Here is a 288,358-nt window from a genome sequence, read left to right as displayed (position 1 = left end):
GTGATATTCTATGCTAGAAAAAAAAATGTGACACGTTATCAGAAGAGGAACTTATAATTGGGCCAAGGATACTAAAATGGCTTAAAAAGGAAGACTTTGAAGGATAAGTAGGACCTCAAAATAAAAGACAATCTAAGACATGGGTAACATAATTCAAGTATCAGGATGTGTGTGGACCATTGGATGAGATGCATTAATGGCCAGAGATGAAAACAGTAAAGTGAGCAGATGTTGGTTGGCTCATGAAAAAATATTTTAATCCAAAAAAGAGATTAGTTTTTATCCTACCAACACTAAGAATTAAATTATTTTAACCATAGAATATTGAGGATGGGTTAAGTAGAGGGAGGTCAGAGGCAAAGATGCAAGTTATTAAGCTATTGTATTATTTTAGGGCCTGCAACTTGTTTATAGGGAAGATGACTGAGAGTGGATGGAATCTTGAAAACCTAAGACGTTAAAGTCATCAGTTTTGTTTCTTCAGCTTTTTGTTTTTATCTCTTTCACCTTTTATAGGGAGTAAAAGAAGAATAATGGTACATTTTTCATAAGTAAAAGATAATGGATACTTTATTGTATTAAATGCTTATTTCAGTTAATATCACTGATACTTTTATCCCTAGCAACATCTATAAAATTATTATTTTTAAGATACTTGAATTTCAAATCTCAGATATAGGATTCTGTAATTTTTTTTCAACAACTATATCCAAACATTGTAAAATTATCTCTATTTTTAATAAATCATGTTAATAAAAACTTTTTCTATGTCAACCTTAACTTCAAAATATCTCTGTTTCACAGATCTTTTAATGATTCATATAGTTGGGGCAATAGTACCAACAGGACATGTGTTTGTTTATTGTATAAGTTTTTGAATAAATAACACACAGTGTTATCTTTAATACACAGTGTGTGTGTTATGCACTGTGTGTTATTTGTGTCAATCAATATGTCAACCTCTTTCTTCCCTTAATTGAGATTCCCATCCTTCAGAATCATACACAGAAGACAGAAATTTTCCATGAGTAAGGTCAGTAGACTCATATCTCATCTTGACTGAGGCAATTATTATGTTATTTTTGATACAACCTTTTTGAAATCCAAAAAAGATTCCAATTTCATACTCACTTGGTACTCCCAAATTTATATATACTTAACCTAAAATTACAAAATAAGATTTTGATTCTTCATTTACTGTATTAATTTTCTACTTCAAAATTCTCTAAAATTAGAAAAGACACTGAATATGAAACCCCCAGGTCTCATTTAAAAACAATTGAACTGCCATAATTATCATAAATCACTCTAAGGGGGAAATTTTCTATCAATTATGACACCATCACATTTGAGTTCATTAGGGCTTTTCTAAATAAAACATAAGTTTTCATTCTAAGATATTGCCATGTGCCTCTTCTGCATTTTCACTCAACTGGATGTCAACTTATAATTTTAAACTGAATGAGTAAAACACTTCATATTTTTTTTCTAATGAAGTTCATAGTTAGCTATCAAAATAACCTTCTTTAGCATATTATTAAAAAATGCATTCACTACATGATGAGTAATCAGATGTTGTAGTCATGTTATGGTAAGAACTTAGGGCACCTCTGAGCTAGAGTATGTTGCTGGATTAGTTAACTCAGATGGTTACCGAAACAAATGCAAATTTAAATTTCTGAAACCAGATAATTTTGCTCCCTTTTACAATCTCAATTTAACCACCAAATCCATCTTTAAAAGTATCTGCCACTATGTTAAGCACTGTCACACGAGGTTTTATAGATTTCTCATCATCTTTTTTTAAACGAACTCTTAAACTCCAAAAGGAAGACCCCCGAACTGGAGGTCCATAATCTAATTAAAATGATACTACATAGAAGAAAACACTCTCTGAGTAGAAAACCACTTTTCCATGCCATACTGTAAATCGAAAATTAATTCATTTTAGGTGTTAGTAGGGCGCCAGGTAACTTTACTGGATTCAGAGATCTAGTTACTTAATTAGATTCAGAGATGTCTCAATCTCCATATACACATCTTTCTCAGACAGTAAGCTTTTATATATGAAACACTTCTGGAAACTTCACTTTCACCTTATTCATACCCCAAATTATTTGCTATCCATAAATATGAATTAAAGGCAATGCTAAGTAAATAAAAATGGGACAGAGCAAAATAAAGCTTAGGGTATAAAATGTTCACTGACATTGGAAAAATTAGATAAAAGCAAAATAAAGTAGCAGAATTAGATCAGAAAGAGATATACTGGAAAAAAATTATAATGCAGTTTCCTATTTCTCTCATTAGCAAGGACAAGCTAGAAGTCTCGTTGTCACTGCAAATTGCATGTTTCAAACAAACCCTATTAGTATTATGGCCCATTTCATCTCCCTGTTGAATGATTTTTTTTTTTTTTTTTTTTTTTTCGGTACACGGACCTCTCACTGTTGTGGTCTCTCCCGTTGTGGAGCACAGGCTCCGGATGCGCAGGCTCAGTGGTCATGGCTCACGGGCCGAGCCACTCTGCGGCATGTTGGATCTTCCCGGACTGGGGCACGAACCCGTGTCCCCTGCATCGGCAGGCGGACTCTCAACCACTGCGCCACCAGGGAAGCCCTGAATGATTTTTTGACTTGTCACATTGTCCTTATCACAGGCGACCTTTGTTGACTTGAGGTTTCTTAGAGGCATCTAAACCTTAAATGAAAGGAATTGAGAATGAATTTGGAGACAATGATAAAATAATTCTCTTTACACTCCAGTATTCTGAGCTTGGACCTGAATGAGACCCCTTAAGGGCTTTCATTCTCAAGCCAGCGCCTAAATACTCATGAATGGCTTATCCTTACATGGAGATGATAGAAATATTCTAATGTCATTTGAGGGCATCCAAAATAACCCTGAATCCCAATGTAATCATGAGCATAATGCTTAAGAGTGTGGGATGATGATTTAATTAAGGTCATATTCTAGTCTAACCACTCAGTAATTTTGCTACATGTGTTACATGATATTCTTTTGGAGCCTCAGTTTTCCATCTACAATGTCTATGCTAATTACAAAGTAAATTTTGTGTACAGCAAATGATAGAAAGTGTATGAAATTACTGACTGTAAAACAACCATACAAATATTATCACTCGTATTAATATCATTAGTAATAAAATAAATTCAAGATTTTTGCTCTGGAAGAAGGCAATTCAAGGATAAGCTTTGCTTAACCTAATGTTGTCATTTTAATATTTCTTCCTCTAATTTAACCTAGGATTTCCTTCATTTTAATTAGTTCAGATAACCTCTGAACACAATCAGTTTAACTCTGTCTCCTTTACCCAGTGGCTTGATCTTGGCACTGAAACATTCTTATTCTAGTTTTACTTCTGGGAGGTTTGCCTCTTCTCCAAGCAACTGATAGGACTAGCCTGCAGTTTGCTGAGTTACTAAATAATTCTCCTATCTCTCAATCTAGAAATTTAAAAACCGTTTTTAGTATTTTCTTTGTTCTCATTCACTGTATGCAGTCAGTTAATATTGTTCATTTCTAACTCAGTAAGCCCATGTCTTCTGTATATTCTACGAGTGCTTGATTTCTTTCTCTTCCCTGGTTTATTGGACCAGTTTTTTTTTTTTTTTTTTTTTTTTACATTGTGGTGCTATTATCACTGTCTCACCTCTCTACTTCATACTTTTCAATTCCAAAATATTTTTTTTCTAAAATGCAAATTTAATTATACCCTCTGAAAAAAATATTTCCTAAGTATACACTTGCTTCAGAATATATTTTTAACTGTCTTTTAGTTCTGCTAAATCATGTAACACACTAAAGAAAAAAAAGTCCTTCTCACAGTTTGCATTAGGTGTCAAATCCCCTAGAGGTAATCATTTTTAAGAGTTTTCTATGAATCTCTCTAAAGATATTCTAAACACTCTGTCTCTCTTTCTCTCTCACGCAAACACTCACACACAATACATACACAATTGCATAGGTATGTATATATGGATATGCATATGAGTATGCATATGAGATTACAAGAAGAATTAGATTGTCATGTAAAACTCCCTAGAATCTGACATTTTATCCAATATAAAGTTTTGCAAATAATTCCAAGAATCCTAGTAATCCTAAGGCACAGATGAAGTGTGAATTAGCTGGAACTGCCAAAGTTGCTCCCATGTTGGGTTTTTATATCATATTTTTTGTGTTCAGGCCCAAATATAATATATGTAGGCACATCATTACCCAAAAGGAATCTGTTTTTTCCTTGGCTATGAAGCATTCCCATTTTATGTTGTGACAGTTATATAAAATAAGCTTCATTTTTCAATTTTACATTTCATGGAATATACAACACATGTTATTTTCCAACTTGCATTTTTGTTAAAATTATTATGAACAGTTTTATTTATAGCTGTTATTATTTTTAATGGCTTCCCAATATTTTAAAAATATACTCTAATTTGTGTTTCTTTTCCCATACTCGTGGGTACTTTATTGGTATTCTGATACTACCATGATACTTAAATTTGTAGCATTTTGACATCTTTTTTTCTCATTTGTACAAATATATCTGGAGAAATATTCTTAAGAGGGCTATACATTTCTATAAGAGGGTTATAAATTTCAAATCCAAAGCAGATAATTTCAACTTACACTCTCATTATTTGTGTGAGTACATATTTTACTTTAACAGTTGACATCATTATCATTATTTTTAATTTTTATCAAGTTTATGAGTAAAAATTGTTATCTCAACTTCTGTATGGATTTATTCACCAACAAACATTTTTTTGGAGTGTTTATAAGTTGATAGCCACCAGTTTTGCAGATGTGATGCAGTGGTAAACAAAATATTGAAGTCCTCATTGAGCTTCAAAGAGGAGAAAGACTAAACAAATAACAATGAAATGGAATGGATAATAATAGTAAGTTCTGAATAAAGCTCCAAAGAAAAAAATAAAAACAGTTTAAAAGGTTAGGAGGTTGTGGCTTGCTACTTTCAAATGGATTGAGAAGACTCTCAATGAACAAGTTAAAATTTAAGAGAATACCTTAGAAATTTTGATTTTTAGATATATTTGAATGACCACTCAGAATTTACATTTCTTTAATTATGTTTAAAATTTAGTACCTTACAACATGTTTATTTGTTTTTGATTTTCTCTGAAATGCTTATTTATAGCACTGATTATTCTTCTCACTTGCATTTTTTTCTTTTTCTTTTTTTAATTGAAGTATAGTTGACATACAACATTATGTTAATTTCAGGTGTGAGTTGTATATTTTTATTATACATTTAAAAATTTTCTCTTTTAAATAGTCTAAAAGGCATATCTTTGAATCCCAAGGTTTTGTCTAATCCCTGTCAAATTCTATCACATGTATTATATACAAGTTACACAGAACTTCTAACTCTATACCTCTATCATTTTTTTCTCCATATAGAATACACATATACATCCTTAAAGACACAGCCTATTTGTCTCCTCAGCTGTGAAACCATCCTTGACATGCCAAGAAAAAGTTGGTTCTTTTCCCCTCTGATTTCTCAATAGCTTATCTTTATCTCTGCTGTATTGTAAACCTGTGCTCATTTCTGAGGTAAACACTGGATTGTGAACTCTTATTAATTTGCTTCCCAAGATTGATCATAGTGTCTAATGCTTAGTAGGTTTTCAAAGAATATGGTCTAACAGAATAGATAAGTAACTGAATGAATGCAACATTCATCTCTAGAGGACAGATAGACAATAGCTAAAATCTCATTTGCAGGTTGTAAGTTCATCACTTTTTGTCTTCCCCATATAAGAAAACTACTCTAGCTAGCTGTGGGGAGTCACATTCTGTCTTCTTACATGTGCAATGACCTTTTGCTTACTAAGTAAGACCATTCACATTTATCTGATTGTGTTGATTTAAACTATCTTTTGCTGTGTCAATTTTGTTCCTTACTCCACATTTTCATTCCTTCCTCTGGCCTGTTACATTTCTCTGGAGGTCCGATTGGTATTAGCTAGAAGCTTAATTAGCACCATCTCCACTACATTTGCACATTGTTTCTGAATTCAGTAAGAGGAAAGGAAGTTGGATAAACTCTCTGAGGTCTTTGTCTAGATAATACCTCATGATTAGCTCTACAAGTTCCCTAATTATTCCATTGTATTTGTCCTTGAGTTATGTCTAAGGATGATATCTTTGTTATGCTTTCAACCCAAGATGATAAACTTGCAGCATAAAAAGAAAGAGAGTACACAATGAAGCTGCTGCTTGTAAGAACACTTCTAGGCCACTATCTTCCATTGATTTGTGCCCTAGGGTTAGAATCTGATTTGAATCTCAAACAAACTCTTTAAGTTTTGGTAATTAAAACATCAGTGGCCTCCATATACATAAGGGCAAGAAATGTGGGTCTGTAAGTGCCCAGGAAGTGGTCAATATTCCAGTCACAGAAGGAAAGCTTGTCAAGCAGATGCTAGCTCCTAGAAATCTGGCTAGGAAATCACCTTATGTGTTATGTATCATTTGTAAGGATAGGCAACAGCCTATCACAAACACACTTTTGGTCCATAGAGATTTTCCACAGATATTTGTTGATTAAACAATTAACTGGGCACCATGAGCATGGAGGATACAACACATTGGGGAATCCAACAGGGATTGAGGCAGTAAGAGTCCCTGAAATAGGCCAGCTCCTGTTCATAGGGAGCAGTCAGTGAAATGGAGATTGTAAAGCCAGACCAAGTGCCTGGGATATTCAAAGGTCCAGACCAAAGAGAGATTAAAATCTAACCAACTTCTGTGGTACTTATAATCAACCAACCCTGGTTACAACTCAGATGTCTGAACTTTGGGTGAGGAAACAAGCATGTAACCATTAAAAAAAAAGAAAAAAAATCGAAAGGAGAGATTGTATTGGAGAAAGGAGAAAACAATGCTTAGCTGGCAGAATATCCTGGTAGAAATGGTCAGATATCTGTGTAGAGCAGTCAAACGGAGTGCCAGTATTAGAATGATAGCTAAGAGAGGAGTAATGTCTCCAAGGAATATTCTTCCTCACATGCTCTTCTGGAAGGGAAAGTGCTTTGAGATATTCCTTAATTTCAGAAATGTTAAAACAGGGCTAAAATATGTCATAAAATATTTAAACTTTAAACCATTAAAAAGAGTACTTGGTGATTCATGTAAATCAGCAGATATCTCAGATAGAGTGTGAGATATTTGTTTTCAGTTTTTCAGAGACATTTTTGTGACAGGGGACCATTCATATTTCAGGTCACCTACAACTCTTCCTCTGTTTTTAGAATAAATAATATATACAGGAAATTTTATGTAAATTTATTGAAGTTTTCCATGTGCAGAGAAAAATTCATGATGATAATGTTAAGATGCAGATGGTAGCTCTGGATGTAAGTCAGTTGTTTATGTAGAAAATTATTGCTAATAAAGTTAAAGGTAACTGTTATGTAATTTATTATTTAACCGTGCTTTGGCATAGAACTTAAGGCTAGAAACAAGGAAATAAAAATTTCTTATAAATTTTTAATAAGAAGGTTTTTTACTTTTCTGTCTTAAGGGTTAGATCGATTTCTAAATATACTGAATGTCAAATTATTCTGCTTTAAACAATCTTGTTTCCTGAAAATCCATACTAATAAAAGAAAAAAGTGATCAAATCTGTAGGTAAGAATTCATTCCAAAATGACTTATTTATTTTAAAGAGGATTCTCAATCTTGTTTCTACACTCAGTATAAATTCTGGGTAGTGGGAGAAGTTGATCAGTTTCAAGATCTTTCAGTGCAAGAAGGTATGGAGTGAGGACTAAGAAGGAAAGGATCTGAGACATTACATACTGGAAAGCTTAACAAGGTGGAAAATTTAAAAATGTCATACCATACATAAGGCTAGGCATTTTGGGTATCATTAGTCTGGGATACAAAGAATTAGTATAGCCTAAACTTTACATCCTCTGAGTTTTTAAATATTGTTTCTAAATCTAGATTTGTCTTAATTATAGCATTAACATTTTTAGGGGTAAGCTTCTAAGGGTTGAAAGGTCTGGTTGGTTTTTAATCTCTCTTTTTCTCTTTGTCTCTCATTTGATTTGTTACACTTTTACATTTAAAAAAAATAGCAAATCATTGAAGTGTTTCAGAGATCAGAATGAGGTCCAGAGTTGAGGATATAAAACATATGTTCACTATGGCTAAATCCAAATTCTCAGTTTGGAAGAGAGGTAGAAAAGAGAGCACATATTTTTTATTTCACTAGATTTCTTCCTTGAGTTTAGCAAAGAACAAAGAAAAAGATTCATGGAAGAATCTCATAGAATAAAGACATTACTTTTGGCTCTAACTTCCTTTATACACAAATCATCTCAAGAGCCTGACTGTGGTGGGTAAAGAAGAGGTGGGTAGAACAGGAATAGCTGGAAAATCCAAAATTCTAAGTATTTATTTAAAAACCTTGGATCCCAAGTCACTTTTTACTATGATTTATTGTTTTAAATTTTATTTTAAACACAAGCTTTCCTTATATCAGTGATTGATTACAACGAGTGTCCCTGGCATATCATTGATCCTTAATATGGAAGAAATCACAAGTTTATTCCACCAAATTGAAATTAATTTGTCAATACAAAATGATATTTGGAAAAGGTATTGGGTGAAAAATGAAAGTGTACTTACAGATATACAATCATATTTGCTTCTGCATGACTCTAAATATATCAGTTATAATCTTTTCACATATAGAGAAACATAGATTTTGAGAAACTTTGAAAGTATTTTAGAAAATAAGTTAAGAGTTTGTGTGTGTTTTAATGACTTTCCTCGCATGAAATCAAAGGAATGAATTGTTCTTGGCCTTAAAACCCAGACTACAATTATGAAACAAAATCTAAACCTGTCACTCCAAATTCTCTCTGAGACTTTTCCTGTGATAAAACATCTGATGCTTCTGGTAAATAATGTTTCACAAACCATACTTTTACTGGGACTGTACATGAAGAATCACAAAGTCTAAAATAGAGCTATAAAAAATATGTAGGTTTAACAACAACAGCTGCTACTTGCCACAGAAATTTAAAACAGGAATGCATAGCAAATGAGTCAGGCAAGACTTGACAATTGGAGCCATTATAAAAGTAGTTTTAGAGAGCAACAGTATTTTTTTGTTTTTTCTTTTCCCCTGATAGCCAGAGGCAGAGTATTTGAGACACTGCAATGGAGAAATCAGTCCTGTTTGCTTTACTGAGTACTTTATTTGACATTTCTTCAATTTTATTTTAAATAACATTGAAAGCATTGAGAAAGCATGGTCAATAAAGCATTTGTTGCTTTATCTTAATTTTGTCTCTCACTTTCTTTCTGTGGCAGCATTTACTCTGATAGAAATCAATGGACTTATGATATAGAAGAATAAATATTACTGACAATCAAATTATCAAGAAATCATGAGAAGTCATATTATAAAATTGATTTTGAACTCTTTTTAAAAAAAGAAACATAATCAGCATCTGATGACGAAATTTTTCTGTCAGAACTTAGAATAATAACAAATATTGTTTTGTTAGTAGATTAATAACCATACATTCATTTTTATATAGTTAATGAATGTTTAATGGTAATTTAAATTAAATATTTGGATATTGGGATTAGAGAGATTTTTCTTGCATCCAGATAAACAGATTTTTACGAACAATATTAGATTCATGGGTTTTTTTTGAAGAGAATTTCCTCATATAGAGTAAGCCCAGAACTTCCACCTTTGGTACTATATCTAAGTAGATGTTATTATTGATGCTTTGGCAGTATTAAACCTTTATTCTATTGAAATAATTTTCGAAGAGTTAAAACGTGGCTTTCACTAAATATAAAGTTCACTTGTGTCAATAATGCAGTCAACACTAATTAACGAGGAAAACAGTGAGATAATAAAGCTGATAGAAGAATTTGAGGAGTAGCAATTCATGTACGTAGTCAAAGAAGTGATAAAGTGACATTGCTAATAGATAGCAAAAAATGTTACTGTTCTACAGAACTGCAACTTTGTGGTTATCTTTTCTATCAGATAGAAACTTACAGATTAATATATAACTTCTTATTTTAGGGTTCTAAAGAACTATGAAGAATCAAGATCAAATTAAAATGGGTTATCCTGAATAATTAAGTTCTCCTAAGTGATAATGTTAAAAAAATGAAATTAAAAGAACATTCAGGGGCTTCCCTTGTGGCACAGTAGTTGGGAGTCCGCCTGCCAATGCAGGGGACCGGGTTCGTGCCTCGGTCCGGGAGGATCCCACGTGCTGCGGAGCAGCTGGGCCGGCGAGCCATGCCCACTGAGCCTGCGCGTCCGGAGCCTGTGCTCCTCAACGGGAGGGGCCACGGTGGTGAGAGGCCCGCATAGCGCAACAGCAACAAAAGAACATTCAGCTATCCTCATGCTTTTCTTCCATGTTTTGGATTGCATAAATATCTAGTGTAGTCAAGCAGTCATATGGGGAAATGAACTCACTTCTGTACTCTTTTAAAATCATCATTTGAGCCACACTAAGGTGACCGACAGTGTAGACTAGAGAAGAAGTGGTAGTTTAGAGATAGACACAGGTGTCTGTAGATAACTGATTGCCATTGGATGCCTGCAAGCTGGGGAGGAAAGTGAAATTTCTCAGGTCCATACAGATTTTTGGTAGACTCATGGGATTTAAAGGGATTAACAGAAAACTTAGCATATATTTCCCCAATAGTTCAGGAATTAATGATTAAAACAGAAGCCAAAGACAGGGGTTCTCAAAAGTTTTGTGCTTATGACACACTCAAACTTATACAAACTGCTTGGTTAAACATGTTTTTAACTGTACATGTACAAGTTGCCCAATAAAATGTATAATTAAAATGTTAGTGGTAAACCTGGAAAGTTTCATTAAGATGTATCTTTTGAGAACTTCTTTTTTAAATACAGAATCAGAACACTTGGCCGTTAATTCCATAGAGAGGTGAAGCAGAAATTAGAGATAATTCTGAGGTTGGCTGTACGCAATAGCTTTAACTATAAAGAAGGATTTGTGTATATTTTAGTAATGATAGATTTTCATTTATAAAGCATCCCTGATGTGAGTGCTTCATCAAAACTTTTCACTGATTATTAAGCAAACTAAAACATTCTTTTAAAACAAATCACATATAATTTTATGTTCACCTGTCAATTTATTCCAAAATTTTTCAAAGAAGCGTGTCTGTTTTAATAAAATATGCCAAACTCAGCTGAATACAGTTAACTTCATGTGTGAATCAGTATCTGAAAGTATAATAGTGATAACATTGACAATGATTATACATTCTGAAAGATGTAACAAAGTACAATGAATGATAATTGAAATATAATAATTTCAGAAATCTTTGGTGAAAATTGGTAAAATCTAGAGATAACAAAAACACCAATGAATGTACAAAATTATGTTTGTGAAGTAAATAATTTAAAAATCAGAACAAAATGACTTTCAAGAAAAGGTCTACTCTTGCATATTACTCTTGGTCTTGGTCTAACAAAAATAATTTAATGTACACCAGACTTTGATATTTTAATCCTTCAGTAATTGGAGGGTGGCTTAGTTGAAATGTTTACTCCACCAACCATGGAAAAGGCAATAATAAATGTAAAAGGTGTTTTCACAGATTCTTACCACATTCATTTCTTAGTTTCTCATTAAAGTCATTCTGAATAACTTCGAGAAAAATAACATGATTCTGATATTTTCTTTTAGAAAACTATTTTTATTTTAGGTAAAACTTTGAGAGATTTGAGGAAAGCTAGTAATCATACAATTCAACTCAGTGCCTGGATTGTTCATAGTCTACACAGCAGGAGTATTTTTGTATTCATAGCATCTAAAGGGAGCACAGTCCTATTATTAGGAGTCCTGCTGCATAATGACTTTTCAAAAATACAGTTTGATCTGGACATTTAGACTGATTTCTACACACAGCCTGCTTGCCTCTAGACAAATGCCTCTTGTTTAACTTTGTTCTAATTTTTGTAAAACTGCAACCACTATTGGTATTTTGCTGCAAATCAGCTTCACAGTACAGAACTGAGCTTTAATAACTATTCTGATAAAGAAAAGAATTATATGTAGCTCGTATTTTGTTGGATTTTCCCCAAAATATGAAATGTTTGCAACTGTTTATTTAACACAGGCCAAAAGATAACAGTAGGAAGACAACATATTAACAGGAGCTTATGGGAAATAGACAGGGATTAGAATAATAGTTATTTGTAAGTTAAAGTTTGATAATTCCTGAACTAAAGTCAAATTCTTTCTGGAGACACATTCTATAGCTCAAAATTATAATCATTAAAGTTTCAAATATCATATTTTATGATGAAATACTTTAAAACAACATACTGAGAAAAAAGTAACTAGTATGTCACTCTTTCTATGCAATTATTTGTATGAAAAGAGTATCAATAAAATTCGCTGTGCTTCTGTTTAGTTGAACAGCATTCAATAAACCATATTAGTAAACAAGTGTATAAAATATATAGGTCTTATCTTTGTAGATTGACATCACATGTTAAAATATTTTGTAGTTTATCCATATTTATATCTAATTAACCAAAAGTATTTTAGTTGGCATTAATTTAAAAAAAATAAATGACAGGTTTCTTGTCCACATCACAGGGTAATGACTATAAATTCTCTCTTTGGAAGACTTTTTTTTAAAATTTAATGTGAAAACTAAATTATAATATATTCCTTCAAACTTTTCAAAAGTAAAAAATATATTTGAAATATCTTACTATAGGTTTGAGAAGCACTGGAAAGCATTTTCTACTGATACAGAGTAGCAGCTGAAGGAAATACATTCTGACCCTCATTGGTTATTGGGCCCAGCACGGCTCCAACTCATTTACTTTTTGTGTTTTCTTGCCTGAACTGTATGCTGATAAATTCCTTTCTCCCATATCCTCTCCTTGAACAATTGGAAATGTATTGCTTCATTATTTATTTTTAGTTTCCCAGATTTATTGAGGTATAATTGACAATTCTTTTTTTATACCTAGAGTATATATCTTGATGTTTTGATATATGTACACACTGTGACATAATCACCACAATCAAGCTAATTAACATATCCATCACCTCACATAGTTATCGTTTTGTGTTTTTTTTTTTTTTTCATTTTTGTTTTCAGTCATGAAATCACAAAATCTACACTTAGGAAATTTTAAATATACAATACAGTGTTGTTAACTATGGTTGCATTGTTGTACATTAGATCTTCAGGACTTATTCAACTTGTGTAACTGAAACTTTGTACTCCTTTACCAACCTATCCACATCACCTCTACTCCCCAGCCCCTGGGAACCAGGATTCTAGTCTCTGCTTTTATTAATTTGACAATAAGATTCCACATACAAGTGAGAGCATACAGTGTCTGTCTTTCTTTGTATGGCTTATTTCACTTACCTTAATATCTTCCAGTTTTGCTCATGTTGTACAAATGACAGGATTTTCTTTTTATTATGGCTGAATATGTATATATATATATATATATATATATATATATATATATATATATATATATATATATACACACACACGCACAGAGTAAGTCCCCTACATATGAACGAATTCTGTTCCAATGTGTTTATAAGTCCAATTTGTTCATAAGTCCAACAAAGTTAACCTAGGTACCCAACTAACACGATCGGCTATATAGTACTGTACAGTAATAGGTTTATGAAACTTTCCACACAAAAAACAAACACAAAAAATAAAGAAAACATTTTTAATCTTACAGTATAATACCTTGAAAAGTACAATAGTACAGTACAGCAACTGGCATACAGGGGCTGGTGTCAAGTGAACAGGCAAGAAGAGTTACTGACTGGACAACAGAGAGGAGGGGAGAGATGGTAGAGCTGAATGATAGTCAGCAATGGAGATGGAGGGCAAGCTGCAATTTCACTCATGCCTTACGTTGATGGCACAGGTTCTGGTTCCTTGCTGGATGGAATTCTATTTACCTTCTTCATAAAATGATCCAGTGATGTCTGGGTAGTAGCTCTTTTTTCTCATCATAGATGGCCTGGGAGCACTGGATTGCATTCTGAACGGCTGCTGCAAGCTTCATATACCATTCTACATTCAGATCCTGTGAATCCAAAACTAACAGTGCCTCCACAGATAAAGAAAATCCTCTTGCCATTTCCTGCACCATGAATCTCTTCGGTTCTTCAGTTACTTCTTCCTCTTGTCTCCCTTCGTCCTTTCTCTGAGCCTCCAATTCCATCAGGTCTTCATTAGTAAGCTCCACATTTGCATCTTTGAAAGATTCACGACTTGAAGGTTCATATGTATGGGACTTACCACATTTTATTTATCCATTTTTACCCATTTATCTGTCGATGGGCATTTAGGTTGCTTCCATGTCGTGACCACAGTACTATAAATAGTGCTGCAATGAACATGGGAAACATGGGATTGCATCTATCTTTTTAAATTTATGCTTTTGTTTTCTTTGGAAAACACCCAGACATGGAGTTCCCAGATTGTATGGTAGTTCTATTTTTAGAGTTTTGAGGAAACCTCACACTCTTTTCCATACTGGCTGCACCAATTTACATTTTTACCAACAGTGTACTAATGTTTCACTTTCTGTACATGCTCCCCAATATTTGCTTTCTTTCTTCTTTTTAATAATATTCATTCTAACTGATGTGAGATGATATCTCATCATGATTTTGATTCACATTTCCCTGATGATTAGTAATGCTGAGTACTGTTTTATATACCTGTTGACTATTTGTATGTTGCATCTCAGGATAAATCCCACTTGGTCATGGTATGTGATCCTCTGAATGTGGAAAGCACTGTTTAAATTATCAGTCACTTATTCTTTGACTTTTCTCTCCTCAGATATTTATGTGTCTTTGAAAATGGAGTTTGGTCAATGTGAGTTTCAGTGAGAAAGAAAAAAAAGATCATTGAATGACAGCTTGGTAGATCTTAGCTCAGATTCTTAGCCCTACTTTTCTATAAGTAAAATATCTTTTATTACAATGATATGGTGCTTGTTCTTCCTGGAATGCAGGCACCTATTGTGGAGATCTCTGGGAGCCCAGGTTCAAAATGTGGCAGATGATACATGTTTCTAATATCTCTGAGTTCCCAATCTCTGAAATATTTCTGTATACTGAAATCAGATAATAGAAATATGTAGAAATTGGTAACACAAAGTTTTTTTTTCCTTTTTCTAAAACCTCTGGACTTTTAGTTTCTTCACAAAAGCCAGAGGCCTGAAAATATATTATATTCTATGATACTATATTCTGTTTTCTAGAGCTCTACCTTATGACAGTAGACAGAGAAAAGTCTGTTGAATATGGACCAAAGTTTTGTAGAGTGATGTTTTTAGCTAAAAAAGAGAAAGAGAAATGGAAGTTTTAAAAAAATGGAGATGGAGGAAAATGATAAAAGCAAAGCATCAGATGAATCCTCATTTTAAAATCTAACAAGTATATATCAATTATACTCTTTCTTATAGTCATTACTAATCATGATAATCAAAGCTAATATTTAAATAGAGATTATTATATTCAAAAAGCTTTCTGTCTTAGATATATTAACTCTTTAAATCATTCTCAAGTACTTTATATGATGTATTTACATTACTGCTGTTGGATGTAGACCCAAGGCACAGAATGCTTAACTAACTTGCCTTAGGTTGTGTAGCTAGTAACCTAGTAAACCTAGTAACTGAGAGTGCAAACATTTGAACAGAGGTAGTGTGGTTCCAGCATAAATATGCTTTTAACTTGCATTTACTACCATGCCTGTGTTACAATGTCTTGCAAAGCATTACTCCTTACATGTATATAATAAAAGAAGGAACTAACAGTGCTGCATGCCAGGTATGTTACTTACAACTTTTTCACTTATCATTCCTTTTAGTATACCCTAAACTGATAAATTTTATTTGAGGTAAATTAAACTCCATACATTTTACAGATAAGCAATTCAAGGATCATAGTGTTCAAGTGATTTTCCAAGGACAGTTATGTACTAAATCTTTTAGTCATATATTGACTCTGATACACATGCTACTCATAAAATGTTATATGCACAAGTGTCAAGCACTGTTGAAGGCTGTAACTGACATTGAGGGTTTCATGCTGTTATCACTCAACAAATTATCTTCTAATTTTTAATAGACTTTATATCTTAGAATGGTTTTAGATTTACCAAAAAATGAGAAAATAGTATATAGAATTCTCATATGTTCCATATCCATTATCCCCTACCATAAACATCTTATATCACTATGGTGTACTTGTTATAATTAATGAATTAAAAAGTCATTAGATTCCCATTTCTTCTGTGTTTTTGTTGTTGTAAAGATGAGATTATCAACTTCTGAGCTCTTGTCAAAGATAAAACCAAAGTCTGCACAAATGTCTGTGGTTGTTGTTGTTTGTCCCTCTGTTAAAACAACTAATATAAGTTGTTTCAAATATTCTCAAAACCTAACATAGGTAGCTAAATTTTTTTAAATTGTGTATGCCTTTAATAATAAAAGTAAACCAAATAAATGATTTCTTCAAGAGGCTCCTTCTACATCAAAAATAAATAAATATAAATGCCTGCATTAAAAAGACACAACACCTGGCCCTCAAATGGAATTCTGTCAGTTCTTTTTAATAGCAGATAAATGCCAACAATGGCAGGTTTTTATTTTGCAAACCAAATGGTTCTTTGGAAAATTACATTCAAATTATATAAATGATAGTTTCTGATACAGAGCTCCTGAATGTTATTAGGATAGGGAATGAAATATAGAAAAATAAAGTTTTCCAGTGTTTCCTGGTTTACTCTGTGTGGTGCCAAATCAATAAAGAGAGTGGCATTTTACTTGCTCCTGCATCTGATTGGTCATAACAGTAAAACTGACTCAAAATACAGAACTGTTTATATTTGCCTATAAAATGGCAAAACAAACACACTGTAACCAATGGAAATCTTAATTGTTAGACTTCAGGGATTTTATGTTGTTGATTAAAGATTGTAACCAATTGTAAATTGGTTGTAAAGATTGTAAAAATTGGTTGTAAAGATTGTAACCAATTGTAAATTGGTTGTACAAGAAGAATATCTATTGAAGAAAGGGACAACATATTTGAAGATCTGAATGTTAGAAACTATTCTGCTTATCAAGACAATCTGAATTGCTACATTATTGCTTTATCTCCAGTATTTTCTTGCCTTTATTTCCTTCTCATTTACTCTTGCATGTACACAGGAAAAACTACTACATACCATACTTGTTTTATACATGTACATTCTGCCCAATCATAGAATTTCAGTCCTGACTTGACTGTTTCCTGCCAATCACATGTTCTCTCCTACCTATTCACAGCCTTCCAATTCAGCTCTCATTAGGTCTCAGCACAATTGTTTCTAAGCCAAACAAAATAGTTGGTAACCACTACAAAACATGATTAGTTTTTTTTTCTTTTTTCTTTTTTTTTGCCCATGTTACCAAAGCCATGTTCCCTGTAAGCCCATCAGGCATCTTGGGATTTCTATTACCAGTCTCTTTAAGATTAAGAAAAGTAGGCATTCCTTAAGTCTTTTTACAGTTTTCAAATTGCAAAGATATTATGGGCTAATGTGTGCATCTCTCAAGACCCACTAGCTCCTTATCATAAAAGGGGGGTTAAATTTATTTTATTTTGTTTTTGATTAATCTCTGAAAGCAAGCCCTTAGGAAAATGAGCCAGGATCCATTCCTTCCAATGAGACAAGTGATAATAAATGTCTAGAACATAGTATGCTGTTACAAAGGCTTGACTGGGTGGTACCTAAAATTCCTGGGATGAAACATAAAAGTTGGGATTATGTGTGTCCTAACACTGCTTGAGTGTAAAAACTCTGCTTTGATTATCTTTATATTCTCAATGCTTGTCACAAAATAAGCATTCAATAAATGTTTGTAAGTTAACAATTTTATCTTTAGAAACTCAACTTTATCATGTGTGAGCATACTCTGTTCTTATGGGCCAAATATTAATACTCTTTTCATGTTATTGTTATAAGAGGGAATGGAAAAAATGATGGAGATATAATAGAATAAATAGGTAATACATTGAAATGAATCAACTCTAACTGGACAACAAGTATTTGGAAAACGTATCTCCAAAGTTGTGTTAAATAGAATCACAGACTATATAATTAAAGGAATCTCAAAGTCTTGTTTTATATTAGAAAAATATCACATCAAAACAATATTCCAGACAAATGGTGAAGGTTCTGTATAAATATTTCTGTTAATGGAAATTTACAAGTGCATAAGACTAGTGAACTAAGTATGAGTACCTTGGAAACAAATGCCTTTTTCTCCAAATAATTCATACTTTTAAATGATCATTTTTTAAGTGTAAAAATAGAACACTCTTTATTTTAAAATGTAGATTTTATTTTTGCTCAACTATGATGAGGTCAACCCATCAAGACAGGATTGCTAAAAAAAAGAAGATAGCTTATTACTCACAGTTCCCAAGAAGAGAGGGATAGGGTTGGAAAGGCAGAGTCACATAAGAGAACACTTTGACAGATAGAAAGCACAAGGCAAAGGGAGCTGTAGGAACTTAGAGAGAGCCATTATTGTGGTGTTCATACGGAGGCTGAGCAGGTTTAGGGCAGATTAGTTTGAACAATTTCAGTGACCTTCAAGGTATAGGGTGGGCCCTAGTTGTCTGATGCCTGGCCCAAGGTGGTTTGGACATGGTAATACTGTTCTGGAATGGGAGCATCCAATAAAACAGGCAGGCAGGTGTGGGAAATGAGCTCTTGGATAGGTTAGCTTGCCTATGAAAATCTCATTCTCATGATCTCTGGAGAGGCCATCCCTCCCTGGTCAGCAGGACCCTGTATTTAAAAAAAAAAAAATCAGATACAGAAACTAGAAAATGTGGTTAATATACTTTTACAAACATGAATTGAACATATATCAAAATTTTACTTAATGTAGTATTAAAGAGGGAACCAGTAAGATGGTAAAGCTGATTCCAAGAACATTTATGTAACCCTTCAAAGAAGGCATAAAAATAAAACTATGAGAATGAGAGTGCTAAGTAAGATATAAAATTGGCCAATGTTCTAAAAGCAATAAAACAATTTTTTAGGATTATTTATTCTAGAAGGAAGAAATCTACAAGTTTTATGCACACACAAATGTAAATATAAAACTTTATATTGATAAATCAAAGACTAATAGTAAAGCCAAATTTAGTTATTTTCTTTTAGATAATTAATATATTCTTGGATGATTCTTAAAAAAAAATCAAAGCTTGACTTTGGAAGAACACAATTTTTTTGCATTTTTCCAATTTTGAATAAATTTTCTTAACACTCCATTTCTCTTATTAGCATGCTTAAGTAATTTTTAGTGTACAATGAAAGTTTAAAGTCTTTATTGATTAATTTGCTTTCCTTCAAGCTTTAAATCTACCACTAAATTCTCTTTCTCTTGTTCATTATTTTAAACATGGTTCTCATCCTTTTTCTCTGCCATCAGTGCCATTATTTCAGATCAGGCTGTTTCCATTTCAGGGTTTTATATTCAGTAGGAAGCTACTTTGCTTTTCTCTCATTTTTTCTCTCATTTCTAAGCTATCATGTGCATTATTTTCTCTCATTTCTAAGCTATCATGTGCATTATTTTCAAGCCAAGCTTTTTCCTTGAGATAGAGCATTGATGGAGTATCAGCTAGAAAAAGAATAATTTAAGATAGCATTTTATTGTCGACCACTTCAAATTCCACATTTTCTCCTACCTCTTTAAATTCCCTGTCACTTAACTGTCCTTACTTAACACAACCATTTTTTTTCCCTTATGATTCTCCTTTGCTTTTAATAATTGTGCTTCTTGGTAACTAGAAAGTTGTAATCTGTGGAATTAAACAAAAGAAAGAAACAAAAATACAAAATCTTCCTTCTCAGTGTAACAATTTGCATATTTAGAAGCATTTTTAGGGTCATGTTGAAACTGTGCAACTCAGATTGGGACTTGAACCCACAGTCTTTTAATTCAGATCATACACCTGGTCTCAGCACTTAATGAAGCTCAGGTTCTTGATGTCTCATCACAGAAAGAGTGAGAGACAAAGTGATAGATAAGAAGTAGATTTAATTAGAGAGAAACACACTCCACAGAGAGAGTGTGGGCCATCTCAGAAGGTGAGAGACCCTTAAATTTGGGGTGGTTAGTTTATATGGACTGGTTAATTTCATAGACTAATGAGTGGGAGGATTATTCCAACTATTTTGGGGAAGAGGCAGGGATTTCCAGGAATTGGGCCACCACCCACTTTTTTACCTTTTATGGTTGATCTCAGAACTGTCATGGAACTGGTGGGTGTGTCATTTAGATGCTAGTGTATTAAAATGAGTGTATAATGAGGCTTGAGTTCTACTGGAAGTTGAATCTTCCACAATCTTGGACCTAGTTGGTTCTAACCAGCTTTTGTCATGTCTTATGACTATGTCATTCTTTTAAAGGTTGCAACCTTCCTCCTTTCCTCCTGTTTCAATGTGATGTAGATTTATTACACTTTTTGACATTCCTTCCATTGAGAGTTGGAGTTTAGGTCCCTTTCTCCTTAAGATGGGGAGAGTTTGTGCCTGCCTCAACAAATAGAATGTGTCAGAGGAGAGACTATACAACTTCTGAGACTGAATAAGAAGTCTTTTCTGTTTTATCTTCTCTGGAATTCTCACTCCCTGGATGGTCTGTCTTGGGACATCTCTCTTAAAACTAAGCCTCATGCTGATAAGCACAAACTATGTAGAGAATCCATGTGCATTTGCTCAAATGGAGAATGTCATGAGCCCAAACTATGTGCCATCCCAACTCAGGTACCAGGCATAATAATTGGAGAAGCCTCTAAATGATTCAAACCATTAGCCATTTTAGTGACATTTTAGCGAGCTGAGGCCTCAAACATTGCGGTGCCTAGTCCTTTCTGAAATGCATGAATATAAAAAATGGTACTGTTTTTCACCACAAATTTTAGGGTCATTTGTTTTGTCACGATAGATCAATAGAGGTAGGTCATACTTATTGTGTGGCTGAGTCAGAACTACATACTCTCAAAAAAGAAAAGAATAAAAGAAAAATTGGGACTTTGAAGGCATTAGAAAGCTAGAAAGAAAATAAAAGAGCCAATGATACAGGTTAATGAAGAAAAAAAGAGCAAAGTACATGGATCCTCCACTGGTGAAGGGCACAGCTAGAGAATTTTTGAAGAGAAGCCATATTGAGGATGGTTTATGTAGCTTTGTGCTTTAGATCAAACAATGTAAAACCAACTTTTAGATTCCTTGCAAAATATCCTGATACTTTTTCATTATTGTTTTGGCAGGATGAGTTTTGTGAGTAGGAGAGTGTTGCCTGATTTAAGATAAATAGGCTTAAAAGTTGACCTGGAATACTGGTATTTCCTACTTCCTATAAAGAGTTAAGTTTCTTAAGTAACCTTTACATAACAAAAGAGTTGCAATCTTTGTTAGTGTCTGATAAACTTGTGATAGAACTAAAACATTAAGCCATCTTTTTCTGAGAACTGGGAACCACTAACTCATCTTTGACTTGTCTTGCACTTCCTATTTCTGTTTTTCTTCCCCTCTCATGGATACCTTAAGTACCTGTAACATATAAAGCCTCTTCTAACTACCAAAAAGTAGGGCCAGACTCATTTTCAGACTGCATTTTCTGCCAGCAGTAAATAAAGTTGTTCTTCCTCCCCTCAGTATTCTCTTGAGGTCCTACTCTAGAACTCTGTCAATCATGATACCCATATCTTTCAGATGCTACAAAATTCTAAATTCCCTGAAATTCATTTAGTTCATATGAAAAATATGGGAATTCTTTTGCCTGAATTTCTTACCTACCATCACAGTGGATAGAGCAAGAATATAACTCATGTTATCAAGGTATCTTACTGGCCAGAAGTTGATGATCATGTTGATCACAAATAAAACCCTCAGAAATCTATGAAAGAAGTGGTACTTCAGTCTTGGTGTTTGTTATCTCTTGTTCTTATGGATATTACGCCTTCTGTCCCTTATTCCTACTTTAGTCTACTTTTGTGGGCTTTGCTATTTTAAGAAAAGAGATTCCCCTTTCTATGACTTTCTGAATTGCATTTGTTCACAGTCATCTCATGTTCATTTGCCACTCTGGCAACTGCCTGCATGAAAAAATACTTTAAATTTAGATGGGGAGGGGTGGATTTGGTAAGTGTTATATCTTTCATTAAAGTCTTAGGAAATCCCATTGGATAACTTTATCAAGGAAATAAATAGAGAAAAACAAAAGGCAAAATAGACACTTAATGAGCCCATTTGAGCTTTATTTCCCAAGTAATGATATTGTTGCTAAAGACAGTCAAGAAACTCTGTAAAGAAGTTTAGTAAATACATGTGAGAAAACTTCTGTTTCCCCATAAGGAACTGAGACATTTTCCTGTAAAATTAAAATTATAATATTTTGTAATGAATTATTACAAGTGCAACTCCTCATGACAACAAACTTATAATTATAGACAAACAGCTGTGTACATTCTGACTTGGTTAATTATTTTCATTTAAGAAAAGTTTTAAGGAATAAAGAGGAAAACAACACTGATTTATTTTTCCTTTAGCATCTTGCTGTGGCTTTTTTTTTAACCTCTTTGGTTGTATTTTATTTGTTTTCATGATCTACTTCTACCTATATTCTTTCAATTCTAAAAGACTCAAAATATATATTCCAAAGAATATTTTTGCAAAAATATTAATTGAGCTAGTAAAACTACAAGCTGGACTATATCAATTAGTAAGGGAAAAAGAAACACGACTCATCCATCACCTTGTTTAAAGCCCAAATTTTTATACTTGTCAAATTCAGGAGGAAATAGGAAACTTTATTATATCAAATAATTTTTGAGGCAAAATAAACGATTTAATTTGATTCTCCAACATGGTTTTATGATTAAATGAAAACTCTGTTTCTCTACAAATGACTTTATTGGTGATATTGATGGAATTTTGCCCCCCTCTCCACCTAAAAAAAAAAACAAAAAACATATGAATTTGAAGCCCTCATTCTCCATGTGACTATATTCAAGATAGAAACTTTTAAGAAGTAATTACAGTTAAATGAGGTCATTTAGACCGGTGTCCTGATGCTAGAGGATTGGCAGCCTTATAAGAAAAGAAAAGGAAAGAGGTCTCTTTTTTTCTCCCCCATGTGCATGCGACTAGGGAAAGACCATATGAGGATGCAGGGAGAAGACAGCTGTCTGCGAACCAGGAAAAAAACTCTCACCAGAGCCCAATCATGCTGGCACCCTGATTGTGGACTTCTAGCCTCTAGGAGTGTTAGAAAATTAATTTATATTTTTAAAACCCTCCAGTCTCAGGTTTTTTGGTATGGCACCTCGAGCTGACTAATAATCAGATTAATCAAAGTTTATGGGATTGTTGGGATACTTGACCTATTTAAAATTCCTGTATAGTTTGATGGATGGACGGATACTGCCTCATTTCTTACCATCTCTGGTAAGAGTATGTCTCAGGACACTCTTTTTCCAAGACAAAACTGCATTTTTTTTCCCACAATAACCCTTTCCCTGCATTACAAAATGATGTCAGACCATTCTTCCCTGAAAAAATTCACCATGATGCTTTGCCCCAGAATATAAAAACACACAGGACTACCAAAAAAAAAAGGGAAGCCTTTTAACGTTTAATAAGTTTACGACAATCGGGAATTATATCCTAGGTTTCCCTACCTTAAACATACTCTGTCGGAGGTAAAGCAATTTGTGGATTTTTCAATGTAATCAGTTGTAGAATGGGGCGTCCAGCTAAGGATGCCCTTCTCATTAGGTAGGCTTCTTGATTTAGACCATTTTCTCAAATTTGAATGTGAATAGAAGCCACCTAGGGATCTTGTTAAAATTGAAATTCTGATTTATTAGATCTCACCTGAAATTCCATATTTTTATCAAGCTCCCAGAGGTAGCATATATAGCTAGTCTATGGAGCACACTTCGAACAGAAAGGAATTAGGGTGCTTTGTTTATCACAAGTAGCTAAACATAAGGCATATTTCCCACTGGGAACCAGAAAAAGAACTGTTTTTGTTAAAAGTTATCTGCTCCAAGTCACTCAAAGTGGAAGTGTAGACCAACCAGCTTCTTCAGATAATTGTACACTTTTGTTCTGTGATTTGAGTAATATAGATTTGTGAAGTGCTTAAAACTGCTTAGAAATCCTGAGTCATTAAGGTAAAACCTGGAGAAGGGAACTGGTTTCTCTGGATCCCTGCATAGCTAGACAGATTAATCCCCATCCTTGGTTTAGAAAGTCGTGGAAACAAGCCCAGTTTCAACCCTCCCCTAGAAGGTCTCTGCTACCATTCAGGTAGACTGGCTGCCTGCTATTCTAAGGGAAAGCCAGAGTGTTTAAGTCTCTGGGTCAGGTCAACAATCCCAGGGAGCAGCTTGGGCAATCTTCCATGGGGATGTGGGTGGGCAATGAATGTGACTACTTTTATAACATTAACTTTTGGGACAAATGATATATGAGCCACCATTTGAATTTTGTTCTAACCCTCCCAGATTTTAGCATCAGGCTTCTTGTGAGTTTTCAGCTACATACTTCCTAAAAATACCAGAAAATCAAATCTAAGTTTATTTGACTTACAGCAGTATGTGAGAGCAAAATTCAGGAGAGGATGTTTATAGGAAATTAGGAGGTGGTTGCAATGATTTTAAGGTAGATCCTGAGATCCAGGAAACTGGTTGGATTTGGTAGAGTTTATGATAGTATAATAATAGCTTTGGTTGGTAGACATAGCAAGGTGAGAATTAAAAAAAAAAATACAAGTCTTGATAAGAAAGCTGTTTTAAAAAGTAAGTTATGTTAGTTGGCCTATATGATGGTTCTCAACCAGGGATTATTTGGTCATTGGCACCAACTTCAGAAAGCCCATTGACTTCCCTGGCTATAAGGCCCCCAAGGCACCTCTGCTTAGGGGCTTCTTTAGGCTACGTGCACACCTGGAAAGGCTGGCAAATGACTTTGACTCTGAGTTCCAGAGGAGACGTGATGGGGTCATGACAGGGTACAGCCATGGGATGCAATTACCAAATGATTTCAGCAATAAGGGTGTGGGTTTGGGAAGGGTTTCTAAGCAACCTAGCTGAGGGCACAGTGGCTCTCTGTCTGGTGGTGGTTACTATGGACATCTAGTCTGTATCTTGCTAAAGTCATGACAAGGTCCTGCAACTTGAGGCTGCAGATGGTGGGGATGCTCAGAAAACAAAAGCAACCTGTCTCCTTAGAAGAGTGGCCACATACACTGATCAACTACTGTGTAGGAAGCTATAGTTTAATAAGCCCCTACATTTATATTATCTAATTCAATCTTAATAACTAACATTATCACACTTTTGTTTTATCATATGAGCAAAAACTGAGGCCTTGGGGGCAGGGGGGTAAAGTTTTCCCAGGTTTCACAGAGAGAGAGAGAGAGAGAGAGAGAGAAGAGTGACTCAAGAAAGGTCTGTGCTAATATAGAACTAATTTACATTTCCACCAACAGTGCACCAGTGTTCCGTTTGCTCTTCTTGCCAGCATTTGTCTTGTCTTTTCGTTGCCACCACAGTCTTCTGCTTTTGATAATAACAGTTCTAACAGGTGTGAGATTATATTGTGGTTTGATTTGTATTTCCCTGATTAGTTATATTGAGCATCTCTGCATGTACTTGTTGGTCATTTGTATGTCTTCTTTAGAAAAATATCTATTCGAACCCTTTCCTCATTTTCAATCAGATTCTTTGCTTGTTTTTCTGCTGTTGAGTTGTTTGAATTCCTTATGCATTTTTTATATTAGCTAAATATATCCAGAATAGATATCCATTATCATATATATGGTTTGAAAATATTTTCTCCTGTTCCATAGGTTGCTTTTTCATTTTGTTGATAGTTTCCTTTGCTGGTAGGAAACACTAGTGAAGCCATCATGTCCAGGGCTTTTCTTTGTTGGGAGGGTTTTCATTACTGATTTACTCTTACTTGTTATTTGTCTACTCAGATTTTCTATTTCTCTATGATTCAGACTTGCCAGGTTGTATGTTTCTAATAATTTATCCATTTCTTTTAGGTTGTACAAACTTTTCTGTATAATTATTTACAGCAGTGTGTTATGATCCTTTGTATTTCTGTGGTATCAGTTCTAATGCTTCCTACTTCATTTGTAATTTTATTTATTCAAATCATTTATATTTTTCTTTTCTTGGTAAGTCTAGCTAAATGTTTGTCAATTTTGTTTCTTCTACCATTATACATTTGTATGTATTCTTGACATAATTTCACAGGTATCTGAGCCTCTGTTCATTTTTCTTCCTTTTTTCCCCTCAATTCTTACAATTAATTAATTTCTATTGATCTCTCTTGAGTCACTGATTCTTCCTCAGATATGCTATGCAACCCATTTAGTGAATATTAGATTCAGTTATAGTATCTGCTAACTCAAAAATCTCCATTTCTGGGCCTCCCTGGTGGCGCAGTGGTTGAGAGTCCGCCTGCCGATGCAGGGGATGCGGGTTCGTGCCCCGGTCTGGGGGGATCCCATATGCCGCGGAGCGGCTGGGCCCGTGAGCCATGGCCGCTGAGCCTGCGCATCCGGAGCCTGTGCTCCGCAACGGGAGGGGCCACAACAGTGAGAGGCCCGCGTACAGCAAAAAAAAAAAAAAAAAAAATCTCCATTTCTATAGTTTCTATTTATCTAACAGAGTCCTTTATTTGTTAAGTCATTGCTATTATATATTTGGCACATCAAACTTGTGAAGCTTCTACCCTCTTTTAAAAGACCTGTGTGTTTGTTCTTGGGAGCACTTTAAAATCTTAGTCAGTCTCCAAGTCTTCCTTGGATTTCACTTCCCATGGGAATGCCTTGTCTCCTCACTTGGCTAAGCATATATTTCTCTTTTTTTTGTCTCCACAGACTTTCCTCTTCACAGTATTGATTGTATCTTTATCAAGAGATTCTTTCTGTGGTCTTTTAATGAATTGAAGTATCTAATTGTTTTAGATTACTGTAAATTCACTAGTTTGGAAGATCTTATTCTGATTTGTTCTAAGTCTCATTTAAAATGCTCAACAAGGAGTTGAGTGTCTGTTGCAATGGACTGAATTGTGTTCTGATTCAATATCCAAAAAGATATATTCAATTCCTAAATTTATGTACCTGTGAGTGTAGTTGTATTTGGGAATAGCATCTTTACAGGTATAATTAAGTTAAGATGAAGTCATACTGTATAAAGATAAGAAAAAGAAAGAACATAGAAAGCCATGCACTCCAAGGGAAGAAGGACACTTAAAGATGGGGGAAGATATTGGAGTGATGCATTTATAATCTAAGGAATGCCAAGGATTGATGGGAGCCACCAAAATCTAGGAAGAAACAAAAAACAATCCTCCCCCAGAACCTTCAGAGAGAACACAGCTGTGCCAACACCTTGATTTAGGACTTCTTGATTCCAGAACTGTGAGAGAATAAATTTCCATTTTAAGTCAACCAGTTTGTTGTACTTTGTTTTGACAGTCATAGGAAACTAATGCCATCTGTCATGCAGTTTATTTTCCATTCCAATTTTTGTTTGTGCATTAAGTCAAGCTTTTGGTTTAAGACTAACCTCCCCCCCCTCCAAAAAAAAAAAAAAGAAAAAAAAAGGTGAGAACTATGATCAGATCAGATTTGCAATCTCCTTTAGAATATTGTCTAACGGTCTTAACTGGACTATCTCTTAAGTCTCAAATGGACTTAGATTTTATTTGATGTAAAACTGAATTAAAATGTCCACCATTTTCACAGAAAACACTTTGAAAATAGCAATTCTTCAAAATATCTTGTGCAATATTTGGGGTCCTTGTCTCCAAATAATGCTCCAATGCATTATGTATTCTGCATATTAGACATCACATTCTTGACTTGCACAGTCTGGCAAACATCCAAACCTCTCTTATGGTTCATAATGAAGGTTTTCATAATTAATCTCCAAGGATTTCAGCAAATCAACCTCACAACTTCTTGGATAGTTGTCATCTAAAGGCCCCTTAATTTCTTCCCAATACCAATTAAGTTTTTATTCTCTTGTCTCATACCATTCAATTGAAAAATTGAGCTAGTTACAACTCTGGCTCTTGATCCTGCTTTGCAACCTAGACTCAGGCACATGGAGATAATAAATACTCCAAATTTATTATGAGTTATCCAAACTGTCAATTTCACTGCCCTCTAATGCAGATCCTGCCTATCTTCCCTAACCTGGTAATTGAGCGTCTCTCTGCTCTAGTTTCAGTCCTGTCTCTTCCCCTCAGTTACCTCCCTTTCTTTAACTACATTTTGGCACTAATTACTAATGTAGTGTGACTGAGCTATTGTAGATCCACTCGTTGGTTTCCCGTCTCTGTTTTATAAGAATCCCTGAACCTCTAACATGGCTAAAATCTTTTGTTAATGTTCTTCACACGTCCTCTTGTCTTATAAACTGACTGAAAGTTAATTTCACACTCATGTTCCCATGCCTGAGCTAGAGTTTTCAACTCCTAATATAGATTCTGTGTCTTAATATACAAACTTAAGTTGAAACTTTACAACACCTAGATTTTTAGTCCTGCCATCCTTGGACTGATCCAACCCTTATTGTTTGCCCAAATTCGCTTCACATAAATGCATGTTTTTTATACAGTGTTAATAAATCTCTCTAAGTTGTTTTCAAGGAGCTCAGTCAGTATATTTAGAACAATTAGCAAAGTTGCAATCATAAAAGTAATCTCAGTGTCCCACTGTTAGAAAATTGTGACAGTGCAACTTCATTAAATCAGAAATCTCCATATGTATTATAAATTCAAATCACTGGATTTAATGTCCTTAATTACTTACATCTTTATCAAACCTTTTTGAATTCTCATATCACTTAATAATTCTACCACTCTTTTGTAAGTAGTATATACAATTTTTTATGGTTACTCAATGTTACATATGTCATGTTAGAAGTTCCTAACTAGTTTCATAATTATGACTCCCATAACTTATTTATGACCCCATGAATATTGTTAGATTCATAGAATGTATTCAGCAAATATGTATTTAATGCACATCAGTTATTTTACCTACCAAATAGTGTAAATAAACTGTAAATAATCAGATAGCTTCTTATTATATCAGATTGATATATCAGATTGATTTCAAGAGGTATTTTAAATTATGAAAAATGGCCTTAAAATATTTAAATTATTTCAATCTATGAGGAAAGAAATTCAAACATTAAGACTAATCCTCCAAACGAACTCAATCACTAACAATAACTCTATAACTTCATAAGTGCTTTAAATAACAATATGCAGAGCATATGACATTTAATTATAGTCCAATCTTTACCTAAATGGTAACACTTAAGGTCTGGTATTTTCTATGTAAGTTCCTCTCTTGGGTTTCTATATAATCATTTCACACTTTGGGGGACTATGCATGTTATTAAAATATTAAAGAGATAAAATCATTCTTTTGAAATATGGTATATTTGTTCATTGAGGGTACAAATATGTTTTTACAGTCATTTATTTAATGTCATTACAAGAAAAGTCCAAATAAAACATTTTAATTTTTAGTGAATTTTATGTTCATCTTTACAGTGTGCAATGTCAGATTTAAATGCAAATATAAGGGCATTTAATTCACATGAGAATTCACTAAAATTATACAATTTAAATTTCATAGCTTACGCTTGCATTTGGATTTCATTCTTTCTGGAACACTGAAAACTCTGCACAAAATGACCTCAGTTGTTTTTATTCAACAACTGATGCACACACTTTCTACCAACTCTCTCAAGCTTTCAGCTTGTTGATAAGTAAGGAGGAACTGAATGTAAAAGGAAATATGGGTTGCCCTAATTTTCCCTTTTCTTTTATGTCATCATTTCCTCTGTAAATGTTTGGCTAATACAGGAAAGTAACACAAATTCAAGTGAATATATGATAGATTGCTGGATAATTTATGTATTTTAGAATGTCTTCTTTTCGTGTTTGAATACAGTTTAGATTTGAATGGAAAGCATGGACCTTTGTAGCTGTCAACACCCCTGCATACTAAGTGGTAGATGTAACATGTTTATCTTGTGTTTGCTCTGAGTCTCACTGATATTCCATGCCTCTTGGATTCAACAGAATTCTGTGTTTATGGAGCATCACAAATGTGATTATACCTTGCTTTTTTTCCTCAATATTTTACTTTTGAGATTTATGCTTGTATATATGTATGAGATTAGATTATTAATTTTGAGTGCTATAGTTATGAAATTCTATTATATTCACATACTACATATACATTATTATATTGATATTAAATTAGTTCCATTTCTTTACTTTGCTACCACTATTAGTGCTTCAATAAATGGCTTTGAGTATGTTTCCCTTTAGATCTTTGTCATAGTTTTTCTAGGTTAAGTACCTCTAGAAATGGAATTGCAGGATCAGAGTGCAAATATTCATTCAATCTAATGTATATTGATAAATCACTCTTCAAATTTTAGCACTTTATACTTGCGTTAGTAGGATATGAGAGTTTCCTTTTCCACATTCTTACTAGAATGTCTATTCATCAGATTTTAAATTTTTTGGCCAGTCTATTGGTGATCAATAGTAACATAGTTTAATATGCACTTCTCTACTTATTAGCGAAGATGGATATTTCTTCATATATTTATTGGACATCTATTTCTTTGAAAGCCCTTCATGTCAGTTATCCAGTGTCTTTTTCAGTTCTTTGCTTTTTATTGATGACATAGGAACTCTGTGTATGTTCTGACTACTAATCTTTTGTCAGTTATGTGTATTGCACATATCTCATTTAAGCGTTTGACTTACCTTTTATCTTTGTTTAAAGTGGCTAAAATATAGAGATAACTATATCAAATAACTCTCCTTAAGCTCTGTGATCACCATTGTCCTACAAAGAGTTTGACTGTTGTTAATGTAGTCACATTTTCACTCTTTTAAAATATGTTTTATAAAATTGAGGCTTTTAATATAAATCCATCTCTACTCTGACATCATCGTGGTATTCTTCTAGATTTTCTCCTAAAGATCAAAACTCGTGATAGCTAAACTTTATATAAAGGGCCAGAGAGTTAATATTTTTAGCATTGTTTATTGTTTTAGACATGTCTATTAATAGTTGTTATATTTAATGTGTTTTAGTTATGCATATTACATAGTTGCATTTATTTTTCTTATCCAATGTAAAAAACATTAGCTTTTATCAGGTAAATATAGTCAACTTATTTTTGATTCCTGATAAATTTGAACATATTTCTACAGTTTTAGTTTGTGTATTGTATTTAAAACACTTTTATTTGTGTCTTTATTTCACCTTTCCTGACTTTTCCTACTTTTATCTAAATTTGTTAATTCATTTTTCTATTCTTCCTCCTTCCTCATTTATATTTGTACAAAGATTCCTCATATTTTAATAGGCAGGTCTTACTAAAGATCTGAATCTATCAGGAACTTTATCCTGCTAAGGAAGAATACATGTGACTTAGATTTTTTTTTAACATCAACTCCATTAATATCTTCCACATTGCTGTTTTCTAGTTATTTTATTTTATGATATTTGTATCATCCCCCAGTTAGTCATTAACTTTTTTACAGTTAAGCCATTCTGAGATTTACTGAAATGTTAACTAACTTCTTATTTCAGAATTGCTTCCTAGATCACATTTTTTTATACTCAATAAACTCCCTGCTGAGTTCCAGACACTAATAATTTTTTTTTCAACTTGAAACTCGATACTAGAATTCTGAATATTTATTTCTAATTAAAATTTCTCTAATTAATTCTCAAGTTGAAGATATTCTTTATTGGCATCTATTTTGTTGATAATACAACCTGTCATCCATGTAATTTTAAGCATATCTAGGTAATCTTCCTTCTCTTTCTTGATAATTAGATTTCTCTTTGTCTCCGATGAAATATCATTTTTCTATGATCTCCCTGAATATGATTATTTTATCTTGCAGTGGAATCTTGTGATTCTCCAACACAAAGACACATTTTCTTTTACTATTTCTGGTATTGAGAATTTAGTCTTTGAATATTAACTCTTTCTCCTTCTCTCTTGTATTTATTTTCTTCTTTTCTAGAACTCCAATTATATATGTTATATGTCTACTCAATCTAAACTCCATGTATTTTAACTTCTCTTTCACATTTTACGTATTTATACAAGTCTGAGTAGAATTCTGTATAATGGCCTGAAATCCATAATCTCTCTTCAGGTATATTTATTCTACTCTTCCCTCTTATGCTCAACTATTAAGGTTAATGACTGTTTTCATCATCATACAAATTCAATTTAGCCATTTGGGTAATCTGCTAATTATTTTTTTGCATGATAATTTATAGTTAGAATAAAGTCTTGCCAGAGGGGTGGGGAACACTACAACAGTGACAAGTTTGAAGTCAATTAAATGTATTTGATTTCCCTGCCCTACCCTAACTGCAACATTTCAAATAACTCTCCTTAAGCTCTGTGATCTCTTTTCACTTGTGGAGCTACCATGGACAATGATGCGGGATTCCACCCAGACCCATCCTTTATGAGAAGTACCCCAGGATTCTGAGAGAGGTGAAGAGGGATGCAGAGCTGGTGATTCATAAAAATCACTGTAGTAATAAGGATCTCTGGAATTTAGTGCTTGTTTTGCAACTATGTTGATATCTACTTTGGATTTGGAGATTTGGTAGACCTCTTCTATCTTCAAAACTCTGTTACTGATAAGTATTATTCCATAGCTCCAGTTCTGTCAAAATTTAACTTTCCCATGCTCTCATTCTTTCAAGGTGATTAGCTGGTCCAGTTTCATGGGTGTGCACAAATACAGTTGCACAAGGCCCTCTGATCAGAAGAGCCCCACACTAGGTTTAATGTTATGCTGTCACTGTCTTGAAATTGTCAATAATCTTATTCTAGAACTTGTGTTTTTTGAGTAAAGTCCAATGGCACAATGGAGCATGTGCATAGAGCAAAGACATGTGCAAGATACATACCTATCATTTTTTGTCATGAAGTCACATTGAAGGACAGTTTTATTTGTTTAAAATACATTTTTAAAGATGGCTGAACAAAATAGTTTTTAAATTATAGTAATTAAATTAATTAGTATTCAAAACAGTAATTAAACTAATTCAAACATTAACTGGCAACAGAGAACCTGGAAATGGGAGAGGTCTTATGCACTTTGAAAAGTGGTAGCCAAAGAAAGAAAAAGATTCTGATGTGGAAAAGGATTGTCTGCTCATAGAGAACAAACGTGTAGATATCAAGGGGAAAAAGGGCCGGTGGGATGAATTGGGAGATTGGGATTGACATATATACACTACTATGTATAAAATAGGTAACTAATTAGAACCTGCTGTATAGCACAGAGAACTCTACTAAATGTTCTATGGTGACCTAAATGGGAAGGAAATCCAAAAAAGAGGGGATATATAGATAGATAGATAGATAGATAGATAGATGATTCACTTTGCTGTACAGCAGAAACTAACACAGCATCGTAAAGGAACTATACTCCAATAAAAAGTAATTTTAAAAAAAGAAAAGGATTGTCTGCTTTTATTCTCATGTTCTGTGAGCAACACTCCCACACTAGTATGACCAGGTGCACTAAGGAAAGATGTTGACTGACAAATATGCTGAAAATTTTCACTTTTTAAAAAATGTTTATATATTGAAGTAGAACTTGCCAATACCATGGGATAACTTATGAAATGAAGCCTCTCCATGCTATATAATGATTAAGACTGTCTGGACTTGTTATCTGCTCAGACATATTGATGAGCGGGGATATAAGCCAAACTTCATGGGATGGAGACATGCCCTGTTTTTGTGGAATGCTTTTAGTGATAGAGACTTGAGTATCAGAAAAAAAAAAAAACCTGAAAATTTTCCTTTTAAATGTTCATATAAATATATTATAGGGATTTTCAGTGTTAGAAGATCACATATATGTTGTCTACAAAATTCTGGGGCAATGAAAATATGAAGAAAACATTTTAATTCTCCTTAAGTATCATTCAAGTATAAAAGCAACAATTATACATCATCCTTTATTTAATAAAAATAAAGTAAAATAAAACTCAGGAAAAATAAAACTCAGTGATAAAATCCAGGAAACCAATAGATTAATTAAAATAAATTTAAAAAATCCAGGAATGGAGAAATTATTATAAAATCTTTGTTAATATGCATAGATGTCACATATTTATAGCAACAATATTCAATAATTTAAAGAATTATTGTTGGAGAAGAAAATATAAAAATTTGGGAAGGACTATAAAAATTCTAAAAACTTTGTTCATTTAAGAAAAGCAGTCCATTTTGTTTAATAATTTGGACATTTTAAAAATGATGACTTCAAAAGGTTAATCATTTTCAGAATGTCTTTTCTTAATTTTACATATTAATTTTAGGCAACATTCCTCTCATGGTTAACAAGTAGTAATCTGAATTTTACTAATTCCTCCATGTCTGTCTTTTTCAAAAATTAAGTATTAAAAAATTTGGTGCCCTTTCTTACAAAATTATTTTCCAATTCTTTTTATTTGTCAACATAGATATCTACTCATTCTTTTCATTTTCATGAAAGCATTGTGTGATTTCTGAAAGGGTATTCAACAAAGTGCTCATATACAGAGTCATGAGCTGGAGTTGGATTATACCAGCTCAGATGAACTAATTGCTAAACTTTCAGAAATTTTGTGAGCTGGTTGTTATACTATTGTGAACTAGAAATTGGCCACACTGGGAGTATTCCGATCACAGAAATTGAAAAATACTACAAAATAAAGCCTTTTTCCCCCTCCAGACAACCAGTTTGGTGAGACACAATTGAACAGGATGTTAGGAAATAAAGTTATTTCTTTCTTTCTTTGAATAGTTTCTTCTATTACCTATTTAGTCAATGAACATATATGATGATGATAAAAACAGGAAAGGTATATTTTAGAAGAGCAAACAAAAACTGAATCTCTAATATTTGTGAAATCCTTTTCTTCTTAAGTCCCACCCATTGCAATTGATTATCATTAGGATTATACAAAACAAGATTCTTCCCTCACATATATGATAACATTTTCATCATCTGGAAGAAGAATTTCCTCTACTTACTTAAACAATTTTATGTACTATGATTTCCAGACTTTACAGAATAAAAGGGCAATTTCAAAAATTCAGAAAATACAAGTAAAATAAGACTTTCAATAAACTCCTCATTTCTAGGCTACATTTGAAGAAAAAGAAAAAGACCTTAAAAATACTAGAGGAAATGTGTGTGTTGTTGTGGGGAGGAGTTTACTTTAACTCTTGGGATCCCTGATTTTATTTTAAAAAGTAGTAACACTAATGTATGTGTTATACGTTCTTCTGCTTTATCTAAACCAATTTTCCATGGTTGTTTTTTTTTGTTTTTGTTTTTTTTTGCACGGTATGTGGGCCTCTCACTGTCGTGGCCTCTCCCGTTGCGGAGCACAAGCTCGGGACGCACAGGCTCAGTGGCCATGGCTCACGGGCCCAGCCGCTCCACGGCATGTGGGATCTTCCCCGACTGGGCCAGGAACCCGTTTCCCCTGCATCGGCAGGCGGACTCTCAACCACTGTGCCACCAGGGAAGCCCCTAATTTTCCATGTTTTAACTTGTCTTCATTAACCACAGCAAAGTTCTCTAGCATTGTTGTTCTTTATCTGTTTCTGTATTTTTCAATTCTAATTCCTCCTTGACATTCTTAAATAAACCTATTGGTTCTAATATTCATGGAGTGTGAACTTATAAGTTTTGTGCATTGAGCTGTCTAAAGCCATTTGTTCTTCTTTCGTTATCAGTCTCTATAAATTGTTTTATTCACCAAATAGAACTAGTTGTTTTGTTCTAATCAATACACATTTTCTCTGAATGACTTTCAAGTTAAATTTAATACCACATTAATTTAATAATATATCCAATATTTGTTGCAAAAGAAACAAAATTTAGGATTGGTTGACTGATTGATTTATTCCCTAACTAAACTCACAAAGTATCTTGGATGGCTTACAAGAAGAACTTCACTAGTTACTACCTTCTGGATTTTATCTGAAGAACTGAAACTTGCAAGTAACATTTATAAGAATTTGCAGGGAAAATATTAAGAAGATATCACACTAGTCCTGCACAAAGAACATGTCAAAGCATCAAACAAAATTCATTTTGTGATCACAGTCTGTGTCCTAGCCTCTCCCATAACACCCAATCTCTCTCCCGAAGAAAATGCCATACACATAAGATTGAGTTGTTCTCTCTAGTCAATAGGAAGACATTCTGGGAAGGATAGAGTCTCTTCTGAGTGATGACTTATTACACCTCTAGGTATTCCTAAGTTTGAAAAATATACTTAAGTTAGTAGATTTCACCTTCCAGATTTGTTGGTGGCCTATGTGTTCTTCTCTGTGAAGGTATTCTTTTTATTTAAGTCTACTTTCTTTAATACTTTAAGTGTAGCTTTCTATTTTTTTCCTTTTTTTTTTTTTTTTTTTTTTTTTGCTGTATGCGGGCCTCTCACCATTGTGGCCTCTCCCATTGTGGAGCACAGGCTCCAGACATGCAGGCTCAGCGGCCATGGCTCACGGGCCCAGCCGCTCCACGTCATGTGGGATCCTCCTGGACCGGGGCACGAACCCGCGTCCCCTGCATCAGCAGGCGGACTCTCAACCACTGTGGCACCAGGGAAGCCCATTAAGTGTAGCTTTCTTAATTGATGGAATTGAAGCACCAGACGTCACTCTACAGTGTCCCACCTTCATGTGTTTTATCATCTGCCCTGACATCCTAAATCTCCACCACACCAGGTGAAGATATTTGAAATCCTGTTTTTCCTTTTCCCCCTTTTTAGACAGTTTATATATAGGATTGATTTAATTTATTCTGAAAGCCTGGAGATCTTTTACACATTTAGCATAATAAAAACTTACAAAATGGGAAAAAGTGAAAACTGGAGATCAATCTTATTAATGAAAGTTGTACAATTTCTGTATTTTCATGCAAAATACGTAATTCCAGGTCCTTATCAGATCTTGTCAGATCTGTTAATGCTGTCATGTTATGAAAACACAAGTGTTGAGACTCAAACCAGTTGCTGTTCAGATATGGAAAATCTTTAAGATGAAATGGTGGGCACCTATCAATATATAACAAATACCTCATGATCAAGGACACTTTATTTTATATTATTCTAATAGTGACTTTTATAGACTTGCCATTTGTCTTAGATTGCTAGAAATGGCCTAAAGTTGGAAGGAGATTTTAGTAGTTTAATTTCACAAGCTCTTTCCTATCACAACATGATAACAGAATCTCCACCCTGATTACAAAGTATTTTCAGGAATCTACAGAGGCTATCCCATAAATACCCTTGAATTGGTCCACCAGAAATAGCCATCATGGGTAAATACTTTGTCCACCCTTAATCTTCTGGCTTCCTTCTTCTTGGTCTTTGGAATTTATTCGATGTACTTCATTATTACCATTACTGTGAAGACCCAGTTAAAATGATAGGGCTGCCATTTGGGCACAAGTGTTCAGAGACAGCCTTGAAAATATGTACAGATGTGTGTCTATATCACAGTGTGTCATACTTTCTTACTTGGGAAGCTAAGCAGTGCCACTTGTACTTTGTTCTAACAGGGTAATTCACAAATAAAGACCCTTCAGGTTCTGCCTGCAGTTCTTCTCACTATGGAACTCAAATACCACCCATAATAACAGACAGGTTAGGCAGATATTATTCTGCACATCTTCTTTCCCATCCCTGCATATTCTTCTCTCTCTTCAATAATCATCTCAAATCACCTGTTCCTCATGCAAACAAAACTACAGGATATGGATGCCTGATGCTGCCTGTATGGCCACTCAGTAGAAACATCCTAGCAAACATGTACCAACTATAGTCTTAATTAAGACCACTTCCTACATCTATATGGCACTTCAGTAGGTCAGAATGACTAAGGTATGTATTCATCATTCTATTGCAATCTTTTATTTTTCTTCTCTGGATTAGCCAAAAATTGCCACCTCTCTTCCTATCAGATTATCTTTGTTGAGTGGGGGAGTGTCAACTGGATATTCTCCTAACCATCAGTTTGTCTTAGGTTTCACTAGCAGCCCATATTTTCCTACCCAAGCCTATAGCTCCACTTACCACCCATCCACCTACACCACTTACCCTTAACTGACATCAAGCCACTTGCATTGCTGGACAGTTCCAATGACTTTCTTTTATACGTATCTGTAAGTATTTAGAGCTATGACATTCTTAGAGTGGGGCGTAAGATCACAGGCAAAACTGCCTAGAAAACAGGAGATAAATCTTAAAAAGAAGTAAGGCCACAGTATTTGGAATTGAAATTCTCAAGGGGATTTTTCAAGTGCTTGGAGGCTGGTCTTAGAAGAAAAACAGCTTGAGATTGTGTCCCAGGCCCACAGATTTCTCTCTCGGCCTCAGCAGGAACCAGTTGTAGTATATTCTGCAGTTTTTAGAGAACAAACATTTTAACAACTTGGAAACACCAAATCCTGTTCTATTATTGACAGAAAGCAAGAATGCAAATCAAAGCTATGGTGAGGACTATTTTTCTGCACTCACAGGAAAAACAACTCTGAATAGGAAATACTTTCTGAATCTGATTCACTGTTTACTTGGAAAGTAAAATACTAATCTCTGGCAAAGAATATTCCACATTTGGATTCAAAAAGCTTATAAATGGGAATCAACCATACACGAGAAAGTGATTTTTTTCATGCATTTGCTGGGTGAGAGGCATTTATGAAAGTAAATGAAGTTCTGTCTTGAAATAATGAGACTACAGTTGCCAAGAGAAGCTGTGAATTGTTCGCTATAGATCTCTTTTTTTCCACTTGATACTATATTATGTAATTATTTTTGGAAAACTTTCAAAGTGGTGGTGTTTTCAACGTCATAAAATGAATAAAGGGAAGGGCAACAGTTCCCAATAAAGATTGGAAAAATAATAAGAGTGCAAAAATATGAAGACCCTTGCCAGCTCCGTATTATACTTTGAGAAGCAAATACTAAAACATTTTTCTTTCAAATGCCAGCAATTATCTACAGCTCCCATATGTAGTTGCTTTTTTAAAATCTTAAATTAGAAATTAATTTAATACATGTGCAATGGACAAAGATAAAATAGCCTACACTTCACATGGCTGCCCACATCCCTTTTCCCAAAAGTATCTCCCAGGATATTCTCATGGCCTGAGTGTCTTCCCTCTGAACAGATATGACCAATAATAGAGCTTATGAGAGTGACTTTTGAAGCTTTTGAAGACTGACACATGGATGCTTTTGGTCCCACTGCCATTGACTCTGGATTTTTGTTTTTTTGTTGTGTGTGTGTGTGTGTGTGTGTGTGTTTTAGACTTAATTTTTTTAGAGCAGTTTTAGGTTCATAGCAAAATTGAGGGGAAGGTACAAAGATTTGCCATATACTCCCGTTTAGTTGCTTTTCAGTTTTTAATAATTGTTTTTCCTTTTCATTTTTGATCTGCTTGGTCTAGAACTTTCTATAGTCAATATAAAGTACTCCTTTTTTGTACTTCTTTATCCTTCTATCTTCCTTATTACTACACTGTGCATTTTCACATTTCCCTTTCTGACCACATCTGTGTGTTTTTTACTAACTCTTATTCTATCTCTCCTTTCTTAGATATGGCATATTCAAAGGTTTAGTCCTTGATTGTCTGCTATCTTTTATTCATGGTCATTATCTTCTCTTAACACATCATAAATTCTCTGTGTGTTTGAGTCCTGAAACTTCGTCAATAACTTAATTTCTCTTGGATTTCATTACTTCTTTAGGATTTATTGTTGGTTGAAATGTTTCTTTCTAAAAGAGCTTTCCTGACTTCTCCTGTTGCAAAAGAATAATTTTTAAGCAGCTTTTTCTAGCATATTCATAGTATGTTACAACAGTTTGCAAGAACTTGAATGTGAAGAAGGTGCATAAGTGGACAGTGGTGTGTCATCTCAGATCTGCGAACTGACCACTCATGTGTACACAAAGGGGAAAACTCACCTTTAGGTGCTCATCAAATTCCAAATTCAAACACCTAGTATATGTTTAAGTAATCTAATTTGGGTACAATGTGAGTTGGTTGCTCTCTGTAATGTGATTCAGGCTTACAAAATTGATAAAAGATAGAAATGCAAAAACCCCAAAATTAATTTACAACAGCTAAATATAACTTCAAGAAATGAAATATTTATCCTCACTGACTGATCAGGGCATTCTTTTTGACGCAGATAAATGCAATTGGGAGGTCAAATTATAATCAGAATTCTGATTGATTAGTATAGAATTTCTACATTAAAACACATATGAATGCCCCTGTGCATTAAGATCTGTGCCAGTGTTTGGGTCTCTAATTTAACCTGTTTTTATATTCCCACCTGAATAGCATAGTTTTGCCTTATTTATTGCCTTAAATATAAAAATAAGGTTAATACCAAATATTATCCTGGGACGTATCCTGCATTTTAAAGAGCTATGAATATGGATGATGTGCTCTTTCTAATGGCTATTTCATAGATTAAAACTTGGAGGAACATCTTATTGTCTTATTTTGAAATGCAGCTGGAAGAGGTAGCAGGAAGGGAGGGAATGGATTCCATGTACCTTCCCAATGGCTATTTTGTCTTATACACCAAGTGTTCTTGATCATTTGGTATAATACCTCAGGAAGAAAATAAAGTAGAAAATCAACAAATAATATTGGAAAAAAATAATAAATAAAATGAAGAATTGAATGAATTGCTTTTTTTCCCTCTTAAACATGAAAGCTTGGGGAATTGCAGTTACGAAAATTATTAGAAAATTATCTAAAGACCTAGATTATGGCTCCATTTCTGCCACTTTATAGATATAATCATGTTCATGTTACGTATTTGAAAATTGGGAATTGTTTTCTTATTATTTTTTATGCTCACATGAGAAGAAGTGAAACAGAAGAACTGTAACCTAGAGATAAGTTTTCTTGAAAAGGTGTTTTTTTGTAGGGGCTGGGCCAGAGGGAGTGAGCAATAAAGTATAGAGAGAAATATTTCAAATGTTTTATTTCCAATCCAGAATTTAAATAAATAGAACTTACTCCATCAGGGGGAAAGGCCTATAATTTTATTTACTTTGTGTATTGTATTCTTAAACTTAATTTAAGGGGGAACTATAAGTAAAGTGTGGAGTAGGAGACTTGATTTTATATTGTTCTGTCCTGAGCCCATTAATGCTGACAGGATTTCAGAGCTTGAAAGAATCCTAGCAGAGCTCAGAAACCACACCAAGATCTTCTTAACGTGTTACCTATGAGACCAGTTTTGCTTAGTTCTTATTTCAACAGCACAGGTAATTCAGGCATTTGTACAATTGAATGTCCTATTCTGAACATCTCTTTGGCCCAGTAACTATTTAGCACTAGTTTCCGAACTTAAGGATCTCTGAGATATAATTAAACCTATGTTCAAGCCACCAGATGCATATATTGCCATAACTGTCATTCATTCAGAAGTCAGGCATAGAAGGTACTTACACATCATCTTCGTTGGTCATGTTCTAACTTCTTCCCATTGGCCTTAACAAAGTCTCAGCACACAGTCTAACTGCTACATGTCCACAAGAGGTTTAATATTTTGATTATTTTGTGCAATTCATTCCTGAATCCCCATGACCTCCCACCCCAGTTAAAAACAAAAACAAAAACAGTTCTCTTGAAACCAATCTTTTAATGTTCTATATCAGTTGTTATTAACACCTGGTCCCTGGATCAACAACATCAGTATTACCTCCTACTTTATTAAAAGACAAATTCTCTGTTCCCATTCCAGATCTATTGAGTAGAAACAGTTGGATAGAGCCCAGCTATCTATGTTTAAGCCAGAGTTTCAAGTGATTACAATGCATGCAAAATTTTGATAACTGCTGCTCTAATACTGTTACATGAGTTTGGACAACCCATTAGCAATTCCTAAATAGCAGTAGATGATATACTACTATTATACATATGTTATCACATACTGGTAATTTCCAAATGTTAGTAAATCCACAGACCTAGATCTGTAGAGTTGAGAAAGCCCAGCATTTGAGTAAATTCAAGTATCTGCCAAAAAAAAAAAAGCTGAAATAAGTTCGTACTTCACATTTCATATTGCAGCCAGAATGACATTTGATACTAGGAAAATCATCTAATAGAAATTGGATCTATTTTTTTTAATGTTGCGAATCTATCTAAAATAAGCTTCAAAAACAAAATAAAATCAGACACAGCATGCATTTAAAAGGCAATGGTAAGGCTTCCCTGGTGGTGCAGTGGTTGACAGTCCGCCTGCCGATGCAGGGGACACGAGTTCGTGCCCCGGTCTGGGAAGATACCACATGCCGTGGAGTGGCTGGGCCCGTGAGCCATGGCCACTGAGCCTGCACGTCTGGACCCTGTGCTCTGCAACAGGAGAGGCCACAACAGTGAGAGGCCCGTGTACTGCAAAAAAAAAAAAAAAAAAAAAATAGACAGTGGTTTGGGATTTGAAGTTAAGAGTTCCTACATTCAAAACCTACTTCAACTACTTAAGACTTGTGACAAGCTAAGGGATTTACAAGATTGTGTAGAAGGGGCATGTGATAACCTCTGAAAGTTTCTTTCAGAGGTTATCAGAGATAACCTCTGAATAACAGAGATTATAGAAATAACAGAGATCCTAGAATGGAATAAATATTCATTATTTACTTCCAAAACCTATGTATTCCAAATTAGTACCCAGTATATATTCTGAAACCTAGATTTTTAGTGTTTTCTTTCCTTTGCTTGCTTGAAACTATATTAATTTTTGAGACCTCATTGCCCCAACTCTCTAACTCAATCTGTATGAAATCCACAGACATTTTATCAAAAGAGCAAAGCAACCCTCTCTTGAATATTTACATTTATATTCTCAAGAGATATATGCAAATGCACAGGATGCCCTTGAGGATTTTGCATTTGGATCTATGATTGAGGTAAAATAAACCAAGCACATATTTTTGGCAGTACCCTTGTGGCAAAACATCTGAAGAAACTCAAGAATTGTCATTGCTGTTATTTTCCTGGACACTGGCACTGCATTTCTTTTCCTAAAGAGCCTTAAAAATTGTCTGCTGCAGATAAAAGTATGTAAATAAATTCTTATTTACTTGTACAACCATATTATTGAGCTTTCTAGAAAAAGGAGGTGATGGAAGTTCTGAAGCTATGAAAGGATGTGGTCTTAGCTTTCCACTATCTATGTATAAAATACACTCAATTATTTTGAGATTGACTGGGTAAATGGACATTGCTATCTCTTCATAAAGATCAACATGATTTTAAGCAAATATTTTTCTGTTTATTTTACAAGTAATAGTCTGAATGATATTTTTTCTTATCTGTGTGTGTGTGTGTGTGTGTGTGTGTGTGTGTGTGTGTGTGAAGTGACATTGAGACCTTGTCACGGGAAATCTATCTAGCTAAGAAAAAGAGACAGAGGGATTCTCATGGAGATATGAAACACCGTCTGGCACAACAGTGATATATGCCAGAGAAGGTGAACCTCGGAATGTTTTGTCCAGTAAGAGTTTTAAAGAACACCAATAAAAGGCTAATGAAAAGCCATCAGTAACACTGTATTTCATGTAAAAGGTTTGGCACATGTAGCATGCTTTTTATGAGACTCCTTAAAAACTAATCAAAGGTAGTATATTTCCTTTCAGGTTCAAAGTGTGGGGAGAAGGAGATCATCATAACTGAAGGTCAGTTGGCAGCCAGACTGTGTGTCACCTTAGGAAACAGCCTTGTTCTGGTGCATTCCTAATCATGCATTGTCTGAGATCTCTCCACCTCATTCCTCCTCAGGGCTGTAGCCATTCTACTCAATCAGCACTGACTATGCTCATATTAATGGACAGGCACTGAGCCATTCATTGCAGAGAAAAGGAAGAGTCAAAAGGCAAAGATCAAGCAGCCATGAAGCTTGCCTTCAAAGATCTTATAGTTTGAGAGGCGAGAAAAGACAAGTAAGTCAGTCTTTGGGATAGAAAAATTAAAGGAAGAGATGACATCTATGTGAGAGAAGAGTGGAAAAATGCACAGTTTTATCTGGGCAGCATTTAAAAAAAATAAATATAATTTGAATTTCAATGTAGTGTCCTTGGGCTTCCATGGTGGCGCAGTGGTTGAGAGTCCGCCTGCCGATGCAGGGGACGCAGGTTCGTGCTCCGGTCCAGGAAGATCCCACATGCTGTGGAGGGGCTGGGCCCGTGAGCCATGGCCCCTGAGCCTGCGAGTCCAGAGCCTGTGCTCTGCAACGGGAGAGACCACAACAGTGAGAGGCCCGCGTACTGCAAAAAAAAAAAAAAAAAAAAAAAAAAAGATAGTGTCCTTGGTAGGCCAACAGGTTTAATAAATCCCTCCCCACATTTAACCTCATGGAAAGCCTAAAAATAACAGCTTTAGCTGAGCTCTGAAGGATTTGTCCAAGCATTTCTTCCTATATAATCCTTTATCATTGCTTACTTTCTTGTCATTTTCCTCTTCTAAAAAAAAAAAAAAAACAAAACTGCCTGTTAATTGGGCTTCCAGTTTATGCTGAGCTCATTTTTATATATAACTAGTTGAATAGTCTGTTTTGTCTTAATTTATTCTTTAATTAAATTAATATTAATGAATGATGGGAATGGGAATATATGTAATGGAAATTATCATTGTAAAAGGGACTAAGACAAGAGACAAAAGACACATAGTGCCTTTTCTCATGGAGTTTGTATACTCTGACATCCAATGGTGTTGAAGAATGTCTTTCATTTTCATGTCTACTCATATTACTATCTCTAAAATTCTTAACTTATCTCCATACTCAACAACCTATGTGAACTTTTGTCAGTTTCCAAATGCAGCCCAGATAGGTAATGTGTTGAACTACAGCTTGTGTGGGAAAAATATTTATAAATACTAAAATGCAGCCATGATAGAACAGAACACTCAGCAGGCAGGAAAGCACAGAGTGGATGTGGCACACACAGAGGTGAAGGAACATGTAATTTGGAGTACGTGAACTTGAGTAGTGAAAATAAATTCAGGACACAGATCATTGATTACTGCAATACAATGACAGGTCAAGTGGTTAAGGAAAAGTCTTAAATTCTTCAGGCTGTTAGAGAAGAATGAACCCGGGAGATTTCAAGTAAAATAGGAAATATTTCAGTGGGGTGTTTGCAAGAATATTTGGACCGTCGAGGGCAAAGGATACATTTTTTTCAAGCAAATCATGCTAAGGGGACTTTATAAAATGAATGGATTCTCAGCTTTAGTGATGATTTTGGGCCAAGATGCTCTTGAAAGCCAAGTTACACTGCAGTCAAACCCTCTAACAGTCCTGGAATAATAAGCCATTAACATTTATATCCTATCAAATTAGCTGAAATCTCATCAAACGACTGAGCTGTGGAGTCACCTTTGTATGTGAAGGCAGATGTCATGTGTGACTATTTGAAGAGAGAGATTTGTTAAAGAGGATAAGGGAGTAGAGGTCTGCAGGTGTTGGGCAACAAACAATGTGTGGTTTTTTTTGTGTGTGTGGTATCTGGGCCTCTCACTGTTGTGGCCTCTCCCGTTGCAGAGCACAGGCTCCGGACGCACAGGCTCAGCGGCCATGGCTCACGGGCAAGGCGCTCTGCGGCATGTGGGATCTTTGTGGACCGAGGCACGAACCCATGTCCCCTGCATCGGCAGGCGGACTCTCAACCACTGCACCACCAGGGAAGGCCTAAACAATGTGTTCTTATAAAATGACTTGAATTTGGAGAGATAGGCTTTCAGTGGCATGGAAGTTTCAGAACTTGTTCTTTCTTCATACATGTCTAAATTCCTAAATTTCCAGCTAAAATATTGCTTTTATCCACCAACACTTTAATCTAGCTTAAACTAGATTAAGCTGAAGTATTTTGTTTATATTGCAACATTATACACTTTATTTTTCTACATAAATATCTACATCTTTCTCCTGAATATGGCATTGAGTATATACATGGGGACAACTTATTCTATAATCTGCTCAGCATTTAGAACAAAGCAAAGCTCCAAATAGAAAATAGCTTGAGATTTAATGATTTGTAAGTTTATGACCAGCTACATAGCTAACTCTTAGAAATCCTCTTTTGTGTCAGGACCCTCAAAGGATTGGAACCCACAGCAAGAGCAGAATTGGAGCCAGTAGCCCACAGAGCTTAGAGCCCAGCAATAGAGGGTTATGGCAGCTGCCACAGGACTGACAAACTGCGATGCTGGCCTGGAGTCAATTAGAAAAAGATGTTAGTCAAGGAGAAATGTGTTTTCTCTGTCCCTTCCTGAACACCTGCATGCACCTAATTTAATATGATTTATTCAACAAAGTGGGTCACTTAAAAGGCCACAGCTATGGCCAGTATCCAATATCCATGGCCCCATTAAACCCTAATCAAGTGGGAGGAAATGGGAAGAAAGGGGGATGGTATCATCTTTTTTTTTTTTTTTTTTCTCTCTAGGCTCCTAGGGACCAAAAAAATTACATATTCAGAAACAACACAAATAGAGGTCAAATTATGTGTACAAATTAAATACATAGCCCTGTGACAACCTATCAAATTCTATGTTAAATTTTTGGCAACCTCAAAGCTCTGGAAGAGGGCCAAGTACCTGAAAGGGTAAGAGAGACAAACCTGACATTTGTATGGTTTATTGTAGCTGATGGAAAACTGTCATATACATTGTCTTCCTTGAGAGTCACAACAGTTATATGAAGCTTTTAGACTGTCAGTGCACACTTTTTCCTCAAAAGAAAGCTAAAGCAAATATAATCATAAGAATAATAATAACAGCTACAGTTTAACAAATTCTACAGCTGCTCTATCAAACCTCATAAATAATGGGGCTGTAATTCAAACCAGCATCTTTCACTCCAGTCCTATGTTATCTTCCAAGAATTTAATCTCTTATAATGCCCAAGAATATTGGGCATTATATTGGGCATTGGAATATTCTAAACTATATTCCAAATGTATGCTTCTGAGAAAACTAATTCCATGTTCATGTAGAAGATGATAGCATGGAAATCGTTTAGTGGTTTATTTACTATAGGGTTTATAAACATTTTATATCTTCTGCTCAAACCTTAAAATATTAAAATAATTAAAAGACTAGATAAAGGGGTTAGTACAAGCAAGACACTAGTAGCAATAAAAAGCCATAGTTAAGAATGAAGGAGGACTTCCGGGTAAGATGGCGGAAGAGTAAGACGCGGAGATCACCTTCCTCCCCACAGATACACCAGAAATACAGCTACACGTGCAACAACTCCTACAGAACAACGACTGAACGCTGGCAGAAGACCCCAGACCTCCCAAAAGGCAAGAAACTCCCCACATACCTGGGTAGGGCAAAGCAGAGAGATTCCCGCAGAGAGGAGCGGTGCCGAGCGGCACTCACCAGCACGAGAGCCTTGTCTGCTCCCCCGCCAGGGCGGGCGGCGCTGGAGCTGAGGCTCGGGCTTCGGTCAGAGCGCAGGGAGAGGACTGGGACTGGCGGCGAGAACTCAGCCTGAAGGGGGCTAATGTGCCACAGCTAGCCGGGAGGGAGTCCGGGAAAACTCTGGAGCTGCCGAAGAGGCAGGAGACATTTTCTTCCCTCTTGGTTTCCTGGTGCGCGAGGAGAGGGGATTAAGAGCGCCGCGTAAAGGAGCTCCAGAGACGGGCGCGAGTCGCGGCTGAAAGCGCGGAGCCCAGAGACGGGTGTGGGACGCTGGGGCTGCTGCTGCCGCCGCCAAGAAGCCTGTGTGCGAGCGCAGGACACTGTCCACACCGCCCTTCCGGGAGCCTGTGCAGCCTGCCACTGCCGGGGTCCCGGGATCCAGGGGCGGCTTCCCTGGGAGAACGCACGGCGCGCCCCGGGCTGGTGCAACATCACGCCGACCTCTGCTGCTGCAGGCACGCCCCGCACTCCGTGCCCCTCCCTCCCGCCCGGCCTGAGTGAGCCAGAGTCCCCGAAGAGGCTGCTCCTTTAACCCTGTCCTGTCTGAGCGAAGAACAGACGCCCTCCGGCGACCTACACGCAGAGGCGGGGCCAAATCCAAAGCTGAGACCCAGGAGCTGTGAGAACAAAGAAGAGAAAGGGAAACCTCTCCCAGCAGCCTCAGAAGCAGCAGATTAAAGCTCCACAATCAACTTGATGTACCCTGCATCTGTGGAATACATGAATAGACAACAAATCATCCCAAATTGAGGAGCCAGGAGTCAGTGCTGTGCCTCTGAGGTGGGAGAGCGAACTTCAGGACACTAGTCCACAAGAGACCTCCCAGCTCCACATAATATCAAACGGCGAAAATATTCCAGAGATCTCCATCTCAACACCAGCACCCAGCTTCACTCAACGACCAGCAAGCTACAGTGCTGGACACCCTATGCCAAACAACTAGCAAGACAGGAACACAACACCACCCATTAGCAGAGAGGCGGCCTCAAATCATAAAAAGTCCGCAAACACCCCAAAACACACCACCAGACGTGGACCTGCCCACCAGAAAGACAAGATCCAGCCTCATCCACCAGAACACAGGCAGTAGTCCCCTCCACCAAGAAGCCTACACAACCCACTAAACCAACCTTAGCCACTGGGGACAGACACCAAAAACAACGGGAACTACGAACCTGCAGCCTGCAAAGAGGAGACCCCAAACACAGTAACATAAGCAAAATGAGAAGACAGAAAAACACACAGCAGGAGAAGGAGCAAGATAAAAACCCACCAGACCTAACAAATGAAGAGGTAATAGGCAGTCTATCTGAAAAAGAATTCAGAATAACGATGGTAAAGATGATCCAAAATCTTGGAAATAGAATAGACAAAATGCAAGAAACAGTTAACAAGGACCTAGAAGAACTAAAGACGAATCAAGCATCGATTAAAAACACAATAAATGAAATAAAAAATACTCTAGATGGGATCAATAGCAGAATAACTGAGGCAGAAGAAAGGATAAGTGAGGTGGAAGATAAAATAGTGGAAATAACTGCTGCACAGCAAAATAAAGAAAAAAGAATGAAAAGAACAGAGGACAGTCTCAGAGACCTCTGGGACAACATTAAACGCACCAACATTCGAATTATAGGGGTTCCAGAAGAAGAAGAGAAAAAGAAAGGGACTGAGAAAATATTTGAAGAGATTATAGTTGAAAACTTCCCTAATATGGGAAAGGAAATAGTTCATCAAGTCCAGGAGGCACAGAGAGTCCCATACAGAATAAATCCAAGGAGAAATACACCAAGACACATATTAATCAAACTGTCAAAAATTAAACACAAAGAAATCATATTAAAAGCAGCAAGGCAAAACCAACAAATAACACACAAGGGAATCCCCATCAGGATAACAGCTGATCTCTCAGCAGAAACTCTACAAGCCAGAAGGGAGTGGCAGGACATACTTAAAGTGATGAAGGAGAAAAACCTGCAACCAAGATTACTCTACCCAGCAAGGATCTCATTCAGATTTGATGGAGAAATTAAAACCTTTACAGACAAGCAAAAGCTGAGAGAGTTCAGCACCACCAAACCAGCTTTACAACAAATGCTAAAGGAACTTCTCTAGGCAAGAAACACAACAGAAGGAAAAGAACTACAATAACGAACCCAAAACAATTAAGAAAATGGGAATAGGAACATACATATCAATAATTACCTTAAATGTAAATGGACTAAATGCTCCCACCAAAAGACACAGACTGGCTGAATGGATACAAAAACAAGACCCATATATATGCTGTCTACAAGAGACCCACTTCAGACCTAGAGACACATACAGACTGAAAGTAAGGGGATGGAAAAAGATATTCCATGCAAATGGAAACCAAAAGAAAGCTGGAGTAGCAATTCTCATATCAGACAAAATAGACTTTAAAATAAAGACTACTAGAAGAGACAAAGAAGGACACTACATAATGATCAAGGGATCAATCCAAGAAGAAGATATAACAATTGTAAATATTTATGCACCAAACATAGGAGCACCTCAATACATAAGGGAAATATTAACAGCCATAAAAGGAGAAATCGACAGTAACACAATCATAGTAGGGGACTTTAACACCCCACTTTCACCAATGGACAGGTCATCCAAAATGAAAATAAATAAGGAAACACAAGCTTTAAATGATACATTAAACAAGATGGACTTAATTGATATTTATAGGACATTCCATCCAAAAACAACAGAATACACATTTTTCTCAAGTGCTCATGGAACATTCTCCAGGATAGATCATATCTTGGGTCACAAATCAAGCCTTGGTAAATTTAAGAAAATTGAAATTGTATCAAGTATCTTTTCCGACCACAATGCTATGAGACTAGATATCAATTACAGGAAAAAAGCTGTAAAACATACAAACACATGGAGGCTAAACAATACACTACTTAATAACGAAGTGATCACTGAAGAAATCAAAGAGGAAATTAAAAAATACCTAGAAACAAATGACAATGGAGACACGACGACCCAAAACCTATGGGATGCAGCAAAAGCAGTTCTAAGAGGGAAGTTTATGGCAATACAATCACACCTTAAGAAACAGGAAATATCTCGAATAAACAACCTAACCTTGCACCTAAAGCAATTAGAGAAAGAAGAACAAAAACATCCCAAAGTTAGCAGAAGGAAAGAAATCATAAAAATCAGATCAGAAATAAATGAAAAAGAAATGAAGGAAACGATAGCAAAGATCAATAAAACTAAAAGCTGGTTCTTTGAGAAGATAAACAAAATTGATAAACCATTAGCCAGACTCATCAAGAAAAAAAGGGAGAAGACTCAAATCAATAGAATTAGAAATGAAAAAGGAGAAGTAACAACTGACACTGCAGAAATACAAAAGATCATGAGAGATTACTATAAGCAACTCTATGCCAATAAAATGGACAACCTGGAAGAAATGGACAAATTCTTAGAAATGCACAACCTGCCAAGACTGACTCAGGAAGAAATAGAAAATATGAATAGACCAATCACAAGCACTGAAATTGAAACTGTGATTAAAAATCTTCCAACAAACAAAAGCCCAGGACCAGATGGCTTCACAGGCGAATTCTATCAAGCATTTAGAGAAGAGCTAACACCTATCCTTCTCAAACTCTTCCAAAATATAGCTGAGGGAGGAACACTCCCAAACTCATTCTACGAGGCCACCATCACCTTGATACCAAAACCAGACAAGGATGTCACAAAGAAAGAAAACTACAGGCCAATATCACTGATGAACATAGATGCAAAAATCCTCAACAAAATACTAGCAAACAGAATCCAACAGCACATTAAAAGGATCATACACCATGATCAAGTGGGGTTTATTCCAGGAATGCAAGGATTCTTCAATATACGCAAATCAATCAATGTGATACACCATATTAACAAGTTGAAGGAGAAAAACCATATGATCATCTCAATAGATGCAGAGAAAGCTTTTGACAAAATTCAACACCCATTTATGATAAAAACCCTGCAGAAAGTAGGCATAGAGGGAACTTTCCTCAACATAATAAAGGCCATATATGACAAACCCACAGCCAGCATCGTCCTCAATGGTGAAAAACTGAAACCATTTCCACTAAGATCAGGAACAAGACAAGGTTGCCCACTCTCACCACTCTTATTCAACCTAGTTTTGGAAGTTTTAGCCACAGCAATCAGAGAAGAAAAGGAAATAAAAGGAATCCAAATTGGAAAAGAAGAAGTAAAGCTGTCACTGTTTGCAGATGACATGATACTATACATAGAGAATCCTAAAGATGCTACCAGAAAACTACTAGAGCTAATCAATGAATTTGGTAAAGTAGCAGGATACAAAATTAATGCACAGAAATCTCTGTCATTCCTATATACTAATGATGAAAAATCTGAAAGTGAAATCAAGGAAACACTCCCATTTACCATTGCAACAAAAAGAATAAAATATCTAGGAATAAACCTCCCTAAGGAGACAAAAGACCTGTATGCAGAAAATTATAAGACACTGAGGAAAGAAATTAAAGATGATACAAATAGATGGAGAGATGTACCATGTTCTTGGATTGGAAGAATCAACATTGTGAAAATGACTCTACTAGCCAAAGCAATCTACAGATTCAATGCAATACCTATCAAACTACCAATGGCATTTTTCACAGAACTAGAACAAAAAATTACACAATTTGTATGGAAACACAAAAGACCCCGAATAGCCAAAGCAATCTTGAGAACGAAAAATGGAGCTGGAGGAATCAGGCTCCCTGACTTCAGACTATACTACAAAGCTACAGTAATCAAGACAGTATGGTACTGGCACAAAAACAGAAAGATAGATCAATGGAACAGGATAGAAAGCCCAGAGATAAACCCACGGACATATGGTCACCTTATCTTTGATAAAGGAGGCAGGAATGTACAGTGGAGAAAGGACAGTCTCTTCAATAAGTGGTGCTGGGAAAACTGGACAGGGACATGTAAAAGTATGAGATTAGATCACTCCCTAACACCATACACAAAAATTAGCTCAAAATGGATTAAAGACCTAAATGTAAGGCCAGACACTATCAAACTCCTAGAGGAAAACATAGGCAGAACACTCTATGACATAAATCACAGCAAGATCCTTTTTGACCCACCTCCTAGAGAAATGGAAATAAAGACAAAAATAAACACATGGGACCTAATGAAACTTCAAAGCTTTTGCACAGCAAAGGAAACCATAAACAAGACCAAAAGACAACCCTCAGAATGGGAGAAAATATTTGCAAATGAAGCAACTGACAAAGGATTAATCTCCAAAATTTATAAGCAGCTCATGCAGCTCAATAGCAAAAAAACAAACAACGCAATCCAAAAATGGGCAGAAGACCTAAATAGACATTTCTCCACAGAAGATATACAGACAGCCAACAAACACATGAAAGGATGCTCAACATCTTTACTCATTAGAGAAATGCAAATCAAAACTACAATGAGATATCATCTCACACCAGTCAGAATGGCCATCATCAAAAAATCTAGAAACAATAAATGCTGGAGAGGGTGTGGGAAAAAGGGAACACTCTTGCACTGCTGGTGGGAATGTGAATTGGTACAGCCACTATGGAGAACAGTATGGAGGTTCCTTAAAAAACTACAAATAGAACTACCATATGACCCAGCAATCCCACTACTGGGCATATACCCTGAGAAAACCATAATTCAAAAAGAGACATGTACCAAAATGTTCATAGCAGCCCTATTTACAATAGCCCGGAGATGGAAACAACCTAAGTGTCCATCATCGGATGAATGGATAAAGAAGATGTGGCACATATATACAATGGAATATTACTCAGCCATAAAAAGAAATGAAATTGAGCTATTTGTAATGAGGTGGATGGACCTAGAGTCTGTCATACAGAGTGAAGTAAGTCAGAAAGAGAAAGACAAATACTATATGCTGACACATATATATGGAATTTAAGAAAAAAATGTCATGAAGAACATAGGGGTAAGACAGGAATAAAGACACAGACCTACTAGAGCATGGACTTGAGGATATGGGGAGGGGGAAGGGTAAGCTGTGACAAAGTGAAAGAGCGGCATGGACATATATACACTACCAAATGTAAGGTAGATAGCTAGTGGGAAGCAGCCGCATAGCACAGGGAGATCAGCTCGGTTCTTTGTGACCGCCTGGAGTGGTGGGATAGGGAGGGTGGGAGGGAGACGCAAAAGGGAGGGGATATGGGAACATATGTATATGTATAACTGATTAAATTTGTAAAATAAAAATAAAATAAAATAAATAAAAAAAAAAATTAAGTGACTATGTAATAAGAATAATAATTCTGCTTAAGTGTTTTTTAATATTCAGATAATATACAGAAGATTTTCTTATTTTGTTTCAATGTACGTGAATATACAGTAGTTTTCTTTCTTAAATGAATACTTCAAATTATGTAATTTTAATAACTTAAACATTTTTTTTACTCTCAGTTTGGCTACCTTCATTTGGATAATAAATCATACATTTACCTTGGTTACAGGGTATTAGCCCAGCAGCAAATGAAAAAAAAAAAAAAAAAAAAAAAAAAAAGAATGAAGGAGGTGAAATTAAGAAACCACACACTTTTGTACACATACACACATAAACATAAATACTACAAAGAGGAAATCCTGTGTCATTTTGGGTTGTAAACAAGCTGTTTTACATATTGTAATAATATATACCCATTTTCTTACCTCACACTGAAATAACTTGTTCAAATGATGACCCCAAGGAACTGATAAAAATTGAAATTGAGTTTGGCGTATTCCAGCAAAATAATCATGTAAATGCATTACATAGTTGAAATTTTCATCTAAAAGAGTTAGAACAGCAATAGCAGCAACAACAAAATAATTATACTTTTGATGGGCTGAGCTCTAGTTCTTTGGTAAAAGCACTAACATGACGGGTAAATGACATCCAAATTCATTTCAAACTAATATTTTAAGAGCCGGCAAAATGAATTACAAAAAAGTATATTGGGGGCTTCCCTGGTGGTGCAGTGGTTGAGAGTCCGCCTGACGATGCAGGGGACACGGGCTCGTGCCCCGGTCTGGGAAGATCCCACATGCCGCAGAGTGCATGCCTGTGTACCATAAAAACAAACAAAAACAAAAACCAAAAAACACAACCAAAAAACACACACTTCAAATATTGAAAGCTGAGAGTTTTTTCTCTTCTGGTCAAATTTATCTTCAGGATGCACTCTCACTAATTGTTTCCTCAACAGCCCAGCTGTGTTCAGTCAAGATTTCTGGATGGTGATCTTTTCTAGATCTTTTCTAGATCTAATGGTACCTTATGCAAAATATATATATATATATATATATATATATATATATATATTGCATTTAACAAGATCTTATTCCCAGCAATAGCATAATCCTTGAGAGGAAAGCGTTCAAGAGAGTTATCAAATGAATTCCCCTCTTTTTTCTCTTTTTAAATATGATTGTACATAAATTGAATAAATTGTGTCAATCAGATCTTTACAGTGTTAAAATGGTCACTGAAATTATTTGTGTTGAAAAGATAATGAAATTAGACTCTTTAGTAAACAAACATGTAACTCAATATTGCATATAGTATATATATGATCAACAAAACCATCTACAAATATAGGACTATAATAATTTCTCACTGAAATTTTAAACTAATTATTATTATTTCATGTTTAGATACGATTAGGATTCTTTTTTAAAGTAAGGAAAAGAAAGACAGGCTGTTCTCCAAATACTGAAGTCTAAAGAGATTAGTGCGATAAACAATTGGAAGCTTTAAAATTGTGTTTTATTTTTTGTCTCATCTATGAACAGCTTGCTATTTAATGAATTTCTTTTTTTCATTACAAGATATGAGATGTTAAGAAAATAATAATAATAATTAGAATAATCTAATGTTATAGGTAAAATTAGCTAATCTAGAAGGTCTAGAACCAATTCTATAATTCAGCAGGGATTTCCAGCTCACATAGTCATGAGCAGAAGGAACTTCAAACATGATTACTGAATACTAAGATGACTCATCATCATCAGTCTCTCTCATGTGTCAACTCTGATCTTATTCTCCTGTTTTATATTTAGAGATGAGCTCTGGTCTTTGCAGCGAGTCCTCTCTGGATATTGAAACTAAAGCAAAAATGATCACTTGTAAACTTTACGATATCCTAAACAAATCACATCCTCAGGAGGAATAAGACATAGAAAAATTCCTAACACTCAGAACAAAGAGAAAATTTCCACAAGGATTCCAATAAGAATATAGATGAATTAATTGAGTGATAGTCATCATCAGTAAACAAGGCAAAAAAAAAATCATAGAGCTGCTTTTCTATGACATCAGGCCAAAGAAAAAATCATTTTAAGCAATTATACATGGAACCAGAATTATGTAGTCCTGGTGCAATTTTCTCATGGTTTAACTCAATCCATACTTTAGAATTAAGAGTATTTCAAATAGCATTCCCCCTTCTTTTTTCTTACTTTATTGTTTTGTTTTGTTTTGTTTTGTTTTTTGGTGGGGGGATATGTGGCGGGGGTGGAGATAGGAGACATCGGTAGTAGGGCATTTAGGACATTTCAGAATTTAACAAAAACTTTAGACCCTCTCTCTCTCTCTCTCTACACATATAGATATATAGATACATAAATACATAGATACATAGAAATAAAGATGGATATATGTATGACGTATATCATCACACACACACACACATGTGTAATATATATATATGCTATTGGGCTGCAGCCCACAGGCCTTTAAGGCCTGTGCTTGCCCAACTTCAAGACCAGTGAAAGAGCCCAGAGACAGCAACAGTGACAATAATGGTGTAATGGATGGGGGAGCTTACACATCTGAAGCAAGGTCCTGGAGCGACACCCCTCCTTGTACAGTGGATGGCAGGTGGCAGTCTTTGCTGGTGTGGTGGGGGGAGGGAGATTACCAGTTACAGGGAAATTGACATTAGTTGGGCTCATTAGTTACCAGGGAAACCAGTAGAGGGCACGCCCCTCACAGCCCCTTAGATAAGAGCTGTCAGTAGCTGGTGCCTGGGGCAAGAACACAGGAAGTTCAGGCATGTGAGTAGGGTGTAGGTGAAGCAGGCACTGGTCAGGCAGGGGATGTACAGAGAGCAAGAGAACAGCCATCTTACTGGCCTGACCATATATATATATATATATATGTATATAAAATCAGGTGTTTTTAAGTACAATTTCTGTGAGTTCAGAAAGTTCTGAAATTTGTCTATGGAACCTCAAGGAGGCCACAAACCCAAATGGATGAATGTATAGTATATTCTTCAAGTATTTGTATATGCAAACCATTGTCTTTTAGTTGGAATTGTGGAATTAATGGTTTTCAGTGAGTTTTAGACTATTGTCTATCATAAAAATGGAATCTGTCATGAATGCTTAATGTGGTCTATTTCAGCCCAGGTCCCAAGTGTGACAGGGATTGCACAGCCTCATGTATCAGCAGCTAGTTAAGGCTGTGAGAAGCTCTAATTTAAAAAAAGCAGGGCCTGGAAAGAAGCAGAAGGTACACTGCCATATCACAGATGTGAAATGTATAATGACTTACTTCTCTTCAATTAAAAAGAGAAACTCCTCCATAGGCTTAGTGGTAGTATTTCCATCCCTTAGACTGTTTCTGGAATGTCAAAATTGTCAGTCTGTGCACATGCTGGGATGTGTCCATTATTTGTCTTCAGTCTCCTTAGGCTGTGGTCTATGGATACATTTTTCTACTTGGTAGTTTGGAAACTAGTCAAGGAGGTCCTAAAAAAGCCTTCAGATTAGACTTACCTGAAAAGCTTCTAAAAATGAGTCCTGCTCCTAGATGATCTAATATGATGAGTCTGGATGGGGTATAGGCATAGGGATTAGTAGAATTTCTGCATGACTTTAATGTGTAACCATTATGAGCAACCATCACTGTTGTCTCAAATACATGTTTATCCAAAGGGACATGGAAAATCCCAAGGCCCATCCCATCAATGTTAACAGTCTCTTTCAGCTTTGTTAAACAATTAAAGCATATATATATATATATATATATATATATATATATATATATATATATATATATATATATATATATATATATTTTTTTTTTTTTTTTTTTTTGCAGTACGCGGGCCTTTCACTGTTGTGGCCTCTCCTGTTGAGAAGCACAGTCTCTGGACGCGCAGGTTTAGTGGCCATGGCTCACGGGCCCAGCGGCTCCGTGGCATGTGGGATCTTCCTGGACCGGTACACGAGCCCGTGTCCCCTGCATCAGCAGGTGGACTCTCAACAACTGCGCCACAATGGAGGCCCTAAAACATATTTTTAGTCTAAAATGTGTTTTCGTTGTTTTGTTGTTATTGGCACATGATTTATAATATATTTCCAAGCCAAGCTCCTAAAAGTAAAGAAAAAATTGTGGTATGCAAACACATTTGAGAGAACAAAAGATGTCTATACCCTTAGGTTTATTATCAAAACAATAGCCTTGCTTAATTTTTAGAACCAACATAGGAAAGAGTACTAGAAAGTTTCAATTTACTAATTTGCATATATTAGCAGATATTTTTGGTTGTAATGAGCATAATGATCCAAAGTTATCCACAAGAATTATTTTCGTTTAAAATCCTCAGGATAGGGCTTCCCTGGTGGCCCAGTGGTTGAGAGTCCACCTGCCGATGCAGGGTACACAGGTTCGTGCCCTGGTCCGGGAAGATCCCACATGCCGCAGAGTGGCTGGGACCGTGAGCCATGGCCACTGAGCCTGCGGGTCCGGAGCCCATGCTCCACAACAGGCGAGGCCACAACAGTGAGAGGCCCGTGTACCGCAAAAAAAAAAAAAAAAAAAAAAAAAAAAAAATCCTCAGGATAATTTAAATTACTGTATTAACAATTAGTGAGTAAACACTTCTACTCAACATGTAGTTGATGTTCAGCATCTGAGGCACCTAGTACTTTTTGCTTCTACACCAGTGGTCAGCAAGCTGCAACGGCTGGGGCACATCAGGCCCAACTTCTGTTTTGGTAATATCCACATGCTATGATGTTTACATTTTTCAAATAGTGTACATAGTTCAAATAGTTTCAAACAAACCAAACGAAGAATAATATTTCATGACATGAAAATTATGTAAAGTTGAAATCCCAGTTCTCATAAATAAAGTTTTATCAGGACTGAGTCATACTCATATAATATTTATGCTACTTTCACACTACATGTACTTATAATGAAGAACATATAGCCAACAAAGCCTAAAATATTTATTATCTAGGCTTGAACAGAAAAAAGTTTGCAGACCCTTATTCTAAATCCATCTTTGGTAATCAATTTACCTTTGCCTGGAATTTTTTTCATTTGCCACGATCCTCAAATCTATTCTATTCAAGAATTCTTTCTATATTTCCCCTTATCTTCTTCCTTTTTTCTCATTCCTTTTTTTTCTTCACTCTGCTGTTTTTTTTTTTTTTTTTTTTTTGCAGGGGTGAGGTGGGTACCTCAGATGCTGAAGGATATGATGGTCATGCAAATTATTCAATAGATAATCATTAATCATGCTACAAGTGTTTGGTGTGTATCCTTTGTATGTGTTCTTGCAAAATCTCTATTGTTTTGATTGTATTTTTATATTTATGTAAGTGATAATTTATGATAATAAGTTTTCACATGTTAGTTTTTACTGTTTACATCTAGAAGACCATTGCTCTTAATTTTATCACATTTTTCCCATATTAGCCTTTTTATATATTTCATTTTTTTCTGTGCACTCTCACACTGATGAGCACTAACCTGGAGTGCTTCCAGCTCCCAGACTCAAATAACACTGCAAGAACATCCTTGTATGTGTTCTTATGGATTAACGTAAAAATTTATTTGTTTGTACCCTCAAAACAGAAATTCTATTATCATAGAACATACCGATACTAAATTTGTTCAGGTACCACCAAATTAGTTTCAGCAATAACTACACTGGTGTGCACTCTCATCAGCAGAGTATGAAGATCTCAAGAGCCCAAGGATTTACTTTCTAGAGTAAACATGAAGCACCAGTTATACAGTTTTGTGCTGAGGTACAGCCATAATGCATTGCGAATATCTCAATTTCTAGTCTTCCCAAATTGCAATTTGTATTTTAGTTCTACATCAATAGTGTGTGGTACATAATGTATATATTATGTGAATAAATGATCAAAATCTGACCTTCCTAATATGTAAAATGAAATTGTATTTCATTACCTACCTAAGAGTTTAAAGTTTAATAAACAATGGGTGGGCAGAATAATGCCCCAAAGATGTCTGCATACTAATCCTAGGAACCTATAAATATGTTATGTTATATAACAAAGCAGAATTAAGGGTGCTGATGGAATTAAGGTTGTTAGTTATCTGATCTTAAATTATAGATAGTATCTAGTTTATCTGGGTTGGTCCAATGTAATCATGGTGGTCTTTAAATGTGGAAGATGAAGATAGAAAAGTCAGTTAGACTCAAAGAAGGAACTGTAATGATGGGGTTAGTATCAGAGTGATGCAAAGTAGGAACGATTTAACTAGCCATTGCTGGCTTTGAAAATTAAGAAAGAGAGCTATGAGTCAAGCAATAAAATAAGCCTCTAGAAGCCTGAAAGGGCAAGAAAACTATATTCCCTGTTGTAGGATGAATACTGGTTTCATCAAATATTCATGTTTTAATCTATGAAACCTGTGAATATGCTACCTCCATGATAAAAGGGACTGTGCAGATGTGACTGTAGTAAGGATTTTGAAATGAGTTAATCCTGGATTATCTGGATGAGTCCAATGTAATTATGAGTCCCTGTAAGAGAGGCAGAAGGATCAGGGCAGACTAGGAGCTGTGATGATGAAAGCAAGCTATTGGAGTAATATGATGAAGGAGATGAACTAAAGAATATAAGTAGACTCTAGAAGGTAAGAAAGGCAAGGAAATAGTTCTCCCTCAGAGTCTCCCATAGAATCAGCCTTGCTGACACTTTGACTTTAGTCAAGCATCTAATTTTGGACTTCTGACCTCCACAAGTGTAAGGTATTAAATTTGTGGTGTTATAAGTAAATAAGTTTGTGGTTATTTGTTATAGCAGCAACAGGAAATTAACAGAGATTGTGAAACTTGAAAATAGAATGGTGCTGTAACATATGGCTTTGGAATTTGGTAATAGGTAGTAACTAGTAGAAAAGTGAGGAGCGTATTGGAGAAAAATTACATTATCTTTGAGAGTATCTACATCATCATAAACAGACTGTGGTTGGAATTTAATGTGCTGCTTGTGAGGACTCAGAAAGAAAGGCATAACATGCTACCAGTGACTTGAGGAAAGGTGATTCCTATAACATAGTGGCAGAATATTTGGCTGAATTGTATTCTTTCTTACATGGAAAACAAAACTTGTAAGCAATGAAATTGGATATTTAGTTTAGGAGATTTCTATTTAAGTGTTAAAAGTGTGGTCCAATTTTCTTCTTGTGGTTTATAGTAAAATACAAAGGCAAAAAAGATAAATTGAAGAATAAACTGTTAAGCAAAAAGGAAACAGGACTTGATAATTTGTGGAATTCTCAGCCTATCTACATAGCAAAAGACAGTGAAATTAGGAGGTTTATCATCTGGAAAGTGGGCTCTGGAGAGAAAGCCACAGCTGTAGCCAGATAACCTTTTGCTAATGCCTCAGAAGGAACAAAAATTCATGGTACTCAGTCATACAGAGGACTCTTGTAAGAGATTAAGCTCACAACGCATGGGTTCTCTTGACCAATTTAGCGTAAGCAAAAAATAGAAATTGAGCTATTTAAGAAAGACCATTGAAGACACTTTTGACTAATGGAGTCAACCATAACACACGGAAGGCCTACAAAGTTCTGATAATGTTATATCAGCAGAAACACTGAAGCTTGGGCAGAAAGGGTCAGAGATAGAAGGACATGAGAGAAGGCTGTTTAATCCCAAAATTCAACAGGTGGGAAACAGGCTGATAAAACTACTCAACTGAAAACACATATTCTCTATGTCTTCATAAAAATGGAAGGATTGCCCAGAAGGCAGAGCCAAAGAGAGGAAAACTTTGGGCCCAGAAAGTGGTGCCTTGAGTCAAAGAATTTTTTCCCAAGCCTTGAAACAAAATGGAGTTTTCCCTGTTGAATTTTTTTAAATTGCTTAGAACTGATGACTCCCTTTTCCTTCTATTTTCTCCCTTTTGAATAGGAATGTCTAAAACTCATATTTAATGTGAGTTAAAACATTTTAATTTTTAGTATTGATCATTTATTTTCTAGTTTCATAGGTTCAAAGATAGAGAGGAATTTTGCTCCAGGATGAGTCTCCTTTATACCTGATTTAGATCATTTAGATGATGAGATTTGGGTCTTTTGAGCTGATGACATTAAAATGAGATTTTTGATTTGGAATTGCTGCTACAATGTGATAAGACTTTAGGGATGTGATAGACATGAATCTATGAGGGACAGATGGACGGCTGCAGTAGGCTGAATAATGGTCACTCAAAATTTCCTTGTCCTCATCCAGAAACTGTGAATGTATTACCTTACATAGTAAAATGAACTTTAAAGATATGATTAAGAATCTCGAGATGGGGAATTATCCTGGATTAACTGGGTGAGCCTAATATAATTAAAAGACTCTCTATCAGAGGAGAATCAGAGTAGTAATAGATGTGATTATGGAAGCAAGAGGATGGAGTAATATGAGGATGGAACGATGATCTATGGAATGCAAGTGAGCTTTAGAAACTGAAAAAAGGCAAATAACTGGATTCTTCTCTAAGGTCCTCCAGAAAGGATTACAACCCTAGTGACACATTGATTTAAGTGCAGTGAGACCAATTTTGGACTTATAATTTAAATAATTATAAGATGAAAAATTTGTGTGAATTCACTAAATTGATGGTAATTTGTTACAGCAGCAATAGCAATCTAATATACATAATAACAGTTTTTGTGGTTGTAGTTTCTTTGGTGTTGGAAAGACCCTTGGATTTTACAGAATCTTGGAGTGAACAGCTTAAAATGGGTGATTATTTTGAGATATCTTTATTTTTCATTTGAGGTACAGAGCAGGATCACATCCAAGTTCAGCTATTATGAAGCTTGTCTGAGTTGATATATGTTTCTAACACTGTTCTGTGAAAGTAAGTGAAAGCTGGCAGAGATACCTTAGCATCTGGAAAATGCTATAAATTGTGATAATCTGATAAAAGGGATAGATGGTAAATTTCTGAAGAAATGTGAACATAATTGTGTAATAGTAAGAGTCGAGCATCTGAAACAGTTCCTGGCATCTGGTGGTCAAAAACCATTTATCAAATAGATGTCATTAAATCACTTGCTCTTCCCGGAAACATCATATTGCTTCTTATCTTCAACTGCTTTCTCATCCTGTGTGCTCTGTCAGAGATGACCTCTATTCCCTACTCAACTCCTGAGTCTCCACCTTTCAAACATCCTTTTTATCATCTCAGATGTCTCTTCCTTGCAATCTTTTTCTATTGCTCTTTGTATAACCATAATATTTGCTGTGTATTTTTATAATAATATGAACAATAGTTTTTATTAATATTATCCATTCCTATGTTTGTCTCCTACAACACAAGGTGATTTTCTCTTGGTGAGCAATCTTCCATATTTATTTCCATATTCCTACCATCTCTTCACAATGGGAAGAACTCAGAGCTTATGAATGCATATACAAAATGAACAAATTATTATGTAAATGAAAGTGTGAATGGATAAACATAAATACTTGTATATATGAGGGAAGATAGTTTCTAGGTCCTTCCTCTATTTGTTTCCCAGTTATTGTCATAGCTACTTAAATGATTCCAACAACCTATGTCCTTTCTTTTTTCTAAAATTGCGATATGATTGGCATATAATATTGGGTTAGTTTAAGGTACATAATGTTTTATTTATTTATTTATTTATTTATTTATTTATTTATTTTTTACAAATTTAATCAGTTATACATATACATATGTTCCCATATCCCCTCCCTTTTGCGTCTCCCTCCCACCCTCCCTATCCCACCCCTCCAGGCGGTCACAAAGAACCGAGCTGATCTCCCTGTGCTATGCGGCTGCTTCCCACTAGCTATCTACCTTATGTTTTGATTTGATACATTTGTATACTGCAGTATGATTACCACAGTAGCATTGGCTAATATCTCCATCATGTCACATAATTATCACATAACTATCATTTCTTTTTTGTGGTGAGAATATTTAAGATCTATTTTCTTAGTGACTCAGAGGTTTATAATACAGTTTCTCAGAATTAAATACATTTGTCCCCCTTATAGTTGTTATCATTTTAAAACAGTTAGAAAATTTTAAAAAATATGTGTGCACTTGTCTAAAAACCATGGGATTCTTTGGGTGAGTAGTTGGTGATGAGTTGCCCCTTGGATTAAAAAGAGTTGACTCCAGAGGCAAATCTTGTACTCAAAAGTCATCTTTGGAAAGTATGCATTGATTAGTGCTTCAAAGGTGATATTCCACAAGCTATCCATAAAATAGCCCTATCTTAGTCTTTTTGGTTTGTTGTAACAGAACTGCAAAAACTGGGTGGCTCAAAAACATAGAAATTTATTTTTAATATTCTGGAGACCAGGAAGGCCAAAATCAAGTCACCAGCAGATTCAGTGTCTGATGAGGACCCACTTCCTCGTTCATAGTTGTCCATCTTCTCACTGTAAGTTCTCATGTCAGAAGAAGATGGAAACTTTCTAGGGTTTATTTTATAAGGACACTATTCTTATTCATTTGGACTCCTCCCCCATAACATAATCACCTCCCAAAAACCTCAGCTCCAAATTTCATCACATTTAAGATTAGATTCTAACATAGATATCTGAGGGGAGGATACACAAAAATTCAGTCTATGTCAAGCCCTGTGTTTTGTTTTGTTTTGTTTTTGTTCTCTGAACTCTAAAGTTGATAGAATCATATGATTTAGAACTCTAAAGTCGATAGAATTGTATGATAAACTGGGAAAGATAGAATGATCAATGATGGTTGGAGAGAAAAGAATTCCTGAAATTAAAAAGGACAAAAAAACTCAGAAACATGGATCTTGGAGCCACTAACACAAGCAAATAATCATTTCAATAGGTCTCCCAAAATACTGTAGCAATTTAGAAAATTATAATAACTATTATGAATAACATATGATTAAACAGTATAAAATTTTAAGGAAATTTTATAAAAATTTTAAGGAAAAACCTTACCAATGAAAGTGAAAAGATAGGCAGGAGGTCCTTTTAATGTCTATTGCTTAATAGCCCCACTAAAACTATTTCACTAAAACTATTTAACTGAGTAAATATCAAATAATTAATATTATATATTACCTTGTAGATTTTTTTTGTTAGAGGTGCAAATTATCTCTGCCCTGTAAAAAACAATGACCCTAAATATCATGATTATGTTTCCTGTAAGACACTGACAAGTTTTGAATATACCTTAACAACCTTTCTAACATTATTTACATAATTGCCAACATTTCAAATGCCCTTTGAACCAGCCTTTCCATATTATTGGTCCCTTCAAATAATGAGTATAACAAAATATTTAATATGTATTTATTTTATATATTTGTATGAATGTCAAATTTTAATTAAAAAAATCATACTTTAGCAAGTTTGGTGTAGTGTGTCCTACATTAGGATATATCTGCATCAAAACAATTTAATAGTTAAAGTGAATTTATCACGGCTCCAAAACCTTGAAAAGACGTTTTACTTCTGTGGTTCTAGTCTTTCCTTTTATAGAAGGAAGACCCTGACTTAGATAAGTGGGGGTTATCCTGTGATTTTAGCATGCCATGACTCAGTTTGGCTTTAATTCAGAATATGTCCCATCTTATGAAAGAAAACCCAAGATGAAGAAAAATATCTTAGTTCAGATCAATGAGGATCTGAGGAAAGAGCACCCAATCTCCTGCCTCACACTTGACCACTCAAGGTGAATTAACTATAGATATAGATGGTCAATCTCATCAATGCTTTCTAATTACAGGTGTTATTCTTCCTATATTAAACCCTGACTCTTTCACTTTGTCATCTTTTCTAAACCTCTTCCTCTGACTAAAAATACCACAGAGATTTTTCCTCTCTCTTGTCCTTTAAATGTAGTATTTGTGCCCTTACTGGAAAAAATAAAATAACATAATCCTTTTTGCTCTGTGATACCACCTCTGCAAATTTAATAGGGAGAAACTTACTTTGCAAATGCAATGTTAATATTAGATGTCCATTAGATGGACTATTTTTTGTGGTTCCAGAGGATACCTCTATTCCTAATCAAGCTGTATAGTCTTTGGATGTATTTTGCCTTCTCTACTATATTTGATGCATACCCGGATAAAGCTCTTGACACCAGAGCTGATGTGTTATAGTCTAGAAATTATCCTGACATAGGAATAATAGTTGGAGCAGACCAAAGAATGTCAAATATGCTCTCAAAATCCAGTCACGTAAAAGGACAAGAGCCTCCAATCAGCACATAAATTCTTTTTACTCTAAAGTTTTCTCACTCCCCTGTCTGAGTCTCTGACAAATGCAAGTGGTGTTGACTAACTCCTTTGCTATAGCAAACTCTAAATAACTACTTCCTGTGTGTTCTCATTTGCATGGTCTTTATTTATTTCAACATAACCAAAGGTGACATAGGTGGAAAGGCATCTTCAATGAGAAGCTATACGTAGAAAATTTAGTTCAAAGATTTGGAAAGGAGAGCTGGGAGAAAGAGACACTCTATCTGGGGGACTGAGTGCTTGGATAGGAGAAGTGTTGTGTAAAAAACCAATATCATGGGAATTTCTATGAAATTTCTATGAAAGAACTTGTAGCTGGTGTAAAGAATGTTCAGGAGAAAAGTGAAAGGAAGGCTACTCTCAAATCCATAGCAATCGATTTAATAAACTCATTATCTAAAATGAGGCTGTTACATTTAAATAGCTTATGCAACTTTAAGGATGCCAGAGTTATACAGGGGAATACTGGGTGACCCCCTATACTTAAGGTAGATATCAAAACAATAATACATACAATACAGGGAATAAGTTCTAGAACTTACAGAATGAGTTTCAATTCCCTCATAATTTCTATGGCTTTAGACAGCCACATCTCTTCTCTGGATGCAGACTTCTTATTTGTAAAATGAGGAGGTTTAACTCAATTGCTGTGAGTACTTTCTCCATATGTAAATCTGCTAGTAAGATCCTGTAGTGTCTCCACTGCATGATATGTGATGAGGTATAAGAGTTTCTGTAGATACTGTTCTTTCAAAAATAGGTTTATGACCTTTAGTGAAGTCAGTTTGAGACAACCATATTTTGCTTTAAATGAATGCACATATTAGACAGAAAAAAAAAGTGAAATTTTTATATTGTTCCTTTTCTAACTCAGAAAGAAAAGTAATTGGCAGTCCGATTATTTTAATATTGAAAGTTTGGGTTGGCAGAAAAACTCTCACTAGGATTTCTAAATTTGTTGGTGCTCAACTTCATTCTCCAATCCCCCATTCCCTAGCTTAGCGATAGGTTTTCATTTTTTTTCCTCTCTGAATTCTCTATTCAAATGTTAAGTACAGCAATCAAGTCAGATAAAGCACTGAGAATACCATCTTACAGAATTCAGTATGCCCTAAATATGAAGTTATGTACTGATAATGCTGACTGAAGTATAATATAGGAAGCATAAATTTGCTAGATACATTTACCATTTTCAAACATAACTCATATTCAGGGCTCTTTAGTGTAGGAAATTGTGTATTTGAATCTTTCCTTTACAGGAATAAAGTAAATAAAGTAAAGTTACCATTCTGAATAAAGTGCCAATTTCTTCAGTTCCAAATGGAAATATTACAGAATAGATTTAGAATGGTTTGGTTTATTTTTTATTAGCAACATATTGTAAACCTGATGATCTTTAATTTGGAATGAAGAATTCCTTTCTATCCAAATTCAGGACAATAGGACAAGAACAGTTTTTCTAACTGCAAAGAAAACATTTAATCTCTGTGAAAGTTAATATGCAGCCCTGGACTTCCTAATTTGATTTAATTTCTTAGCTCTTCCCTTTTAGTTCCCTCAGGCTCAGTCTTAAAATTGTTTACCAACTGCTGCTTACAATTACAATCACTGTATATTTTAATAACATAATGAGGAAAAAACATAGACATTACCTAAAGTTTAGATTTATGTCAGAATGTGCCAGAAGGGTCACATTTCACGGGGATTCGGTGAAAGAATTCAGTAGAAGGATTCAGTTCCTTAATGGATTCTCTGTTTTCTCTCTTCTCCTCTAAACATGCTTTGAATCAGACTAATGAATGCCAAATTAAGAAATGTGCCTAGACCCTTGGGTGGAGTGTCAGGGCATGAGGAGATTATGCCTTGTTATGCTACAGGAAACCAAAGGAATAAAGTGACTTGGTCAAAATCAAATCCAGCACAATTTTATTTCATTAAATAAATAATCATTGTCAAGTACACATGTCCAAGTAGTAAGCAATACTAACAAGATCTCTGTCTTTGGGAAGTTTAGAGTCTAGCAGGGGAAACAGACACTATATATATGTCTTCTCTTGATTCTAGTCAATCACCATTCAATGGAATCTGTTCCAGTTTACAGCAAAATTGTGTGGAGTCATTGATACCCTTTACTTTCATCCCCTTTTCTCCCTACTCTAATCATATTCTTAACACTGCTAACGTTCTTATCTTTATTTACCAATGACTCCCATATCACCAAATGCAATGAATTTTTTTTCTCATTTTTACCTTTCTCAAACTATTAGCATAATTTGGTCAACTTATTCATCCTTCTTATTTTAAATATGGTCTTTACTAGAATACAAGGATCGATCAATCTCTCTATCTCTCTCTCTATTTACCATATATATATATATATACACATCATTTGTACCTATTTATCTATCCATCTATCATCTATTGATCTCTTCCTCCCTTTTCTCTCTGCCCACATGCCTCCCTGGATACTCCTTCTCAGTCCCCTTTGCTGCTTTCTTCTCACTTGCCTCATCTCTAAACATCAGGGGGCTCCAGGCACTAAGGCCTTGGGCAACTTTCAGTCTATGCTCACTTCTCATGAGATCATATCCCGATCCATATTTAAAATACTGTGTGCGAAGAAAATACAAAATTTTGGATTCATATCTTCCCTCTTCCAAATCAGACCTAAGACGTACCTCAAACGAAACATACCTACAACCAAAGCTCTGAGTTCCATTTCTCATACACAAAATTTCCGAAAATAATAATAAATGAAAGCTGTTACTTTCTGTCTTCCCCAGCTCAGCAAGTGAAACATCACTCAACTAGTCTTTCATGGTCTACATCGAATTCACTAAGAGAAAGCCTGTCAGTGCTGCATCAGTATAAATCCAGCACTGACCCCTTCCCTACCATCCTGCTCAGTCCACAATTGTCTCCCATGTAGCTTATTATGTTTGCTCTCCTAAGTAGGCTCCCATCATCTATTTTTTCTATACAGGAACAGGAATCATTTCCTAAAATGTAAATGAAATACTGTCACTCCACTGATCAGAAGCTTCTGATGGCTTCCAAACTCACTTTGAGAAAAAAAAAAAAAAAAAAACCCACAAAGCCTTATTAATATGGTCTTTATCATCCTTTGTGTTCTGGCTCCAGGCTAGCTCCCTTAGCTTATTTCCTATCCCTTCCCACCAGGTGCCCTTCTCTCCAGCCAAATTGACCTCTTTTTTTTAATGAATGCATTTATTTATTTGTTTGTTTGTTTGTTTTGCAGTACACGGGCCTCTCACTGTTGTGGCCTCTCCTGTTGTGGAGCACGGGCTCCGGACATGCAGGCTCAGCGGTCATGGCTCACGGGCCCAGCCGCTCCACATCATGTGTGATCTTCCTGGACCGGGGCATGAACCCGTGTCCCCTGCATCGGCAGGTGGACTCTCAACCACTGCACCACCAGGGAAGCCCTGGCCTCTTTTTAGCTCTTGAAAACACTGAATATACCCTCACATGAGGAAATTTGTATCTGATATCTTTCCTGCCTGAAAAAAATAGTATTCCTGAATATTCATATGGCCCCTTCCTGATTCCTTTCAGGTCTTGGCTCATAAATGACCTTGTCAGGGAAACTCTTACTCACAGCATAAGTGGCCTGCTGTGACAAAAGAGTACCATCCCCAACCAATACTCTTTATTCTACCTTTCCTGTGGGAATTTCTAAATAATGCGATGCAGGGTAAATTTAACAGAATACTTATTTATTATACTTGATTGTCCTGTGTTCTAAAACTTTGTTTAAGGTGCATTCTGTTGATGTGAACTTGGGAGAAAAGAAATTTCAAGGACCTCCTTTTAGTTCTTTTCTTTGAAGTCTGGAGACAGTACTGTTCAGAATCACATTTCTTCTCCCCATCTCACACTTTATCTCTCTAGCACCAAAACACACAGCAAAACAAAACCCAAAAAACCCTCACAAATAAGCTGTTTCTCCAACTTTCTGCCTGCAGACATCCAAGAGAGAATATAAGAGAATAAAGAGAGAAAGGAGAATTTTCTAATTTCTTCACTGCTCTCAAAATTTGATTCTATGCTGACTCTTATATGTTATTAATGATTAGAAGAATCTACCCCTGAATATGTTGGCATGAGAGGCAAAGGGAGTTGCATATGCATCAGAGAAATTGTTTGATTATATATCAAGGTTTTGTGATAAAGAGGTAAAAGATGTTGGAAATACAATTGCTCATAGACAGACGATTTGCTTAGATTCCCTAAACTAAGCCTATACAGCTAGGGGATATCTTGTGTTGAAAAATAAGTGCACCATATTTGAAAGCAATGTATATCCATTCCCAATACCTTCCGATTTTATAGGATAGCCTTCTGAGCATCTCTAACTATTACTATAACTATAAATATAGTTGTAACTACAATGATAACTATAACACATGAGTAAACAGATTAAATCTATTTTTTAATTGAAAATAACTGTTTAAAAAACAAGTAGATTGTTCATTTGCACTTACTCTTAATAAAATGATTCTGTAGGTGGCTCTGTTCTATGGTTCTCATTCTAGACTATGAGAAGATCCCTCAGAATCTAACAAATCATTAAGCTTTAAAATTGGAAAAACCTTAGCAACCACCCAATCCAACTCTTGAAATGTTGCTATTGAAGATTGTATACTATTTTCCTTAAGTATATTGTTTTCATAATTTGAGTATTCCATGGATTATATGCCTGAATGTGATATTAATGAAGAAAGACACACATACTCACTTGCTGTCTAATGATTACTTTCTAGATTAGTGCTTATATAATTTTTACCTTCTTATTTTGTATCCAAATACTTGAAGACATGGAAAATATTACTTATGCCAAACTTAATTTCAGAGCTTGAAATCTGACAGTTTTTGACAGTTCTCCTTAAATATTTTTAAACAGTTATAGATAAGGATACAAAATAACTGAAATTAATAGGACTGAATGAATCTACACTTCCCATTAAATTCACATAGAGTCATTGCAAAATACAGGAACTGCCAACCACAGTAGGAGATTGTTGACTTGTTGATTTGCTGACTTTACTGCAAAAAATTGTCTTTTGTTTTAACTTTAACACAAAGAATGAATTCCCCAGTTGTTCATTTGTGCATAGCTATTTTGCTTACTTTTCAAGCTCTTATTTTAAATATTAAAATTATTGTTCTAGTAAGCAGTAGCATCTAATTAAGGCCTCCAAATGTTTTACAGATTTGTGATTCAAGAACTCAACTGGGCCGTGAGTAATAGGTTATAGGCAATCTGGGATTTTAGTCTAATGGAAACATATGTAAGACAGTGACAAGGGAAATGCAGATCACTCAGTTAGACTCGACAGCAGTTAGCATGAACATATGTCTAAAGCTGAGCAGCCTGCTAACTTCATTGTCACTTAAATATTCAAATATTTGAACACTTACTACCTACCAAAAAATTATTTGAGTCAAATTTGGTTTCAGAGTTCTAAATATAATAACTTTTGACAGTTTCCTTAAATTTTTCAAGCAGTAAAAGATGAGGCTATAGAAGACTTCAATCAATAGGGCCAATTGAATCTGCTGTATACAATGAGTTCTCAGAGTTCTTGTCAAGAGTAGAATTGTTTGATTAAGTGTGCACTATTATGGAAGATTCAGGTAAACCTTATTCAAAGGTTGATTGCTAAAGAACTGTATATCTTTTTTCATTGAAGTATCCTTAAAGAAGTGTATCCTCTTCTTTAATGTTGATATTCTGGATCCACCATTAGTGTACATGCTTATGCATTAGGAATAGTGAACTGGTCAGTTATAACACTAATTTTGGGTAATAATGTAAGAAATAATTTTTCACAAACATCAAATATATTTTAGAATTCACTGTGCACTCTAGAAAATATTAGAAGGATGGAAACAAGGTTGAAAAGGCAACGTATTCTATAATGAGGATATTTTTTGGAATCTAACAGCTCTAAATTCATGGGTCTGCTTGAACTCTTTGAGTCTATATGACCATAGAAACATTATTTATATACCATGAGACTTAATTTGTCTCAGATATAAAACAAAAATTATAATAACGACTTTAAATATTTATGGTAAGTAATACATATGATCATATGTGTGAAGTTCCTAGCAAGTGTTTTTCAGAGAGCAAACACTCCACGTTTGTTTTGTTGTTATTGTTCTTATTATTGTTAATGTTCTTTACTGTTCTTTTCATTCATCCACCTTAGGAAAGGCCTCAATTTTTATGTAGGACAAGCTGCAGCTGGTCATCTCTGCAACTTCCCCATCGAGTGGTCTTCAGCATCTTATACAATATTTCCAGTATGAGAAAATTCATCCAGAGCATGGAAGTTGTATTGAAATAGGATATAGTAAAAATTAATTTCTACATGAACCAAAATATGTATTATCTAGACCAGAGCATGGAGAATAACCTGATTTATGTCAGCATTTCCTAACTTTTAGTAAATAATCCACTTTACATTTTCAAAATTGAGTAGAAGACAAGTCAGCCTTGGGAAGGAGTCCTCTGAATCTAAATGAATTTAAAAAATTCAGAGAATAGGAATATTCTTTTGATAATGGAATTAATAAAAATGACAAAATGGGCCATATGTAAATATAACAATTTACTTTGTTTTACATTATGGTTGACTATTGCCTCCCAAATAGAAAATAAGTGTCTCTTGTGCAAGCTTCAATTTTCTCCCTTTACATTTGGAGTATATAATATTTCTCTTCTTTACTGACAATTCCTCAAATGTTCAGTGTAGAGATATTGACTTTTGTTGGATAGAGTGCTAATCATTACCCGTTTTTGGAGTGAATCCAAGGCTATAAATTAGAGCAGGCTATTGGCTATGGTTGACTTGTAATGCTGAGCTGGGAGATTAAAAACCCACATGCAAAAATAACCCTGAATCTATTAGATAGGAAATAAACCTGGAAATCAAATGAAGTGGCCTCAAATCGTAAAGCCTGATTTAAAAAGTGATAAAGAGATGGCTAATGAAAGGAAAGCAAAGAACTTGTTAAAAATAATTCTGTAAAACAATTGCATTAAATTGTTATTTTTGCATTTATTTCTCAAATATTTATTATATGTCCTGGACAATATATACGTATGTACGTAAACATTAAAATATTGCCTTTTTCTCAAAAAATGAAACCTGTGAGAGAAAGACATACCCAAGCAAATAGTACAATGAAATACATTAATTGCTATAAATTTGATAAGAGCAAGCAGATACAGAAAGTAACATGACATGATTAAATCAGCCTTGGTTTTACAGAGGATGAGGAATTAGAAATGGATATTAAAAGAGTACATCATATACAGAGAAGAAAGAAAATCACTTCAGAGTGAGATAAGAACATATGAAAAGGTTTAGGGTATGCTCAGTGAGCAATCCCATGACCAGGATACAAGGTGCCTGCAGAACGAGGAAGTTTTGGCAGGTCAAGTGGTTTGGAACATGATTGGGAACAATGTTATGTGTAACGATATGTACATTACAAGGAAAGAAAAGATTAAAGAAAACTGAAATAAATCAGGATATTTTGGGACACTTCTAAAGAGCAGAATAGTAAACTGCCTTGATTTTGGAAGTCCTGTCTAGTCTTTTCAAGATGTAAATATGCTACTTTTAAATAGGTAAATGGACAGATAAATAAATTATAAAGCCCCAGCCAAGAATGAAAACAAGGAATAGATAGCTCCAAGTGTCAAAAATAAAAAAGGGATGCCAAACATAAAAGTGAGTATGTTAATGTCCTTATAAGATGGCAATGAAAGCTATAGATTCTGGCTTGGAATTTGACACCCTGCCTGGAAAGCTGGAACCTGGGAAATAATTGTAGAATCTGAAAAACTTGTACAACATCACATAGGATGCGCCTGGGTCAGTGGGGTTTAGGGTGGGTGATAGCAGGAAATCAAGCCAAGAAATCAGTGTCTTAAGCCTACAGTACATAAAATCACATGCCTTGAATTGTTACAGGGCTTGAAAAATGAGGAATTCTTAAAGACTGTTATTAAAGTAAAAAGTAAAGTACAAACTGCTCCCAGAACAATGAATACCATAGAGACCAGAACAGAATCAGAGTACTTACCTTCCCATCATCCTTTGCATAACCTCTACAACCCAGGGATCACATGGGACTATTGAATGAGGCTATTCAGGTAAAAAAATAAAAAAGATAAACACACAAATACGTGTTAGCGAAAAACCACAACAAACTCTGTGTCTAACACAATAAAAATATGTCAGAAACCAACTTTATAAATTATACCCCAAGAACTTAAATACTGATAAATTAATATAAAATTTTTGAAAACCTAGATGAACTGGACAATTATGATTTAAAAAAACTTGATTTAAGAAGAAATGGAAAACCTGAATTGACCAAAATGACTAAAGTGTATAAAACTTATAGCCAAAAAAAATCTTCCTTCAGAATAGATATCAGGCCCAGAAAATTTTAGAGGCAAGTTACATAAAACTTAAAGCATGGATAAATGTTAATATATACAATACAGAGAAGTCAAAAGAAATAATAATACCCAAATTATTCTATGAGACTTCTAAAACCATGATATCAAAACAGAAATAAGATAGTAAAAGAAAAGATAAATAAAGGCTAATCTCACTAATACAAAGACACACATACACCAATCCTGTGAAAATTTATTAATTTTACCTAGAAATACATTACAAACCATGGCAAAGTAGGTTCAACTCAGAAATATAAAGACATTTGGAAATATAAGGAACTAATAGATATCATAATTACCATATTGTAAAAATGTAAAGAAACATAGAATCTTATAGAAAAGACAGCTGGCAAAATGCAACATGACATTGAACCCAGAAACATTCAGATGCATATTTGGTATCTACTATGTAGAGAACTTTTCCAAAATCCATAAAAGTATGTGTGCATTTACTCCACCACATTTCAATTATATATCTGGCTAAATATTAATTTGTGTAATCCTTTTTCACATATGCAAGTTTCTTCTTTGCATCATTGCTTATAATAACAACATAGAATAATAGAAAGTTCTGTTCATATGGGAAAATAAAAGTACATTGTTATATTTCACATTGTGGAAGACCTTAGAACAGTTCAAAGCAATAAACTTGAAATAATTTGTAAATCTCAAAAAATACATTGACAAGTAAAAAACTAAGTTGTAAAGTCATGCATATAGTATTTTAATTCCTAACACTTTTAAATTCCCAAGACCATAATATTTTTATAGTGGTTTCACATATGTACTAAATATATCAACATACAGATTAAGATGTAATCTAATGCAAAATATTCATACATGTCCTTTGTGTAAGGCAAATGGAGAAAGCATTGGAGAGGTTTATATAAAGGAATTCAATATAATCACCATTATTTATTTACAAAAATGCAAATACAATAAAACAATGTAATTCTGGGTGGTGATTGCAAAATTTTTCACCATATTTTTTTCTGTATATTTTGTGGCTTAATTTTTTTTAATTACAAAATAAGAAACAAAAACTTCAATATGAAGTGAAGGTAATAATTGATAGAAGGAACTCTCTATGTTGGAGATTGTAACAATGGTTTAGGTGAAGACTCGAAGTAACCAAGTAGTGTGGGATTTGTAAGTATGGGGATGATTTGAAAACACTTTGTCAGTACAAATAAAAGAGTGTAGTGATTGATGAAATGTAGAAGTTCGGGGAAGTAAGCCAATTGAATAGATGGTGAGAAGACTGAAGAAGTTTAAGTGAAAGTCCTACTATTAACATGCAGGTCAAATGTTGTCTTTGGACCCAAATTACAATATGCCAAAGTCTTAGAGCAGAAAGAAACCTTAGGAAAGAACTACCTCAAGACTGTGGAATAATAATAGCCAAATAAGTTAACACAGAGATGCAGAAAGAGGAACAGCAGGTGTATGGAGGAAAGCCATGCATCTAATGTATGAAAAATCTGATTTGTGTGTGTGTGCATGTATACAAGTGTATATGTATGTATTTAATATTCTTTTATTCCAGTGAAATTCACATAACATAGAACTAAGCTTTTTTTTTTTTTTTTTTTTTTTTTGCGGTACGCGGGCCTCTCACTGTTGTGGCCTCTCCCATTGCAGAGCACAGGCTCCGGACGCACAGGCTCAGCAGCCATGGCTCATGGGCCCAGCAGCTCCATGGCATGTGGGATCTTCCTGGACCAGGGCACGAACCCGTGTCCCCTGCATTGGCAGGCGGACTCTCAACCACTGCGCCACCAGGGAAGTCCCGAACTAAGCATTTTAAAGTGTAAAATTCAGTACTATTTACTACACTCACAATGTTGTACAGACATCACCTCCATCAATTTCCAAAAAATATTTTCATTACCCTTAAAGAAACCAGCATGCCCATTAAACAGTCACTCTCTCTTCTGCATTCTCCATCCCTAGCAATTCCTAATCTTCTTTCTTTCTCTATGGATATATCTAATCTAGATATTTCATATAAATGGAATTATATGATATTTGACCTCATATGTCTGGCTTCTTTCACTTAGCATATTTTCAAGTTTCACCAAAGTTGATGCATGCCTCAGTACTTCATCCTTTTGTATGGCTGAATGGCATTCTATTGCATGGATATGCTAAATTTTGTTTATCCATTCTTCAGCTGATAGACATTTGGATTGTTTCCATCTTTTGGCTAGTGTAAATAGTGCTGCTACGGAACATTTGTATACAAGGTTTGAACACCTGTCTTTAATTCTTCCAGGTATATATCTAGAAAGGAAGGCAGGTGACCTGTTCTCCTCTCCTAACTTCCTGGGAAATCAATTAATGATATCTGTTAAGAGAAATACCGTTTATCTATTGGATTTATTTAGCACCATGTCTCTGGCTAAAGTAGTACTTATCGTAAATTAACCCAGAATCTATAAATGCTTTTTGAAACAAGAGCTAGAGTCTGAAATTCTTTCTTCATGCGGGCCTTTGAAATACTATATGCAAACTGCAGAGAGATTTTTCAAGACTGCACTTAATAAAATCCAGGCCTTTGTTTAGTTTAGTTCCTCACTATGGTCTCTTTCACACACACGAGTGTGCACACACACACACACACACAACACCTTTTAACCCAAAGTAATAGGGTTTGTTCCTCTTTTAGTGTAAATAAGACTCCATTCCCAAGATTAAGAACATGTTGAAACTTTCTCTGCCTTACCTAAAATCATAGGCAAGTTATCTTATTAAAGTATTTAATTTCTGTCTAAAGGATATTTTATTATATTTTAAAAAACAATAAATAACCCCTTAGTGTAAGTACCTCTGATGGTAATGTGAATATTTTTTGATCATCATAAGTTGCCAAAAATATTATTTGAATATCAAAAGTGCCAAGTAATGATTCATTAAGTGAATAGTAACTTTCTAAACATTAATACAATGTAATCACCTCCAGGAATTATTTTCAGTATTAAAAAACCTCAGAGTAAAACCCCAACTTTTGCCACCAACTCTTACTTGTTGCCAGAATCATATTAAAATAGAAATAGTTTTAAAAAAAAGTCCAAATTAAGACTTTTTGAAGAAGTCAGGAGGTAACCCATGTTAACAAAGACTATTTAGAATATAATTTTAAGGTCCCTTACTTTTCCTCCCATAATTGTATAGCTTTCATTATGGGCCTAGAACCCTATCCTTTCCCACTCCACACTTGAACTTAAATGATCCTCCACATTTACTGATCAAGTTGTTAAAGACCTCAATTTCCCAATTTTTCAGTCAAGAAGGTTGATACTTTTCAAAATAACTGTTCACACACATAATAAAGGAAGGAAGGAAGGAAGGAAGGAAGGAAGGAAGGAAGGAAGGAAGGAAGTTAGTTTAGAGAGGGAGGGAGGGAGGAAGGGAGGAAAATAACCATCTCAGAAATAAATGCTTTTAAAGACAGTAGGTAATACAGGTTGGGCAGGTTGAAAATTAAGCACACAGTACCAAAGCTATTTATTTTATCCATGTAACATTCACTGTAGTGGAAATTTTAAACGTGTTTTTCTCTGATTTTATAATTGGAAATACCTTGAGATCACTTCTTGACCCAGAGGGATACTCATTTACTCTAATTCTTGCTTTCAGGTTTGCTGTATTCTTTTCTGTGTTTAGGAATCACTACTTAAAGGGGATTTCTCTCCATTTAGTCTCCTGATGGTCTGCTGCAACATTCTCATATGTTGAGAATACATTATCTCTATGGATTCCGCCTTCACTCAGTCTCCTTTGATGGGGTGACCTTTCTCCTTTGGTCAATTCCTTCCCTGGGCTTCCATCAGATCTAATTTTTGTTTTCCACATTTTTTTTTTTTGGTTTCATCTTCTTGCAGACAGGAAATTTTTCATTTTTATCCTATCCCTATAACCTATAGCATATTTTTGACAATTACCTTGTTTTTAACCCTCTAAAGAAATGTCAAACTCTACCTTTAGATGCACAAAGAAATTCTCCTTCTGCAGTTCACCTTCTTCCTGTGTAGAGTTAGTGGATCTCATCCTTATTCCTTTTAAATTGGCTTAGATTCAGCTGTGTTGGCTGCTGTAGAATTTGTCTGTCCTTCCTTCCTACACCTTTTCCTATATTGAAAAATGGTGAAAGTATTTCTGTTTTGTAGGCATGCCAATTGCCAGGAGTCCTTGCTTCTACAGAGTGAGGCTGTAATAGTGCCCATGCAAACTGAAACCATGCCAAGAGATAATAATCAATTGGAAAACTTACAATTGTTCCATGACCTTTATTTTTTTGTCAAAATGTTAAGAAACTCTCTTACTGATAATTATAAATATATAGGAGAATAAAAAGAGTAAAAGTAATATTTATTCAGTATACTCTAATTTAAAGCTTTAGAAACATTGACAATGAAAATGTTTTACAGTCAGCCCTCCGTATCCTTGGGTTTCACATCTGCCATTCAACCAACCACAAACTGAAAATATTCAGAAAAAAAATTAGGGAGTTCTAAATGCGAAAACTTGAAGTTGCTGCACACCAGCAATGATTTACATAGTATGACATTGTATTAGGTATTACAATTAATCTAGAGATGATTTAAAGTATACAGGAAGATGTGCATAGGTTATATGCAAATACTATTCTATTTTATATAAAGGACTTGAACATCTCCAGATTTTGGCATCTACAGTGGTGGTGGTGTGGGGGGCTGGCAGGGGGTGGTCCTGGAACAAATCACCTGCAGATACTGAGGGATGACTGTATTTCTTTTTAAAAATTGTGTCAAGAGAAATTTGAACACTCTGTGTTCTCTTCTTCTCATAGTATAACTTAAAAGATGAAGAGAGTACTTTTTTATGTTTTGGTGAATTGTCGTATTCCCTTCTGAAATTAGATCAACTTCAAACATCCTTTGCACTTTTAATTTTGAGAGTTCCTTTAATGGGAAGATTTATGCTGGTGTCATATTTTTCTGGGACATCTTTATCTTTTTCATCACAAACACTTTCAATTTACATTGATAAGTTCAGCTTCACTGAATTACTTTGTTGCCTAGCTAGAGTCTCTCCAATGGCACTATCATTTTCTTGTAACTTCATCCATATTCTATTTAAATTTCACCTCCAGTTACCACTTACTGTTTCTTTGCTGACTTTCAGTTTTGATGACCAATTCCCTCTTTTAATTATCTAATTTTTGTAAAATGTCAAGAGAGTTTGTCACTGAGACAAGGAGATAAAACAAATATAAATTTACTGCCTGTGCATGAATTAAATAACAGATGTGCAGTGAATAGTCACCAGCAGATTTTGAAAAAAGTGATGTGATTGGTCACTGATCATGACATGCCTCTTTCATTTACATAGAGATTTGTGTGAAGAAGAAGCAGCGAAGTTTGTACTTTCTTCAATTATTCATATTTATTATATTCTGGAAGCTGGAATTTGAACTATGATGTTGAAGTACTGTTGTTATTTACTAAATCTTGGTAACTGAAATTTGTGCATATCTGAACCAAACCCATAAAGAACTGCTTGTATCTATTTCTTTGTTATAGCAACTGATAATGCGGGTGAGAATACAATGGCTGACTTAGTCTAATCAGGAAGCACCTTCAGAACTAGTTTCCAGGTCCCAAATCACATCACTGCTACACATCTTCAGAAAGGCTGCAGAGGATGACCGTCTCAACTCCCCATCATCCTTTCTTAATTCTTGATTGTGGAGTCCTTGGAAAGCCAAATATATTGTCCTATATTGGACAATATAGGATGTCAAAAGCCAGCAACAACTTAAACTTTAAAAATGCTTGAGACATGTGATGTATATCAAATACATCACTAATGTATCAGAAACAAAAAAAATCAAGTATTATTAAGAGTATAAAAATTATCTAAGTCCTTAATCCTATAACACCTTTGCTTTAAATTCTGCTTTGCTTTAGATGATATCTTTCTCCACATTCTCTAGGATTTTTGTGGTATTGATTACTTGTGGTGGTCTACAGTTTTCTGAAACTCCATATTTTGAAAATGACCACCATCGTCAATTTACTTTCCCATGTGGAAGGAAACACACACACACACACACACACTTTCCCTTGCAGCTAGGATGCTGATGTGATATGACAACCATTTGCTTGGTGTAAGTGAAGGCAGAGGCAGCATGGTGGCTTGGGGGCTGGGGATGGGTGATCTGAGTTTCACAGCAGCAGTTTTTTGATCATGATAGATTTGCTTTGGCTTGGATATCAGCAGAAGCAGCAGCTTCCTTAACTGGCTATTTTGTCAGGGTGTTTCTGATAATTGTTCAAATAAGCTCAGGCATGACTAGGTTCTCCATTACTCCAAATGAATGTTTGGGTGAACTGTTATTCTTTAATAACTTTCTTTTTTACTAAACTAACTAGTGTCAACTTGGTCTTCTGCAATTAAATATGCAAAATTATTTTATAGAGCTTTGCTCTTCTTGGGTATTCAATCCCTACTCCTTCACTAACTATTCAACCTATATTAAATGTATTGTTATTATTAAGTCATCCTGAAGACTAATATCTCCATTTATAAACTGTCCTCCTCATTAAAATATTACTGAATTTCACCCTTTACTTCCATTATACAATTTTCCCCTTACTATCTCCACTTCTGAAACTGCTCTGAAAAAAATACCAATGATACAATAGTGATCATCTTAAAGAAACACTTTATAGTTCTTGCTCTAATTGACTTTATTGTAAGAATTATGGACTATCTTTTCCTTCTCCAAAATATCTTAGTGTACTAGTCCAGCTTATCTTCCCTCCCTCTTCTCTGAATTTTTATGTCTCTCACATGCTCTAGTTTTCTTTCTGTCTATTAAGTGTTCTTTTCAAAACCTCTTTCTGCTCCTCAATGGTTGATCTTGTGTTAAGTGTGTCCTCTTTTTAAAACTGTTATATTAATACTGTCATGTAGAAATACTTACATTGAAGGGCTATGATACAGATTGGGATGTTGATGATCATTCACCAGGCACATCCCTGACACTTGGTCCATGCTCACTAAGTAACAAATCTATCACTTTTCGTCTTCCTCCCCTCTGCTTCCTTTCTCATTCCCCCTGTTATTCTAATATCAAATAGTATACTTAGCTTTGTTGTTTTATATCAAATAGATTACTATTGATTCAAAGTAACAAAAAGTCAGCTTAAACCTACTTAACACTAAAAAAAGCTTTATTTTTTTTAACCCACATAACTGGAAACACAATGTTACATTAGGTTTGAAGTCACTGGCTCCTTATCTGCTGCCTTTCTTTGTGCATTGGCACTATGCATGGTTTCTCTCATTGTTCTAAGATGACTGCCGGGAGACATAATGTCAATGCTTCCTTGGTCGTGTCTAGGATGCATTTCATTGGGGAAGAGAAAAACAAGTCTCTTCTTTTACCTAAGAACAGAACATTTTTATTCCTAGATGCTTCCAGTTAAAGTCTTCTCATGTATCAGTGGCTCAATTTAGTTCTACTGATAATGGAGAAGAGAATACAATGAGTAGCTGTCTAATTAGGACTCACCTCTGGAGCTAGTTTCAGATAAGTGGATTTGCTGATTCCATTAGTCTCTGAAACACAACATATCTGCCATCATGTGATGGCTGCTCCTGCAAATGTCAGAATCATCCACAGCCATCCTGGCAGCCCTGCAATCAGATTGTCTCTGCTTCCACCATCCCCTTAACTACAATGCAGCACACGTGAGGCAGGGGTGGACTGACTCTTGGAGAGCCATCCATGGTGTCTATTCCATCCTGCTTCTGAAATGTAAATCCATATTCTAATATATTCCAATATATTGTCACAGGGGTGAAAAAGGAAGTTCTCAAATTGCTCAGAATGAAGTCCACCCACATACCCACATACCTAGTAATCTCCTCTCTCCTCAGTACAATAAAGATAATAATAAAACATTAATGATACTGGAGGAATGAAGTGTTTCACCTTTACCTGTCCCCACATCTTCATCTGACATTCACCCTTCCTAGTGTACACTCACACACTCACACACACACACACACACACACACACACTCCTAAGTTTTAAGCTTAGTAGCATAATACAATATCATACTATCATTGATTTAAAGAAATTGTACTTTCTGCACCTTTCAGAGCAATGAAGTCACTAAAGAATATGAAACAAATACCTTTTCTATTTTGATATGGGTTAAATGTTATAAAATATGATAACCATCCAGTAGGGGAAAGACACATTTTTAAGAGTTTATTGAAACTACCATTCATTTCCTGCTCGTCTTTCTCTTGCTGGATCATAAGTTTTGGCCTTTGTTATTTGTGATAATAAAATCAATTTGGTTCAACAATAAGTCAAAGAAACCTTAAATATTTTTAAAACTGTTAGTCTAAAATAACATTGAGAAAACAGTTCTTTGCCTACTGTTATTTCCTGCTTGGCTGCACAACAATTTTCTGCCAACAACTGAATGGAAGGGAAGCTAAAATATTTCTGGAGTGGGTCTTATAGCTAAATTCATCTTTTTTTTAAAGTTATTTTTACATTATCCATAGAATTGTTATTTTATTTTCTTGGTAGATGTTCTTTCTGGACATTTTGTTTTCTCTGGGTAGTAAATTAAACACACCACACACACACACACACACACACACACACACAAAGCAAAAAGAGGCCTACATATTTTTTCCTTTTAAAGATATTTAATCTCCACTGGAGACAATGAAATTAATAATATCCTCAGTTCATAATATACTATCATAACGTGGACATGTAAGATTTCTTTTTTGGTCTATTATATGTTATTTTTATTTTCATTCTCCACCTTAGTACACCTACCTCTCTCCCATAGGCATCCATTCTAATATTTTTGATCATTGCTTCTTTACTTCTTTCACACTGTATTATGTGTTTTATGATCTGAAAGTATGCCTAGTTCCTGGCTTCTATCTGTTGTAGAGTAATCCACTGAACACATATCAGTGTCCCCCTTAGAATAGAAGCATAGGCTGCCTTCATCTCCCACTTCCACCACCAATGTCTCATGGACATCTTAATGATCTATGTGGAAATATATGTGTGGTCACTTTGCATATGACTTAACATATTTAATTTCACTAAGTATAGGCAACTTGCTTACTTCCCAGAATTCCTATACCAGTGTGTTCTAACAGTGCTAGTCTACTTTATGCCAACAGTTACTGTTATATTCTTCCCTACTTTTGCGTTTTTGGTGAGTGTAAAGTGCAGAAATATGCACTGATTAAGTGTTGTGTGAAACATACATAATAACTGCATCATCTTATGAATTCCATATTTACTTTTAATGGTATGTGTCAATGCTTTCTACCATCTGAAACTGAATTGCTTTCTAAAAGAGAAAAAGTGCCTTTCTTTGTGCATTGGCACTATACATGGTTTCTCTTATTGTTCTAAGATGACTGCCGAGAGACATAATGTCAATGCTTCCTTGGTCGTGTCTAGGATGCATTTCATTGGGGAAGAGAAAAACAAGTCTCTTCTTTTACCTAAGAACAGAACATTTTTATCCCTAGACTCAGTGTAAGCTGAGACTTACACTGAGATTTCAAAATGGCAGGGAAGAAGTGTTCAGTGGAAAGGAAAAATAGGCTGTAGATATAGTTAGCCATTACCTTTGTCTCTCCCAATTATTGTATACTGAAATTGTAATTTTTATGTTATGAATTCAAATGCTTAGTGAGGCATCGATGTCCACCACCAAGGATACTGAGGAGGCTGGTGGTGGTACTGTCATCCATATCATCTCTGCCAATGCCCCTGGCAAAAACATGACTTCTGATTTAACAACCAGTGCTGTGACCTGCACAGCCAGCATTAGCGTCATATGTGACTGTCATAGCACTCTAACAGGAGTGCTCACCAGTGCTCCTGCTGTCAACAGCATTGTCACCAACATCAACAGCACTGCCAGTGCCAGTTAGTGCATGAGTCATGCCTGCCTCTACAACCCTGGAAACCAGTGCTCTAACCAGCCATGACTTAATCACCATACAACCTAATGTTCCCCAAAATTCATAGAAAATATTTTAGATTAATTTTTTTTTAATTTTTGTTTTAATTTTATTTCCTAAGCTAAGAGATTGAGTATAGATTTTGTAGTGTATTTAGAATAAAATTGGTCTTGAAATAAACTTACTTTCTAAGTTTCTTGATCCAATAGGATAAGATAACTCCCATCAGGTTCTGTATCTTGTCATATAATTGTTCTGAAGATGACAAAGGCCAAAGTAGGCCTGGTTAACAGAGCAAGCAAAACTGTTTCTCAGGCTGAGGCCCTTGCTGCAGAAGGTGGTAAGGATTAATAAGTACTATAGGAGAGATACAGATAAAATTATTTTTCACCTGAAGTCAGAGTGCTTGTTTTCTTTTTAACATCTTTATTGGAGTATAATTGCTTTACAGTGGTGTGTTAGTTTCTGCTTTATAACAAAGTGAATGAGCTATACATATACATATATCCCCATATCCCCTCCCTCTTGCATCTCCCTCCCACTCTCCCTAACCCACCCCTCTAGGTGGTCACAAAACACCGAGCTGATCTCCCTGTGCTATGCGGCTTCTTCCCACTAGCTATCTATTTTACATTTGGTAGTGTTTATATGTCCATGCCACTCTCTCACTTCCTCCCAGCTTACCCTTCCCCCTTCCTGTGTCCTCAAGTCCTTTCCCTATGTCTACATCTTTATTCCTGTACTGTCCCTAGGTTCTTCAGAACATTTTTTTTTTAGATTCCATATATATGTGTTAGCATACAGTATTTGTTTTTCTCTTTCTGACTTACTTCACTCTGTATGACACACTCTTAAGTCCATCCATCTCACTACAAATAGCTCAGGTTCGCTTCTTTTTATGGATGAGTAATATTCCATTGTATATATGTGTGAAGGCAGAGTGGTTTTTTAGATATATTTTTTTTATTTTTAGAAAGCGAAAATTTTAATATCTCATAATTATAGTGAAAAAACAACAGTGACTTTTATATGAAATATTAATAATAATACACCAAATAGCTCATAAAAAGTTCAAAGCTATGTGATCAAGTTTACATTTTTATTTGGAATATTAGCTGAGGGATAAAATAGAAATTAAAAAGGTGGCAATTACATAGTTAAATAGAACATACTAGACAGAAACTTCCAGCTATACTTTGCCCAACAGTCTCTGGCATGAGACACATAAGGTCTTTCAGAGTTTGGACCTTTGATGTTGTTGAAACGTTTGACTTTGGAAAGAAAGATGTTGGTCTAGAATCCTGTTTCTCCAATTTTATTTAATGTATAAATCCCTATTAAAAGGGAAAATATTCATAGTCTTCCAATGTTGCGTTAAATTCTTTTGATTATAATGTTACTTAAATATGTATAAACATAAAGCAAAATGTAAACCCCTAATGCCACAGCTTTTATGCAACCATAAAACTAAAACAAATGTATACATTAGATAAAAGTACAAAGCCAATAAAATTCAAGTTAACAACATTTATTTAAAATGTCTGTTGAGGGTTTTTCTGAACTAAATGAGCTATACATATACATATGTATATGTATATACATGCATATATGAGGGAAGTAGCTGCATAATGCAGAGAGATCAGCTCGGTGCTTTGTGACCACCTAGAGGGGTGGGATAAGGAGGGTGGGAGGGAGACACAAGAGGGAAGGGATATGGGGATCTAAATATACGTATAAATCACTAAAATAATATGCTATTGACTACCATGGTACAGATTCTTTCCAGTCAGCATTTTTCTACTTCCTGGGCCCTTTGAGGACTCAATTTCCACCACATTTCTCTATTCCAGGGACTGTGGAAAATTTCTTTGTAAAGCATGCTGTGAATCAATTGACTTTCACTTGGCACAAAATCATCTTTTACTTATTAAGTGTACTTATTTTCTTTTCTAATTATACTAAGACAATTAAAGTTATACTTTTGGTGCCAGCATAATTTTAAACACAAATAAAAGTGCTGATTCTGAAAAAGTATGGACTCACTTGGTTATGCTGACCATCTAAATTATCTGAATATGCTTAGATTTGTTTACATCATTGAAATAAACTCACATACATGCACACATACTCTTAGTTCAATCTCGGGATTATTTCATTTTGATTTGGATTAAAGACAGAAGGATATACAAAATTATAATACGCAAAAAAGCTAGAGTACTAGAAGAAAATGAAAATGAGGAGAGGAAATATTTTAATATAGGAAGCTGAGAAAGTTTTATTAAAGGTATCCTATTGTTTTCATTACTAAAAAAATATTTATTGAGCATTAAGCTTTGATCTCATGGTCCTAGAGGAACTGGTACACAAAGATAAATAATTCATTTTGTGTACACTCAAGAAAACTAAACATAAGTTGCATTAAATACTAAGTATCATATAAGGTGATTATCATTCTAATAGTGGTATGTATAACCTATATTCAGAAATTAGAATAAGGGTCTTGGTGAACAATATCAATACTTGATGTGTAGATTGCTGTAACATATCCCTGGCTCACTGAAGTGACTCTTTGGGAAAAGATGTTAAGCTTCATCCTAATTTTACATTTGAAACAGCAAGGGGAAATTTCAAAGCATCTCAGTGTCTGATATTTCATTAGTTTATTGCCCTCAGAAGTATTTTCAACATCGTATTAATTAGAGTACTTTGGATACAAGCAACAGAAACCAGCTCTAGTTGATGTTAGCAAAAGAAATTGATAGAAGGTATATTGTGTGGAATTATACAGAGTCATGTGTATGAAACTTTTGAAAATTGTAAAGCACTATAGAATTTAAAGAATCTTTCATGTAATTAAAAAAAGCTGAAAAAAAGAAAGGGTGTTGTGTAGCTTACAAAATCAAAAATACAGGAGAAAATTTCAGTCATCACACAGGACAACAATCAAAGGATCTTTAAGTATATAGAAAGAACTAAAGAGTCCCTAACTCCAGTCAGTTCCACTTATTTTATGTCATTGCCTTACCTTACTCCATATTCACATTTCTGGGAAAGTGAGTCTAAATTTCCTAACTTGAATCTTAAGTCCTCTTCTCCACCTGGAAATCTCTTAGGGATTAACTCTTTATCTGTTTTATATCTGAATTCCCAATAAAAATGTAAGTGCAAGCAGGGAGGAATCTTTTCTGTTTGGTTTACTACTAGATCTCCTGTGTATGTATCAGTATCTGGGATATAGTTTCAACTTAATAAGAATTCATTAAGTAAACTAATGAACAAACACTTCATTCTCTCAACCAGGGGAAGAATGCCTTCACTGACAGACTTACAAACACTGAGCACAAGAGAGGGATGACTCTCCATGATATAAGCTGGGATCTGACACCAGAGGTAGGGGAAATTGATGCTGGAAAGTCAATAAAAGAAAGAGGTGGGGGGAACAAATTTTTATTAAAAACAACACAGATTGATGTAGGTGTAAAAGATATTTTTGAAAATATTTACTGCTATCTTCTGTGGAGTTATTAAGTGTATTTTTCCTTTTCTTCAGCATTAAATCTAATATTAAAAAAGATGAAAATAAATGGTGTATTATTCGGTCTCAAGAAATTAGAAAAAGAAGAGAATTTTTAAAAATCATGTAAAGTAAAGGAAATAATAACAGCACAAATAAATAAAAATAGAAAAAATAAAGACAATCAATGCAGACAAAATCTGGTTCTTTAAAAAGACCAGTGAAATGGTTATGTTTCTGTCTGTTGCTTAGCTCAATGGAAGCAAGTAGAGTGCACCACAATAGACCCATGTAAATATAATTAACTGATATTTGACAAAGGAGAAAAGACAATTCAATAAAGAAATTATAATCTTTCAACAAATGGTACTATAACAATTGGACATATATATGTCAAAAAATAAATTTGGACACATATATTATACTTTAAAAAATAAGTTAAAATGGACCTAAATGTAAAATGTCAAATTATAAAAATTCTGGAAGATAGTATAGGAGAAAATGTAGGAGACCTTTGGTTTGGTAATGAGTTTTTCAAAATAACATCAAAAACATAATCCATGAAAGAAAAAAAAATGATAAGTTGAACTTCAATAAAAAAAAAAAACTTTGCTCTGTGAAAGACACTATTAAGAGAAAGAAGACAAGACCCATATTGGGAGAAAATATTTGCATAATATATAGAACTCCAGGGCTTCCCTGGTGATGCAGTGGTTGAGAGTCCGCCTGCCGATGCAGGGGACACGGGTTCGTGCCCCGGTCCGGGAAGATCCCACATGCCGTGGAGCGGCTAGACCCATGAGCCATGGCCACTGAGCCTGCACATCCGGAGCCTGTGCTCTGCAATGGGAGAGGCCACAACAGTGAGAGGCCTGCGTACCGCAAAAAAAAAAAAAAATATATATATATATATATATATGTATATATATATGTATATATATATGTATATATATATATTTAACTCTTAAAACTCAATAAAAAGAAAACAAATAACTCAATTTAAAATGGGCAAAAAGATCTTCATCAAAGAAGATATTCAAATGGCAAATAAATATAAAAAGATGCCCAACATTATACAACACAAAAATACTTGCAAATTAAAATAGTGAGATACCACTGCACACCTATTAGAATGGTTAAAATCTGAAACTCAGTAACACAAAGTCCTGATGAGAATATGGAGCAACTGTTACACTTATGTATTGCTGGTGGAAATTTTAAAAATATACAGCCATTTTGGAAGACAGTTTGATAGTCTACTATAAAGCTAATCACAGTCTCAGCCTATGGTCCAGCAACTGTGTCCCAGGCATTCAACAAATTAGTTGAAAATTTTGTCCACACAAAAGCCTGCACACAAATGTTTGTATCAGCTTTTTATATTACTCCCAAAACTTTAAAAAAACAAAGATGTCCTTCAATGGATGAATGGAAAAAAACTGTGGAACTGCAGCCCATTTCTACAATGAAATATTCAGCAATAAAAAGAAATGAGACATCAAATCACAAAAAGACATGAAGAAACCTTAAAAGCATATTGCTTAAATGCATATGCAAATGCAGTCTGAAAAGGCTACATACTGTGTGATTCCAACTATATTACACTGGAAAAGGCAAAACTACAGAGACAGTGAGACTTTATGTGGTAGCCTAAGGCTTTGGCGGTGGCATGGGGACAAGGAGGTAGAACACAGAGCACTTTTAGGATTGTGAATCTACACTGCATGATACTGTAATGGTGGATAAATGACATTATGTATTTGTCAAAACCCATGAAACTGTACAGCACAGAGTAAACCCTACTGTAAACTATAGACTCTAGCTAATAATAACGTTATCAATACTGTTCCATCAATTGTAGCAAATCTACCACACTAATTAATGCAAGATGTTAATAGCAGAGAGACCTGCTAACAACATAGAAGGAAAGCAGGTATATGGCAACTCTATGCTACCTGATCAATTTTTCTGTAAACCTAAAACTATTTTTAAAAATAAAGTATATTAACTAAAAGATAATCTATGATTGGTACTAATCTTCTGATATATATATATTTATCTTCAGATTCTCTTCCCTTATAGGTTTTTATGAAATATTGAGTGTAGTTCCTTGTGCTATACAGTAGGTACTTTTTGGTTATCTATTTTATATATAGTAATGTGTATATGTTAATCCCAAACTCCTACTTTATCCCTCCTCCCACCCCCTTTCCCCTTTGGTAATCACAAGTTTGTTTTCTATCCCTGTGAATCACCTTCTGTTTTGGAAATAAGTTCATTTGTATCCTTTTTATTTTTTTATTTTTGTTGGATTCCACATATAAGTGATATTTATCTTTCTCTGTATGGCTTGATTCATTTGGTATGATAATCTCTAGGCACTTGCTTAGATATATTAACTATAATGCTTCATTATGAATTTAGAATTTAATACATATCATAATGCTAGAGATTTCAGAATTTTGTATAAAAACTCATCCATTGCATTTATTATAAAATATTTTATGACAATTTTGTTCTCTTTAGCCATTATATTCTACATAAGGAATGCTAGAAGATTTTAGAATATTTGTCTTTTTCCAATTCATTCTTCTGTCATTGCCACCTTCATTTAGTAGATACACAAGACTGCATGCAGTAATCCCCTTCAACATGATGTACAGTATCACCTACCTTTAAAAATTTATTAATATAGTTGAGCTTCTTTTATTGGTGAATCTTATCAAGACTTGAAATTTCATGATAGTTAATTTACGAAAATTATTCTAAGTGAAAAAACATTATCAAGCTTAATGAGATCAACTCCTGTCATTACAGAAGTCTCCCTTGTGGCTTAACTACATCGGTACTTTAATTACCTCAAGGAAAGACAATCCCATGTTCTATTCCTTACAGTCCCATTAATGATATGCTACAACAGAGTCAGGCCTCTATTAAGAGTCCCAGTAAGTAAAGAAGTGATTCCCTGCATTTTTTCAGCAATAAATATGATGCCAGACACTCATCTGCCAAAGGTAATTTCTCACCTAAATTTCCTACTTAGCTTCAGTGCACCTATAAAAAAGAAGGTTGGTCATTCTTGAAAAATCATGACCCCCGATTCACTGACTTTTCCCCAACACTCACTTTAATATGAGCACCTAAATTCTCAGAAGGTTTTAAGTATCACAGGCCATCAGAGTGTAGGTGACCGATATCACATCAGGGGTTCCATCCTTTGGTCTCAGATTGAAGTTTCTTTAAACTCTGCTGTGGATCAAAGCGATTTTGAAACAGGATAATGTCTCTGTTTCTCTGTTTTCCCTTTGTTCTCTCTCTTTCTTTTTTAGAGGCCTGTTTTCACACTTTTTTCAGCCAACTTCTTAACTTTTACCCGCATACTAATTTCCTGAATTTGATTAGCCGTTGAAAGTCTGTCAGGTGATCATATTTCTTGGGCGCCCAAATATGTTTTAGGATGGTTTGTCAAGGAAACAAAACTAAATTCCTCTGCAACCAACTTGCATTTTATGAAACAAACTTCAGTGCAAAGTTTCACCATAAACTTAATCCAAATGCTAGGCATTTTATCTCTTTCAATCTTTGCATATCTTCATCAATATCATCATCAATAGTAAGAAGTCCAGTTTTATTAAGAAACTGAGATTCAAAATGCGTAATGAATTTTCTCTGTGTCTTTATTGTTTTGAAAAGAAGACAGCATGGGTCCAAAGGAAACAAACAAAAAAAAAAGAAGTCATTTCAGGAGTAATATGATAGTGTTTCTACCCTGTAATCATCCTCAGAATATTTTCTTTTCCAACAATGTCACAAAAATCAGTGAATTCTCTCTCAGAGTTTGGAAACTATTAGTTATTGTTATTCTTGTTTGTGGACACTAAGCTTCTAATCAGCAGGCATTGGATGTGTTCCAAGCTATTTGAACAGAGGAAATCTTCCTTATGTTCTATATTCCATGTAATAAATAACAAGAGAAAGAGAAATTAGGAAAATAGCAAACAAGAAAGTAGACACATAGTTGGACTTCATAGTTGATTAGAAAATTCCTCAGCTTCAAGACCATATGGATTACACACACACACACAGGTCCACATACACACATATATTCATATGCACACACATATACTTTCATACATGTGTGTGTCCTGTGAGTGAAAGACACAGTACTGGTTCCCAGAAAATACAGAGCAAAAGACAACATAAGCTCTATTTTCAAGGAGGTAAGCATTTATTAAGGAACATACACAAACCAAAATTACAACAAAATGCCTAATAGAAAGCATCATGACTAGTTTTAAAAGTAGCACAAAGTGATGATCCCTGCCTAAGGTCAATGGAAGGATTCATCATTTTAAAGGAGACATATACATTGGGTTGAATATGAATGAGTTCTTAAATGGGGTATACAGTGGGCCAGAGGTGTTGTAATAAGAGTTTATCAAACATGAGGAGAGTCATGGAAACCCCAGACTCATGGCCATTTGATTAGAAGTGTGGGTAGCCTAGGGATCGAACATGTAGCTAGCATATAAAATAAGGTGTTTTTTGGGGGGACCATGCCCTTTAACCTGTGGATTCTTACACTAGCTCCAGGTGGTTACCTCAAAATTGAATTACATTTCTATACAACAGTTGGTGACAGAATAAAGCCCGTCTTTTATCTGTTGTTGTATTGTGAGGATATGAGAATAAATCAGACTGGACTCTAAGGTGTCAGAAACACTGTTGCTTACACTTTTTGTTGGAATTAAAATATTTTAATTGAGGACTTCCCTGGTGGCTCAGTGGTTAAGAATCTTCCTTCCAATGCAGGGGACATGGGTTCGAGCCCTGGTCTGAGAAGATCCCACATGCTACAGAGCAACTAAGACCTTGAGCCACAACTACTGAACCTGCGTTCTAGAGCCTGTGAGCCACAGCTACTGAGCCCGTGTGCCACAACTACTGAAGCCAGTGTGCCTAGAGACGGTGCTCTGCAACAAGAGAAGACACTGCCATGAGAAGCCCACAGAATGCAACAAAGAGGAAACCCCACTTGCCACAACTAGAGAAAGCTGCACACAGCAACAAAGACCCAAAGCAGCCAAAAATAAATAAATAAATTAAAAAAATAATAATAATAAACAAATATTTTAATTGTCTTTGTATTGGACATTTATTGCCTTTGCTTACAATTAGCATTTTTTTCAAAGAATGGAATTACTAATTGATATGATCTTGAAAGTCAACGAAAAGTAGAAACATGAAACATAATAAGTAGCTGAATCTAGATTGTAAAGGTAAACTACAGTGAAGTAGGAATATTTGTCAAATAAAAACAATCATTAGAATATAGGCTTAAATAGAGTATAATGCAAATTATTAACAAAAATACAAAAAGAAAAGGCAAATCAAAACCACAATGAAATATCATTTGAAATATGAGGTATCTGAAATATCATTGAAATATCATTGTTAGAATGGCTATTATCAAAAAGGCAAGAAATAACAATTGTTGGAGAAGATGTAGAGAAAAGGAAACCCTAGTGCACTGTTGGTGGGAATGTAAATTGATGCAGCCACTATGGAATACAGCATGGAGGTTCCTCAAAAAATTAAAAACAGAACTGCTATATGATCCAGCAGTTCTATTTCTGGATATTTATCTGGAGAAAATGAAAACACTAACTTAAAAAGATATATGCCTCCCTATGTTCATTGTAGCATTATTTACAATAGCCAAGATACGGAAAGAACCCAAGTGTCTATCAATGTTTGAATGGATAAAGATACCATGGCATATATATATATATATATATATATATATATATATATATATATATATCGCTCAAGAATATTACTCAGCCACGGGAAAAATAAAATCTTTCCACTTGCAACAAACATGGGTAGATTTCGAAGGTGTTATGCTAAGTGTAATAAGACAGACAAAGAAAGACAAATACTGTATCATTTTCTTTTTTTTAAAATACATCTTTATTGGAGAATAATTGCTTCACAGTGTTGTGTTTGTTTCTGTTGTACAACAAAGTGAATCAGCCATATGTATACATATATCCCCATAACCTCTCCCTCTTGAGCCTCCCTCCCACCCTTCCTATCCCACCCCCTATGTCATCACAAAGCACCGAGCCGATCACCCTGTGCTATACTGTTGCTTTCCACTAGCTATCTATTTTACATTTAGTAGTGTATATATGTCAATGCTACTCTTACTTCACACCAGCTTCCCCTTCCCCACTCCTGCCGTGTCCTCAATTCCATTCTCTATGTCTGCATCTTTGTTCCTGCCCTGCCACTAGGTTCATCAGTACCATTTTTTAGATTCCATGCATAAGCGTTAGCATATGGTATTTGTTTTTCTCTTTCTGACTTACTTCACTCTGTATGACAGACTCTAGGTCCATCCACCTCACTACAAATAACTCAATTCTGTTTCTTTTTATGGCTGAGTAATATTCCATTGTATACATGTGCCACATCTTCTTTATCCATTCATCTGTTGATGGACACTTAGGTTGCTTCTGTGTCCTGGCTATTGTAAATAGTGCTGCAATGAACATTGTAGTGCATGTCTCTTTTTGAATTATGGTTTTCTCAGAGTATGTGCCCAGTAGTGAGATTGCTGGGTCATATGGTAGCTCTAGTTTTAGTTTTTTTAAGGAACCCCCATACTGTTCTCCATAGTGGTTGTATCAATTTACATTCCCACCAACAGTGCAGGAAAGTTCCCTTTTCACCACACCCTCTCCAGCATTTACTCTTTCTAGATTTTTTGATAATGGCCATTTTCTTATATGTGTAATCTAAACAAACAAACAACAACAACAAAAGCAAGCTCATAGATACAGAAAACAGATTGGTGGTTGCCAGGGGTGGGAAATGGAGGAGTAAGAGAAATGAATGAACTTTTTGTTGCTTGTTTAAATAAATTAATGTTTTTTTTAAAAAAAATTTAAAGTATAAACTGAATGTACACTAAAACCCAACACCGTTTTCTTCAACACATTTGAAAAACTGTAACTTCCAGCCCTTTTTGGTCTATAAGATTTGCTCACTTTGATCTTATGATGGAGAATTTCATGGCTGCTATTTGAAATGTCATGGCTTTTGAAGTGTAAATTCGGTGTTTTTAATTTGTTAGTACATTCTGAATTTAACACATTTCAAAATCAAATATTTCACTTAATTTGGATATTACTTAAAGTTGAAATTATAAGCTGACCCAATTAGATAAATTTAACTGAAAACCACCACTATTCATCTCAACTTGACGTTTGCCATTAAATCCTCTTCAGTTTATTTATTTATTTTTCTCATATCAATTGCTATTTCTTGTCTCTGCAGATCATACCTCTTGTTTTCATTTGGCTTTGAACTCTTTGAGCCCATCTCTGGGAACTACTTTGTTAGAAGTGATTATTTTCAGTTTAGCCTATTTCCACACATGGTAACTTAATTCTTTAATCTGGTGCTACCATACTCTACTGACTTTTCTCCTGGAGAAAATAAGTTATAACACCCATATAATCGAACAGGGAGTTCCTGGTTCACACTATCCCCTCCCATACTACAAAAAATATATGTATATTATAGAGACTGTTTAGCTATTCTTCCCTCCTCTGAATCTCTGGAGAACTCTAGTCTATGCCACATACTCGATGCTTAACATTGATACTTATTTTGGCATTATTATTTTTTTGTAAATGCACTCTCTTTTTAGTTGACTGAGACCATTAAAAAATAAACCTTTTTACCATCATTGCCTGGTGGATTCGTATATAGATTTTACGTTTAAGAAACACCTAGAGGTAATGGCAATTGAAAAACCTCTCTGCCTACTTAGGCCATACAGAAAGCTCAAGAAGTGTACAACAGCAGCTTTGCAACTTCCAGTTTCATAAGGGAAACTAAATTAGTATCATCACTGATAGTCATAAAAGTTCAGTTCAACTACAAAAATTGTGGCTGAATAGATAACACGTAACAGGTATTTTTTTCTTAATCCTGTATTTACTTGTCAAAAAATTTGTATTTTAGTGAGATTAAATAGTCACTGTTTTCCAAATGTGGTAAAGAGAATAGTGTTTGGTTTTATCTTCTATTCAGTCTATATTTTTATTTAAATAATATATTCTAATGATTAATTTTTAGCTGGCAAACATCCTTACTTCCCTGTGGCTTATTTCACAATCTAGATTTAGTGACTCATTTTTAGCCTTATGCTAGGACCAGAGAAATTTGTCACCCTTCTTGAATACCTGATGATTTTTCTATTCATTTTGGAAAATGTATTTTTAACCCTAGGTGCTTACATTGTTAGGCTCATATGCTGAGGGGAAGGCATCCAGGGGCTCTAGTTTTTCCCCCTTACTCTGGAGGAAATAAGAAGGAAAGTATTTTTATTTTCAATGTTTAATATAAACACAAACACTGCATTACAAACACACACACACACACACACACACACACAAAAGAACCACACAAGGGAAAACTTCCAAAGGCTCAAATGTCTCTTGAAATATTATTTTCCAAAGTGCTCATTTAGAGAGGATGGATGGAGGTCATTACTCACAAATAATATTTCTAAGATATTAGAGATTTTTGTTTAGAGGAAGGATTTAAGTAATTTCAGAATAATGTTGATCATTCAAAATTTATTTTTAAAAAGTTAAAGTATACTAAGCAGTGAAAATGAGTTACAGGAATGATCAATTAAAATTAAAAAATAATAATTATTCCACAAGAAAGTTTGTCCTATACTTCCACTGTGCTCCTACACACACACATGCACACACAACTTCACGCACACAACCTGTCTTTAATCTTTGTTAATAATCATAGAATGGAATGTAATCAAATGTTGCCCAGTTGTTACTATGTGGGTAATTATCATGAATCTTATAGGTTATGAGATGGATCTATTTCTTCAGTAATCAGACACAGAGAAGTCATTTAATAATTAGCCCCATGGTTTCTTCTCTGTAAAATAAGGGATGAACATAAGCTAATTTGGGCTTTTTTTTTACAATGTTATAGTCAGTAAGGATGATTAAATTGATATAGCAACACATACATTGACACCTAGCTTCCTGCTGTGCCTAATAATATGATTTCTTTAGTAAAGTGTGTGAACATACATTTCTGAAAGGTGTGACACAAGGAAACTTCCAAGAACACTCTTTAATTACAATAAAACCCCTTCCCCTTGCTATCTGCTGTGCTGCGTTGGACGTGAATAAAACTATGATGTTCTCCTATCTTTCATCATGTAAACAGAGCCAGTAGTAAAATCCAGCTCCCTGACTCCTCTATTCTAGGACCCAATACATGTGTTTTTCAATCAGCACACTATTGGCACTTTGAGTTAGATAAAATTCCTCATTGTGCAGTTGCTTACTTAACCTAGTAGCCTCAGCCAGGAGATGTCAGGAGCAGTACCACCAAAAATACCCTCACACTGTTCTAAATGACCCTTGGGAATGAACAACCCCATTCCGAGTTTAAAATAATCGTATCCAAAAGTCACAGGAGTACTACAGGCCTGAGATTTACAAGATACCCACATACCCCAAACCTTTGGAAGACCAGACCAGGCCCATGTCTTAAGGCACCTTCACCTTATAGTCATCTGAATTTCTTTATTTATTATTATTATTTTTTTTGTGGTACGCAGGCCTCTCTCTGTTGTGGCCTCTCCCATTGCAGAGCACAAGCTCCGGACGCGCAGGCTCAGCGGCCATGGTTCACGGGCCCAGCCGCTCTGCGGCATGTGGGATCCTCCCAGACCAGGGCACGAACCCGTGTCCCCCGCATCGGCAGGTGGACTCCCAACCACTGCGCCACCAGGGAAGCCCGTGAATTTCTTTATTTTTAACTTTGAAATTTTATAACATTTGTGGCCCAGCAGAGAAGGGTTGCAAGGAAAATGACGTTTGCCATCTCTTTCTCTGTGTGTAAGGTTATCCCAGAAATCCTCAGCCTTTTCTCATCTGCAGTTGATGCTGTATAGTTATTTCCATTGTGGATGTTTTTGCTTTTAATACTTCCATGGATTGTTCTTGGTGCCTAACAGGAATCATTTTTGTGGGCACTGTGGTCAGAAGCTTAATGAGAGAGAGAAGTGGGTATTCATATTTTACTTAAAAAGTGATGATAAACATTCCTTGATTTTAATAAAATAAATAAGAAAGAAAAATCAAGAAAGAATAAATTAGAAAATATCTATCTAAAATAAGATTTTTATTGCATTTTTATTAATAAAGTTATTGTTATTATATTATGATAAAATTGGGCAATGGGAATTAAAATTCTATGCTCTTTCTCTTCTCCTGAAGAACATAAGTAAATAAATACATACTTACATATATAAATCTCCTTATTGAAGTCTTACAATAGACCATTTTTCTATCAAAAGTGTACATTCACATACCTCTGATCAGAAATACATATCACTTCCAGCACTGGATTTTAAGTTAAGCTGTGAAGTTATAGGTTAGAGAGTCTCCCCTACCTTCTCCAATATTTGGGCTTATTTCTTTATTCTTTTTTTTTTTTTTTTTTTTGCGGTACACGGGCCTCTCACTGCTATGGCCTCTCCCGTTGTGGAGCACAGGCTCTGGACTCACAGGCTCAGCAGCCATGGCTCACGGGCCCAGCCGCTCTGCGGCATGTGAGATCTTCCTGGACCAGGGCACGAACCCTTGTCCCCTGCATCAGCAGGTGGACTCTCAACCACCTTGCCACCAGGGAAGCCCTGGGCTTATTTCTCATACATGTGTTGGTTTGCACCCCACAGACCTATAAGGCCTGTACTTGCCCAGCTTCAAGACCACGGAAAGAGCCCCAAGGCAGGGAGAGAGCCATCAGTCAATGGTTTAATGGATAAGTGGAACTTATATGTCTGAACCAAGGTCCTGGAGCAGCACCCCACTCTTGTGTGGCAGAAGGAGAACCAGGACATGGCAGCAGTCTTCACTCCCTGGGGAGGGGGAGGTTACCAGTTATAGGGAAATTGAGGTCAGATTGGCTCATTGGTTACCAGGAAAACTAGCAGAGGGACATGTCTCTCACTGCCCCTTTGATAAGTTATCATAATGGAGAGGTTCTGATCCAAATTTAGAACAATCACCAGCTGGGGCCTGGGGCAAGTATGTAGGAAAGTCAGTCATGTGAGTAGGGTGTAGGTGAAGCAGGCACTGGTTGAGCAGGGGATGTACAGACTGCAATAGAACAGCCATCTTGCATGGCCTGATCATACAGCATGCTTGTCTGTGATCACCATTGTCCATGCTGAAAACCAGAGGTTTCTAGAGTAGCTGCCTTTATATACCTGGAGCTTTTATTCCAGCTGCCTTTATGTATTAAGAACTTGTTTTTTCATTTAAAATCTAATATTTTTACTGAATGTCTAGGGTACTGAGCTATATCCAAGGATGCAAAACTTCAATATTCCTTGTGTTTAAGAATCTTATTTTTTAATACAGATAGAATTGAATCTCATACTTCTGTTATGAGATGAAATATATATATTAATATATATATATATATTTAATAAAATATAAGGAGGATTCAACTAAGGAGGATTCAGTTAGCAACAGGTGAATATAGATCAACAAGGTCTGGGAACAAAGACTAGATTCAGAGTATAGTAGGACCAGAAAGTGGAACATTAAAGAAGTCTTGGCAGCAAGTAATAAGCATAGATCTTTCTAAGCAGCCAGAACCCTATCCAGGTAATAACAAAGAGCTGAGTATATATGTGAGAACTCAGAGTCGGGATAGGAACTGTATATTTTCTTCTTTTGCTCCTCTTCCTTCCATTTAACTCTGCCTTTGTCCTTTTATTTTAAGTCTATCTGTGAGAAAACATTAACCAAACTGGATATTTTAATAAGTTCTTGATATGGAAGATTTATTAAATAACAGAAGATTTATTAAATAATATACAAAAGTTATAGTTGACATAAGAAAAACATAGTGAATTTAATTACATTATAATGAAAATTTAATTTTACCAAAAATACCGTGATGTATTCGTAAGATTTTAGAAAGGAAAGGAGAAAATTTTTTCACATAGAGATGACAAAGTGTTTGTATCCAGAATGTATAAGAAATCTTTATGACCTATTAGAAAAGTAGAAACATGGCAAAAATATATGAGTGATATTTCACGCAAAAGAAAAGATGAATAATCAATGAAATATAATAATGAACAATCTACATCACTTTAGAAAGACCCATCAAACAGCTTTAAGATTTTTTTGCAAACTATCTCTTAAAGGTCTCTGCCATTTGTTCAAAGATACATAGCTCATAGGGAACCATAATTCCTTCTAATAAGAGAACAATAAAGTCATCATATCTCTGAAAACTAGAAAAAAAACCAGAAGTTCCAAAAAGAACTTTGTTCTTTTTTAATTAGAAGATTTAAATTTCCTACAATATTAATTTAAAAAATAGCAGTTTTAAAAAGTAAAGAACATTAGTTTTTCGCTTTTCGTCTTCTGGTAAAGTCTCAGGGGACATCGATTTATTAAAACATGATTCTATGTAACCTGAAGTTATCCATTCATATTCTATGACAATCCTTGCTCTACACTATTGTTCCTTTAACTCAATTTTTCTAATGTGACTATCATGAAATGTAATTTTCTCTATTGGTTTTCTAGTTTCCTAAGGATAAAATCCTAGGTTGGAATCAACTCTAAATCTAAAGCTCACAGCATTCTGGCAAAACCCAAACTCTCCAATCTACTGTCCCATAATGGCCAAGGCTAACTCTCTTGATTCACTCAACTTCACACCATTCCTGAAGCCTGCCAGACTCGCTGACTCCCTGACTCTACTTGGCACACCTTATTCTTTTATCATCCTAAAGATGTGCACATTTGTCTTTGTCTGACAAGTTCTTATTTCATGTGAATTTCAGTTTATTTGTCACCTTTTCTATTACAAACACACTGAACCTGCTATCATACAGAGCAAAATTAACTTATTGACAAAATAAATATTCAAATGTTAATACAAATTAAAATATCTGAAATGAGAATACAAAATGCTTGAAGTTCTAGACTGCAAGTGCATGGGCACATTTTGTGATATGCTTTATTTTTCTGGTCACATGATTTTTCAAAATTTAAAACAGGTAAAATACCCATAGCAAAAGTTCTTAGCAAAACTTATTGTCCCAAATAACCATTGATTACAATTTTTCCCCAGTAAGTGTCCTTCAAGTTTTTATTTTACTTGGGAGAAAATTGATCCAGATGGCTTCTAATGTTTTTTTTCTAATGCTGCCATTGACCAAAATTAAGGAATAATTTGTTTGGAAAAAAGTGTTTGTATATATTTTTTGCCATGAAAATCCATGAACTTAAGAGTGTTTAAGATTAAAAAATGATTTAACTCTTATACTACGCTCAGCTTAAACAATGCAAGTACCTAAAATCATCTTCTTTTTAGGGATTTTTATTTCTCTGAAATTATAGATCTAAAGCTCCTTAATCACATTTTGATCATTATCCCCTTCTTTTGACTTTCAAATTAATAGGCTCCTGTGTGCTTGTCTCTAGATTTGCTTCCTGATCATATAATTAAAATAATTAAACTAGCTGTGGTGTTAGATGGGATCCTTAGGAATTTCACAGTGATTTTTATAGTACATCTAATTTTGTATCATTAATCTCATTTTCAAATTGAGAATAGAATTATTTAAGGTACATAGTCACCAGAGGTTAATTGTAAAAGTATTTGGAATGAACATATTTTTGTCTCCTCATCAACAGCCATGTTTTTCTCATCAATGAAAGCATCTATATCAGTCAGGGTGTGATCAGAGAAGAAGAAAAACTACAAGAGATAAAGATATAAGAAATTCATTAAAGAGATTAGTCCTCATGCAACTAGTAGACCTGGTGGAGAAGACTATACAAGACTATTGTCTTCTGTCTGATGATCAGACTAGGGTCACTTCAGGTCAGCTAGATGAGAAGTCAGGAAGGAAAGCTTTATGTGGACAAGAGCAAGGATAAAGAGAATAAGCAAGGACCAATGGAAGCCATGATGACAAACTGTAACTCACAAATGACTCTCACCACCTCCAATCTCATTGCTATGAGAGACTTTCAGGAGACATTGGTACCCTTTGAAGCTAGACATCCAGTATTCAATGAAGCTGAAGGAGGAAATCTATCCAAAACCATATCAGTAAATGGTACAATCTTCTGCCTAATTTCTTAGGAAAAAGAAAAATTGTTACCTGTGATTCCTGTCTTATCTCAACCACATCTAACTGCTCATCAAGTTCTGTTACCATTATCCTAAAATTGATTTTGAATCTGTTCCTCCCAATCAGCACAGATAGTACCTGATTCTAAACGTTGATCCTATTTCAAATATGGACATGTCTTTCTGCCTAAATTTTGAGTCATCCCACCTCAACAGTATGGACTCCACACAGTGGGCTTGCACCAACCTCAAATCTCTCAGTGGTTTCCCAGGACACAGAATGAAATCCAAAGTCCTTCCCTGAGCTCCAAATTGCTGCCCCCACCCCTTTGATCTGAGTACATTCAATGTTACTTTCTTCTACATTTTTTTTTCTCTTTACTTCACCTCTGCCACATTGGTCTTCTTTCTGTTTTTGAAATATTCTAAAGCAGTTTATTGTATTTTGGTTGTTTCACCCTAAGCCAGGGTCATTCTTCCTCTAGTTCTTTATATGCATGACTCATCTTTCAAGTTCCATTTCAAATATCAACTCCTTGAAAATGAATTTTCTAATTACCATACCTGTAGTAAGCACTCCTCTTCTCTCAACCCTCTGCACACATACACACACACACACACACACACACTCACAGGCACACAGTGCTACTCTCTAATATATTTTTTTAACTACTTCCTGGCCCTCATAAAGATGGAACATATATATATATATTTTTTTGAATAGATTGGTTGCACCCAAAAGTGATGTTTATTAATTTACCTTAACAAATAATGATGTTATGTCAGCATAAGTTATGTTTCTTCATATGTTTCAGGTTTTTGTATTGAAACTTAAAATGAACAGAATACTTACTCGTTTGCCCTTTTGTAAATGTAAAATTACTTTAGATCAACATTTTACTGGATTTTTAAAAGAAATTGTTCCTGTTTTTGAATGACATTTTTTTCACACACACGCACAGTGCATTTTATTTTTACAAGAGATAAACTGACAACAAGCATTGTAAATAGATGACCACAACAAAAGCAACAATGATTGCAATTACCAAACACAAAACACACTCATACCATGTCATAATATTGACATTCAGTCCAGTAATCCTCCACTGCAACAGTTACTTTACTTTGCAGTGAAAATTGATTTGTATATTTTTTGCCTCTGAGCCCTTGTGGGATTTTTTTTATTATTATTCAAACAGAAAGTCACAAAAATTATAATCATCCTCATCAGTTCACTCAGTCCCATGTAATTAATTTTTTTTGTATTGGTCTTTTGTTAGCACTTTTATGAATTCATCAGTTTTCCATTAGAGTTCTGAAAATGTTTATTCATTCAGTTCAGCAGTATAGTCAGTTACCAGAAACCTGTACTTGCCAGAGTCTTTTCCATGAATTCCTTGAAGATGAAAGCATTCTATAGGAACATTTTTGCAAAAACATCAGAGTACACCCAGAACTGTCTGTAAATGACAAAAGACTTAAAAATGACCACGGGTAAAGATTTGTTGAAACTTCATAATAATGCAATTGACAAGGAAATTTAGTTATTTCTGAGATATACATTTTAAAGTAATGACTAGAATTATGACTTATAACATTATACCAGAACATATAAGATTTTTAAAAATGTCATGTAATGTCTGAAACATTTATATTAACATATTTCCATACAAATAACCCAAAGAAAGTTTAGTATTAGTTGTTTTTTTTGCTTCTTTGTTTGTTTTTTTATACTGCAAGTTCTTATTAGTTGTCAATTTTATACACATCAGTGTATATATGTCAACCCCAGTCACCCACTTCAGCACACCACAATTCCACCCCACCACGGTTTCCCACTCTTGGTGTCCATACGTTTGTTCTCTACATCTGTGTCTCAACTTCAACCCTTCAAACAGGTTCATCTGTACAATTTTTCTAGGTTCCACATACATGCGTTAATATATGATATTTGTTTTCTCTTTCTGACTTACTTCACTCTGCATGACACTCTTTAGATCCATCCACTACTCAACAAAGACTCAATTTCGTTCCTTTTTATGGCTGAGTAATATTCCATTGTATATATGTACCACATCTTCTTTATCCATTCATCTGTCGATGGACATTTAGGTTGCTTCCATGACCAGGCTACTGTAAAGAGTGCTGCAATGAACATTGGGGTGCATGTGTCTTTTTGAATTATGGTTTTCTCTGGGTAAATGCTCAGTAGTGGGATTATTGGATCATATGGTAATTCTATTTTTAGATTTTTAAGGAACCTCCATACTGTTCTCCATAGTGGCTGTATCAATTTACATTCCCACCAGCAGTGCAAGAGGGTTCCCTTTTCTCCACACCCTCTCCAGCATTTGTTGTTTGTTTGTTTTCTGATGAGGCCCATTCTAACTGGTTTGAGGCGATACCTCATTATAGTTTTGATTTGCATTTCTCTAATAATTAGTGATGTTGAGCCGCTTTTCATGTGCTTCTTGGCCATCTGTATGTCTTCTTTGAAGAAATGGCTATTTAGGTCTTCTGCCCATTTTTGGATTGGGTTGCTTGTTTCTTTAATAATGAGCTGCATGAGCTGTTTATATATTTTGTAGATTAACCCTTTGTCCATTGACTCCTTTGTAAATATAGTCTCCCATTCTGAGGGTTGTCTTTTCATCTTGTTTATGGTTTCCTTTGCTCTGCAAAAGGTTTTAAGTTTCATTAGGTCCCATTTGTTTAGTTTTGTTTTTATTTCCATTATTCTAGGGGGTAGATCAAAAAAGATCTTGCTATGACTTATGGAAAAGCATGTTCTTCCTATGTTTTCCTCTAACAGTTTGATAGTGTCTGGTTTTACATTTAGGTCTCAAATTCATTTTGAGTTTATTTTTGTGTATGGTGTTACGGAGTGTTCTAATTTCATTCTTTTACATGTAGCTGTCCACTTTTCCCAGCACCACTTATTGAAGAGACTGTCTTTTCTTCATTGTATATCTTTGTCTCCTTTGTCATAGATTAGTTGACCATAGGTGTGTGGGTTTATCTCTGGGCATTGTAACTTGTTCCACTGATCTATGTTTCTGTTTTTGTGCTAGTACCATATTGTATTGATTACTGTATCTTTGTAGTATAGTTTGAAGTCAGGGAGGCTGATTCCTCCAGCTCTGTATTTTTCCTTCAAGACTGTTTTGGCTATTCGGGTTCTTTTGTGTCTCCATACAAATTTTAAGATGATTTGTTCTACTTCCGTATAAAAAGCCATTGGTAATTTGATAGGGATTTCATTAAATCTGTAGTTTGTTTTGGGTAGTAGAGTCATTTTCACAATATTGATGTTTCCAATCCAGGAACATAGCATATCTCTCCATCTGTTGGTATCATCTTTAATTTCTTTCACCAGGGTCTTATAGTATTCTGCATAAAGGTCTTTTATCTCCTTAGGTAGGTTTATCCCTAGGTATTTTGTACTTTTTGCTGCAATGGTAAATGGGAGTGTTTCCATAATTTCTGTTTCAGATTTTTCATCATTATTATATAGGAGTGCAAGAGATTTCTGTGCATTAATTTTGTGTCCTGCAACTTTACCAAATTCATTGTTTAGCTCTAGTAGTTTTCTGGTGGCATTTTTAGGATTCTCTATGTATAGGATCATGTCATCTGCAAAAAGTGACAGTTTTACTCTTCTTTTCCAATTTGTATTCCTTTTATTTCTTTTTCTTCTCTGATTTCCATGGCTAGGACTTCTAAAACTATGTTGAATAACTGTAGTGAGAGTGGACATCCTTGTCTCATTCCTGATCTTAGAGGAAATTCTTTCAATTTTTCACCTTTGAGAATGATGTATGCTGTGGATTTCTCATATATGGCCTTTATTATGTTGAGGTAGGTTCCCTCTATGCCCACTTTCTGGAGAGTTTTTATCATAAATCGGTGTTGAATTTTGTCAAAATCTTTTTCTGCATCTATTGAGATGATCATATTGTTTTTATTCTTCAATTTATTAATATGGTGTATCACATTGATTTTTTTGCATATATTGAAGAATCCTTGCATCCCTGGGATAAATCCCACTTGATCATGTTGTATGATCCTTTTAATGTGTTGTTGGATTCTGTTTGCAGGTATTTTGCTGAGGATTTTTGCATCTATATTCATCAGAGATACTGGTCTGTAATTTTCTTTTTTTGTAGGATCTTTGTCTGGTTTTGGTGTCACGGTGATGGTAGCCTCATAGAATGAGTTTGGGAGTGTTCCTTTCTCTGCAATTTTTTGGAAGAGTTTGAGAAGGATGGGTGTTATCTCCTCTCTAAATGTTTGAACAAATTCCCCTGTGAAGTCATCTGGTCCTGGACTTTTGTTTATCGGAAGATTTTTAATCACAGTTTCAATTTCATTACTTGTGATTGATCTGTTCATATTTTCTGTTTCTTCCTGGTTCAGTCTTGGAAGTTTATAACTTTCTAAGAATTTGTCCATTTCTTCTAGGTTGTCTATTTTATTGTCATAGAGTTGCTTGTAGTAGTCTCTAAGGATGCTTTGTATTTCTTTGGTGTCTGTTGTAACTTCTCCTTTTTCATTTCTAATTTTATTGACTTGAGTCCTCTCCCTCTTTTCTTGATGAGTCTGGCTAATGGTTTATCAATTTTGTTTATCTTCTCAAAGAACCAACTTTAAGTTTTATTGATCTTTGCTATTATTTTCTTTGTTTCTATTTCATTTATTTCTGCTCTGGTCTTTATGATTTCTTTCCTTCTTCTAACTTTGGGTTTTGTTTGTTCCTCTTTCTCTAGTTCCTTTAAGTGTAAGGTTCGATTGTTTACTTGAGAATTTTCTTGTGTCTTGAGGTAGGCTTGTATAGCTATAAATTTCCCTCTTATAACTGCTTTTGCTGCATCCCATAGGTTTTGGATCTTTGTGTTTTCATTGTTATTTGTCTTTATGTATTTTTTGATCTCCTCTTTGATTTCTTCAGTGATTTCTTGGTTATTTAGTAACGTATTGTTTAGCTTCCATGGGTTTGTGTTTTTTTATGTTTTTTCCCCTGTTATTCATTTTTTTTTTTTTTTTTTTTTTTTTTTTTGTGGTACGTGGGCCTCTCACTGTTGTGGCCTCTCCCATGGAGGAGCACAGGCTCCAGAGGTGCAGGCTCAGCGGCTATGGCTCATGGGCCCAGCTTCTCCACGGCATGTGGGATCTTCCCGGACCGGGGCACGAACCCGTGTCCCCTGCATCGGCAGGCGGACTCTCAACCACTGTGCCACCAGGGAAGACCCCCCCCCCCGTAATTCATTTCTAATCTCAAAGCATTGTGGTAGAAAAGATGCTTGATATGATTTCAATTTTCTTAAATTTACTGAGACTTGATTTGTGACTCAAGATGTGATCTATCCTGGAGAATGTTCTGTGTGCACTTGAGAAGAAAGTGTAGTCTTAGGTTTATGGATGGAATGTCCTATAAATATCAATTAAATTTATCTGATCTACTGTGCCATTTAAAGCTTCTGCTTTGTTATTTATTTTCATTTTGGATGATCTGTCCATTGGTGGAAGTGAGGTGTTAAAATACCCCACTATTATTGTGTTACTGTTGATTTCCTCTTTTATAGCTGTTAGAAGTTGCCTTGTGTATTGAGGTGCTTCTATGTTGGGTGCATATATATTTATAATTGTTATATCTTCTTCCTGTATTGATCCCTTGATCATTATGTAGTGTCCTTCCTTGTCTCTTGTAATATTTTTTATTTTAAAGTCAATTTTATCTGATATGAGTATTGCTACTCCAGCTTTCTTTTGATTTCCATTTGCATGGAATATCTTTTGCCATTCCCTCACTTTCATCCTGTATGTGTCCCTAGGTCTGAAGTGGGTCTCCTGTAGATAGCATATATATGGGTCTTGCTTTCGTTTCCATTCAGTGAGTCTGTGTCTTTTGGTTGGAGCATTTAATCCATTCACGTTTAAGGTAATTATTGATATGTATGTTCCTATGACCATCTTCTTAATTGTTTTGGGTTTGTTTTTGTAGGTCCTTTTATTCTCTTGTGTTTCCCACTTAGAGAAGTTCCTTTAGCATTTGTTGTAGAGCTGGTTTAGTGGTGCTGAATTCTCTTAGCTTTTGCTTGTTTGTTAAGCTTTTGATTTCTCCATCAAATCTGAATGAGATTGTTGCTGGGTAGAGTAATCATGGTTGTAGGTTCTTTCCTTTCATCACTTTAAGTATATCAAGTCACTCCCTTCTGGCTTGTAGAGTTTCTGCTGAGAAACACTTGTTAACCTTATGGGAGTTCCCTTGTATTTTATTTGTCATTTTTCCCTTGCTGCTCTCAATAATTTTTCTTTGCCTTTAATTTTTGCCAATTTGATTACTATGTGTCTCAGCCTGTTTCTCCTTGGGTTTATCCTGTATGGGACTCACTGCATTTCCTGGACTTGGGTGACTATTTCCTTTCCCATGTTAGGGAAGTTTTCGACTCTAATCTCTTCAAATATTTTTTCTGGTCCTTTTTCTCTCTCTTCTCCTTCTGGGACCCCTATAATGTGAATGTTGTTGCATTTAATGTTGTCCCAGAGGTCTCTTAGTCTGTCTTCGTTTCTTTTCATTCTGTTTTTCTTTATTCTGTTCCAATGCAGTGAATTCCACCATTCTGTCTTCCAGTTCACTTATCCATTCTTCTGCCTTAGTTATTCTGCTATTGATTCCTTCTAGTGTATTTTTCATTTCAGTTATTGTGTTGTTCATCTCTGTTTCTTTTTTCTTTATGTCTTCTAGGTGTTTGTTAAATATTTCTTGCATCTTCTCAATCTTTGCCTCCATTCCTTTTCCGAGATCCTGGATCATCTTCACTATCATTATTCTGAATTTTCTTTTTCTGGAAGTTTGCCTATCTCCACTTCATTTAGTTGTTTTTCTGAGGTTTTATGTTGTTCCTTCATCTGGTATATAGCCCTCTGCCTTTTCATCTTGTCTGTCTTTCTGTGAATGTGGTTTTTGTTCCACAGACTGCAGGACTGTAGTTCTTCTTTCTTCTGCTGTCTGCCCTCTGGTGAATGAGGCTATCTATGTGGCCTGATGGGAGGCACTGTTGGTGGCTAGAGCTGAATGTTGCTCTGGTGGGCAGAGCTCAGTAAAAGTTTAATCCACTTGACTGTTGATGGGTGGGGCTGGGTTCCCTCCCTGTAGGTTGTTTGGCCTGAGGCAACCCAACACTGGAGCCTACCTGGGCTCTTTGGTGGTGCTAATGACAGACTCTGTGAGGGCTCACTCCAAGGAGTAGTTCCCAGAACTTCTGCTGCCAGTGTCCTTCTCCCCAAGGTGAAAGAGCACCACCCCCCGCCTCTGCAGGGGACCCTCCAACACTAACAGGTAGGTTTGTTTCAGTCTCCCCCAGGGTCACTGCTCCTCCCCCTGGGTCTCAATGCATACACTACTTTGTGTGTGTTCTCCAAGAGTGGAGTCTCTGTTTCCATCATTTCCGTCAAAGTCCTGCAATCAATTCCCACTAGGCTTCAAAGTCTGATTCTCTACGAATTCCTCTTCCCGTTGCTGGACCCCCATGTTGGGAAGCCTGACGTGGAGCTCAGAACCTTCACTCCAGTGGGTGGACTTCTGTGGTATAAGTTTTCTCCAGTCTGTGAGTCACCCACCCACCAGTTATGGGATTTGATTTTACTGTGATTGTACCCCTCCTACCATATCATTGTGGCTTCTCCTTTGTCTTTGGATGTGAGGTATCTTTTTTTTTGTGAGTTCCAGTGCCTTCTTGTCAAGGATTGTCCAGTGGCTAGTTGTGATCTGGTGTTCTCGCAAGAGGGAGTGAGAGCACGTCTTCTACTCCGCCATCTTTGTTCTTCCTCTCTGAAACATATATTTACATAAACAAGTCTTCAATCACAAAAGAAGAATCTGGCACAGTACAGTTAAAAGATATTTGTAGAAAGACAAAATTATCATTTTTGTTTGTATTCATTTTATTAATTGAAATACTGAAAGTCATTTTAAATGCTCATTTACAATTGGCAAATTTTCTGTATGTGGATGATCAAATTATATAATTTGTTTCATTCTCTTGCCCTTTGTCTTATTCATAGTATCTTATTCATTGGTAAAGGCTAATTACATATTAGGAATATGTAGATTTTATCTCTCATCTGTGTAGCATTTTTCACTGGATAATTTTTAAATTTAAGTTTGTTGTAAAGATATTTTATATCTTCTGTATCTAAGCTATCTTTTGCTTTGATTTTTCTGACATAATTATGTCAATGAAATTATTTTTCACCACAGTGAAAAAAAAAAGGCTAAACGTTTAAAATGCAAGTTGTATTAAAAATGTTTATCTGTAATACAGTCTATACTTTCAAGTTTATATTATTGAACCATCTGTGATATATTTTGTTTAATATGTTATAGGGTCTCTTGCATTTATTTATTTATCTACCTGTTTATATATCAATATATTTGTTGTGAACGACATTGTTAATTTTCTATTTTACTGATCTTCTGTTAGGACCTTAAGGTTTTAATAAATATATTTTCAAAATAAATTCCCACATGTTAACACTTCTTTTTTCAGAACTTTCCAGAGTAGTGTCATATAATTTCTGCCAGATGAAATTAAAATAATTTGAAATTATTTTATAAAGTTATAATCACACTTATAAGTGTTAGTGAACTACTTAGGTACTTGATTTTGTGTTTTGTTTGTTTTGCTAGAGATTTGGAAAAAATGTACTTTTGTTTGCTTGTGAGGCATTTGAGTTTTATTATCTTAAACTGTGTAAATAACTCTTCCTATATTTTCCTTTGACAATATAGGAAATGTTTGTGAACAAAGCTATTTTTTATATGCTTCAAATCAGATTCTTATTTTTATTTACTAGATAAGATGCTCATAATAAACTCAGAGCAGAATTGAAATAAATTTAAAATAAAAACCACCATATAGTCTAGAATTAATATTTTTAAATGATTTCAAAATAATGTAGGGTGTATACTTTCTAGTCATAAATACCAAGTAAAGTCACCTCTTATGTTTTTATTATACCTGTTTTATCTTTTATAGCATTATTTGACATGTCAAATAACTTATTCTACATTTAATGTCTGGATCTTCTACTATACTTATCATTACTGGAGAGTAGGAACCTAGTAGGTCTCCTCTGTATCATTTAGTGCTGCATCCAAAGTACTGATCCTGACAGACAGTAAGTCCTCAATAAATATCTGCTGAACATGTGAATTCACACTTGGGTTACATTTTTCTGAATGAAAATTAGAAAATTATTTCATGTGAATATAAAATACAGGTGTCTGAAACTATTTCTGAAATACATTCTTAAGTACAAATTGGTAGGAAAAGAGAAAGCATTAGTGATCAGTTATTTTTTTTGCTTATTTCCTCAGTCACTGACATTTTACATTTTGAAAGAAACTGCAAACAAACTAATTCAATAAACATTTAAAATATTTTGACTTATCAAATTTGATCTTACAACACTTGCAACTTATAAAACTCTGTGGACATAATTATTATTGAACTGGACTAGGAGGGGAATATATGAAAGCATCAAATAATGAGTTAATTTGATAATTATCCTGGAGACTGTTCAGGTGTATAGCTGGAGAGCCATTATACAAAATAGTTTAATTATGTTTCTAAGTTCCTCTTCCTCCTACAAAGACACACTTAATTTTGTAGAAAATTTCAATATTCAATTATCAAACATTATTTTCCAATCACTTATCAACCATTTATCTAGAATATTTTGTTAATTTGGTCATTATGATACTTGCAGTAACAGGATGAAATAATAGCCTGTGTCAGATTAGCTCTTGAAATGGTCAAATGAAACAAAATCAATAAATAAGGATTTTTGACAACCACTTTGTCGTCTTTTCAACAACAGCATAAACCATTATAATTCAATTTCCTTTAATTATCCTTGATCTTGATTCCCTCTTCTATTTAATAAATATTGAGATGATTCATCTTTGTGGCCCAAATTTATCTTTTGGATATCAATACAAGGTTTAATGAAGGTTAAAATGTAGAAATGTCCTATTTTTAGAGCTTTCACTATATTCAGAATTATTCTATTTTAATTGCAAATCGTTTTTATTTTAAGTAGTCAACATTTATAAGTTCATTGGTGGCAGGGCAAGTGGGATTTTTTTCTTGACCTATCTATCTGAAAATAGTGTGTACGAGGCTTAGAACAAGTAATCTCTGTTCCACAGTGAATTTGGGCTTCCCATTCCTATTGATTCCTTTCTCCCCTGAGCCAGCTAATCAAATTCCTTCATCCTGGCCCTTCAAACCCTCTGGCTGGTGCTCGTCATCCTTCATCTCTCCTACTGCTTTATCTCTTTGAAAGTCTTCTTTCTATTTCTTCCTTTATGTTCCAGTGTCACTTCAAAGTTTTCATCATGTCTCTTTCTACAGGAAAACATCATCCCAGCTCAACTATTTGGTAAAAAAGATTAACAGACAAGGAGTCCAAGTACTAGATATCTAGGGTTGAATATGTCATTTAAACAACCATGTCTCTGTCAAGAAAATATTCTCATGCTCTGTTTTCTTTCTTCCTAGAGATAATACATGCAATTATTCTCCCAGCTGCTCAGGATTCTTGGTAGGAAAGGTACTGGAAAAACTGTGGACTTTTGAACCAGAAAATCCAAGTTTCAAATCTCCACTCTATGATGAAAAATTCATATTTGTTTTAAGAAAATGATAATCTTCTAAAAATGTAAAATTGTGAATGTCATGCAGATATAAAAATGAACACATTTTGTAGATTTTATTCTTCTCATGAATGAGGAAACTTGGAAGATGTTATATACATGCTGTGTGTGTTTGTGTCAGTTATGTTGACATGATTATGTAAATAGAAGCAAAGCTGGTTTTCCACATGGTAGAAAGGAAGGAAAATGCTATTCTATAGGACCAGAAGGTTTGGCACATCTATCAGTTAACTACAACGTAACAATATATTGTACAGTAGCTTAAAGACAGTGAAAGGCTAGCATCAGATAACCTGAAAGAATGTCCTCTAGACAATGCATAATTTTCCATTGAAATCCAATTTTTTCTAGAGGTGACTGAAAATGATTACCTATTTTTGCCTCAACTTCCTCATCTGCAAGTTGTGGATTTTTTGTGAGAACTATTTTTGAGGTAATGCTCATTTACCTCAAAATGCTCATTTTGAGGTAATGCTACATAGCTCACTGAACAGGAATTTCCTTCTCTTCCCTAATATGTATGATTACATAATTTAAATTGCATGTTATTATTCAAATCAAATATTTTATTATCCCTTAAGCTATTCCCAGGAAACAATACTGCAGAATTATTGCATGGAGTGAAAAGTTAAAGATTATTTAATTTTTCCCTCTCACTTTCAGAAGACATATTTGAGACCTGTGAGAATTAAAGTGATGTGACTAGATATTTTGTCTACCTGACAGCTGAAGTTCAAACTGCAGTCCACGTAACTGATATGCATTACATTTAGCATGACAAGGTCTTAACCATTATTTATAACCAGGGATAATTTGTATCACTCATTACATTTTACGATTTATTTTGTACTTTCAATTTTTGACAATTATTAAAAATAAATTTTCTTAATGTCATGGATGACACTAGAAGGTGTGTTTCTGCAGGTCCAATTGTGATTTCCTGTTGTTGAAATTCATTTTGTTATTTTTTAGAATATATTTGGACACTAAAGTAAATGAATTTCATTTTTAATAACTGAATTTGAATATAGATGATAAACTTTGAAGTAAAATACTACTATATCCACTTTCACTTCTTCTACACAGTGTTTCATCATTTTTTTTTTTTTTTTTTTGCTGCTCTTACAACAATTTACCATTTTCTTTGGTCTATATTCTCAGAGGATGCTTTGAAAATTCTCAATTCCACCTACCCACAGCTGTCCTGGAAAATGATGTGCCTAGTTGCATATTTTAGCATATATTTTAGAATCTAGGAAATCACCAAGGTGATGTTTAGTAAGACAAATACCTGAACAAATTTAGGTACTCTGGTTAAATAACTCGTCACTGGCAGTACTAAATATTATATGTGTTTGTTATACAAGCTCCTGGGTCAACAAATTACACGTAGTCAGTATTAACAGCAAATGTTGATCTTATAGCAATTTGACAGTATTCCTCTGAAGACTACCTTTACTTGTTTCAAAGATACTATTATGACATGTAGATAAAAAATTGGATGAATAGAATCCAAAAGGTACAACAAACTAGTGAATTTAACAAAACAGAAGCAGACTCACAGATATAGAGAACAAAATAGTGGTTACCAGTGGGGAGAGGGAAGGGAGGGAGAGGCAATATAGGGGCAGAAGATTAAGAGGTACCACTCATTATGTATAAAATATGCTACACAAATATATTGTACAACACAAGGAATATAGCAAACATTTTATAATAACCATAAATGGAATATAACCTTTTTTTTTTTTTTTTTTTTTTTTTGCAGTACGCGGGCCCCTCATTGTTGTGGCCTCTCCCGTGGCGGAGCACAGGCTCCGGATGCACAGGCTCAGCTTTCATGTCTCACAGGCTTAGCCACTCTGTGGCATATGGGATCTTTCTGGACCGGGGCACGAACCTGTGTCCCCTGCATCAGCAGGCAGACTCTAAACCACTGAGCCACCAGGGAAGCCCTGGAATATAACCTTTAAAATTGTGAATCACTATAATGTACACATGTAACATATAATATTGTATATCAACTATACTTCAATTAAATTTTTTAAAATAAAATAAAATGCTAGGTTAACATTAAAAAATATATATCTGACAATGTTAAACTTTGCCAGAGCCATGTGGTCATAGAAAAGAGTCAAGATTAAGAAATCTGCCCCCCCTTTCCCAAAAATGTCTTACTTCTAGAAACATCTTTCCCTATAGGACCTGGATAAGACTGATGGATGCCACTGTAGTTTATCTTACAAGGCCAGAAACAAACCCTTCAAATTCCCACTCTTTGCCTCATAAATGATTAGCTGAACTGCTTTTCCCCACTGATCTCAATAGGGACAAAATTCTTGTTACCCAAACTTTGGTTATGATTCCCTCTTTTACCAGGCCCCCAAATTTGGCCCACCCTCAGCCTGAGCCATCATACAGCTCCTCTAGAAAATAGGCTCACCTCAGGGTAAAACTTTCTCTGATTGTCTGATCATGCTACATTTTCATCCCATTTCCACACACCTGTTACTTTGTATCCTTGTTTATCCCTCCATATAAGAGAAACTCCCTTTCTGTGTAATATTTTGAGATGCTTGCAGATCATTTTTTCCTATTACAGAGCTTTTTCTCTATTACAATAGTCCCTTTTACTTTTCTTACAATCATTTTTTTGGATTAGTATCTCCTTAGTAAGTCCAGATTTGTTTTTTGTTTGACATATAATAGACTATTACACACCTGGGGAATAAATCTGGGTTGGTTTCCCATTGCATCAGCCACCCCTGGTTCTCCTCACTCCCATAACCTTCTGGACTCCCATCTCAGGTAACATGATTTCTTGACATTATTCAGTTCCTGAGATCTGTGCTCAATTCTTTGTCTGCTACACTATGTTTTCAGCTTCTGAATACAGGTAAGAACCAAAAAGCCTCCATTTTTAAACCTTTATCTGTTTAGTTATTACTACACTTAATCTAAGTAGGTAGGTACATTTTCTGTGCAATTCAAGTTGTCCAAGAATGTGATCATGCTTAAAAACATTCTCCACTGCCTATTTTAGTTTTTGAAGTAAAATGAGCAATGGGGGAGTATCTGGAAACCTGAGTTTCAATCCTCTCACTTTAATTTGTGTCTCCTTGGGGCATGTCTCAATTTCTTTGATCCCTAACTATCTTATCTGTACATGATAACATTAATACTTATTCTGTCTTCCTTAGATGGTCTGATATATATTTAACAAGGATGGTATATAAAAGTGTTTTATAATTTATAAATCACTATACAGATGCAATGGGTTATTACTATAGTCTTACCAAGATTGCTAATTCTGGTTAGAGCATTTTCTCTAGGTTTTTATTGCAAGTGTATTATAATGTTTTTCTTTATTTCTTCAAGTTTATTTACATATTATTATGGACTTCAGCTAGCTAGTAAATTATAGGCTTTTTTATAGGAGAGTCTGGTGAAAGCAATTTGGAAGTAGCACATCAAAGATTTCTATGGTGAGGACAAAATCCTCTTGGACTTTGGTAAAATAAACCTACCATTCAAAGAAAAAGAAACATTAAACCAATAAAATTTGAGAGAGGCTGGGGATGAGGAAGAACCAGTTGACTGAGAGTGGGAGTGTCCCAGAGGCTATTAGCTTTCTCTAAACATTTCATGGGTAGTGATGTTGGGGCAAACTACTAATTCTGGACAATGAATTTGTGTGAAAGCTGTGTTTATGTTGCCTCAAACTAAAGCATTTAGATCTGTTGTGATTCCTCTATCCTTATCTTCCCTTTCCATGGTAAACATGGAGGTCATATATGCCAGATAAAACATCCTTCTATTGACAGAAGTCTTCTTTGAGAGATATATAATCATAAGTTGTTAGGCTACTGAGACTTGGGGGATACTTTGATGTCACAGTATAGCCTAGCTTAGCCTGATTTGTAAAAAAAAAAAAAAATGATATTATGTGGATATTTTAAATTGGGACAGCTTATTATAGTAATGGCTCTATTATTATTAAAGCCTAACATGCAAATGTCCTTTAAGAAGAGCTGGAATCAAGTAGACACCTATCAAATGGTAGTTATGATAATGAAGATATAGCTATTGATGTTGATGATGATGAAGAATCATGGAGTATTCACTTAGATATCTAAATTCAGCATAAAAACAGAGACAATTGGGACAAAATTGAGAGCCCAAGATAAATCCATGTGTATATAGTCAACTAATATTTGATAAGGAGCCAAGGATACTCAATGGAGAAAGGATAGTCTCTTTGTTAACTGTGTTGGGAAAACTGGATATCCACATGCAAAAGAATGAAACTGCACTTCTATCTTATATCACTCATAAAAATAAACTCAAAATGGATTAAACACGTATTAAATGTAACACCTGAAACCATAAAACTCCTAGAAGACTACATGGGGGAAAAGCTCCTTGACATTGGTTTTGCAACAGATTTTTGGGTTTAATACCAAAAAAAAAAAAAGCAAAAAAAGCAAAAATAAACAAGTGTGACTACATCAGACTAAAAATCTTATGCACAGAAAAAAAATCAACAAAACTAAAAAGCAACCTATGTAATGGGAAAAAAAATTGCAATTTATATATCTGATAGGGGTAATGTCCAAATATGTAAAGACCTCATACAACTCAATATAAGGAAAAACAATCAAATTTAAAAAAGAAACTGAATAACCATTTTTCCAAAATAGATATACAAATGGCCAACAGGTAAATGAAAATGTGCAACATCACTCATCATCAAGGAAATGCAAATGAAAACCACAGTGAGATATCATCTGACATCTGCTAGAATGGCTAGTATCAAAAAAAATAAAATAAGAGAAAACAAATGTTGACGAGGATGTGGAGAAAAGGGAACCCTTGCACACCTTGGAGGGAATGTAAATTGGTGCAGTCACTATGGAAAACAGTATGAAAGCTTCCTGAAAAAATTAAAAATAGAACTATCATATAATGCATCAATCCCACTTCTAGGTATTTATTGGAAGAAAATGAAATCACCATATGGAGGAGATATCTTCACATCCATGTTCATTATCTCATTATTTCATGTAAACCAAGACACTTAGGAAAAAACCTAAGTGTCTGTCAAGGGACGAATATGTAAAGAAATATAGTACTGCATATAATTATATAGAATATTATTCAGCCATAAAAAAAAAGAAATCTTGCCATTTGTGACTCATGGATGAACCTGGAGGGCATTATGGTAAGTGAAGTAAATCAGACATAGAGAGACAAATGTCATATGATATCACTTATATGTAGAATCAAAACAAACAAACAAAAAAACACAATACTCATAGAAACAGAGAATAGATTGGAGGTTGTCAGGAGTAAGGGAACAGGAGGGTGGGGGAAATAAATGACGGTGATTCAAGGGTACAAACTTCCAGTTATAAGATGAATGAGTTCTGGGGATCTAAGGTACAACTTGGTGATTATAGTTAATAATACTCTGCTGTATACTTGATAGTTATTAAGAGAGGTAATCTTAAAATGTTCTCACCAAAAAAAAAAAATATATATAGGTAACTATGTAAGAAGATGGACTCACATAGTATTGCCTAGCTTATTGTGGCAGTTATTTCACAATATAACATATGCCAGATCATTATGTTGTACACCTTAAACGTATACAATGTTCTATGTCAATTATATCTCAAGAAAGCTGGGATAAAAAGAAAAAAAGATATAAATCTCTGACTTACAAGATATACGAACACAATAAAATTATTTCTCTGAGGCACTGAGTTTGGAGGTGGTTATTCAACAATAGTAACCAGAAGAGCTTGATATAGGGCAAAATTTTGTAGAGGGTGGTAGACAACATTTCTCCTCCTTCATCATAGTCACTGTCTTTTAGTGAAAGTTAGGATGGGCTCATACAAGACTTGTCTCCTTTATTTTTTTCTATCAGTTCTCTGGAGGATATTTTGAGACATAAATTGGGGTATTTGAATATTCAGAGACATAAGCTAAAAAAAAATACTAAAAGACATTTTCCTATAAACAGGAAAAATAGACCCATAATCCAAGCCTAAGACAGCTCATTTATCTTGGAATCACAACTTCCCACCTGCTTTCTTTTGCCTTTTGAAAATCCTTGCACTGCAGTCTTTTGGTCATGTTTTGAGTGGCATGTATGCCACACACTTTTGAAGTAGATATTAATAAAACATTCAGTGTGCTCACCCTCTACCCTGATCATTGCCGGTACTCTAGTTTTGTGTGACCAAAATGCTGGATTGATTTCATCTGTAAATACAAGGCCAGATTTAGAATTTTTCCTTAGCACAGAGATATCTAGAACAGGTCTGTTCCTTGGTTAGGTGGGAACTTCTATGAGGTTTGAAAAGTGACACTTTTCACTGATAGGTTCTTTACATCCTCTTATAAACAAATACCATCTTTGACCCATTCTTCATTTCAACACACACGTACTCACTGTGCTAATCGTCTTTTTTGAATAGGATTTTATTTGGGAATTGGGAGATAAGAATTCTACGAGTCGCTCCAGTACAATGTCTGTGACTTTGAAAAAAAAATGTTTGTCTTGGCCTTCAAGTCTTTTTTTGCTAAAGGAAAATTTGATTTAGATTACTGGTTGACAAAACTGGTTACCAGTAGAAATCCTTATATATATATATATATATATATATATATATATATATATATATATATATATATATATATGTGAACCTGTTCTACTTGACACTTCCTGATTCTTTTCCCTTCACGTGTGAAGTAGCAGGGTAAGAACACCGGATTCAATGATATTTCAAGTCCTATATTTTTATACAGCAACCTTAATGACAACTGATTTGTGATGATCTTTTATATATATGTATATTTATATATTTATGATACAAAAACACACACACACTCTTTATAGAGTTTTCAAAATTCAATGCAGTATTATTTATTATATTTTATTGAGGTGAAGTTCACATACAATAAAGTTAACCATATTTAAGTGAAAAATTTTGTGGCATTTCATACATTCACAATTTTGTATGAACACCAACTCAAGCTAGTTATAAAATATTTTCATCCTATTTATTATTTTTAAATAACTGGTTTTTTGTTCAAGAAATAATAACTTTTTGGACCATGTGAAAAGATGAGTCAAGATGAAAATTAAAATGAAATCAACTTTACTACTATAATAGAATGTTAGAATTAAAATTTTGGAGCAGATGTGTATGCACACACACACACAAACACACTCATTTAATTTCATGGATTTTCTTTTTTGCAATGTAATATAAACAAAATTGACAACATAACAGTTTTGGATGTTCAAATTCAAATAATATTTGTAATCTATAGAAATATACGCTATTTCCAAGAAGCAACAACAGTTCTTAAAAGGCAGGGAAAAGGCCCATGTGCCCTTACTGGTGTCAATAAAATATAACACAACTCAAATATACAGTTTTATATACAGGCTCAATGTGAATTCCCAAATTCCCAAATTTCTCATAAATGAACTAATATTAATGTATTACTTCAAAAAAATGCTCTGCTTGGACTCTACCTAAGGACAAGTACTTCTCATAATTTAACAACATGATGACACAAGCAAGAATGTGTACAATAGTAATTTTCACACAAAAATATACAGAACTCTGAAGGAGTGCCTGGGTGTTAATAAACATGTAGTCAAAAGAGAGAATGAAGGAAAAAAAGTTTTTGCTCTGTTTTGTGTTTGTTTGTCTTTATAAATATGACTATCCAAGCCTAAATGTTTAAGAATTTCTGGAGCACTCCAAACCTTTGCTTCTTCTACTTTCTTTGGTTAAAGCATTGATTCAGAAGTTGTGTATTATGAAGTTTGCGTATTTATCTTGACTCTCCTATTGCTCTGTTCGACAGGGCTGCACACAGGAAATCATGAATTAGCAAAATGTTCTCCTAGTTCTATGTCTAGGTGAGGAGAAGTCAACCAATTTGCTGTCAAAATAGATCTCTCACAGCAAATAGACCTTAGAGACCACTCCCTCTGCAAAAGAGGGAGTTCCAAACTGGGCAGTACAGTTGTGCATTATAACTTTTTCCCACTTATTAATATTTTATGACTGTTTTCTCATGACATCAAATATCTTTGTACAAAATTATTTTAATGACTAAATCCTTTTCCACTGTATGTTTGTTACCAGAATTTATTTATTTATTGAGGAATTTGAACTGGCATTTCATGGGGAAAAAAATGTGTCACCTTCATAGACAGGATGAAATGGCAGGAAATATTACTTTGATTTAGCATAAATTTAAGACAGTATATTTGCTTGCTTTCTTGCCTGAGTATCCCAGGTTTTCTTTAATATCATGTTCTACATGAAAATTTTCAGCTGAAGATGATTTTCTCCCACAAGGCTTATGGAGATGTCTGGAGACAGTTTTAGTCATCACAACCAGGGGAAGGGAGGGAGTAAAATATTATCTGGTCCCAAATGTGAATAGTGCTGACATTGGGAAAACCAAAAACTTTTGTGGTTCTACAAGAACTACAAAGAAAAGGGAGGTGACTATTTCACACAGTTCACTTACCATGTTGCCTTTCTCACAGACAACTTTCCAACTTGTGTTAAACAATTCACATCACTAAAGATGATCTGCATGTGTGTTGTGTGGAGACAGTTTTTATCATCTTAATACAGTAGAGTGTTGGCCCCTGATCCTGCTTCTCTGAATGAACTTCCAAATGTGTGAAGCTACATCTTTCTCTTTGAACTAGAAATCCAGCTTTCTTCACTTCATGACTGACATTCCTAATTTGAGAATGATGTTTCTGCACATAAGGGAAGAAATTTTAGCTCAATAATTATTCTGTTATCTAATTGACCCCTGCTGAATATTACTGGGCCTGTTCTGCTTATGTTTTATTATTTAGATGTTTTTTTCTTATCCCCAATGTTACATGGACTTTGCCCTAAAGCCAAGATTTTATACTGCTGCCTTCAAATTGCTCCATTTCTTTTACAGGTCTAGATCCTATACTTACTTCCTTCTCCTCCCTCAGTGGAAGCCCTTGGAAGCCCACACTGCACTTCTGGATCTATGAGCACAAATCTCTGAGATAAGACCCCTGCACACCTCTTTGTTACCCATGAACAACTTCTTTCCTCTCCTGGCCTATTGTTGCTCTGGCCTATGTCTAATTTGCATGGATACGTACTTGACCCAAATATTGAGAGTCTACCATGCCTTGACTTATCCCAGCCTCATCATAAGATGCTCTAATAAGTGGTCAATGTAGAGAAAAATTTTACCATACTGCTTTAACAAGAAATTCTCATTAGACTGCACAACCATTACTGTCATTTTCTCAGACGGCTTTCGACATAAAACATTAAAATAGTGGTCAATACCTGGCTTACATGGATCAGTTAGAACCCCTTTTTAGTGTATTTCAAATTCCAGTTAAAAGATTCTAGTCCAAAAACAGATAGATTACTTATTCTCATGGAAAGGCAAGAAGTAACAGTGGGAATAGTGTCAAATTAGAGAGTATACACACATCAGGTGGTAACTGCAGTTGAGCTTCTATGGATGGCTGCTCTCTGAAAACATGCCAAGTTTTTCCACATTTTCTAATCTAATTAATAAAAGAAGCTACATGTCAGCTTTTTAAAAGAAACTTTCCTAATATAATTATCGTCTCAAATATTTTTAAAAAATAGTCTATATAATCAAGAAAGAACGTCGATACTTGTTTCTCTGGACACTAGCTTCTAGTTTGCAACCTTAACTCTACTTGGCTTGGGTTGCTTTCTTCCACACATGATAACCTTATAGAATATTTTTGCAAATTGTGTGACAAACTAGCCATACTCAATGAACACTGGTAAGTTAAAAGTCTCAATCTTTGATTGACTGGAATAGCTATTGAATTTTTTTAAAATAAACTTTTTGGTACTTTAGCCCAAAGGAGTAAATGACGGGGAAATATAGGTGCTAGAAGAGAATGGTAGGTAGGGAGTCCTTAGTGTGTGAGAGGTGAAGGTTTTCAGCTCCTCTAAATAATAATTATCATCTGAAAAATGATTTGTAATTAATATTCCATGCCAAAATATTAATGAATTAGATGCACAGAATAATTTATGTAAGGCAGCTCCTAATATGTTCATTTAACAAATTTTAAAAATTCAATCAAAGACTTGGTAAATACAGATTTTAAGTAAAAACACTAAGCTCAGATACTGATGATTTGACTTCAAGTTTCAGATTCCACCCATTGCACAAGGCTGGTTGTATTTGAAGCATAGAGTCTGCACATCCATCTTCATAAGCTTGCCCAAGTGTCTAAACTAAACAATGTACTGACACAGACTTTGAAACATAGAATTACATTAGTGCCTTTACTATCACCTACAGATGAAGGAAGCCTGAGTTTTATCATCCCCTAGCACTTCAGTACTCAGGGGACCTCTAAGAAAAGGAACCATGGAGTGACCTGACAATTGCCCCTAGCTTTTCAGTTAAAAACAATATTAAATGAAAAAAAATACATACTGTGCTTACAACTGTGTGCTATCCTGACATTCAAAAATAATGATGACCGAAGGCAATTTCTTTATTGTGTAACATATGAGTGTAATTACATGTCTTCCTCAGGACAAAATGCAAAACTGATTCTTTTTTTTTTTTTTTTTTTTTTTTTTTTTTTTTTTAGCAGAGCTTGTAGGCTATATTAAAATCTTACCCAAAGGAAAATTTGAAATTATTTTTGTTCTTGAATTGAACATGATTTGGTTTTTGTTTAACATAATTTCCAAATTAATGGTCTGAAGGAAGTATTTGGTTTCCAAATTCCCCCAGTCTTTATTCATTGATTTCAAACTGTGAAGAAAATTGGAGAATTTTCTAGTTCATTTGGTCCAAGGTGATTTCTGTTGGCCTTTGGGAAAATCATAACCTTTTCCTCTGTTTTTTTCTCTCTGACCCTTGCAGGAAGAAATTCTAACATTGTACCCCTGATAAAGGTATGACTTTGCAAAGGAGTAAAAGTTATTTTATTCCCACAGTACATTGGTATAAAACTATTTAAAGATTTTCTAACACTGAGGACTTATTTTCCCAATGGCTGTTAAAGATCTACTCTGGGCCTCCTGCATTTTTGGGTGGGCCTGAATTCCTAAGAGGGATGGGCAGAAACTTAGATGAGCCGCAGTGGAATGTATGCATGGAGAGAATAGCTTAGCTTCTACTTTGTATGATAAGGATTTGTTGTTAAGATTGTTAAATGGAGCACAGGGTACAGGATGGCTCAAAAAAAGACCACCAGAGAAACTAGTATAGAGAAGTGTATCACTCACAAGTCCTGGAAGAAGTATGAGGCATACTTGGAGGGTCCACACAAGGAGGTAAAGGCAGGCGCAGGCAGAGAGGGAAGCAGGGCATGGGGCACGTGCCTATAGCAGGGTCCATGGGTGGGATTCTTTGATGTTCCCAGGTTAAGGCCAGATTGGTCAATTCAAACCCAAAATAGTGGGCTTTGGGTAAACTCCATGGGAGTCTTCTCTAAGGGTGCCCCAAGGGTAGGTCCTGGGAGGTAGGGAGATTTTTGATCTGTTGGGGAAGTCGTATCAGGACCTTATATTTACTTGTGATTCTGTAGCCTGTTATCTAGGGCATGCACTTACATGAGTTGGCAAGTATCAGTTTAAGACGCCCTCAGCTTCCTGGTCAAACAAAATACATGCTGAAGCAGCAATACCATGGAGTAGCTTACCTAAACTCTTGACAGAAGAACATATCTTTACTATTTTCTACTCTTTCTTAGTCTTATCTTTGTCTTTTTTCAATATAATAGTAGCAAGTTTTAAAGGGCCATATAAACATAGGGTGGGCCTAGAGAAGAATTAACAAAAATATTAAATTCTATATTTGGTTAGAAAGTGTACACATAGGTTCGGACATCAAACAGGTGTTAGGATTTGCAGACAGGAGGTTGGACTAAAATAAATAGAGTAATGCACAGAATAACTTCACTGGACTCTCTCTGTGTATATACCTACTTACTTGTATTATTCTAGAGTTATATTTGCCAACTTTTTCCGTATTAGTCACAAAAGGTATGAATTAGCAAGCAAGAAATGTATGGATTGGATAACTGGGGTCAGACATGCACAAAGGTCTGTGTTTTGTAAGTTAGACTTACTCTCCCAAATGTTGCCATAGGGCTGGCGGCAGGAAGAGAGCCTGAAGGGGTTAGTGCACCATGGCTAGCCCGGAGGGAGTCCAGGGAAAGGGTCTGGAGCTGCCGAAGAGGCAAGAGACTTTTTTCCCTTTTGTTTCCTGGTGCGCGAGGAGAGGGCATTAAGAGGGCTGCTTGGGGAAGCACCGGAGACAGGCGCGGACCGCGGAGACGGGCGTGGGATGCTGGGGCTGCTGCTGCCGCCACCGCCGCGGGGCCTGTGTGCGAGCGCGGGTCACTGTCCACTCCGCCTTCCGGGGGGCCTGTGCAACCCGCCACTGCCGGGGTCCCGGGACCCGGGGACGGCTTTCCCGGGAAAGCGCACGGAGCGCCACGGGCTGCTGCAACGTCACACCGGCCTCTGCCGCCACAGGCCCGCCCCACACTGCGCACCCCTCCCTCCCCTCTGCCTGAGTGAGCCAGAGCCCCCGAATCAGTGGCTCCTTTAAACCCGTCGTGTCTGAGCGAAGAACTGACGCCCTCCAGTGACCTATGCGCAGAGGCGGGGCCACGTCCAAGGCTGAGACCCGGGAGCTGTGAGAGCAGAGACACGGAAATCTCTCTGTGCAGCCTCGTTGGCAGTGGATTAAAGGTCCATGGCCCATTTGATGTGCCCTGCGTCTGTGGAGTGCATAAATGGACAGCAAATGATCCCAAATTGAGGAAGTGGACTTTGAGGACAAGATTTAAGACTTTCCCCCCTTTTCCTCTTTTTACAACGAATTATCCCAAATTAAGGAGGTGGACTTAGAGAGCAAGATTTCAGACTTCTCGCCCTTTTCCTCTTTTTACAATGAATTATCCCAAATTGAGGAGGTGGACTTGGAGAGAAAGATTTTTGATTTTTGCCCCTGCTCTCCTTTTGTGAATGTGTATGTGTAATCTTCTGTGTAAGATTCTCTCTGTATAGCTTTGCTTCCACCATATGTCCCAGGGTTCTATCTGTCCGTTTTTTTTTTCAATAATTACTTTTTAATTTTAATAACACTACTATATTTCATACTTTATTCTATTTTACTTTACCTGCTCTTTCTTTTTTTCTACCTTCCCTTCTTCCCACCCTCCCTCCGCTCCTCCTTTCCTTCTTTCTTTTTCTTTCCTCCCTCCTTCCCTCCCACCCTTCTTCTTTCCACTTTCTTTTTCTTTCCTTCCTCCCTCCCTCCCTCCTTTCTTTCTTTCTTTCCTTCCTCCCTCCCTCCCTTCCTCCATTCACTCTTCCTTTTGCTTTCATTCCTCCCTCCCTCTCTCCTTTCTTTCTTTCTTTCTTTCCATCCTTCCTCCTTCCCTCCCTCCTTTCTTTCTTTCTTCCTTCCTTCCTTCCTTTCTTCCCTTCTTTCCCTCTCTCTTTCTTTCTTCTACTAATTCTTTCTTTCTACTTTTTCTCTCTGTTATTCAGAGCCGGGTGGATGAAAAGCTCTTGGTGCTGCAGCCAGGAGTCAGTGCTGTGCCTCGGAAGTGGGAGAGCCAACTTCAGGACACGGGTCCACAAGAGACCTCCCAGCTCCACATAATATCAAGCAGCGAAAATCTCCCAGAGATCTCCATCTCAACACCAGCACCCAGCTTCAGTCAACGACCAGCAAGCTACAGTGCTGGTCACCCTATGCCAAGCAACTAGCAAGGCAGAAAAACAACCCCACCCATTAGCAGAGAGGCTACCTAAAAACATAATAAGGCCACAGGCACCCCAAAACACACCACCAGACGTGGACCTGTCCACCAGAAAGACAAGATCGAGCCTCAACCACCAGAACACAGGCATTAGTCCCCCCCACCAGGAAGCCTACACAACCTACTGAAACAACCTTAGCCACGGGGGACAGACACCAAAAACAACGGGAACTACGAATCTGCAGCCTGCAAAAAAAGGAGACCCCAAACACAGTAACACAAGCAAAATGAGAAGGCAGAAAAACACACAGCAGGTGAAGGAGCAAGATAAAAACCTACCAGACCTAACAAATGAAGAGGTAATAGGCAGTCTACCTGAAAAAGAATTCAGAATAATGATAGTAAAGATGATCCAAGATTCTATTTCCAAGATCCAAAATCTTGGAAATAGAATAGACAAAATGCAAGAAATAGATAACAAGGACCTAGAAGAACTAAAGATGAATCAAGCATCGATTAAAAACACAGTAAATGAAATGAAAAATACTCTAGATGGGATCAATAGCAGAATAACTGAGGCAGAAGAACGGATAAGTGAGGTGGAAGATAAAATAGTGGAAATAACTGATGCAGAGCAAAATAAAGAAAAAAGAATGAAAAGAACATAGGACAGTCTCAGAGACCTCTGGGACAACATTAAACGCACCAACATTCGAATTATAGGGGTTCCAGAAGAAGAAGAGAAAAAGAAAGGGACTGAGAAAATATTTGAAGAGATTAGAGTTGAAAACTTCCCTAATATGGGAAAGGAAATAGTTAATCAAGTCCAGGAGGCACAGAGAGTCCCATACAGAATAAATCCAAGGAGAAATACGCCAAGACACATATTAACCAAACTGTCAAAAATTAAACACAAAGAAATCATATTAAAAGCAGCAAGGGAAAAACAACAAATAACACACAAGGGAATCCCCATCAGGTTAACAGTTGATCTCTCAGCAGAAACTCTACAAGCCAGAAGGGAGTGACAGGACATACTTAAAGTGATGAAGGAGAGAAACCTGCAACCAAGATTATTCTAACCAGCAAGGATCTCATTCAGATTTGACGGAGAAATTAAAACGTTTACAGATAAGCAAAAGCTGAGAGAGTTCAGCACCACCAAACCAGCTTTACAACAAATGCTAAAGGAACTTCTCTAGGCAAGAAACACAGCAGAAGGAATATACCTATAATAACGAACCCAAAGCAATTAAGGAAATGGGAATAGGAACATACATATCAATAATTACCTTAAATATAAATGGACTAAATGCTCCCACCAAAAGACACAGAGTGGCTGAATGGATACAAAAACAAGACCCATATATATGCTGTCTACAAGAGACCCACTTCAGACCTAGAGACACATACAGATTGAAAGTAAGGGGATGGAAAAAGATATTCCATGCAAATGGAAATCAAAAGAAAGCTGGAGTAGCAATTCTTTTTTTTTTTTTTTTTTTTTTTTTTTTTTGCAGTATGCGGGCCTCTCACTGTTGTGGCCTCCCCCGTTGCGGAGCACAGGCTCTGGACGCGCAGGCTCCGGACGCACAGGCTCAGCGGCCATGGCTCACGGGCCCAGCCACTCCGCGGCATATGGGATCCTCCCAGACTGGGGCACGAACCCGTATCCCCTGCATCGGCAGGCGGACTCTCAACCACTTGCGCCACCAGGGAGGCCCAGCAATTCTTATATCAGACAAAATAGACTTTAAAATAAAGACTATTAGAAGAGACAAAGAAGGACACTACATAACAATAAAGGGATCGTTCCAAATAGAAGATATAACAATTGTAAATATTTATGCACCCAACATAGGAGCACCTCAATACATAAACCAAATACTAACAGCCATAAAAGGGGAAATCGACAGTAACACAATCATAGTAGGAGACGTTAACACCCCACTTTCACCAATGGACAGATCATCCAAAATGAAAATAAATAAGGAAACACAAGCTTTAAATGATACATTAAACAAGATGGACTTAGTTGATATTTATAGGACATTCCATCCCAAAACATCAGAATACACATTTTTCTCAAGTGCTCATGGAACATTCTCCAGGATAGATCATATCTTGGGTCACAAATCAAGCCTTGGTAAACTTAAGAAAATTGAAATTGTATCAAGTATCTTTTCCGACCACAATGCTATGAGACTAGACATCAATTACAGGAAAAGATCTGTAAAAAATACAAACACATGGAGGCTAAACAATACACTACTCAATAACGAAGTGATCACTGAAGAAATCAAAGAGGAAATTAAAAAATACCTAGAAACAAATGACAATGGAGACACGACGAACAAAAACCTATGGGACGAAGCAAAAGCAGTTCTAAGGGGGAAGTTTATAGCAATACAATCCCACCTTAAGAAACAAGAAACATCTCGAGTAAACAACCTGACCCTGCACCTAAAGCAATTAGAGAAAGAAGAGCAAAAAACCTCCAAAGTTAGCAGAAGGAAAGAAATCATAAAGATCAGATCAGAAATAAGTGAAAAAGAAATGAAGGAAACGATAGCAAAGATCAACCAAACTAAAAGCTGGTTCTTTGAGAAGATAAACAAAATTGACAAACCATTAGCCAGACCCACCAAGAAAAGAAGGGAGAAGACTCAAATCAATAGAATTAGAAATGAAAAAGGAGAAGTAACAACTGACACTGCAGAAATACAAAAGATCATGAGAGATGATCAAGCAACTCTATGCCAATAAAATGGACAACCTGGAAGAAATGGACAAATTCTTAGAAATGCACAACCTGCCAAGACTGAATCAGGAAGAAATAGAAAATATGAATAGACCAATCACAAGCACTGAAATTGAAACTGTGATTAAAAATCTTCCAACAAACAAAAGCCCAGGACCAGAGGGTTTCACAGGCGAATTCTATCAAACATTTAGAGAAGAGCTAACACCCATCCTTCTCAAACTCTTCCAAACAAAATCAGAGGAAGGAACACTCCCAAACTCCTTCTACGAGGCCACCATCACCTTGATACCAAAACCAGGCAAGGATGTCACAAAGAAAGAAACCTACAGGCCAATATCACTGATGAACATAGATGCAAAAATCCTCAACAAAATACTAGCAAACAGAATCCAACAGCACATTAAAAGGATCATACACCATGATCAAGTGGGGTTTATTCCAGGAATGCAAGGATTCTTCAATATACGCAAATCAATCAATGTGATACACCATATTAACAAGTTGAAGGAGAAAAACCATATGATCATCTCAATAGATGCAGAGAAAGCTTTCGACAAAACTCAACACCCATTTATGATAAAAACCCTGCAGAAAGTAGGCATAGAGGGAACTTTCCTCAACATAATAAAGACCATATATGACAAACCCACAGCCAACATTGTTCTCAATGGTGAAAAACTGAAACCATTTCCACTAAGCTCAGGAGCAAGACAAGGCTGCCCACTCTCACCACTCTTATTCAACCTAGTTTTGGAAGTTCTAGCCACAGCAATCAGAGAAGAAAAGGAAATAAAAGGAATCCAAATTGGAAAAGAAGAAGTAAAGCTGTCACTGTTTGCAGATGACATGATACTATACATAGAGAATCCTAAAGATGCTACCAGAAAACTACTAGAGCTAATCAATGAATTTGGTAAAGTAGCAGGATGCAAAATTAATGCACTGAAATCTCTGGCATTCCTGTACACTAATGATGAAAAATCTGAAAATGAAATCAAGAAAACACTCCCATTTACCATTGCAACAAAAAGAATAAAATATCTAGGAATAAACCTACCTAAGAAGACAAAAGACCTGTATGCAGAAAATTATAAGACACTGATGAAAGAAATTAAAGATGATACAAATAGATGGAGAGATGTACCATGCTCCTGGATTGGAAGAATCAATATTGTGAAAATGACTCTACTACCCAAAGCAATCTACAGATTCAGTGCAATCCCTATCAAAGTACCACTGGCATTTTTCACAGAACTAGAACAAAAAATTTCAAAATTTGTTTGGAAAAACAAAAGACCCCGAATAGCCAAAGCAATCTTGAGAACAAAAAACGCAGCCGGAGGAATCAGGCTCCCTGACTTCAGACTCTACTACAAAGCTACAGTAATCAAGACAGTGTGGTACTGGCATAAAAACAGAAAGATAGATCAATGGAACACGATAGAAAGCCCAGAGATAAACCCACGCACATATGGTCAACTTATCTTTGATAAAGGAGGCAGGAATGTACAGTGGAGAAAGGACAGCCTCTTCAATAAGTGGTGCTGGGAAAACTGGATACGGACATGTAAAAGTATGAGATTAGATCATTCCCTAACACCATACACAAAAATAAGCTCAAAATGGATTAAAGACCTAAATGTAAGGCCAGAAACTATCAAACTCTTAGAGGAAAACATAGGCAGAACACTCTATGACATAAATCACAGCAAGATCCTTTTGGACCCACCTCCTAGAGAAATGGAAATAAAAACAAAGATAAACTAATGGGACCTAATGAAACTTGAAAGCTTTTGTACAACAAAGGAAACCATAAAGAAGACGAAAAGACAACCCTCAGAATGGGAGAAAATATTTGCAAATGAAGCAACTGACAAAGGATTAATCTCCAAAATTTATAAACAGCTCATGCAGCTCAATAGCAAAAAAGCAAACAACCCAATCCAAAAATGGGCAGAAGACTTAAATAGGCATTTCTCCAAAGAAGATATACAGACTGCCAGCAAACACATGAAAGAATGCTCAACATCATTAATCATTAGATAAATGTAAATCAAAACTACAATGAGATATCATCTCACACCAGTCAGAATGGCCATCATCAAGAAATCTAGAAACAATAAATGCTGGAGAGGGTGTGGAGAAAAGGGAACACTCTTGCACTGCTGGTGGGAATGTGAATTGGTACAGCCACTATGGAGAACAGTATGGAGGTTCCTTAAAAAACTAAAAATAGAACTACCATATGACCCAGCAATCCCACTACTAGGCATATACCCTGAGAAAACCATAATTCAAAAAGAGACATGTACCAAAATGTTCATTGCAGCTCTATTCACAATAGCCCGGAGCTGGAAACAACCTAAATGTCCATCATCGGATGAATGGATGAAGAAGATGTGGCACATATATACAATGGAATATTACTCAGCCATAAAAAGAAACGAAACTGAGCTATTTGTAATGAGGTGGATAGACCTAGAGTCTGTCATACAGAGTGAAGTAATTCAGAAAGAGAAAGACAAATACCGTATGCTAACACATATATATGGAATTTAAAAAAAGAATGTCATGAGGAACCTGGGGGTAAAACGGGAATGAAGACACAGACCTGCTTGAGGGTGGACTTGGGGATATGGGGAGGGAGAGGTGTAAGCTGTGACAAAGCGGGGGAGAGGCATGGACATATATACACTGCCAAACGTGAGGTGGATAGATGGTGGGAAGCGGTCGCAGAGCACGGGGAGATCAGCTCGGTGCTTTGTGACCACCTGGAGGGGTGGGATGGGGAGGGTGGGAGGGAGGGAGATGCATGAGGGAAGGGATGTGGGAACGGATGTATATGTATGACTGATTCACTTTGTTGTAAAGCAGAAACTAAGAAAAATAAATTAAAAAAATGTTGCCATAGTTGGATTTACAATGAGCAAAAGCTCATGCAAAATTTGTTTTAAATATGATAGTGTGAGAAACATTTAAGTTTTAAAATAATAAATGTATGGCTTTAAATTTAACTTGGGTTTGTATAAAACCTTGTATTGCAAAGGCAGCCACACTTCTCATAAGCAAGTTTTTGCATTGAGAAAGGGTATTGAATTTTGTATCTAAGGTAATTAGTTTTGGATAGCGATGGGGATCCTTTTCTGAAGATGCATTTGTTGTGCTGATGAGTAGAATTTATATGGAGTATAGGGCTATATCAGTATATTTAAAGCTATTTTAATGTTTATATTTAGTGATGGACTTAGAGAGGAGGTGACTTGCTTTCTAAAATATAGGTGTTTGAAACTTATATTATCATATTTATACAAATATTATTGACTCTCTGATGGTTAGTAATAGGGGTCATTTCCGCTTCAAAGTATTCATCCAGCTGGATACATTCCAAGCATTCTGAAAACATACCTGTTGTCAGAAACCCTCCAATAGAACATACGTATATTTATAACTGATACACTTTGTTGTAAAGCAGAAACTAACACACCATTGTGAAACAATTATACTCCAATAAAGATGTTAAAAAAAAGAAACCCTCCAATAATAGCCAAAATTATAATTCCATTAGATTGTTTCTATTAGAACAATAGAGAGGTATTTTTCATAAAATATTCCTTCTTTACTTCTACCTTGAGAATCAGCTTCAGCAGTAGAGATCAGATCAAGAATTCAGAGGTTCAAGATGTAGCCATCTCTTTTTTTTTTTTTTTTTTTTTTACCAATCTCAAGTATATACATAACTTTATCCAGACACTATGCTGCTACTACCTGTTCCCTTAATCACCTGATATTATTAGACCTCCATTTTGAGGAAGCTTCAATTCTATCTCAGCTCTGCTTCTTATACAGAAATGTCACCTTAAATCAGAAAGACTCCCGTTCCCCATGGAGCCAGATTCCTGAGATACACTGATCAGGGTCAGAGAAGACATTTGAGATGTCAAATTTAAGGATAAGAATATTGCAAAGCCTGGGTTGAAACGGTTTAATACAAAGTCAGGCCAAAACTTCCAAGGGATGTCAGAAAGAAAATGTATCATATAAAGTTACAGAGACACCAATGAGGTTTTTAAACAAGAAAACTGAAAAAGTAGAGTTAAAGGGTCAGAGTTTCTGTTCCCTGCTAGACAGTCCATGGGTACTGAGCAGGATGATGTCACTTCTTTGATCTATTCACCATGGCCTACAATGTGCTTGAGATGAGGATGTCAACTTCAGAAAATTCGGGAGTAGTGTTATCTGTATGTATTTATGGGCTATTTGAAAGCAAGAACTGTAAATATGTTATTTATTATTATTTTTTGTTCTGGCTTTACTATAAATTGCTCCTACATAATTTGTTGTCATGGGATAACAGAAAGAACAATAGCAAATATACATAATAAACAAACAAACATAAAAAACAATCAGTTTCCCTTTGTTTCAATAGAGTTTCTATACCTAAAAGGGATGGGAAATTTGTGGATGCCATTAATATTTCTCTCACCTAATTAGCAGGATTAAAGCTACTGTTCAATTCTTTCTCTTTTTAATACCTTAACATTTGGTCATTTGAAAAGAAAATTTATTTAATTCTATTACCATTTAACAAATGTATATTTAATAACTGCAATTTTGTCTCTTATTAAACTTTGAATGGTGGGTGCTATTAGTTTTATTGATTTTGAAATCTTAGCTTTGATACCTACAGAAACTTGTCCAAAGCCAGGTGGATCTTATTTTAAAGATCATGTTCTTTCCATGGGGCCGTCTTTGCTCTTTTCAAGCCTCTTCCACCTGCAGAGTCCCTTTCACTTTGAGTGATTACCAACTTAAAAATTTTGACAAAGTCGTTTTTAGAGAATGATATAATTTTGAAGTTCATTGACACCTTAGAAGCTTTCTAGACCAAAACCCCACCCAATGTAACAATAATATCTTAATTTTATCTGCAGAATGTTCTTTCATCCTTGATCTAAACACACCACATAATATGAAGTAGGGTATTTCAAAAGGACAGTATTTTACTAAGCAGAAATTGCATTATTTCATTAACTATTACCTTTTTTGCATGATTCTGTTTTGTAGCACTATTTAGAAAAGAAATCCACTCTTCTTATACATAACCTGTAAAACATTAAGCAATGGTTAAATCATTTGTTTTCTGAGCTAAACATCTTTAATTTCTCCTGTGCCAGGAAATGCTGAGGAAAGCTCCTATTCAGACCAGAGGGCATATTAGTCATTTGCCAAGTAACAATCTTTCCTTTGCCTGGAAAACAGTTTTATAAAATGTCATGTAAGTAATTAATCTATATCAAGACAAATGAAGGAGGGAGGTAGAAGCATATCATGTTTTGCCAAGCTCTAAAATCTTGATTTCTGTCCAGATAAATTATACACACTCATTATTTTGTAATTATTCTAGTCTTAAATAGAGGAAGCTTACATTTATCAGGGTCCAAAATTAAAAAGGAATGTAGCTACATATCATTATCTTTCATCACAGCTGAGTCACCTAAGTCTTGGGGAAGCAGGGAAAGGCCATATCCATAGATCTTGGCTCTGGATGAATTGAGATGTAGGTTGAGATGTAGGTTGAACTAAATAAAAGTGAAAAATGCAATTTATGAAAATTTGTGGGATGCAGTAAAAGCAGTGCTTAGAGAGAAATGTATAACATTGAATACAACTCTTAGAAAAGAAAAAAAGATCTAAAACAAATAACCAAAATTTCTACCTAAGGACTAGAAAGAGAAGAGCAAATTAAATCCAAAGTAAGAGAACAAAAAGAAATAATAAGAATTGAAGTATAAATATTAGGTAATTGAAAACAGAAAATCAATAGACAAAATCAATGAAGCTAAAAGCTGGTTCTTTGAAAAGATTAATAAAATTGATAAGCCTCTAGCCAGGCTAACTAAAAACAAACAAAAAAAGACAGAAGGCACAAATTAATAATATCAGAAATGAAAGAGGAGACATCGCTAGAGATACTCTAAGCATTAAAAGGATAATAAAATAATACTATGTATAACTTAGTGCTCACAAGTTTGATAATCTAGATGAAATGGACCAATTTCTTCAAAAATACAATTTACAAAACATACACAAAAGGAAACAAGTTATCTTAATAAGCCTATATCTATTAAAGAAATTCAATCAATGATTAATAACCTTCCAAAATAGAAAGCATCATGCTCAGATAGGCTCACTGGTTAATTCTACCAAAGATTTAAGGAAGATACTTTATTAATTCTCTGTAATATCTTTCAGAAGATAGAAACAGAAAGAATACTTGCTAACTCATTCTATTAGACCAGTATTACCTTAATACCAAAACCAGACCAAGACATTACAAAATAATAATAATAAAAAAAACTATAGATCAATATATTTCATGAATGGACCTGTAAAAATCCACAACAAAATATTAGCATAACAAACCCAATAATGTATAAAAAGAATAATACACTGTGAACAAGTGCAATTTATCGCAGTTATGCAGGGCTGGTTCAATATTCAATGATTAATTAATGTAGTTTATCACTTCAACAAACAAAAATAGAAGAATCACATGATTATATCAATAGATACAGATAAAGATTTTGCAAAATCCAACACCTATTTGTGATAAAAATTCTCAGTAAACTGGGAATAGAAGGAAACTTCTTCAAACAGAATAAATAATATCTACAAAAACCTTACAGCAAACATCATACTTAATAGTAAGAAACTTGCAGATTTCCCATTAAGATCAGGAAAAAGGCAAGGATGTCCTCTCTTACCTCTCCTTTTCAACATCATACCAGAAGTTCTAGCTAATATAATAAGACAAGAAAAGGAAATTAAAAATATGCAGATTGAGAAAGAAAGAATAAAACTCTCTCTGTTTGCAGTTGGAAAAATTATCTATGTAGAAAATCTAATTTTTTTTTTTGCCAAAATCTTCTGGAACTAAAAAGTGATCATAGCAAGGTTACAGAAATGAACAAGTGGATGTTGAAATTCAAAACACAATACCACTTACATTATCACAAAAAATGCTTAAGTATAAAGCTAACAAAGAAAGTACAAGATCTGTATAAGGAAAATTTAAAAACTCTGATGAATGAAATGAAAGAAGAACTAAATAAATGGAAAGGCATTCCATGTTCATAGAGCAGAAGACTCAATATTGTCAAGATGTCAGTTCTTTCTAACTTGATCTATACATTCAATGCAAATAACACAATAACAACAAAATCAACAAAAACAAGGATAGCGATAGCACTGCCTTACTTGATAGTATTAGTTTCCTAAGGCTTTCATAACAAAGTACCACAAACTAGGTGGCTTCAAACAACAGAAATGTATTGTCTAAATAGTTCTGGAGGCCAAAAGTTCAAAATCAAGGTATTAGCAAAGCTATGCTCCCTCTGAAACCTGTTGGGGAGAATCCTTCATTGCATATTTCTAATTTCTGGTAAGTGTTTGTTTGTTTGTTCTTGGAAATCCTTTGTGCTCCTTAGCTTGTGTTTGCAATAATTCAATCTCTGTTTCTGTCATTACAAGGCATCCTCCCTCTGTGTCTGTGTGCAAATTCTCCTATTCTTATTACACCAGTCATATTGGATGAGAGGTCCACCTTGCTGCAGTGTGACTTCAACTTAAATTAATTTGAAATGATTCTATTTCCAAGTAAGGTCAAATCCTGAGGTATGGGGGTTAGGACTTCAACATATCTTTTCAGAGGTCACTTATCTCCCGATAATAGTGATATATTATCTGATCAGGCTAGTTTATACTATAGCAACAAACCCCAAAATATATGTGGCTTACAGTAACAAAGACATATCCTAGTCATGCTAGATAATAATATTCTGTTTACCATAGTCACTCAGGAAACCAGGCTAATGGAGTAGTAATCATTCCAAAAGTTTCCAGTCATTGTGCCACTGTTCCAGTCACAAGTGACCATTGAATAGTTATAATCCCAGGGGATCCAAGAGTATAATACCACAATTTGACCAAAAGGCAGGGGGATCAGAACATCTGTAATAACAGATACTTTCAGCCACAAGGAACAGAAAGCATAGCTAATATTAGCATACATCTGAAGTTCATTTTCTGTTACTTAGGAAGCTTTGCAATGATTAGAAGTCAAGGGTTTGATTTGTTGCCTTGCTGTTATCTAATCAATCTCTCTCTCTCTCTCTCCTTCTCTCCCCCACCCCTCAGAGCTGGGCATAGTCATTAACCAATCACTACCACAGGTGAACTAGTGTTTCTATCATTAGTTTGGACCCATTCTGATACGTCCTTTTAGGTCAAGGATGTGGTCACTCAAACTAAATCAGTACTGTTTTTAAGGACAGAGGGAGTGAATTAGTGACTTGCTGTAGAACAAGAACAAATATATGCCACAAACAATGATGAAGTTCAAATTTAAGTATTATCTTACAGCATATGCAATGAATGAATACCTGGATAAAATACAATTTTTCTTAACTTGAATTTTTTAGGTTATCAATAAATAAATAAAACTTGAATGTGGGCTTTTGTTGGTTAATATGCCAATTTAAGTGTGTTTAATAAATGTTCACCAAATAATAATAATAATTATTTATTCCATCGGCATAATATTTATTATGTGTTTTATAACATACACTTTTTGTTGGTTTGCAGACAATAGAAAGGTTATAATTAAGTCATGCAGAGGAAATTATCATTTACTATTACTAAAAAATAAGAAAACAGACATAAGTGAATGCTATCAGTAGGACTTAGGATACGATTCCTTAACCTAGACCAGTGCATTTTCTACTACTCCCTGGTGCCTCCTCCTCTTCTTGTCCTTTGTCCATTTCTATAGTAGTTTATTCTCAAGAATAAAACCCATGGAACCAATAACAGAGCTCATATGATTAATATTTAGATTTCCCTTGAGCCAAAGCACAACTAAAGTTACAGCCTTCTATTTTGCAAGTAATTGAAATTTCAAAGAAATAAATTCTATCAAATACTTTTTCTGCTTCAAATGAGAAGGTAAGATTAAATACCAAATAGTAATATACAAAAACTAAAATATGTCTGACTTCATAAGATTTTATATTGAAACTCTGTTTTTTAAAACATATTCCATATACATAGCCACATATATATATATATATATATATATGGAATTGCTGATGCATCTAGCCTCTAAGCCATCATTTATTAAGAGCTTCAACATTTTCTTTAGAAATGCCATGGTTATCACAGTCACTCAAGGGTGACTCCACACATTTGATTGTTCAGAACTGCAACAAAAGCAACTCTAACGCTGATAGGATTTTATCATGCTGAGGGCTCTCAAGGCATTTTGAAATCATGTTAAAAATAAAATGTGAGTCCAACTTAAAATGTTTGTAATTCATGAAAGGTTGATGAGCAGGTCTGAGCACCAAGCATACTATCAATGTGAAGTGCTTGCCTGTGGGGATTGTGGCATCTTTGCTAGAAACCCGGAACAGTCATGTCATACAAAACAGAGACAGCATGCGTCCCTGCCTGACAGATGCTGATAAAATGGTGACAAGAATAACAAGTGATTAAAGAGATTGTTATGCCAAAATCCTCTGTCTGTGACTACACAAAGTGGTATAAACATCAGCTGTAGTTGTATGTGATGCCTACCCCTCCCCCACAAATCAACAGACTCTGTCATGCCCTGCAGATACAAACATGAAGTATTGAAAGGCAGCGTTTCTAGAACCTACCAAAAGAGAAGATATGTAACCTGTAGAGATGTTAATGGCATAAGGGTCAACATAGAGGAACAGCATAAAAACCACTGAACGTTGGAGCTAGGGAAGCTGGCTAGAGTTAGGAATAAAAATTCTGGCAATTGTTAGCCAAGAGTTGACAGGAAATAAGATACAAGAAATTCGATGCATGCCAAAAATACTGCACACCTGCTCAAGATGTAAGTTTTCCTGGATGGTTCGTTCACCGTCTTACAGTAAACTCTAATGTTGAATGAATAAAAAGTTTGTCTTTAAAGAAAACCCAATTATGTTAAATGATGTAAGTAATTATAGAACTTCTCACTATTTTTCTTTCTTTTTTTTTTTCTTCGGTTGACTGTCCTTCTTGTCACTGGGCTATGAAAGACAAAAGAGGCCATGTTTTAGCCACTGTGTCTTCAGTATAAAGAACAGAGCCTTTTCTGCAGAGCAAAGCCAGAGAGCATAAGTAGATATTACTTCTGGGTAATCAAAGAGCAACGTTTACTACAAGGAAGGAAAGAGCCCTGCTAGATGACAAGGATAAAGATGGCGAGCATAAACCCTGCTGCCCGCGTTCTCAGATGGAGCTTAGATGGACAGACAACAGGTGCTAATTTAAATCTGGCATAGCTCTGGGAGTGTGGCCGTGGTTACCCCATGGCCACAATGGCACATGGACAACCTCTGGCTGTTGACCCCGGATGTTCCTCCTCATGTGATCTCTGCAGATATGGCATTTCCAGTCTGAGCCCCACAGATCTCTCTCCCTCCTTTTTTTCTTTTCGTTTTCTCTTTCACCTCTTACTGGGAAAATCTTTTACTGTCCAGGGTGAGAGGATTGTTCTCATCTATTAAGATATTCATCACCTTGCAGCCTTGGCTTTTTTTTTCTTTTTTACCTCAATCATAAGAGAGGGCTTTTTATTTGTTTACCTGTGCTATTTTTAAAATTACGTTTTATTGGAGTATAGTTGCTTTACAATGTTGTGTTAGTTTCTACTGTACAGCAAAGTGGATTGGCTATATGTACACATATATCTCCTCCTTTTTAGAGTTCCTTCCCATTTAAGTCACCACAAAGCATCGAGTAGAGTTCCATGTGCTATTCAGTAGGTTCTCATTAGTTATCTACTTTATACATAGTATCAGTAGTGTATATATGTCAATCCCAAGACTTTTGAAACTAAAACTTATTCTCTATATGTCTGCTTTATCATTTTCTCCATGGCATCAGGTATCTCAGAATCTACCTATTTTAAAGAGGAAGAAGAATCACAGTAAAAAGAAATCAAATATTTGTCTTCACTTCTTTCACAGCTTCTTTCTCTCCTTCATCATAATCCAGCCACACTGACCTATGCTCATTTTCTTGAATATTTCATTCCCTTGGAACTCAGCACCTTCACACATTCTTTTCTCCCTCTTTAGACCTCTCTTCCCTCCCTCCATAAAGCTGATCCTTCTCCTTCAAGTCTCAGCTGCAACACCATCCCTTTAAAATTACCTTTCCTGATCACACAACCCAAAGTGGATCATGCTTTACCAATTGCTCCAATGCTCCTTTTCATAGCATCTTTTTTCTTATAGAACATGTATTACAAATCACAATCATATATGTGTGTACACTTGTTAGCTTACTCTTTTGTGTTTTTTTTCTTCATTATCCTAAGTTCTATGAGATTAGGGAATAAGGGCTATGGTGGTTTTGTTTAACACTTTAGAATCTGAGCCTAGGACAAATGGATGCTTAATAAATATCTGTTGAAGAAGCATGCAGAAAACACAGATATATCCAATGTCCAATCTCTCTTTCTGTCTTACTAACAGAATCCCAGTTTTTTGGAGATTCTATTTATTATGTGCCCAATTATAGTAGTTACTTCTCAATACTCCATTATATAAGGGTCATAGCACACAGTTTTGCCCAACTTAATATAAGTCAAATTATAGTGGAAAGGGTCAGGTTCAGTCTTTTGTATTTCTCTTTTGCCCACTATATGTCCCCTGGAAGGTGGATATAATGTCTCAAATAGAAGAATCCAGCATAAGAGCACAGGTGAAAAGCCACATGCTAAGGATCATGGATCAGGAAGCTAGCTGGGCTCTATGGCCTTAATAGTTTCCTTGAGCACTCACACAAGGTTTTGACTCTGCATCTGGAGTCCTTTACACATGAGAAGTCAACCTTACCTTGCTTAAGCCAGTACACTGAGGTTTCTGTTACATGAAATACCAATTGAAAATATGATTTAGGAAAGTCACTCCACAGCTACAGGTCCTAATTTAATCATTTTGTCATTGGACTGGACAATTTCTAAGATCACCAGTTCTAACATGGGTTTGCCTTTAGAATAAAAACATAATTTATCCAAATATCAGCATGGTTTTGAATTTATATTATCCCTTTCTTTTTTGAAAACCAATGTTATATGGGAATTTTTGAATAACTACTATGTATAAGACAATATTCCAGATGGCTTAATAAGCAGTATTTCCTTTTTAAGTGCACATTTGTGCATGTTCCCCATTTTCCTGATTTCCCTTGCATTTTTTAAAGTATCAACATGTCATTAATTTACATGATTGTAATTAAGTTTTAATGAGAAGACTAGAAGGGACAGTTTTCAAATTTACTTTTATGCCATCAAATATCATTTTCTTTAGGAAATTGTACTGAAGCTCAGATTGTGGTGGGGCAGGGAAGATATGTAATTTGAGGCAGTGTTCCAAAAATGCCAATTTACCAACCAATGTTAAATAAGCTACATCCAAATAACTTGGGGAACTTTACAGTCCCATCCCAAATCGTCATGGGTAGTCAAAATTTAACCTTGCCCAGAGAGGTCTAGCCTTTGCCCTTGGCTTCTGGGAGCTCTTGGAATGTCATGCTGATAGAAGTCTTTCTTTGTATGTGGGCCTTGAGCCAGCCTGACATTAATAATGTCATTAAAGGTGGGGGCTATAAGCTACAGGGAAAATGTGGTTTAAGGTAAGGACTTTGGGTCATATGGTATCATCTCGACATCCTGAGCATCTGGAAACTGAGATCAGGCACATGGACAATCAAGCATGCCTATTTGATGGAGCTTCAATATAGGCTCTGGACACCAAGATTCGGGTGAACTTCCCTTGTTGACAATGCATTATGTGTATTCTCCCACTTCATTGCCAGTAGTCATTAATGCTGTCTGTAATTCCATAGGAAAAGGACATCTGGAAGCTTCATGTTTGAAACTCTTCTATGTTGTGTCCAATACATTCTTCCCTCAGCTGATTTTAATACATATCCTTTCCTTTTAATAAACCATACTGTGAATATAACAACTTTCAGTGAGTTCTCTGAGTTCTTCTAGTGAATTATAGAAATTGAGGGTCATTTAGGTACTGCCTGAACTTGCTGTTGGAGTTGTAAGGGAAAGCAGTCTATATGGGTTGTGTTCCCTAACTTTGCAGTTGCCTAATTATTTTACACCAAATAATCAGATTCAGTAGGTCCAGGGTGTTTACAGATACCCTGATTTGGAAACCATATCAGGAAATAAGTTGTGTTAAACAATTTAAAAAAGAGCCATTTCTATATTAATAATCTGTACCATACATATTAACAAAAAGTATTTATTTAATTTTTCATTCACCATATTTGTGTGTTTGTTCATGTAATAGTAGATATGTGGATAATTACAATCATTTCTGTAATTAAGCAAGCTCAATTGTAATCTTTCTTAAGAAAATATTTGGTTTGATTAGGTAAAGCTATTTTAGGTACTTGACTAAATGAAACATTATTTTCCTTGAGGTAATTTTACATAGGAGGAAAGGAAAAATGTAGTTAAGGAAACTGAATTCAAGTTAAATTAAAAGCTGCGTATGTTAGCAGTGAGGTGATGTTTTAGAAAGGTAGTGCATTAAATATAAATCATATACAAATGTTATTTAAGATGATTCTAAAGTCTGTTTCTTCTCTGACAATTCTTTTACATTTCTCAAAGGGTACCCATAGTGTCAAAGTGCTCTGAGGACACAATTTTTGTTTTACTTTTGTAGTGAATTTAAACTTAACCTATATATTCATACGTGTAACCCAGCTTTATCAACCAAGCTTGTTGCCTAATTCCTCCTGCAGGAAAGCAGAAAAACCAGGGGCCATGGATTTAGAGATTATCACTTTTTAAAATTATACAAAGTAAATAAAATAATGTTCTTGCTTTGGAGGGGGAAAATTATTTAAACTACTTTTCATGTTTGTCTGCCTTCTTCCTATTAGTTGATGTTAATAAGGGGTGTTAGGAGTGATCTCAGAAAATACTAGAAGGGTAGTAGAAAAATAAAACAAGGGAGGAAATCAGCCAATAATTGGTTACTTATCAAGCCACTTACTACTGTGGGAGTTAAATCTGCCCGGGGAACTCTGGGAATCCCTGTAGAATACATGCTTCAGCTTTATCTCAGCAAAGAGACAAGTGAGCTAAGATATTTATGAACAAACTCTTTGTCATTGGTTGATGGCTATTGTTAGGAAATAATAATTATTTTGCAGACTTTCTGGCCAGCTGTGCTGGTAGGTAGAGAGATTTCTGGCCTCTAGAGAAAGGCCTCAAACAACTGGAAGTCAAATCCACTACAGTGGAAAAGCCTGAAAAGTATGGACAGGGTATAAACAGTTTTTACTATATCACTGATACACACCTGGTATCAGGGATGGTTGAAGGAAACAAACACAAAAATAGTTTTATGATTCGTTTAGTTATAATTTTTGGTCTTGAATGCAATGGGAAATTGTGCTTTATAATAACACATGTCATGCAATGGTATCATGACTAACTGGAAAATCACCTGTGGTTAATTGAAATCAAGTGTTTATTAAAAAGGAAGTACCTGGGCAGACCAAGTGGCTTGTGTAGGTTAATCTATGGCAGTAATGAATAGTGCAAGGACTGAGGAATGGGATTGTTATTTCTGAATTCACTAGAGAGATAAAAGAAGAAAACAATTCTAAGCTCAGGACTTTGAGCTCTCAGTTCAAATCATGACCCTAATATCTTAGTTCCTTTAGTAGTAGGCCCAACCTATATGAAACAGGGTCCAAGTGTAATTTTGCTGTTGGCAAAGTTATAATGGAAGTTGAATTCACAACTTTGCTATGCTTCTTATATGAAAATAAGGGCATATTTTAGCGATGAGTGAGATCCAGAAGCTTAGAGCAGGGGCATCTGAGTATACTGAGATGAAGTTGAAAATCCTGAATATACAAGTCTCTCTGAGATTTCACTGTCAGTTTAGCAACTTGCACTGTCGTCTCTAAGGTCATCCTAAATTTCCAACCATGTAATAATATCACTTAAGTTAACAAAGTAATGTCTATTCTTCTAAGGACACACTCCAACAACTCTTTATTGCTTCTAGTCTTGTAACGACAATGATATCTTAACATGCTCCAGAAGGATGTGTGCCAAGCCTAACCTGGCATGAAATATCTAATACTCCAAAAAGTTGCAAGATATTACTAATTCATTTCAGTAAAAACCTGTGGAATATGTGTGGGAAAGAATGACAAGGGAATCAATCCAAAGAACATGGAATGTATTAATGGATTTTTAAGAATTTATCAATGTGGCTATGCTTACCCAGGGTTGCAGAATTATTATGTTAGTTCACACAATAAGAAACACCTCAAGGAGTTGCTTTGGTTGATGGAAAATTGGGCTCAATACGGAAATACTCTCCATAAGGTTGAAATGCTACAAGTTCCCTATTCAAGTATGAAGGATGAAATCCTAAAACTTAGGGAACCAGAAATGATGGAGTAGAGCTTTGCTGTGTGAATTGTAGCCAGCCTCCCTAAAACATACACACACACATACACATTATCTCTGGAGAAACTCAACAGACACTCTCTTTATTAAGACATTGAGAAGAACATTAGTAAGGGGAGCACCACATCCTCCAAAACATCTCTAACCTCTGATCTTTGTAGGTTGAGGATGATGGTGGAGGTGCCATCATTGAGATTAGCTCTCTGAACTTGATGGGATAAATACCAGCTAGGAAGCTCCAGATCCAGAGACAAAGTGAGTTTGATCATTGGAATAAGAAGCAAGAGTGGGGATATTTTGACCTAAGGAGTCTTTACAATGCCTAGTTGATCATAAAAATAAAATAGATGAATAACCTACTGGGCAAGAAAGAGCTAACACAACAGGAACTTGTTGCTCACATTCTGCACATTCCAAAGAAAGTTTATTTTCAGAACTGGTCCTTAATTGGCTCCTGGGAAATAACTTCTGAGCTCTTAAAATATTTTGACTGATAAGAATGTTTTGATATACCTGAAGCCTTGGACCTTGTTGTACCAGTTTGACCACATGAGTTAATCTTAACAGCATAACCTAAGGTGAATGTCTGTTTTTTGCTCTGAGAGTAAGGGTGGAGTCAAGAAACTGAGGTCAGTCAAGTGGGTGCTGCATGCCTGTGGGACTGACCCCAATAAAAAACCTGGACTTCTGGGATTAGGTGAGCTCCCCTGTTTGCAACACTTCACACCTGTTGTCACAAGTTGTTGATGGAAGAATGAAGTACATCATTGTCAGACACCGCTGAAAGGGGACACGTAGGTTTCCTTAGTTTCTCCTGGACTTGACCCATGCATATTTTCCCTTTGCTGATTTGATTTTGATCACTATAATTTTTCTGTAGTCATAACCATGAATATAACAGCTTTTCTGAGTCCTATGAGTCCTTCTAGCAGGTCATTGAGCCTGAGGGTCGTCTTGTGGGTCACTAACACACCTACTAAAATGTTATTTAATCCATACAATAGGGAAAAGTCTAGATCTGGTCTCTAGAAGCCTGACTTGAGTGACCATAAGGAGTCATGGCTCCTTTCCCAGGTTTCCAACTTCAGTGAGTATATTGACCAGAGCACTTTGATTAAAATGAAGGCACACTGAGGAAATCACACGGCCAAAAGTATAAGTAATATCTCTTCCTCCAAGATTTCCCCAAAGAGTCATATGACTGTTCATGGCGGAAAGGTAAATATGGAGACTGTTCAGGGATTACTAGACCCTGGCTCTGAAATTACGCAAATTCCTAGGAACCCAAAATGCCATTGTGATCTATCAGTCAAAGTAGGAGCTTAAGTTTAAGGGGAGAAAAAAAAAAGCAAGACAAAACAAAAGTTCCTACACAACTAAGCAAAGTTTGATTATTCTATAGTTAATGAATACATACACACACATATTTCCATGTTTGATTCATTTATCAGTTTCCTTCTTTATGTGGAATGCAAATTATTAATTTTAATCAGAAAAAAATTAATAGTATGTCCAATAACTTCAGAATTTGCTTTCCAGAATCGCCTACTGTATAAATTGACAATGGTTATAAGATGTAGCTATAAATCACTAAGACTATATTGATTTAACAAACATACCTTACTTTCTAATAATAAATATAAGTGCCTTTCTTTTTTTATTGGAATGTAGTTGATTTACAATGTTGTATTAGTTTCAGGTGTACAGCAAAGTGAATCAGTTATACATATGCATATAGCTACTCTTTTTTAGCTTCTTTTCCCATATAGACAATTACAAAGTATTGAGTAGAGTTCCATGTGATATACAGTAGGTCCTTATTAGTTATCTATTTTATATATAGTAATGTGTATATACTCAAGTAATCATCTGAACAGACAATACATGGTTTCAAAGAATCAGCAGATTTATTAAATTTTTTAGAGAATTTCCTAAAGATTCATTTTGTTGATTTTCTTGGGGAGGGGGGCTGTATTTGTTCACTATTGTTATTTTTATCATTTGAAAGATGAATTCCTTTTCTAGAAAGGTTAGATAAGCACCTAGAGGCAAATACAGTAAATAAATAACTGAGGAGGAATTGTCTGATTAACCAAAAAAAGAAAAGTTTCATTATAATAAAAAATGCATGAGAGTATTGGCATACCAAAAAAAAAAAAAAACATCAATTGCCCAACCCTAAATCTTACCTTCACAATATCTATATTATGAGTGTTTTTTTCTGACCAACCTTGTGGGCTGAGATTCTGCTGGAAAAATGTCATGAATGTTAGAGGGTTAAATCAGTATTATCTTCACCTTTTATTTTGACACACATATTTTCTCAGGTCTCCTGGGGGGGACTTGGTTGGTTTGCCCCAGCAAACTGTGATTTTTTTTGTCTCTGGATCATTCTAGAAGCACCATATTTTATGACCAGTTGAACATTTTCACCAACTTTGTCTCCTTCAAATTCTATGTAAAAATCGATCAAATATCACACTTGCTGCTTGTCTTCATCACTCAAATTAAATGGCATGACATGGTTTTTCTTTATATTATAATTATTTTCTAAAAAAGACTGTTCTGTATGATTTTTCTTCAAATATCATGCAGTAAGTTGCTTATTTGAATGAACTAACTCTGAACGTTTTTTTTTTATTTTATCAAAATTGTGGGAAATTATCTGCCTATATCATGTACTATAATTTATAGATTTCCTTTCATTTTATGTATTTAGAGTCAGGTCAGATACATAGTCCTGTGACATTTCTATATCCCCATCTAACTGCTAAATGTATGTGTAGATTTGCTTAACATTACATGAAAATTTATATTTGGTTTTTGTCCTATAAAATTGTTACTCATTTTTATACAACACAGAACACATCTACTACCAACATCTGTTCAGAAGGAAAAAAAAACTCATCAGTTGATCTCAAAATTTTTTGTGTGTGTTTTGAATCTTATTGTGATAGATCTTTGCTAAAAAACTTTTGTTTTAATTTAAAGAACCCAGAATCCCCAAAATAAAACCTTTTATAATTCTATAATCAATTAATTGCATTTACGTCATACATAAAATTAAATACATTCCCTTTGAGATGAAGGAAAGCCTTGCTTCAAATAATATGACCTTCTGAAATATCCAGTTTTAACAGTAAAGTGCCATTCTATATGAGTCAGAGAGACTGTAACCTCCGTTTTAAAGCAAATTAAATGTGATATTTACCTAAGATTTAATGTATACTTTTAAAATTTTTTTTGGCTGCGTTAGGTCTTCATTGCTGTGTGCGGGCTTTCTCTAGTTGCGGTGAGCTGGGGTTACTCTTCCTTAGAGTGTGCAGGCTTCTCATTGCAGTGGCTTCTCTTGTTGCAGAGCACGGGCTCTAAGCACGTGGACTTCAGTAGTTTTGGCACGCGAGCTCAGTAGTTGTGGCTCGTGCGTTCCAGAGCACAGGCTCAGTAGCTGTGGTGCACGGTCCTAGTTGCTCCGCAGCATGTGAGATCCTCTCGGACCAGAAATCGAACCCGTGTCCCCTGCACTGGCAGTCAGATTCCCAGCCACTGCACCATGAGGGAAGTCCCTAATGCATACCATTTTAAATCAACGTATTTTTAATTTTTATACCATATAACTTTCTCTCTACTCTCTCCATCTTTTAGTCTAAATTCCAAAGAGCACGTAATTCCTTTTTGTTGTCTGCTGGAGACATCTTCTGGATACCATTCTTCAACTAACAGGACAGGAAGGATAAGAGGCAATTCCAAGTTGCCTGTGATTGCTACCCATCCCCCCAGACCAAGGGCAAAATAAACCCCTGACTCCTCCTCCTCACAAAGCAACCTGCAGAACTCCATTCCCAGCTACCGTCACGATGAGTTACGATGCTTCAGGAAACAGTCAACTCTAAATTCAACTTGCTTTCAGTTCTGCTCTTGCTCATTTCTGTCGTTTCCCTGATCATGTATTAGTTACAGCTGTTAACTTTAATACATGCTAGTAGGATAAATAAAAATAATCAGATCGGGATTATCATACATTTCCACTCTCAAATGTATAAAACCGCCAGATTCTAAACCCATCCATCCCTCCTCCCTATTACTGTAATACATGAATTCCCTTTGTCCTATCTGAAATCAACCATCCATATGTGCTCTAGATCTCACCCTCCCCCCACAAACCACCACTTCTCCTCTAAGATCACCCCATTTCCTCTATTATGTTCCATCTCATCTATCACTGTTTCAGCACTGTAGCACCATTTTCTCTAATTCTCTATTCCTAACTGTCTCTGTCCCTTCCTACTCTGTACTTCTCTCCCCAACTCCTCCCCAACACTATTAACATTCAAATATAGTGAATTCTCACTTTCTTGAAAAATAAGAATGAAAAGAAGAGGAAAGGAAGGGGCCAATATCTCAAATCTATTATAAAATACTAAAAGTTCATAGAATACCTACCCCATCAATAAACATATGTTTCTGGAATACAAAGAAATTGCAAAGCATTAAGCCAAAGAAATTTTTCCTTAATGATAAAATGCATAAGTATTGTAAAGTTCACATTGTGGAGATATTTTGAGGCTGATGATACCTTAAAAAATACCAAAATTATACCAGGTAAATTATATCTTATTGTACTTAATCAAAATCCCTCTGAATGTTAACATGCACATGGAGACACACACACACACACACACACACACACACAGAGATTTCTATGTGGTTTTTGTTAAATTAAATAAGTAATATTTCTTCATCTTGTCTTGGGGAGAAGGTAGGGCATAGTTAATGTCTACCTTGGTGAAGGATGGATGTGCTCTTGTTTCTGTCTCCTTTACCTATTACTCTTACAGTTCCTACTACTTCACACTATTTATCATGATTACATTTAATATATGGTAGGGGGTTTTACCTCTTATACAACATGCTTCCATCCTTGTCAGTTTCATGAGGTGTGTAGGTTATTTAAGGTCTCTGTCTCTCTCCAGATTATATACAATTCTATTTGTTTAAGGCCCCCAGTTATGGTATTTTGTTATGGCAGTTGTAGCAAGCTAATACATCAGAGGTCTGTGGTTAAGATTGAGGTCACACACAATATACGTTTGGGAACAAGTGTTTTTCTTAGAGAAGAGAGTATCAGCTCTCCCATTTTTGCATCTGGTTACATTATTGACTCATCATCTTCTGGGTGCATTTCTAAATCCTTCTGGTTTATAACCAGAAGTTCTTGTTAAGGGTCCTCATCTACATGGAGATACTAACAGTACTTACCTTATTGGACAGGTAAGCTGATGAAATAAAATAAGGCTTATAAATTTCCTAACACAGTGTCTGATTTAAAGGGTTTCCATCAAAGTTATGTACTTTATATGTGATAATTTTTAACACAAGAACAGTTCTTTTATAAAAGTTTTTTTTCCTTGAACGGTGACTAAACATTCTGAAATCTCATATTTAAATATACACATACCATCTTTCTCTCTTAGAACTCTTTAATTTGCCTATCATGTTAGTTCCTTGCATGAAAGAGTTGATGGTGCTTTATCTTATTTTCAAATAAACATTCATTTGATTAAGGACATTTTACAGGCACTTTCAATAAGATAAATGCATCTTCATGTTGCCTTCAATTAATTCTTTAACTACTTTTTCACAGCAAGAAGGAAATAGTAATGTTTTCAGACATTTAAAAGGCAGCAGAAGGAGTTACATGCCATTTTCCAGAAAAATAGCAAAACCCGTGACAGATTTGCAGTCTGAACCTGAGGTTAGTGCTTAACAGTGGTTGTCGGAACTAGAAATACCAGCTGCTTCAATTTCTGCAGTCACTGAGAGAACAGATAAAAAGGATGGGACCAAGTAAAGTTGGGGGCATTGAAGTGACAATCGAACACTGCAGAAACAAGGTGAAGAAAGTGAGATCATGGACCCTGGGAGGATACAGTTCATCTGTCACATAACCAGCCCAAATCACTTGAGAAAAGATGGATCTCACTTCTCTATCTTCACATGGGGAAGTAATTCAAGAGATTTAATCCCCACTCCCCCAAAAAATACCCCACGTGTTTCAATATAACCTTACATGAAACACTTTAAAAATATGAAAAAAAAATTGATTCAAACTAGAAATTGAATAAAAGTAACTGATTAATCAATCAAATATTTTCGAAGATTTTAATCATTTGTTTTGCACACTAGGTACTTTCTAATTTTATATCCCATTAGTTTAAATATCCTAGGATTTACATAGTATTTTTCTGAAAATATGGGAGTTTTTAAAAATAATTCTAATTAAGTAATTATTTCTTGAACTTGTTATAAGGGTTGCATCTCATGTGTTGCTTTGAACCCACTCATCCCTGCCTGCCTCATGTTTCATTTGTTGCTGCTATAATTACCAGCTCTGCTTGGACATTGCCCAACTTATGCCAGGAGACCAACCAGAGTATCCCCTCATACTCCCTCAGCCTGAGTGCTTTGTTGATCTTTAAGCAAGCTCTACAGCAGAACTCGGAAACGTCGGTATTTCTCTAGATGGCTCATGGGCCATATAGAAACTGGAGGTTGGTTGGCTTCGTTTAGCTCAATAGTTTGTAAATCTCTGCTCTAAACTAAAAAAAAAAAAGATTTTTTTTCTGTGTATTACAGTTCAGTACAAAGTTTTAAAAAATGCAGTCACTCTGAAAGAATTGCAGAATAAGATTGAATTACAATATTTCTGATTACATTCCTGGAGAAGACTAGAACTGAACATCCAGACTGATATTCAGCTGATAAATCAATACCTCAAAATGACTGATACCATTCTGATTGATTGTCCTTTCTGGGTTACCACTGTTAAATATTTTGAATATCATTCCATATATATATATATATATATTTTTTTTTTTTTTTTTTTTTTTTTTCGGTACACGGGCCTCTCACTGTTGTGGCCTCTCCCATTGTGGAGCACAGGCTCAGGACGTGCAGGCTCAGTGGTCATGGCTCATGGGCCCAGCCGCTCTGCAGCATGTGCGATCTACCCGGACTGGGGCACGAACCTGTGTCCCCTGCATCGGCAGGCAGACTCTCAACCACTGTGCCACCAGGGAAGCCCCCTGATATATTTTTAAACAGCTTTATTGAGATATAATTCACATACCATGCAGTACATAGATTTAAAGTGATTTAATTCAATGATTTTTGATGTTGCACTGTTATTTTTTAACTTATGGTAAAATATACATAAAATTTGTGATTTTAACCATTTTTAAGTGCACAATTCAGTGGCATTAACTACTTTCATAATGTTGTGCAACCATCACCTCTATTTCTGAAATGTTTTCATCAACTCAAACAGAAATGCTGTAACCATTAAGCAGTAACTCCTAGCCCCTGGTAACTTCTAAACTACTCCCTGTCTCTGAACTTGCCTATTCTATATATATATATATATAGAATAGGAGTCATGCAATATTCTTTCCATATCAGGCTTATTTTATTTAGCATAATGTTTTGAAGACCCATCCACCTCGTAGTGAGCATCAGAACTTCATTCTTTTTATGGCTGAATAATATTCATTTATAAGGCTATACAACATTTTATTTATCCATTCACCTTTTGATGGGCGCCTAGGTTGTTTCTACATTTTGACTATTGTGAATAATGCTGCAATGAACTTTGGCATACAAGTATATATTTAAGTCCTTACTTTTATTATTATTATTATTACTATTATTATTATTATTATTATTATTATAGCCATCCTAATGGGTACAAATATGTCTCACTGTAGTCTTGATTACCCCTAATATTTTCAGCCACAACAACATGAACATGTTTGTTGAGTGCTTGCTATGTGTCTAGCATTGTGCTTGACCCTTTTATGTATATTATATTATTTAATCCCAATAGTAACTCAGTGAGGTCAGTGTTATCATGTCCATTTTACAGATTGGTGGCTAACTTTTCATCAGGGTAAATAATTTGCAAAATGTCATATAACCTGTGAGTGGCATAAATAAGACAGAAATCTAGGTCAATTCTGAGAACACCCTCTATGAACAGAGAGGCACAGAAGTTCTTCAGTCAGAACAAATTCTCTCTGCTTCTACAAATTCAGAAAATCAGGACTTGGAAGAGATTCTCTAAAAGTTGTTCATTTATTAATTAACTAAACTTAATTAATTTGTGAATCCAAGTATATGTGCATTTTATCAATTTACATATAAATCTATTTAGATAAAATTAACTCATATTATGTAATAACTGTACTTGCTAAATAATCAATCCATAAAAATATTAAATGAAATGAAAAGATATCTGCCCTCACTGCTACCCTCTGTCTTACATCTAAGAAATGAACACCCTTAATCATTTTTATATTCCAAATATTATACTAATGTATCTATTTCTTGATTGTATTGATTCCACTAAAGTATCTTGATTCACCACAGACCATTGTGTTAGCTGTGTCATTAATTCTTATATTATGAACATTTACAGCCATAAATGATATACAGGCAGACCCTATTTTATTGTGCTTTGCTTTATTATGCTTCGCAGATAATTGTTTTTATAAATTAAAGCTTTGTGGCAATGCTTTGTTGATCAAGTCTATTGGTACCATTTTCCCCAATGGCATTTGCTCACGTTGTGTCTCTGTGTCACACTTTGGTAATTCTGGCAATATTTCAAACATTTTCATTATTATTATATTAGATATGGTGATATGTGATCAGTGATCTTTGATGTTACTACTACAACTCGCTGAAGGCTCAGACAGTGGTTAGCATTTTTTAACAATAAAGTATTTTTTAATTAAGGTATTCATATTATTTTCTTAGACATAAAGTTATTGCATACTTGAGTACAGCATAGTGTAAACATAACTTTTGTATGCACTGGGAAGCCAAAAAATTTGTATGACTAGCTTTATTGCAGAATTGAACCCATAATATCTTCAAGGTATGCCTGTACTTAAATATTTTTGCATATTATTTGAATTCCAGTCTTTATCTAATATGAGGGTAAATTCACATTATATTTACGTCACCAGGTTATGCAACTATAATCCTTCTTTGTTTTGTCTGTAGGTTATTTCTAAAAAAAAAAAAGCATCAAAATTATGATTACCTAACTATTAAAATTTAGACTTAGAGTTGTTAGATCTATATATTAAGAATGCAATTCAGTCTATAAGTCTATGACAGTTTAAGAAAAAGTATTTATATGTCAGGTTAAATATTTTCCTACATGGCCATCAACTACTCAAAAATGTCAGTTAATTGTGTTTTATATTTTATCCTTAATTTCATGGACAGCTTTTAGATTAAAAGCTTAAACCTAAAAATTAAAATTATCTATCTTTTGAATTTTGTGTAGAAAATGTATTTTTTTAATGTCAGTAATATCATCATCCAGTTTTTTAATTATGTTGCATATTACATGGTAAAATATAAGCTGATTTTCTAGGTCATTTGAGTAGTTGCCATTCTAGGAAGACTTTCTTTGCATCCTTGTTTTAATATGATTTGTAAATGTATTTTGTCTTCCTCTGTCTTGGCTTTCTTTTTTAAAATATTATTTAGCACTTCCCAATACATTTCAGAGATTTTACAATTAGGAGAATATCTTTATTTTGCTCTCATACATTATGGATAGTTTGATTTGGCAGAGAAGTCCTCATTCAAAATCAGTCTCATGCAGGCCTTTGAAGGCAGTGAGTCTACTGCCTTTAAGAATTTAGTGTTGCTGGTGAGAAACATGATCTGCATTTGGTCTAAGTGATCAGGGTATTTACTTGAGATTTTTTTTTTTAATTATTATTATTTTTTTGCGGTACATGGGTCTCTCACTGTTGTGGCCTCTCCTGTTGCTGAGCACAGGCTCCAGATGTGAGCCAGCCGCTCTGCAGCATGTGGGATCTTCCCAGACCAGGGCACGAACCCGTGTACCCTGCATCGGCAGGAGGACTCTCAACCACTGCGCCACCAGGGAAGCCCAACTTGAGATTTTTTAATCATTTTTTTTAATTCTGTATTTATTCTAAAGTGTCTTGAGCATGCATTTGTTTTAAAATATTCTTTTAATTGCCTTGTTCAGCAAACTTGTGTTTTCTCAATATGAAGATATGTATCTTACCATAACTCTGGGAAATTATTTTTAATAGTCTTGAAATTATGTAGGGAAAGGCCAAGATCTAACAAACCATGCTCATAGGGTCAAGACAGGATCTGTAGAGAGTAAACAAAATAGAGGTCTAGGAAAAGAAGACTCTGATTAGCTATCAAATAGTATACTAACACCTGAAAAAGAGTGTGCAATATAAGTTTTAGTCCTGATAGTCAGAGCCAAAATTGCCTAAGAATGTCCCAAATTTCACTGAACATAGCTCTGGAGAATATGGATAAAGACAGATCCTAGGATGATTATCACCCTAAGAGATTGGCAGAAACAAAGGAGAGACTCATGAATATGGTGTTATATAGGGCACAATATCTTTGTCCTTTAGAAAGAAGGACAAAGTAAAACACAGACATCAGAGCTGACATGCAGAGAAAAAAAAGCTCAGAAATGAAGTGAGAATCAAGATATAGCCCAAAAACAGAGCATCTCATTATGGTTGGATGAAGTGCCTTGCTGTCCTGTCCTTAAATATGAGGCTACATCTACTTTAATATCTTCTGCTTAAGGCCCTAAAGTTCCATAACTGAGATGGGACTTAGTTTACAAATCTGGAGAAAATAAAACTATAGGGAGCTGAACATGGGAAACATATGGCTTCAAATTTATTTAAAAGTACATAAGATGTAAATTGAAAATATTAGTTACCTAAAGTTAGTGTTAGCAGGGAATCAAGTGTCCAAAGGTGGCCCTTGCTTAGACTTATATAATAAAATTGTTTATCCTGGGATTATTATTATTATCCTTACTCTGAGTTTACTATTTAGCTCAAACATTGAGGGGGAAAAAAATCCCTAGTATTGATATTTTGTGAGGATTATCTTTTTCTCATTCTATCATTTTTGACATCTTTTCTTTTTTTTTTTTTCAGTGGCAAGAAAAATAGTTGATAGACATTTTCCACTGGCAAAGTGTTTCATGAATCACAACACAACCTCAGGGAATTCTATCAGCAGTCACTTACCTATGTAAATTTACTTGAAGTGGTTCATTTCCATTTCTGAGTGTCAGAACTAACCCTGGCTCTAAGATAATCCCCTGGCTCAGGGTTTCTCCTATAAATTTATGTAGGCTCAGTTTCCTCTTCAGTAATATTGTGATAGTAACAAGCTGAAAAGCTGTGACTAATGAAGGACAAAACCTATACTTACTATTAGTATTTTATTTTACTTTTCAAAGCTCAAGTCACTCACTGTGATTGATCACAGTCTTTCCATTTAACCTTGGATAAGACATTGAATCTGTGATCTCTCTGGATTCTGTTATGGTCTATAGAGTATTGATTTTTTTTTTCTTTTTAAGCAGGGTGTTACCTGAGTTGAATTAAAACTCTAAACTCTTTCTCTCTTCCAGTAAACAAGAACTAAAATGTTTGTTTAATACTGTTAAACTTAGCTGGGTTTTCTGGTTTCTGTCCCACACATATGTACTGCATAGGTCACCAGATTGCTGGAGAGAGTTTACACTTTGCAGCTTCTGTGGTCACAGTGAAAACTATACTCTCATTCCTCAAGTGGGAAGAATGTAATATTTTTTTTCCTAGTTTTAGCCAGCTCTTAGGACAACAACTTGGACCCACATCTAGATGAAAAGTCATAAAACAGGGAAACTCCCTCTATGTTTTCAGATAAAGAGCCATAATATCAGGAAACTCCAAGTGATGCCTCACTTTTAGAATTTAACTTCAGATATTTAAAAATATTTTTTTAGTATTTTTAATTGTTTCTGGCAAGATGGTTGACCTGATAATGAGATACTCTGTCATTACTTGAAGTGTGATTCAAGATTTATTTCTAATGTAAAACTTCTGAAGCTTTTATTAAAATAGTTACTTTGTTGACATATTACCAACATGTATAAATATTCACTCTAAAGTATTTGGAGATAACAATAAATAAATAAAAAATCACCTTTCTCTGCCATTTCATCAAAATAGATCAATAATAAAAATATATGTACTGATATACATTCTGATAGCAAATACATGACAGCTAGCATCTAGCAAGTTTAGAATTCAGCACTGACCTTCACTACCTAACCTGTCTCATCAGAATTCCTCAGTGTGAGAATGAGGTATGTAACTACATGGTACTGACTGATCACATCCATGGAAAGAAGTGAAAGATAACATGATTTTAATGGTACTATGACTAATTCAAAACATTTTCATATCTAATGGGAAAATTGATTAAGTTTACAGCAGAAATAAGGTAGGGTTATTTATCTTACCACTATAATATTTTTTTTTTCATCTCGAGGGAGGCATTTTTATAAGATTATTTCTTGAAGGTCATGCAAATGATGTCTCAGTGCTAACTACTCTAAAAGACTATCATACCAAAACCAATAAACTCACTGCACAGAGATGTCAGAGATTGAGAATCAAGGTCTTAAGGGGTTACCAACATCTGAAAGTATTGATGGGGCTTTTATTTGGCTGAGTCAAGTAATATTTGACTAGGCTTTGAGGTTGCACTCCCTCTGCTTTGTTTTTTCCTTGAATGCACTCCCTCTGCTTTGTTTTTTCCTTGAATCCTGTTTTAACTTTGCTTACTCTCTTTTAGTTTTAAAACAATTAAATTCATTATCAGAAGAGTCAATTTTATGTTCTGACCTGAATTACCACTATGGGTTATGCCTTGCTGGATGCCCATTCTTCTGGTTATGTTTTGACCCCAATCAGAATCATATAAAATTCCATATTTAGGTTCTTATAACACTCATCATTTAATATTTTTGTTACCAAAATACACAGAAAAACTCCATTTTAAGCAAGTCTTGTATGTAGGGCATAGGAAAAAAAAATTAAGGTGAACATGAAGCATTGGGAAACATACAGTGTGGAACAGTATGTCCTAATTTTAAGAGTTTCCCACATTATAGATGTACAACACAGTTTGCAATAATTGAAGCCTGCAATGTTGTCCTTCTCTTAAATGAAAATACGATACCTAACTTTAGAAAATTGGAAACAGTAGTGTCATGTTAGCCAACATTTTTAATACACTTAATATTTTGAACGTATCTAGAATACATAGTGGAAAAACTTGGGGAAAAAAAACCAGAAAATTTTGTTTGGTTAGAAAGTCCAAAACATTTCAATATCTATAGCTGGGCATAGCCATGCACACACAAAAAATCAAGCATAAAGGGCAAGGAATATTCTAGACAAATTTGATGAAATGTAAATATTTTATCATAGAAGTGGGACAGAAGATTATAAACTGATAAAAATAGTACCTCCTGGCTTCTCAAATATAAATAAGAAATCATCTAGATTAGAAAATAAGGCCCAAATACTATACCCATCAGTAAAGCCAATGAGATGGGAAATTTTGGCTCTCCTAGAGACTGATGCTGAAAACTTACCTTGAACTCTGATAGCCCTGAATATCACTAACTGTACGTCTAAATCTACCATGTTTCTGACATTAATCTGAGAGATCTTATTTGTTCTGCATCAGAGGGATGCAAAATCTGTTTTAGTTGTTGTTTTTCATCAGATGCAAACAGTGAGGGAAAGGTAAAGCCCCTATTGTGTTAATTAATCTAATACTTTTGACCTTACGAATGGCCTATTTTTAGAAACCAAGAGTTAAAGGAGTTTAATTTGAAAGGAAAGTAGAAACGTGTACTGAGAGCTGTAATTTTTCTCTGCCTGTGAACAGACATAGCTGGGTCCTTTGTACATCACCAGATGCTTAAATCACATCAGATAGTGCCCTTCTGATTTGGCTGGTCTTTCCTTTACCACCATGTTTCTCTGTATAGTGGACAGAGGTTGTGGACAGAGACATTGGAAGATTCAGTTGATTAGATGCCTCATTGAGGTCATAGAAAAAAAAAAGTCTCTGAGTCTTTTTGAGAAACAGTCAGGGAGGAAAAGAAATGGTGGTCAGAGACTAGTATCTCACGAAGGGTAAATTTTCTGGTGATGAAAATATCCACAGTGTTGATAGAGGTAGAAAATCATAAAGGATAATTAGAGAAAAATTCAGTAAGAATCTTCCTTTTGGGTTACATTATCCATATAAATGTTGAAGGCAATAAAAATGATGGCCAAGTCTGTGGTGGAAGCAAACGTGGACTAAATGGAAAAGTCTTCACTGAACGAAAGGCAGTGGGTAGAAGGAAGTAGGAGTCAGCACCGTGGAAGTGAGAAGATTGTGGCTGTGTGTCACACTCAAATCGTCTTTATTTTTCTGTCTTTACTTATGCCATCTCCTCTATACATAATGTCCTCTCTATAATTTATTTTGCAAATTTCTTCTTTCTTCTAATACTCATAACATCCAGATAATCTGCCCTTCTGTGTTTCTAAAATGCTTTGTGCATTTTTTTAATATAGTCTGTCTCAAAATGTTTCATGCAGTTTTAAGTATTATTAACTTGCAAAGTAATTATCAATTGGAGGCTTTACCATTTCAATTTTGTATATACTCATGAAAGTTTTAATTTTAAGTTTTTACTCAGCTTTTGCTATTTTTAGTCAGATGGACCAAAAAAGATAATAAAGTTAACAACTGATTACACAAAATGCACAAAACTAAATGAATCCATAAGAACTTGAAATGATGAAACTTTCAGGAAAGTTTTTATAAGTTTGTGTTATTTACTTTCTGAAGTTATTAATCCTTAAACCTGCTTCAAGACTTTTAGAACACCCTATATTTAACCTTCCAGACTGTAATTTATTATGCTTATTTGCTTAATGTAACTGTTTCACACAATAAATATTAAGTGTTTTAAAGGTGGGTAGGTATGGTATCATATTTTTCTTCTTGATTCCCTAGGCTATAATGGGACCTAGAATATATTACAAGGCTGATAAATAGATTTATTCATTGATAAAATAAACATATGAATGTGGGCCAAGCAATATGTATATATATATTTTTTATTCCACCTTTGGTTTATCTGAACAATTTCCTTTTCTGACATTTTCATACTAAAAGTGCCTTAAATCACAAGTGGTTATATGTCAATGCACAGTGCCAGGCTAGCAAGAAAAAAAAATGCTACTATTCAGGACACTTATGACATACTTCACATTGTTAACTCTTCACTCTACCAGTATAAAAGCTAAGTCATTCCTGATAGTGAGAAAGCCAAACTATCCCTTTCCCAAATCCCCTTTTTCTTGATGGCGGATATATGTGGCTGCACACTTGAAGCCTGGATATTATACTGAAAGTATTTTCTGATAGCTCTAGTTCCTGGTTCATAAATTATTATATTCTCTTTCCAGCCTTATGGCATGGCTCATCACATCCGTGATTAAATTGGAACCCACACACTTGCATCCATAACGAGACTACCCGTTTACAAAGGAGAGTCACAGCAGATAGAAAGTAGACATCCATTTTCTCTGGGGATAGGTGATAATAGTGAAAATTGATGAAGAATGTAACTAATATTTATTTTTACTAGTAATGGATTAAATGGGTCTAAGAGCTTGGCAATCAGAGAGGTAGAATGGTATGGTAAAAATATATGTGCAACCACGGTTTTGAATAATGTCCACATCACTTAAAATGTGTGGGATTTGGACAAAAGCTACTCAGATTATGTGAATCTCATATTTCATTATGGAAGTTAATGTGATAATAATTTTAAAAGTTATTGAAAAGGATAACATGAGAGAATTAAATACAGTTACTGGCATATACGGAATATAAATATATGGTCCTAATGTTAGTCTTACTACCTGGTTTACTCCTGCTCCAAATAAACATTTAAATTACAGAGCCTACCTGTTCATTCCCTGATACCCTAATCAACAGGAACCTGGTTTTGCTGTCCAATTTCTTAATATAATTACCTTAGTAGAATCACAAGAATCTTTGATATTTCCCCTGACTTGCTTGCAAATTTCTATTCCAACTGATTAGAGAAACACCTATGAGTGAAAGAGGTAGATAGAAAGTAATATAAGATTAAAAGAAAATGTAGAATTAAATAGTTTTGACTATATTCATGTGGAAATCTCTCTTTATAGTGAGAAAAAGTGCAATTGCTTTATTCAATCTAGACTGAAATTGGTTATTTTTAGTTTTTGGTTTAACTTAGTGGGAGGTTTCCATTTAAAAATATTTATGGGCTGAGATAGATTTGATTATATAAAATCCTCTTATCTGAAACTGAAGATCCACAGCTAGGAAATTCTTCAACGGAAACATGACCAAGTCTGAGACAATTTCATTCCCTAAGCTCTTAGAAAAGTATATATTATATGAAAGTCTAAGGACAAAAGGAGAAAACCTAATCAAATTTGTTGAAATAATCTTATTGATTTTTAGATATGTTCACAAACATATGACAGTGCTTATCATGAAGATAAAAATTCCAGTTCAAAATGCGTATCTATCTTAATTTCTAAATCCAGCTGGATAAGAAATAACTCTGTAAGTCCATTGGGAGTTACACTATTGAATTTTCAACAAGTGCCCCTAAATTAACTGGATGATGCTACTAAAGTTCATAATAACAGCACTACTAACAATTTAGAAAATTTATATATCATTTCCTGAAAGGATTATGGAACATAATATGAAATTTAATTTACTTAATCTAAATTCAATCTTAATATAATTTTAACTTTAAAACATTAAGTTTGATCTTAAAATTTAAATCATTAAATGTAGTCTTAAAGAAAGGGCATAATGAAATATTGAAATTGCCAAAATCTTGATATATTATAAAAATGTTTGCATAAGAATATGAGATCAATCATGTAAAACTAAGTAATTTTAGCAACAGAGTTATTACTATCTTCATTTTATAGTGAAAATATTTCAGAGAATATTAGAGTTAGAAATGATACTAATGAAACTGAATCTAACATTCTCATTTTACCAACGAGAGTAACTAGTGTAAAAGAGAGTGCATTTTTCTAATGTCACTTAGCTGTTAGGGGTAGATTTGACTCAAGAAAAACAGACACTTGATTCCTTGTATAACATATAGGTAGGGCTTATTATGTCATAACATTCTGGATTTGTATAGGTCATTTAAGAAGTCATATGTCAAAAGTAGGTAAGAATGCAATGGACACACGCTTGATTAGAAAATAATTTGGAAAAAACCTTTGTGAAACAAACATTTTATAATTCAAAAGTGTTAATAGTAAAAAGTGTAATAATATTTAATACTTTTTGTGCATTTTAGACAAGGAATACTGATAGTAATGTCTTACCCCAAAGTACTCATACATAAATGGCTGAAATACATAAACATTGTTTTTATCTTACGTTGAAAAGTTTCCCAGACATATGTGTCTTTTTGGGAGGCAAAAATTGTCCTATTATAGAAGATGAAAGGGTCATATATGAATTTTCCCAGAACATTTTGCAGCTAGGATATAGGCATGTGGCCTTGAATTAAAATGAGAACTCACCACACAACAATAGTTGCATTCACAAATCTATTTTGGCGATGGTGAGAGCATGGGAATAGAGCCCTAGTGGTAACAGTGGTGAATCTGCAGCATGCACATTTAGCAATAAAATGACCTTGTGACCTTGTCCTTATCAGATTGGTCTGTGGCATGCTTGTGGCCATGGATTCTACAACTTCCCTTGCATTTCTATTAGCCATCTCATAGCTTTTAAATAATTTCCTTACATATTGACCATAATCAGTTTTTGTGGCATAAGCGTAAAAACCATGATGAGTGCAGGGGTATTTCAGTTCAAACAAACCATATATGTAATAGGTCTCTGTAATTACTAGTAAGCTTAATTATTAGATTTTTAAGATTATAATATAAACTTTCTAAAAGCTTAATAACTGTTCAATTTGTTTATGTAATAGAGTTTTGAGGCACAATGCCACTTTGGCTTAGGAATTTACATAGAAACATATATATTGTCTGTCATTCCTCCCTATCCAAGCATGATAGTTTTGTCCTTTTTTTCCAACGTTATTTCTATTGACTAACCTCTTTGAGCCTGTCTGGCATATCATTATACTTTTACACATAAAATGGTTTTTAACTCAGGAAATTGTTGCTAGAGTAAAGGAAGGAGCTCTATACCGTGCATTGGATCAAAGCTATCTGAGCTTCTGGGTAAGCAATTATACTATGTATTTTAAAGGATGGTCAATAACTCATTTGGCTACTTGGTCTGCTTTTATATGTACTGAGACAGATAATGACTGGTGTTAGCTTTTTTCCTTGTTTAGGAATCAGTCTTTGTAATCTGCTCCTCTTTTTCAATTATATCAAAGCAGTGTAGTTGTCTTCTCCCTTTCATTTTCTTAGCAATTTTTCAGTGTGTCTCTCAGTGCCCTGTGGCCTATCATCAAGCACTATACCATATATATAAAGGAAGGTTCATATTTATTTCTTAAGCATTAAGAAACATTTAAATAAATGATTGCTGAAAGTGTTCCCAATCTAACAAAAAATATAAATCTACTCACCCAATACAGTCAAATAAACTTAAGCAAAATAAACATGAAGAAAGCCACACAACATCATATTATGAACAAAATGCTGAAAATCAATGATAAAGAGAAAATCTTAAAAGCAGTCTAACAAAATTACACTTGTGGGCTAATTTAAAATTTAAATGTGGACAGTATGATGTTTCTTAAATAATATTAATTTACAAAGACATGAATACATTTTTTTTTTTTTTTTTTTTTTTTTTTTTTTTTTTTTTTGCTGTACGCGGGCCTCTCACTGCTGTGGCCTCTCCCGTTGCGGAGCACAGGCTCTGGACACACAGGCTCCGCGGCCATGGCTCGCGGGCCCAGCCGCTCCACGGCATGTGGGATCTTCCGGGATCGGGGCACGAACCCGTGTCCCCTGCATCGGCAGGCGGACTCTCAACCACTGCGCCACCAGGGAAGCCCAAAGACATGAATACATTTGATTTTATAAAATAATGTCTTTATTTTTAGATATACAGGCTTAAGTATTTAAAGGTGAAGTATTACACTTGCAACTTACTATTGAATAGTTTGGTACAAAAATAGGGCAGATAGATAGATAGATAGATAGATAGATAGATAAAATATAAGAAAGATACATGGATGTCCATTGTATTATACATTTCAACTTTTTTGTAAGTTTGATTCTTTGAAGTGCCAAATTCAACCTCCAGGGCCTGAACAGATTTGTTCTGTGAGATATAGAGGAAAAAGCTTTCAGAGTTTCCCATCGAACATATGGGAGGGAGGAGATACTAGGAGAGTGAGTAGGGAATAAGGTGGAAAGCCTCAGGAATTTGCTGAAGTGATTTCTCTCATCAATATTACTAAACTCATGAAGTGTGTAGGCTTATGATCAGCCCACTTTTCATGGAAATTAATAATGGTGAATGCTACACATTATGGATGTGGACAGACCAAGGCAATATTTGTGGCTGGAGGAATATGGAGACCAAGAAATGAATGAGGGATAAACTCCCACAGATCTACAGGAATCATTGGATGGCATTTGATCTCTGATGGGTCTGTGGAATCAAGATCCAGGAATCAGTCCACCACCAGAGTAGAAACAGGGAAGCTCATCTGACATCTGTATTATAACTCCCAAATTATTTTTATGAAATAACTTTTGGTCAGTCTAGTTCCCACTCTTAAATGCTCCTTCAGTGGCTCTCAAATTCCCAAAGTATAAAGCTAACATTTTTATCCTGAAGTTGTAGCTTTCCAGTTACTGTTTTGGCAACTGATTCAACTTCTCAAAGTTCCCCTTGACTTACTGTATGCTACAAACAACCCAAAATATTCTTTGTTCTCTATGCTGCATTTATTTAGATTTTCCTGATTCTGTGCCTGTTATAGCTCTTACCTGGATGACTTTATCCTCTCTCACCTGCCGAACTCTACTCAAACTTAAACCCAAGTTCAAATTCCCCCTTTCCTAATGTCATCAACAGAAAATGGAAACCTCTTCCAAACTCTCAGATGACTGCATCTGTTTCCTTCATACAACACGTCTCAAATTTGCTTTGAAATACAATTTTAAATTATTTTGTCTTTTATGCTTTATTGGAGGTATAAAGGGAAATAAACATAATTTTTCAGGGATTTAAAAATAAAACAAAACATCAATTTGGAACACCAGAATATCACCTTCATTAGTTAACAGAGACTCTTAAAATTTGCCATACAGAGCGAGAGCCAAGTTGGTTTTAAATAATGAAGCACTGTGATTACCTTGTTTCCAAAGGAAAGAAAGTAGAGCTGAGCTTCTTCTCTCCAGGTTCCAATTATCCAAACTGTAGTCACTCTACCTTTCTTAGGGTAGAATACGTAAAAAGTTGGAGAGAGACAAACAGTTAATTTATAGGAACTTTCTTAGCATGCAAAATGCCTCAGGAGTGAGGAAGCAGCCTCTTTCTCTGAAACACTCCTCGGGAAGTCTGAGCTCATTAAAGGCAGGGATCACATCTGAGTTCTCTTTGTATCCCTCACTTTGCCAACCAAGCATGGTGTTTTGGGAGGCAGTTGAGAAATATTTGATCACTGGTGAATGAACAAATTTGTATCAGGGCTCTTGAAAAAAACAGAATATTTATTTCACCCCAAATATATTTTGATATAAAAATTATTTTGAACTGAAGACAATCAAGAAGCAGCAAATGCAAGAGGAGCTCTCTCTTCCTTTAACCCTCTCTGCCTAAAGAATGGATATAAACGCTCCTTACTGAAAGGGACTTTAGACTCTTATCAGCCCAGAGATGGCATCAGAGAAATTTGCAAAAAAAAAACCATTGTTAAGCTAACTTTTATCTTCCTGTTTCTTTTCCAGCATTAACTGCCCTGCCCAAACCCCTTTTTTGTTGTCAACGTTTCACTACTCTTTTCCCAACCTAGTATAAAAGCTGGTCAACTCTAACTGCTTATTTGGGTCTTCATTTTCCTTGTGAGGTCTCCCTTGTATATATGAAATATACATGTCAATCAACTTCTGTTTAGTTTTCTTTTGCTAATCTGTTTTGTTACAGGAGCCTCAGACCCTACTTAGAAAGGTAGAAAGGAAGATTGTTTTTCCTCCTCTACACACTTAACTTCAAATACTTTACAAAGCAAGGTAGAAAAGGAAAACTTAAGAGTGGACAGATAGTATCTACAACTAACTGAAGAGCACAGGTCCTGGCAATAAAACATTCAAATTAAAATAATAATACTAATAAGCACTGTAAGAACCAACCAAAACCAAAGAGGGGATTGATTTACCCAACAAGCCACCTATATATTATTGTTAGTTATTTCTTGCATCAAGTTATTTGCATTTTTACCTTTCTCCTAATTTGAACATGTCTAGAATGAACCATTAACATCATAATCTATGTAAATGTTTTAGCTTGGACTTCACTCTTCAGTGGCCTGGAGAATGCAAAATGCTTTATCTCACGTTAAATTAATTTCAGACAATAATTTAGATGTGAGAAAATAATCCACTTTTTTTATATATCTATCCATATCCATATCCATGTATATCTCTCTATATATTTTTTTGGTCCAGGTTAACTTGCTTAGGTCATTGACATCATGTCATATCATATAGGTTACCATCTCTGCTTTACCTACCTTGTTTCACAAGCAGAATTAGGCTAGTAAAATGGAAATGTAGGAACACTGTGATTGTGACATAACATAAAGAAGTAGAGGAAAGCAAGCTATCTTTAAATTGTTTATGCTCAGACACACCCCTAATTCTTTTGTTTGTTTGTTTTTTTGCTGTAGTTGACAAATAATTGACATATAAAATTATTTTACTTTCAGGTGTACAACATAATGATTCAAAATTTATAGAAATTGCAAAATAATCACCAAAATAAGTTAAACTCTGCCACCATACATAGTTTATACATATATTTTTTTTCTTGTGATGAAAATTATAAGATCTATTCTCTTAGTAATTTTTAAATATGCAGCACAAATTCTAATTTCTTGTTGCAGGGCTGACCAACAAGAATTATGATATAGTGATTTTAATTTTCCTTTCCTTCCACTGTGATTTTTTTAATTAATTAATTTAATTATCTATCTATTTATTTATTTATTTATGGCTGTGTTGGGTCTTCGTTTCTGTGTGAGGGCTTTCTCCAGTTGTGGCAAGCGGGGGCTACTCTTCATCATGATGTGCGGGCCTCTCACTGTCACGGCCTCTCTTGTTGCGGAGCACAGGCTCCAGACGCGCAGGCTCAGTAGTTGTGGCTCACGGGCCTAGTTGCTCCGCGGCATGTGAGATCTTCCCAGACGAGGGCTCGAATCCATGTCCCCTGCATTAGCAGGCAGATTCTCAACCACTGCACCACCAGGGAAGCCCCCTTCCACTGTGTTTTGCGTTTAGTTGTGGTCTGTTTGGAAGTTCTTTGAATGTATCTTTCTGGCACCATGATCTCTTCAGAGGATCTCCTAATGAACACTTCCCTCTCTCTGTCTTTTTTTTTTTTTTTTTTTTTGGTATGCAGGCCTCTCACTCTTCTGGCCTCCCCCATTGCAGAGCACAGGCTCTGGACGTGCAGGCTCAGCGGCCATGGCTCACGGGCCCAGCTGCTCCATGGCATGTGGGATCCTCCCAGACCGGGGCACGAACCCATGTCCCCTGTATCGGCAGGCGGGCTCTCAACCACTGCACCACCAGGGAAGCCCTCTCTTCATTTTTAAAAAGGGGATATGCCTGTCCAATATTTAAAATGCACATTGGACATCTTAGACTATTACAGAATTTCTGAAGCCACGATGGCTTGAGTTAACAAAGAAACAACTTGAGGAAAAGAGCATTTTGTTAAAAGCACAGGCAAAACCAGATAATTATTCCTGTTGTATTATATATACTACATACAATTCCAACACACTTTTGATAACTACACAAAATTTTAAAAAATACTTGGACAGAACAAACTTGTTAATAACAGTCACCTTAATAGTAACATTTATACAAATTGCGAGTTCATCATGCCTCCTCCTCCCCAACTATTCAAGATCTCTTAAATGAAGACTTAAAACTTCCTATTAGAATCCCTAACAAGTTTTTATATACAAAATCATATCAACTGTAACGAAAGATGATCCTACTTGCTCTTTTCCCATCTGCAGGATTGACTGAGTTTTAGATGTTAAGCTAACAATGTATTTGTGAGATGATTCAAATTAGTCATGGTGTATAACAGCTTTTATATATGTTGCTGGATTCAGTTTCCTAGCTTTCTTTCTTTCTTTTTTTCTTTTGAGATGGGGGATGGATGTGTCTGTGTTCGTGAGAGATGGTGAGTTGTCATTTTCTTTTCTCATGATATCTTTGGTTTTGGAATTAGGGTAAAGCTGGCCTCATGGAGTGATTGGGAGGTGTTCCTGTTTTCATTTTTTGGAAAAGTTTGTGAAGATTTGGTATTAATTCTTTATTAAATGTTTGGTAGAATTTATCAACTGAAGAAGAAAAAAAGAACAAAAACAAACCAAAACAAAGAAAACTTCCTATTACAAAAGTTTACATCCATACTCTTTCATTTCTCTTACTAGCACTTACTACTGTATGATATTTTATTATTTACTGGCTTATTTTTTGTTTCTTTCTATCACTCTACAATATAAGGTCTTTGAAGACAGGAAATTTGTTTATTCATGATTGACTCTCCATGCCTACAAAATATTCCTGGTTCATAATAAAAGCTCAATAAATATTTTCCAAGTGATTATAAATAAAGACAAATTTACTGAGAGGAAAATGGTAAGAAGGATTGAAGATATGGCTGGGCTTCACAGAGTCCTAATGAAGGGGAATAACTCATGATGAAAACGGAGTCAACCTTAAGTCTCAAAGTGTGTGTAGGATTCAACTATAACACAGAAATGTCCCTAATGTTAACTGAAATAACAAAATAGAAACAGCAAAGAAATAAAAAGAAAAACAATAGTTTAAAGGAAAACTTGGACTCAATAAAAAATTAAATAGTACATATCTAGAAAATATAAAGAGCTCATTCAAATATAGAGAAAAAAATGGAATCCCAGTAATTAAATGTGGAAAGGATATAAACTCACAACTCAAGCAAACAACACGTGGGAAATTATACAAAAACATAAGCAATTAAATAAATGAAAATTAAAGAAATCTCAGGACAGCATTTTACATGCAAAAAAATAGTAAAAAATAAGAAAACACAATGTCTAAAGTGGATGCTATGAATTGAATCATGTACCCCTCAAATCCATATGTTGAAACCCTCATCCTCAATGTGATGGTATTTAGTAATGGTAGCTTTGGGATGTAATTAGGTTTAGATGAGATAATGAGTATATTGCTGAAAGAAACCAGAATATCTCAACCAAAAATATTCCTCTTTGATGTAAAAAGTATTTTATGATGAAGGCAATTAAGAAAGAGCTAATGCAGAAAAAAAAAGCCTCCCCTTTTCTGCCTAAAGAAAAGATATAAATTATTTTATTGGAGATTGAGTCTTATCTGCCCAGAGATGGCACCATAGGAATATGTAAACAAACCTTAACTTTTTTAGTTTCCTGCCACATATATACCTTTCTACAGTTTGCCACCCTTGGAAGGCTAAAACTGCTTTCTTTTTCCTGTCATTGCTCTATCACTTAATAAATTTATTAATTTATTTTGGAGATGCTATATAAGGAGGGATTCAAACTGTTGTTTTGAGTCATTTTTGGTTTAGGTGATGTGCACTGTGCTTGTTAATAGACTGTTTTTCTCATGTTAACCTGTCATTTTGTTAGAGACCCAGCAGAAACCCTAACATGAGAAAGAGTAAATTTTGCCTCTTCTACAAGGCCCTCAAGAGGGGATTAGTGCCCTTATAAGAGACAACAGAAAGCTTCCTCACTGGCTCACATTTTCTCTCTCTCTCTTTCTCTCTCACTCTTTCTCCACTAGCACTCAGAGGAAAAGCTAGGTGAGGACACAGTCCAAAGAGTGAACTGTCACCAGACACCAACCCTGCTGGCATCTTGATCTTGGACTTCCAATCTCCAGAACTGTAAGAAATAAATTCCTATTGTTTAAGCCACTTAGTCTGTGGCATTTTGTTATGGCAACCCAAGCCGATTAGACAGTGGGCATGGTTGAAGCAAAGTTGGAATACCCTTTATGATAAAAATATATGGACAAGACAATAAAAAAATGACACTGAACTGAGAAGTAATGGTCTTTAAACTTTGGTATGGTTTTCCTTTTTATTTTTTTTTAAATGAAAGCTTCTTTATTTATTTATTTTTGGCTGTGTTGGGTCTTCGTTTCTGTGTGAGGGCTTTCTCTACTTGCGGCAAGTGGGGGCCACTCTTCATCATGGTGTGCGGGCCTCTCACTGTCGCGGCCTCTCATTGCGGAGCACAAGCTCCAGATGCGCAGGCTCAGTAGTTGTGGCTCACAGGCCTAGTTGCTCTGCGTCATTTGGGATCTTCCCAGACCAGGGCTTGAACCCATGTTCCCTGTATTGGCAGGCAGATTCTCAACCACTGCACCACCAGAGAAGCCCTGGTTTTCCTTTTTTATGCATGATGTTTTAGATTGCCACAGATACAGATTTTCACTTTTGAATATAGTACTTATATATTTTCTTGTTATTGCTTCTTTGTACACATAATTTTAACATCTACTTCAAATTACACATAGCAATTTTATTATTTCATGTTTTATCTACTTTAAAAATTGTTTTTGTTTGTGCATATCCTTTATTTGTTTTATAAACAAGGAACATCTTTGCATAAATATGGGTTTGTATTTTATATTAGTTCTTAAGTGTAAATTTAAAAGTAGAATTAACAGGTCAAATATGATGAATAATTTAATTCTAATTATTATATTGTACAGTTGCTTTCTAAAATTCTGTTCTTGCTCCTAGAACCTGCACAGAGAAGCCTCCAGGAGATATTGAAGAATGTGACAATGAGTTTACAATAGCAATTCTTAAAGTAGGTCTGGCCACCAAGCAGATACTTTAGTATGACATTCTGTTTAATCTCCTTGCCTACATGAATAAGAAATTCAGTTCAACAGCAAATTCCTGTGCATATAGGGTAGCAGACGCATCCACGTTCCATCCTGAAAGCATAATAATTCCCTTACCATAGATAAAATTTCCTATTTCCTCATCTAAAATATTTCATTTTTTGAGCCTACATAGTAGAAACCCAATGAGTAAATGAGCCACATGCATAACAAATGAAATATTAGTGGTCATTATCCTGCATAGAGCTCACAGATGCACTTTTTCCTTGTCCTACTTTTTAATTTAAATGCCATAATATGACATGTTTGTCTATTAGTCTGGCCACCCATTCCATACTCCTGTAACTGTGACCCAACCAGGTTCATTTGCCTAACTCCCAAGCAAGCCACATGCTGAGACTCTGACGTTTGTAGCCAAGAAAGAGTTTATTCACGAGACAGTCATGTGAGAAAACAGGAGAACAATTCTAAAATGAGACTTCCCAAATGCGAGGGGCTTGAGATATCCATGGGTAAAATGTATAGGATGGTCAGCAGTGCAGGAGAAATTTATTGAAAGCAAGAAAAGATGAGGTAATCATTGCTCTGCAGGCACACTGAGCTAAGTGAACCTTCACAGGATGCATGTCTAGAAAATATTGCCATTAGCACAATCCAAGGGTGGGAGTTTTGGCACTGTGACTTCAAAAGTCCATTCACCAGACACTCAGGTAGGCCCAGTTCAGTGGTCTGTGGTCTCCACCAGTTTGAGCTAGACAAGAACTAGTTCCAAGTTCCTGAACAACAACTTAGGTAATTGTTACTATACTATACTATACTGACCCATACATCAGTGGTGTTATCTGTAGGGGGCAGTTAAAGGAGTCTTATGATATACTGTCTAAACTACATGAAGCTCAGAGTGTATGCAATTTGCAAGAAAAATTAAAGTGAGCTTGATAAGTGAAGGCAGGTTACAATTTACTGATTATTAGACAAGCAAGTCTAATGAATCTAATCCTCAGTTTCATTACAACCAGAGTGAGTTACACATTAGTGCTACCTGCTTGACCCTGTAGGTACATGAGGGTTTGCATGCTGAGCAAGTACACTTAATTACACTGAGCAAAAGTCCTCGCAGACCCACAGGACCATGTTGCTTTTTCTAAGGAGGGCCTGTGTTTCATTTGTCAAAATATGTGCATATTAATCATCTTCATAAAGTTCAATACTAGGACAAAGGAAATATTGAAAAGTAAAAATAAAAATATAGCAATTAGAAGGGGCTAAACATTTAAAGAAGGTATTTTCTTTCGTTATACTCAAGATAAGAACCTGTCTCAGTTTCATCCCCAACATGTAAAGAGCTTGGAAGTGGTTGCTGCTCACAGCTTTACAAAAAAAAAAAAAAAAAAAAAAAAGAAAGAAAGAAAAGAAAACTGAGCAAACTGAAAAACTGACTTTTCTTGGACTAATCAGAGAATGGAAATCATAGGACACATTGACTCCCTCAGATCTACAAGAGCAGGCAAATATAGAGAACACAGCAGAGATAAAGTAACCCAAAGTAGAAACCACTGAAGCCATAAACTGGTAGAAGTATTTAATGGTACTTTTGATAAAATGCTGTAGGCTGAGTGTGAAAGAGATAAACTCCTGGAGGCCTGCAGTCTTAGGTGGGACTCCCATATTTTAATGGGCTTCTCTTCAGGTACCTTACCAGGTACTCATGGTGAAGAGTCAAGAAAAGTCCCCTCATGTCTCTGGAAGTGGGAGGATGTAAATAATAATTTTGAAATATTCCCAGAGCATTTTCAGTAGCAAAGGCCTACTCTCCAGAGAGGATGACTTTATCAGAACCTTATTCCACTAGGGAGAAGGGCATTTATCCTTGACCAATCCTATCTAAACTTCCTGTCTCACCTAAGAGGGCCAGAACCTAAGAAACCCTTGTGAAGGTCACAGACCATGAACACAGGCTCACCAAATCACAGAGATTTAATCATAAGATTCTAGAAACCCTTTTCTCCCCTATAACTACTCAACATATCAACAGGGATCCAGTATAATACAGCTAAAAGGCTATAAGTTGCAGACTCTGCTTAAGAAGTTCTTAGACAAATCCAAAGACAAGAGGAGAGATAAACACAAATAGAGGAATTTGAAGTGTATGGCACCTACAGTTACAGCAAATAAAGCACAGCCCAACTCCTAGTCAGAATAACATAAAACTTCACATTAAAGACCTATTTACATCAGGCACTATTACCTGATACATAAGGTCTATCAACAAAAGAAAAGTTACAGAGCTTTCTAAAAGGCAAGAAAAACCCAGTCAGACCTAAAACTTTGCAAAAAATTAACTCAAAAGGGATAATACATCTAAATGTAAACCAAAACAAAAACATGCAAACAAAAAAATAACAACATGCAGAAACTAGAAAATTTCTAGAAGAAAACAGGAAATGATCTGCGTTTGGTGATACATTTTTAAACCCAATACCAAAAGCACATTCTATGAGAGAAAAAAATAACTTAGACTTCATTAAAATTAAAACTTCTGCTCTGCAAACAAACACATACAAAGAATGAAAATACAAGCGACCTGAGGAAAAGTATTTGCAAAACACAAATAAAGGGGCTTCCCTGGTGGCACAGTGGTTGAGAATCTGCGTGCCAATGCAGGGGACAGGGGTTCGAGCCCTGGTCTGGGAGGATCCCACATGCCGCGGAGCAACTAGGCCCGTGAGCCGCAACTACTGAGCCTGCACACCTGGAGCTTGTGCTCCACAACAAGAGGGGCCCGCACACTGAGATGAAGAGTGGCCCCCGCTTGCCACAACTAGAGAAAGCCATTGCACAGAAACGAAGATCCATCACAGCCAAAAATAAATAAATAAATAAATAGATAAATAAATAAATAAATAAATATTAAAAAGGCAGAGAAGAGGGCTTCCCTGGTGGCACAATGGTTGAGAGTCCGCCTGCTGATGCAGGGGACACGGGTTCATGCCTCAGTCTGGGAGGATCCCACATGCTGAGGAGCGGCTGGGCCCGTTAACCATGGCTGCTGAGCCTGCACATCCGGAGCCTGTGCTCCGCAACGGGAGAGGCCACGACAGTGAGAGGCGCGCGTACCGCAAAAAAAAATTTTTTTAAATGTCAAAGAAGAAAGGGGAAATTGTAGATAGAGTAAGGATCTAGTTAAACACACACACACACACATAAAATAAAGTTTCTGTTAAAGAACTGGTATCCGAGATGTAAAAAGAACTCTTAAAACTCAACAATAAGAAAACAACCCCAATTAAAATATGGGCCAAAGAACTGAACAGATACCTGTCAAAGAAGATATCCAAGGGCAAATAAACATACAAAAAGATGTTCAACATAATTTGGCCTTAAGGAATTGCAAATAAAATAGCAATGAGATATCTACTACACATCTAATAGAAAGGTTAAAATCCAAAAAAAAGGAAAAAAATGATAATACTAAATGTTAACATAGATGAATAGCAACAGTAGTTCTCATTCATTGCTGATAGGAATACAAAATGTTATAGCCAATTTGGAAAACAGTGTAGCAGTTTCTTACAAAGCAGTATTTGACATTCCTTTACAATGCAGTAAACGTGTTTCTAGTTATGTACCCAATGTATTTGAAGTTGTATGTCCACACATATACCTGCATTCTATTTTTTTAATATCAATTTTATTTATATTCATCAAAACCTGGAAGCAATCAAACAGTCTCGCAATACTTTTTTCTCAGTAAAAAGAAAGACCTGTCTCAGGTCCACAGCAGTCAATTTAGTAGAGGTTTATTTATACACTTGAAATATCCATAACAAGGTTCCAGTTATTTCATGTCAATCAGTTATCTACTCTCCTTAAAATAAATTTCTAATAAAAATCAACACATAGATTTATTGGCTACTTATTCTAATAGGGGAAGAAAGCAAGTAGAGCTTATCTGTCCTGAGAATTAGCCAGAAGCAGGAAATGACCTTGCTAATATTCTTGTTCAAGTGCTATTAGGAGAGTCATGGGAAAGTGTGTTTATTATAACAATAGCTTAAGTGGAAACAGAACAAGAGATTTCTGAATTATCTTATTTTACACAATAGAAAGGCTCCTTTGTATTTATGAAGCTCTTATGTCACGATGAGTTTGTGGAGTTAAAATTCCTATAGTGTATAAGTTCCAGTACAGAAAAAGAAGCACTTTCCAAGCTCCCTTTCTACCTTTGTTCTCCAGAGGGTGTTTTGTAAGTTATAGCTTCTGCACAGTACATAGTTCCCTAGTGGCCTGCTATGGCTAATATAGTTCCCTCAAAGTGTTTAATGACTCCCAAGTTGCAACTTACATAGTGGGGAATTATAATGAATGATGGACAGTGAAAATATCCCTTGGGAGGGGAGGGAGAGCCTCTAATAGTACCAGATAAATTGCAAACAGCATCAGCTTCAGACTTGTTCCCCATAACTGTCTAGCACAGACACAGATCCCAGAAACAGACACTGAATAAACAAAAGGGGCTTTCTCATTCATATTCTTTGTACATAATTTACAGATATCATTGTTCTGTGACTGAAGTCACAAAGGTGCTTTTAAAATGCAAAGCAGTTCTGAGATGTCTCTACGGTCTCACTGCTTAAAGGTCTAAATCTTCTCCCTAAACAAATAATGAAATAATGTATATACTATATTGGCCTGGGTTTGTTTCTAAAAATATTGTCAGGATCATTCTGTCAATAAAAGATGAGTCATGTTCAGGAAACCAGTTAAATAGACAGGCAGTTGTGAGATTCCTTCAAGGGCAGACACTGGGAATTCACTGATGTCATCAGCATTGTTGTCCTATAATGTTAGCAATATCTACATCAAACCCATGGAAACACCACATGATTTTCAAGAAAGCTTCCTGGAAACAAATAAAGAAATGGCACTATGGGAAAGGTACGACTTAAGGAATGAAAATGGATTTTGCCTAATTGGACTACATTTGGGTAGAAAACAGAGTTGGCCCTCAACGCCATATTGCTAACAGGCCACTATTTCTCTGTTCCCAACACCAGGTTCAATGCACCCAATATCTGACCCAACTAACACCTGGTTGCCTCCAAAACTGACAGTCTCATTATCCCAGGTATCTATTCATTTCCAGTGTTTTAAATCAGACCAACCATCCCACAATGTGTAAAATATGTACCTGCACCATGAACCCTCTTTGTCCTGTCCACTCTCTTACAGTGTGTTATGTTCTTGAATGTTCTTGGCCTTTGTGTTTCTTGTTAATACATATTTTTTCCCTGAATTGTGATATTCTTTAAGATGGATCTTGACATTCATACTTTTATTTTTTAACTTTAAAATAAATTTGATGTATTAAAAGTTTTTGAAGTAATATATTAACAGTAGAATGGTTACCTCCTATGACTATCCTCTTTCAAATCAAATCCCATCTTCCAACTGCGAGAGCAAATTATTACTATTTTTGATTCATGTTCTTTTTTATGTATATACAAGCAAATAAAATCTGTATTCTTTTTTCCTCTTCTATTACATAATTTGTTGTACATCACCGTGTTGTTCTGCATCTTGTTTTTTTGTTGTTTTTAACTTAATAAGAGTTTACCTGATTAGGTCAGTCCTACCCAGTATAATCTCATCTTTGATCTACTTAAAGTCAACTGATTATAGGGCCTTAATTATATCTTCAAAATCCCTTTATAGTTGACTTATAACTTGACATAATCACCGGAGTAACAGTCTATCACTTTTACGATATTTATTGGTTAAGAAGCAAGTTATAGATCTAGCCTACCTCAGTCAAGGGGCTGGGATTACACAAGGGCATGGGTCATTATGTATCTTCTTAGAATTCTGCCTACTGCAAATATATTCCCTACAGTAAAATTGTGGAGTCAATTGTTATTTTGAAAAAAAAAAAAGACAAAAGGCCCTTTCTAAAAATTACACTTTCAAAAAGCAATACATTTCTATTTCCTTATGGTCCTCAACAGTACTGTGTGTTAATATATCTTGGAATGGTATCAGTTTCATAAGTGAATTAGAGATTCTCCATATAGTTTTAATTTTCTTTCTCTTATAAATGAGATTCAGTAGCTTTTCCTATGCTTAAGTACTGTTTATATGTTATTTTCACTAATACTATTTTATTTCTTCTCCCATTTTACCCCATTGGGTTATTAGTCTTTATCTTATTTATCTGAGGATATTTTTTTAATATTAGAAAGAGTAGACTTTGTCTGTGATAGGAGTTGTAAAATTTTCACAACTTTAAGTTTACTATCATTTTTTACTGTGTTTATTATTTTAAAAATTTTGAACCATGCAACAAATTTTATTTTTATATTATCAGATTCACATTATTTTTATTTATTTTTTTAAATTTAAGTAATAGTTACATTGAAAAAACAATTACCAACATTTTTTCCAGTAATTTATGGTTATATAGTTTTACATTTACATAGTCCATGTGTTGAAAATTTCCTGGTGTACTCTTTTAAATATAGATTTACATTTTTCAATAAGCTATGCACACAATTTATTGTGTAATGTGTCTTTTCCCACTTGAATGAACTTCTTGAAGAAGATTGTATTTTCTAAAGATGGCTACATGGTTTTCTTAAGATAAAACCTACCAATGGCTTTGCCTGGCTTTCTACCTGGAAATGTGCCTTTGGAAGCTTGAGTTACCATGCAAGTAGTCCAGCTACGTTGTCATCACCTAGGTGGAGAAACCATGTGGAGAGATCGCATAGAGAGACAGACAGAGATGCCTATGGAGCCCCAGCTCTCTCATCATCCAGCTCTCAGCCCAGGTAACAGATGTTGAGTGAAGAAGCTTTTGGGATGACCTCAGGACTAGCCAGGTCAAAACTCCACAGCTAATATGCCCCCAAATTTCTAACCCAGAGAAATCATGACTGATTATAATGATTGTTGTTTTAAACTACTAAATTTGGGGCTGATTTCCAGCACAGTAATGATAACTAGATTTTTCTTGTGGTTTATGGGATTTTAAAACATTTAATTTTTATAGTTCTTATAGTTTTATAGTATAGAAATACCCCTATTTTTTAACCTTTATTTATCTAATTGCACTGGATAATAATACCAAAGATTTAAAAATAATCATAATAAGAAGTATCTTTCTTTTGTTCCTGTATGTAGCCAAAATGTTTTCAGAGTTCCCCTATTAAGCAACAAGATGTCTTTAGAACAAAAGAGATACTTTAAATTTTACCAAAGTACCTATATATCCCTAGTTTTAAAATAAATGCCTCATCCTAAAAATATGACTGTCACCAAACTTCTGGCACTTTTCACTTAGAAAGCTCAGGACATACACTCAGCTGATCAAATCTACATGCAGGGACCTTATTCAGATTTTCCTAATGGTGATTTGCAGTCTTTGGCTCTACTCATTGCTACAGGATAATGGATTATTTATATATTTTTAAATTTTATTTTATAGACTAATTCCTGTTCCAACATTACCACATGTAGAAAGAAGCCCTTATCTCTGTTAAGTGTGCACATCTCCAGGGTGCTCCTTTAAGAGAGGTGTAAAGTCCTATAGTCAACTGATGACCCTCAAATAGCACTGTGTGATATTTAAATGCTACCCATAACCATAAAGGAAACAAGTTCTCCTTTCCTTTTTCCTGGACTTAATATGTATTTTTTGAGTAGCACAGTATTTGTTTAGAGTATTAAATGAGTGGTATATTAAGAATATTTAAAATTCATGAGTATTCTATTTGCATCAAATGCAGGAATAGTGCTTTTAGGTTTCAAGAAATTTTCTGTGCCAGATTGCAGAGGAAAAAAGATTGTTTATGAAATTCAGCATCGAATATCCTGGTATTACTTTGGGGAATCATCCATTTAATCCTAGATTTCAGCAATTTATAGAGATGACAAAGGAGATAAAGGAAAGTTTTAGATGCAAATAGCTACATTTGTTTAATGAGGACATTACCCCTACTGTGAGGTACCCTGAGGATTTCATACAATCTCCCCTCAGGTAAGACTATTTTAATCATATATAAGTAATAATTTATACAGTTTTTTTCTTAAAATGTTTATGGAATCAAGGTTTGCTATTTCCTTTAGGAATAAATAGCAATTATTCACAGTCCTGGCTTTCAACCATTAAAAAAATCCAAAATATATCCTTCCATTTCAGAATAAATGTTTTCTCCTAATTCACCATCAGTGGATATCAACTTTCTCCAATAATCCCATATTATTTTATTTACTTAATGATGACCATTGTTTCCTTCTCCTTCCTTGTGCTAAACAGAACTCTGTCTTTTCTCAGGTAGGCTTCCCATACTTACTTTCACTGGGTAATTTCATAATGCTCAGTGAATTCCTCATTTGTACCAGGAATTCTTCAACTGTTGGAAATGTAATGGTAACTCTAAAGGACAAGATCCCTAGTCTCACATTAAGTATTTGTGGAGTAAATGAGGGAGTGAATGAATGATTGTTATTAATACTGCTGCTTTGTTAAAGTCAGGCATGACTCCTTTTTCATATTTGCACCCTCTTTGTCTAAGATTGTCTCTGGTGTTTAATAAACATTAATTTGTTTAAGGAAGATATGATAGGATAGAATTCCAAATAAAAAGATTTAGGAAGCAGAACCAGTGTTTAAATTTAATACCAGTTTTATTCTGAGAATTAAATGGAAGAAGAAGATAGCTGGAGTTGTGTTGATGAGAGAGAGACAGAGAGAGAGAGAGAAGAAAAGAGCCTAAGACTCAACCTTTGGGTGGCCATTTAGCTGAGGAGAGTGGGGAAGAGGAGATAAACAGAAGGGAGCAAAAGAAAGTGAGAATTGACAACGGGAGGCAGAAAATTGTTCAGAATGGTAGAGAAACCAAACTGTGGCATCACTGGTGCTAAATGAGCAATGAGATGCTAAATGGTCCAGAGAGGCAGATACAGAAATCAGGTCCAGAAGAAGCTGGCGAAAATGTCTTCAGATCGCACATGGTGTCATGGATTACTCAGAATGCCCAATTTTCTTGATAGTTTCACATGTATAAGATTTGTCTTCACAACAATTTGTAAGTCTCTGTCACAAGGGCAGAGACCACATTTTAATTTTGCTCGAGTCATTAACAACCTCTGATCTATAGACATTGTCTGATACGATTTTCTGGAAAACATGCTGACTCATCTCCACCATTAGTCACATCACTTCACTGTCTTCTGTATTCCCTGATGTTTCTTATTTCATGAATTTATCTTTTTCTGTTTTGGGAATAACTTTATGTGCTAAATATCCTATTCAATGTTACCATCCTCTGTTTTCTTTCTTTTTCTACCTTTGAAATTCTCAATCCTTATGAAGATTAGTAGTCAGAGTGGGTCACTCCTGTTAACTAAGCTGGACCTATATAAAAAAAAAACATAAAAACATAGGATAAGGAGCTAATAAGCTTAACTGGAGTCTCTGCCATATACAGAATAGATTAAAATACATTTTTCATCAGTTTGAAGCTTCCTCTGTTTTTTAACACATCAAACTTTGACTATTTTACTACCAATACAGTATACTTTCATGGCCTTGCATTTAAATAGCAGTTTACATTTATTGGGAGACATCTGGCAGGAACATGCTTCCTCTATGCCTATGTAAGTTAGTCTTACCTGCATTTCTCCACTCCCACACCTACAGTCATCTTGGCATTTATAATAAAGTCATTCTTCTGATTATATAATCCTTACCTGATATGCCTCAATGATAATTTTTGAACACTTGTCTTGTCCCTGTGAATTTTGTTCTTGGTTCCTCGATTCACCTACCCATACCAGTTTTTATGTTTTCTTTGACTGAACCCTGTCTTTGTACTCTGCACAATATCTCTGAGTTCTCTAGAACTAAGACGGAAAACAGTGTGGGCAATGATATAAGTTCTGTCTGATTCCTGCTTTCCTATCTTCTGTAAGAAAAAAAAAGAAGCCTCAAAATGCTGAAGGAACAAAACTGGTCATCTTAACAGCATTTGTGAAGACCTGTCCTGGGCAAGAGGTAGGAGGAAACTCCTGTATCAAGGCCATTAGAGATCCCCTACCAGTTGGGGTGGGGCTGGATCACTGAGAAGGTCTCACTCCAAAGATTCAGGAGTATAACATCTGATTAAGACTGAGACTGAATCAGGACAATAGAGAATGTAGTCTCCCCCTATTCCTGGCCAGCAAGTCTACTCTTAGAGGTAGGACAGGTATAGAAAGAGAACCTGTGATCTCAAAGTTGAGAGTGGAGCACACACTGAAGAAAACTCAGTTGGTCCCCACAGTAAACAGAAAATAATGCCAGAGGACTTTGAAGCCTGTAGTTTGCTGAGGGTAAGAATAGTAACAACAAAACCCAAACCCAACACAACACCTGATTCAACTGACTTAACTTTACCCCACAATAAAATCCTAGCTAAAAAGAAATGTGCCCATCTTCTGGCACGAATATTATTTATCTCAATCGCCACTGCCCAAACAAGATGTCTGACTTTCAACTAAAACTTAAATTAAGCACAAGAAAATGAGAAGTAAAACAATATACTGGAAGAGAAAAATCAATCCCCCAAACAAAACTGAGATATGGCCCAGATGTTGGAACATCTGTCAGGGAATTTAAGACAATTTTTTTTCTTTTTTCTTTTTCTTTTTCTTTTTTTTTTTTTTTTTTTTTGCCGTATGCGGGCCTCTCACTGTTGTGGCCTCTCCCATTGCAGAGCACAGGCTCCAGACACGCAGGATGAGCGGCCACGGCTCACAGGCCCAGCAGCTCTGCGGCATGTGGGATCTTCCCGGACTGGGGCACGAACCCGTGTCTCCTGTATCGGCAGGCGGACTCTCAACCACTGTGCCACCAGGGAAGCCCAACAGTTATTATTAACATGTTAAAGGTTCTATTAGAAAAGGTAGACATCATGCATGAACAAACAGGGAGTTCCAGCAGAGATACAGAAGGAGGAGAGAGAGAGAACAGGTCAAAATAAATATTTCAACAGATGATGTCTGAGAATTTCCAAATGTAATGAAAGAAAACAAATCAAAGATTCAAGAAGCTAAGGAAATACCAAACAGGATTAAAAAAATAAGTATATAAATGTCAAATAAGTAAATGAACAGGAAAAAGTCACCAAGATATATCAGATTCAAATTGCTGAAAATAACAAATAAAGAGAAAATCTTGAAGGCAGCCAGCAAGTAAAAGACACATTATGTATAGAGGAGAAACGAACATCAGTATTCTCATGAGAACATCTGCAAGCCAAAGACAATGGTATAATACCTTTTAAGTACTGAAAGAAGAAAAATCTGTTAACCCAGAATTCTACCTCAACCAAAAATACCTTTCAAAAAAAATGAAAAAGAAGATTTTCAGACAAAAACTGACAGAAGCCTTTGACAGTATATTTTCACTATAAGTAATATTAAAGGAATCTTTAAACAAAATAATAACAGACAGAAACATGGAACTACACACACTTACACAAGCACATAAATGAAGAATATTAGAAATTTGTTGGTTTGCAAATTTGGGAACTTCTCAGGTAAAATCCAAAACCGGTCCGCATACGTGCAGGCAAGGAGAGACTGAAGAAAGTGGCAAACCACTACAGATTGGGAGATGGCAGATTTAATAAGAAAGGGAATTTATATTACAGGCCTGTCTTGCTTGGGTGGCAACAAGACAAGATCTCTTAACTCACCTACCAGAATCTTGAGTTTATATAGAGGCTGTAACTGGGTTCAGTCACCTCTACTATCCAGATGGTCTCAACAACCATTGCCCTCTCAAGGATGCGTCCTTTAAAACAGCTTCAGCCATGAGAACAGAGGGCAGAAGGTACATTCCAAGGACTGAGTGAAAGTGAGGAGCCTCTGATTGCTCTGGTCCAGTTGGAGGGTCAAGCAGTTGTCATGTCTTCTTGATGAGCTCCTCCAGCGAAAATAATAGCAATGTATTGTATATTTATGGCACATGTAAAAGTAAAAATGTATGACAATGATAGCACAAAAAGAGGAAGAAGGGATTGGTAGTATACTTCCATGAGATCCTCACATTACACTTGAAGTTGTATAATATTATTTTAAGGTGGACTATAGCTAATTAAACACATATAAACCAAGCCCTAGACAAGCAGCTGGCACACGGTAGTTAGAGAAAATTAGTTATATCTCACACTGTCCTCTCCCTGCTACCTGCACTGAGAGAGTGAACTTCATTCAAGAAGAAAGTGTCCATAAGCATTAGGAGTAACTATAAGCAAACTGAAACTTTACCTGTAGCCCAACAGAGAAGATTAAAGAGGGTCCAACAATTATGTTAGATTTAAGCACATAAGTAAATAGGCAAACTTCTTCTTTTCCCACCTACACCACCAGGTAAACCCTGAAAACTGATACTGCTACCAACAACACTTAAGAAGCCCTATATGTCATGAAGCTCAGAAGATATTTTAATACATGGTAAGCATCCATGATGCACTGTTAGGAAACAGGGATTGAGTGCATCCTTTGTGTGCTGTCTTGGAAATATGAAATAGTAATTTAACAGGCTTTCTTCCTTGCTTTGCTTTAAAAGGCACCCTACCATGTTAAGATGCAAATGGTAACAGCTACTAAAGCTAGTCCAGGTTTGACTGCTTCAAGTCATTTTTAGACCTGTGTAACTTGGGATTGGTTGCAAGTAACAGCTCACAAAAGGCCATAAATATCTACCTACATCAAAGCTAAATCCATTACTTCAGGGAAACAAGAGTGAATTACTAACTCCAAACAGACCATGTTTAATACATCTGCATACAGGAAGATTAACTGAAAAGCCTCTTTACCCTGAAAATCAGTTCTCCCTTTCTTAATACCTGGCTTATGTGGAGACAGCGAGGTTATAGCATTGCATGCCCAATAGCACCAAACTATCAACTTCAGAACAGTCATTAAACCAGAGGCATATTTCCCATCCAGTGTCCATGCCAGTGGCTAAAGGTTTATGTTTATATAGTGAACAACCAAGATAAATATTTACAAAGAGCTTATCCTGCTAAGAAATCATGTTTTTCTAACACTGATCCTTTCATTCCAACACTTCCTGCCCTCCTATGTCCTCCCCTCATCCACTCTGACTTCTAGAGGATTCTCCAAATCTATAAAACATTAGCAGAGAACTTCAGACTGGACCCTCAGAATTTTTTCTGATTTAGATCTTCTACCTTGGAACCTTAGATGAGGCAACACAAAACTCTCGTTCATCCTATCCCTCCTTCCATGCTCTTGAATGCTAAACAACTTCTAGGAGGAAAGGGAGGTTGATTGAGGGAGAGCCCATGGCAAAGATGTGGAAAAGATGTCCCCCTTCGATGTTAAGCTCATTCAGGACAATTCTGTATTATGCTTCTAGTGTGGAGACGTAGAGATTCAGATTTGAGTTCAAGTCTATTTTCTACTACCTAGTAATTTGATGACTTGGGACAGGTTACACATGCTCTGTAGGCTTCAGCTTCTTACACTGTAAAAACAGATCATATCTATCTCAGGGTTGTAGTGATATTTAAATAAGGCAACATCACAGCACCTAATATGTAATATGAAATCAACATTGCTCAGCAAATGCTGACTTCTTTCCTTTGGCTTCCACAGCTTAATTAATATAATCTTTTATCTTTGTCTAATGTGAACTATGTCCAATCCATTTTTTGGAGGAAGAAAGTGTACTACTCATATATTTCAAATTAAGCAATTAATGTTGCTTATGATATGGTCTCCAAAATATACATATATAAATTTTATTGTATTGTTTTGCAATACAAATTAGTAGTATAAAATATTTATAACATTTGACCAATTAATTTGTGCTATTCTATTCTAAGAAACGAATCCAAAATAGATAAATAAAAGCTTAAAAAAACTCATACAGAAAATGTTCATTACAACATTATATATATTGGGGGAAATATGAAATTTTCTAAATGCCCAAAGGAGGTGACTGAGTAAATGCTGGGCACCTCACAGAGCTGAGTGTTGTATTGTCATTATTCTTTGTGTATAGCCATTTGCATAGAAAAATATCATTTTGTGAAGAAATGTTATTAAAATATTAAAATGGAACATGTTTATATTATTTGGTCAAAAATTCAGATACAATATTTTATATAGATTAAGTCAATAATATAAAATATATACATATATTATCCAATATACATATGCATATATTGGATAATATGTATATACGTATATGTATATTATCCAATACATGTATATATATATGATATATACATACAATATAGATACATACGTATATGTGGATGTACATGTGTACAATTTAAATTCATTCTGAATAACATGCCCATTATGTATGTATACATGTAATAATGTCTATATGCATATAAAGAGTGCACATGTGTGCATAGGTATACGTTTATGTGTGTATAGAGATAATATATATCAGGAATAAGAATTTTCATTGGGCATTAAGTGCAAGGCAGTGAGTTAAGTGTTTTAAATACATTGTGTAACATTATCATGTAAAAACTATGGGTTATATTCTATTATCTCTTTATCTCTTTATTTTACAAATAAAGAAATAATCTTAAAGAAGTAAAATCATCCAAGAATGTTGTCAGAAGTCCTACTGCTGAAAAATTGGGCAGAGTTGGGACTGGAAATCACGTCTGTGTGATTCAACTTTTATACACAAAACCCCTGAGTCTGCAGGTTCAATGGGCATTTATTGAAGCTAAAGTGTGTCCAGCACAAAGTTAGGAGTTTTCAGGCACACTGCCTCATTTAAGATCATAACTTAACTCTTTTGTTTAAAGGTAACTATAGGGATTCGCAGAATTTGTGTTCTAAATGTAATAATGCTTCAACTCCTGTTTTTGACCCTGAGCATTTTCTGAGCTACTGACCATAACCTGCTTCTTCTGTGTTTGATTTCAGTGCTTGACTTTAGTCACTAACTTCTGTCTCCTGAACTGTCATCAAAAGATTTAACTACTATTTATAATATTTGGCTTTTAGCCTATATGAACATATATGTATGTATGTGTATGTGTGTTGTGTATGTATGTATGTATATATATATATATATATATATACACACACATACATACATATACTGTACATACACTTTACATGTCTCCTATTTCTGGTATTTCATTTTACAGAACAGTGGGCCAAGGAAGCAAAAGCCTACATTAAAATACTATTCTCAATACTTTTAATTGTGATTTGGGGGCAGTTCACTCTGATTCTCTGTTTCCATATCCATAATAATATCTACCTCAAACATTTAGTTTTGTAAGTGTTAAACAAACAATAATGTATGTAAATGTTCCAAGAATCATTTCTGGCACATTGTAAGCACAAATCAAGTTAGCTTTCCTTCTTTGATGGATCTCTATTAAGTTAATAAATATATAAGACACAGCACCTGACACATTATAAGCACAATGTAAGTTATTTTTATTATTACATTTTTTACCTTCATGTGTTCTTCAGTTCTCCCCTCTTTTCCCTCATATAGACAGCCATATTATTTGGGGTGATTTAAACAATATGTTTCACATAATTAAAATTTATAAATATCTTTTAATCAGAGCTGAAATCTTTTCTTTGTTAAATAGTTTCAAATAACTGTCTGTCCTCCGCCTCAGTCGCCTCACTGCAGACTCTATAACCACGCAGGAGGAGTATGAATGGCCTCTCTGTTTACTAACCACAAATCTGCTGACATGAGAAGGTAATTTGAGAATAATGAACATTCCTTCAAAGTACACACTGAAACTACTGTAAATTCTTCCCCTTAAGTTTACTCAGCTATCAGATAGAACAGGAGGTTCTCACCTTATCTTCTGGAAATTGCTGCCAAATGGATATATTGATTTAGTTGGCCATTTAATGGACTGGATGTCTATTATATTTTACTACATTGGTAAATGGGGTTTACTTAATCCCATTCTCAGTTTAAAAGGTTTCAGCATTGATAAAATCTGCAAAGACAGATGTGAAATAAATTGTGCTCTTTTAATGGAATTACTACAGAGAACAAAATGCCCAAGAAAGTTGCTTACCCCAAAGTGTAAATCGCCTAAGGATTTCTCTACTTCAGATATATTTTGGAAACAATGCTGTTGACAAGTTGAATTATTTAACCCTTGTAAATACAGTTTAGCTTTTGAAAAATTATTTTTCTCATGTCAAAATCATTTGCTCACAAGCAAGAGAAAAAGCAAGATTGGAAAATTATACCATCTATTGTATTGATTTACTCAGCAAATTGGCATAATGCAAGCAAGATCAAATGTAATTTTATATCCAAGACCCACATCACCTCTCTCCATGGTAAGCAAGCTATGCACGTTGTTAAATAAATAAATAAATATATATATATATATATATATATATATATATATATATATATGTATATGTATATATGTATATTTGCCAAACTGCCCCTTCCTTCCTCAACCACTGCACCTCCAGGGAAGCCCTGTGCAAAAGCTTTTTAGTTCAATGTCATCTCACTTATTTATTTTTGATCTTGCTGCTTGTACTTTAGGTGTCATATCCAAAAAGTTACTGCCAAGACCCATGCCATAAATATACACTTTTATTTCTACATTTCTGCTGTCATAAATAATGCCAAAAAAATAATTTAAATTTGACATTTTCCATGTTCTGGCTATTATAAATAATGCTGCAATGAACACTGGGGTGTATGTGTCTCTTTGAATTATGGATTTCTCTGGGTATATGCTCAGTAGTGGGATTGCTGGGTCATATGGTAGTTCAATTTTTAGTTTTTTAAGGAATCTCCATACTGTTCTCCATAGTGGCTGTATCAATTACATTACCACCAACAATGCATGAGGATTCCCTTTTCTCCACACCCTCTCCAGCATTCATTGTTTGTAGATTTTTTGATGTCAGCCATTCTGACCGGTGTGAGGAGATACCTCATTGTAGTTTTGATTTGCATTTCTCTAATAATTAGTGATGCAACCTAAGTGTCCATCAAGAGAGGAATGGGTAAAGAAGATGTGCTACATATATACAATGGAATATTACTCAGCCATAGAAAGGAATGAAATTGGGTCATTTGTAGAGACATGGATACACCTAGAGACTGTCCTACGGAGTGGAGTATGTCAGGAAAAGGAAAACAAATATCGTATATTAATGCATATATGTGGAAACTGAAAATATTGGTATAGACTATCTTATTTACAGAGCAGAAATAGAGACACAAATGTAGAGAACAAACATGTGGACACCAAGGGGGAAATGGAGAGTAGGATGAATTGGGAGATTGGAATTGACATATATACACTATTGATACTATGTATAAAGTAGATAACTAATGAGAACCTACTGTATAGCACAGGGAACTCTACTCAGTGCTCTGTGGTGACCTAAATGAGAAGGACATCCAAAAAAGAGGGGATATATGTATAAATATAGATGATTCACTTTGCTGTACAGTAGAAACTAACACAATATTGTAAAGCAACTATACTCTGATAAAAAAAATTGATATTTTCCCTTAAGATATTATGGATCTACATGTATACATTTTTAAAGCTCTAGATACATATTGCCAAATTGTTTCCAAATATACTATCAGGTGTGTGCAAGGCCTTATCTGGAATTCTAAAAACCTAAATATCTTTAAACTTAAAAGTCTCTTTCATAACTCATTTAATGACAAAACATGATTTACTTGAACTCATTTACTATCAAAAGATGACCTGAACTGACACAATATGAGGTGCCAATGTCTTCCATTGAAAACTGTTAGGAACACACCTGAAGTTGAGCAAATTGTGTTTATTACTCAATACAGAACACACACCATGAAGCACACTGGGTTATCTCAGTAAGAGGATATTAGAAATAACTACTTACTGGTCTTGGTCTTTGCATGGGTGATGTTTAAGAGAGTCTAAGGAAGTGGGGTGAGCTCTAGATTGGAAGTTATCAGAAGACAGGGGTAATTCTTTGATTGGGTATCTCAATAAATTTTATCTATAGGAAGGGCAGGCTACAGTAAGAATGAAGCTTTACCAAAATACAATTGGTAAAGAAGTAGCACTCACTCATTTTACCCCAGAAAGTGAATGTTTGGCAATGTTTTTATTTGTGCTTAGACAAAGTTAAGAAGTGGCCATGTTTTCTCCACTTTATCACAGAATCAGAGTAACCTTGTCTGAGGTTGGTGTTCTGTGAAGTTGCTTAGGTAGGATAATAGGAAAAGAGTGTGGTCTAGTTATGAATGCCACACAGCTTCTGGATGTGAGATGCTTCTTTTTTTTTCCATTTTCTCAGAGGCTAATTATACACTTGATTTGTTCTAGTATATGAAATATCCATAGATTTTGCTGAATAAATAATAAAATGTTTGTTTTGGTTGCTGCAAATTATCTTGACTTATTAACCTCTGAAAAAAATTGAATTCCAAGAATCATTTTCCCTGAGGCTTTTAAGATAAGGGTGATTGGATCTGTACCCTTTTATAATTGTATATACAAATTAACTGGAAGAGATATTTCACTGAACACATGTCAGCACTGAGTATCCTCATTCTTAGAAAGCTTCTTTTACTGCATCAGTGGATTCATGGGCACAATTCCTAACTGGATGTCCAGCATGTGAAGCTCTGGAATACTGGAATCGAGTATGATGAAAGATATAGTCCACTGGCACTGCTATTAGGTCTCAAGTGTTCATGAGTTCTGTCTGTGGTCACTCTCTGTGGTAGCCTAACCCTCCCACAGTTACTTCACCCAACTCCTCTCTAAGTTCTGCAGTGATTGTTTCAGAGAGACTAAATTGTTTCAGAGAGACTAGAGACACAGAAAAAGAGGTACCAAGAGGGGAAGGGTGCTGACCAGGAGACAGGAATTTAGCTGTCTCAAAAGCTGATACTGGGCTTCGCTGGTGGCACAGTGGTTGAGAGTCCGCCTGCCAATGCAGGGGACACGGGTTCGTGCCCCGGTCCGGGAAGATCCCACATGCCGCGGAGTGGCTAGACCCGTGAGCCATGGCCGCTGAGCCTGCACGTCTGGAGCCTGTGCTCCGCAACGGGAGAGGCCACAGCAGTGAGAGGCCCGCGTACCACAAAAAAAAAAAAAAAAAAGCTGATACAAACCAAGAGAGAGGCAATTTTTCTGCTTTCCATATGTTAGAAATGCCCAATGGACTGAAGCCTAGGGCAGACAGAAAGAAGAAATGAAAGAGCTTGTTTCTGCCCACATCACCAAGCTTACTTTGTATCAGAGAGTGACAACAATTTGAAGCAGATCAATATTCATGTAGTTTAACATATTAAACAAATGTTAAAACTGCTGCTTAAATTAATCAATGCATACCATTTATTGAAATAAAATCAAGAAAGTGTTTTGTTCTCAGGACCATTCATTTATCAGTAGTCTCCAAATTTTATACCACATTGAAACATCTCTGAGTAATTGTTCAAAATGTAGTTTCTCAACCATGACTCCGTTACATTCAGATTCAGGGACCTATGACAGAGCTTGGGAACCTGCAGAGCATGGATTTTGTTGTGAGTAACCCTACAAAAGGCAAACTTCCCCGTTGAATCAGAGATGTAAATGAGTTATCAGGTCTCCCCTAACCATGGACATAGTTAGCAACAAGGTGCTAACTTGAATGGGTGTTGTAGGCAGCTTTGTTGTGATTAAACGCTATATAGACATGGAACGTAGAATTATTTTTAATCCTTGATCTTAAAAATACGCATATCCATGAAAAGCTTTCAGAGAGAACTTTCCTACTGAGTTGGCTTTCTTAAAAGATCTCAGAATGGCAAGTCATATTTACATATTGGAAACTGTTGAAATGATACTAAACTTCAACCCACTACTCAGAGATGTTTGGACTATAATCTGAACTCTTTCAGAAAGGAGTCTGATACCACAACCAGGCACTGATATTTAGTACAGGACTTTATGATCCTATCTAGAGAATGTTAATGACATATGTTGATCCACTGCAGAATAAGATAGCAGAAAGAAGTCTTTGAGTTTCTCAAATGGACAAATAGAAAGAATCAATGGAAGTGAGTATGGGGATAGAAAAGGTAATAAGAGGTGATTCAGGATGCTTGCAACAGGTTGTGAAGCAAATCAGGAAATTAAGCAAGTTATCAGTAAGTGAAAGGGAAAGTTGCATAGGAATCCAAACAAGGTCCATTTGTATAATCTTGAACAGAAGGTGTCCCCAGGGACTTTCAGGGAACAGATAAATCAGTTGTTTCCTCTTTTCAGGTTTTTCCTCCTGGGATTAACTGCTGCTCAGCATCACTTGCCTTTACTGAATAGAAATATCCAAGACTTAAGCCAAATAAGCCAAATATCAATAAATACTTCAAAAACTCATACTGGCTTATAATCTTCATTAAAGTGCCGATTACTCACTATGTAAGGCACTTCAGTGGCTATTAAGATTATCATTATAGTCATTACTGCTCTCTAGAAACTTAGACGAGATCCCCAGACCAGTAAGTTACTGACTAAACCCCCAACTTCACTGTTTAAAAGCTGAAATTAAATGCAAATGCACTCTAACTGTGCAGGGGTTGGTGTTTTGTACCAGCTGGCCTCCCCATCACCAGGAAACCTATTACATGAGTCTGTGTAGGAAGCTGCCAGAGGGTTCTCCATAGAGGGGAGAAGATGTGGAGGCAGAGGAGAAAGGGATAAACATTTACACCAATGAAGTACCTCTTATGGAAATGACTTTCTGGTATAGAAAAGTTTTCAAGTCCCTGTAGAAAGGAAGCCTCCATTTTGTACTCAATGAGGCTACAATAGAAATTCTACTTAAGTTTAAGCCATGAGTTTTGGTTTTGGGACTTGTTTTGCTTTTGTTTTAGTTCACTTCTGATGTGCTAAGTACAGGCGCATCTTTCAGTTCAGTTCTTAGACCCACAGACTAAAGTTGTTAATGAGGCCACAGTGGTGTTCACACAATTAGAAAAATTTTCTACAGCAATCCTGATTTTAATCATTATTTTCTTAATGATTAAACATTAAAATAACTGGAAACACAGCTGACAGTAATGAAAATAAATTTAAAAAAATTTGTAAGCCTTGATTTTGGCCCTTGAGCTTCTTTGACTAGTTTCTCTATCTCAGAAACAGTGTCTGAGTTTGAGAGAAATCCATGAAAATACTGTTTGATCTTCAAAAATACCAACATTTTTTAGCCTCCCCAAAGCGACCTCTTTTTCATCTGCTTGTGTCTGTACCTTACATGTCGCTCGCGGTGTTACCGGGTTGGAGTGCGTTGTGTCAAAATAGCTTCAACCGAGGAGGTCAATGGAAGACCCGGACCAGCAATCTCCGTCCTCAGAGAGCAAGCAAAGAATTGCAGACTATCACTTCAGGCATAAGAGCAAAGCAAAGTTTATTTAAGCATAGGTACACTCTCAGAGAGGGAGAGTGGGCTGTTTCTGCAAAGTGAAAGCAGCGTTCCTGTAGAGGCTTAAGGACATTTTTAAGGAACATTTTGCGGGGAGGCGGGGTGAGTGACAGGGGATCATTATTTAATTGACAGTCCTGAGCTATGTAACAAGTTCGCTATTGCACATGCTCTCACGCTTGATTCTTAAGAAAAGCTCACGGGGCGGGGTTGGGGTGCAAAACCACATGTAGATTTTATTATAAGGATGGTATAATGAGTTTGGTTTTACTATAGGTTAGATGTCTGTCTGGTCTGGGCATGCGCAGCCTGGAGACCTTTCCTCGCGTTACTGGCCCTTTCTTTGTCAGGATAAGTTTGTCCGCTACACGACCGTAGTTTCTAGCCCGTTCTGGGTAGGATCGCGGGTTCGGGGTAGGGGGGCGTCCCCGGGGGATGTCCCCAGATGGTTGGGGTGTAACTCGACTACTCCCACTTGTCTTTTCGCCACTGTCGCCTCCTTGCTGCTAATGTCTGACTAACTACCTAACAATGTCGCTTTGAAATGATCACTTTGCAAATACATTCAGGACTAGAGCAGAATCATTTGCCAGTGTCATTTCCCTTTTAGGCAAGCTCTCCTTCTTTTCACCGGGAACTTGCTTCAACAGAGGTGACCATGAACAACTAAAGAAATAAAATAAGAAGGTTGAAGGAAAGATAGAACTTTTAAAAAGATAAAATATAAGCAATGGGGGATGGGTAAAACACATTTTTGAATTATATATTAATAATTGGAGATCAGTGCCAAAAATTAAACAGCAGTGTTTCAGTCTAGGCACCTCTAGAAACATCTCATTAATATAGATTTTTTTCACTGACCGTATCAAGTGGCACAAATTTTCAAATGACTGTGGTTCATTCATTCAAGAACATATGCTTTTCTTTTAAACTACTTGGGATTAGAAATGTTTAAAATATGTTACATTCATCTCTAAGTATAATATACTATGTATGGATATCAAAATTGAATTTTAAATTACTATTCTCTCCTAATTTTCTCCTATTCAATATTTTACAGAGTTAGTCTCGCAATGCTTCCATAACTCTCACCCCAGCAGCTCTATGCATGAATTGTTTGACATGTGACCATATGGAGGCAGAGTAGGAAAATAAATAGTATTCTGTTCCAACTGTCAGGAGATCTGGCTTATCATTTTGATTCAGCTAGCTGCTGCTGTGAGGTCTTAGGTAAGGCATTTAATTTTTTTAAGACTGCTTACTCATCTCTAAAACAAAGGCTGAACCCTCTGCCAACTCACTATTCTGCCTCCACAAAGAAAGGATAGGAAATGAAATGTTTTAATAATAATTATTCATGAATATAACAGTAATTTTATTTACATAAATAATATAATTTATAATGAACCCTCTTATTATATTACCAAACTCTCACTGCATGTGGACAGGAAGATGGTTATTTTATCTCTGTGCTATAGACTCAGAGAGATTGCTGATCTAATATTGAGTTTATGAAAGCATAATATTCAGGTTAAAAGTTGTTTCATACTAAAAAAATAAAGTTCCAATGATCAAGTAAGTTTGAGAATTGCTAGTACAAAGAAAGTTGTAAAACTATCTGGAAAGGCTTCTCAGAGACCTTAATACTCTCGCATTTCCCATAGATGTGTAAGGTGAGGACATACATTTTCTTCAGTATATTCAACTCCAAACTGCCTAAGGGACTACTTCTGCAGAGTACTATTGGAGAAGCTCATCTTATATCACAAGCAAGCAATTGGCTGAAAAAAATATATAATGCCAAGTTTTCTCAAACCAAGAAGAGTTGCTTCCACCAAAATGCAGTGAAGTGTAGAGAAATATGGCAATTGTGCTGCAAAAAGCTTTGTTGCTACTCCCTCCCCTTGCTAGCTACTGAATTTTCAGTCTCTCTCTCTCTCTTTCCCTTGCTCTGTGTCTCTGTCTCTTTCCTCTCCCTGCCTCCTTTTTACCTCTGTAGTTAAGAAATTTTTCATATATATATATACCTTATTTGGTATGGTAAACAAATAAAAGTGTTACTTTAAATACTAGGGTGGGTGGTACAGATATTTTTCCCTTAATATTTCTCATACTTACGGCTAATCCTAAGTAAGGTGTATTAATCTTGATGCCACCAGATCACAGTTTGAAAACCAGTTTTTCCTTCAGAGTGACATCAGCATCCTGGCAGCATAAAATGCTCCTTGTGTTGTCTCTCCTTTCAACAACAGAAATTCAGCATCCATCCACAACAAAAGAACCTCTCCTGAGGTTGTGGGATCCAGCACCATACACCATACACCTGGGAGGAGTCTTGCTCACCTGTTCACTGGGTAATAGGCAGACAGACCTTGGGTACCAGCTGTGGACCCTGCAGTAGCCTGTGAACCAGCTCCAGCTCCTCTGAGCCATGATCTGGGAGCGCCTGGAGCACTGACTTGCAGAGTCATCTATGAATGAGAGGGCTGTTGTGGAGGTCCAGGTTTCCAGAGGAGAAGTTCCAGTACACTACTGGGGCAAAAAAATGACAAGTTTGGATGCCTGGAGACGGATTTGCTTGCATCACCCATATCCCATGTTGGCAAAGCTATGGCTAAGTGAGACGTCCTTGGCCTCTGATTTCTACTGCAGGAGAAAGAAAGAGCAAGTGAGTGAGCACCAGGCTCTCTAGCTGTGTGGGACACTGTCAAAGAGGCCCACTTTTCTCTTGCAGCCTCCAGAATACTAATTAGGAGCCCCATGGCTGGGGTGAGGAAGATCAGGAGACCAGTAGTTAAGATTTTTAGAGGCACTAAATGGTGTGATTCCTGCTAACTGTGTTGTGTTTTCCATCAGGAAACCTGCCCAAGAGCTGTAGGGAAAACCTTATCAACTGATCCTTCCAGCTGTTACGCAGGCACTCCCAGTGATCCATGTGCATCACCCACAGCCCCCTACACTCTGTGGCTGGCTCCCTGTGCCTGGTCCTGGGGGCTGCAGCCAGAGTGACCTTTGGTAGACAGTGAGGGAGCAAGTGCAGAAAGCAAGCCACCATTTTCTTGCTGCATTATTCACAACAGCTAGGACATAGGAACAACTGAAGTTTCCATTGACAGATAAATGCATAAAGAAACTGTGGTGTATGTATAGAAAAGAAAAGAAGGAAATCCTGCCTTTTATAACAATATGGATGGACATTGAGGGCATTATGCTATGTGAAATAAGTCAGAGAACAATGAATCCTGTGATCTCACTTATATGTGGGATCTCCAAAAGCCAAACTCATAGATATAGAGAATTCGTGGTAGTTACAAAGGGCTGTTGGTGAGAGAAATGGGGAGGTGTTGGTCAGAAGGTACAAATTTCTAATTGGAAGATGAATAAGTTCTGAGGATCTAATGTACAGCATGTTGATTATAGTTTAAAAATAGTGTATATATACTTGGAAGTTGCTAAGAAGTAAATTGTAAATATTCTTATCCCCCAAAATAAATGGTAATTATGTGGCATTATGAAGGTGTTAGTTGACACTATGGTGGTAATCATTTTGCATTATATATGTGAGAAATGGAGTATTGTCTGTCACATCAGTAAACAAAGGATGTCACAGTCACTGGCAATTTCAGCCACCACCTACAGTGAGCTGGTGAGCCCTGAGGGAACTCAGGAAGGAAACAAAGAATACCTGCTATCTAGAAACCATCAGACTTCGTCAATCCCTATGGTGAGCCCTGAGGAAACTCAGGATGTGAAAACACAGGACACTGAGGCCAGATAGCGGAGGTGCATATCGAAAGGGTAATTTCAGTGAACCCAGACTCTTGCACCTTCCCATGTACAGAAAAGTGCTAAATGCCTTAACTTGACATATATGGTTTCCTTTTATTAACAGTAATCTTTTGTTCCTATTACCTACCCTTTGTTGCAAAACAACTATATATCTTGGCTCCCCTTTCACCTCAGGGTTACAGTTTTCTCAGGGTTACTTGAGATGCTGCCGCCCAGGCTTGAAGTCCTCAGCATGTCCCCCGAATAAAACATAACTCTCAACTTTTAGGTTGTGAATATTTTTTTAGTTGACATATGTGTATCAAATCAACACTTTAATCTTACACAGTGTTGTTAGGGGAAACACTGACTGAAACTGCCCACCCTGGCCAAGCACCATAGTAATCACTTCCATGAGTTATCTTACAACAGGTTGTCCTGGAAAGGAATGTGGAACTAACAAGCTACCACCAACCAGAAGAATTTGGGAAAAGTCAAAAGGAGAGAGGAGACACCAGTCCATAGGTCCTACCAATCTCCTAGAATCCTTCTCGCTGGAATCCATCTTGGCTGAGTGATGCGCGTGCCACCAGGAAGGATCCCAAGTATGAGTGATTGGCCAGAGACAACCTGGAAACTAACCCAATTACAATAAAACCTGAGACCACAAGCCACATGGCAAAGCAGTTCTCCTGGGTTCCCTGACACTGCCGCTATCCACCCAGACGCCCCTTCCCAATAAAGTCTCTTGCTTTGTCAGCACGTGTGTCTCCTCAGACAATTCATTTCCAAGTGTTAGATAAGAGCCTACCCTCGGGCCCTGGAAGGGGTCCCCCTTTCCTGCAACAATGTCATATGTCAATTACATTTTGATAAAGCATAAAAACACCAGAATATTACAGTTTTGAAATTGCTTGTGATTCCTGGTTTTTAATATTATTTTGTATTTTCTTTTTTTGCTCTGAAGCTTTATAATAGCACTATTTGTTAAAGTGTCTCTTTCTCCATCAACCATTCTCAAATCAACTCTGGCCTAAGAAGCTAGAGTCATCCTTCCACTAAAGTAATGATTAAGCTGATATAAAATTAAAAAACAAACAAATAAAAAACCTCTGGAATATAATCAATAATTTATAACAATCAAGGAAATGCTTAATAAAAAGATAAATGGGAGTAGTATAGTTTTTTAAAAATGTTTGCATATACTGAGGAATCCAGAAGGTCATAAACATGCACAGGGCTGGACATATCCTCAGAAAAGATATGAGAAAACTCCAAGCTTTCACTTCTGGCTGAGCCTTAGGTGCTATATAAACAGTGAATGAATGTAAAGCAGACTTACAAATGGTCTTGCTAAACACTGATGGAGTACCACAACACAGATCCAATCTGCAAAGACCAGGAGAGGTGAGATGCCCCCTCACACCAGGAATTTCAGGAAATGTTTGTCACACAACTTCTTAACAACTAGGTAACAAAATGGAAATATTAGTAACCACACACAACAATGAACATAATTCTCACAAAACTTATTTAGAAAAGTCAATGAACAAAAAACAAACAATTCCAAACTGAAACAAGCAGTGACAACAAATCCTGGGGAGGGTAAATTCTTATTTACAAAGTTACACATTATAATATTCAAAATGTCATGTTTTCAACAAAAACCTATAAAGTGTGAAATGAAACAAGAAAGTGTGACTTATTCACAAGAAAAATATTATTAACAGAAATTGCCTCTGAGAAGCCTAAACATTGCAATTACAAGACAAATATTTTAAAATAACAAAAGCAGATGTAGTTTGTTGCTAGTAAACCTACCATAAAAAAATGGAACAGAGTGTCCTTCAAGCTGAAAGGAAGGACACTAGACAGACACTCTAAGCCATGAGAAGAAATAAATGTCACTAGTGAAGGTAAATACACAAGTAAATATAAAATGCACTATTACTGTATTTTTGGTTTGTAACATTTTTGGTATTGTACTTTTGGTTTCTAATAGAAAATTATTACAGAAATAGAAGATTTGGACAACATTATAAACTCTTAGACCTAGAAGACAGCTGTAGAACACTCTACTCAACAACAGAAGAATGTACATTTTTCTAAAGTGCTCATGGAACATATCTCCAGGCTAGATCATATATTTGATCATGAAATAATCATCAGCAAGTTGAGAAAGATTGAAATCATACAAAGCATTTTGTCTCATCACAATAGGATGAAACCAGAAATTAATAAGAGAAGAAAAACTGTAAAATTCACAAATGTGTGGAAATTAAACACTCAAACAATCAATGGGTCAGAAAGAAGTCACAAGAGAAATTAGAAAATATTTTTAAATGAATAAAAAAAAAACCCAAAACCATATAGACTGTAGCAAAAACAATACTCAGAGGAAAACTATGGCTGTCATTGCCTAAATTAAAAGGAAAAAGTAAAGATCTCAACTCAGTAGCTTACCTTTAAATCTTAAGGAATTAGAGAAAGAAGAACACAGTAAAACCAAACTGGTAGAATAAAAGCCATAATAGAGGTCAGAGCAGATATTCAGGAAATAAGTAGAAAAACAGCACAGAGAAGTAACAAAACCAAAAGTGCATTCTTAGAAAAGATCAGCAATATTGGCAAACTTTTAGCTAGACTAAGAAAAAAAAAAAGGATGACTCAAATTACTAAAATCAGAAATGAATGTGGATATATTACTACTGAACTTACAGAAATAAAAAGAATCATGAAAGAAGACTATGAGCAATTATATGTCAACAAACTAATGAAATGGATGAATTTCTGGAAAAACATAAACTAACCAACTCAAAAGCAAATAGAAAAACAGAATAAATTATAAAAAGTAAAGAGACTTATTCAATATTTAAAAACCTCCAAAAAAAGAGAAGCCCAGGACCAGATGGTTTCACTGGCTAATTTTACCAAACATTTAAAGATTGAACAGCAATCCTCCTCAAACTCTTCAAAAAAATAGCAGAGGAGGGAATACATTCTAACTCATTTTATAAAGCTAGTATTACCCTGATACAAAAGCCCTTTAAAGATATTGTAAGAAAACTGCCGACAGAGCAGAAGCAAGAAGAACTACAATTCTGCAGCCTGTGGAATGAAAACCACGTTCACAGAAAGATAGACAAAATGAAAAGGCACAGGACTATGTACCAGATGAAGAAACAAGATCAAACCCCAGAAAAACAACTATGAGAAGTGGATATATGCAAACTTCCAGAAGAAGAATTCAGAATAATGATATTGAACATGATCTAGGAGCTCGGAAAAAGAATGGAGGCAAAGATCGAGAAGATGCAAGAAATGTTTAACAAAGACCTAGAAGAATTAAAGAACAAACACCTAGAAGAATTAAAGAACAAACAAAGAGAGACAAACAATAACATAACTCACATGAAAAATACAGTAGAAGGAATCAATGACAGATTGATTAACTGAGGCAGAAGAACGGATAAGTGACCTGGAAGACTGAATGGTGGAATTCACTGCCATGGAACAGAATAAAGAAAAAAAGAATGAAAAGAAATGAAGACAGCATAAGAGACCTCTGGGACAACATTAAATTCAGCAACATTCGTACTATAGGGGTCCAAGAAGTAGAAGAAAGAGAGAAAGGACCTAAGAAAATATTTGAAGAGATTATACTGGAAAACTAGTCTGAAATGGGAAAGGAAAGATCCACTCAAGTCCAGGAAGCACAGAGAGTCCAAGGCAGGATAAACCCAAGGAGAAACACACCAAGACACATAGTAATCAAATTGACAAAAATTAAAGACAAAGAAAAATTATTAAAAACAACAAGGGAAAAATGACAAATAACATTCAAGGGAACTCTCATAAAATTAAACAGCAGATTTCTCAGCAGAAACTCTACAAGCCAGAAGTTAGTGGCATGATATATTTAAAGTGATGAAAGGGAAGAATCTACAACCAAAATTACTGTAGCCAGCAAGGACCTCATTCAGATTTGAAGGAAAAATCAAAAGCTTTACAGACAAGCAAAAGCTAAGAGAATTCAACACCACTAAACCAGCTCTACAACAAATGCTAAAGGAACTTCTCTAAATGGGAAACATAAGAGAAGAAAAAGACCTACAAAAACAAAACAATTAAGAAAATGGCAATAGGAACATACATATGAATAATCACCTTAAATGTGAATGGAGTAAATACTCCAGCCAAAAGACACAGGCTCGCTGAATGGATACAAAAACAAGACCCATATATATACTGTCTACAAGAGATCCACTTCAGACCTAGGGACACATACAGACTGAAGTTGAGGGGATGGAAAAACATATTCCATGCAAAACGAAATTTAAAAAAAGCTGGAGTAGCAATACTCATATCAGATAAAATAGACTTTAAAATAAATAATGTTACAAGAGACAAAGAAGGACACTACATAGGAGCACCTCAATACATAAGGCAACTGTTAACAGCTCTAAAAGGGGAAATCGACAGTAACACAAAAATAGTGGGAGACTTTAACACCTCACTTACACCAATGGACAGATCATCCAAACATAAAATTAATAAGGAAACACAAGCTTTAAATGACAGAATAGACCAGATAGAGTTAAATGAGATTTATAGGACATTCCATCCAAAAAGAACAGATTACACTTTCTTCTCACGTGCACATGGAACATTCTCGAGGATAGATCACATCTTGAGTCACAAATCAAGCCTCAGTAAATTTAAGAAAATTGAAACCACATCAAGCATCTTTTCTGAACACAATGCTATGAGATTAGAAATCAATTACAGGGAAAAAGCAGAAAAAAACACAACCACGTGGAGGTTAAACAATACACTACTAAATAACCAAGAGATCACTGAAGAAATCAAAGAGGAAATCAGAAAATACCTAGAGACACCTGAAAATGAAAACACGATGATCCAAACCTATGGGATGCACCAAAAGCAGTTCTGGGAGGGAATTTTATAGCTATACATGCCTACCTCAAGAAACAAGAAAAATTACAAATAAACAATCTAACAGTACACCTAAAGGAACTAGAGAAAGAAGAACAAACAAAACCCAAAGTTAGCAGAAGGAAAGAAAACATAAAGATCAGAGCAGAAATAAATGAAATAGAAACAAAGAAAACAATAGCAAAAATCAATAAAACTAAAAGCTGGTTCTTTGAGAAGACAAAATTGATGAACCTTTAGCCAGACTCATCAAGAAAAAGAGGGAGAGGACTCAAATCAATAAAATTAGAAATGAAAAAGGAGAAATCACAACTAACACTGCATAAATACAAAGTACTGTAAGAGATTACTACAAGCAACTTTATGCCTATAAAATGGGCAACCTGGAAGAAATGGACAAATTCTTAGAAAGGTATACCCTTCCAACACTGAAGCAGGAAGAAATAGAAAATATAAACAGACAAATCACAAGTAATGGAATTGAAACTGTGATAAAAAATCTTCCAACAAGGGTGCTTCCCTTGTGACACGGTGGTTGAGAATCTGCCTGCCAATGCAGGGGACATGGGTTCGAGCCCTGGTCTGGGAAGATCTCATATGCCACAGAGCACCTAGGCCAATGAGCTACAACTACTGAGCCTGTGCATCTGGAGCTTGTGCTCCGCAACAAGAGAAGCCGTGTCAGTGAGAGGCCTGTGCACCGTGATGAAGAGTGACCCCCACTCACTGCAACTAGAGAAAGTCCTCCCACAGAAATGAAGACACAACACAGCCAAAAATAAATAAATAATTTTAAAAAATCTTCCAACAAACAAAAGTCCAGGGCCAGATGGCTTCAGAGGTGAATTCTACCAAACATTTAGAGTAGAGCTAACATCCATTCTCCTCAAACTCTTCCCAAATTTTCAGAGGAAGGAACACTCCCAATTTCATTCTATGAGACCACCATCACCCTGATATCAAAACCAGAAAGAGATACGACAAAAAAGAAAATTGCAGACAAATATCACTGATAAATACAGATGCACAAATCCTCAACAAGATACTACTAAACAGAATCCAGCAACACATTAAAGGGTCATACACCATTATCAAGTGGAATTTATCCAGGGATGCAAGCATTCTTCAATATACATAAATCAATCAATGTGATAAACCATATTAACAAACTGAAGAATAAAAACCATATAATCATCTCAATAGAGGCAGAAAAAATATTTTGACAATATTTAACACCTATTTATGATAAAAAAAAAAACTCTTCAGAAAGTGAGCACAGAAGGAACCTACCTCAACATCATAAAGACCATGTATGACAAACCCACAGCAAATGTTATTCTCAGTGGTGAAAATATGAAAGCATTTCCTCTAAGATCAGGAACAAGACAAGGAGGTCCACTCATGCCACTATCATTCAACATAATTTTGGAAGGCCTAGCCATGGCAATCAGAGAAGAAAAAGAAATAAAAGGAATACAAATTGGAAAAGAAGTAAAACTCACTATTTGCACATGACATGATATTATATATATAGAATCCTAAAGATACCACCAGAAAACTACTAGAGCTAATCAAAGAATTAGGTAAATTTCCAGCATACAAAATTAATGCACAGAAATCACTTACATTCCTATACACTAACAATGAAAGATCAGAAAGAGAAATTTAGGAAACAATCCCATTCACCATTGCAACAAAAAGAATAAAAGACCTACGAATAAACCTACCTAAGAATGTAAAACACCTGTACTCAGAAAACTGCAAGACACTGATGAAAGAATTCAAATATGTCATAAACAGATGGAGAGATATACCATGTTCTTGGATTGGAAGAAACAATATTGTGAAAATGACTACACTACCCAAAGCAATCTACGGATTCAATGCAATCCCTATCAAATTACCAATGGCATTTTTTACAGAACTAGAACAAAAAATATTAAAATTTGTATGAAGACACAAAAGACCCCAAATAGCCAAGGCAATCTTGAGGGAAAAAAAAAAAGTAACTAGAGGAATAAGACTTCCTGGGTTGATTATAATACAAAGCTACAGCAATTAAGACAATATGATACTGGCACAAATACAGAAATATAGATCTATGGAACAAGATAGAAAACCCAGAGATAAACCCATGCACCTATGATCACTTAATCTATGACAAAGGAGGCAAGGATAAACAATGGAGAAAAGACAATCTCTTCAGTAAGTGGTGCTGGGAAAAATGGACAGCTACATTGAAAAGAATGAAATTAGAACACTCCCTAATACCATACACAAAAATAAACTCAAAATGGATTAAAGACATAAATGTAACACCAGACACTATAAAACTCTTAAAGGAAAACATAGGAAGAACATTGCTTGGTGTAAATCACAGCAACATCTTTTTTGACCCACCTCCTACAGTAATGGAAATGAAAACAAAAATAAACAAATGGGACCTAATGAAACTTAAAAGTTTTTGCACAGCAAAGGAAACTATAAACAAGATGAAAAGGCAACCCTTAGAATGGGAGAAAATATTTGCAAATGAAGCAACTGACAACAGATTAATCTCCAAAATATATAAACAGCTCATGCAGCTCAATATTTACAAAAACAAACAACCCAATCAAAAATTGGGCAGAAGACCTAAATAGACATCTCTCCAAAGAAGATATACAGATTGCCAATGAACCCATGAAAGGATGCTCAACATGACTAATCATTAGAGAAATGTAAATCAAAACTACAATGAGGTATCACCTCACACCAATTAGAATGGGCATCTTCAGAAAATCTACAAACAACAAATGGTGGAGTGGGTGTGGAGAAAAGGGAACCCTCTTGCACTGTTGGTGGGAATGTAAATTGATACAGCCACTATGGAGAACAGTACGGAGGTTCCTTAAAAACTAAAAATAGAATTACCATATGACCCAGCATTCCCACTACTGGGCATATACCCAGAGAAAACCATAATTCAAAAAGACACATGCACCCCAATATTCATTGCAGCACTATTTACAATAGGCAGGTCATGGAATCAATGTAAATGCCCATTGACAGACGAATGGATAAAGAATTTGTGGTACATATATACAATGGAGTATTACTCAGCCATAAAAAGGAATGAAATTGGGTCACTTTTAGAGACATGGATGGACCTAGAGATGTCATACAGAGTGAAGTAAGTAAGAAAGAGAAAAACAAATATCTATATTAACCAATATGTGTGGAATCTAGTATAATGTACAGATGAACCAGTTTGCAAAGCAGAAATAGAAACACAGATGTAGAGAACAAACCTATGGACACCAAGGGGGGGAAGGTGAAGGGTGGTGGTGGTGGTGGTGGGATGACCTGGGAGATTGGGATTGACATATATACACTAATATATACAAAATAGATAACTATAAGAACCTTCTGTATAAAAACTAAATAAATAAAATTAAAAAAAAAAAGAAAACTACTGACAAATGTTCTTTTGAATGTTCATTTAAAATATTCAACAAAGTACTAGGAAAATGAATCCAGCATCACACTGAAATGATTACACACCATAGTGAAGTGGATCAATCCCAGGAATGAAAGTGTTATGACATATGAAAATCCATCAGTCTAATACAACAAAGAAAATAAAACCTGCTCATCTTATTTGATGCAGAAAAAACATTTGAAAAAATATCCAATGCCCATTCAAATAAAAATATCCAACATACTAGGAACAGAGGGTAGTTTCCTAAGAATGATAAATATTACTTATTCTAATTTTTTTTTAAGCCCTCAAGGTTACACCATATCCAACAGTGAATGACTGAAAGCTTTCCCTCTGTTATCAGGAACAAGATAAGAATCCCCACTTTTGCCACTTCTCTTCATTACTGTACTAGAAGTTCCAAAAGTAAATTAACCAAAAGTGAAAGAGGAAGGAAGGAAAAAAGAAAAGAGGGAGAGAGAAAGAAAGAAAGAGAAAGAAAGAAAGAAAGAAAGAGAATGAAAGATAAAAAAAGAAAGAAAGAAAAAAGAAAGAAAAGGAAAGAGGGAAGGAAGAGAAGGAGGAAGGGGGGAAGGGAGGAAGGGAGGAAGGGGAGAGAGAAAGAGAAAAGAAGAAAGAGAGAGAGAGAAAAGGAGGAAGAAAGAAAGAGAAGGTATCTAGATTGGGAAGAAGTAAAATGATATGTGTGAGTGACACGATGTAAAAATATCCAAAATAATCCACTCACGGAAAACCACTAGGGCTAAAAAAAAAAAAAAAAAAAAAAAAAAAAAAAAAAAAAAAAAATTAATACAGCAAATTTGCAGAGTATAAGAAAAACACACAAAACCAGGTTTTTTTTTTTTTTACTGTAAGTAATGAGCAAGTTGAAAAGGAAATTAAGCACAAACACTTTCATTTATAATAGCATCAAAATGATATAATACTTAGGAATACATTTAACTAAGGAGGTGTAAGTATTATTCACTTAAAACTACAAAACAGCAAAGCAGTGCTTGAAGAAATTAAAGCAGACCTAAGCAAGTGAAACTCTTCATGGAAGGAAGAGTTGACAGTGTTAAAAACAACTTTATTACTAAAATTGTTTTTCAGATTCAATGCAATTCCTATCACAATCTGAATGATCCTAAAGCTGATTCTAAAATTCATATGTAATTGCAAGAGACGCCAAATATCAAAAGCATTTTTGAAAAAGAGCAAAGTTGTGGGCCTCACCCAATATCAGATTTTAATATAAAGTTTCACTAATTAAAGCAGTGTGGTACACTAACACAAGGACAGACATATAGATCAATGAAATAGAATTGAGAGGCCCCAAATAAACCCATATATCAATGGTCTGTTGATTTCCACAGTGTCAAGACCGTTCATTCAATGGGGAAGAAGTCTTTTCAAAAACTAGTGCAGGGGCTTCCCTGGTGGCGCAGTGGGTGGGAGTCCGCCTACCGATGCAGGGGACACGGGTTCGTGCCCCGGTCCAGGAGGATCCCACATGCCGTGGAGCGGCTGGGCCCGTGAGCCATGGCCACTGGGCCTGCGTGTCCAGAGCCTGTGCTCCGCAATGGGAGAGGCCACAACAGTGAGAGGCCCGCGTACCACAAAAAAAAAAAAAAAAAAAAAACTAGTGCAGAGACAACTGGAGAGCTACAGGCAAAATAATAAAATCATTTATTCCATGCCACATACAAGTTCAACTCTAAATGGGTCAAAATCTAATTATGTGAGTTTAAACTATAAAACTCTCAGAAGAAAACATAGGAGTAAATGTTCATAACTTTGGATTTGGCAATGGATTATTAGAAGGAATGAGTCACAATAGAAAAAAATATGTATATATGTGTATATATATATATATATACATATATATATATATATGACTTCTTCAAAATTCAAAATTTTTGTACATCAAAGAAAACTATTAATAGAGTGAAAAGACACCTAAAAAATGGCACAAATTATTTGCAAATCCACATAACCGATGATAGTATCCAGAATATATATATTAAAAAAACCTCTCACACCTCAACACAAAATAAGCCATAAAGTGGGCCAAATAAAAATTAGGCAAAAGACTTGAATGAACATTTCTCCAAAGCAGATATACAAATGTCAAACAAATACATGAAAAAAACTCTCAATATCATTAGTCATTAGGGAAATGCAAATCAAAACCAGAATTAGATACCATTTTACCCTCACTAGGATGACTATAATTAACATTTTTAATTAAAAAATGGGAAAAGAATTACATGTTGGCAAGGATATGAAGAAATTGGAAGCCTCATATATTGCTGAGAGGAATTTAAAATGGTGTAGCCGCTATGTTATACAGCTTGGAAATTCCTCAAAAAATTAAATATAGAGTTACCATACAACCTAGCAATTCTACTCTTATGTATATAAGACCTAGCAGGACTCTGTGGGAACCTCCCATGTACAAAAGCCTTTCTGTAACCCCCATTTCTTGTCTGAAGGGAAAAGGCTTCAGCCCCCTAGACCTTCCCTGAGTTCCAAAGGGCAGATTCAAACAGTTAATAAATAGGGGAATGAGAGAATGCAGAAAGAAACAATAGTGCAGTGTGGGGCAGGGTCCTGGTTCCTCCTGGGAATGTGCAAAACAATCTGATACAAATCTCTGAGTTCTTCTACAGGAACTAGGGTCCCCACCCGGGTGTAGGATGGTGACTGCAGGCTGAGTACAAGCACATGGACCCAGACTGGTTGAAACCAGAAGGCTGATGAGTGAGATTCCTGGAACACCGCCCTGTTAGCTCACCACCAACCAACCAGAGGAAGGTTACACATCCTGCAGCCCTCCCCCTAAATTTTGCCTATAAAAAGTCTTCCCCAAAAACCATCAGGGTGAGGGGGCTTTTTGAGCTCAAACTGCCTGTTTTCCTTTCTTGTCCCTGCAATAAACCTTTCTCTGCTGCAAACTCTGATGTTTTGTTTTGTTTGTTTGGTCTCACTGTACATCGGGCACAAAAACTTGGCTTTGGCAACATATAGACTCAAAGTGAACTTAAACAAAAACTAGCAAGAGTGTTCTTAGCTGCACTATTCACATTAGCCAAACAGTGAAACTCACCCAAATGTCCATCAACTGATGAGTGGATAAACATAATATAGTACATACATGCTGATGATGTATTTAAGATCATTTAAAAAATGAAAATGGAGTAGCTATGGTTCAAGCATCAAAAATGGAGCCAGGTGGCCATTGTGAATGTAGTTTCAGGTATGTTCCTACATTACTGAGAATTCAAATTTTCTGAACTGTATCAAACTCAAGGACATCATCATCAGTTTTTGAAACAGTATCTGCTAGCAGCTGTTAGCTGCAACCTTGTAGTTTTTTTTTTTTTTTTTGCGGTATGCGGGCCTCTCACTGTTGTGGCCTCCCCCGTTGCGGAGCACAGGCTCCGGACGCGCAGGCTCCGGACGCGCAGGCTCAGCGGCCATGGCTCATGGGCCCAGCCGCTCCGCGGCATATGGGATCCTCCCAGACCGGGGCACGAACCCGTATCCCCTGCATCGGCAGGCGGACTCTCAACCACTTGCGCCACCAGGGAGGCCCTGACCTTGTAGTTTTGAAGTCTCCCCACCACCACCTCACCTTCTGCCTTCCCAATATGTAATTGCTTGGACCCTGACCAATCCTTGCTTAACAAGCACCCTTACTTCTTGCCAGCTCCAATCCTGATTGCTGACAAACAAGTTATGTGACCTTGCGGGGTTTTTTTGTTTTGTTTTGTTTTGTTTTGTTTTGTTTTTTGCTTTCTCCCATCTTGTAGTCCAGGGATTACAATTCAAGTACTTCTTGGATCTGTGTTTCCTGGGTTGCAGTCCTACCAGACCGCAAATAATGAATTTTTTTGGTCTCAACCAGGTCTCTATTCTTGGAATTCTTGGTTAACAATGCAATGGAATATGTTCAGCCATAAAAAGAAATGAAATCCTATTACATGCTATAAGGTGGATAAACCTTGACTACATTATGTTAAGTGAAAGGAGCCAAACAGAAAAGGCCACAACTGCATGATTCCATGTATATGATATACCAAGAAGAGGCAAATCCACAGACAGGGTAATCAGATTAGTGTTTATCATGCACAGTGAGAAGGAGGGAATGAGAGTAATTGCTTAATGGGAACAGGGTTTCCTTTTGTGGTGATAAAAATATTTTGGAACAAGATAGTTGAGGTAGCCGTATAATATTGTGAATATAATAAATACCAGTGATTTGTAAACTAAAAATGTTTAAAATGAGAAATTTTATGGAATGCATATTTTACCACAATAAAAATGTTTCTCTTGAATAGACCTAAAGTAGTGATTTTACAAAGGGAAATTCTTTTAACTCTCAAAGGTGTTAATTGGTTATTTCTGTTAAACGTATTTATGAGAGTTCATCAAATGTATCAAACAGCATTTTGTTTTATTGTTATGCTGCCTCCTAAGCCAAGTGTTGAAATATTATATAACAGGTTAATAAGAAATACACAGTAAATTAGAAGCTCTCTCTGGAAAAAAAAAAAAAAAGACAGAAGTAAACTCATGGAATTTTCTCCCAGCTTACTGATATAGTAAGAAATGACAAATGGTCTTGTATTGGGTATTTTTATATCCTTAGCCTAAAGTAGGGAAAGTGGAAAGTGGAAATAGTAATGGGAATGAAAATGGAAACTCATTAGGCAATTTTCAAACTCTTTATGTATGATGTAGCTCCTTCTTCCTTTTATGGTGGTGAAACTACTGCTAAAGGGGCAATATCCAGACCATTTGTTTAGAACAAGAAATAACAGCCTATGTGAAACTTTCTGTCTCTGGAATTAAGCTCTGGGAGTAACCCTACTTTTCCTATCTCTCAGGACAACCGTTTTTTAGGTGATGGCCATTAACAAATCCCTTTTATGTATCTTCTACAAGCTCAATTCCCTATGTATTAGTAAAGTCCTAGGTATGGCATTTTCTAGATCAGAACTGGTTCCCACATCAGGATACTTTCATTTGTCAGTGTCACAAATAAAATGTAGAAGTATCAATCTTAGTGATTGTAACCATGTTTATTACTCAGAATTGCCTGAAAAGGTTTTGCTTCAGTGAGTAAAGAAGGGGTTCCCACAGTGTAATTTTATAAAGAATTTGAGTACCACTGAGCTAGCCATTAAAATCAACTCTGATTCTCACCATACCCACCCAAATCCTCTATCCCCTAGGCTAATCTGCTTGCTATTTTTTCAGCAACATTTCCTTTTATTCACCAGCTGGTTCTTTAAAAAGAAACATTTTCTTTTTGAAAATACCTTTATATTTTTTCTCCAAAACTCATATGCATTACACATTAAAAGTTAACACTTTATTGTGTGTCTCTCTGAAACCTACATACTATTCAAATCCCTTTCACATTTTCTCAGCACTTCAGAAGAATAAGTTAACCACTGCTTGTGATATTCTAGGAGAATGACCAACTGGAAAGTCATTTTTTCCTACACAAGTGTACCTTACATTTCTTAAAGGCAATGAATACGCCTGTGCCTATCATTTACTCATAAATTATGTAACATAATGCAGTATATTGCTTGAATCAAAGGAGGGTCTTCTTAAATATGACTTTCTCCTCCACATCTCAATCCTCCCTCTACTTCACCCTCCAAACACAAATAAGTCATCTCTTAAGTTCAGGACAGGTATTTATCATTATCCCAAGGATGCTATTTTGCACCAATATTTTAACAAATGCTAGTGACATCTCCTCCAGCATATCTATTCTTCCTCTGATATTGAAAATTTGGGTCTGTTTATAATGGTCCTTCTCCCACCCTCGTTATCTCATCGGGCCTGTCCATTTCACCATCATGAAGTCTAAGGATTTGGTCTTAGCACTACGATCCCTGGAAAAGCCATGCAAATAAAATGCCCTTTTCCAGAGAAAAAGGAGGGAGGCAAAAATAATGAGTACTTTTACCTATCCTTCAGATACTGGGCTTTGGGCACCTAGCCAACTCAGAAAATGTGAACGGAAAATCAATGTTATGGACGTTATACTTTTATGTTATTTGTCAAGGGGACAAGGACTAACTGAAACTAGTTTTAACCTCATTCTACCCTAAGAGGATATTGAGGAAGTTATATACAGAAAGAACAGTAGCAAATGACAAGCAAGATACCAATTTTTATTATTTGACGATGGCCTTTACAAATACTTTTGGTAAACTGTGGACTCACTCTACGGTGAAAAAGCCAATACACTCTCTCCTTTCCCCTCAGTCACATCTAAATATTGAGTCTAAATATTGAGCTCTTACCTACCTCTGGCTGACTGAAATAACAGGAGAATTAAACGGTGATGAAGATACATGCACACACACAGAGATAAATGTAATTTAAAACAAACAAACAAAAAACAGAAACTGAAGGATGTGTAAATAGCCAGGCCTTTATGTTCCTATTTCATTGATACAAAAGCAATGTTTGATGCCATTTCCCCAACACACAAATAAATATATGTAGCCTGCATGTGGTCCCTAAATCTATAAATTGGAATAATCAATCAAATTAGTTTTCTCCCTTCTGTGTGTAGGGAAGAGAAGGGAAGAAAGAAAGCCCTTCATGTTCTAAATATTATTGCATACACAGTTGTCAATCATCACCCTTCTACTTTAATCTCACTTTCTCCAGTTTGTGTTTTGCTTCTTTTTTCTATTTTTAATTGTCTACATTATTTATCAGTTAATTGCATATGTTTTCATAATATTATCTGTTTCCTGTACCCTCTTCATCAATAAGATTGTGATTTTCTAGGATTTTGTTAGGTAAACACATCCTACTACTTTTTATGTTGTTTACATAGTACTGGGCTCAATAAAATTGGGATATGTTTGTGCACCTGCCAGAGGAGAGGTCACATAAATAGAACCAAAATGAAAGGAAAACAAATATACACTACTGGATTAGATGATCAAATTATAGTGACCAAAGAGATGGTGGCTGCTTCTCTCATAAGAGACAACAGCCTGTTCTTAAATTCTGTTTGATTTTAATTGTATGTTTGTAGAACTGATCATTCCCCATTGTAAGTTGTTTGATATCAAATATTTTTTTAAGTTCTTCTTTTCTTTTATGCCTGCCCTAGGAAATAACCATGATTTAGAGCGTATTTCATGTTTCTGTTATATTTTTGTGACAGAATAATTCATTTGGTAAAAATATTTTTGGTGTCAAATTCCCCATGATAATGGCATTGAGAGACTGTGACCCATACCTGATTTACTACATAATGCACAACTGGTATAGATAGACTGGTTTCTGGGGCAAAGTTTTATGACAGAGCTGATGTTTATGCTGTGCAATCCAAACAATGTAGTTCTATAAACACACACACACACACACACACACACACACACACACACACTCTTCTCTCCAAAACCAAACTTTTTTTTTTAGTTTTTAAATGTTTTTTATTTTATATTGGAGTCTAGTTGATTAACAATGTTGTGTTAGTTTCAGTTGTACAGAAAAGTGATCCACTTATACATGTATCTATTCTTTTTCAAAAATTTTTCCCATTTAATTTATTACAGAGTATTGAGCAGCATTCCCTGTGCTATAAAGTAGGTCCTTGTTGGTTATCTCTTTTAAATATAGTAGTGTACATGTCAATCCCAAGCTCCCAATCTATGCCTCCCTCCCATCCTTCCCTGCTGGTAACCATAAGTTCATTTTCTAAGTGTGTGAGTCAGTTTCTGTTTTGTAAATAAGTTCATTTGTATCATTATTTTTAAGATTCCACATATAAGCAATATCATATGATATTTGTCTTTCTGTCTGATTTACTTCACTTAGTATGATAATCTCCAGGTCCATCCATGTTGCTGCAAATGGCACTATTTCATTCTTTTTAATGGCTGAGTAGTAATCCATTGTATATATGTACCACATCTTCTTTATCCATTCATCTGTCAGTGGACATTTAGGTTGCTTCCATGTCTTGGTTATTGTAAACAGCAATGCAATGAACATTAGGGAGCATATATCCCTTCAAACCATGTTTTTCTCTTGATATATTCCCAGGAGTGGGATTGCTGGATCATATGGTATTGATAGCTCTATTTTTATCCAGAACCAAAGTTTAGAATTACCTCTGATATTACCTAGGATTCATCATTCACTAGGTTCTAAAGTATAAATTGCCTTCTAGAGAACATGTCCATCCCATTCAGAGAAAAATAAATATTAGATAATCAGCATTAAAGAGAAGTTAGTGTAATCTAAAAGAGAAAAGCATGAAAAGCACCCAAATATGTGCTGATTGGAGTCTGATTAGGTAAATTCTGACAAGTTCATGTAATGTTATGCTAAATAGACAAAAGTCAAATTTTATAGTTAAAATTGTTAGATTTTAAAATAATCTATACTTCTATAACTCTCTACTTATGTATTTTATAACATATATATAAATATGATATATTTGAAATTTTATTATATAATTTTATAATATTGCCATGGAAGTTACCTTATTTTTCTTAAATGAATTTTTGCCTGCTTTAATGTTTGTAATACATGCATGTGCTAATATTTCAGTACAAAATGGATGATCGTGTGTTTTATGAATGGTTTCTTCTTTTCTTTCCCAGTTTTATTGAGGTATAACTGACAGATAAAATTGTAATGTATTCATAGCATACAATGAGATTATTTGTTATACATCATGAAATAGTTACCACAATCAAATAATTTAACATGTCCATCACCTCACAGTTAACTTTGTGTGCTTATGGAATGAACATGTAATAATTAATTTTTTAGCAAATTTCAAATACACAATACAGTATTATTAACTATAGTCACCATGTTGTATAATAGATCAGAACTTATTCATCTTATAACTGAAAGTCTGTATCCTTTGACCAAATTTTCCCCATTTACATTACCCTTCTAGCCCTGGACAACCACCATTCTACTCTCTGTTTCTATGAGTTCTTATTTGTTTTTTTTAGATTACACATTGTAAGTTATACTATACAGTATTTGTCTTTCTCTGTCTGGCTTATTTCATTTAGCATAATACTCTCCAGTTTTATCCATGTTGTCTCAAATGGTAGAATTTCCTACTTTTTATGTCTCAATAATATTCCATTATATATATATCCAATATATATAACACATATCTATATCTGTATCTATATCTATCTAGATAGATAGATAGATAGATATAGATATAGATATCACATTTTTTTTTATCCATTCACCCATCAGTGGGCACTTGTTTCCATATCTTGGCTATTTGTGAGTAATGTTGCAAAGAACATGGAAGTATGATACATTTCCTTTGGATGTATACTCAGAAGTGGAACTGTTGGATCATATGGTAGCTCTATTTTTAATTTTCTGAAGAATATCAATATAGTTTCTCATAATGGTTGTGCCAGTTTACATTCCCATCAAAAAGGTGCAAGTGTTCCCTTTTCTGTACACCTTTCCCAGCATTTATATCTCTTGTTTTTTGATAATAGACATCTGAACAGGTATGAGGTGATATGTCATTGTATTTTTCATTTGTATTTCCCTGATGATTAATGACATAGAACATCTTTTGCTATATTTGTTGGCCATTTGTATGTGTTCTTCAGAATAATGCCTATTCAAAATAGTCCTTTGACCATTTTAATTGGTTTATGTGTTTTTTGCTAATGAATTGAAAAGTCAATTTTATATTTTTAGACATTAACTTATCTGATCTATGATTTGCAAATATTTTTTCCTGTTCCATAGGTTGTCTTTCCATGTTGCTGATTGCTTCTCTTGCTGTGCATAAACTTTTCAGGTTGATGTTGTTCTACTTGTTTATTTTTACTTTTGTTGCCTGTGCTTTTGTTGTCAGATAAAAAAAAAAAAATCATCGCCAAGACCAATGTTAAGGAGGTTTTCCCTAAGTATTCTTCTAGGCCTTTTATGGTTTCACATCTTACATTTAAGTCTTTAATTCATTTTGAGTTGATAATAGGTGTATTGTTTAAGACAAGAGTCCAAGTTTATTCTTTTTCATGTGGATCTCTATTTTTCTCAACACCGTTTATTGAAGAGATTATCCTTTCCCGATTGTATGTTCTTGGTGTCTTTGTCAAAAATTAGTTGACTATAAATTAGTTGAATTTTTTTCTGGGCCTTCTAGTATGTTCCATTGATCTGTGTGTCTGTTTCTATTCAAAGCCTATACTGTTTTTATTATTATAGCTTGGTAATATTTATTTTTTTCTAAACGTTGGACTTATGTTAACTGTGGGTAATTCTTCAACTCTACTTTATCCAAATATTTATAGGAAGAAAGAACTGGAGGTGTAAATGTTGTTACCATTATGCATTTCTAATTATTAGCAGTTGCAAGGTTTATCAGTATCCCTCTTCATTCTTGGTACTAAGATTATTAGAACTAAAAACTGCTGCCAACTAGAGTGAACATCTGAGTAACCTGCTGGATGAGACTGATCTTTTCAGAAAGACATGACTTGCTTTTAATATTAGCCCAAGGGGTTCTCATTAAATAAAACATCAAATTTAAGTAGGTTTATTTTTCCTTTGCTTCCTGATGACTCCAAATTACTCTTATGCATCTTTTACTATCAATTGATGGGAGTATGACATGTGCACAGCAAGACTCCAGCACTTTTTTTCGCTTAATACCTTTCTTTCAAGCTAAATGAATGAAGATAGAATAAATCACATCATCATGGGGAGTGGATTTCATCAGATTGGTGTTTCAATGCAATGCAGTTAGTACTGTGGTCCAACTTTATAAAATAATATCGCAAATTTTCAATGGAATTATTAACTTACCATTTTCATTCACAGTCTCTGGATCAGGAAGAACCTGAACATGGATTTTACATATATCATGAGATTCTGGATTGTAGGTGAGAAAAACAAAAGCTGAGTTGAAAATGACTTTAATTCCTTAACTTTGCATATTTTGCTATAATAAATATATCTTCTATTATTTGATCCTCACAGGATGTACCAGACACTATTATTAGGCTCTAGACCTATGGAAATGATAATAACTAATCTATTTATAATTTCTTTCCTTCCAGACACTATCATTTTATATTTATAATTTTAAAATAGTATTATTATATATATTTTATGTACAAGGAAATTGAATTTCAGAGAAATTAAATGTTTTACTTATGCTTACACAGTGAGATGCCTTCAGAAATATGATCCAAATTTAAGTAGCTATTAATAGACTAATATCATATGCAATTGGATGTCATAGATTAAAAGTCACAATATAGAAAACAGTCATAATGTTGGTAACTTTTTTTTACTTTTTGAAATAAGACATGAAATAAATGCAATCACCTTTCCTTTTTATCATTATTTAATAGTAAAAGGCAATCTTTAAGATGGTAGGACACTCGGTATCTTCATCTTGATATTTTCTCCAAGGACCAGTGAAAACCACATCAAGGAATGGCAGTAGTGTTACTCCATGGAAATGCCATTTGAAAACTCTTTCAGAAAGGCAGAGATATTTTCCTAAAGAGTCTCAGATCTTTATAAGGAAAAACAAATGCAAAAGAAGAGCAATATATTCAACAATATATGTGTGCCAGATTACAGGTGTAGTTCATATGTTTGAGGCAGTAAAAAGTTGTAAGATTCTGCATATAATTTGAAAGCAACACCAATAGGATTTACTGATGGGTTAGACTTGGGATGTAAGATAAAGAAAGATGTCAAAAATGACTCAGAGGCCAGAAAAAAATGGGAAAAAATTTCTCAAACTTCAGTTTTATATATGTTTGAGAATCATTATCTTAAAAATGATGTTTAAAGGCATGAGAGTGGATTGAGAAACTCAGCGAATGAGTGAGTGTAGACTGAAGAAAAAGGTCAATGAGACACTGCATCTGAACTTGTACATCAATGTTTAGTGTTAAGGAGATGAGGAGGAATCAGCAAGGGAGACTGAAAGGAAACAACCTTAAGTAGTAGAAAAGTCAGGAGGATTTGGAAGCCACAGGGAAATACATTTCAAGAAAGAGTGAGTAGTCAATGTCAAATAAGGCAAATAGATGAAGTAAGAAGGAGCCTGGGTCTAGAAAGTCTTCAACAATAGAGAGGAGAGTTGACTGACAAGAACACTGCAAAAGCAGTAGATTTAATGGATTATCAGGTCCAGTGGCTTGAAGAACTGTTGGACTAGAGGAGGAAGAGGAAATAAGCTTAAAGATAGAAGATGGAGGGATACTTTATTTGATATTTCTTATAAATTTTAATGTACATTTTGTGCAAAATTTCTCTGAGTCCTCAAATTTTTGTGGCATAGATAGGATGCATCATAACATCCTCTTTTAATAAACATTGTGCACAATAGAAATTGATCAGTTTTATTGTAGAAACTCGGGGAAGAGAATCCACTACTTAGAGTCATTTCAGTTATTTCTCCTCTGTATCTAAGGAATCCAGTTTTCTTTGCCCCCTCCCTCCTCTGAATCTTGGAATATTTGCCACTTCTGCTACACATTCACTTGTTACTAGTAACAGTCCATAGGCAAATGTTTTATCTATATGCATGGACCAGAAGCTGTTTGTGTATAAAATTTGTTTTGACTTTATTTTTACACCAACCCACATCTATAGCAAAGAAGAGTTCGAAGTGTGTCATAGATTTCTGTGCCTTACATGTAAGGATTACTTCATACTTTGAGTAATATTCAATTTTTAATACTAATTGTTTTATATGGTAGATATTCAATTTAAATATATTTCAACCTCCTTTATCAAGTTCTCTAGTTCACATTATAGACCAACCACATGATCTTATTTGTTTTTATTACCCAGTTCAGGGCAACACTCAGGAAGGACTAATTCATTATTTCAAGAGTTTCAAAAGTCCACTAGAGAAGCAAATGATACAGATGAACAGTGACCAACTTCATTTAAATTTTGAGAAAGCCAGGAGAAAATTATAGAAAAGATTCTGAGGTCATGTTCAGGAAATGTGGAAAAACCTCACCAATAATTGAAATCTATCAAAGGAAGGTAATGGAAAACTGGAAGTAACATGATATATATTTATCATTCATTTGTCCATTCATTCATTCAATCAAATAAAATTTATTGAGCATTCTTGACCATGGCAATTACTTAGAGTTTATTTTAAAGCAATAAAAAAGGACATCACCATTTCTCTACTCCGCTGCTCACTGCTTTTACTCTATGTTCATACAACCTACATTCCTTGAATTTACTTTAATAGACTTTATTTTTTAGAATGGTTTTAGGTTTACAGAAAAATTAAGAAGACAGTATAGAGACCATCCCTATCCCCCACACATCTTAGTACCTTGGTTATTAGTACATTTATTACCATTAACAACCAGTATCTATACAGTAAAAAGTAAATCTCATAGTTTATTCAGATCCCCTTAGTTTTCACCTAATGTCCTTGTTCTGTTTCAGGATTCCATCCAGCACACTTTGCATTTACCTGTCGTGTCTTCTTAAGTTTCTCTTGGCTGTGATTGTTTATCAGACTTTGCTTGTTTTTGTTGAGTGATAGATTTGAGGAGTACTAATCAGGTATTTTCTAGGATATCTCTCTATTAACATGTGTCTGATAGTTTTCTCATGATTAAACTGGTGTTATGGGTTTTGGAAGAGAAAACACACAAGTAAAATGCCACTTTAATCACATTATATCAAAGGTCCATACTAATCAATGTGATTTATCACTATTGATCTTGACCTTGATTACCTGGCTAAAGTAGTCTGTGTCGGGTTTGTCCTCTGTAAAGTTATGCTCTTTCCCCATTTTCATACCATACTCTTTGGAAGTACTCACGCTTAAGGAATGGGAGTCATACTCCCTCTTCTTGAGGGTAGAGTATCTACATAAATTATTCAGAATTCTTCTGCATGGTAGATTTGTCTGCTCCTCTGCATCTATTAATTTATTAAAAATTAATGGCTTCATAGATATTTAGATTAATTTGGATTATAGTCCAATACAACTTGATTTTTTAATTTATTTTGACTGAGCAGTTCCATCTTTGTCCGTTGGGAGCTCTTTTAATTAGCTCTAGTGTCCCTTTGACATACCATCTTCAATATGGTGGAGGTTTGGGGGGATTTTGGGTTTCTGTGGGGTTTTTTGAGTGCTTTATTTCTGGCACTACAAGATTTTTCAGCCTCATCTTTTCATCTTGTCTACGGAATCATCCATCTTTATGGGTATCTCTGATTCTTTTTATTGGAGAATGTTATTAGAAATCAAGATATGAATAAAAGTGCTCATAGTTAATAGGGTGTCATTTTTAGGCCCTTCAGTTGACAGAGCAAGGAAATATATGTTTGTATACTACCCATGTACACACAGAAATCTATATATAGATATAGATATAATTATCTATGTCCATATTAAGCTAAACATGAGTTCATTCTGGCATCTCCAACTCTAATTCATTACCACATGGATCATTCTAGCCTCCTCCACTTGTTTATCTGTAAATTTTAATTCCAAGAGTGAGACTTCTGGCTCTCTTTACTTAATTGCTCAATCCTAGTATACATGTATAACAGTATCAGAATTGTGAACACGTGCCTCTGTGGAAAACAACTTTATCACCTGAAGTACAGTGCTTATGTGCAATTCCTTTTACCTTTAGTCTTATAGATTACACTCATTTTCGAAGTTACTTAAGTCAACACTTTTCCCCTCCCCTTTTAAAATCACTTTTTATGACTTACATATATTTCAATTCTTTATTTCTCATTAGCATTTGCAAAAATAATAAACTGGATGTAGTGATATATTTCTGTGTGTATGTGTGATCCATTGATAAGTTTTCCATCATGAAACATATCAGTGTTTAATTATATAAAATTGAATTTTCTACATCTTATAAATTTGGTTTATTTTCAGATGTTTTTTAAACAACAAAATTATCAACCATTTTGTTTTTCCTCAAAATTTTCTAGGAAGAAATCAGAACTCTGTCCAGAAATAGTGCAGCAGAGGGCATTAGTGTTCTTCTCAGAGACAGGTTTATAGGAGTTGGAATTGGCTCTCTCTCAGAGGAGAGACTTCATTTTTATTATTTTCCTGATCACCAAATGTGTAATTTCTCCCTTTCTTCCCTTCAGCTTTATGGGGTATACAAATTTAGACAGAAAATCTGTCTAGGAAGGAAGGATGCATATCAATATTGTTGCCTTCTCTGCCTCACTATTAAATAGTAGCATGTTGGAATATTGATTGGATAGGTAAAATTACACATTTAAGACACCACATAGATTCTTTGCATTTTTGACCCGATGTTATGGAAATTATAACCGAGACATGACATAAGGCCAATAAAAATGGTAAAGAGAAAAGTTCAGCCTCATAACTGTCAAGCATATGTCTTCATATATAGTTAGGGTGGTGGAAAAGTTTAAGGATTAGAAAAGCTTGCTGTGTAGTTTTTCAATGGGGACAGTTCATTTCTTGCTTTGAGATTTTCAGTATAAAGATCCTGCGGTTCAGATTCTGACAGACCAGGTAGAGAATCTCAGTTCTATTACATGAAAAATAGTTATCTCTCAAGGAAGATGTAGAGATTGAATTTCATATACAATAAGTGAAATTGCCTAGTACAGTGACTATTACATACTAAAGAGTCAATGAATGTTAGTTTTGTTTCTCTTTCTCCCACCTTAATTTCCTCCTCCTTTCCTTTAAGCCAACAAACATTTATGGGTTCAAGCCATGTTTGCTCATACATTGGTTCCTTTGTTCATTAGCTTAGTCCTTCCTTACCCCCCACTTTCTCCTTCCATCTACCTTATTCTTTTCCCCTCTTCCCTTTCTTTTCCTCCCTTTCTCCTTTTCATCTCCATCTTTCACATATCTGATTTTATTTTAAAGGTGCTTTATAATTATAAAAATACATAAAATATTGTAAATCAATGCATGGCATTTTAAAAATAGAGATCTTTAGGGCACAGAACATAGTTATTCTACATCAGCATGGGACTGGGAATGGAGGTGAGATCTGCAACAGAGTCAGGAACACACTGAAGATCTCAAAGTGTGCCACAAGCTACTCCCTGTGGATCTGAACTGGGTTTATGGTGAACTATTCTCCAATGGAGAAAATTCTTGAGAAAAGAGTGAGGTTTTTCAAAGCTCAAATTCAAAAAACAAGATCTAGTTGATTTCTATTACTAGGAGATCCAGCCTCTCCATGGATATTCAGGCTTTCATACCCAAATGAGTTGGATATAGCCACTGAGATATCAGGTAAAGTCAGAGTATTCATCCTTTACCACTGAGTCCCCAGGACCTCCATAGATACAATGGTTTAACCAGTTACAATCCAACTTCCAGCAAAACCAATCAGATCACATTTATTCAGTTTCTCTGAAAAGATACTATAGAATATGTTGGCAAAGGCATTGCTGAAATCAGTTTTCTTAAGACTGAAAACATTTTGCTTATCTGTAAGCCAAGAAAGCTTATACAATTATTTTATTAAATACAGAGGTATTTTTCCTTCTCAAAATTATGACCACATACAGTTGAAGAAACATGTGATTAATAGTGATTAATAATAATATTGGTGAATAAACCATTTAAGGACTTGGAGGACTATTTTAATAGTGTTTTTTTTTGTTGTTGTTGTTCTCAGTTTAATTCATTCTGTTGCCATTTTTCATCCTACTATAAATTTGGAATATATATGCTATATATTTCCATGTGGGCTTAATCAAAATATTATAAAAATGTTCAAGAAAACCTATAGATGCTCAGAATGCAATATATTCTTGTTTTAGGAATACAGGTTTTATCATTGCTTGAACATAAGTAGATTTGGTTGATTCTTCTTTCTGTGTAGAACTGAATCTCCTTTTCCTTGCTAATTTTGTGGGCCCAGTGGTCAAAGTTCTAGGAAAACAGTAAATATTTTGTAAATGTTCATAGAAATATATTGACTTCTGATATAAATTTTAAAGTTTTCATTGTTGTTTCTACCTCTGTTTAAAGACAAAAGATGTTATGGGTGTATATTCATTAAATTAATGTATGGACTCAGAAAACGTGCTAGAAAAAATTTAAATTTCAGTATGTAAATCAATATTACAAATTTGAGACATCTCATCTGTGATACAGATGGGGTAAGTCTATCCAGATTCATATTTATGTCTGTTTATGCTGTTTCTGACAATCTGGATCTTTTATAAGATAATAATTCCAATATGTAACCATATTTAGAATATCTCACTTTTGATTAGCCAAGAGAAAAAGAAAAAAAGCAAAAGACCATTTAAAAAAAATGTTGTTTGCCTTTTTAATTAGAAAAGTAACCCAATGAATAATTAACATGGAAGAGCAAATAAATAATAATTATTTTAAATTACTTACATTTATAATGATGAGAGGCCTGGCCATAATGTTCTCCAATCATTCTTATTAACATGAGAATCATTATTATGTTTAAAATTATTCTTCTTTTTCTGCATTTGCTCATTCTAAAACTTGTACTCAAATTTTTGCTTAAAAGTCCCAGGTTTTCATTAATACCTGCTTCTCTAGCTAAATATCTTAACTTGCTAATCAGTCACACAATTTATTCAAATGTCATTATCTGGTAATAAATTAAGGTGCATAAGAAAAAAGAAAGCAGAATGTAGTATCTGCAAGACTGTGCCCTACTTATATATTTGTTTTTTATCTTATTTTTGTTAATCATATTGTATATATTGAAAAGGGCCAAAAGTAAGAGATTGCTATATTAACTGTTCTTTCCCAAAAAGAAAGAAACACCAATAAAATAAAATTATGCCCCTTGAGTTACATGCTTACGTCTACTCTCTGGACTTTGTCTTCAGTAGAACAAATAATATTAGAAATCTTCTGTTAAGGAAATTCATAAATTCTGCTCTTCAGTTTTTAACCTTATTTTCCTAATGTTTGCCACTTTTCCATTTCCTTAAATTGGCTTTCATTTATTTTGTGTCTTTCACTTTGAGGGCCTCACCCTATCCAACCTCTCTCTCAGCTACATTTCCTAGTTTACCATGCCTGTGCCTTACAAACTACATTTTTTTTAATATTACAACTTGTATTGTCAATTCTTTTATAAACTTTTCCTTCTGATCTACCAATCCTCACAGTCTTCCTCTGAATAAAAAAAAATCCGTCCTCTCTCTCTCTCTTTTTTTTTTTTAGTTTATTCATCTTACTTTATTTATTTACTCTTATTCTTATTTTATTTTATATTACTAGGAACACTTAACATGAAATATACTGGAGACATCAAACTTCCTGCTTTCAAAATACATTACAAAGCTGCAGTAACCAAAACAATATGATACTTGCATAAAGACAGACATAGAGATCATTGCCACAAAACAGACCACCCAGAAACAAAACATGTGTGTATTGTCAACTGACAATACAGGCTGTCAATACCAAGCTTTGACAAAAATGTACAGCAAGAGGAATTTTCATACACTGCTGGTAGGCATGTAAATTGATATGATTTTAGTAATTATTTTTGCAGTGCATACTAAAGCATAATGTATGTATTCCTTCTGTTCTACCAATTCTACTGCTAAGTATATACTTAAACACACAGCAAACATATGTGTACCAAAAGACTTGTACAAAAATAGTTGCAGCAAAATTATCCATAATAGCCCAAAGAGAAAACAATGCAAATTACCACAAAAATATAATGCATGAATAATCTGTGGTATATATATATATATACACACACATTAGAATACTAGAAAACAATGAGTTAGTGAACTACAGCTACATGAAACAGTAAGGATAATAGATTGGTTACAAAATATTGACTGAAAGAAGTCAAAAAGAATGCATACTATATGATTCTATTTAAATAAAGTACAAAAATACACTAGATGTTGGATGTCTCATTGCACTTATTTTTGAGGGCAGGGTGGGGATACTGACTGGGAAGAGGGACATTTTAGATTCTGGTGGTTCTATTTCTTGATCTGAGTAATGGTTTCAGATCAGTTTTCATGTTGTAGTGATTTATAAAGATACCTGTTTATACTATACTTCAAGCATTTATTAAACAAAAAATATTTAGATATTTCCCAATTATTTCTATATTTTCTAACTTCTAAGTGCCTTGATATGCTTCTTAATATAGTTGCCAGGGATTCCCTGCTTGCCTACATGTGACAAATTTTTATTTCTTTTCCATTCTTGATCACAGTCATATTGTATATTTTTTGTAATATTTTCTTCACCACTCCATATGATTTTCTTCTTCTATCTCTTCTTTTTTTTTTTCCAGGTTCTCATTTAATGTTTGTAACCTAGGGTTCTAATCTTGGTTCTTGTCTTATTCAGGATATAAGCCAAAATGTATCCACTACAAATCCTTCAATTAAAATTGATCATAGGATAATACTCACTTCTGAGATTCAAGCCAATATATTCAACTATTTACTGAACATCTTCACATTTATTCCCTTAGTACTGCTACTAATTATTTTCACTAAACCAAATATGTTGACCCTGCCTATATAACTATTTCCATCTTCTATATGTCTACAAATTAACCTTAATTCCTCAAAGTAGCAGACAGTACATTTCAAAATCTTGGCCCTACCTATCTCTCTACTCTTAATTGAGACATTCCTTTCCTGTAAGTTTGTTAAACCAACACATTCCCACTTTGTTAATACTACAGGCTTTCAACATCTGTCATGTCTCTATGCCTATGTGTGGGCTTTTTTTAAAACAAGACTGTCTAACATTCTACTGGTCATGTCTGCCTGGAAAATGTTATCCCTCTTTCAAAGTCAATGTAAATTTTATTTGTGTTTTTTCACATTTAGAGATCTTTACATCTTTTCTGTTCCCAAGTATTCTATTTCCAAAAAGATTCTAATTTTGAAAAAAAAGAAACCATGAGCAATATGGAACTATATTATACTTAATAACTTCATTTATTAAAGACATTTTAAATAGACTATGATTATATACATTAACATGCATTAAAAATATCCAAAGGATAATGGGCATAAGTCACAAAATATTTTGACTAAGAAGATATACATTCTCACCCACCCACCCTCCTGCTGTGGAGAATTACTCAGCAGTCTTTAGTATTTGGTAGGATATGCTTTAAAGAATTTTATGTATATAAAGGATAAAAATGTAAAGATTTTGCTAAATTTGAATTTTGTATTTGAAGGACTGCTAAGCTGCAGGTTTTTTTTTTCTGATTTTTTCTATATTTTTCCTACATTTCCTCTGATTCTCCTTTTATCAACCAAACAAATTTTACAGTGTTTGTCTCTCTATAGCACTGTGACAATTCGAACAATGCTTCAGATTATCCTAACTTCCATTGTGGGAATTATCATTAGAGCTTATTTATTCAACACATATGTAATAAGAATTTTCTAAATGCCAGAGGCAGACCCATCAATGAATAAGTAATATTCTCTCTTCTTGTAGATTTTATTAATTATAGTCAACCTGAGATAATATTTTACTAGTTTGTATTTTAGGTGGAAACACAATTCATTAAAATAAACTTTTAAAAACTCTAAGTACATTTAATAAATTTACAGGAAATGGCTCGCTGTGATGCATTAATGATTTTTCATTTGAAAATAATTAAAGAAATGTCTTGCAAGCAAATATTCTGGTTGATGGTATTGCCAAAAGGCAATAGGCAAGTAGATCAAATAAATTGTAAGGTAAATGAAGGTAAAAGGTCTTTGTTCATTCAAGTCCATGACAATTATTGCTTTACAGTCAATAAAGATGTTGGCCATATATAAAGAAATTGACAAATAGTAGAGCCCAGGATAATATTCTATCATTAGATAGGATGGGGAAAGTCTGCCAAATATTTTAAACCTATAATTACAGTTGTAAATTTTTTTTCAGATAGTGGATTTTTTAATACTTCTTGGTAACATTATTATGGAGAGAGAAATATGAATACACTGGAATTTTAAAAATAGCTTGGACAAATAACACTTTACTTTTTGAAAAAGAGAACAGTATGAAATCATTGTCACTTACAATTAAATAAAGGGTATGTATAAATTAAACTTTCTATAAAATTATATATTTATAGAAATTTACAACATAATAATGTCTTTGGAGCTACTTCTACTCTCTTTCTATCTGTGTCTTTACACTTTCTTGAGAATTCCTTCCCTTTTCCCCTTTAAGTATCCACAACACTTTTTTTCTGCTTTCAGCTGGTCAAAGTTGGTCATAATTTCCCCAATTCACTCCATTTCTTTCCTCCATAGAGTTTAATTTTTTTTCATCACTCAGTCCCTCTGGGTCTTAGACTTGGCTTTTTGACAAGCAATAGTAATAAGAGGAAATGGTTTTATGTTGCACTTTACAGGTAGAATAAACTCCAGATCAGGAAAAACAGAGTTTATCTCTTTAAAGATCAATTTGGATTTAGCACATAATGAAGGAATTAACTTAGGATACCTAAGCACTTAAAAGTGAGATTACATAAAATGCACCATTAATTTTGCAGCACTGTTGGATTATATTTTCAAATACATAAACTCACTTCTTTCTTAAGGGTGCAACTAATCTAGTAAGGAAAGTCCTGAAACACCAGCTATTCAAATAATTGACAGTAACCTCAAGAATGAAAGTTTATACTCCCAGAGTCTATGTCTGAGTACAACAGTCAGTGCTCCTTACTTGTTGAGTTTTTAGACAAGACAACTCATCTCTCAAATCTTCTCATTTCTCACTATCTTTTCTGCAATATCTGTTAGTTCAAATAAGATTACTTCCTTTTTTTCTTTCTTTGCCCACTTTCCTCTTTGCTGAATGGTTATTCTTATATGTGCTGTGTACATAGATTTTGAAGATAACAGTGTATACATGGTAGTTGATCTCATGGAGTGGTTAGATATACCACAGTCTGTATCACAGACCTTGTCTGCATCTCTTGTCTGCTTGGTGGGTCTGAAGCCCCATCCTCTTGGCCACAATCACCAAGGATGTAGCTTCTGCCAAGAAGACCTAGGGATGGGAGTGGAAGCAGGTCATGACTCAAGGGCTACAATACCTCCATGTTATTATTTATATTTAGTGGATCTTCTTGAGTAAATGTTTCTTTATTTCTTTCTATGCCTTTAGTACAATATACAGAGATTTTTATTTTTTACTAGTTTTTTCCCAGTTATGGTTTTTTATTAGTTTTGAAATGTTGCTGTAACAAATTTCCATAAACTGGGAGGCATAAAACAATAGAAATGTATTCTCTCAGAGTTTTTGGAGACCAGAAGTGTAAAATCAGGAGTTAGGAGGGTCATGCTCTCTCTGAAGGCTCTGCAGGACAATCCTTCCTTACTCTTTCCAGCTTCTGGTGGCTCTTGGCATTTCTGGTTTGTGGCAACATAATTCCAACCACTGCCTCTGTCTTCACATGGCCATCTTCTCTGTGCCTCTGTGAGTGACCTCTCTTAATAAGAACACCAATCATTGAATTTAGGTGATCTCATCTCAAGATATTGAACTTGATTACATCTGCAAGAACCCTATTCCCAAAGAAGGTCACATTCGAATGTTTTGAGTTGACACGTATTTGGGGAGGATACTATTCGAACGTTACAAGTTGTTTTACTGAGAAACAGATCTGTGAAGCAACACACACTTCCATTTCAGAAGTGGGAGTCCTACTTCTTTTTCCTTTCTTTTATTGAGGTATAGACCAAAAAAATTGCACATAATGTATACATTTTGATGAGTTTGAACATATGCATACACTGAGATATCATCATCATCAAGGTAATAATCATACCTATCACCTCTAAAAGATTATCTTGTGTCCTCTTGCTCTTGCGTGTGTGTTTGATAAAAACACATTATGAGATTTACCCTCTTAACAAATGTTTATGGACAAAACACCATATTGTTAACTATAGACACTTGGTTGTACAGATATCTATAACTTATTCACCTAGTATAACTAAGTTTATATGTCTAAAACAACTACCAATTTCCCTCTTTCCACATCCCCTGGAAAACACCATTTTATTCTCTGCTTCTATGAGTTTGACTATTTTATATTCTACAGCGAGTGAGATCATGTGGTATTGGTCCTTCTGTAACTGAGTTATTTTACATAATATCATGTCAGCCAGGCCCATGTATATTGTTGCAAATGGTAGGATTTACTTAAGTTTTAAGGCTGAATAATATTCCATCATAAGTTTATACCCCATTTTCTTTATTCATTTGTCTTTCATAGATATTTGAGTTATTTCTATATAATGGACATTGTGAGTAATGCTGCTTAATTGCTTCCTGACTGCAATTTGTGTGGGAGAATTATCACTCAGCTCTCTTATTTCCTAGAAATGTTCATTCCCTGATTAATTTCCCAATGATATCACAATAAACTTTGATAGAATACCATAAACTTTGATAGAATACATGCTAACATTTCCCATTTTTATCACGTGAAATGTGTTAACTTTCTGAATAACTTTGACTCTTATTTTGATGTAGATTGTGTTTGAAGGAAATGTTATTCCTTTTTAGATTTTGCACTTTTCCATTTAAAGTGTGCTGCATAAAAATTGTGTGTGATATTCTCTACCAGGGTAACTTTGAAAGACAGAAAAATGAAATTATTTCCTGGAAATCTACTCCTCCAAATGTTATACACTACTTGACTGGTACAGTCACCCAAAATATAATAATTAATGATCATCCTTTACACTAGTATCATGAGTCTCAATGCAGAGTTTCTCTGTATGCTTACCTCAGGAATTTTGAAACACTAGTAATAGTATTTCAGTATTAAATGGTGAGGCAAAAGCTAACCCTAAACTCTAAATTCTGTGAGTAGAAATAGAGATAAAGGGGCTTCCCTGGTGGTCCAGTGGTTAAGACACCATGCTTTCATTGCAGGGCGTGCAGGTTTGATCCCTGGTTGGGGAAGTTCCACATGCCACAAAGTTTGGCCAAAAAAAAAAAAATAAGTGTGAAGGGGGTCAAAAGGTACAAACTTCCACTTATAAAATAAGTAAGTCCTGGAGATGTACTATACATCAGGGTGACTATAGTTAATAATACGTATTGTATATTAGAAAGTTGCTGAGAATATATCTTAAATGTTCTTATAACAAGAAAAAAAGTGTGACTATTTGTGGTGATGGATGTTAACTGGACTTATTGTGGTGATTATTTCACAGTATATATGAATATTGATTCATTATCATGTACACTTGAAAATAATATAATTTTATATGTCAGTTATATCTCAATTAAAAAAGCAAACTAGCATAAAAATACTCAGGTTTAAACAATAAGGTCCTACTGTATAACAGGGAACTATATCAATATAGTGTGATAAACCATAATGGAAACGAATATGAAAAAGAATGCATAGGGACTTCCCTGGTGGTCCAGGGGTTAGGACTCTGTACTTCCACTGCAGGGGGCATGGGTTCGATCCCTGGTTGGGGAACTAGGATCCCCCATGCCATGCAGTGAGGCCAAAAAGAAAAAAAAAATTTAAGAATGTATACATATATGTATAACTGAATCACTTTGCTGTACAAGAGAAATTACCACAACATTGTAAATCAACTGTACTTCAATAAAATAAATTAAAACAAACAAACAAACAGAAAATAAAAGGAGATAGTTCTTTGTAAGATACATATTCTGGCTCATAAAAAATGTTAAATGTCACAGTTCTATCAGATTAATTTTAACTTATTTTGTGAAAAACAAACAGAACAAAATGTGGGTAAATTAATATAAATACTAAACAGGCTCTAATTCTCCATGCAGGCCAGCAAAAGCAGGATTTATTTTAATGTATTTGATAAGCAATAAAAGATGAAAATTCATAATACCCATACACCTGAAAAATAAAGAAATGTAATAAACTCTCAAGTGTTTGGAGTAATGGATTGGTGAAATGTAAGATTGTGAGAGATAATCTAGAAAGGACAGGTAGAAGCCAAGTTATCCAGGACCTTGATACAGGCTAAGGAGTTCAGACCTGGAAATGTTAAATAGAAAATAGTTATAACAATAAGAGTTTTTTCTGCTATTTTCATCAGAGCCTTTGAAATTTATTTTTTACAACCTACAAAGTAACTTACCCACCTGAAATTTTATATCAGACTTCACTATAAGAAACAGATGAAAGTTAGCACCCTTGATTGATGCAGAAACAGGGCTCAGCATCCTATCTCTTTGGTCTTTTTGTTGTCGCTCTACCTTAAGTGCCCAAGGCTGAAATTCCTCCAGAGAAACATGAGCTTCTCAGGATGCAGAAGCCTCCTCCTTCACATTATAAATCATCCCAGAATGAGCCCATATCAGGCTTCTCCAATTACTATTTTGTTTCCTAGGTTTTGCCTTCATAGGAAAGATTTAAAGTGTAAGACAATAAATTAGCCTCATGGATAAGTTAAGAAAGAGCAAATTCCTTTCATTAGATAATGTCATATTTACTGGGAGTTTTTTGGTGGGGGGGTGGGCAGGTACTGTGTTCTCCCTATAACTGGGTTTGTTTTCCTTCTCATGTGTTCTCTTTCTATTGACTTATATCATAGCACTTATGACACTGCTATGTAATTTTGTATAATTTATCTGCCACCCCTCTAAACTACAAGCTTCTTAACAGAAGGAACTGAGCATTACTTTTTATTTATCTAGCACTTCACACAGTGATTGATATGGATAGGCACTTAACATATATTTTGAAACAAATAAACAACATTAGTTAAGATATGCACTTTGTGTTCTGAGATTTTCAGTGAATTAAGTAGATGTCTCTTAAATCTCTGATACCTGGAAGACAGTTCACTATATACTGAAAATATCAAAGGCCACAGTGTTATATTATGATTCTATAGTGCCTGGAGCAAGACCAATAAAAGCTGGCAGACAGCAAATGTGTTTTCAACAAAATCCATTAGAGCTTTCTGAGACCTGTGTCTCTGAGTTTGTGTTTGATTCCTGGAGAATCACCAAATTTGCTTGGCCCTTGCTCTTTGCTTCATGGCTTGGGTTCTTCATTGAAAGGATTTCCAGAACCTTTCTATGGCATTGACCACCAATGACTATATTGACAGCTGAGAACTGCCCTCTGGATGACAGATTAGTTGAGGTCTAATCTCACTTCACACTTATTGATTTAACCCATATAGGTTTTAAGCCAAATTAGAAAGCAGGTCATCAGATGGCTTAGAATGCCAGTTTCTTAAGGGTACTAAATCATATCTGGAAATTTCACATGATGGGTAAAACATTATCTTTTACCAGAACTCCTCTTCAGGAGTTCAGTTTTTAAAAGTAAAATGATTAATAGACTGGGCTAGTAGGTGCTCAGACTCGTAAATAAGTATTGAACAAATAATCAAGGTCTATTTAAAGATTTGCAAAAGTACTAGCCTTTCTTGGTCCACTTTGCCTATACAGTATCTTTGTCAAAATATGTCACACTTTGAAAGAACAAGATATGAATGTGCTGTTTAATTGTAAAAAATAACAAATATTTTAATAGTCATTAACTAAGCATTTATTTAGCAGCTACTATTTGATTGCCATGAAGATTCTAATCTCATGTTTCTTATATTCTAGATGTGCAGGACAAAATATAAATAATAATGAAAGAAATGAACATCAAAAATCAGATAGAAATTTCAACAAAATATGATCTATATGTTTACTGTACAAAATGGATAATAATTCAAATGGTTATTAAGAATACAGAGCACCCACTTTGGCCAAACTTAGCTCAACTGGGAAAAAAATTCTCAAGAAAAATAGAGTAGTTTAACTGAGATTTTGAAGATGGGAGGAATTTGAATAAAGTAGAATTCTTCAAGTTGAGAAGAACATGAGCAGTAAATTCATACCACTATCCCGCCTTATAACAAGTAGCATGCTATAATAAGATAGCTGGTTGGAGTGGGTTAATTGCAAGGGTGATAAGATAATAGAATCCTTTAAGAATCTTATAAAAGTGAAATATTGGGGAAAAAATTCATACAGCTTCAGAAATTCATAAGCCAATCTAGGGATGATAAGGCCATAGGTTAAGAATCAGAGCTAGACCCGCTGGAATTAATAAGCAATTTTGATACTTAACTGAAGAATTGACAGTGTCTATCAGGTCTTAAAAATTATATGTCAAAATTATTTTCTACATTATTTATAACAAAAAATAAAGGCATAAATACAAGATTATCAAATTTGCCAAAATGCCAAGATAATTTTGTAAATATGTTAGGCTTCTAGAATAAAATACAATTACTGCTTAGCTTTTTCAAAGTATATCTGAGAAAAATGTACCACAATATTCTTCTTCAAACTTGTACTGATATTTATGTCCTATGATCCCAATACACAAGAAAACACAAAACACATAAATATTGGATTAGAGAGGGATACATTTTACCTATTATAATCCTTATGGCATTCAGATAAGACATAAAATATAGTTCTGTAATTTTTCTGCACTCTCCCAGCATGCCCCGAGGTTCTATCCACAAATGTTTCTAGAATTTATTCTTTGAAGATCTTTATTTCATTTTTCTTGGAAAATAAAATGTCTTTCAAGTCATTACATGAGACTGAAATATTTATGTTCAATATTAGCTTTTAAGCTAGTGCATCCTAAAATCAGACTCTAGGTTTGCTTTCAAAACAATTTTTATTCCCCAAATTGTCATTCCCAAAGCATCATTTTGAATGAATATTGTTGAGTAATTACATAGTGTGATTAAAAATCTATAATCTTGATAGGAAATCTAGTCCATTCTAAAGAAAATCCAATCTCATTATTTTTGTTTTTTACCTTGTAATTTGCTAAGCATTAAAATTTCATGAGAAACTGAGGTGTTCTAAGATAACTGAAGCAAAGGAAATCATTTAAATTTTATAAGTTTAACAAAATTGACACGTTTTTCTCAACCTGATCTTCAATGTTGACATTTCATCTTGTGTAATTTAAATTTTTTTTTTTTTTTTTTTTTTTTTGTGGTACATGGGCTTCTCACTGTTGTGGCCTCTCCCATTGCAGAGCACAGGCTCCGGATGCGCAGGCTCAGCGGCCATGTCTCACGGGCCCAGCCGCTCAGCAGCATGTGGGATCCTCCTGGTCCGGGGCACGAACCCGTGTCCCCTGCATCGGCAGGCGGACTCTCAACCACTGCGCCACCAGGGAAGCCCCAAAAAAATATTGAATGATATTCAATGATATTTTTTATGATGGGAGTTTTTATTGACCAACATCTTAATTAAGAGATCTGAGGGTTTGGGTCAATAAACTAAAGGGAATATCTCCAGAATTCCAGGGTCTACTCTCTTCATTCCAATACTATAGTCTTCAATCTTTAGGGCACATGTGAATTACCTGGGGTGCTTGTTAAAATTGTAGATTCACACACACCATTTCAAATATTCTTATTTGGCAGGTCAAATAAGTACCAGGAAACGGCATCTAAACAATTTCTCAAGTGATTCTGATGCAGGAGACCACTTTGACAAGCATCCTGCCAAATCTTCTTCTATAATCTCTGACATTTGGGTACATGTTACTTGTTTTATATCTCCATAGGTTTTCATTTGCTACAATTGACCATGGGCCGATTCAGTAATTATTAAAAAATTAAAATCCAGAGTTTTCTTTAGAAAGAATAAAACATTAAAAAAGTAATAAAATAATTTCCTATAACTACATGTTAAGATAGTTTCTATTTCTGTTAAAACAAATACCACTGGGCTTGATAATAATTAATCTTGGGACATCTTTTATTTTATATTTTTAATTGAAGTACAGTTAATTTACAATATTGTGTTAGTTTCAGGTGTACAGCAAAGTGATTCAGTTATACATTTATATGTATATATCTATATTCTTTTTTCAGTTCTTTTCCATTATAGTTTATCACAAGATATTAAATATAGTTTAATATGGTAAATCCTTGTTGTTCACCTGTTTTATATATGATAGTGTGCATCTGTTAATCCCCTACTCCCAATTTATCCCTCCTCCCCCACTCACCCTTTGGTAACCATAAGTTTGTTTTCTATGTCTGTGAGTCTGTGAGTTTCTGTTTTGTAAATAAGTTCATTTGTAACATTTTTTTAGATTTCACATATAAATGATATCATATGATATTTGTCTTTCTCTGATTTACTTTGTTTAGTATAGTAATCACCAGGTCCATCCATGTTGCTGTAAATGACATTATATCATTCTTTTTTATGGCTGATTAATATTCCATTGTGTATATATATAAATATCTTCTTTATCCATTCATCTGTTGACCTACAGACTGGGAGAAAATATTTGCAAATGATGCGACTGACAAGGACTTAATTTCCAAAATACACAAACAGCTCATACAACTCAATAACAACAACAACAACAAAAAAGCCAGAAGACCTAAATAGGCATTTCTCCAAAGAATACGTATGAATGGCCAATAGGCACATGAAAAGATACTCAACATTACTAATTATTAGAGAAATGCAAACTGCAATGAGGTATCACCTCACACCTGTCAGAATAGTCATCATCAAAAAGTCTACAAATAGGGGCCTCCCTGGTGGCGCAGTGGTTGAGAGTCTGCCTGCCAATGCAGGGGATACGGGTTCGTGCCCCGATCTGGGAGGATCCCATATGCCGCAGAGCGGCTGGGCCCGTGAGCCATGGCCGCTGGGCCTGCGCATCCGGAGCCTGTGCTCCGCAACGGGAGAGGCCACAACAGTGAGAGGCCCGCATACCGTAAAAAGAAAAAAAAAAAAAAAAAAGTCTACAAATAATAATTTCTCCACACTCTGGAGAGAGTGTGGAGAAAAGGGAACCCTGCTACACTGTTGGTGGGGATGTAAGTTGGTGCAGCCACTATGGGAAACAGTATGAAGTTTCCTTATAAAACTAAAAATACAGTTACCAGATGACTTAGCAATCCCACTCTTGGACATATATCTGGAAAAGACAAAAGCTCTAATTCGAAAAGATAAATGTACTCCAATGTTCAGTGGCACTATTTACAATAGCTAAGACATGGAAGCAACCTGGCTCATCTTTTATGACTTTTATAACATAGATCTCTACCACACCATTAATAAATCAGACTTTGGCCATGTAGCAACCCTGTAAGACCAACACCAGTCTCTAAATCATGCCTTGATTTCCCTTATCTAATTCAACCTATTTGACATTAAGTTTGTGTGCATGCACTAGTTATTGTGAGAAATACAGCCCTTCATGAGGAATGAATACAATCTTTTGTAGTTTCATATTTATGATTTCTTACCTTCCAAAAGAAGCATAATTTGAGCAAGCAACCTAACCTCCCTAATACAAAAATAGACAAGAAATTCATCTCATTTGTGAGAATGCTCACAGTTCTGCAACATCTAGCCTTAAGTGTTGTTTACCTTATGTTTACTGAGTTATTTATTTGTGGTAATGTCTGCCTTATTGACACAGTTTGAAGGTATTTACCAATGTTTCTTTCTCTCACTTGTAATAGTGCCCTGTTAGAGCCCAGGCACAGTTGCTGTTACTGTGAGACCCAGTGTGGCTCTTCCCAGCCAAGTTCTATAAGACCCTCTTCCTCACACCCTTCAGATACTGGTGGAAGCTTAATCCCTGTGAACTGATTTTCTGTAACCAAAGTGCTGCCTCTTCAGCTCAGGTCTGTTGTCTCCCAGGATGGTAGAACAATGTGCATGACCTCTCATAATCAGATTTTAGAAAGTCCTTGATGGTAGAGACAATGATATTATGTTTTGTATTGAATTCATACAGTACAGACATATCATTAAGTACTAATTCATATGGTTTAAATTCTGCCAACCTGGGAATACTGCCATATGCTTTTGTGTCATTGAGGAACTCAAATTTAAAACCGACAGCCTCTCTGCCTCAAGACTGCATTTCTTACACTCAGGGCAGGGTGAGGCAAAGGCAGACAGCTCATAAATGTGTGAAAAGTAAATTAAATATTTAATTATTTCTAGAGTCAAGAAGACAGATGGTGGCATTGTACACTTCAGGAAAGTTGAAAATCTACCAAAAAGCTAATTCTAGATCTAACGCTTTAGCAAGGATCTTTGGGTTGAAGGCTCTCTTGAAAATCAAGTCTTAAATTTTCTAAGTGCAACAGAGATATGATGTGGGATCTGGAAAGTAAATGGATATGTATGTTACATTGACAGATTTCCTTGATAATACACTGGAAAACTGAAAGACTCACTCTGTTTTATTTTCTCCAGTTTTTTTTAAAACCCTCGATGATAAATAAAATATATTAATTTCTTAGTCATCCAGATACTTTTTTTCTGTATAAAAATACAAAGACACATTCCAACAGGTAGTAGAAAGAATGGGCTCTGTGCTAGGAAATTATAATTTTAAAAGATAAATAGAGGACTTGACAGGGGAAAGCTAATTAATCTTCAAATCATCCAGGACCCTAATGGGAAGCCCATGGAAAGACCTAGATTAAATTGCACAAATATATCCCGGTGGGCATGTAAAATGTGTGGGTTCATGGGCTTCTGATAATCTAAACAGATTTTTCTTTCTTCTGTCTTCATCTTCTTTCTACTGTTTACAACAGAGGGCAGATGGAATGAGATAGATAATCACCAGAGTGACTATCACCTAAGTGGCATAGTGCAACACAACAAGGAAGAGAAAAGACTTCTGAAGCTGAATGTTGCAAACAGACTTTTCTGGACAACTTTTAGGCAAACAAAACAAACAAACAAAAAAAAAATGTTAGGAACATTATGTTGCCCTAGAGTCGATGCTGTCAATGGCTCTTGAGTGGCGTTGGACAGGTTTTATCCACCCACCTGTGTACACGTATTGAACTGACATCAACACAAATTTTCATATTGGTCTCAGCCATAGGAATGCATGCAGGATTTGGGGAGGGGAGAAGTAGGGGGGAGGCGTATGGAGAGGGGAGGGGTTGTGTGGGGTTTTGTTGCGACTTTGTTGTGACTGACCCATAATGTACTCTAAGATTTTGCCTTTAAAAAACTCTGCTCACTACTGAAGAGACCCTTCCTTTGGGGTCTGTGTCAGCTGCTAAATTATGCTTTAATCTCAGATAACTTTTAGTAGAGACCACAGAAACTTCTTAAACTCACACTTTCTTTGCCAAGAATTAAACCAGTAGTTCTCTTCATTTATTCCTGAAGATGCTGGTTACTATCTGTTATTGCTTATAGTTATATCATGTCATTTGCTTACTCAATATAGCTTTGCTCCAACCTGCCTCTTGTGTGCTGTTATTGTCAAATTCATTATAGTTTTATATGTTATAGATATTGTTTTATATAATTACTTTTAAAATAAGTTAAAGAAAGGAGAGAAATATGGATTTATGCTCATTTATTTACATAAATGCCTTTACCAGTCCTCTGTTTATTTGTGTGGATTCAGATTATTGTTTGGGATCACTTGCATATATTATGCTAGTAATATATATATATCATATATTATGCTAATATATAATACATGACATGCATATGTACAGGTTACATGCTCAGGGTGTTACAGTCAAGGTGTTGGTCAGGCTGTGTTCCTTTCTGCAGTGCATAGCCAGAGTCCTCTTTGAAGATCATTCAGTTTGTTGGCAGAATTCACTTCCTGACAGCTATAGAGCTGAGGCATTCAGCTCCAAAAAGTCATGTGGAGTTCTCTGCCATGTGGTCCTTTTCATAGGCAGTTCACAACATGGCTGTTTACAAGGCCTGTAGAAAGGCCTCTCTCTAGTCTGCTAAGACAGTTCTTATATGGGGTAATCATGGGAGTAACTATCCTATCATCTTTGCCATAGTCCATTGACTAAATGGCAGTTGACAATTCTTCCCACACTCAATAGTATGGAGCATAACACATTGTGAGTCACCTTATCGTATGTCCAACATACACATATACTTATGTATGTACATGTTAGCAATGGGTAAGGGATTTGCTGATGATAATTTGTTTTTTTTTTCGTGACTGATTTTTCTGTGTTTAGCAGATGTTCTATACAGATGGTTTGCTTTTTTATACACAATAAAGCGAAAATAAATAAATAAATAAAACTTTCTGGTGGGGCCTAGAGGGCCAAGAGAGTTCAAACAGAATCATTGTCACCTATTTCAGACTTGTCCTGCCTGGTTCCTTCTCTGAGTCCAGTATATGTGACAGAAAGAGCTGATTCTCAACTCTCTAGAGCACACTTGCAACTGGAAATAGGAAAATATCAGACTACTTATTTTCACAGATGAGTGAATTTCTTTTTAAATTTCTTAAGTCTCAAGAAATATTTAGGACACTACAGGCCATATTTCTGATGCCTTAGATATTACTAAGTATCACCCTTGTTTTATTATTTATGGAGATTATGGGTTTTATATCATGGTTAATAGTTGAGTAATCTATCTGTGATTTCTGTAATTACATATCTTTCATGTAAAGAATAATAATTCAGATTTTTTCTTTTTTATTCAAAAAGAAAGTACATAAAAGAAAAACATTAATTTTAGAGGACAACATATAAAATTAGTTGAATATACAATCCAGAAGTCTGAGAGCAAGTTGAAATACTTGGGAGAGGAGGGAGAGTAGGGAGTAAGCCTTTGGGAGAGAAGAGAGGGGAGTAGGCCGCTCTCCCAAAGCTAAATAATCAATTATTCATGTAATATTTGGCTACTCATCATCCCTAAGATGACTTAGACAGTGTAGTGCTTTATTTACTACAGTCCCAGTGAGTACAGGGTACCTGGGAAATAGTAGGTACATAATATATACTTAATATATATTTGTTAAATGGCATAACAAAAGAGAAGCAGACATTCAGGTCCATGCCCCATGCTCCCTCATGAACAGAGGAATTGGAAAGAGACTTACAAGAAATACTAAGATTATATGTCATACACAGATGTAAGATAATAATGAAAATATTAATAATGCATTACATAATTTATTGTATCATATAATAATATATTATATCTATAATCTACAAAGCACTGGTGCTTAATTTTAAAATTCATCATTTTCATTCATTCATTTTCTTGAATATCTACATTCTTAAATTCATCTTCAAGAAATAATCATTTATTTCTCTTTAGGGCTAGAAAACTGTGCAGTTTTGATCCAGTAGAAAATCTGACATTGGGCTAATGTTTAGGGATGACTAAGTTGTGACCTGAAATTCACTTTAGGTAACATCAAATCTGGCACCTCTAAAGCCACATAATTATTCTACTGTTCATTATTCTTAAGTAAATTCAGAAAGATGAGGATTAAGATATCCTGTTGTGGTGCTTCCCTCATGGCGCAGTGGTTGAGTGTCCACCTGCCGATACAGGGGACATGGGTTTGTGCCATGGTCTGGAAGATTCCACATGCTGCAAAGCAGCTGGGCCCGTGAGCCATGGCCGCTGAGACTGAACATCCGGAGCTTGTGCTCCACAACGGGAGAGGACACAACAGTGAGAGGCCCACGTACTGCAAAATATATATATATATATATATATATATATATATATCCTGTTGTAACTCTGTCTCTACTTCTGTTTAAAAATGCCAGCCTCTAAAATGTTCAGAACAAGTCAGTGTCATAATATTGGACTATTTCTTTAATTGTGAACAAATCAAATATTAGAAAATATGCAGTCATAAATCAATGCTCAAATGCTTAACCATTGTTAACCTTTTGGTTATTTACAAAATATCTGTGTTAGAGCAATGAAATGAGGACCAAATAAAATGATATTTAGATAACAAAACATGGATGTAGACAGTTCTCAGAAGTTCCTTATTGGCAAGATTGTATAAAGGGGTAGATGGAGAAGATGTAGCCAAAAAACACAGATTTACAGGCACTTATTAGGTATTTAATAATTTAATATTTAGAAAAATATAAAATAAAACATTAGGACCATGTTTAGATTAAGTATATCCAAAGCCACATATGAAGAATCTATGAACATTTCTTGCATGATGGGCAAGTTGCTAAGTGCAAAGTATGAAAAGAGTAAGACATACCTGTCAGTGTTCCATAATCTTTCTGTTAACAGAGAATTCTTTTAAAACAATTAATTGAAATTAATATAAATTAGAGTAAAAGAAGGTATTTATTGATAAGTTATGTATACATATGGATGTTTAGTGTAGTCATAAAATTTTAGACATTTTCTATTTCCCAAAGTGATTTTCATATGCAGACACATATGAGGGGAAGACAGATGAAAACAAACCACTTCACTTCCTTTAATTTCTTTTTCACTGAGTGCCATTTGGCAGAGCATTCTGAGCCATTCCATCCTCTGCTATACCTTCCTCTTTCCCCAACTACATCTATGTCTAAACCCTATTGATTTCCCCTTTCCATTCATTCACAAATCTTTTCTATTCTAATAACCTCTACCCTTGTGCTTTTTTATATTTGATAAATTTGACATGTTACATTTTGTAAGTTTAAGGTTTACAGAGTGTTACTTTGAAAGTTTTATATATTGTAATATGGTTTCCATTGAAACATTATTTATCACATTACATCATTATATTACAATACTGTTGTCTATATTCATTATACTATGCATTAGATCTCTATGGTTTAATTACTACTCATTGCAATTTTGTACCCTTAAACACCATAAATCAGAACTGCTGAACAATCATTGACAAGAAGGCACTGGAACTCACCAGATAATGTACCCCACATCCAAAGACAAAGGAGAAGCCACATGAGATGGTAGGAGGAGGACAATCACAGTAAAATCAAATCCCATAACTGCTGGACAGGTGAATCACAAACTGGAGAACACTTATACCACAGAAGTCCACCCACTGGAGTTAATGTTCTGAGCCCCACATCAAGCCTCCTAACCTGTGGGTCAAGCAGCGGGAGGAAGAATACCTAGAGAATCAGATTTTGAAGGCTAGCAGTATTTGATTGCAGGACTTAAACAGGATTGGGGGAAAGAGAGACTCCAAACTTAGAGGGCACACACAAAGTAGTGTGCACATCAGGACCCAGGGGAAGGAGCAGTGGCCCCATATGAAACTGAAGCAGACTTACCTGCTAGTGTTGGAGGGTCTCCTGCAAGACAGAGGGTGGTTGTGGCTCACCATGAGGAGAAGGACACTAGCAGCAGAAGTTCTGGGAAGTACTCCTTGGTGTGAGCTCTCCCAGAGTCCATCATTAGCCCCATGAAAGAGTGGAGTAGGCTCCAGTATTGGGACACCTCAGGCCAAAAAAACAAGAGGGAGGGAACTCAGCCCCACCCATTAGCAGACAAGTGGATTAAACTTTTACTGAGCTCTGCACAACAGAACAACACTAAGATCTACCACCAACAGTCCCTCCCATCAGGAAACTTGCACAAGCCTCTTAGATAGCCTCATTCACCAGAGGGCAGACAGCAGAAGCAAGAAGAACTACAATCCTGCAGCCTGTGGAACAAAACCCACATTCACGGAATGATAGACAAGAAGAAAAGGCAGAGGGCTATGTACCATATAAAGGAACCAGACAAAAACCCAGAAAAACAACTAAATAAAGTGGAGATAGGCAACCTTCCTGAAAAAGAATTCAGAATAATGATAGTCAAGATGATCCAGAGCCTCAGAAAAAGAGTGAAGGCAAAGATGTAGAAGATGCAAGATATGTTTAACAAAAACCTAGAAGAATTAAAGAATACACACCTAGAAGAATTAAAGAACAATCAAATAGAGATGAACAATACAATAACTGAAACGAAAAATACACTAGAAAGAATCAATAGCAGAATAACTGAGGCAGAAGAACGGATAAGTGACCTGGAAGACAGAATGGTGGAATTCACTGCCATGGAGCAGAATAAAAAAAGAAAAGAAATGAAGACAGCCTAAGAGACCTCTGGGGCAACATTAAATGCAACAAGGGGTCCCAGAAGGAGAAGAGAGAGAGAAAGGACCCGAAAAAATATTTGAAGAGATTATAGTCAAAAACTTCCCTACCATGGGAAAGGAAATAGCCACTTAAGTCCAGGAAGCACAGAGAACCCCAGGCAGGATAAATCCAAGAGGAACACGCCAAGGCACATAGAAACGAAATTGACAAAAATGTAAACAAAGAAAAATTATTGAAAGCAACAAAGGAAAAACGACAAATAACATATAAAGGAACTCCCACAAGGATAAAGCCGAGTTCTCAGCAGGAACTTTACAAGCCAGAAGGGAGTGGCATGATATATTTAAAGTGAGGAAAGGGAAGAAACTACAACCAAGATTACTCTACCCAACAAGGACCCCATTCAGATTTGACAGAGAAATCAAAAGCTTTACAGAGAAGCAAAAACTAAGATAATTCAGCACCACCAAAACAGCTCTACAAGAAATGCTAAAGGAACTTCTCTGAGTGGAAAACACACGAGAAGAAAAGGACCTACAAAAACAAACTCATGGGCTTCCATGGTGGCGCAGTGGTTGAGAGTCCGCCTGCCGATGCGGGGGACACGGGTTCGTGCCCCGATCCCGGAAGATCCCACATGCCGCGGAGCGGCTGGGCCCGCGAGCCATGGCCGCGGAGCCTGTGTGTCCGGAGCCTGTGCTCCGCAACGGGAGAGGCCACAGCAGTGAGAGGCCCGCGTACAGCAAAAAAAAAAAAAAAAAAAAAAAAAAAAAAAAAAACTCATAACAATTAATAAAATAATAATAGGGACATACATATTGATAATTATCCTAAAGGTCAATGGATTAAAAGTTCCAACCAAAAGACACAGGCTTGCTGAATGGATACAAAAACAAGTCCCATATATATGCTGTCTACAGGAGACCCATCTCAGACCTAGGGACACATATAGACTGAAACTGAGGATGGAAAAAGATATTCTATACAAATGGAAATCAAAATAAAGCTGGAGTAGCAATACTCAGATAAAATAAACTTTAAAATAAAGAACGTTACAAGAGACAAGGAAGGACACTACATAATGATCAAAGGATGAATCTAAGAAGAGGATATAACAACTATAAATATATATACAGCCAACATAGGAGCACCTCAATACATAAGGCAATTGTTAACAGCTATAAAATAGGAAATTGACAGTAACACAATAATAGTGGGGGACTTTAACACCTCAGTTACACTAATGGACAGATCAACCAAACAGAAAATTAATAAGAAAACAGAAATGTTAAATGACACAATTAACAAGATAGATTTAATTGATATTTATGGGACATTCCATCCAAAAACAGCAGATTACATTTTCCTCTCAAGTGCACATGGAACATTCTCTAGGATAGATCACATCTTGGGTCTTAAATCAAGCCTCAGTAAATTTAAGAACATTGAAATCATATCAAGCATATTTTCTGAACACAACGCTATGAGATTAGAAATCAATTATAGGGGAAAAACATAAAAAATACAAACACATGGAGGCTGAACAATACATTACTAAATAACCAACACATCACTGAAGAAATCAAAGAGGAAATCAAAAAATACCTAGAGACAAATGACAATGAAAACACGATGATTCAAAACCGATGGGATGCAGCAAAAGGAATTCTAAGAGAGAAATTTAGAGCAATACAAACCTACCTCAAGAAACATCTCAAATAAACAATCTAACCTTACACCTAAAGGAACTAGAGAAAGAAGAACAAATAAAACCCCAAAGTCAGTAGAAGAAAAACAAAAGTAAAGATCAGAGCAGAGATAAATGAGATAGAAAGAAAGAAAACAGTAGCAAAGATCAATAAAAATAAAAGCTGGTTTTTGAGAAGATAAAGAAAATTAATAAACCATTAGCCAGACTCATCAAGAAAAAGAGGGAGAGGACTCAAATCAATAAATTTAGAAATGAAAAAGGAGAAGTTACAACAGACACCACAGAAATACAAAGCATCCTAAAAAATTACTACAAGCAACCTTATGTCAAAAAAATGGAAAACCTGGAAGAAATGGACAAATTCTTAGAAAGGCATAACCTTTCAAGACTGAACCAGGAAGAAACAGAAAATATGAACAGACCAATCAAAAGTAATGAAATTGAAACTGTGATTAAAAATCTTCCAACAAACAAAAGTTCAGGACCAGGTGGATTCACAGGTGAATTCTATCAAACATTTAAAGAAGAGCGAACACCCAGCCTTCTCAAACTCTTCCAAAAAATTGCAGAGGAAGGAACACTCCCAAACTCATTCTATGAGGCCACCATCACCCTGATATCAAAACCAGACAGAGACACTAAAAAAAAAAAGAAAAAAGAAAATTACAGACCAATATCACTGATGAATATAGATGCGAAAATCCTCAAAAATAATACTAGCAAACATAATCCAACAACACATTAAAAGGATCATACACCAGGATCAAGTGGGATTTATCCCAGGGATGCAAGGATTCTTCATAAATGCAAATCAATCAATGTGATACACCATATTAACAAACTAACAATAAAAACCATATGATCATCTCAATAGACGCAGAAAAAGCTTTTGACAAAATTCAACACTCATTTATGATAAAAACTCTCCAGAAAGTGGGCATAGAGGGAACCTACCTTAACATAATAAAGGCAATATATGACAAACCAACAGCAGACATTTTTGTCAATTTTGAAAAAATGAAAGCATTTCCTCTAAGATCAGGAACAAGACAAGGAAGTCCACTCTCACCATTATTATTAAACATAGTTTTTATAGTCCTAGTCACAGCAATCAGAGCAGAAAAAGAAATAAAAGAATTCAAATTGGAAAAGAAGAAGTAAAACTGTCACTGTTTGTAGATGACATGATACTATACATAGAGAATCCTAAAGATGCCACCAGAAAAGTATGAGAGCTAATCAATGAATTTGGTAAAGTTGCAGGACACAAAATTAATGTACAGAAATCTCTTTCATTCCTTTACACTAATGATGAAAAATCTGAAAGAGAAATTAAGGAATCTCTCCCATTTACCAGTGCAACAAAAAGAATAAAATACCTAGGAATAAACCTACCTAAGGAGACAAAAGACCTGTATGAAGAAAACTATATGACACTGATGAAAGAAGTTAAAGATGATAACAACAGATGGAGAGATATTCCATGTTCTTGGATTAGAAGAATCAATATTTTTAAAATGACTATATAACCCAAAGCAATCTACAGATTCAGTGCAATCCCTATCAAATTACCAATGGAATTTTTTACAAAACTAGATCAAAATATCTTAAAATTTGTATGGAGTCACAAAAGACCCCGAATAGCCAAAGCAGTCTTGAGGTAAAAAAAAAAAAACGGAGCTGGAAGAGCAAGACTCCCTGACTTCAGACTATACTACAAAGCTACAGTAATCAAGACAATATGGTAGTGGCCCAAAAACAGAAATATAGATCAAAGGGACAGGATAGAAAGCCCGGAGATAAACCCAGGCACCTATGGTCAACTAATCTATGACAAAGGAGGCAAGGATAAACAATGGAGAAAAGACAGCCTTTTCAATAAGTGTTGCTGGGAAATCTGGACAGCTACATGTAAAAGAATGTAATTAGAGCACTCCAAAACACCATACACAAAAATAAACTCAAAATGAATTTGAGACCTAACTGTAAGACTGAACACTATAAAACTCTTAGAGAAAAACATAGGAAGAACACTCTTTGATATAAATCACAGCAAGATCTTTTTTGATGCACCTCCTAGAATAATAGAAATAAAAACAAAAATAAACAAATGGGACCTAGTGAAACTTTAAAGTTTTTGCACAAGAAAGGAAACTGTAAACAAGGTGAAAAGGCAACCCTCAGAATGGAAGAAAATATTTGCAAACAAATCAATGGACAAAGGATTAATCTCCAAAATATATAAACAGCTCATGCAGCTCAATACTCAAAAAAGAAACAACCCAGTCAAAAAATGGACAGAAGACCTAAATAGACATTTGTGCAAAGAAGATATACAGATGGCCAAGAAGCACATGAAAACCTGCTCAACATCACTAATTATTAGAGAAATGCAAATCAAAGCTACAATGAGATATCACCTCACACCAGTTAGAATGGGCATCATCAGAAAATATAAAAACAACAAATGTTGGAGAGGATTTGGACAAAAGGGAACCCTCTTTCACTGTTGGTGGGAATGTAAACTGATACCACCACTATGGAGAATAGTATGGAGGTTCCTTAAAAAACTAAAAGTAGAATTACCGTATGACCCAGCAATCCCACTACTGGGTGTATACTCAAAGAAAACCATAATTCAAAAAGACACATGCACCCCAATGTTCATTGCAGCATGATTTACAATAGCCAGGTCATGGAGGCAACCTAGATGCCCATCGACAGATGAATGGATAAAGAAGTTGTGGTACATATATGCAACAGAATATTACTCAACCATAAAAAGGAATGAAATTGGGTCATTTGTAGAGACGTGGATGAATCTAGAGACTGTCACACAGAGTGAAGTAAGTCAGAAAGTGAAGAACAAATGTCATATATTAACACATATATATAGAACCTAGAAAAATGGTACAGATGAACCAGTTTGCAGGGCAGAAATAGAGACTCAGATGTGGAAAACTAACGTATGGACACCAAGGGTGGAAAGTAGCAGTGGGTAGGGGTGGTGGTGAGATGAATTGGGAGACTGGGATTGACATGTACACACTGATGTGTATAAAATGGATGACTAATAACACTCTCTGTATAAAATAAATAAATAAATAAATAAATATATTTTAAATTGTCATCATATAAAGATAAAATGGAAAGTTTTATATTTATCTGTTGAACCATATACTGGTAAATTCACTTGCTGACACAGGCAGATATAATGGTTAATTTTAAATGTCAACTTGGCTAGGCTATAGGTCTCAGTTGTTTGGTCAAATATTAGCTTAGATGGTGCCGTGAATGTAGATGTATTTAACATTTGCAATCAACTGACTATAATTCGAGGAGATTGTCTTTGATAATTTGTGTGGTCTCATCCAATCGGTTGAAGACCTTAAGAGTAAACACTGAAGATTCTCTGAGAAAGATTTTCTCTATAAGACTGTAACATATAAGTCCTTCCTGAGTTTCCAAACTGCTTGCCTGATCTGTAGACTTTCCAGTCCCCACAAACATATAAGGCAATTACTTAAAAGTTCTCTCTGTGTATATAAGATATATAACACATATGCAACACATATGCATATGTGTATACACATATATAATACATATGTCTATATGTAGATAGATCAATAGATAATATCCTATACATATCACTTATTTATGTTTGGTTCCGTTTTTCTGAGTAACCCTGACTGATAGAGTAGTATAAAAATAGCATTATTTCTGACTAGTTGTTGAGATAAGTACAGACTTCTATTGTATCAAAGGCAGAATTGTACATTTTTAGAAATCCAGGTAGAGAATCGCCTTGGCATGCAGAACACTTGTCTTACAGCTGTGGGTTAGTGAATTGTCTTTCTGTTCATCCCCTCATAATGCTGACTTCATTCTACGTTGATATAAAATGGCAGTTTGGCATTGTCCTACAGTATCTCCTCAACAGAATATTTGAGGATATTCAGGGAATTTTTGTAGGTTCCATATGTGAAAATTTAAGAGAAACTCACTGAACTGTTTCTTTTTGCCGCTTAACTTTGAGAATTCATTTTCTGCTTTTCAGCAGATGAAGAAGAAATAAAACTACTCTCATAAATCCTACAGTCTCTTTCCAGCTGTGAAAAAAATGCAACTTTTTGGCTTAATTACGAGAAAGGACTTGGTTCCTTCTGCAGATAACACCCTTAAGTATTACTGGAGTAGGAGTATGGGATAGTGCCAGAGTGTCACAAATTCTTCAATGATTCTTGTTATATCCCATTGCTGAGCATAGTCAGGCTTTCTGCAATGGAGTAAGATTGGCTCAGAGAGAGCTTAGGATTCAGAATAAATTTGGGGGAGAGAGACAAAGGTATTGTTGCATATACAAAGCCGAATCTGGTGGAAATATGATGTCTAAATACAAAGTAAGGGTGCAGTAAAGCACTTCCTCTCAGAGTACAGGGTGCTAGAAGGGTAGAAGTTAACAAAGACAAAGGGATCAAACATCATTCTTCCTTGCAAAACTGAGTCTTCCAAGATCAAGAACTGTGTTTTATTCACCTGTGAATCTTCAGCAGCTAGTACAGTGACTGGTACATAGAAGAGACTTAGAAAATTTGGGGGAAGGGCGGAATTACTGCATGAGTACATGAATTTATATGCAAATGAATCAATGCATGAATGAATTAATAAATGAAACAATAATTAAAAGTTCAGACCAAAAAGCTGTCAGCATAATCCAATTTTATCAATATCCCTAAAATGTAGTATGGTGAGAATAAGTCAAACTTTTCCATGTCTGAAAAGGAATGGAAAATTCCACAACTTACTAATGCAAGGTTTTGAGCACAGAGAAACAGCAGAATCAAAATGGTAAGGTCAGCAGTAATGACTCAATTGCCAATTTTAAAATGTTTGATTGGAGCCTAATAAAAATCTTACATACAAGATAGAAGTAGATGCTAGACCCTGTGGAAAAGACTTAGCTTATGAATAAGTGGCAAATGGTTCAGAAGTCAGAATTCAACTTCTGACTGTTCCTGCTTTTCCTTTTCAATATCTCTGAACATATAATCAATAACTAGGTTCCCAATATGAGTTATCTTTATTTTGATTGACTTTTCAAGGTTTGGAATGAAAGTGAAAAAAAATGCAGTTAAGAGTGGAAGACAGATTTTGTTAAGGGCATGACTAAATAAATAGCAAATAATGGAATATTATTTTTAAATACATATAAAGAGTTTATAGTAAAAGTTTATAAAATTGTGTGTGCACTATAATCTGAACCATCCCTCAAAAAACATTATATGTCAAAAAATTAGTAAATATTAAGAGTGATTGCTTCCTGGTAGTGAATCCATGATTTATTTTGTCCCTTCCAGATTTCTAGTATTATCTAAATGGTTTATAATAAGCATTATGAATATTACAATAAAAACTATAATCATTTATTTCTGTTTTTAGAATGTTGTGTTTATGTGGGTATCTTCAGTTATTAGTAATTAATATTTATCTTGCAAGCCCCAGATTTTGCTTTAAACTTGTAAAAGTTCCTCAGATATTTTTTTTTACAGTGTGTGTGTGATTGTGTGGGTCTGTGTGAATGTGCTCTGTTCGTTTATAATAGAACTGATTGCACCACCATGGTATGACCATTGGTCTTATTAAACATGCTGTGTCAAAAACAGGAACTACGGTCTTGGGAAAATGAGTCATACATAGGTGCTTGACAGATAGTTGTTAAGTGAAGGAAGCAAGGAAGGAAAAATGAAGGTAATGAAGATGAAAGGTTGAAAGAAATTAATTCTGTTTTACAAGAGACTTTGACAGGCAATTCCTGAATTCTTTATTGTTATCCAGGATATCATTAGTGTACAAAAATGTATTCACTCGCTAATAGATGTGTTTTATTAGAATTTTAGGCATTACAACATGGAGGCCAAGGCACAACAAGGAGGATGATGTATTTGGATAATCACTAAATCAGTGTGATTTTTGGCAATTCATGTCCACTCACTTTACCTTGAAGTTCTTGTTAAGTATAATGCTGGCAATTGACCAAAGAACTTCTAAATTCTCTCCTTCACTTTGTCCTTGAGTTCCATGAATCTATTCTACTCTGTGGCACATTTATAGCTGGCAGCTTTTTCAAATATCAATATGGATAGCCTAAAAAGTGAGGTTCCCTTAATTTATTTAATGTAGTAAAAAGCCTGAAAGGAATAAATTTATATTTAACAAATTAGATTTTCAGAAAAGAAATACTGAGTTTTTGACATAAATTCTGGAAATTATTTATCACCATCTGTTGTGATGTACTGTTTGCTGTACTATTATAGAGGTTTTGGAAGAGGGAGATAATTAAAATTCTATGTTTCAGTGACAATGACAGGTTCTTTGTATATATTAGTGCATTTAATTATCTGATATTAAAAAAGATTATATATATATATATATATATATATATATATATATATATATATATATATATACACACACACACATACATATACATATGTAAATTTTAGTGTCCTAAAGGAAGAAATTGAGGTTCTAAAAGAGTGACTACCTGAGAGAACTATGTTTGAAATGCAGAACTTTCTGATTCCTAGGTATAAGTCACCCCCTAGACTTTAACCTCTTTGAAGACATACACTACCTCTTACCATTATAATCCTTACCTTTTCCCTTACTCTCAACATCAAATTAAAAACCTTATACTTCAAAAGTATTCCATAATTACTGAATAAATAAAACTAAACAAAATGGGATAGAATAAGATAGAATAGGATAAAATGTGTTGAGCTCGGGAGGAGTGGAATGAATTAAAATGAAGTGGAATGGAATTGGTTGCATTGAAATTTGAGAAAACGTCTTATTCTTTCCTTCTTTCCTCTGCAATCTAAAATGGATCTCTGCCCAAGTAAGTTCTAAAGTATACAACGACCATTACACACTGACTCACTGCAGCAGCCAGAGTTGGCACCATTAAAATAAGCCAAAATTATTTATTATTTTTACTATTGTTAATTTCTTCATCTGTTAGTATTAGATGTTACATATTGCTGCTTCCTCATTGGACAGTGGACCACTGGCCTACAAATGCCAGTGATGATACGTGTTGAACCCTTAGGTGATGTTCAGGATCTCCATATTTGAAATCAGAAGTCATTGCATCTTCTCCATGAGGCAGTTGCTCTGGAGCCACCAAAAAGGAAGCATTGGAATGTAATTTAAGATTAAGGAAATAGATGATAACTTCCTGGACTGGAATTTCTGCCACCTACCTTACTAATTTTGTATTCTTTGGCATTTGCTGGATCTCTTTTGTCTTTGTTTTATTTTCTTCAAAATAGTGATGATTTTACAACCACTGTGAAAAAGAGTATGAAGGTTCCTCAAAGAATTAAAAATAGAATACCATATGATCCAGCAATTCTATTTCTGAGTACTTATTTGAAGAAAACCAAAAACTTTAACTCAAAAAAGATATATACACCCCAAAATTCATTGCAGTATTATTTGTAATAGCCAAGTTATGGAAGAAGTCTAAATGTACATGGATAGATGAATAGATATAGTAAATGGTGTATATGTGTATACAATGGACTATCACTGAGCCACAAAAAAAGAATGAAATCTTGCCATTCATGACAACATAAATGGACCTAGAGGGTATTATGCTAAATGAAATAAGTCAGACAGAGAAAGACAAATACCAAATTATTTCAGTAATACATGGAATGTAAAAAAAAATAAAACAAACATAAAAAAACAGAAACAGACTCATAGATACAGAGAACAAACTGGTGGTTGCTGGCAGAAGGGATGGGTGAAATAGTTGAAAGGGATAAAGAGGTATAAACTTCCAGTTATAAAATAGTCACAGGGATGTAATAAACAGCACAAGGAATATAGTCAATAATATTGCAATAAATTTGTACAGTGACAGATGGTAACTAGATTTATTGTGGTGATCACTTTCTAATGTATAAGAATATCAAATCGCTGTGTTGTACACTAGAAACTAATATAATATTATAAGTCAATTATACTTCAATTTTATACACACATGAACACACATACACACACCTGATGCCAAATACAAAAACAATAGGGATGATAGAAGCACCACAGTGTAAGGCTGTTCTGAAAATCAACTGCTTTATCACATGTAAGGTGTTTAGGAGATTGCCTAACACATACTTAGAATAATATATATTAGTGTTTATTATTAACCTGAGTGCTCTCTGACATTACTATTCTTCCTTTTATCCAATTACACATTTGAAGGAAGATTCACTCAAAAAATATTTATTATGCATTTCATATGTGCCAGAATTTTTGTTGTTGTTGTTGTTTTGAGTGATGCAGAGCTGAACAAACAGGCATGTGCCTCCTGCTATGGGGTTCACACTTTTGGTGTGTGTGTTGTGTGTGTGTGTGTGTTAGGTCTATATTTTGTGATTGCAACAGCAGCCAGCACAAACAAAGAAATCAATAAGCAAAGTGATTTCACATATTTTCCATGAAAGTAGGTTGAATCAGGGAGAGAGTTTGTGGATTACAATTCTAGTAAGGTAGGGAGAAGAAAGCCCACTTTGTAGAGGTAATGGCTGAGCTGAGACTCAGTGGATGGATGAAGAGATATGTCATTCAAAGTGTGAGCAAGAGGCAATTGCAGTAGGGAGAATAGCAAATTAAGGTTGGAAATACCTTTAAATATTCAAGAGACAGAAGAGCGATGAGTTTGTTTGAAGCAAAGTGAGCTAGGTGCATGTCACTGGGAGAAAGAGATGGTGGGGGCCGTGCAATTGGAGACAACATTGGAGAATGAGGCAAGGGCCAAAGCAGCTAAGGTCTTGAAAGGAGTTGATTTCATTCTAAGATAGAGGGAAAAACATTTAGTTTTTATGATACAATTTGAAAGGGTAACTATGAAGATAGTTGTGTGGAAGATAGATTACAGGAATGCTGGAGTTGAAGGCTAAAAGAGTATGAAGGCTAATACAACAATTCCAGTGATGGATCACCAAGCCTTGATCACTTTGTGATGAAAGAAAACAGAGGTGACATGCTAGATGGTGCATGTGGGTCAAGAATGATGAGCCAAGGTATTGTTTATGTTTTAAAAAATAGGAGATTACTAGAGAAATTTAGTATGCTGATAGAAATAATCAAGCAGAGAAAAAATGATGATGCAGAAGAGAGAAGGTTTAATTAAAGGAGTTAATCCTTTTGATGAATGTCCCTTATGACCACAACACAGCCACCACTTCCATAGAACTGAAAGTGTGGTTAGTTAAATCTTTATCAAAGCACGACACAACGTCCGAATAAAAATGAGAGTCACCCAGTGAGGAGGAGCTGAATGTGAGGCTCAAGGGGGCCAAAACAGAGAGTGAAATGAAATAGTGTCAAAAACATGGCAAAATCTTCAACTTCTCTGCACAGTCTCTCTTGGAATCATGGCCACAAAATCAGTGCACTTTAATGAAGTCATGCTAACAAAATGATTTTGTTTTAAATTATTCCAGGAAGAAAACTTCAGCACATTTCCTTGTTAGGCAAGAAGTTTCTGACCGCCCCATTATAGCTTCCCTCTGTGCAGCAGACCCCAATGCCTCTGCCTCCTTCATTCCCTTATGGAAAGAAACTGGGACATCCTCCTCTGTAATGTGAATTTATTAGGAGTTCCCTAAATCAACCCTGCTTGACCAATTGAGAATTAACACTTGAAGATCTAGTTAAAGAGAAGGAGGTTCCCAAGTTCTCATTGTTTACTAATTATAAGATGATGTTCAGATCAGACCTGAATCAAATCTACTTTCATTTGGAGACATAGCGAATTGAAATATGGTGGATGTACCACTAAGAGGAATAGGTTCTGCTGACCCTGCTGATTTGAATACTACTTAGATGAAAGAAACAAGACCACGCAGACTTGGCTAAAAATATCTTCCATTTGATCTGTGGTCATGTAGCTCAAATACAAGCTTTTCAAGAAGCACAAATGGAACACTAGCGTAAGGTATTCTGTTCATGTCACATACACATAAAATATTATTTTAAGTGTGTGACATCCTAGAGTGAAGCAAAGAAAAGTTGCCTACAATGGCTTTGAAACTCTCATATATTGCTTTAGCTGTTCTCATATTCACATTATTTTATTTCCTGATGTGTGAGGCACATCACGGAAGACCAATCACCACTACTAGTGATTTGCCCTCCAGTGTCCTCCAACCATAAACTATTTTATGTAACTAATTCAATAAAACTGTCTTTGGCTTTCTGATGAACGATTGCATTGTAAAATGAATTATTCTTAAACATTTGCCAAACTAGCAGTTCCTATGGACATCCATGACTGCATTATGGAAATAATTCAGAACAGAGAAATGGCTGGAAGTGGGTGGACTCATTGGCTAAAATTCAAATGCTTCCTCTCTTTCACCTTGTCCTGTGCTTTCCTTATTGCACCAAGGAGGAGGGGGAAATGGTTTGAAGATATCATCTGACAGCAATCAAAAATTAATTCCACTGTGCTAGACATGGTTTGGTTTCCCAATAGCCTCCAGCCCCTTGTTCTCTGGCGGTCTCCCACAAGAGAGTCTTCAAAAGCCATGTAGCTTTTGTGGCAGCCACAGAGGTCATGTAAGACAATTATGGTCGATGAGACATAACAAGATGCTTGCTGGGGGTTTTCTGGGAAAGGTTTTATCTTCCTGATAAGAGAGAGAAGCTCTTATTCAGGTTTTCTGTTACGTCCTAAATGATTCAACCATTTATTTTATTAGGACAACTTGTGATTCACTCAGGATTATGACACACCCGGGAAACAACTAAATTGGTTTATCTAATACAAAGAGTTTTTTGGAGTCAGAAAGACCTGCAATTAAACCTCAGTTATGCCATGTACATTCTCTTCTATTTTGAACATATTTCTTAAGCAATGTATATATCAATTTTCTTACCTCTAAATATAATTTTCCCCCATTGAGATTCATATTGGTTTCATTTTTTAATGTATTAATAAGTTGCATAAGTAGATTTTCCAAATTTGAGCCTATTTCATATTTATAAAAGAATCCTTACTTGGTTGGAGTGTATGCTCATATAATCAGCTTCTAATATTTAATAACAATATTTTCATCTACATTTCTACATGATGTGGTGTTACCTTTGTCCAATTATTATTTGTTTTAAATTAGGCCAAAGATCAGGGAATTTGAAGTTTTTCATGGTTTCCTATGCTCTGAGAAAACTTAAAGGACCTAGAAATTCTCATTTTCTTGAAAATATGAAAATGAGCAATAAAACCACATGAGCCTCATACATTTTTACCACTTCTTAAAACTTCCCCTTTAAACATTACCAATATGGCACAATCAATAATCAATTATCTGTTCTTGTCTTATTCAAATTCTTAGTATTATCTGACACCATTTTGCCACTTCCTCCTTGAAAAAAATTATCTTCACTTAAAGATTAGTACATTAGTATTTCTTGTTCTTTTAGGGGGTCATTTGTCTCTCTTTTTCAGTCCCTTTTGATTGTTTCTCCTTATCTGCTTAACTATTAAAGTGGGAATACACAGAGTTTAGTCTTAATACATACATCTATATACACTCTCCAGGTCATATAATTTAGTCACATGACTTTAAATACTATTTATATGTTGACAACTTACAAAATTTATCTTTAGTTGTAACACTGTCCTTAATATCAGATTTGTACATTTGACTACCTATTTGGCATCATCACCTGGATATCTAATAAATATCTTAAACTTTATATGTCAGAATACACCCTTGATTTCCTCCTCCTAAACACTCCTCCCGTAGTTTTTCCTATTTCCATGACAATTTCATTCTTTTAGTCATCCAAATCCCAAAACCTGGCATCATTCTTAACTTCCCTTATTCTTTCAAAGCTATTAGCAAATCTTATCACTCTTAACTATCAGCAAAGTAAGTTTTATTTTATTGTTACTGTTTGCCCTGCATAATGTGCAATTTCTGGATTTTTTGGAGAGTGATTACATTTTTAGATGCTTCTTTGCCTATTAAGAAAGAAATGTTCATACATTCCTTAAATAAAACTAGGTAACTTGCTGTTCAATCAATTTTGATTTGTGTTAATCACACCAGTCTCTATAGCTACGATAATCAAAGAAGGCCTGAGCTGTGACCTGAATAGTGATAGAACCCAGGTTGCTATAGTCTGGGGAAAGAACATTCTAGGCAAATGGATAAATGTAATGTTTCTCACTTGAGAATGAATTAGAAATATTGTGTAAACTGAAGTGGGCCATCTTCATGAGAGTGTAAAAAAATGAATGCAGTGTGGAGAGAAATGATGGCTGAAATTTATAATCTCATAGGTCATAAAATGGAGAGTGAAAAATATTTTCACTGGATACAGAATTCTAGGTTGATGTTGTTGATGGTTTCTGTCTAGAGTTTAAAGCTTTACAGCTTGTATTGCTTCAGCAGGACATCTAAAATCATTCTTATCATTGTTCTTCAATATGGAAGTGTGTGTGTGTGTGTGTGTGTGTGTTTCTTCCTTCTCTCTGCTTTAATAATATCTTTATCACTAACTTTAAGCATTATCTTTGAAATATACCTTGGTATCATTTCTTCATGTCTTCTGCTTTGAGTTCATTGAGTTTCTTGGATCTGTAGGTTTATAGTTTACATCAAATTTGGAAGATTCCTGGCCATTATTTTTTCAAATGCTTTTTCTTTCCTACTTTTTCTCTCTTTTGTGGAATTCTAATTAATTACACGTGCACCTGATTTTGAAATAACTGATGTTACATTAATTTTTTTTCTTTAGTCTTTCTTCTCTATTTCATTTTGGAAAGTTTCTATTGTTATATATTCAAGTTCATTAATCTTTTTTTTCCACAGTGTGTAATTTATCATTAATCTCATAAGGTGTATTTTTCATCTCAAACATTGTAATTTGCATCTCTAGAAGTCTGATGTAATCCTTTTTTATGTTTTCCATATTTCTCATCATGAACATGCTTTACTGTAATTTCCTGAACTATATGAAGTATATTCATGTTAGATGTTTTATTATTCTTATTTACCTATTTTATCATCTAAGTCATTTTTGGTCTTAAATTCTATTGATTAACTTTACTCTTTATTATGTTTCACATTTTTCTACTTCTTTGTATGCTTGGTAATTTTTTTATGTTACCTGCATTTGTTTTCTGGAGTAGCCAAAAGAATGTTCCACAAACTGGATTGCTTAAAACAATAGAAATATATTCTGTATAGTTCTGAAGACTAGAAGTTTAAAGTCAAGGTGTTATCAGGGTCATGCTTCCTCTGAAGCTCTAAAGGGATACCCTTCCTTATCTCTTCCAGCATCTGGTGGTCCCAGGTACTTTGGCTTGTGGTAAAATAACTCCAACCTCTGCCTTTGTCTTCACATGGCCATCTTCCTTCCATATGGCTCCATATGCCAAATTTCCCTCACCTTATAAGGATGTCAGTCATTGTATTCGGGCCGACCTTAATGATCACATTTTAACTTGATTATATCTACAAAGACTATTTCCAAATAAGGTCACATTCATAGGTTTTGGGGTTAGGACTTCAATGTATCTTTTTGGGAGACACAGTTCAGTGCGTAATGATGCCAGAACTTGGGAATTTTACATTGTTGGGTGTTGGATTTTTTTGCATTTATTTAAATATTTTTGAGTTTTATTCTAAGATGTTATAAAATTACTTGGGATCAGTTTGGTCTTGCTAAACCTTGCTTGTAAATTTGGTTAGTTGGGGCCAGAGCAACCTCTAGTCTCGGGCTAATTTGGCCCCACTACTGAAGCAATAGCTTTCTGAATGCTCTTTTTGATGGGAATTTTGAGGCTTTTCACTCTGACCATAAACATGAACCAGCCTCATGGGAGATCCAGGATTTATTCCATCCAATTGTTTCTGGTGGTTCTTTCCCCAGCTCTGTAATTTCTTTGCATATGTGTGCTGATAAGAACTCAGACAAAGGTAGGGTTTTTCTTCTAGAGCTCTGGAGCTCTCTGGGCAGCTTTTTCCTCCTCAGTACTCTGTCTTTAGATTTCTGGATGCTTTGAGCCTCCTGAACTCTGAGCTCTGTTTCTCCAACTGAAGGAGGCTACAGAGTTCAGTTTGATTCTCCCTCCTGTGCTTTAGCCCAGCAATTCCCTCTAGGCATTAAGTTGGGGCTTTGTAAGGCTCAGATTTTTTCCCCTGCTTTTATAAAAGACTGTTCTGCTATTGTTTACCTAATGTCTGAAAAACATTGTTTCATATATTTTATCTACTGTTTTAGTTGTCTACAGTGGCGAGGTAAATATGTCCTTGTTACTAACTCATAGCTGGAAACAGAAGTCATCAAGTGGAGTTTGGATTATTTTTAAATTAAATAGCTACCTCTAATATGATTTTAAGCCAGGGTATGATAGTATCAGATTTATTTTTTAATATCATTCGCAGAGGAAGGGAATGCACTGAAGAAGGGAAAGAGAGGAAGAAGACCAGTTAGAAGTGCATTGCTATGGCCCAGGCTGGATATGGTGATTACTTGGACCTGGTTTGCTGCAGTGAGACAGTGAAAGGGATGGTTTGGGGATATAATTGGGAATGGATCACACAGATCCTGCTGAATGGTTGGATGTGAGATAAAAGAAAATAAGAGTAATCAAATGTAATTCATAAATTTTTGCTAAGAAACTGGTGAATGAGAATGCCATTTACTGAACTGTAATTGGAAAAGTGGTAGAAAAAGGTAGTAGGTCTAGAATTGTGAGATGAGCTGGTATTTTATTATTTACAATATTTTCTCCCAATTGGGAAATTGAACCTATACATTTTAGTTTAATCAATGTTGTATTTACTCTCACTGCTATTACTTATTTTCTATTCACTATTTCTGCTTGTCAATCTTTTCTCCTTTATTGCTTTTTGTTACTTTTTTCCCCATCTAATACTTTTGAAATTTTCTTTTATTTATACTCTATTAGAGTTTAATCCTCTAAACTTGTATTCTCCCATCACCATGAAAAATTAATCAATATCTACAGCTGGTGGAGAGGTTTCTATAACACACATCTGACCATGTTGGGCTCTACATAGTATTCTTCAGTAATCTCTAGGGCCTCAGGATAAAATCCATTCCTATAATTTATCATATGTCAGAGTTTTGCTTCTTACAAATTTTATTCACTCTGCCTTCTGCAAGAACAGAAACTTCTTGTTACTCTTATAAAGTCCCAAAACTAGGGTGGTGTATTTTCTTTATTTTTTTGACACCTTCCTGCAATAGCAAAAGTTTCACACTCCGTTAATTTTTTTCCCCATAGCCAGTGAGAGGAGAAAACAGCATGACTCAGTTGATAGCAAATCAAGGACTTTGGAATTCCATGGTAACTTTTACTGAATATGAAATAATGAGAGCATTAAAATAAAATTCATCTGAACGTCAACAGTTAGAAAATGGGTTCGTGTATAAAAGACAGTTTAGATGTTAAATGACTCGAGTGGATGTCTCTGTGATCACTTCCTCAGCTTCGCTTCTCCATGGGCCACTGTCATTCTCCCTAGGAACTGTTTTTACCACCAGATGGAGTTTTCCCATGTAGAGCAATCCCAGAAATGGGGTACAAAGGAAAGTGACCTGGGTATAATATAGATTACAATATTTTTGTTGTTTTACCTTTGGTCACTTATCTTTAAAATGAATGAGTTTGACCAAGTTATTACTAAGATCTTCTCCATCTCTATTATTCTAAAGATTTTATGATTATGTAAATGAACAGCGTGTTATACTTATTCTCTGACACAACACTGTTTGAAGTGTGGTGTTTAAGAAACAATCAGGTCCCTGAGAAACATCAGAAGGAAATGTGATTATATGTGGATGTGAAAAATAGGAACTCTTAAAACTACTAGAGAAGAAATGACTTAAGGAACTTACAGAAAATAGAGTTGAGGGCCCTAAGCATAAAGAAGTAGGGAAAGTGATATTTGCAATAATACAATGATGAGGCAATGTCATAGAAGTTTGACATTTTTTCTAATATGTTCTGTGCTCTTAAATCCACAACTATTTTCCTGATCAGATAATATGATGGGGCCACTGAAAACCTTCAAAGACATAAATATAACTCAAAGACATTGTAGTTGTTATTGTTCTTTCCTGTTCAAAAATGTGTCTATTTTACTTAGCATTCAACTTCCCAGGCTAGCTGCCTGGAAGTAATGATGTCTGCAATTAAAAAACAAAAAAGTGAACTTTATTATAGCTAACCTTGCCTGAAATAATGAGCTCTTGATTACTGTAGATCTTTACCACCTGTCATCTGGATCAGCCTTCTGTGGCAGTCACTTCTAGTGTCCTACACAATAGCCGTTCTCTCTGAATAGGTTAATATTAAGAATAATATTAAAGCATTATGATTTTGCTGTGGATGCACGATACCCAGATAAAAATCCTTGTTTGCCAGCCTCCCTTAGGACATGGGTAGTCATGTACATATTTGTAGATAATGAAATGGAGGGATAAGTCACTGTGGAGAATATTTTCCTAAATCACATGTCAGTCTTGTGTTAACTCTTCACACTTACTTGTTCTTACAGTCTAGAATGTGCATCTTCGGCCTATTTTGTACAGAAACAGGTACCATCTTTTATCCATGAAGTTCAAAGTCAGGTGTTAAAAATGGTGGAGAAAAAGATGATTGGAGCCTGCATCTTTTTTAGAGACATCCCTTTCACCTAGGGATCTCTATGACTACGAGTTCCTGGAGATCATCAACTGTGTTTGTGTAGCTTACAGATGAATAATTAGTACCTACCACAGTCCTTGAAATATAAACTGTCAACAAACACTTTTTCAGGAATAGGTTAATTAGAGCTTCCCTTATTGTATTGGTTAGGATTTCCTTAAACTGCACATAAGAGAACTCTCAATTAAGTGTTTCTTTTTCTTTCTCCCTGTAACAGTAAATCTGGAGGTGCTGTAGCTGCTCTGTTCCCCACTGGGATATTTCTCATATGTGTGCACATGGTTTCTCAAAGAACCCAGGAAACAGAAAGCTTCAGCTCTTTTCAGTCTTATCCAGCAGTGTAAGGATAGTAGGACCAAGATATTTAAATTCTCTTAATTTTCCCATCATGGACACAAGATGACTGCTGAATCTCAGCCCTCATAGCAGTATTCTGAAGATAAAGAATGAGATTTAGGGAAAGGAAGAACGATTAGCAGACTTCTGTTTGCATCTCATTGGTGATAATTTTGTCATAAGATATGCCCTAGTGGCAAAGGGGTATGAGAGGAAAACCCTTAGCTTTCCAGACTCCACAATACCTAAAATAGCTGTCATTTTTGTTTTGAAAATTCAATTTTTAGGTTTTCCTGGTTTTGCTTTTTGTTTGTTTGTTTATTTGTTTTTCCTACCAGTTTTAGTACCTATAAATCTAGAGGAAGGAAGTTGGCTGAAAAATATACTCAGCTAGAAACACAGACCGTTATGAATTTTCTAAAAAAGGATGGATGCCTTAAATGATGTTGTCAAAGACCTAAACTGGGAACCACAGAAAATCACAATCAAAGAGCGGATTTTACAGGAACTGGAATTATACTTCTTGGTGGATTTCTGTATGGCTATGGACCAGTAACTGGTATTTACATTGCCTTCCTTACTTTTTGAACCAACATGTCTATTTTGGTTACCTATCTCTGTTTCAACATTATATGTCAGTGTGTGAGTGGCAGGTAACTTTTTAGTTTACAAATCAAAAGTAACCATACTTGAGAAGTTGTATACCCAAGGATCACTACCTGAACAGCCTTATTTATCTCTACCAGGAGCTGATTCAGACGATGTTGTAATTAGCTCTTTGCAGTGGGCAAGTGAGTTTGGCATAGAGAAAAAAAATCACTGTTGATGAAGGGTGGAGTATGGCAGGCTGTATTTTACAAAAAGGGTCACAACAATACTTATCCCTTATCCCTTAATTTTTTTTTAATATGACTAGGTAATCCATCCTCAAAAAGCGTCTATGTTTTATCTCCTTGAAACTGGCAGGCTTTTAGATTATTTGAACCAATAGAACACAGCAGGTATTATACTGTGTTAACTGAGGTATAACTCCATTATGGATTGAGTTATATCCCCCCAAGATGATATGCCGTAGTCCTAATCCACAGTACCTCAGAGTATGACATTATTTGAATATAGAGTCTTTTGTAGATGCAATCAAGTTAAAATTAGGTAAAATATAAAATATAAAATTCGATTGAGTCCTTATAAAGAGGAAATGAAGTCACAAAGATAGATATATAGACAGGGAAGATGATGTGAAGATGAAGGACTGGAGTTTTGCATCCACAAGCCAATGGATGACTGAGGCTGCCAGAACCTAGGAGAGAGTCATGAAACTGTACCTTCAGATGGAGCACAGCCTTGATGAAGACTTAGCTTTGTATTTCCGGCCTCAGAACTGGGAGATGAGAAATTCCCATTGCTTTTAGCCACCCAGTGTGTGGTACTTGGTTACAGCAGCCCTGGGAAACTAATACAAACACTTATTTTGACTTGAAAGCATCTCTGTCTTCCCTTTTGGTGTGTTTGTTCTGGAGATCATGCCTCTCAGAATCATAGCATTTGCTTTGAGAAGTCCAAGTCATATGGAGAGGCCACATGAAGGCAATTTGGTTGAAATCTCCAAACAGACTTTGTTAAAACAGCCATGTGAATGAGCCCCCTTGGATTTCCAGAACAGTTGATCCTAAAGGCAACTACAATTACCACCTGGCTGCGACTAAATAAGAGACTCCAAGTGAGAAGTATCCAACTAAGCTTAGTCAATCCAGAGAATCCTAATATGTAATAATAAATTTTTATTTAAGCTCTTAATTCTTGGAGTGGTTTATTATAAAGCAATAGATAGAGAATTGCAGGCTTGATATTAAATTCCTAAAATCTTCTCAAATCTAGCTTTAAATACATTACACATTTAAATATCTGGATACTAGCATTTATTAAAGCATATTATATTAGATTCCATGGGTATAATAAGAAATAATTTTTCCAGATCACATGATTGCCTATGTAGAAAATTCAAAAGAATCAACAACAAACTCTTAGGCATAATAAGTGATTATAGCAAAGTTACAAGATACAAGGTTAATATACAAAAATCAATTGTTTTCCTATATACCAATAATGAACAAATAGAATTTGAAATTAAAAGCATAATACATTTATATTACTACCCTCCAAAATTAAATACTTAGGTATACATCTACCAAAATATGTACAAGATTTATATGAGGAAAACTGCAAAATGGTAATGAATTAATCAAAAAAGAACTAAATAAACAGAGAAATATTTCATGTTCATGAATAGGAAGACTCAATGTTGTCAAGACGTTAGTTCTTTCCAACTTGATCTATATATTCAATGCAAACCCAATCAAAATCCCAGCAAGTTATCTTATGAATTTCAATAACTAAATTTAAACCTGATATAGAGAGGCAAAAGATCCAGAAGAGCCAACTAAATATTTAAGGAGAAGAACAAAGCTGGAGGACTGAGGCTACCTAAATTCAAGACTTACTATAAAGTTACAATAGTCCAGACAGTGTGGTATTGGTGAAAGTATAGATCAATGGGACAGAAGAGAGTTGAATATATATAGTCAACTGATCTTTGACAAAGGAGCAAAGGGAATGTAATGGAGCAAATATAGTCTTTTCAATAAATGGTGCTGGAGCAACTGTACATCTACAAGCAAAAAAAAAATTAACCTAGATACAGGACTTACTCCCTTCCCAAAAATTGAATTAAATGCATCATAGACCTGACTGTGAAATGCAAAACCATAAAATTCATAGAAGATAACATAGGAGAAAATGTAAGTGACCTTCAATATGATGATACTTTTTCACATACAGCACCAAAGACATGATTCATGAAAGAAATCATTGATAAACTGGACTTAATTAAAATTTAAAATTTCTGCTTTGCTAAAGATAATATCAAGAGAATTAGAAAATAAGTCACAGACTGGAAGAAAATATTTTCAAAGACACATCTGATAAAGGACTGTTATCCAAAATACATAAAAACTCTTAAAACTCAACAATAAGAAAACGAACAACCAATTTTAAAATGGGCCAAAACATTAACAGATATCTCACCAAAGATATACATGTGGCAAATAAGCATGTGAAAAAATGCTCCACGTCATATGTCATTACGGAAATGCCAATTAAAGCAACAATGAGATGGCACTCCATTACCCATTAGAATGGTCAAAATATGGAACGCTGACAATACCAAATGCTGGTGAAGGTGTGGAGCAACGGGTACTCTCATACGTTGCTTATGGGACTACAAAATGGTACAGTCACATTGGATGACAATTTGGAGGTTTCATACAAAACTAAACATACTCTTACCATATGATCCAGCAACCTCTCTCTTCGGTTTTACCCAAAGAAGTTGAAACTTATGCACAAAAGCCTGCACACATATGTTTATAGTAGCTCTATTCATAATCACCCAAACTTGGAAGCAACCAAGATATCCTTCAGTAGATGAATATGTGATACATCCTGACAATGGAATATTATTCAGCTTTAAAAGCCATGAGCTATCAACCCATGAAAAGACATGGAGGAAACTTAAATACATATATTACTAAGTGAAAGAAGCCAATCTGGAAATGGCTATATACTGTGTGATTCCAACTTTATAATATTCCAGAAAAGACAAAACTATAGAGATAATAAGAATATCAGTGATTTCCAGGGGTTTGAGGGCTTTTTTAATGACTTTTTTTCCCATATGTAAAAATTTTTACACATTGTCTTTTGGCCAGCCACTGTGAAAATAATGAGCATGTCACTGCCTGACCCAACCTACCTGTTCCCTCACTTTCAGAACCCTTCTCTTCTCGCATCCAATCCAAGCACACTATCCTTAGTACCTCTGGGCAGGATTTCATTCTTCACTCTGGACATAGTCTTCCTTCTGCTCAAAAGGTTATTTAGGACAGTGAAAATACTTTGTATATTATAACGATGAATATGTCATTATACTTTTGTCCAAAACAATAGAATGTACACCACCAAGAGTGAAGCATAATAGAAACTGTGGACTTTGGATGATAGTGATTTATCCATATAGGTTCATCCTTAGTAAAACATATACCACTCTGATGAGTGGTGTTGATAATAGGAGAAGATATGCATGTGTTGAGGCAGGCGGTGTATGAGAAAGGTCTGTATCTTCCTCTCAAATTTTTTGTGAACCTAAAACTGGTCTAAAAGACAAAGTCTTTAAAAAATAATATTTTCTGCTTTTCACCACAGACAGTTCAGCAGGATTTTCAACCACTTACATTTTAGTTGTTGCTTTGATTACTGGATGTTGAAGTGTGGCTAGCTTGAATAGATTAAATAATTGCAAAACAAGGCTGCAATAATTACAATTCAATCATTTCTTCAGAAAAATAAAAAGGTATTATGATGTCTATAAATTATCTACCATGATCACACTTGTCACCTGGCTGCTCTTCAGCATGTTACTATCTGACTAAAACGGTTGACTGCCATGACCAGACCCATAACTTAATTTTTCGTATGACAAGTAAACAGGTCTTCTTTCCTGTTGTTAGATTCTTGTCAAGCAATCCCCATTAATTGTGGCATGTATCAGCTTGCCTTGCCAGGTTTGCTCAGTTTAAGATTAATTCCTTTGGACTAAAATTACCATTGTATGATTTACACCAATCAATATTTTCCTACATACCTGCAGTGAGTTCTTGGTCCACCAGAGATACCAGGACACAGTGAGTCACTGTTTCAGTTATTAAGGGAAAATAATTGAAGCACTTAAATACTTGTTTTCAAAATCAAGAGCCAGAATGGCAAATGAGAAATTTTATTTTTTCTATGTCTGGAGATAATCTCAATTTATAGTGCAGGTTATTTCCCAGAAATGTTCTTCATGCACTTTCCATTTCAGGCAAACTGAAGGCATAATTCCCCAATTTCATGCACTGATTTTTGAAAGTAATATTAAAATTTCTATAGCCCTTGTGTTTTACATAGTGATTTAACATGCTATTAATATATAAAATGTGTAAGATTTTTGACATAGAATAACATATAATATAAAAATATTCCTGCATGGAAGCCTTTATTTATGTTAATTCTTCTAAATTAAATGTTTCTTTGCCCTCCAATGTCTGATTACCCAAATGACACTCATTATCAACACCAAATTCCTAGACTATAATTTTCAATGAGGCCCCTTTCTCATTCACCACACTAAGATGAATCTCATTATCTACTGAACACCACTTGGTATTTATCTCCTATTTTGTGGCTTTCATGCATTTATTATAAATTTTAATTTTGATTTATAGTACTAAACGCACATATTATAAATTCTATATATTTGGGATCTTAAGTACTGAACTGATTTTAGATTTCTAGTGTCATATATGTGATATATTCTCAATAAAGTTTTACTGAGTGACTAACTGACAGGTTGTGAGGAAAAACCTCTTTGAAAATCATTGTCAATAAATCAGTAATACATTGGCAAAGTGGAACTTAAGGCCTCCTTGGAATACATGCTAGGCAGATAAAAGAAGTTAAGCAGGAACTAATAGAAGTAAAAATAAGATTTGTAATACCCTAACACTAGAAACTCTCTGAATATCTGTTCACAGGAGAATGATAAACAATTGTGATATATTTATACAATGGAATACTACACAGCAATTAAAAAAAATAATGAACTACTGATGCATGCAATCACATGGGTGACTCTCAAAAATATTTTCACGAAGGAAACCAGATATACAAAAATGTACACACTGTATGCTTACATTTTTTAGACGTTTAAAAACAGGTAAAACAAATTTATGGTGGTAGAAATCAGAAAACTTCCTGGTTTGGGGACAATTGAATGGAGCAAAATTAAAATGTTTTTAAGGATAAGTTGACATATCCATAATCATAGTGGAAGACTCACACAGAGAAAAAATATTATCCATAGAAGTATTATAAAATAAAAAGCAATTGTAATCTAATATATGTGTACTGAACCCCAAAAGCAACAAATATATAATAATCATTCTTTTGATGCTCACATATAAAATATTTATAAAAATTGACCACATAAATTTCAGATAAAAAATATCAAAATTTTCAAGTTAAGTGTATCATAATATATCCTGTGTTAAACGATATTATATAAAGCATATTTTCTTAATACAATGCAAATGCAAATAGCTACAGCCAATAATTAAATGATAATTATATATAATATATATATATTTTATACTTGGAAAGATCACACTTTTAACCCATAAGTTAAAAAGTAAACTCAATTTAAAGTTAGAAATAAAGAAGGAAATTTAAAAGTATTTAGAAATAAGTGACAATGAAATCTGTATATCAAACTTTGGGGGACTTAGAACAGTAAAAATTAAAGACAAGTAGACCAAAATAGTTGTAGAGGACACATCTCACCACTGTAAAGGCATTGCTACTCCTCAGTTCTGGAAGATTCTTGTGATGTATGAGTGTGGACTCCATGCTGCCAGAGTTTCCAGTTGTATTTTTTTAGAACAGCCTGAGAAATTAACTTTATGTGAAATCTTCCAAGTGATATATGTTGGAAATCATTGTTTTAGAAAATTATACTGCATAATACAAGACAAAAAAAAATATGACTGCAAGTAAGGTGCTCCTAAGTGGTTCTCAAAGTGAGGTCCTGGTTATAGTCGCATTTGTATCACGAGTGAACTTGTGAGGAACGCAGTTTCTCAGACCCCATCCCAACCTTTGGAAACCCTGTGGGGAGGGCCCAGCTATCTGTCTTTAACAAGTCTTCCTGTTGATTCTTATGTACCTTCAAGTTTGAGAAATACTACCTTAGAGGCCGAGAAGTTTAACTATGCCTTCCCACCTTCCCAAGTCAGCTAAAACAAATTCGTTTTCACTTGACATTTTTACTCAGACCTGACAAGGAATCTCCTTTCCATAGCATCAAATGTGGCATCACTCAGAAACAAAAAGAATTTGTCACCCTTTAAAAACAAAGACTTGAGCACTTGAGAATACAGATATACACACTGGAGAAAAAGTGAAAAAATAATTTTACACATTTGGAAATTTTTTAAGAAAGAAATAGCTTTGTCATATGGGCTTCATATTTTGAAATGAAATTGACACATAGGATTGTGTGTACACAGTGGAGGTCTCATAATTCCTGTACTAATTTTATTGAACTAACAGCTCTATTGTTTACCCCTAAGGGAAAAAGGAGTTTGGGAGATGCCACATATTAAATGATGTCTTTATTTGAATAGAAACAAACAAACAAGCAAAAAACAAAGCATAGGAAGGCAGGGAGATATGTTTGTAAGGAGGCATTTAGCAAATTTCTATGTGATTAACTCCAAAATTGCACATACTCTGATTAGGTTTCATGGCTATAGATCTTTCCAAAAACAAAAGACTGGGTTTTTCTCATAACCATGAGTTATGTTGATTTGTTTTGTAAAAAAAAAAAAAAAAAAAAATCTCTAAGCCCTTAACAAAGTAGCAAAGAGCCAAATAAACCTAATAAAAAACAGACATCTTGATTTTCTACTAAAAGTCATTATAGTAAATAATTAAATACCATTTATTTGCTGAGCTATTGGTATCCATGGTGCTTTAGGGAAACAGTGCATTTCATAATGTGCTGTTTGGGTTTGTGTTGCAAATAACCAGTTGAATATTGATAATCAAAAATAGAATCCCAATTTTCTGTGACATGTGAGGAAAATCTTCCAGGACTCAAGCACAATATCTATAGCTAAATTGCAGAGACACCGGAAAACAAAGACAGAGATATATATTTTTTCATCTCTTATGCCCCTTTGGTCATATCTAAAGTTAATCACAGGAAAAAAATTGAATGAAGTCATTTGACTTTTTTTAAAGTATATTTCCCATCTGACTCACTGAGAAGTTTAAAATTCACAAAAATAGCTTTGGTTTTTAAGTTATATCATAACCTCTCTCCCCTTCAGTGGTCTCTCTTTAATTAATAGAATGTCATGACTCATTTTTGAAGAAGTTTGAACTCATCAACTGAGGACAACACATTTGCATAAAGTGTTGTCAGGAAGATACCTACCTTCTCGTGAGGATGCCACAGAGTTTGGGGAAAAGTAAACATGTGTCGTGTTGTGCTTTCTCCCTGTATATAGTGCTAAGCAGAATGATATGACCTAATAAGGAAGAAAAGAAAATATTTTTTAATTGAAAAGCAACAAGTGTATACACCTTTGACTTATAAACATGCTAAGAGTCACATTTCCACCCACAGGGTAATTCTCAAAAGTATTCAAGAAGGAGTTCTATCTGACCTAACCTAACATCGGTTGTTCCACTAGTAAGGTTTGTGAGGACTGGTGAGTGACCAGGAGAAGTAGACCTAGGCCTTGACCACATTGAGGGAACTTAACCTAATATTTGAGTGACAAAAATCTGCATGTATGAATCTTAGTTTAACTTATCAATTAGGTTATACCTGAAATAAGAAAATTCACAAATAGAATTAAAAGAAGGTAGGTTATCAGGGGACAAACAATAAGAAACTGCAGCTAAAGCAAGAGTGTTGAATTCAGACCCTGTGTTCAAAACCAGCTTGACCAGTTACTTGTATATGACTGAAGGTCTCATGTATTCGCTCAGTGTCTCCATTCCCTAATTTGTACATAGAAATAATACTAATACTACTCATCCTTCAAATTATTTTGTGATGATTAAAGAAGATAATTTTTGTAAAATCATCTAGAATGTAACATGTTCAAAATGAATCTCAGTTTGAGATTGGGCAGATAAAGTAAGTTTAAAGAAATTCTCTATCAATCTTTGCAGAGTGGAAGAATCTGGAATAACTTTTTGGACCAACTGGTCCTTAAGACAGAATTAGAGGGAATAGAAGGTTTGGAATGAAGGGAAAGAAGAAGAAATAAAACACGGTGCACAGAGGTGGGAATTGATATGACAAAGAGACCACATGTTCCCAATGGGAAATTTGCTTCTTTTCTTTCTCAGCATTTTTAATTATTGGAAAATAAACCAGCAGGTTTATGGTAGGAGGCAGAGTTAATCCCCTTTTTATTGGTGAAGGGTTTTCCTTCAGCATTTTTACACAGGCAGTGCTTTACCATGTTGAGAAGCAGAACATGGTAGAGTTACCTGTTAAGGCTCTGGAATCAAATCAAGTTGGCTCTGGGACCTAGCTGTCATTTCTTAGCTGGGTGACTCTTAGCCAATTGTTTGGTGTCTCTGTGTCTCAGCTTACCAATGTGTGATATGAAGATAAGTATACACACTCAGAATAACTTAGACAATGTCTCTTATAATGCAATAATTAAGATAATCTAATTGATACTTGGTAACTTTTCAATAAATGTTACTATTTCATTTTTATTAGAATTATTATTATATGAATGAATGAGCTATTAAATCTCCTTGGAACAAAAGCACTGCATAAAAACTTAGGCACAGAGATATTTTTTTTTTTATTCCTAGAGTAGCTGAATTGAATAAAGATACATGACACAAAAGGAGTCTCAGGTCCTATATGGACATCTGTTCTCTTTTGAACAACTACCCTGTCTGGTAATTCACTATTTCCCAAGCTGGATTACAGTGACGTGATTGATGTTGAATTATACATTATATTTGGAAGAGACTCTCATGTTTTTCTTTTTTTTTTTTTTGCTTTTTCAGTCTTTAATACCTATGTATCCTAGTTGATTTTTGCATAAATGGAGTTGTAATGCTTCTATTATCCTAGCTGACTCTTCCTGAATATCAAAATAAAAACCCCACTTTGCAAAGTTTTGTAACAATACCATTTAAATATTTTAAACTATAAAAATTGAGGTGTGTTACAGCATTGTTCCTTGGGGAGCAGACTCTGGGATAAAGGTTAACATGCAAGAAGTTGATCGGGGGTGTTACTGGAATAACCACTTGGGAAGGGAAAGGAAAGAATTGGGTTTGCTCAAAGGGAGAAAATGGACCAAACCAAATAGACAACTAAAGCCAAAATTGTCCTTCAGAATTTCCCATTTTTGGCATGAAAAGGCAAGCATTTTTGCTCCCACATTGACCAGTCATTAGTTATAGCCTATCCTTAGGGAGAGGCTGGTACCTTGAGGAAGGCAGCTGTCCTCGGCCAAATGATTCCAAAAGCCCTGTTCACTCAGCGCTTCCAGCTGCTGGGGAGAAGAAGCCTACAGTCCTACAGAGGGATCTTGCCAGCATATCATAATGTCACAGCATGCATCACAGAATGAAAGGGAAAATATCTACATCTAATCTCATACATATGAATATATATATATATATATATATATGTATGTATGTATGTATACATAATATATAAATATAGGTATTTCTTTTGGCAGAAGCTTGATCTTTAGCAGGGGTTGCAATAATATAAAGTATTCCAGTTGAACGTTATTTTTTTTTCCAACTTAGATGAGAAATCTTGGTCACATAAACTGATAAATGAATGTTAGGAAGAGTAAAAGACCACAGCTACACTATGTCTTCTTTCCTCTTATGGCTTTTTATACAGTAAAATTATTTTAAAACCTAATAAGAACTGAGGTATCTTTCACTATTCTGCCACCACCTATCCTGGCTAGTCTTGCTGAAAAGAAAAGAAGAGAAGAGAAAGAAGAGAAGGAGAAGAAAGGAATGAAAGGGAAGGGAAGGGAAAGGGAAAAGAAAGAAAATTAGGAGGGGAGGGGAGGGGAGAGATGGGAAGAAAACAACATTGAAGAGAAGAGGAAAAGAAAAGAAAGGAAAGAAAGGAAAGGAAAGGAAAGGAAAAGAAAAGTTAACCAGAGACTTATTGAAATACTTGTGACCCATTTAATGCAATTATATTAAACCCAGTATTTACCCCCATAACAACAACAACAACAAAATAAATTGAAAAATGGTTTGTTCTAGAAGAGTGAAGAGATCATATGAATATAGCAATGAAACCTACTTGGACTGGGAAGATTATGATTAAATTTGGGAAAACTCACCAGGCTCCATAGACAGCCTATGACACTGTGTTCAAAAGGCTCAGTAAGCCTAGGGCTGATGCATATAACAATCAATACTGCAGAGTGGAATATGGCAGAGTTGGTACTGAAGCATCAGTCTAATTTGGAAGCCAAGTGGGGTTTCTATTAGAATGAGGGCTTGCCTCTGTGACAGTACTGTGGGAATTACATCATGATCGAAAATTGATGGGCATGGGTCACACAGCAAGATGTTTCCTTGTTCTTCTTCCTGTTATTTTTACTCTGCAAAGATGCAGCAGGCAAGAAAAAAAAAAGGTTGAGTTTAAAATTTCTAAGCTTGGGAGTGGATTATGGCAGGATATCAAGATGTACTAGTCAGGCCAATGAACAAGGAGAGAGAGATTTGGGAGATAAGATTGGGAAGAAGAAGAAAAAAGAAACCTTAGAGAAAGAACTAGAGCTAAGAGGAATAAATTTACTGGTAAACCAAGGAGAAATAAAGAACTCTTGTATTTATTCATGCAAAAGTAGTCTAGGTATGTTAAACAGTCCGATATCCCTTATTTTTAGTTTGTTTGGAATCTCTAAATAACTCATACTGTCATTTTAAATGGTAGCAAGACTTTATGAAAAATACTAACTCTATGTGCTGTATTCACTCTCTAATAATTTCAGTCAGATGCATGGGACAATGGACTAAGGGTGGATGGATTGGTTTTTTTTTCAAGAAGTGGGAAATCCTCATATGAGCAACCTTTGAATGAAAATCTATCTGTGTGGGTAGACACCATGACACTTGAATATATTCAGACAATAGCTCCCATCTTCTTTCTTGTTTGTTATTTTCTTCAACTGAAAGCACACTGTTTTATATGTTTAAGCTCTTCTTGTGGACCCAAGAATCAGATCAAAAAGTTATGTAATAATTTCCCTTCTTATGGGTATAGTATGTTTGACCACAGTAGGGTAAAGTTCTTCAAGGTGTGATTCAGGTTACAAAGCCTCAAAATCATAACGCTTTGGAGACTAGGAAACTGATGGCTTTGATTGATTCTTGTCCTTTTTTTTTTCTAAAATTTTATATGAAAAAATAAAAAGATGAAGATTAAAACTTTTTATTTTCATATATTTATTTATTTATTTTCTATGGAAAACAACATAAGTGATTTCCTAAGCAGCACAAAATATGTTTTTCAGAAGATAAAAAAATAACATTTTCTCAGTGTAATAGTGGCTTGTACTCAGCCATTTACCCCCACTTTGTTAGACAGATCTATAATCAGTAGTAGTGAGCACTTGGCTATTTCTCTGCTTCAAAACAAATGTAAAATCTTTCATCCTTCCCCTGTTGAAACAGTGTCATTTATCATTAAGTGAAACACTGTGCTGTGAAGATGGTTTCAGTTTAGCCTTTTCTCACCTTTTAACCTTCCAATGTGAAACATTCCCATTTATCATGAAGAGAAACATTGCCCTGAAAGTGGTTTTAATTTAAAAGCTTTTTGTTTCTAAAGTGGCAGAGCCTCGAAACTTAATCATGGAGATAGGAAAGTTCAAAACAGAAATTTCTTATTTGAAATTTGCTTCCACTTATGGGAGAACAAAATTATATCCTAAAACATCCTCTTCTTTGTTAATAGCTGGGTATATAATAGCTGGGTTAATGGCTGGGTATATAATAGCTGGGTTAATAGCTGGGTATATGCTATTTGTTCATATGCTGTTTGTTCAAGTACTTTAATTATGGTGCAGCCTAGGTACAGTTGGGTTTGAACTGTTACAGGGCAAAGTTAAGGAAGGCATTAGGCAGAAAGTTTTAAAAGCTTCTAAGTTCCAAACTACTCTGCAGAGGGGAGTTGTATATAATGAAACAATGGAAGTAAGTGAGACTTAGGAGGTTTTGCATTTGTAAAAATGGGGACAGAGGAGTATTTTTGTAATCATCTTGGGTAGGTTTGAGAGTCTGAAAAACAAAAAGGAAAAGAAAAAAGAAAACTCTTCCTATGTTCGCTAGAGGCATTTTGGAACAAATTGTGCAAAACATTTATGAGAGTAGGTGTACACTTCCTGAAATCCCACATTCCCATGGTTTTGTGTAATATCCAATAGGTAAAACAAAGTTTCAGGTAAGGGAGATCTTCCTTTGTTCCTGACCTTATACAACTAAACATTTCCAGAAGTAATGTGATACCAAGGGAAGAGTGGTTTTCCCCACTAGAAAATTATGTCAGAATTTTTAATATGCATATATCTTTAAAAGAGCCCCTTAGATCAATAGTTCTAAACCTTAGCATGCATCAGGATCACCTGCAGGGCTTGTTTAACCAGAGATACTCACTCTGGGGGAAGCAAGCTACCATGTTGTGAGCATCCCTATGGAGAGACCACAGACCGACTGTACCTTCCTAAGAGAACTTGAGTCAGACCCCCACGTCTAAGCCACCCTCACGTTCCCAACCCTTAGAAACTGTGTAAGATAGTAAATGTATGGTAAGATGCTTGGTTTGGGTAAATGTTGTTACACCAAATAGATAACTAATGCAATTAGTGAATGATGCTCTGTATATAAAACTGCTAAGTGAGAAATTGTAGACAAAGGCTCAGAACAAAGTGAAATTAAATCCTCAACACTAATATATGAGCTAACCAGGAAAGTCACCAGATGAAGTAACTTTTCATGACTGGAACATTGCATGGGCTGGTCTGAAAAAAGTAAAGGATCAACTGCAAGAGGAGAAGTTTCAAATGAGATTAGGTCAAAGCTATGACTCCAGTTCCTCCATGGAAAAAGAGTTTCATCTATATACTACATAGAGTCTGAAAATTGATAGCATATATAGTCTTATTTATAATTTTAATATACATGTTTGTAAATGTGTGTATTCTAGTCTACAGAGCTTACTTAAAGATACATGTCAAATTCAAAACAATTATTTTATAAACCTACATATGTAATATTCTAGACACTGACTTCAATTACTATAGATTAATTATATAGTTATCTTCTGAAATAAAGTTAATGATACTAATAAACAAGGATGACAAATATGTTTTAAGTCATAAACCATTTCTCAGCATCTCATAGAAGCTCTGTGGATCACTGTGGTAAGAACTCTGATCCCAGGACTTCCCTGGTGGCTCAGTGGTTGAGAGTCCGCCTGCCGATGCAGGGAACGTGGGTTCGTGCCCCGGTCCAGGACGATCCCACATGCCGTGGAGCGACTAAACCCCTGAGCCATGGCCGCTGGGCCTGCGCATCTGGAGCCTGTTCTTCGCAACAGGAGAGGCCACAACAGTGAGAGGCCCGCGTACTACAAAAAAAAAAAAAAAAAAAAGAAGAAGAACTCTGATCCCACAACCAGACTTAGTGAGGGAAATGTGATGATCATCTACAAATGTTTGTCTTGGACTTGGCGTGCATAGAGTTTTGTCATTTCAACAGAGTAGTCAAGCCAGTACTTAAAGACGGAATCTTGTTTCCCAGAGCAGATGAAATAAATAAGAACCACTTGTACATTTGTTTACTTATTTGTTTTTGGTGAGGCAAGTTTAATGCAATTCGATTTACGTCAATTCTACTCCTCAGAAACAAGTACCATTGAAATGACCCTTTGGTAAAAAGAGGGATAACATAATCTCCTTGAAATCTTGGATATTTTTTCTGAAAATTCAAATATCTATAAAAAACTTGGCCTCCTGCAAGTAATACTACAACCACCTTTTGGGGAATAAATCAAACCAATATGCACTCAAAAAAAAAAAAGCAGTAAAGCCAAGTTCCTTCCTCCTTCACATAATTATTATACTCTGTTCCAACCACTTCAAATATCAAATCTAAGGTTAACATAGAGACTGGCATTGAACAGACAGCATGAAGTATAGTCAAATGATTCCTGTCTGAAGTCAGCTCTAAAGCATGTGTTCTCATACTCAGGAACTCATATCAACTCTGGTTCTCATAATTAATTTTAAGAACAAATTATATTATTTATCTATATTTACACCTAAGAATGCTTTAGTTGATTTTTTTTCTGTCATCAAATGGATCTGAATTTGACTGCAATGTTATTTTTTTTTACTTTATTATATTTGCATGCTAAAGATATACCATATAACAATCCATAATGCTAATAGTAATCTAATACGAATCTGTGAGTATACTTTTCTGACAAGAGTATATGTGTAATATCATAAATCACCTTGATATTTCCATTTAGTCAGAATAGAGAAGTAAACCAGGGAATGTTACAGTGCACAAAAGGATTAGGAACACTACAGAAGAGTTGTGGCCTTTGTGGTCTAAGCATTCTAGGCCAGAACTAGGAGTATGGAATTAATGTGTAAGAAGTGCTAACCCTAACTCCCACATATGAGTTTCCTAGAGTTGTTTAAAAAAGTACCACAAACTGAACAATAGAAATTCATCGTCTCAAAATTCTAGAGGTTAGAAGTCTGAAATTAATGTATCAGCTGTGCTGTTTCCTTTTGAGGGCTGTGAGGGAGAATCTGTTTCATGCCTTTCCCTAGTTTCTGCTGGTTTTCTGGCAATCTTTGGCATTTCTTGGCTTGCAGAAGCATCATCCAATGTCTGCTTTCATCTTCACATGGCATTCTCATGTGTTTGTGTTTGTGTCCAAAATTCACCTTTTTATAGGGACATCAGTCTTAATGAATAAGAGCCTATCTTAATGACTTCATCTTAACTAACTGCATCTCCAACTACCTTATTTCCAAATGAGGTCACATTCTGGGATAATGGGGATTGGGCCTTCAGCATATGAATTTGTGGAGGGAGTATATAATTCAACCCATAACATCACAATATCCAAGGTAGAAAGTTAAATAAATGGCAATCTCATCTGAACTAGTAGATGTCCACAGCTAGAAGATTTGTTCTGAAACACAAAGATATGAACTCCTGGGAATTTTTTTTGAATTTTGAGCTGAGCGAGGTTCCCTGTAACAGACAAAGCTGGGACTCAGAGAAGTGTAGGCACAGCATCCAGCTCTCCCAGTAAAAGTGGTTTTTCAAGGTATTAGAAGATATTCAAGCAAATCTGTCACAGGCCTAGTCCCACTTAAAACTGTAGCTAGCTTTTGGAAATAATCATACTCATTAGGAATATAGCCAATTTTAGCAATGACTTGGTAATACTAGATACCAAAGTAAGAACAGCTTTGCTAATTCCAAATCTCATCCACTCGAGGAAGCAATATTCCCTGATAAAAGTGCCCACATGAAGCTGTGGGATGGAAGAAACTAACCTTCCTCCAAAGATCAGCAAAGATATGACATTTTTCAGGAAAATTATCTGGTCATCCCATCTATGTTTTGAAGTGTTAGGAGTGAGTATCTCAAAGTAGGGTTAAGATTTTCTTGGAAAACTTGTTGAGTCCTTTGAAGCCTAAAGGAAAAAGGTAATTCAAAATCCCTGCAAAGTAAACCCAGTTATGGCCTGGTTGAAATAAAAAGCTTAAGCTTAGAATTATTTTAGGTAAACTAGGATAATATAGTTTGCTCATAAACAAATACCATAAATATTCATGGGAAAACTTTGTTTCAGCAAGTCAGCTTGCTGTCCTATCGTCTAATATAAATCAAGTGTAAATGTATACTTTGTATTACTAACAATTAGTAAAGGTAGCTTTCATAGAGAAATACTACACATTATCCAAGGATTTGGCTAAGGTGGAATGTCTTACTTAGCCCATGAACCAGAAAAACTGCAGTCTTTTCAAATAGATTAAATTTTGGTGTGATCAGGATTTCCAAGGAAATTGACATTCAAGATAGCAAGATAAAAACTTAAGGACCACAGAAAACACAACAGCCAATGAAGAAAGCAAACCAGAGGATCAGAAGCTTAGCAAGCAATTAGACAGACTACATGAACACTATTGATAAATATTAAAGCAGATGTGGCTTCTGCTAGACATGAAACATTTTTATTGTACTTTTGGTTGTAACAGGAATTATTCCCAGGACATAAACAGCCCAAGCTCTTCCATGTAGTTGGTAAACAATTCGGTTGAGAAATGCTCAATTTTTTAAATTAAATTAAATTAAGTATTTACTTTGCTAGCAAGAAAGTCAGCTCAGGTCAGTGATCACCAAGAAGGACCGTTATCTTTGTAAATTACAAGTAGAATAGTACTTATTCATGTGCTTATAGAACATACAGCACCTGGCTACACATCACTTTATTGATTCGCTCAGAGCTAAATTTCTCCCTGGGTAGAAGTGGGAATGATGAATGCTACCCTGATTCTAGCATCTCTCCCTGCCTCTACCCTTACGATGATAGCTGTTCTGAGAGTCACCAGATTTTGGGTGAGCCAGATACTTTAGTTCACTTTCACTTTGTAGAACTTACTGAGAAAAACGTTGCTTACATCTCTCTGTCAATGAACAGAAAGCAAGCTTGCTAAATTTTAGGGGGAAATTATTTGTCTTTGAAATCCAGGAGAACACCCATGTAATTAAAGTTGATTGACTTCCCAAAACACAACTGTCAGAGTAGAAAAGAATAATCGATTATGATTGCAGAAGGATAAAAAAAGATTCTTAATTTGTGATGATTATTCAAAATTTCTTCTGGGGTCCCACGTTGTTTCCCTTATAAATTATTGCTGTAGAAAACTAGGAGATCATATTAATTTTTAAAGTTTTTTTTTAAATTTTACATTAAATTGTAATGTTACATTAGTTTCGAGTATACAATATAGTGTTTCAAAGTCTTTTTACCATATTATTGATTATATTCCCTATGTAGACATTATATCCTCATGACATTTGTTTTATAGCTGGAAGTTTATACCTCTTAATCCCCTTCACCTATTTTGTCTGTCCTACCACACCCCACCCTTCTGTCAACCAGCAGTCCGAGTCTGTTTTTATTTTGTTTCTTTGTTCATTTGTTTTGTTTTTTAAATTCCATATACAAGTGAAATCATATGGTATTTGTTTTATTCTGAATGATTTATTTCACTTGCCATAATACCCTCCATCCATACATCCATGTTGCTGCAAATGGCAAGATTTTGTTCTTTTAACGGCTGAGAGATATTCCATCATAGATAGATAGATAGGTAGATAGAGATATATAGACATATCTACTAGATATAGGTATAGATATCTCACATTTTCTTTATCCATTCATCTGTGTATGGACACTTGTGTCCACATCTTGGTTATTTTAAGTAGTGCTGCAATGAACATAGGGGTACATATATCTTTTCAAATTAGTGGTTTTGTTTTCTTTGGATAAATAACCAGAAGTAGGATTACTGGATCATATGGTACTTCTATTTGTAGTTACTTTAGAAAACTTCATACTGCTTTACATAAGGCCTGCACCAATTTACATTTCGGCCAACAGTGCATGAAGGAGCCCTTTACTCTATATCCTTGCCAACCCTTGTTTTTTCTTGTCTTTTTGATAATAGTTATTCTGGCAGATGAGGTGGTATCTCATTGTGGTTTTAACTTTCATTTCCCTCATAATTAGTGATGTTGAGCACATTTTCATGTGTCTGTTAGCCATCTGTATGTTTTCTTTGTAAAAATGTCTACTCAAGCCTTCTGCTCATTTTTTACTTTTATTTTTTTAATATTGAGTTTTACAACTTCTTCACATATTTTGGATATCAAACCCTTATCAGATACATTGTTTGTAAATTTCTTCTCTCATTCAGTAAGTTGCCTTTTTATTTTGTTGGTGGTTTCCTTTGCTATGCAAAAGCTTTTTAGTTTGACATAGTCTCATTTGTTTATTTTTGCTTTATTTCCCTTGCCTGAGGAGACATAACCAAAAAAATTATTGTTAAGACCAATGCCAAAGAGATCACTTCCTATGTTTTCTTCTAGGAGTTTTACGGTTTCATGTCTTCCATTTAAATTTTTAATCCATTTTGACTTTATTTTTGTATATGGTGTAAGAAAGTGGCCCAGTTTCATTTTACATGTAGCAGTCCAGTTTTCTCAATATCACTTATTGAAGAGTCCATCTTTTCCTTATTGTGTATCCTTGCCTCTTTTCTCATAGATTAATTGACTATATGAATATGTATGAATATAGGTTTATTTCTGGACTCTCTATTCTATTCCATTGATCTATGTATCTGTTTCTGTGAGTACTATACTGTTTTGATTGCTATAGTTTTGTTGTATAGTCTGAAGTCAGAGAGTGTGATGCCTCTAGCTCTGTTCTTCTTTCTCTAGATCACTTTGACTATTTGGGGTCTTGTCTGAGATTGCATTAGAAGTCCAAGTGGTGACAAGGCTTCAGAGTTTGGGATATAGAAAGTAATGAGCCCATGTAGGGTTATTTAAGATATGTCTAAAAACATAACCATAGGTTATATTTAACACATTTGTTTGCACAAAATCATTTTCCTCAAAAAAATATTGTTCCTGGTAACATGACTGCATAACAAATTATTCCAACCTTAACAACATTCATACTACACTCACAGTTTCTTTGGTTTAGTAATTTAGAAAGAGCAAAGCAGAAATGATTTGTCTCTGTTCCACAATATCTGGAGCCTGGAGTGGGAAGAACTAAAAGCTGGGTTGACTCAACATCAGGAGAACAGAATCATCTGAATGTTCATTCACTCACATACCTGGAACCTGGAATGAAAAAAACACAGAAATTAAGTGTTCAAACTGAAGAGTCTACATGCAGCTTCCCATGTGGCTTGGCTTACAACTCAGTGGCCTCAGGGGTAGGCAGAATTTTTAGGTGGTGTTCAGGGCTCCATCCATGATTGGTCAGCAAAAAATGCAAAAAGCTGCATGGTCTTTTCTGACCAAGATTCAGAAGTTACTTGCTATCATTTCCACAGCATTTTATTGGTTATAAGAAAGTCACTAGCTTACTCAAATTCAAGAGGAGACAGAGACCACACCTCTTGGTGGAAACAGTGTCACATGAGCTAGGAAATAATGTTGTGGTCATTGTTGAAAAGTACAATCTGACACAGAAGGTTTATTTTTTCCAAATGAGTTGTGAGACAAAACTATAGCTTTAGAATAATGTTAACCAGCATGCATTTAATCAGCTTACTAAGCTCTGTGTTAAAGTTATCAGATTCAAATCAAGAATATTGCATAGACTTTGTCTTCATGAAGTATGCAATCCAAATAAACATAAAACATGACTGTAACATTTTAACATGATATTCTTCTTGCTAAAGGTCTGTAGATATCCATTGATGGGGCTTAGACAAAGATTGAATAGTTACAGAGGTTTTGGGGAGATAAGCCTTCAACTAGGTTTGCAGGAGGAGTAATCTATTCAGTTCAACAGAGAGTCCTAGTATGGGACAAAAGCAAATAAGACAAAACCTCTTCTCTCAAAAGAAATAAAAGACAAGACAACTGCACAAAATAGGAATATTAAAGGAGATATGAAATAATAGTAGGGAGAATACAAAAGGGTTTATGAAGATGATACCATGTGAGAATAACTTAGAAAATGCAGAATGTTTGAAATATAAAAGAGGAATGTGGAAGTTCATGATTCTCTAGGTAAGGTTATTCAGAAATACTTATGTAGTCTAATGTGGCAAGAGTATGAAACGGGTTTAGTAAAAGAGTGGAAGGCTCAAAAAGTGGTGAGTCTTATACTTTTCTGAAGATTATGTGCACTCTGGTTGACCAGTGTGTATATGTGAAAAGGAAGGTGACATGATTGGTGGTGAGTTTCAAGAAGTTAGGTCACTCTGGGAGCAATGAAGGATGGAGGGGAATAGAAGAAAGTTGAAAGCAACAAAATCCATCTGGAGTCCCTTCCAGTGGTTGTAATTCTTGTTTATTTTTGATTCTAGTCAAGTCAGCTTCACAACCAGTAGTTATGCATAAAAATGTTCCACAAAGCATTATATTTGATAAAGAAACAATTAACTGTTGAGAATATTGTTTCTCTGATATGTTTTTATTTATTTTCTTATGTTTCATTAGTGGATTAGAACAAATGTTGCTATCCATGTATTTTGGAATTGGCATGAATTTTAAAATTGAAGTAATTCATAATAAATAGCATGCATTGAAACATGTTGAAACTTCTACTCAATTTCCATAGTCTCACCCATTCTGCATTGTGGAATCCTACTGTTCCCTCAAGATATCTTGGATATTCTATGTGACACAGGAACATCTAACTTAGAATCTGAGTAAGGGTACCATTGTCAATCTACATAAAAAATATCATAACCATATTATATTATGGATTATATTATATGCCTTTTATGCATAATTACATATCTTATATATTAAATAATGTAAATATATAAACATTTTCAAATCAGTAAGCTTAAATTCTTCATTATTTTTAAAGAATATATGTTGACACCCATTCTAGGATTTTCTTCCTGTGCCCTACAGGATAATCTTCCAAACTCTCAGGGGTGCATGAATCTCACTTTGGAGATCCCTGGTGTAAGCTTATGGAAATAAAGTTGTTAAGGAGAGGAGATGGAAAGGAAAGAACAAATACAAAATAGATAGAATGGAACTGGCATCTCACTGAATGTAGCATTTTAGCAGGCTGCTCACCCGCCAGGACCGTTGGGGACTGGGAGCTGAGGCTTGGGCTTCAGAAGTTGGATCCCAGGGAGAGGACTGGGGTTGGCTGCGTGAACACAGCCTGAAGGGGGTTAATGCACCATGGCTAGCTGGGAGGTAGTCCGGGAAAAAGTCTGGAGCTGCCGAAGAGGCAAGAGACATTTTCTTCACTCTTTGTTTCCTGGTGCATGAGAAGAAGGGATTAAGAGCGCCACTTAAAGGAGCTCCAGAGACAGGCACAAGCCACGGCTATCAGCGCAGACACCTGAGACGGGAATGGGATGCTAAGGCTGCTGCTGCAGCCACCAAGAAGCCTGTGAGCAAGCACAGGTCACTCTCCACACTTCCCCTCCCAGGAGCCTGGACAGCATGCCATTGCCAGGGTCCAGTGATCCAGGGACAATTTCACCGGGAGAACACACGGTGCACCTCAGACTGGTGCAATGGCCCCTGTGGCTGTAGTCTCATCCCGCTTCCGGACCCCTCCCTCCCACCGGCCTGAGTGAGCCAGGGTCCCCAAATCAGCTGCTCCTTTAACCCCCTCCTGTCAGAGCGAAAAAGAGAGGCCCTCAGGCGACCTACATGCAGAGGCAGGTCGGAATCAAAAGCTGAACCCCAGGAGCTGTGCAAAGAAGAGAAAGGAAAATCTCTCTGAGCAGCCTCAGGAGCAGCGGATTAAATCTCCACAAACAACTTGATGTGCCCTGCATCTGTGGAATACTTGAATAGACAATGAATCATCCCAAATTGAGGAGGTGGACTTTGGGAGCAATGATATATATAATTTTCCCCCTTTTTCACTTTTTGTGAGTGCGTACATGAATGCTTCTGTGTGTGATTTTGGCTGTATAGCTTTGCTTTTACCATCTGTCCTAAGGTTCTGTCTGTCCATTTTTTTTTTTTTTACTACTTAAAAACATTTTTTCTAAATAATTATTTTTTTAATTTTTATTTTAATTACTTTATTTTACTTTATTTTATTTTATTTTATCTTCTTTCTTTCTTTCTTTCTTTCTTTCTTTCTTTTTCTCCCTTTATTCTGAGCCATGTGGAGGGCAGGTTCTTGGTGCTCCAGTCAGGGGTCTGAGCTGTGCCACTAAGATGAGAGAGACAAGTTCAGGACACTGGTCCAAAAGAGACCTCCCTGCTCCACGTAAAATCAAATAGTGAAAATCTTGAAGAGATCACAGTCTCAACGCCAAGACCCAGCTCCACTCAATGATGAGCAAGCTACAGTGCAGGACACCCTATGCCAAACAACTAGCAAGACAGGAACACAACCCCATCCACTAGCAGAGAGGCTGCCTAAAATCATAATAAGGCCACAGACAGCCCAAAACACACCACCAGATGTGAACCTGCCCACAAGAAAGACAAGATCTAGCCTCATCCACCAGAACATAGGCACTAGTCTCCTCCACCAGCAAGCCTAAACAACCCACTGAACGAAATTTAACCACTGGGGACAGGCACCAAAAACAATAGAAAATACGAACCTGCAGCATGGAAAAAGGGGACCCCAAACAGAGTAAGTTAAGCAAAATGAGAAGACAGAGAAACAAACAGCAGATGAAGGAGCAAGGCAAAAACCCACCAGACCTAACAAATGAAGAGGAAATAGGCACTCTACCTGAAAAAGAATTCAGAGTAATAACAGTAAAGATGATCCAAAATCTTGGAAATAGAATGGAGAAAATACAAGAAACATTTAGCAAGGACCTAGAAGAAATAAAGAGCAAAGAAACAGAGATGAACAGCACAATAAATGAAATAAAAAATTCTCTAGAAGGGATCAATAGCAGAATAACTGAAGCAGAAGAACAGATAAGTGACTGGGAAGATAAAATAGTGGAAATAACTACTGCAGAACAGAATAAAGAAAAAAGAATGAAAAGAATTGAGGGCAGTCTCAGAAACATCTGTGACAACATTAAATGCAAGAACATTCGAATTATAGGGGTTCCAGAAGAAGAAGAGAAAAAGAAAGGGACTGAGAAATTATTTGAAGAGATTATAGTTGAAAACTTCCCTAATATGGGAAAGAAAAAAGTTAATCAAGTCCAGGAATCACAGAAAGTGCCATACAGCATAAAGCCAAGGAGAAACAGGCCAACACACATATCAATCAAACTATTAAAAATTAAATGCAAAGAAAAAATATTAAAAGCAACAAGGGAAAGCAACAAGTAACACATAAGGAAATCCCCAAAAGGTGAACAGCTGAACTTTCAACAGGAAATCTGCAATCCAGAACGGAGTGGCAGGACATATTTAAAGTGATGAAAGAGAAAAACCTACAATCAAGATTACTCTACACAGCCAGTATCTCATTCAGATTTGATGGAGAAATTAAAAGCTTTACATACAAACAAAAACAAAGAGAATTTAGCACCACCAAACCAGCTTTACAACAAATGATAAAGGAACTTCTCTAGGCAGGAAACACAAGAGACACAATATACCTACAATAATAAACCCAAAACAATTAAGAAAGTGGTAATACTAACATACATATAGATAATTACCTTAAATGTAAATGGATTAAATGCTCCAACCAAAAGAGATAGACTAGCTGAATGGATACAAAAACAAGACCTGTATATATGCTGTCTACAAGAGACCCACTTCAGACCTAGGGACACATACAGACTGAAAGTGAGGGGATGGAAAAAGATATTCCATGCAAATGGAAATCAAAAGAAAGCTGGAGTAGCAATTCTCATAACAGACAAAATAAACTTTAAAACAAAGACTATTGCAGGAGACAAAGAAGGACACTACATAATGATCAAGGAATTGATCCAAGGAGAAAATATAACAGTTGGAAGTATTTATACACCCAACATAGGAGCACATCAATGCATAAGGCAAATACTAACAGCCCTAAATGGGGAAATCAACAGTAACACAATCAAAGTAAGGTACTTTAACACACCACATTCACCAATGGAGAGATCATACAAAATTAAAATAAATAAGGAAACACAAGCTTTAAATGACACAATAAACATGACGGATTTAATTGATATTTATAGGACATTCCACCCAAAAACAACAGAAAACACATTCTTCTCAAATGCTCATGGAACATTCTCCAGGTTAGATCATATCTTGGGTCACAAATCAAGCCTTGGTAAATTTAAGAAAATTTAAATCATATCAAGTGTCTTTTCTGACCACAATGCTATGAGACTACATATCAATTACAGGAAAAATATATAAGAAATACAAACACATGGAGGCTAAACATCACACTACTTAATAACCAAGAGATCACTGAAGAAATCAAAGAGGAAATCAAAAAATACCTAGAAACAAATGACAGTGAAAACACAATGATGCAAAACCTATGGGATGCAGCAAATGCAGTTCTAAGAGGGAAGTTTATAGCCATACAAGCTTACCTTAAGAAACAAGAAACATCTCAAATGAACAACCTAACCTTAAAACTAAAGCAATTAGTGAAAGAACAACAACAAAAAACCCCCAAAGTTAGCAGAAGGAAAGAAATCATAAAGCTCAGATCAGAAATAAATGAAAAAGAAATGAAGGAAATGATAGCAAAGATCAATAAAACTAAAAGCTGTTTCTTTGAGAAGATAAACAAAATTGATAAACCATTAGCCAGACTCATCAAGAAAAAAAGAGAGAAGACTCAAAACAATAGAAATAGAAATGAAAAAGGAGAAGTAACAACTGACACTGCAGAAATACAAAAGATCATGAGAGATTACTACAAGCAATTCTATGCCAATAAAATGGACAACCTGGAAGAAATGGACAAATTCTTAGAAATGCACAACCTGCCAAGACTGAATCAGGAAGAAATAGAAAATATGAATAGACCAATCACAAGCACTGAAATTGAAACTGTGATTAAAAAAATCTTCCAGCAAACAAAAGCCCAGGACCAGATGGCTTCACAGGCGAATTCTATCAAACATTTAGAGAAGAGCTAACACCTATCCTTCTCAAACTCTTCCAAAATATAGCAGAGGGAGGAACACTCCCAAACGCATTCTACGAGGCCACCATCACCTTGATACCAAAACCAGGCAAGGATGTCACAAAGAAAGAAAACTACAGGCCAATATCACTGATGAACATAGATGCAAAAATTCTCAACAAAATACTAGCAAACAGAATCCAATAGCACATTGAAAGGATCATACATTATGATCAAGTGGGGTTTATTCCAGGAATTCAAGGATTCTTCAATATATGCAAATCAATCAATGTGATACACCATATTAACAAACTGAAGGAGAAAAACCATTTGATCATCTCAATAGATGCAGAGAAATCTTTCGACAAAATTCAACACTCATTTATGATAAAAACCCTGCAGAAAGTAGGCATACAGGGAACTTTCCTCAACATAATAAAGGCCATAGGTGACAAATCCATAGCCACCACATCCTCAGTGGTGAAAAACTGAAACCATTTCCACTAAGTTCAGGAACAGGACAAGGTTGCCCACTGTCACCACTACTATTCAACCTAGTTTTGGAAGTTTTAGCCACAACAATCAGAGAAGAAAAAGAAATAAAAGAATCCAAATTGGAAAAGAAGTAGTAAAGATGTCACTGTTTGCAGATGACATGATACTATACATAGAGAATCCTAAAAATGCTACCAGAAAACTCCTAGAGCTAATCAATGAATTTGGTAAAGTTGTAGGATACAAAATTAATGAAGAAAACTCTCTTGCATTCCTATATACTAATGATGAAATATCTGAAAATGAAATTAAGAAAATATTCCCATTTACCATTGCAACAAAAATAATAAAGTATCTTGGAATAAAGCTACCTAAGGAGACAAAAGACCTGTATGCAGAAAATTGTAAGACACTGATGAAAGAAATTAAAGATGATACAGATAGATGGAGAGATATATCATGTTCTTGGATACGAAGAATCAACATTGTGAAAATGACTCTACTACCCAAAGCGATCTACAGATTCAGTGCAATCCCTATCAAACTACCACTGGCATCTTTCACAGAACTAGAAAAAAAAATCACAATTTGTATGGAAACACAAAAGACCCCGAATAGCCAAAGCAATCTTGAGAAAGAAAAACGGAGCTGTCGGAATCAGGCTCCCTGACTTTAGACTATACTACAAAGCTACAATCAAGACAGTATGGTATTGGCACAAAAACAGAAATATAGATCAATGGTACAGGATAGAAAGCCCAGAGATAAACCCACACACCTATGGTCACCTTATCTTTGATAAAGGAGGCAAGAATATACAGTGGAGAAAAGCCTCTTCAATAAGTGGTGCTGGGAAAACTGGACAGGTACAAGTATAAGTATGAAATTAGAACACTCCCTAACACCAGACACAAAAATAAACTCAAAATGGATTAAAGACCTGAATGTAAGGCCAGACACCATCAAACTCTTAGAGGAAAATATAGGCAGAACACTCTATGACATAAATCACAGCAAGATCCTTTTTGACCCACCTCCTAGAGAAATGGAAATAAAAACAAAAATAAACAAACGGGACCTAATGAAACTTAAGAGCTTTGGCACAGCAAAGGAGACTACAAACAAGCCGAAAAGACAATCCTCAAAATGGGAGAAAATATTTGCAAATGAAGCAACTGACAAAGAATTAATCTCCAAAACATACAAGCAACTCATGAAGCTCAATATCAAAAAAAAAAAAAAAACCCAATCCAAAATGGGCAGAAGACCTAAATAGACATTTCTCCAAAGAAGATATACAGATTACCAACAAACACATGAAAGGATGCTCAACATCATTAATCATTAGAGAAATGCAAATCAAAACTGCAATGAAATATCATCTCACACCTCTCAGAATGGCCGTCATCAAAAAATCTACAA

This window comes from Mesoplodon densirostris, chromosome 14 (assembly GCF_025265405.1).
Source record: "Mesoplodon densirostris isolate mMesDen1 chromosome 14, mMesDen1 primary haplotype, whole genome shotgun sequence".
Taxonomy (NCBI): Eukaryota; Metazoa; Chordata; class Mammalia; order Artiodactyla; family Ziphiidae; genus Mesoplodon; species Mesoplodon densirostris.
The sequence above is the reverse complement of the archived record's forward strand: the minus strand, read 5'-3'. Positions refer to the sequence as shown.